Genomic DNA, 288,358 nt, shown 5'->3' with positions numbered 1-288,358 from the left:
AACCGTGAAGCAAGGTGGTGGCAGTATCATGTTGTGGGGGTGCTTTGCTGCAGGAGGGACTGGTGCACTTCACAAATAGATGGCATCATGAGGAAGGGAAATTATGTGGATATATTGAAGCAACATCTCAAGACATCAGTCAGGGAGTTAAAGCTTGGTCGCAAATGGGTCTTCCAAATAGACAATGACCCCTGGCATACTTCCAAAGTTGTGGCAAAATGGCTGAAGGACACAAAGTCAAGGTATTGGAGTGTCCATCACAAAGCCCTGACCTCAATCCTATAGAAATATTTTGGGCAGAACTGAAACAGTGTGTGCGAGCAATGAGGCCTATAACCTGACTCAGTTACACCAGCTCTGTCAGGAGGAATGAGCCAAAATACACCCAACTCATTCTGGAACCGTTTGACCCAAGTTAAACAATTTAAAGGCAATGCTACCAAATACTAATTGAATGTATGTAAACTTCTGACCCACTGGGAATGTGATGAAAGAAATAAAAGCTGAAATAAATAATTATCTCTAATATTATTTTGACATTTCACATTCTTAAAATAAAGTGGTGATCCTAACTGACCTAAGACAGGGAATTTTTACAATGAATAAATGTCATGAAGTGAAAAACTGATTTAAAAAATATTTGGCTACGGTGCATGTAAACCTCCGACTTCAACTGTATATTCCAGACTCTGACATTGCTTGTTCTGATATTTCTTAAATTCTTTCTTTTTTACTTTCTGGATTATGTCCGTATTGTTTTCTATTACTACACTCTTGGAAAAAAATACAATCTAGAACCGAAAAGGGTTCTTTGGCTGTCCCCATAGGAGAACCCTTTTAAGGATTGTTTTTGGTTCAAGGTAAAACCCTTTTGGGTTCCATGTAAAACCCTTTCCACAGAGGGTTCTACACTTGGAACTGTGTACACGAACTGTGTACCGTGCCAACCGGGTGTAATTGAGACTATACAGCCCAAAGTCTACTACAGGAATTCAGCACAGAGACAATTAGCAGGAGCATAATGTACCAGTGCAATGCCAAGGCCAGTGTCACTGGAAAATCTGAGTAACGTACAACACCAATCAAATGTTTGGATACACCTACTCATTCAATGGGTTTTCTTTATTTTTACAATTTTCTACATCATAGAATAATAGCGAAGAAATCAGAACTATGAAATAACACATATGGAATCATGTAGTAACCAAAAAAGTGTTAAACAAATCCAAATATATTTTGTATTTTAGATTCTTCGAAGTAACCACCATTTGTCTTGATGACAGCCTTGCACACTCTTGGCATTCTCTCAACCAGCTTCACCTGGAATGTATTTCCAACAGTCTTGTAGGAGTTCCCACATATGCTGTGCACATGTTGACTGCTTTTCTTTCACTCTGCGGTCCAACTCATCCCAAACCATCTCAATTGGGTTGAGGTCAGGTGATTGTGGAGGCCAGGTCATCTGATGCAGCACTCCATCACTTTCGGTCTTAGTCAAATAGCCCTTACACAGCCTGGGAGGTGTGTTGGGTCATTGTCTTGTTGAAAAACAAATGATAGCCCGACTAAGCGCAAACCAGATGAGATGGTGTATCACTGCAGAATGCTGTGGTAGCCATGCTGGTTAAGTGTGCCTTGAATTATGAATAAATCACAGACAGTGTCACCAGCAAAGCACCCCCACACCATCACACCTCCTCCTCCATGCTTCACGGTGGGAAGCACATATGTGGAGATCATCTGTTCACCTACATCCTGTAAATCATAGTGAGCCTGAAGTTCTTACTTGTTTCCACAACACAGTGTCAGGCAAAGCCCATCCCAAATGAGTTTTATCCCCTGAAAGAATCCCAATAACCCTTCAGAGAGAGGCTGCTACAAAATAACCTCATGAATAAATGAAGACCTTGATGCTAAGGTAGGGGAGGGGGGTGGCGGCCTGGTAAAGGGAACATGGAAAGTTAGTGGTCGTTTTACTAGAAGTGTAGCATCTGTTTTTAAATAACTAATAGAATTTAGGAAGAGTTTATGTAACTTTACAAGAAGGCCTTTGTCTACAGGGTCAGTTTGTTATATGTGGAGTACTTCTCCTGTCTTATCCGGTGTCCTGTGTGAATTTAAGTATGCTCTCTCTAATTCTCTATTTCTCTCAGAGGACCTGAGCCCTAGGACCATGCCTCAGGACTACCTGGCATGATGACTCCTTGCTGTCCCCAGTCCACCTGGCCGTGCTGCTGCTCCAGTTTCAACTGTTCTGCCTGCGGCTATGGAATCCTGTCCAGTTCACCGGACGTACTACCTGTCCCAGACCTGCTGTTTTCAACTCTCTAGAGACAGCAGGAGTGGTAGAGATACTCTTAATGATCGGCTATGAAAAGCCAACTGACATTTTACTCCTGAGGTGCTGACTTGCTGCATCCTCGACAACTACTGTGATTATTATTATTTGACCATGCTGGTCATTCATGAACATTTGAACATCTTGGCCATTCTGTTATAATCTCCACCCGGCACAGCCAAAGAGGACTGGCCACCCCTCATAGCCTGGTTCCTCTCTAGGTTTCTTCCTAGGTTTTGGCCTTTCTAGGGATTTTTTCCTAGCCATCGTGCTTCTACACCTGCATTGCTTGCTGTTTGGGGTTTTAGGCTGGGTTTCTGTACAGCACTTTGAGATATCAGCTGATGTACGAAGGGCTATATAAATACATTTGATTTGATTTGATATTCAGAAAAATAGTATTTCCCAGAGAGCAAAGATTTCCTCAGTTCAAGATAAATGCATATGGTCATGACATGCGATGCACATTGTTAATTTGAGGGAATATCAAACTTTACTACTTGGGTCTCAACAGATCATCTATCAATGGTCCAATTTGCTGCATTCAGGATGAGAAGGATATTGAGAGAATCTCACAAGTCATGGTGCATCTAAAATGATAATACATCATCTCAAAATGGGTGTACAGTGAACAAACACCCCCTTACCACAACCCTACTGTATGACCTAAGTAACCTATGACCACAGTACACAATGCACAGAGGACCATAAAGTTGTAGGTACCCTCATTTGCACCTGTTATAAGTTCCAGCTATGTTTATCTTCTCACATCTAGTTTGAATATCTGGCTTTGAGCACAGTGTTTATCTAACATTCAGCTCAGAGTCTCACACCAAACAAAAAGTCAATACTGTTCCCTCCTCCACGTGCAAACTGCAACTCCAGTTTAATCTCGCTGGAAGATGAATCGATGCTCTCTGAAGACATTATTTTATTAAACATGAAATGGAAATTGAATAATATCCTCTCAAAGTCATACCACCCCAGTGCAGCTCCCTGATATTTTTCTTGCCTTTTTTGGATAAAGAATTATTGTCTCAGAACAAAGATCCTAAACCCACTGGAGTCCCAGCAGCTAGATCTGTAAGGCTGTGTTTACACAGGCAGCCCAATTCGGATGTTTTTTATACTAATTGGTCTTTTGACCAATCACTTCCGATTTTTTCACTACAGATTTCTTTCAAAGCTGATCTGATTGGTCAAAAGACCAATTAATGGAAAAATTATCAGTATTGGGTTGCCTGTCTAAATGCAGCCTCGGTGATCGAATGGACCCTTAATTGACATTGGAATTATTGCTCACAAGTCTTATGGCTTTACTTATCTCTACTCTTCTCTTAATCAGAAAAGTCAGTTAGCATTTTACTGAAACTCATTTCCATTATGGTTGTTGTTTATTCCGCATCACTGAGATCACGTGATGCCCAATTTCTATCAACACGTCTCCTAGACCAATGTTACACAACCCACAAGCAAGCATGCAAGTCCCTCCCTCATTCCCCCTTTGGCGAATCGGATCATGACTCTATACTCCTGCTTCCTGTTTACAAACAGAAGCTCCACAGGAAGTACCTGTGACGCAGTCCATAGAAAAATTGTCCTCCAAAGCTGCAGGACTGCTTTGCTAGCGCTGACTGGAATATGTGATAGCATCGACAAGCTAACCACTTCAGTCACCAGTTTCATCAGGAAATGCATTGCCAACGTTGTCCCCACAGTGAAGGTTTGCTGCTTCCCCAATCAAAAGCCCTGGATTACCAATGAGGAATACACTAATCTAAAGGACAGAGCTACCGCACACAGGGCTATCGCAGCCAACCCAGAGGACATGAACGCGCACAAGAAGTACCTCTACGACCTCCACAGAGGCATCAAAAAAGGCAAAAGGACAAAAGAGGAACAAGGTGGAATCCTATTACACCGGCTCTGACACATGACGCATGTGGCAGGGGCTTCAGTCCATTACAGATTACAAAGGAAGACCTAGCTGTGATCTGCCCAACAATGCCTTTCTACCAGACGAACTCAATGCATTTTATGCAGGCTTCGACAAAAACAACACAGAGCCATGAATGAGGGTCCCGCCGTCCCAGAGGACTGGTGATCTCGCTCTCCAAGGCCGACATGATTAAGGCTTTTAATCTGGTCAACACTTGCAAGGCTGATTGTGAACTACATGAAATGGTGCACACCCCCATCCACATCGACGGGGCCCAGTGGAGCGGGTCAAGAGCTTTTAAAGTTCCTCGGTGTCCACATCACATAGTCCTCTCACACCAGCAAAGTCGTGAAGAAGGTATGGCAGCACCTCTTCTCCCTCAGAAGGCTGAAACTATTTGGCCCCGCAGATACTCAGGAACTTTTAGTATCACAGTCTGGTATGGAACTGGTTGTATCACAGGAACTGGTTGTATTACAGTCTGGTATGGCAACTGCACCACCCTCGACCAGAAGGCCCTAAAAAGGGTATTGCGTGTTAGCCCAGCACATCTCTCGGGCGAGCTCCCAGCCAACCAGGACGTACATGCCAGCCGGTGTCTGAGAAAGGCCAGAAGAATTTCCAAAAACTCCAGCCACCCGAGACATGGACCATTCTCCATGCTCCGGTCTGACAGGTGGTACCAGTGCATCAAGGCTCAGACTAACTGACTCCTAAACAGCTTCTATCCCCTGGCCATGAGACTGTTAAATGGCTAACAACTACTGCTCTTCCTCTCTCACAGACGATCCACACTGACTCATGCCCATCCACAGGTCTCTTCCCACACACCTTTACTGTCACTTTTACTCACACGCATACACACACATACTCACACTCACGTACACCCTCACTCACACACTCATTACTATGCCACACACTTACACCCACACGCATACACCGCCTCTCACCTACGCTGATGCAAAAATTATTATTGATTAGATGTATTACTACTATTACACTGCTGTTCATTGATTATTGATTGCCATTAGTATCTATCTCTTTATCCTGCTACTGGTAATTATTTCTGCTGTTTACATGTATGTACTACCATTAGTATATTACCATCAGTATTTACATATTCCTGCTACCAGTCACGTTTCAGCCCTGTTTACATGTATATCCTACTAACAATCACTTTTTATGTATGAAGCTACCCCAACCACTCCAGAACCCCTGCACATTGAATAAGGGCTGAGCAACAACAACAAAAAGCTCCCCCCTCATAGTATAATATGGTTAGCAGTGAGAAGAACATCAGTTAGGGAGCTCTGTGTACTATTTACTAGGCTACAGGATTCTCATACTTGAATAATCAGCAATTGGATGGGCTTGCTGGCTAATAAGCCACTTTAATGTAAACTTTCCACAGCGGTGTAGGGAGCAGGCTACAAATTACAGCCTCCCATATTCCCTTGAATGAACTATGTGTTTGAATCCAGCTGCTGACTTGCCAGGGCAAATAGTAAGGAGCTCTAAGGAAGCATGTTATTCAAGTTAGTGTAAAAAACTGACCGACATGCCCCCAAAGTTAAGTGAAATTCCCAAACTAGCTGTAGCTGCTCAAAGTTCAAATTAAGGATGGATTCTCAGGGGCTAGGAAAACCTGAGGTACATTTAAATGATGCCGATTAACCCATTCGCGTACTTGTATTGGATTTAGTACAATATCAAAATGCGCCACTGAACAAATTCTGTTTGGTGTAAATGCATGACATTTGGTGTCAACGTGGTTAGTACAAGTGTCCATACAGGCCACAATGACGTCTTAAGATTGACACTGGAAGTATGAAAAATAATGACAATTGCTCTGATACATGTACAGTACATCTATCTGTACATAGTGTTATATTGCGCTATAGCTCTACTTGGGTACTACAGCTTAAAATCAGCTAACTTCCTGTTCAGAATTCATTCCCACAGCAATCGGAAGAGTCAACATACAGATGAGCCCCATCTTTCTTCCTTACTAGGCCCTGGATAAAGATATGTCTGTAAGTAGGCACCTTTTGTTTTTGAGTCATTAGTACATGCTTTCATTAATTCAAGCAGTGCTTTCTGGAAGATTTACTTTTTGAAATGTTTATTTCTAGCCTTTTAAGTTGCGATGATTCTGAGCTAATGTGTGTAACTATTAACATAGGGATTGCGTTGCCTGTTAGCCCGCCATCTATCTTTTGGCTTTGCAATTTAGCTTCTGTGTTTTTAATTTAGCTAATTCAAGTGTTTAGATATCCTTAAGTTACGTGATTATACCCTTGTAATTATTTAACAATCATTAAACGGGACATTTTCATAGAATTTGTCATGGTTCGTTTATGGTTTCATGTCATATTAGCTATTCATAATTTCTATACATATGTACTTTGTGAATTGTGTGCAGATAATTTTCTAATAATATTTTCTTTATTCTGTATTTAACAGTTTTACAAATTGCTTTCAATTAAGATCGGTTAGCTGTCTACCAAGTGTTGTACCTCACACATCGAGACAGCAGAACAACAATCAAAGGTGGGATTTTGAGAAGACTTCAGCATATTAAATACATTTCAGAATTAAAGTGTTTAAAAACATATAGTATTGCTATTTGATGTGTTTTAAACCCAAATATATGATTAAACTCAGTCGTTTGTGATCTACAGGCATTTCTGTATTGTAGTATATTTAGTCTTTGGACACATGGGGTTACAGTTATTTTACACATTTCACAAATCAATCAATTCATGTTTAAATGATCAGATCTTAAAATAATTCTTGCTATATAGATTGTCCAGACCGATATATACACTGAACAACAATATAAACGCAACATGTAAAGTGTTGGTCCCATGTTTCATGAGCTAAAATTAAAGGTCCCGTAAATGTTCCATACGGACAAGAAGCGTATTTCTTTCAAATTTATATGCACAAATTTGTTTTACGTCCCTGTTAGTGAGCATTTATCCTTTGCCAAGATAATCCATCCAGCTGACAGGTGTGGCATATCAAAAAGATGATTAAACAGTATGATCATTACACAGGTGCACCTTGTGCTGGGGAAAATAAAATGCTATTTAAATGTGCAGTTTTGTCACACAACACATAGCCACTGTTGTCTGGGCAAGCTGTTTGCTAATGTCAACGATGTGAACAGAGTGCCACATGCTAGCGGTGGGGTTGTGGTATGGGCAGGCATAAGCTACGGACAACGAACACAATTGGATTTTATCGATGGCAATTTTAATGCACAAAGATACCGTTACAAGATCCATTGTCATGTCACGCCATTCATCCGCCGCCATTACCTCATGTATCAGCATGATCAGCATTTTTTTCTCTTTCTCAGATCTTAAACATGTTCAAATCTTAAATCTGGACCAATATATATAAGAACAATATCTGAAGAAATACACACACACTCACACACACTCCTAGAGTAGATTATACAGTATAAGCAAATCCAATGCATGTCAATGCTACAGCATTCTCCTTCTTTCTCTCCCTCTCTCACAAGCAGGCATGTGTACACACACATACCACAGACATACATACATGCGGTTGAACATTGATGTCTGTAGTATGTGTGTACACACCTGTGTGCATGTGAGAGAGGGACAGAAAGAGGGAGAATGCTGTAGCAGGCCTCACTTGCCATTGACTTACATTGGATTGTTTATGCTGTTTAATAATGTATACTCTAGGAGTGTGTGTGAGTGTGAAAGTGTGTGGATTTCTGTAAATATTGTTTTTACATATATTGGTCAAGACTTAAGATTTGAACATGTTTAAGATCTGATAAAGAGAAAAAACGCTGAAAAAAATAATCTGTTGAATTTGCTTACAATTCACTTACTCTAGAAGGCCAGCTTCCCGGAGTCGCCTCTTCACTGTTGACGTTGAGACTGGTGTTTTGCAGGTACTATTTATTGAAGCTGCCAGTTGAGGACTTGTGAGGCGTCTGTTTCTCAAACTAGACACTCTAATGTACTTGTCCTCTTGCTCAGTTGTTCACCGGGGCCTCCACTCCTCTTTCTATTCTGGTTCGAACCTTTACCAGTAATGTGGTAATGTGAAGAACATGACCTTCACCAAAGTCAAATTAGGAAATAACGTTAGGCCAATGAGACCAAGTTGTGTCCAAGTTCTAAAATTCTCTGGTAGAATGCCCTGCTTTTCTTTCGTCACACTCACAACCGTAAGCTATTTTCTGTAATTAACTAACCATTAACTTGTAATTTGTTATCTTGTAAGTTAATTTTCCTGTAATAATAAATAAAAATGAGCTTAAGTTACCGTTAAGATGTTGTCAGCTATGATATGGTCATTATTATTTGAACTGGCTAGCCAGATAACTTAACTTCAGCTAGCTAGCTAACAAGCTAGAAACAATCCAAAACATTGTTTAGGAAGTTGCCTGGTTTGCTAGATTGACATATACTAAATTCCCTTTTAAATGGTCAGGTTTATTGGTGTTAAAATACACCAGTTATGCTATTTTGGACCACCAGCCTGTCATTTTTGTGTTTATACTTTTTCACAACGTCGGACAGCAATAGAATGTCATGTCACTGCGGCAACTGTCTACTGACATGTCGATAGAAGTAGTATATAAACCAACCTTTAGTCTTAAAATCCTTAAAGAGATGGGTGGAGCTAAATCTTAAGAGGGTGTGAACGATGGTGTAGACAAAGAAGAGCTCTCCAGCAGGTGTACCTGTCACCTGCCCTGACCTTAGTATTCTTTGTTTTCTTTTTTTCTTTTGGTTAGGTCAGGGTGTGACATGGGTGATATGTGTGTTTTTGCCTTATATGGGTGTTTGTACTGTCTAGGGGTTTTTGTAGATTTATGGGGTTGTTTTCATCTAGGTGTTTATGTTGGTCTATGGTTGCCTAGATTGGTTCTCAATTAGAGGCAGGTGTTTATCGTTGTCTCTGATTGGGAACCATATTTAGGCAGCAACTTCTTTGGGTATTTCATGGGTTATTGTCTATGTTAAGTTGCATGTTAGCACATTGTTTATATAGCGCTCATGGTTGTTTTTGTTTTAGTGTTCTTCATTATTAAAGAAGAATGTATTCTAACCACGCTGCGCTTTGGTTTACTCCATACGACGATCGTGACAGTACCAAAACATTCAAGGACCATTTCTCAATAGTGGGGTTACAAGTTTATCAACTTTCAAAGCAGAATGCCATTCCCATTGTTCCTCAACTGTACTGTACAATATATTATTTTCTAGCTCTGAGCCTCTACTTTTATCAAATGTAAAAACAAAAAACATATTCAAATGTTGCTACATAAGACTGAATCGAGCAGGTTGGTCACATATAGTACAACGTTAAAACACACAATGTTGAGAAACACTTTGGCCAATACAATTGTATTAATCAGATTTGTCCATCAATCAGCTCAGATAGCAAGTGTACTAAAAAAAAAAATTCCATTATGGACATGAATGAGTTAAACGAGCATATACAAATGAAAAATATTTGTCTCCTCAAGTTGCAGGGAGATGAGACGATGTTGGCCACTGACCAGGATCTAGGACAGAAAATATGGCAGAAATGTAGCTGTCATAGAAACGGATATAGGCATGCAGGCAGGCAGACAGACAGACAAATACATCCAGCATGTCACACCATGGGGTGTTCTAGCTTCAGTTCCCTATACCACTCAGACCCTGGCTCTGACAGATGTGCATACCCTTTCCTCTAATTATCACACGGGTGATGACCCAAACTCATTAAACGCCCACTGATAATAAAACCTTGATTGGTGGAGGTCGTCAACTCCCCCAGACGTCTGGAACACTGTCGCTCCCTCCGATAAGCCGAAAACCCTGGTTAATCAACGAGAAGCCAGCTGCCTCACATATGGAGGAATGTTTATCTCAGATTTGAGCAGAGATGTTAACTATCGAGAGAAAGAGTCTAGAGGGGATATACGCTATATATACAAAGTTATCAACACAATGGTGCAGCACTCTGCAGTATCTACTGTATCTTACACTTTCCCTTGTAAAATATGAGGTATCACCTCCTATCTCCCCTGTCTCTGATTCTGCCTACTTTCGGCACCTGCATCTATCTGCTATGTTTGCCATTGCTTTCCCCAGTGATTGTGTCAACAGTGTGGGCTGTAAGAGTACAATAATATATGTTTTGACATGCAGTAAGTCATTTTAGTGTGCCATCATGCTGGTTAGTGTGATCTGTGCAATGCTAAAGCTAGGAGAAGAGAGCTGTGTTTTATATAGGCCCAATCTCTAATATGTCTTCATGCCGCAGTGTGTGTTTGTGTACACTTTCCTACCTTATCAAGACCCCAATGTCCTAACAATTCACCCGAATGTCCTGACAATGGTTAAGGCCTAGGGCTAGCGTTAGGTTTAGTGTTGGGGGTTAGGGAAAATAGGATTTTTAAGGGTCAAACATTTTTACTCCCTAAAACGTCAAGAGAAATGTAATGAAAATAAAGCTGCGTTTGTGTGTGTGCGTGTGCGTGTGTGTGTGTATGTCTGTGTGCCTGTCTCTTTCTGTGTGTGTGCACACGTGCATTTCAATTGAGTGGCCTCTTTTTACAGGACCCTCTGGGACCTGGATATTGATGTGTTTCTTTCTATATGAAGGCAGGAGCAAGAGATGAGACTAACATAGGGAGAGGGGGAGGGAGAGGAAGGAGCGAGTGAAGCTCCCTCTCCTCCGTCTCCACCCTCTCCTCCCCTTTTCATCCCATCTCACACACCTCTCCGTGCACATGATCTAGACAGCAAATCGACCACAGAGCAAGGTCGATGGATGGTGCATCACATTGATGGTACAGCGCACTCGTTTTTACAAGCAGCCAAACGGTGTAGCTCAGACACGAGGAGGCTGGGACAGAAGTGATAAGGACCCTGACAGGGCAGATAACGAGGGAAACAAAATGGAGAGAGAGAGAGAGAGAGAGGGAGAGAGACAGAGAGAGAGAGAGAGAGAGAGAGAGAGAGAGAGAGAGAGATGCAAAATAGAGAAAATATAATCCACAGCCAATGACTGTATGGTATAACATACAGGGCTTAACCTCTCCACTTAGCATGACATGTATTCCACACACACACACACACACATTGTTTTTTGTATGCCCAAAATATATACCTATACTTGTCATGACGAATCCTCTACATCCACCAAGGGGATTATGGTGTCCATAGGCAGTGTATATCGTTAAGATAGTTAGTACAGTGTCAGGTTATATGGCTGTGTACTAGAGTATGCATCTTTGTGTCAATGCACCTCTACACCTGTTTGTTTGTCACATCATCATATGGTCATGTGCTCATGCCTGTGTGTTTTATTCCGACATGCAAATATCTTGCACAATTTTAGTATCTACAGTATTGCTCTCATTTGTAGATGTTTTTGGGGGAGTTGGCTGTCCCGATGTAGGTGAAAGTAATTCATTTTCACTCAGCTTGATGCTAGGTTGGCAGACAATTTACTTCACAGGTAATTGCCTTTGCAGCCAATCAAACTAAAGGACAAAGTCTGCCCATTCAAATCCTGGAGTGTCGATGATATCTCGGTTAATTAAGGTGAGTCAGGGTGATTGATGTGACAACATTTTACTCTCATGTCAATGTCAGAGGAACAGAATTATATACAGTGTATCTCAACTCCTGTGTTGAAGTGTGAACGACTGTATTGATGAAAACCCACACACACACACACACACACACACACACACACACACACACACACACACACACACACACACACACACACACACACACACACACACACACACACACACACACACACACACACACACACACACACAGAGAGCAGGAGAGAGACATGGACCATGCACTTTCACTGAATGTTCACCTTGATCACTGTGAAAAAGAAATTTAAACAAAAAAACTAACATTTTAGGCCAGAGGGTGGTAAGGCCCAAAAGAATGAGTGAGGAGAGTTGTTGGTTACAGGCTGGCAGTTCTGGAGTTTGCATGTCATCCGCCAATGTGTTTCTGTAATGACATGCAGATCATGGCTGTCATGGCGCACTTCACCCGCTCTGGTGTATGGCAGTGTGTTCTGAATTAATACCAACCAAGGAACATGGAAGGACCTTGGAAGAAATGGAGTAGGGAGCAGAACGCTTAGTTAGCAGCAGATGGCACGCAGGAATAGCTGTAGCACATTGCCTGCTAGGGCAAACAGAAGTGGTGTGTGGAGCAGAGGGCAGCCATCACATTATATGACTCTGTATGGAGCTCCCAGACATAGAATGGCGGTCATTCAACTCACTATCTCGCACAAAAAAAAGAGAAACATTCATCCTCAAAAGTGTAAAAAACGATTCTTTGCTAAAGGAGGAAAATATAGATTTTACAGCATCATACGGATCATTGAAAAAAAGATCCCAGGGAGTTGAGTGACTGATGACTTATACACAATGTCAAGTTCCCTCTTCGACGATTAGCATCTTTTGTACATTTCGTTTGGACGAAGCGTTTCAAAGTTGTTATTCACAAACAGAACTTTTTGGCAGTCAACCCAAATCAACAGGTTTTCACTTGAATTGTAGTGGGTCGAAATTCTGTGACAAATACTGTTGCGGACAGGAACTGCTTCAGTGATGGGCCATGGAGATCAGGAATAAACATGAGTGTGAGTATTTGGAACTTAGAATCTTTCCAATGTTTTCCAGTGGCTGGTATTTTTTCCCATGTTTGAGTAGGTGGCTGCTGAGATAAGTTGTGTAATCTCCGAACTGTCACACTTTTGAAATAATCTTCAGTCTCACTTGAAGATGGACTGCCTTTTGCCCCTAGTGCTGTAAAGACAAGTGTCTGTTGAGTAGCCTTGGAGGGTTGGATTGAGGGAGACTACAATTTTATCAATGTGATCCAGAGGAATTGTGTTGTAGTCCTACTGTATGTGATTGCTGTTGGGAAAGTGGACACTCTTAGTACTGCCCAGGGCATGTCCTGTCATCGTAGGGGCGGTGAAGTTGTTTTGGGAATATCAGTCTGGAATACCGTGGGGGAAACAAACAGTCATGGCTCTGCAGAATGACAATGGACATTTTCTAGGTCCAAGTTCAATTTGTCTCTGTGCAAGTGAACATGACCTATCTTCCACAGTACGAAAGTCACCTCATGAGGATTGAAAGGTGTGCTGCATGAAGAATCTGCCTTAAATCGAGAACAACTGGTGACATTTTGCGTATGTATTAGTTTGATCATAAGTTGCATCTTGTAAAACAACGCTCTTCTTTCTCAAGCTGTGTTAAATTCAAGTAAATTAAGATATTGAATTTTAAATGAGCCACTACTGTTATGAGAAGTCCATGATTTCTAAACTGAATTTCAATTCAATCTCCCGACAGGAATGGGCATGAAATGGACACCATAACTGCAGTTTGTCTGGCCCTTACCACCACCGTCATTCAGACGCCTCTAGCCATGTTAGAAATAATTTCTTTCATCTTTCCAGGGAAGAACATGTGATCACCAGTAGAACAGGACAAACAGCTGTCATAACTACCAACGCTTTGAAGGAGCACGTCATGTTTCCCTGATATACTTGTTCTGACCTTGTTTCGCTAACCACAGCTGATTGATTACTCAGTGGAATCTGCCAGTTTACCTGGTGTGTCTGGCTATGCTAGCTATGCTTTTCAGTGCACAGGAGTCTTGCTAGCTGAGCCACAATATAAGCATTATTGCATATGGACAGTGGCTTTATAAGGCAATGGGAGAAATATATTTAGCATGAAGTAGTGTTTCAATTTGAGGACTTCATCTGAACAGTGTTAAGCGTTAGTGCACTCTGCATACAAAGTGGGGACACAATACACTCAGCGGCATGTCATTACTGGGGCCAAGCGCAATCTCAATCCTGGGCTATGGGCTTGGAAGTTGGCCCAGAGTTGTAACTGTGATCTATGGCCCTATGTTCGCCACTGCACATTGACATTTAGTCTTTGGTGTGAGAGGCCTGGACTCCTGGTAGAGAAGAGACACATAAATGGCAGTATTGTTATGGAATATGAATGCTGCAGAGACCCTGACTGTGTGCAAAGCACTCCATATTTTTTCTAACACTGATCCAGGGCCAGTTTTATGGGTGAGAAATTCCCTCCAATAATCGCTGGGGCAACCACTCTTCACCTCCACCTCATCTTCACCTCACCTTCCTGTCAACACAGGTGGCCCATGCCATAGACAAGGCACACCTTACCACTTATTTGGACAGCAGTGGGGCTACGGAAATGCATTTTCATTTCCAAAATAAATTAAGATTGGGAGACACTTTGCTTTCACCTGGGCATTTCTCATGGTTCGATAAACTTCCCCGGAAACAGATAATGGGAGATTATCTCTGTGTGGGGCCAGCCCTGGCCGTCATCTTTCTCTCTTTAAACATTCAGGAAATGAGGCACATGGCTCTGCGCTTCAGTAACTGAACGCCACGGACATCTGATTGGAATGCGTTGGGATTTGCACCACATGTTCCTTTGCTCGCACCCCTGTAGGACATTAAAGCTCAATTTTACCCGGCTTATTTATTTGGTTCCCCTGCTGCCCACCCGCTGGCAATCTTAACAAGGTGAATATAGCCCTGTATTTTTTTCAAAAAGCATGTTGTACTTGAGACTGACTATATAAAAAGGTATGTGTGGAGTCCATTTGCACAGGATGTTCTATGAGAGCTTTTGTGTGCAGATGTTTTATATCGCTCTTAAAAAGGTGGAACCCACATGCACCTGATCAGCCTCCCTTTTTTCTGTGCTCTCTAACCTTGAGACCATACCCAGTCGTAAACATTGTTTTTGTCGTCCCCCCACATAGCAATAACTGATTTGGTCTCTTTCTGCTTTGCTGTCAGATGCATCTCCTACACCTGTCTGGCTTGTCTCTTTTTCAGCAGACTGGGCATTCAGTCATATATTCCTCCTGACACTTATCCATGCTCTCTGCCCATACCCTTGAACACACTCATACCCCTCATTGTATGTTCTCATGCTGGCTCATTCCTCATTCATGTACTCATCCCTATAGGCTTTATCATGAACTAGTCCTCCTTTCTAACTTGGGTTTTATTAATACAAAAAAATTATGTTTTAAGTGAAATATTAGCTTTTGTCTGAAGCCAGAAAAGACAGGAAATCCAAAAGCGAATTTTATCTATGCACTAACAAGGCTTTTCAGCACAAGCAGCCTGACTACTGCAAGAGTACTGTCGCTTTTTGATCTACTTTACTTCAACAACAGATGTACTCACATTAGGAGTCAAGCCTTCTCTGAAACAGTTTGATTCATACTCTTAGAGTAGGTTAACCCCATTAATATACTTGGTAATGTAACAATGTTTTTTTCATGTAAGACATCATCCCATTACACTCATTTAAACATTACGGTTTAAATGAGTGAACACAGATTAAGCATAGTCCTGGTCTAAAAAGCAAGATCAATGAAAAAAATCTACTCCAGGACTAGGTGTAATCTGTGTCCGCAAAACTGTTCATTAACCCTACATTTGACCGAGCCTAATACTTAAGCCTACTCAGATGGGAAATGGACAAGGAAGTTGACAGCTTTTGTCTGTGATGTGTACGCCAAGGAACTTTAAACTTTCCACCTTCCTCTGCTGCTGTCCCGTTGATGTGGATAGGGGAGTGCTCCCTATGCTGTTTCTTGAAGTCCACGATCATCTCCTTTGTTTTGTTGACGTTGAGTGAGAGGTTGTTTTTCTGACACCACACTCAAAGTGCCCTCACCTCCTCACTGTAGGCTGTCTCGTCGTTGTTGGTAATCAAGCCAACTACTGTTAAGTCGTCTGCAAACTTGATGATTGAGTTGGAGGCGTGCATGGCCACTCAGTCATGGGTGAACAGGGATTACAGGAGGGGGCTGAGCATGCACCTTTGTGGGGCCCCGGTGTTAGGGATAGGCAAAGAGGAAATGTTGTTTCCTACCTCCACCACCTGGGGTGGCACGTCAGAAAGTCCAGGACCCAATTGCACAGGGCGGCGTTTAGACCCAGGGCCTCAAGCTTAATGATGAACTTGGAGGGTACTATGGTGTTGAATGCTGAGCTGTAGTCGATGAACAGCATTCTTACATAGGTATTCCTCTTGTCCAGATGGGATAGGGCAGTGTGTCCAGGTGGGATGTGCAGTGTGATGGCAATTACATTGTCTGTGGACCTATTGGGGCGGTATGCAAATTGAAGTGGGTCTAGGGTGGCAGGTAAGGTGGAGGTGATATGATCCTTGACTAGTCTCTCAAAACATGATGACAGAAGTGCGTGCTACGGGGCGATAGTAATTTAGTTCAGTTATATTTGCCTTCTTGGGTACAGGAACAATGGTGGCCATCTTGAAACATGGCGACAGAAGACTGGGATAATGAGAGATTGAATATGTCCGTAAACACACCAGCCAGCTAGTCTGCGCATGCTCTGAGGAAGCTGCTAGGGATGCCGTCTGGGCCAGCAGAGGGTTAACACATTTAAAGTTCTTACTCATGTCGGCCATGGAGAAGGAGAGAGGGGGCCAGCAGTCCTTGGTAGCGGACTGCGTCGGTGGCACTGTATTATCCTCAAAGCAGACAAAGAAGGTGTTTAGTTTGTCTGAAAGAAAGACGTCGGTGTCCGTCGGTGTCCGTGACGTTTTCTTTTTGTAGTGTGTAATTGCCTATAGACCCGGCCACATATATCTTGTGTCTGAGCCGATGAATTGCGACTCCACTTTGTCCCTATACCGACATTTTGCTTGTTCGATTGCCTTGCGGAGGGAATAACTACTCTGTTTATATTTAGCCAAATTCCCAGTCATCTTTCCATGGTTAAATGCAGTGGTTCGTGCTTTCAGTTTTGTGAGAATGCTGCCCTCTATCCACGGTTTCTGGTTTCTCACTCACCGAATCAGCATATAAATCAATGTTATTCTCTAAGGCTGCCCGGAGCATTTCCCAGTCTGCATGATCAAAACAATCTTGAGTTTCTACCTATTGGACAGTAGGAGCAAAATGGAGACGTGGTTGGATTTGCCGAAGGGAGGGCGGGGGAGGGCCTTGTATGCATTGTGGAAGTTAAAGTTACAGTGATCCAGTGTATTGCTCGCACAAGTGCTACAATCAATATGCTGATAGAATTTAGGTAGCCTTGTTCTCAAATTAGTTTTGTTAAAATCCCCAGCTACAATAAATGCTGCCTCAGAATATATGGTTTCCAGTTTGCACAGTGAAGTTCCTTGAGGGCTGTTGTGGTATCGGCTTGAGGAGGGATATACATGGCTGTGATAATGACCGACGAAAATTATCTTGGGAGATAATATGGTCGGCATTTGATTGTAAGGAATTCTAGGTCAGGCGAACAGAAAGACTTGACTTCCTGCATGTTGTTACGATTAAACCAGTCATTAATCATGAAGCATACACCCTCGCCTTTCTTCCCAGAGAGATGTTTATTTCTGTCGGCGCAAACGCATAAAGTATCCTGGTGGCTGTACCGACTCCGACAACATATCCCGAGAGAGACATGTTTCTGTGAAACAGAGAATGTTACAATCCCGGATGTCTCTCTGGAAAGCAACCCATGCACTAATTTCATCTACCTCGCTATCTAGAGTCTGGACATTGGCTTGTAATATACTCGGAAACGGTGGGTAGTGTGCACTCCTTCGAAGTCTGACCAGGAGGCCGCTCCGTCTACCTCTTCAATGGTTGTTTTGGGGCGGCCTCTGGAATCAGATCCATGTCCTGGGTGGTGGTGAGAACAAAGGATCGCTTCGGGAAAGCTGTATTCCTGGTTGTAATGTTGGTATGTTGACGTTGCTCTGCTATCCAATAGTTCTTCCCGGCTGTATGTAATAACACTTAAGATTTTCTGGGCTAACAATGTAAGAAATAATACATAAAAAAACTAAATACTGCATAGTTTTCTAAGGACTAGAAGGTAGGCAACCATCTTTGTCAGCGCCATCTCTGTCGCCACCCACACAGACAGTGTGGTGAAGAAAGTGCAACAATGCCTCTTCAACCTCAGGAGACTGAAGAAAGTTGTCTTGTCACCTAAAACCCTCACAAACTTTTACAGATGCACAATTGAGAGCATCCTGTTGGGCTGTATCACCGCCTGGTGCGGCAACTGCATCAGCCACAACCGCAAGGCTCTCCAGAGAGTGGGGCGGTCTGCACAATGCATCACCGGGGGCAAACTGCCTGCCCTCCAGGACACCAACAGCACCCAATGTCACAGGAAGACCAAAAAGATCATCAAGGACAACAACCACCCGAGCCACTGACTGTTCACCCCGCTACCATCCAGAAAGAGAGGTCAGTACAGGTGCATCAACGCTGGGACAGAGAGACTGAAAAACAGCTTATATATCAAGGCCATCAGACTGTTAAGGGTTTGAATACTTATGTAAATGTGATTTTTAAGTTTTCTGCTGTCAATGCATTTGCAAAAATCTCTAAAAACCTGTTTTTGTTTGAATGCATTTTAGAATAAGGCTGTAATAATGTAACAAAATATAGAAAAAGTCAAGGGGTCTGAATACTTTCCGAATGCACTGTGCATAATACAGTGCAAATTACATTACAAGATATATAAAATGGCTGTGTCTCTTCATTGTCCCCTTTGTGCAGTAAGGGGTTATTTGATCTGTTTCTTGAACCTGGTTTTATTGCTAGTTTGAGTTACCTGGGGTGGTAGAAAGTTACATATAGTCATGTCTCTATTTAATAATGTGCATTTCCCAGCCTCTATTCTGGACCTGGTGACAGTGAAGAGACCTTTGATTGCATTCTTTTGTTGAACCAATGAGTAGTCGAACTGTGTACAGTAAGGTACCTTCAACACATCAATACCTCACTCAAAGACCAATAGTGTTGCAGTCAATTTCTCCTAAACTTTGAGCCAGGAGAGATTGACAAGCATGTATGCATACTGACACTTGCCCTCCGTGTCCATCTCAGTGCAATACGTGCTGCTTTGTTCTTGACCAAATGCAAAATTACCTATGTCCCTCTTTGCCGCACATAACCACACATTGCTCTGCCTTCTTGACATTTCAGTTGGCCAATCATGGACAGACCTCTTACCATTTTAGCAACCATTTTAGTCTTATGTTTTGACCATGACAGCTTGCTGTGTCCCCTAGCCACTGTGTCCCCCAGGTTTCCCTGAACCCAACGAGGGCCAGAAAAATGTGTGGTTAACAATACAAATATGTCAAACGAATTCCTACTATGAAACAAATTCTTCCTGAAAAATCTGAGGATGAAATGCTTGGTGTAGCTTCATTGTCAGAGACAAGTCGCAAGGGAGTGAGTGATTTCTTTCAGCAACCAACAACAATATTCAGTGCCTTCAGAAAGTATTCATACCCATTGACCACATTTTGTGTTACAGCCTGAATTCAAAATGGATTAAATATATTTTTCCACCCATCTACACACAATACCCTATAATGTCAGTGAAAACATGTTTTGCATTTAAAATGAAGTACAGAAACCTCTTTTACATAAGTATTCACAACCCTGAGCCAATACTTTGTAGAAGCACCTTTAGCAGTGATTACAGCTGTGGGTCATTTTGGGTAACTCTATGAGCTTTGCACAACTGGATTGTACAATATTTGCCTATTCTTTTAAAGATTCTTCAAGCTCTGTCAAGTTCATTGTTGATCATTGCTAGACAAACATTTAAGTCTTGCCATAGATTTCCTTGCCAATTTAAGTCAAAACTATAACTAGGCTACTCAGGAACATTCAATGTCATCTTGGTAAGCAACTCCAGTGTAGATTTGGCCTTGTGTTTTAGGTTATTGTCCTGCTGAAAAGAGGAACCAGGTTTTCCTCTAAGATTTTGCCTGTGCTTATAGCTGTATTCATTTCTTTTTATCCCCCCCCTCCCCAGAAAACTGCATGAATGGTCCTCATTGATGTGTTGTGTTTGCCCCAAAAATAAAGCTTTGTATTCAGGACCAAAAGTGTATTTCTTTGTCACATTTTTTGCAATATTACATAAGTGCCTTGTTGCAAACCGGATGCATGTTTTTGAATATTTTTATTCTGTACATGCTTCCTTCTTTTCACGCTGGGTGTATTGATACACCATCCAAAGCATAATTAATAACTTCACCATGCTCAAATGGATATTCAGCATCTGCTTTTAAAAAAATTTTTTTTTACACATCTACCAATCGGTGCCCATTGTTGCAAGGCATTGAAATATCTCCCTGGTCTTTGTGGTTGAATCTGTGCTTGAAATGAACTACTCAATTGAGGGACCTTGCAGATAATTGTAATGAAAGGTGTAGATTCACACGCAGAGCGCAGCAGGTGTTTATTTAGCGTTTTCAGAAGTTAGGAATTGTGGTCCCAGGCAATGGTCATACACAGCTTTGCAAACGGGCAGGCGAATGAAAACTAGACCTGAAGGCTATAACTGGTTCTCACAAACGAGCTAGGAAAAGGCTTAGTAGAGTCAAAACGAACAATACCTCGCAAAGGCACAAACATAATGAACTGAACTAAATAAGATGAGACCAGGTGAGTAACTAACACAGGTGAAATCAATGAACAAAAATAAAAAAAAACAGGGCTATGTTCAAGAACACAAAGAAACAGAACACAAGGTTGACTAAGAAAATAAATACAAAACCTTACAATAATTGTCTATGTGGGGTACATAGATGGGGTAGTTATTCAAAAATTATGTTAAACACTTTGAAGTTTGTGGAAATGTGAATTGAATGTAGGAGAATATAGATCTGGTAGAAGAAAATACAAAGGAAAAACCAACCAGTATTTTTCTACCACCATCTTTGAAATGCAAGACAAAGGTCATAGTTGTAGCCATCATTCTGTTTGTAATTTGATAGTGTCCACAATAAGGCATGTGTATTTGTATGTGCAAAGTTTCAGAAGGATAATTTGAAAAATGAGTGAATAACAAGACTTTTAGTGTGAAGTCCCCAGGTACATTTGGGCAAATCGTGAAGGAGACAATCCCATTCATATTCCATTTTTCTGCAAGAATATCGTCAAATCTGTATACTTGGACTTTGATTTAGCTTTCCAAGTATTCGTAGCGATATTATTAGTTCAACATTTGCAAAACAAGTAGTTTTCTTAACTCTGAATATTCTTATACGTTGTGTCCAAAATGAAAAGGCATGCTGTCGTAGGTTAGGTTAGTAGCTACATTTTACAACAAAAACATGGTTTCCGGATACTCCCGTCAAGCCCAGCTCATTGGCTAGGTAGCTTGGTGCTTATTTGACAAAGATACAGTCTTCCAAGAGATGGCTGCCTGCGTCATCGGCGTGCCATGAAGGCATCGCTCTCTGACCAAATATGGTGTCCTATAGGATATACTACACCCCTAATGAAATAGTGACGTTTTGTTACCTTCTAGGATCTCGGAGGAATAGATTAGAATGTGATTTGCCTCATTGAAACAACGTTTAGGGTGAGATTTTCACAGATTCCTTTCTTTTCAAATTGAACAAGTGGAAATACAAAATCGATCGTGTGTGCTTTATGGACGTTTTTAGCATGAAAAGGGGTTTTATCTAACAAAACGACACTTCATGTTATCTCTGGGAACCTTTGGATGATAAATCAGAGCAAGATTTCAGAATGTAAGTACACATTTCACCTTCAGAGGTGAATTTATCAAACCTATCCCGTTGAAAAAAGTGTTTTGTTGTTAGGTGCTCTCAAACAATAGCATTACATTTTTTTTGCAGTAATAGCTACTGTAAATTGGACAGTGCAATTATATTAACAATAATTTAAGCTTTCAGCCAATATAAGACCCTTATATGTACCGACATTTGTTGTTTCTCTAAAATATGCGATCGTGTCACAAAACGCTGCATGATTTACAACTGTCCCGTTAACAGTACGCCTATCCCTAAGGCTTGCCATAACAAAGGGGCTGAATACTTATTGACTCAAGACATTTCAGCTTTGCATTTTGAATAGATCAGTGACACAAAAGCTCAATTTAATTCAATTTTTATTCAGACTGCAACACAAGAAAATGTGGAAAAAGTAAAGGTGTGTGACTATTTTCTGAAGGCACTTTACATAAATATGTTCTGTTTATTGGGTTCAAGTGGCCCTTTGATCTTTCTAGAAAATGCTAAAGGAATAAGATTACAGCCATTTTGATAATGGCCGGCATTCATATGCCATCCAAGGAAAGGTTGGTGGACCAAGATTCAAAGGTCAAAGGTGTTTTGCATGGTTGTGCCTACGACATTGTACATTGAACTCATCATTATATCTGGTTTGCAAGCACGTGAATGTATGGTTGATGAAACAGTGAAGCATGTGTTGATATATTGTTGTAAGTAAGGCTTTAGAAGCTTCTGTTAGGCTAATTGACAACATTTGAGTCAATTGGAGGTGTACCTGTGGATGTATTTCAAGGCCTACCTTTCAAACTCTTTGCTTAACATCATGGGAAAATCTAAAGAAATCAGCCAAGACCTAAGGAAAAAGATTATAGACCTCCACAAGTCTGGTTCATCATTGGGACGCAAGTATAAACACGATGGGACCGCTCAGGAAGGATACGCGTTCTGTCTCCTAGAGATGAACGTACTTTGGTGAGAATAGTGCAAATCAATCCCAGAACAACAGCAAAGGACCTTGTGAAGATGCTGGACGAAACAGGTACAAAAGTATATATATCCACATTAAAACAAGTCCTATATCGACATAACCTGAAAGGCCACTCAGCAAGGAAGAAGCCACTGCTTCAAAACCGCCATAAAAAGCCAGACTACGGTTTGCAAATGCACATGGGGACAACAATTGTACTTTTTGGAGAAAGGTCTGATGAAACAAAAATAGAACTGTTTGGCCATATTGATCATCATTATGTTTGGAGGAAAAAGGGGGAGGCTTGCAAGCCGAAGAACACCATCCCAACCGTGAAGCACGTGGGTGGTAGCATCATGTTGTGGAGGTGCTTTGCTGCGGGAGGTACTGGTGCATTTCACAAAATAGATGGCATCATGAGGTAGGAAAATGATGTGGATATATTGAAGAAAGATGTCAAGACATCAGTTAAAGCTTGGTCGCAAATGGGTCTTCCAAATGGACAATGACCCCAGGCATACTTCCAAAGTTGTGGCAAAATGGCTTAAGGACAACAAACTCAAGGTATTGGAGTGGCCATCACAAAGCCCTGACCTCAATCCTATAGAAAATGTGTAGGCAGAACTGAAAAAGTGTGCGCGAGCAAGGAGGCCTACAAACCTGACTCAGTTACACCAGCTCTGTCAGGAGGAAAGGGCCAAAATCCACCCAACTTATTGTGGGAAGCTTATGGAAGGCTACCCGAAATGTTTGACCCAGTTAAACAATTTAAAGGCAATGCTACCAAATACTAATTGAGTGTATGTAAACTTCTGACTCACTGGGAATGTGATGAAAGAAAGAAATGCTGAAATAAATCCTTCTCTCTTCTATTATTTTGACATTTCACATTTTTTAAATAAAGTGGTGATCCTAGCAGACCTAAAACAGGGCATTGTTACTAGGATTGAATGTCAGGAATTGTGAAACTGAGTTTAGTTAATTGGCTGAGATGGTTGTAAACCTCCGACTTCAACTAGCTAGCTAGTTTAGGTAACCTTTGGACATTGATAGCTAGCTAACTAACTATTTTATAAGATATATAGCTACTCTCCCCATAAGTTACACAGCTAGCTAGTTTGGTAGGGCCTTCAGTCATTGGAACCAAAAGTTATTGGATTCCCTTTTTATCTCCATTAACGTTGTAGCTAGCTAGTTAACATTAGTTAATTTAGCGAATTGTGCCATTGTATTGTCGATATGAGGGGACACTGTTAACAAGCTAGCAAATGATCAAACTATCTAACTAGTTAACGTTAGGTCACAGAGAACTAACTATCCAAGTTATCTCGCTAATATTATCTGGCTAGCTACAGACCTTTGGCAACGCAACACAGTTAACTAGCAACCCTGTAGCTAGTTGTTAACATTGCATTCCTCCTTCTATTAGCCTCCTGAACCTGTACACATTGCATACACCAATGTGTAACTTATGTTAGCCTCCTGAACCTGTACACATTGCATACACCAATGTGTAACTTACAGGTCTCCTCGAGCTATCCTGTTAGCTGACTTAGCAAGAATATTTTTTCCTGTCAGTAAAAACATCTAGGTCTCGGTCCTAAAAGTTATGACGTTAGCTACCTAGCCAGTTATTTAACTAGCTAGCTATCTATGACTATGAAATAAACACTAATATCTGGCTATACATTGCTTTGATCAAGCTAGCTGGTAAACATTATCAACCAGAGTGACAGTCAAGTTTTAGTTATGATTCCTAGCTAGTTGTCTAACGCTAGCAGTAAACAGCCGAGTTGACTTCCTGTTCTAAAAGGCCTTGATGAGTAGACATTTTAAAAATACAGTACAACCCTAATCAAAGTAAGTACAGATATACTGTATATATATTTAGTTTTACATTTACCCGTCTCGCAGTATTGTAATAACATGATGTTCTACTGAAAACCTGCCTCTATCTATGTTCAAGGGTATGTGTAATAATGTGTACATTTCCTCCAGGTGCAAGTTTATCTTTGACCAATCACAGGAGGAGGAGAGGAAGAGGGTCAACAATGATCCGCAATGGATGTCACCAACAACGAGAGGTAGGCTAAACCTGAAATCAGTCTGTTACTAGGAGGGTGTGTGTGGATGTGATAGTTTGTCATGCCATGATCTCTCATTCCCCCTCTCTCTTCCTCCCCTTTCTATCTTTTCCTCTCCCACTTTTCTCTCCTGTGTTCCAATGGCACGTTGTGTTAGCTAATCCAAGTTTATAATTGTAAAAGGCTAATTGATCATTAGATAACCCTTTGCAATTATGTCCACAGCTGGAAATTGTTGTTCTGATTAAAGAAGCAGTAAAACTGGCCTTCTTTAGACTAGTTGAGTATCTGGAGCATCAGCATTTGTGGGTTCGATTACAGGCTCAAAATGTCCAGAAACAAATAACTTTATTTTCTTGTTCTGAGAAATGAAGGCTATTCCATGTGACAAATTGCCAAGAAACTGAAGATCTCATACAACTATGTGTACATCTCCCTTCACAGAACAGCGCAAACTGTCTCTAACCAGAATAGAAAGAGGAGTGGAAGGCCCCGGTGAACAACTGAGCTAGAGGACAAGTGCATTAGAGTGTCTTGTTTGAGAAACAGACGCCTTACAAGTCCTCAACTGGCAGCTTCATTAAATAGTACCAGAAAAACACCAGTCTCAACATCAACAGTGAAGAGGTGACTCCGGGATGCTGGCCTTCAAGGCAGAGTTGCAAAGAAAAATCCATATCTCAGACTGGCTAATCAACACTTGATGATAAGTGGATCATTTGAATCGTCCGTGTAGTGCTCGGGCAAAAACAGACATGTGCACCCCTCTGGGGCCCCAGGACCAGGATAAATATAGAAATGCTGTTCTATCTAGACTAATCACATTCCCATACTTGTGGAGGTTTTGGCTGATTTCTTTTGATTTTCCCATGATGTCAAGCAAAGAGGCACTGAGTTTGAAGGTAGACCTTCAAATACATCCACAGGTACACCTCCAATTGATTCAAATTATGTTAATTAGCCTTAGAATCTTCTAAAGCCATGACATAATTTTCGGGAATTTTCCAAGCTGTTTAAAGGCACAGTCAACTTAGTGTATGTAAACTTCTGACCCACTGGAATTGTGAAATTACTGTATTAACTGGAATACAGTGAATTATAAGTTAAATAATCTGTCTGTAAACAATGGGAATTGGAAAAATTACTTGTGTCATGCACAAAGTAGATGTCCTAACCAACTTGCCAAAACTATAGTTTGTTAACAAGAAATGTGTGGAGTGTGTAAACGACTGTATGTTGAGGGTCAATGTTGTGAAGGTACAACAAGTTAGCTAGCCAGCTAGCCAACTTTTGCCACAGCTGGTTTTCTTGGACGAGACGTGAACCCTGGAGCCTGGCTAGAAAGCTAGCAAGATAGCAACTAATGTTACAACGTCAACTAGCAAAACAGATGCAATTTCAATAATATAGGCTTGAATTAAAAAATATATTGACCGTCAATGTTGTTTGGATATAACGTTAGCTAGCTAGTTAACTTGTGTAGCTACTGTTGCTAAGATATGAGAGTGTGGCAAGGTTTCAGTTTTGCGTCACAGCTCGGTACATAGAGTAGAACAGATAGATCGCAATTGAGGACAAGCAGCATTTCTCACTTTGAATGATCTGTAATCCTAATTCTGTCCATCTTTTTCTGTTTCTCGTTCAACAAAAATGAAATATTAGCCTGTTAGCCCCCATGTAATTAGTTTGCTTTCCTTCATGATTTGCTGATTGTTTATAAATATATCAATACCTTTCTCGGATATTCAAATGGGAGGCACTTTTGATATGTAATCTTTCTCGGTCATTCGAGCTTCACAGCTAATTCTAGGGCTACAATACCGCTTTTGCCAATTAGCCTTTACCGTTTATTGTCGACACGGAGCAGCCGACGTGATCGCCCGATATGGTCTCAAACAGGCTATTCTGTCATCAAAGAACCATCTGCCTAGCCCCGGCCCGCTAGCTTTCTGAACACTGTGTCCCCTGCTCGCCTAGCGTAGTAGTAACATTCGATACGGCACCCTGACTCACTACTGCTGCTCTTTTGACCCTATGATCATTCAGCTACACAGCTGATGCCCCTTGGACTGTTTCAATAAACACGGTACCTCATTTTGTTTACCTGTCGGCCCCAGCCTCGAACTCAGGTCCTGTATGTACCTAAGTGACGCGCCATTTACCTGTTGTTGTCTTCGCTCTCCTGATCAACACCCGTGATTGCTTTATGCCTCTCTCTAATGTCAATATGCCTTGTCTACTGCTGTGTTGGCTAATTCTAATTATTTTATTTCACTGTAGAGCCCTCAGTCCCGCTCAACATGCCTTAGATAGCTCTTTTGTCCCACCCCACACACATACAGAGACCTCACCTGGCTTAACTGGTGCCTCTAGAGATGCAACCACTCTCATCGTCACTCAACACCTAGGTTTACCTCCACTGTACTGACATCCTACCATACACTTGTCTGTACATTATGCCCTGAATCTATTCTACCATTCCCAGAAATCTGCTCCCTTTATTCTGTTCCCAACGCACTAGACGTTCAGTTCTTATAGCCTTTAGCCGTACCCTTATCGTACTCCTCCTCTGTTCTCCTCTGTTCCTCTGAGGTTAACCCAGGCCCTGTAGCCCCCAGCTCCACTCCTATTCCCCAGGCGCTCTCATTTGTTGACTTCTGTAACCGTAAAAGCCTTGGTCTCATGCATGTTAACATCAGAAGCTTCCTCCCTAAGTTTGTTTTATTCAATGCTTTAGCACACTCCGCCAACCCTGATGTCCTAGCCCTGTCTGAATCCTGACTTCGGAAGGCCACCTAAAATTCAGAAATTTCCATTCCCAACTTCAATATTTTTCGCCAAGATCGAACTGCCAAAGGGGGTGGAGATGCAATCTTACTGCAGAGATAGTCTGCAGAGTTCTCTCATGCTATCCAAGTCTGTGCCCAAACAGTTCAATCTTCTACCTTTAAAATCCACCTTTCCAGAAATAAGTCTCTCACTGTTGTCGCTTGTTACAGACCCCCTCAGCCCCCAGCTGTCCCCTGGATACCATATGTGAATTGATTGCCCCCCCCATCTATCTTCAGAGTTTGTACTGATAGATGACTTAAAATTGGATATGCTTAACACCCCGGCCGTCCTACAATCTAAGCTAGATGCCCTCAATCTCACACAAATGATCAAGGAACCTACTAGGTACCACCCTAAATCCGTAAACACGGGCACCCTCATAGATATCATCCTGACCAACCTGTCCTCTAAATACACCTCTGCTGTCTTCAACCAGGATCTCAGCGATCACTGCCTTATTGCCTGGGTCCGTAATGGGCCCGTGGTCAAACGACCACCCTTATCACTGTCAAACGCTGTAAAACACTTCAGCGAGCAGGCCTTTCTAACTGGCCCAGGTATCCTGGAAGGATATTGACCTCATTCTGTCAGTAGAAGATGCATGGTTATTCTTTAAAAGTGCTTTCCACATCATCTTAAAATAGCACGCCCCATGATGTCGCTCTTGCTGCTGGTGATTCTCTGATCCTCCTCTACGCAAACGAAACCATTCTGTATACTTCTGGCCCTTCTTTGGACAGTGTGTTAACAAACCTCCAGTCGAGCTTCAATGACATACAACACTCCTTCTGTGGCCTCCAACTGCTCTTAAATGCAAGTAAAGCTAAACTAATGCTCTTCAACCGATCGCTGCCTGCAGCCACCCGCCCGTCTAGCTTGACTACTCTGGACGGTTCTGACTTAGGTATTTGTAGTTGTCCACATATTCTAAGTGTCTGATTAGACTGTAAACTCTCCTTCCAGACTCACATTAAGTATCTCCAATCCAAAATTAAATCTAGAATCAGCTTCCTATTTCGCAACAAAGCCTCCTTCACTTATGCTGCCAAACATACCCTCGTAAAACGGACTATCCTACTGATCCTTGACTTCGGCGATGTCTTTTACAAAATAGCCTACAATACTCTACTCAGCAAATTTGATGTAGTCTATCACTGTGCCCTCCGTTTTGTCACCAAAGCCCCATATCCTACCCACCACTGCGACCTGTATGCTCTCGTTGGCTGGCCCTCACTACATTTTCGTCGCCAAACCCACTGGCTCCAGGTCATCTATAAGTATTTGCTAGGTAAAGCCCCGCCTTATCTCAGCTCACTGGTCACCAGCAACACCCACCCGTAGCACGCTCTCCAGCAGGTATATTTCACTGGTCATCCCCAAAGCCAACTCCTCTTTTGGCCGCCTTTCCTTCCAGTTCTATATTGCTAATGACTGGAACGAATTGCAAAAATCACTGAAGCTGGAGTCTTACATCTCCCTTTAAGCATCAGCTGTCAGAGCAGCATACCGATCATTTCACCTGTACACAGCCCATCTGTAAATAGCCCACCCAACTACCTCATCCTCATATTATTTATGTTTTGCTCCTTTGCACCCCAGTATCTCTACTTGCACATCACCTTCTGCTCGACTATCACTCCAGTGTTAATGCTAAATTGTAATTTTTCGCCACTATGGCCTATTTCTTGCCTTACCTCCCTAATCTTACTACATTTGCACACACTGTATATAGACTTTTCTATTGCGTTATTGACTGTACGTTTGTTTATAACTCTGTTGTTTGTGTCGCACTGCTTTGCCTTATCCTGGCCAGGTCGCAACTGTAAATGAGAACTTGTTCTCAACTGGCCTACCTGGTTAAATACAGGTGAAATAAAATAAAACATGTAAACTGTTTCTTAAATGTCTTCTTAAAGAATCTCTAAGGGAGAATGCTACATTTCTATACATCCTTCCAGCAAGAAACTAGTGAACGCCATCTGCTGATTATTTAGGGAATTCAGGGTACCGAGGAACCAAATTTTAATATGTAGTATTGACGGAGGAATGACGAGGGGGAAAAATCAATTGAATAATAATATATATGCCATTTAGCAGACGGTTTTATCCAAAGCGACTTACAGTCATGTGTGCATACATTCTACATATGGGTGGTCCCGGGAATCGAACCCACTACCCTGGCGTTACAAGCGCCATGCTCTACCAACTGTGCTACAGAAGGACCACTTCTGCATGCATTGCTGGCTCAAAACCTAATATAGAATCGACTATCATCACTTCTATAATATATTGAAGCATTCTTGTTGAGATTAGGTGTTGGAACAAGAGTATAGATGTGAAGGGAGATGAGTTTAGGAATTAAATTGTGGACACTTTCCTCTCGTCCTTGGGCCCATCTTTTCATCGCTAGTTCCATTTTGGCACCCATCCCTGCATTTAACCATATTCATCTGCTACCCAATCCTACAGTGATTCCCACTGTTATGAGATTCTTTCACTCTCTCAGGTTGATTTCCCCATCCATTTTCAATTGACTGAACTCATCCTATTCTTTATCAATGGTCCTTCCTTTGCGTTCACTTTCTGTTCAGAATCTATGTGACAGTATTCAGAGCCTATGCAGAGTCAGATACACACATGCACACATATCCACAGTGTGTTTTAGCAGCCCTCTCACGTCTCCATCGTCAAAGCCACATGCAGTGCCTCCTGCTGAGTTCACCTTTCCTTTGGAATTGTGTGTATGTGTGTGTGTGTGTGGTGACAGGGACACAGCACAGCAGCAGACAGACAGAGCAAACAGAGGGAGGTCAAGGACAAACGGTTTTAATAGGAGTGCCTCATGCAGATGATGACATTGAAATGTTTTTACCTACATTTTGTGGGTCCTTTCAGAGGCACTTGGCTCACTTAGTCTAATCTTCTGCAACCAAAGAATTGAACCAAGCAAACAAGTTAGGCTGTAGAAGTGACCAACTAATAGAATTAATGAATCATTTCAGATGTGGAATCTTGTTAAGATTCAGATATTTTTTTGTTCTCTCTCTCTCTCCTACACCAAATGGAATCATTTGAGGCCTTCCACAACCGCAGGGTTCCATAAAACCTTGGACCCCACAGTAAGTGCAGATGCAACACACATTATTCCCATTATAACTATGTGTGGATGATTGGTGGAGGAGCACACAGAGGCATCGTGCCCATATGGGGCACAGGGGCACAGGGGCACATGCCAGATTTGTTCTGTTTGTTTTTTCTCTGTAATGCTACTAGTCAATTAGCAATTTAGGCTTTAGCTTGCCCAGATAGGTTCCCAACCTCTACTAAGCCGTTTCAGGCTATCAATCAGCAGAGTAGCTTGAGAGTAGCTTGTCTAACTATCTTAGCTGGCATGCCTGCTGGAAAGGTTTGCGAGACTTTAGAAAAGACAAGCAATTACTAAATGTACTGAATAATGGGGCAGCAGGTAGCCTAGTGGTTAGAGCGTTGGACTAGTAACCGAAAAGTTGCAAGAATGAATCCCCGAGCTGACAAGTTCAGATCTGTCATTCTGCCCCTGAACATGGCAGTTAACCCACTGTTCCTAGGCTGTCATTGAAAATAACAATTTGTTCTTAACTGACTTGCCTAGTTAAATAAAGTTTACAAAAAAAATAAGACGTTCCTTAAAAATGTTTACCCTGATTTTTGCAGAGAAGCATATTTAGTTTCTTTTAAAAAAAAGGTCAGGAGGATACAGAAAGTTCAAGAGGTATGCCTAGAAAAAATACTTGGTTTAAATGTAATCTTGCACCTTATGATAATATCATTTAAATATATATATTTTTTAACCAGGCAAGTCAGTTAAGAACAAAATCTTATTAACAATGGTAGCCTACCCCTGACAACACTGGGCACCTCCCCATGAGACTCCCAATTGCTGTGATACAGCCTGGATGGCAGCCTGGCCACTTGGGAGCCCCATTAATTATTAATTATGTTATGTGCCTGTATTGATGATGTGTGTTAGGATCCCATGTACTGTGTTGCAATTTGGATGTAATATCCTATGTATGTTGCTGTTATATTGAGATGTGTGATTTACAAGTCAGAATGACACCCTCACTAAAATGACAATTGAACAGGTAAAGAGGTGGTAATCTATGCTTAGATAACCTATGCAGAAAAATGATGGTTATGGCTCTAGATTGCAGAAAGAAAATCTGTTTCAGGTGTTTAAAACATTCAAAACTCTGCAACAAGCGCCCCCTCCATCCTCACGAACTTTGTGCCCCTCTACAATAATAAGTGCATGACGCCCCTACACGCACACACACACACACACACCCCCACACACACACACACACATAATAAAGTGACACGCAGTGTAACAGAAATTCCACCTCCAGAAGTAGCAGCTCGCTCTCCTAAGGACTATTCATTCAAATAAGAACGTTTTTCCTAATCGTCTTCCCTCATGACAGGTTTTATAACAGGTTTTTTTCAAGGACTTTGCGGTTGGGAATGTCTCTGTGTTGATGATGGATGGTTTTGACAATAGAGTGATAAAATGTATGAATGATCATCTACCTCGATGTTTGTTCCATTTGCATCCCTTTGAAACTCTTCCAGCACCTTTTTCATCTCTCATCAGGCATCTCTCTCCCTGCTGTGGGTACTTTCGAGTGCATTTGATGTTTTCTTCTCCCAATATGCGATTTTTCAGGTCTGTGTAAAGTAACTAATGATCCGGCATCAAAGGGTGAAGGCAGCGAGGTGAGCACAGGGGGATTGACTCAGTGATGCATGGACTGATGGGGAGGTTGGTCGTGAGCTAGGTGAGTGCCCACTGAGCGGTGCGTGTTTCATACCCTCAGTCCCAAGGTATTCCCTTTGTCTATATGGAAACATAATATGTAAACAGATGAGGAAGCCACAGTTGTGTGGGGCAGAAAGAGGAGGGAGGGAGGGAGAGAAAGAGAAGAAAGAGAGAGAAATAAAGGGAGGGAAAAGGAAAAGGGGGGGGGGCTTTTTCAAATGAGGCATTAATTGGTGTCAGTGACAATTTTAGCATGTAAATCTTGGTGGGGCAAACAAAAAAACAAACAATACATGAATTGCACTATAACAGTGACAAACGGTGCACACAAACTGTTTGGGCCTACATAAAGCTGTCCCAACAGCAGAGCTTTCTTTTCAGCACCATGGAGTGAATCCTTACCCCCACTACATCTGGCTATCAGCGGGAGCCTTGTCTGGCAGCAAAACAGTTAATTCAGCCACATTTAATACCTTTTAAAATAACTAAAAAGCTACAGTAGATATAATGTGATTTGACATAATTTTATCTATGGCCAATAACCTTGGATGGGCACTTCTAATGTTAATTTATGTCAGCACCCAATGGGGTTTGGACTTTCGAGCTCTCCCTGAGATTTTGCGGTGACGTAGGAACACTCAGCCAATCACAGCGCAAGTAGAGCAGATTACCAACCCCTACGCTCTGTATTTTACGCTGGCTGCAGCTTCACCACAGAAAGCACTGAGCTAGGCTGAAACACCTGTATTTTGGAGCTGCCTTACTCAATAAATCAAAAAAGTGACCATGTTTATATGCATTGAATCAATATTTTTTTACACTGATATGTGTCACATATTAATGCCAAAATAACATGCAAAATGACCAAATATATATTTAAAATATGCTCCAAACTATTTTTCGGTGAGAATTTTCATTTGGGAGCACCAGTGCATTAGAAAAAAATTCTGCCAATACTTGTTGAAGCCTAATGATTGTACTGCTGTTTCCCAAGTGCCATAGAGAGAAAAAAGAGAGCACAGATTTGTGACTTTGGTGGTTGCATCATTACTACAGAGAAAAACACTTTGTCTCCATCACAAATCGTTTAAAAGTTGTGAACCATATTACATATTACATATTACATATTACATATTACATAGGTCTGTTTTGTCAACGAGCACAATTCATTCCAATCACTGATGGTAATCAGATAATCCAAAGAATTCAAGTAGTAAACGATACCCCCCTCTGGCAGAACATGTTCTATTGCGAACTGTCTGGGACTTGTTGTTTCCCTTTTTGCTACTCCAATATATTTTCCTTATTAAGTCAAAGACAAAATTAACTGCAATTCACATGTCTCAAATATATTGGCATAACTACACAAAACAAAATTCTAAATGAAAGGCCTATCTCTGTATTAAAATGTGTACCAATGCAACATGCCTAGATCCGGCCACTGCTTACAGAGCGCGCTTTGCGATAAGCTCTTGTACTGTCTTGTTCCACGGTCCTGAGTTATCTCATCACAATGGCGCTACGTTTTTTTCCTTGTTTTGCAGCTGGATGCCTTCTCCATTTTCACGGCACATTTTTCATTCATAAACTACTTGCGGGCTGTTAACAACTTGTTCAGTCATGTTACCTCATTAGCTAGCTAGCTAACAACCTGGTAACTTGAGAATTGAACCTAGAACCCTGGTGTTGCAAACACCATACTTGGGACCAATGTAAAGTATCTCAATAGGAAGTGCTTTTTACACAATGTAGAAAGACACCTAATAATCCACAAATTACTTTGTAACTTCAATGACAGGTATTTGTATCAAAATTTTAGCTTTTACAATAAACAAGTCTTTACAGGGTTACATATGAGTTTCTAGTGTACAACATGTAAAAAAGGATAGGAGGGACACCTAGTCAGTTGTACAACTGAAATGTGTCTTCAGCACCCAGCGAACAGTGGGTTAACTGCCTTGCTCAGGGGCAGAACAACATATGTTTACCTTGTCAGCTCTGGGAATCATTCCAGAAACCTTTTGGTTCTGACCCAACACTCTAACCACTAGGAGCCCTGGCGTGGACTGACCTCTAATGGCATGTCAGCCTGTGAGAATAACTTCTGGGAGAGAGAGCGGGAGTAGAGATATATTTTTCTATAACAGGATGAGGGTGGGGGAGCACAACACATGCTGAAGCCATGTGTGAGGTATACAGAGAGAGTGTGCTGACTGAGTCTGGTTAGTAGTGAGCCGTTTCTGCCCCGTTAACCATGGCACCTGTGATCGAGAGTTGGAGACTAATGAGCAGCCTTTGGCCACTGCCTTATATGTACATCTATGAAGCAAATGCTTCTTTATGAGTTCACTGTTCAGCCAGCTTAGCATATTAGTACATTGCACTTAATGGGCGTGACTGTGGTTGCCTGGAGGTGGAGATATTAGACACATTTATAAAGAGCTTATAGTTTAATCAGGGATATGCTCAATTTACAATGTAACTAAGCCCTGTGTTCTGTTGCTGTCATGTATTTGAAATGCAGAGGAGGTTGTTTGGTGACAATGCACGGGAACAATGTGGCTTTGGCTATTCATCAGCTTTCATCAGGGGGCTCATGGGTGTATTCATTTGACTGGGGTATAAAAAAAAGAGAGGAAGCTGTTGATGAACAAGTACACTCTTCAAATGACGTGCTTTGTAACACCAAAACTAGTGGCAACTGAGCTGCCACCAACTTGAAGGAGACAAAACCTTAACTTTGGTGGAGTATTGAAACACATCATCCTGAGATGTTTTGAAGATTGATATGGTGTGTTGTAACACCACTAAATCAAGGGTTTTGCAACACCTTGCCAGACCCTTGAAAACAGATTGAAAACACTATTGGTGTTTTGAGTCCTGTTTAGTGCAGAATTAGATACCTACTCTTTTGGAGTTGTTTCCTCCCTCTAAAATCTTATAAACACCATGATGATGTTTTGAATCCCATTTAGTGCAGAATTAGATCTATTTTTTCTGAAGTGTCTTAATGTTTAACAAGACAATCAGTTAGTTCTCTCTCTCTTTGGTTATCCTCATGAAATATAGCCCACACAACCAAAAGTATGTGGACACCTCCTCGTCGAACATCTCATTCCAAAATCATGGGCATAAATAGGAAGTTGGTTCCCCATTTGCTGCTATAATAGCTTCCACTTCTCAATAACAGCACTTACATTTGACCGGGGCAGCTCTAGCAGGACATTTGACAAACTGACTTGTTGAAAAGGTGGCATGCTATGACAGTGCTACGTTAAAAGTCACAGAGTTCTTCAGTAAGGCCATTCTTACTGACAGTGTTTGTCTATGGAGATTGCATGGCAGTGCGCTCGATTTCGTACATCTGTCAGCAACGGGTGTGGCTGAAATAGCCGAATCCACTCATTTGAATGGGTGTCCACATACTTTTGTATATGTAGTGTACTTACATTTTGAGAAACATGAAATGAATGAAATTATTGAAATGACTTGCATAAGTACTTTAAAATATATTTTGACACTTATGAAATGACAGAGGGGATACAGATAGGTGGGAGAAACAGATTGAAAGGGTTGGAGTGGGGAATTGAATCCCAGTCTTGAGGGGGGAGAGGGGTCGGTTGCGTTACCGCTATAGACCAGAGGCTCTGCACGACATGCATTCCTTTTTTATTAAGTATGCCAATGTGTTGTTGCTTTTTGTTTTTTATTTTAATGCACCCAATAATAATTTAGTGGTTTAGTGGTAAAACTCCAATGAAATGTACAAACGCATTGCCCCTCCTGTATCCAATCTGTCTCAATAAAGCATTGAACAAATAATAGAGGAAATCAACAAAAGAGATTCTCCATAGGGCTTTATCATCAATCAATATTTAAGCTATAAACCATTTGCATTTCTAAACCATTGATTGTTTTCACAACACTGTCTTAAAAAAACACCAATATTCAGGTTGAAGAACCACTTTGGGTGTTTCAGAGTTTTACTGTCATTTCTATTTTAAAACACATTCTGTGTATTAAAACACTTTACATTGGGTTTACATTCATACACCCTCCAAACACCAGATCTCAGCTTAGGTGTACAACTTTTCATGGTTTCATTACACAATCATGGTGTTTTGAGACGTTCATTTTTTTTTTTTTTTTTTACAGTGTAGCCTCACTCTTTCATCATACCACCCGCACCTGGTTATGTTATGAGAGGCAGCCACCATCACAGCCGGGAAGAAACCCAGACAAAAACATAACACCTGTGATGTCTATGTGAGGGCACACGATGCGGGAAAGGTGATGCAGGTGACGCTTCTATGAGGGTATAGTGACCCCCCTGGCCTTTACCACTCTACCAAAACGGCCACCATCAAAGCCCGGGTGTCTCTGTACACGTGGAAAAGCCTTTATCGCTCCACCTTGAAAGGAGCAGCGTAGCGGTGCGGTGACGCAGGGGGTTTAGGGTGCATTGCTGTTTTCCCTTTCTGTGGCAGATGCTGGCGAGGGGTTACGCCTCTCCCCCTGACGCATCCCACACCGTGCCTCCTTCGGCCCCATTCTGTTCTCTGACTCGCACTTGAGGAGAGACCCCAGAACAGCCACATTGGGAGATACACAACGTCAACCATGTTTGTGTGACTGTGAGGAACATTTAACAGGGCTGGGTTCAATTCGAATTGAAGGCAGTGAATTTGAATAAAAAATGCAAAAATTGAAAATCTTTGGATATGAATAGCTGCAACTCCTCATTTCATTGAAGTCATTGAATGTAGATTTTTTTCTCCCAAATGTTTATTGTAATTCCAGTTTACTTCCTGAATTGACAGTCTTCAATTCAAATTGAACCCAGCCCTGAAGGTATGTGTGGGTGGTGGGGGGTGAGAGTCTTGGAAACAGCACTTGTTGAGCCCTTCCTCCCACTCTAAATCAAGGAGTGGAATCAAATGTCCCACTTGTTAGGCCAGTGGAGTTGACTTAATTGACTGTTTTGTTCACTGTCTTCTTCTCTCACACATATTGCCTCACTCTGGACCCCTTTATCAAACCATCACAATGGGCCCCAATCACACTTTGATGTGCTGGTTTATTAATGGGCCATAGGAGAACTGTAATCGGAGAGACATTTCCGGACATGTAATTACACTTGGGTTTCTGGGTATTGTAACTGTAAGTGGATCTTACAGATGAAAGCTTTAGGAAGTGTTTTGCACTTGCTGTGGTTGACTGCCTCACCACAAAAAGTGTTAGGGAATCAGGATATTAGGAAAGAGCCCCTGTAGCTGAGATGACGAAAATAAAATGTCTGGGTGATACGGGAGGGGCATTGTTCAAAGAGAACCGTCAAAGAGGACTGACACACTGACGCATATTTGCAGTTATCAGGATGTTTATTGTCATATTTAGACTTCCTCTCACTACCATTGTCAACGTTCACCCAAGAGAAATCCAGACAGGTAGAGAATCCATCGATGCAGAAGCTTCTTACCATATCATTGTCATGTCAGGAGAGAACTCTTTGGGCTCGATTCAATCAGATTCGCTTCAGACACATCCACATAGTGGTTGTTTTGGCAGTGTCGGAGGTGAAACTGTATTAGAGCTGTCAAATCCAAAAGTGTCTCCTGACATTATATCTAAAGCAGACATTGCCATTGGCTGAACGGAGTCGCATTAAAAGAAATCCCATGGAGGCTTGTGTACAAGTTCGACCACTGGAATGTGAAACGTAATCTACATCTCAATCAGGCTGATCCTTATCATCCTTAAATCATCCTTATTTTGTTTAATGATTTACAATTTGAGCATCATTATTTCATATGGCCTACATTTTTCTCTTTCTGAACTTCTAACGCAAGTAGAACCCCACTTGGCAAAAACTGGTTGAATCAAAGTTGTTTCCACATCATTTCAACCCAAAACATCTATGTGATGATGTTGAATCAAATTTGAACCTAAATCCAATGACCTGGTGAAATGTGTGATTGATTTCACGTTGAATTCACGTTAGTTGACAACTCAACCAAATGGAAATCAAAACTAGACGTTGAACTGACGTCAGTGCCCAGTGGGGCGGCTGTGGCTTCGTGACAATCATCACAAGAGCAACTGCTCACCGATTTGACAGCTCCAGCGCAGTTTCACCTCCGACACCGCCAAAACATCAGCTATGCGGTTGTCAGCTATCGCCGGTTAACGATGTTTTGGATGTCAGCAAAAGTTAACTATATGATGCATCATGATGATCTGGCAAGTTACAATTGGCATTTTGTAAGTCCTATGTCTTTAAAACTTGATTATTGACATGCACAATAACAGTGGAATAATGAAGGAAATACCAAAATATAGTTTTGGAGTGGATTATTCCTTTAAGTTATTATTCCTTTAAGCATCGCTGTCAGAAGGAACATGGCAAAGCATTGAATGTGTGGAAAGAGAAACTGATCCTAAATTTGTAGTAGAAATTGAAAACACCCTGGGGGATCACTACAGGGTCAATGAGCTGTGGAAATATGAAAACAAGTCAATAACTGTATCCACATTCTCAATCCCCTAGAGAACAAACCAAATGGGGATAAACTCTTCTAGTGGTGTTTTTATTTTCTGGTGGATGCTGTCCCAAAATAGTCTATTGACGAAGAAGGATCTAGTCTTCTTGATGTTGAAGGTCAATGGATGTGGTATCAAGTCAGTGGGGAAGAGAGAAAGATAACCTGATATTTAATTGGACTTCGCTGTGTGCCGTTTGTGTGTATAGCTGGATGTAAGGAGTGGGGAATAGGAGGTTGACTTCTTTGTTGTGGAGAGCCTTCACCACAGGTTTTGGCCCTGCTGCTTCATAGAGATTAACTCTGTTTATTTTGGCCCTGCTCTCTCAAAGCCCTCTCTACCTTGATTCTCAGCCAGACTGACAGCCAGCCACTGATAGGGAGATGTAACCACCGACCAGAGGGCTTTACGGAAGCAGGTTCAATCAATACAGGTCTTATAGGTCTCTGAGCCCTCCCTCCCTCGCCCCCCCCCCCCACCCCCCTACAAGAGTGATCTCAAGTCATCCTTATCTTGAAACAGGAGTGCTCCTCGGAGACTTCGCATCCCTTTTTATGAAAATGTTCCCTCAGCACTCGGAGTCGACCAAATTTTAATGGTCGGTCTATCACACTGAAAACAGATTTAGTCCAAGAACAATGACATGGCCAGAGATGGCACAGTGATAATATACACTGATCAAAAATATAAACACAACACGCAAAATGCAACAATTTCTAAGATTTTACTGAGTTACAGTTCATACAAGGATCAGTCAATTGAAATAAATTCATTAGACCCTCGTCTATGGATTTCACATGACTGGGAATACAGATATGCATCTGTTGGTCACAGATACTGCCATATCTGCCTGTGGTATCTATTGGTTACAGATACTGCAGGTAGCCTAGTGGTTAGAACGTTGGACTAGTAGCCAAAAGGTTGCAAGATTGAATCCCGAGCTGACAAGGATAAAACTGTCGTTCTGCCCCTGAACAAGGCAGTTAACCCACTGTCCCTAGGCTGTCATTGAAAATAAGAATTTGTTCTTTAACTGACTTGCCAAGTTAAGTACAGTACAGTTGAAACCAGGAATTATCTGTAAAGAACACACTTCACCAACATGCCAGTAGCCATCGAAGGTGAGCATTTGCCCACTGAAGTCAGTTACGATGCCGAACTGCCTTCAGGTCAAGACCCTGGTGAGGATGATGAGCTTCCCTGAGATGGGTTTCTGACAGTTTGTGCAGAAATTCTTCTATTGTGCAAACCCACAGTTTCATCAGCTGTTCGGGTGTCTGGTCTCAGGCGATCCCGCAGGTGAAGAAGCCGGGTGTGGAAGTCCTGGGCTCGCGTCGTTAAATGTAGTCTTTGGTTGAGAGGCCGGTTGGACGTACTGCCAAATTCTTCCTGCAGTCAGCATAGGAATTATATGCTTTAGAGTGGCCTTTCATTGTCCCAAGCACAAGGTGCACCTGTGTAATGATCATTCTGTTTAATCAGCTTCTTCATATTACCAATGATATGCCACTGGCATTAAACAAAGCATGTGTAGCCATGTATGCTGATGATTCAACCATATACAGTACATTCAGAAAGTATTCTCCTAGACTTTTTCCACATTTTGTTACGTTACAGCCTTATTCTAAAATGGATGACGTTTTTTCCCCTCATTAATCTACACACAACACACAATAATGACAAAGCAAAACAGGTTAAGAATTCTTTGCAAATGTATGAAAAAAAAACAATGGAACTATCACATTTACTTAAGTATTCAGACTCTCTACTCAGTACTTTGTTGAAGCACCTTCGGCAGCAATTACAGCCTTGAATCTTCTTGGCTATGACGCTATATGCTTGGCACACCTGTATTTGGGGAGTTTCTCCCCAGTTTCTCGTCTCTGCACATCCTCTCACGCTCTGTCAGGTTAGATGGGGAGCGTCGCTGCACAGCTATTTTCAGGTCTCTCCAGAGATGTTTAATTGGGTTCTAGTCCGGGCTCTGACTGGGCCACTCAAAGACATTCAGAGACTTGTCCCGAAGCCACTCCTGCGTTATCTTGACTGTGTACTTAGGGTCGTTGTTCTGTTGGAAGGTGATCCTTCACCCCAGTCTGAGGTCTTGAGCGCTCTGGAGCAGGTTTCATTAAGGATCTATCTGGACTTCGCTTCATTCATAGTGGGTTCGATTCCCGGGACCACCCATACGTAGAATGTATGCACACATGACTGTAAGTCGCTTTGGATAAAAGCGTCTGCTAAATGGCATATATTATTATTATATTATCTGTCCCTCAAGCCTGACTAGTCTCCCAGTCCCTGCTGCTGAAAAACATCCCCACAGCATGATGCTGCCACCACCATGCTTCACCGTAGTGATGGTGCCAGGTTTCCTCCAGATGTGACGCTTGGCAGGCCAAAGAGTTCCATCTAGTTTCATCAGACCAGAGAATCTTGTTTCTCATGGTCAGAGTCTTCAGGTGCCTTTTCGCAAACTCCAAGCGGGCTGTCTGGCCACTCTATCATAAAGGCCTGATTGGTGGAGTGCTGCAGAGATGGTTCTCCCATCTCCACAGAGGAACTCTAGAGCTCTGTCAGAGTGACCACAGGGTTCTTGGTCACCTCCCTGACCAATGCCCTTCCCCCCCGATTGCTCAGTTTGGCCAGGTGGCCAGCTCTAGGAAGAGTCTTGGTGGTTCCAAACATCTTCCATTTAAGAATGATGGAGACCACTGTGTTCTTGGTGACCTTCAATGCCGCATACATTTTTTTGTACCCTTCTCCTGATCTGTGCCTTGACACAATCCTGTCTCTGAGCTCTACAGACAATTATTCGTCCTCATGGCTTGGTTTTGCTTTGACATGCACTGTCAACTGTGGGACCTTATGTAGACAGGTGTGTGCCTTTCCAAATCATGCCCAATAAATTGAATTTACCATAGGTGTCCTCCAGTCAAGTTTCAAGAATAATCCAATTGAAACAGGATGCACCTGAGGTCAATATCAAGTCTTATAGCAAAGGGTCTGAATACTTAAGTAAATAAGGTATTTCTCTTTTACATTTTTTAAATAAATTTGCTGACATTTGTTGTCATTTTGTTGTCCATTTGCTGACATGTTTTCGCTTTGTCATTATGGGGTAATGTGTGTAGATTGATGAGGGGGAAAATGGTTTCATCCATTTTAGAATAAGGCTGTAATGTAACAAAATGTTTAAAAAGTCAAGGGTCTGAATACTTTCCGAATGCACTGTACGCATCAGCAACCATAGCTAATGAAGTCACTGTAACCGTTAACTAAAAGTTTCTGTCTGTTTTGGAATGGGTGGCTAATAATACATTGGTCTTGATCGAAGAGCATTGTATTTGGAACAAATCATTCCTTAAATTCTAGACATCAGCTGAATCTGGTAATGAATGGTGTGGCTGTTGAACAAGTTGAGGAGACTAAATTACTTGGTTTTATCTTCGATTTTAAACTGTTATGGATCCCCGGGATGGTCCGTTTGGTTGGCGTCCTGCGGCTGGAGCCGAATGCGCCAGGGAGGGGGTATCGTCACTTATGCTCTCTCTCCGGTGCTCTAGGTTGCCATACTTCCACGTCTCAACCGGACTGACAGGTGCCTGTGTTGTTCGTGTTTGTTGTTTTGTTCATTTGTTTATTCAATTATGCACTCCCTGAACTTGCTTCCCGACTCCCAGTGCACACGTTACAGAATGATGCCTCACCAAAGGGAAGCATCAGGGGGTGATTTTTGTTTTGGAGAGATGTCTGGTCCGGGTGTCCGAACCGGATCTACCTGGGAGGCCTCACACGTTTATTTGGGTTCCCTGCCTCAGCTGGCTCGATAGGCTCCCGTGCCTCAGCTAGTGAGTGGGGAGGTTTCAGCCGGCTCATCATGCATTCACGCCTCAGCCGGTTCATCAGGTTTCTGCACCTCAGCGGAGGCGACCGCTCCGCTCCGAATCCCCGGGATCGTCATCTTGATCAGCGTCCTGCGGCTGGAGCCGCGTGTCAGGGAAGGAGTACTGTCATGTGTGCTCCCTCTCCGGCCTCTAGGTCCCCAGGCTGCTCGTTATGGCGCACACCTGTCACGATCGTTACGCACACCTGCGCATCATCAGACTCACCTGGACTTCATCACCTCCTTGATTACCTGCCCTATATATGTCACTCCCTTTGGTTCCTTCCCCAGGTGTCATTGTTTCTGTTTCAGTTTCATGTCTGTGCGCTGTTTGGGTTTCTTGTTTTGTTAATTTGTTCATTCAATTATGTACTACCCAGTAAACGTATAGTATTATATAGAGACATGAGTGCATGGAACTTCCTTCCATCTTATATAGCGCAAGTGAACAGCGAACCTGGTTTCAAAAAACAAATAAAGCAACATCTCACGGCACTATTCCTCTCCCCCATGTGACCTTGCTGTGTGTATGTACTGGCATGTACGTGTAACTGATAGAGGAACAGACTACATGTTAATGTTTGTAATGTATTTTTTGTTATGTGTCGGACCCCAGTAAAACTAGCTGTTGCCATTGACGTCGGCTAATGGGGCTCCACAATCTTGGCATTGCAAGCGCCCTGCTCTTCCAATTGAGTTTCAAAGGACCTGGCAGGTACTTTGATGGTACTTTGCATTCTGTTGAACCATTGTTAAAAAGCAAACTGTCATCCAGTTTTCATCTCTCTTGATGGGATGGAAACCAAAACCGCTGTTACGTTTTATATTGAAACCGAGCCCTAAAAAAAAAAAATAGCTGCACCTGAGACCTCCATCACCATTTCAACCCTGGCAAACCTCCTGTAAGAGATAAGAAAATACACAACAGTGAACGTCACCTAACGGGTTCCCTATGGGGATCCCTTGGACAAAGTAGGGAGGAACTGTATACAGAGCAGGGATGTTGTCATGGAGACGCACACTGACCGACACGATGAGAAGGCGGATGTCGTGGCAGCTAGGATCCCCATCGAGATGTGTTTCACAGACAGTCAGGGGGCTCCCAGATTCTCTGCTGGGAGTCCATCACACACACCACACCTCCCCCAGTGTTTGCACTGGAGACATGCAGTTGCACGGTATGTGGCACACACTCTCACAGAAGAAAAACAGACATAGACAGAGATAAACATACCGAAACACCAACACATTGTGCAAACACACACACACACCAACGCACACACACACACACACACACACACACACACACACACACACACACACACACACACACACACACACACACACACACACACACACACACACACACACACACACACACACACACACACACACACTTGCAAAAGCCAGACACAAATAATTTAATCTGGCAATCACATTGGCTCTCCACATGACAAATGGACAGTAGACAGATAAAGTGGACCTCTTTCTAGACATCGTTCTCAAGGGAAAGACAGGATATGAGTACGTAAAATGTTTTGGCTATCTGTAAACTCCAAAACGCTCCTCTAACAGCCTGTAACTAACCCCCAAAGCAGGCACACAACATAAAACCAAATGCTTCTCATAAAGATGAATGCCATATCTAACGTGGAAGATCAGAGTTCGCTAAAAGAGTCATAAAAGTCTCCCCTCTGGTGTTACGAAACACAGAGAACACATGGGCTACAGAATGCATTTTATCAAGTGACTGCTGTAATTAGGTTGTTATATTTAATGAACTGGTTCTGTGTGGTCTGAGACCTTGGTGCGACTGGATTTACACATGAATGCACATACAGAATGCACAATAAAAAATCTTTATTTCTCTCTCTCGCTTTCTTTCTTTACAGTCCTCTCCCTCTTATAATCTCAAAACTTGGATAGAGAGAGTTGATTCTAAATCAGTTCCTAGGGTTTAAAAGCATCCAGAAAAAGTGTATGTAGAGTCTAGTACTTCTCTGATATGAGACACATCTACTCTGGTCGTCTGGTTTACGTCTGTCTCCCGGGATACAACACAAAAACACAGGGACAGGCTCGAGAGCTTTTCTCCCTCGTTGTTTATTGTGAACTGTAAAAACCAATGTGTGTTTTGGACTCTTTTTGAAGGGAGTGGGAGCAGCTGTTGAGGGAGTTTAGGAGTCACAAGGTCCAATTTACGCTGGAGCTGACAAAGGCCTCGGCGGCGATTGTCACCTCCCAGTTCTTGTATGCTACGTCATTTTTTTTAATCGCATGATGTCACATGCAAAGCAGTGTTGTGCTGGGCTAATTATCCCGCTGGGCTAGCAATAGCCCGAGCATAGTTCAGACTCCTCCATTGACATACTACTAGAAAACCCTTTGTCTGCAAGCCCAGTTGCTGTAACCTTAGCTTTCCCCTCAATGGGAGGGGAAAGGCACCGTTATGAGATTTAGTCAACCACAGCAGATGCCTGGGTTACCCGCACCCCAACATAGTGGATTCATTCAGAGATTGTTCTCATTCCTGAGGTTAACCTTGAATTGAAGTAGGCACGGAGAACATAGATACTATGTCTGAAGGGAAGAGTGGAGTAAGTTGAGCCAAAGGGTTAGCTGAGCCACTCCTTGCTTCTAGGAAACCATTCACAAAATGAATCATGTGGCTAAATATGTAGGAAGAGGTTATCATTTCATGGAGTCTGTGAAGGAAGACACCACGTGGAAAAAGTTAATTTTTTATTAATTAATTTATTGTGTTAAAGGTTTCATGGTGCTTGTAGCTAAACCAAAGTATATAGTTTTAAGATTGTTTATACATCAGTTGGGGTTCGAAAATATGAGGTCCTAAACCTAGCATGAAAATGCATATTTGTAGCTCTGTGGTCTAACATAGTCAAAATAATTGCCATGGGGTAAGTTGAGCCAACGGCCACCATAACCCACACAAATTCGGATTATATTTTGTCAGTTTTATGCATACTATGCATAGTATCTTTGCAATATTATGCATATGAACTCAAGATAGTGCTATCATTCTGCCCCGTGTATACAAACTTAAAACAAGCCCCTTGAGGTTCTTGAGAGAGCAGCCAAGAAAGTGAGAGAAGGGAAGAAGTCCATTTGAGCAGTAGCTATAGGGATGAAAACATTTACTGAATGACACTGGAGAGGTCAATTGAAAAAAAGAAGAAAACTAATATGTACTTGTGACAATGAGAGGCTATGTTAGAGTAGCAGAGGCACACAAAGTCTTATCTGATAACATGGAGCCTGAGCTTGCTAAACATATCAAGATTCTTGTGGACCAGTTTCATAAGCATAGTAGCCTCAAATGCAGAGAGCTTGTAGCGTTAAGATTTTCCTTCACTGGAACTAAGGGGCCTACCCCGAACCATGAAAAACAGCCACAGACCATCAGTCCTCCTCCACCAAACTTTACAGTTGGCACTATGCATTGGAGTAGGTAGCGTTCTCCTGTCATTCTCCAAACCCAAATTAATCCGTCGGACTGCCAGGTGGTGATGCATGATTCAGAGAACGTGTTTCTACTGCTCCAGAGTCCAATGATGGCGAGCTTTACACCACTCCAGCCGAAGCATGGCATTGCGCATGGTGCTCTTAGGCTTGTGTACGGCAGCTCGGCCATGGAAACACATTTCATGAAGCTTCCGGTGAACAGTTATTTTGCTGACATTGCTTCCAAAGGCAGTTTGGAACTCAGTGGTAAGCGTTGCAACCGAAGACAGACGATTTTTACCAACTGTCACAGGATACCATCACCCACTTACCATGTCCCCACCCCATACCTGGAGTAAGTTATGCCAAGAGACCACTTTTTTTGGACAAGCTGTTATGTTTACCTTAATTATTTCCAGGGATACACAACATCCTGAAATATATGTAGATATCTTTGTTAGAAAGAATGCTACATTTCCGTAGTGTGACGACCCTCCCACTCTGTCTGCCGTATTCTCTCTGTTATTTCCTTATTAGGATGCTGGTGGGCGGAGTTGGGAGGGTCGTCAGCTACATGGGAAACACCTGGGCCAGGTGTCTCCCAGGATAAATACACCACTTCCCCATTCATGGAGGAGACTCTCTCCATGCAGACACCTTTTGTAGATTGTGTTGTGGTTCTTGGTGGCCTTTTGTTTGTTTGCTTGCTTTGGCACCTTTCATCACCCTGCATTATCACATTCATGCATGCAAAACACTCACTTACACTACTGATTACTGATTACACACACCATTGTATATTATACTTAGTTGCTTTAGTTAATAAATACATATTTTGCTACTCCTTATCTCCACGTTGTCTCCCTTTGTTACGGGCTTTGAGCCGGTTCGTGACAGTAGTGATGCTCCTGAGTTAGGCGCAGCGGTCTAAGGCACTGTATGTCAGTGCTAGAGGCGTCACTACAGACCCCCTGGTTTGAATCCAGGCTGTATCACAACCGGCTGTGATTGGGAGTCCCATAGCGTTTGTGTGTGGATGTTTGATAGTAATGAGCATTCCATGTACAAATACACGTGTGTAGTGTGTATGCCCATACAATCCCTTAATAAATGTCAGTGTAGATATATGGCTCCACATATTGATCCTTTGCTATTCCGATGTCTGTATTGCCTCCGTCATAGAGCCCTGCAGAGCCATCAATGGCAATAAATATAATGGTTACAAATAAAGATACTCAAATGAATTTAATACAAAGATCACTATGTGATGAAGCAACAGACTGGAGAATGCTATGAGATGCTATGAGAGAGAGTGAAAATAGTCGTTGATGAAGACCTGAATCCAATCGAGAATCTGTGGAAAGAACTGAAAACTGCTGTTCACAAATGCTCTCCATCCAACCTCACTGAGCTCGAGCTGTTTTGCAAGGAGGAATGGGAAAAAATGTCAGTCTCTCGATGTGCAAAACTGATAGAGACATACCCCAAGCGACTTACAGCTGTAATCGCAGCAAAAGGTGTCGCTACAAAGTATTAACTTAAGGGGGCTGAATAATTTTGCACGCCCAATTTTTCAGTTTTTGATTTGTTAAAAAAGTTTGAAATATCCAATAAATGTCGTTCCACTTCATGATTGTGTCCCACTTGTTGTTGATTCTTCACAAAAAAATACAGTTTTATATCTTTATGTTTGAAGCCTGAAATGTGGCAAAAGGTCGCAAAGTTCAAGGGGGCCGAATACTTTCGCAAGGCACTGTAAGACAACTGCTGGGACTGCCCAGGAGAGCTCCTGATTGACATGTGTACTACGGTGCATTGGGTTGGTTGGAACCTCTCCAGCACGCTGACAATAAACAATGATTCATTAAGATTGACTTAGAGTGTCCCTGTGTATGAATTTCCACGACAATTTGGTGTCAGCAAACAAAATGATTGATTCTGCCGGCAGAGCTTTCCAGTGGGGATCTGTGAGGAAAACTGGTGGCACATTTTATGAAGCGTGAGGGAAATTCCCGTCTGACCAAAATAGGACGAGGACCCACCCAGACCAGACTCTTACTGTGAGCTGCCCAGGAAGAAACACATCATCCACTAACAATTGAGGGAGTCAATTGGAAAGTCCATTTAAATGAATTTGTATAAAAACATTTTATAAATGATGATAAAAAGAAGATCAAGCCGAGTAATGCATTAAAAGGTACCTATAGTCTTATAGAGAGAAGGCTATTCACTAGTTTAATGAGAAGACTAGTGCGATGGCGTAATGGTTCAACTATGTGTTGTTTTTCTCTAAGACATTTGTCTTAGAAGTCCGGATTTCCTGAATTACAAATGTCCTAAACTAAACTGTTTTTCTGGTCTGTCATTTCTCAAGGTTATGGTGAAGGTGACCACAGATGGCATCTAGATGCATGACGGAACAATTCGGCCGAAAACAACCCCCTCTATCCGGCTGAATTAATGGCAAAAATGGCATTCAGGATGGTCCTTCACCACTTCTACTGTGAGACCTGAGTCCGAGCAACCTGTAAACAGCATCTAGAAGCATCTAGAACTATCAACCGCCTTTTGTCTCATACTTTTTCTCTCAGGAGTGCGACATGGGTCCATGTGGAGTGAGCATGGAGAGAGATCCAGTCCAAACTTCTCTCATGCTGCTGGTGTATTGGTAGGAAAATGGACAAATACATAATGACTGTAAATAACAGGACTCTCAGGTGAGAGGGCCATCCACTTTGAACATGTGCCATTAAAAAGACGAACTGAAACACATTCTGAAGAAGAACATGAGGAAACGCCAGGAAATGAAGAGTGAGTGCCGTGAAAGGGGGTGGTCAACCGTGCCCATAATTGATTTAGGCTTGTCCAAAATTATTTTGGGTATCAGGATTGTGGAGGTCTGCACACTGCAAAATGTATAGTCATTTAGACTAAAAATGCATTGAGATACCAATCTGTCATTACCACAAGTGATGAGAAAAGTGAGGGTCTTAAATGAAAGTGATAGAATCAACATGAAGCACTAAGGACTATTATTCTAAATTTGGGTTGGATAATTTATCAATAATTATGATTTGGAAAGGCAAGGCTTCTAGAGACAAATCTGTGTCCTAAACATGTGAGGAGAGCCACTAGATTGTAGCTTTGGCTCACCTTGCAACAATTTCATTCTTAGCACGGTTGGTGTGAAACTGTTATAACGTGTTCTCTCTCTCTCTTCCCTGTGAAATGTTATTAACATGCTGTAAGGCGATCTGTGCTTCTCTTGCTGATAAGATTTCAGCAGCTATCATGTTTTATGCTCCTCCAGAGGATGGTGAAACTGCCAACTCTGGATGAGCCCCCATTTCTCCCTGTAGATACAGATGATGAGTAATGATTGAAGGTTGTTTTCTTTTAACAAGTTGAGGATAAGGTCATCTAAACCCTTAACCTGTTTACATCATGTGGAACACTGAGCTAATGAGCCATCACCCACCTTTTGAAGGTCTTAGCAGAATTGTTAAACAACTGGGTTTTATATTTTGACTAAGTTGATGTCCCAGGGACAGTTAGTGAAACACATAGGTCAATCCAACCCATGTGTGGAAAGAAATATGGAAACAATTGTTAACTTTGAGGGATTTATTAATCTCTGAATCTACAGATCTGTTGTCCGTTAATAGAATTATAACCTTCATTATGATTATAGTATTACCATACTAAGTGGATTGTACAACCCAGAATGAAGGGTTTGAAATGATGAAGTGTCTTTTTTTTGTGTTGGTTTACCATACTTTGAAAGAGTATAGAATATTTTGATATAGAAGCTAAAATCTAAATGCTTCACATAAAATTTAAGTGGATGGAATTTAAGTCCAATAGACTTAGTGTGGGCCTGGCTTGACATGAGTGCTCGCATTACACCATCGTAAAGGATCGCAACAGGCTATTTCTACATTTGACATTTTAGTCAGTAAGCAGATGCTCTTAACCAGAGTGACTTACATGCTGACCACACCGCTCGCGTTTCGTGTGCAAGGTTTGCAAAGTAAATGTACACATACATGCTATTCAATCGCGCGCCTCAGCGAACGTCTGCATGGCAAGGTGTTAAAATAGAAATAGGTTCTATTTGTGATGCTAGATGTGCTGCAAGTCCGGCCTCTCCCATCTCCCCATTGGTTTTTAGGAGCATATACCCACGTGCCATCTTCTCATTTAGGAGCATATACCCACGTGGGTGATTGAAAGATGAACTGATGTCCACACTCCAGTCAGTTGTAGTAATGCACCATAAAGTTGGTTGCTAACCACCATGTAAAGTCCAAAGAAGTAAAACAGAAGCCTGAGGAAGGAGGAGAGATGACGAGAAAGGAATTTGGTTTACCATTTTTTTCTGTGGATTAATTGTCAGAGTAGAGGACCTTGTGCATTTCAGGTCAAATAACAATCCAATGTTTATATACCAGGACAAATTAGCTAGCAGCAGCAAGCAAATGTTTAATGCTTTTCGACCTGTCCCGAAATGAATATAATTGGTTCAGAGTTCGTTTTGATATTTCAACCTGCGTGTCCTGATCGTGTCTGGTGTGGGTACAAAATCAACATGTGCACGTCCGGTTTCGTCAGCATGTTACAGTAGTGCATTCAACTTAAGATAGCTAGGTGAGACAACCACATATCAAAATCATAGTAAGTACATTGATTCTCAATACTTCTCAATAAAGTAGCTATATGCAAAGTCATTGCTAGTAAGAAAAGACAAATGTGAGTGTTAGTTCAAGAAAAGCAATTGTTTTATGTATTTTTTCTTACAATCAATCTTAAATCTTAAGATATTATGTGCGCTATATAATAATGACTGTTGTCAGTTTAGTAACATAATGATTGGGTGAGTTTGGGTGTCATCAACACAAAAACATACGTACAGGTAGATACAGGTTGGCCCAGAAGGGGTGTGTGTGTGTGTGTGTGTGCATGTGGGTGTATGTGTTTAGCAGTGGAGGCACGTCAGAGGAGGAAGGGGAGGAATTGAATTTCCAATTTCATTTTTAGATAAAACTACTTGAAATGTTCAAATGTAACCAAATACATGATTAAAACACATGATTAAAACACACAATTTGCAATAAAGGACAACAGTAGTCTCAACAGCACCCCCTAGGGTAGCACCATGGTTAAATCAGAGGACAGCTGTTTTCCATCCTCCTCTGGCTACATTAACTTGTTCCTCACCCCATTCATTAGACCTACATAGTAATTGTAACAACTAGCCAATGTTTTTGCAGTATGAACTGACATCCTATCCATGCAATCAAAGGAGAGAGAATGAACCTATTGCTACATGTGTCATTTAGAAGTTTGGTGAGTTGGTGATAGCGAGTTGAGCATTTATGGAATATTATTCATTTGAAATTAGTTTCTTCAAACTACAGGAGACGGAAGATGTAGATTATATAGTTGAAGTCGGAAGTTTACATACACTTATGTTGGAGTCATTCAACCACTCCACCAATTTCTTCTTAATTAACAAACTATAGTTTTGGCAAGTTGGTTAGGACATCTACTTTGTGCATGACACAAGTCATTTTTCCAACAATTCTTTACAGACAGACTATTTCACTTATAATTCACTGTATCACAATTCCAGTGAGTCAGAAGTTGAAGGTACCACGTTCATCTGTACAAATAATAGTATGCAAGTATAAACACCATGGGACCACGCAGCCGTCATACCGCTCAGGAAGGAGATGAACGTCCTTTGGTGCGAAAAGTGCAAATCAATCCCAGAACAACTGCAAAGGACCTTGTGAAGATGCTGGAGGAAACAGGTACAAAAGTATCTGTATCCACAGTAAAACGAGTCCTATATCGACATAACCTGAAAGGCTGCTCAGTAAGGAAGAAGCCACTGCTCCAAAACTGCCATTAAAAAGTCAGACTACGGTTTGCAACTGCCCATGGGGACAAAAATCGTACTTTTTGGAGAAATGTCCTCTGGTCTGATGAAACAAAAATAGAACTGCTTGGCCATAATGACCATCGTTATGTTTGCAGGAAAAAAGTATTGCAAGCCAAAGAACACCATCCCAACTGTGAAGCACGGGGGAGGCAGCATCATGTTGTGGGGGTGCTTTGCTGCAGGAGGAACAGGTGCACTTCACAAAATAGATGGCATCATGAGTCTGGAAAATTATGTGGATATATTGAAGCAACATCAAAGACATCAGTTAGGAAGTTAAAGCTTGGTCGCAAATGATTCTTCCAAAAGGATAATGACCCCAGGCATACTTCCAAAGTTGTGGCAAAATGGCTTAAGGACAACAAAGTCAAGGTATTGGAGTGGCCATCACAAAGCCCTGACCTCAATCCTGTAGAAACATTTTGGGAAGAACTGAAAAAGCATGTCCGAGCAAGGAGGCCTACAAACCTGACTCAGTTACACCAGCTCAGTCAGGAGGAATGGGCCAAAATCCACCCAAATTATTGAGGGAAGCTTGTGGAAGGCTACCTGGAACATTTGACCCAAGTTAAACAATTTCAAGGCAATGCTACCAAATACTAATTGAGTGTATGTGAACTTCTGACCCACTGGAAATGTGATGAGAGAAATCAAAACTGAAATAAATCATTCTCTCTACTATTATTCTGGCATTTCACATTCTTAAAATAAAGTGGTGATCCTAACTGACCAAAGACAATGAATTTCTACTAGGATTAAATGTCAGGAATTGTGAAAACTGAGTTTAAATGTAGTTGGCTAAGGTGTATGTAAACCTCCGACTTCAACTGTATATTGTTTTCTTGCTTATAGAACTTTGATTTTGTGTTGAATTTGTGCAATTTATTACAATTTGCCTTGATAACTTTAGTAGCAAGTCACTTGCTAGATGCCAAAGTGAGGTTTTCTCTGCCAGAATGGATAGCTAATGCTAACAACAATGTAATTTTTGGTTGAAGAATCCCTTTCATTGCCCACATCAGATTCAAGCTTCTGGGGAAAAGGTACATTGATTAAGGTCAGCGTATTCAAACTGCGCAACACTACGAGAAGAGACAGGGATGTTCTCAAGCAGTTAATCAACACTACTGCATTTTGGGGCATGTAAAAGTTGTCTTTTAGGGGGCATGGTTAGTTTCCCTAACGAGGGAAAGAACAAGGATCTTGCAGAGGTAATTGCACATTAACATGCTCTACCTTCTCTGGGAATGTCGAAATCAATTCAGAATGATTTGATAGCTTTCCATCGCATCATCCATTAAAAGTGACATTAAAAGAGTGGTTGACACAGCACGTTTTCTCGCATGGCAAATGGTTGAAACCACAGACATCAGCTGTTGCTTGCAGTTGTCAGTTATCATCAGTTATGTGGATGATAAGGGTATTTGATGATCAGGGCATTCAGGAACATTTATTGGGCTACTTTGATGTGTCAAGTGAGAGAGATGCGTAGTCTGTGTTTGACTTTGTGAATTTGGAGTTTAACTTCATGGAGAAACTTGTTGCCCAAAACTATGATGGTCGCTGCTGTAATGGAATGTATCTGCTATTTGTATTTACTGTGACACCCTGACCTTAGCGATCCTTATTATTCTCTATGTTTGGTTAGGTCAGGGTGCTATGTGTTCTATTTCTTTGTTTTTTGCAGCGTGTGGTTCCCAATCAGAGGCAGCTGTTTATCGTTGTCTCTGATTGGGGATCATATATAAGTTGTCATTTTCCTTTTGAGTTTTGTGGGGTCTTGTTTTCTGTTTAGTGTCTGTACCTGACAGAACTGTTCCATTTTGTTTTCATATTTGTAATTTTGCTTGAGTGTTTTTTGAAAATAATAATGAACACTTTCCACACTGCGCTTTGGTCCACTCCTTTCAGCTAAGTCCCCTCCTGTTCCCTGATTTAATTAAGAGAGGATGACCACTCCACTACCAGTGTCAACACTCTGATATGAACTGAAGCAATGTCTCATGTGCCCTCTCATCCACTGGCACATCAAATGCTTCCTTTTCAAGCACTGTGAGTAGCCCTGTCCATTTTCTATCATTTCTGTATGTAGAGTCAATCACATTATTACACATCAATGTGATTTTACTCCTTGCTTGGAATAAGTCATTCTTAGCTCTTTCGTTTAACTGTGTTGTGTCATTGTCTTCCCAGTCAAATCCTACCTACTGTATATCATGGGTCTCCCATCCTCCTAAATCGTTTCAAGTCACCAGCCTCCACTGGTGTTTGGGTAGGCTTATGTAGGTACAGTATGTTGGTGTTGCCTCACACATTAACAGCTCCTGTACTCATTAATTTTTTTTGATGGTTTTGTGGTAATGACAGTACTACAGAGTGCATAGTGCTGGTTAAAACATGGCATCGAATCCAGCCTGAGTAGGTAAATGCTGCATATTATTTAAAGTATATTTTTATGCATGTGCATATATTATAGTCTTGTATATTCTATATAATTACGAAATAAGGCCCGAGGAGGTGTGGTATAGGGCCAATATACCACGGCTATACCACGGACGTGGTATAGGGCCAATATACCACGGCTATACCACGGCCGTGGTATATTGGCCATATACAGTGGAGCAAAAAAGTATTTAGTCAGCCACCAATTGTGCATGTTCTCCCACTTAAAAAGATGAGAGGCCTGTAATTTTCATCATAGGTACACTTCGACTATGACAGACAAAATGAGAAAAAATCCAGAAAATCACATTGAAGGATTTTTAATGAAATGATTTGCAAATTATGGTGGAAAATAAGTATTTGGTCACCTACAAACAAGCACATTGCTTCCATCCTCCTCTGGCTACATTGACTTCAATACAAAACCTAGGAGGCTCGTAGGCCTCACCCCCTTCCACAGACAAAGATGGTAATTATGACCATTAGCAGAGGACGTCCTCCAAACCAATCAAAGCTTTAGCAGTATGAATTGACATGTTGTACATCCAATCATAGCATTTGGATCAGATAATGAACCTAGTGTATTGGGATTGTGTCACAGCATTATGGGGGTTCTATGTGTTGAGAGGCTTGGTGACATTGTTGGATAGAGATCATGAGTGAAGAGTGATAGTTGAGCATTTTTTGTATATTACATTAAAAAAAAAATCTAATTACAGGAGACTGCGAAGGTACCTAGCTAGCTACCAGCATGAGTGTGCAGTTTTTCACTGCTGAAAATGTTGAATTTTGTTGAAGAACCCCTTTCATTCACTGGGGTACACGGAAAAGGTGTGAATTAAAAGCGAGGGTCGACCTCTGCCTGAGATCAGTTTCATGAAGAGAGATGAAAAGATGAGGGCGTTCAATACCAACCGGTATCAAAAAGTATAGCTGGTTAACAGATCAGGCAGCCTGTATTGCTGGCCTTACCTGCTTTTTGGAAAGTCTGAGCCTTGGTAGAAAGTGGGTGCAGTGACCTGAAGAACATTGATCGTTCAGCTAAATGAGAACTAAAGCAGAGCATGCAAGAATTTGCTTTTAGAGGACACAGCGAGAAGGAAAGTTCCATTAACAAGGGCAACTGCAAGGAGCTTGCAGAGGTAATTGCACGTTACAATGCTTTACTTGCTGAACATATGGACCTTTCAAATGTCTTTTCTGGCATGTCGAAAACAATTCCGAATGATTTGATAGCTTCCATCACATTATCCATTAAAAGTTAGATTAAAGTGAGAGGTTGACGCAGTGCATTTTTTCGCATGCGCTCAGGTAGGCTTTACACTTTCCTCCGGTATTTATTTAGCAAAGATGATGACACCTAATCATTCCGGGACAGACACAAGCAAAAACGCATGACAAATTTTGCAACGGCCTAGGCTACACCTAAACATTAGAAATCTGACATGCTGTATCAGATGAAAACAAGACTATTTTTCAGTCTGCTCAACCACTCTGGGACCTACACCAGTCTGCTTTTGCAGTTGTCAGAAGCCACTTCTGATGTGCCTACTCATCCACTGACACATTGATTGTTTCCCCTCCAAGCACTGAGTACCCCAACAATTTTCTCTCATTACTGTATGTAGAGTCAATCACTTACACAATCACATTAATACACATCAATGATTTTACTCCGTGCTTAGACTAACTCATTCTTAGACAAAAGAGCTAACTGTAGTGTGTTGTCTTATAGTTTTTTTTTGTCTTCCCAGTCAAATCCTGTCCTGCACTGGTCAAGCCTCTGAACACCTCAACTCAGGTCTCATACCCTCATTCAATCACTGCTGTGATCCCTTTCCGACACGGTGTAAGTAGCCCTCTCATTACCATTCCCCATAATATTGTACTATAAATGTCTTTATTAAATGCTATAGGTTAAAATAATTCGTCTTTGACCATTTTTGAAACACACTTTGTGGTCTCCGTGAGTTCGGCGCCTATACATACCCTGTGTGTCCCATCCTCCTCCCTTTTTCAAGTCACCAGCCTCCACTGGTACTGTTGTACTTGTGCTTCTCCTCCCAAGTCTCAGTCGATTGGACACCCCACCAACAACAGTGGCAGCTTGTTCTAAGGAACATGAATAAAGAAAGGAACTTGAAGCAAATGAGTACAAGTTAAAGAGAAAAGGAAGAGAGAACAATGACACTGCTAATTATGCTAATCTAGTTGGCTGAATTAGCACAACAGAACCCAAAGCTGTTTCATCCACCGTTCCAGAGGGCCCTGGTCCAAAATGCCCCAGCCTCCATCTGTGGCCGTATCCACAAAGTGTCTCAAAGGTCCTAGGAATCCTGTCAACTCCCAGCTCAGAGTTGGTTTTAGGATGATGTTATTAAGACACTGCTCAGCCAAGCTCTGAGCCAGGAGTAAAATCAACTCATAAAAGCTTATATCAGTAGGTAATCACGACAGTTCGAAGTATCGCAAAGGGAAGATAGTGATGATGCTCATTTATACTATTGCAAAGGATGAGGATTATACAACGGGTGTGTCTAATGCTGGATGCTAATAGGTTAAAACCACATTCCAGCCAGTGTCTATTCCACAAATTACCACCGGCTAAATCCATGATGTTGAAATGCCTATTTACTCTTCCATCTCACTGCGCAATCCACTGTCAGCTCCAACAGGCAATTTACAGTATGTACACGATCTACACCATAAAAACCAGCATTTGGTTTTCAATAGCGGAGTTTTGTAATAACGTTTCTGTCTGTCTCTACAACATTTGCAACAATGTTTCAATATTGAAATTCAATCTCCAGCTGTTCTATGGTAATGAACGTGTCAGGACGAGACAGACAGGCTGGCAGCTTTTCTCAGCCAGTCAAAATCATGAATCAGCATATTTATTTTCTTTTTTTTTGGGGGGGGGGGGATTTTACTTCCTTTTCTCCCCAAATTCGTGGTATCTGATAGTTAGTAGCTACTATCTTGTCTCATCGCTACAACTTCCGTACGGGCTCGGGAGAGACTAAGGTCGAAAGCCATGTGTCCTCCGAAACACAACCCAATCAAGCCGCACTGCTTCTTAACACAGCGCGCATCCAACCCGGAAGCCAGCCGCACCAATGTTCATTTTTAAGTGTTCTGTTCGATGTGTAGTTGGCTACCTCTTTTGAACAGTAGCCTTGTGAGAGAGCAAATGTTCTATGCCAGGCACATCAGCACATCATTAGCTCATTCTTATGGATGTATCCCAAAAAAATCACGAGAAAACAGCTTAAACAAATGCAAATGCAGCTTGGCATCACTGTTTGACGTGACTTTGTTAGCCGCTGAGCAACTCTAAATCGCATTGGCACAATAGGCAGCAAGTCATTTGTTACGTATAAAGTTGCATACTTGTTTGAAAGGTCTATCATTTTCATCGAACACAATCAAAGTTAATATAAGCCCTAGATGCTATCAATTGCCCAATTTATAGGCATGCCCATACATTTAACAACTTGATATTGCGCTCCAAAGGTATAACATGATGTAGGTAATTAATCAAAGAAAAAAAACGTGTTTATTTATAAGCATAGTATTTTTGGTTTACATTATATATATATATATATATATGTGGACAACCCTTCACATTAGTGGATTCAGCTATTTCAGCCATACCCGTTGCTGACAGGTGTATAAAATTGAACACACAGCCATGCAAGCTTCATAGACAAACATTGGCAGTAGAATGGCTTTACAGAAGAGCTCGGTGACCTTCAACGTGGCAACTTTCCAACAAGTCAGTTTGTCAAATTTGCCCTGCTCGATCAGCCCTGCTAGATTAGCCCTGGTCAACTGTAAGTGCTGTTATTGTGAAGTGGAAATGTCTAGACAGCTCAGCCGCGAAGTGATGGGCCACACAATCTCAATAAACGGGACCGTCTGTCCTCAGTAGCAACACTCACCACCGAGTTCTAAACTGCCTCTGGAAGCAACGTCAGCACAATAACTGTTCATTATTGTGCTGAAGTTATTGTGCTGACAAGCAGCCATTGGGTTCTGGAACAGTGAAACACGTTCTCTGGAGTGATGAATCACGCTTCACCATCTGGTGAACGATTCCGGGTTTGGCAGATGCCAGAAGAACGCTACCTGCCTAAATGTATAGCGCCCACTGTAATGTTTGGTGGAATAAAGGTCTAGCACTATTTTTCATGGTTCGGGCTAGGCCCTTTAGTTCGAGTGAAGGGAAATCTTAACGCATTTAATGACTTAAGACAATTCTGTGCTTCCAACTTTGTGGCAACAGTTTGGAGAAGGCCTTTTCCTGTTTCAGTATGACAATGCCCCAGTGCACAAAGTGATATCCATACAGAAATGGCTTTTCAAGGTTGGTGTGGAAGAACTTGAATGGCCTGCACAGAAGAAATTCCCCTCCAACATCTAGTGGAAAGTCTTCCCAGAAGAGTGGAGGATGTTTTAGCAGCAAAAGTGGGACCAACTCCATATTAATGCCTAAGGATTTTAGGAGCTGTTTGACGAGCAGGTGTCCACATACACTACATGACAAAAAGTATCGCGTGAAATAGGCCTCGTGAATTCATTGTCAAAAGCAAAATAGATATCGTTGCATTGTAGGTCTCGATTATTTATGGATTGACCATATAGAAATATTAAAACATTATTTGAACAACTCCAAAGCAATTGCATGTGGTGCAGGAACCAGTGACTCGCTGCCCTTTTCTATTATCAAGACACCTGCTGGTCACTCGTAACTGGTTAGGACAGCTCAAGAGGTCTCTTAAATATCTGTAGACTAGGTGGGATTCTAACAACTAAAGAGCCTTCATCCATAGCTTTTATTTTTAACCATAAGAGTAGGAGTAAAATGTCTCTATTCTCAGCACCTACGACAAATGTTCTACTCTGAAATGCTTTGTGGATACTGGCCCTGGTCTCCCCCACTGGCCCACAATGACGTCCCACACCTCCCCTCTATTTGAAACGTTATTTTGGCAATATGGCTGACAAACCACTAGATAGACATCACAAGGGCTCTAATTCCCCATGCGTCAGCTGTTCGGCTGGTGAGCTTTTGTCGAAGCTGGACCGTTTATGAAGTGGCAAAAGCATCATTTTAGTCACATATTCTCTCAGGGCAAGATAACTTGGAGAAGTGTTTTGGATCCTCTTTGAGAAGCCCTTCCCAAAATGTATTGCACTGATCATGAGCTCCATTTGAGACATCCCATAGAAGTGGAGCTGAGGAGGTGTTTATTTCAAAACCAGGTCAATCGTGTTATGTTTCCATTGATCTTGGTCCTGAATCGTGAGTGACTATGCCTCATCACACCATGCCTAGAGAGTTGGTGGATTAGTCCCTACACCCTACATAAGCACTCTCATACACGCGCACACACATGCACATACTGTACGCATACACTATAAGCTTACGGCGGCCCAAGAGTGGCATGCCATTGACAAAGTTAGTGGCCCATAATTATGTGTTCATTTGAGCAAGGCACTTAACCCTCATTTGCTCCAGGGGCACCGCCCTACTATGGCTGACCCTGAAACAACACATTTCACTGCATCTTTCCGGTGTATGTGACAAAACATCTTATTGTTTATTATTATTTACAGTGGGCCCATGACTATAGTGGTGTGCTGCCTAATATGCACCAGTGAATAAGTACTTGCTTGCTGACACCACACACATACTGCACAAGACCTTCTCCAGCCTGACCAAGACTGAGGTCTTCTTCGGCAGGGGTATCTGTTTCCCAAGAAATTCATTCAGACACACGCACACACTCTCTCACACTCTCTCTCACACACACACACACACACAGGAGGTAATATTTGGACTCTACATATGAGAGACCAAATAAGAATGGAGACTGGCATGTTTGCAAGTTGTGTGGGCCTTCACCATTTTAGTTAGCTCCCATGCCCCAAACCATGGCAAGTCTCCAGTCTTTTCCCCTTGGTTAGGTGATGTTCCTGGGTACAGCTAGGGGTTTCTAGTCAAGCTTTCTCTCTGGGCCCTTGGGGTTAACGTGTCATTCAGAGTGGATTCTCTGGTTCTCCTGCCTACTCTAAATTATTCAAATGTTTACCAAGATGTCGCAATGCGGTTTAGAGTTTCTTTTGCCTTCTGAAGTGGCCCTTATTGTTCCAGCTATTAAAAAAATCTTGGAAATGCTTGCAGAGGCTATTTCATGGCACACCAGGGACTTGTGTCATCTTCATTTGAATGAAGAAGTGAGAAGCAATCAGGCAGAGGTGGTTTTACCTAACGTCCCCTTGGTGTAGCTAGCTGAAGAGGGCTATGTCGTCGTATTCATTTTGTATCACAGAGTAGACCCAAGATCTGGGAATTGTGTATGCGTGCATGTCTGTTTAATGGTGGTGGTTTGTATCTGGCATGGATGTGCCCAAGAGGCAGCTCCGGTTCCTCCGTCACAGATTTTTCCAGACAACCCCACCCCCCTTCTTGCCCTCTGACCAACACACGCACATATTCCTCCCATCCCTCAACCCTCAACCCTCCACTAAACTGAAAATCTCTCTCTCGCACACACATGCGCACACACAAAGGTGTAGGAGCATATGCCCTCCCCCAATGTTAAAAGCAGGTAAAATGGTCCCCAATGTTAAAAGCAGGTAAAATGGTCCCCCCTAATTTTCTTTTACCTTTATTTTACTAGGCAAGTCAGTTAAGAACAAATTCTTATTTTCAATGACGGCCTAGGAACCGTGGGTTAACTGCCTGTTCAGGGGCAGAACGACAAATGTGTACCTTGTCAGCTCGTGGATTTGAACTTGCAACCTTTCAGTTATTAGTCCAACACTCTAACCACTAGGCTACCCTGCCACCCCCATAAAAATGGTATAAATACAATTCTGCAAGACTTTTATTTTGAAAACGAGTCACCAGATTTTTCTATTGGTTACAGACTTTTGGCCTCCCATCCAATTCTAACCACCTCTCGCCAGCTTTGTATCCATGTTACCTGATGAAATTGCTGTACAATAGGATCTTGTTGCCATCTGATGAACATTCAGATGTCATAAATCAGCACTGCAGAGCTCTCCCTGTCCTCTGCCGTACATTGATTGTATTACTGTTGATGATATCTGGAAATGTGCATGTACACCCTGGCCCATCTCCTGTTGCTAGCCCCAATTCTGACTTGTGCTCTGACATCTGCTTCACTGATTTCTGCTCTTGTAAAAGCCTACGTTTTCTGCATGTTAACATTAGAAGCTTATTACCTAAAATATATAAATTGAAAGTGTGGGTTCACAGCTCCAATCCAGATTTGTTGGTCATTATTGAGATGTGGTTAAGGAAGAGTTTTGAATACTGATGTTAATCTTTCTGGTTATAACCTTTTTCGGCAAGACAGATCTTCCAAAGTTGGGGGAGTGCCAATCTTTACCAAGGATCACCTTCAGTGCTCGGTTGTCTTCACCAAGTCTGTCCCCAAACAATTTGATTTGCTGGTTTTAAGTATTAAACTTTCAAACGGCTCTTTGACTGTTGCCAGGTAGGGCACCGGCCTGTACCCTACCTGCCTAAGCTCTCTCCTGGCCCCTTACACCAAGTCTGAATCTGTCCTGCTAGGTGATCTAAACTGCGACATGCTTAAAACACCTGACCAAGTCCTAAATCAATGGGACTCCCTAAATCTTTCTCCAAACACCCAGGAAAGGCTACTCTGTTAACCTCACAAATAATCCTGATAGGTATCAGTCTGGTGTTTTCTGTAATGACCTTAGTGATCACAAGTGTCTTTGATCATTTGTCATAGACACTTGCTAAGAAACTTTAATGAGCAAGCCTTCCTTCATGAACTGGCCTCTGTAAAATGGTATAGAATCAGTTGGATCCCCTCTGTAGAAGACGCTTGGACTTTTTTTTTTGTGGTATTGTTAACAAACAAGCAACCATAAAGAAAATGACAATTTAAAACAGGTTCAGCCCCTGGTTCAACTGTAATCTTGCAGAGTTACTCCACCTCAGAATTTCATTTGGTGAAAGGCTAGGCACACGCATACTCAAGCTGACTGGCCCTCGTTCAGGCAAATGAGAAATAAGTGCACTCAGGCTATCTGGAAGGCCAAAGTTAGTTACTTCAAGGAGCAGTTCTCTCTCTGCGGGTCTAACCCCCCAAAAATCTGGAAAACAGTTAAAGACCTGGAAAATAAACCCTCCTCCTCACAGCTGCCCATGTCCCTTAATGGTGATGATGTGGTTGTTACTGATAAGAAGCACATAACTGAGCTCTTTAATCACCACTTCATTAAGTCAGGATTCCTGTTTGACTCAGCCATGCCTCCTTGCCCGTCCAACATTTCCTCATCTCCCACCCCTTCTAACATAACTATCCCTGATGCTTCTCCCTCTTGTTCCCCTGCCCCGCTACAAAGTTTCTCCCTGCAGGCAGTTACTGGGTCCAAGGTGCTACAGGAGCTCCTGAAATTTCATCCCAAAATAGACCCTTTCTTCTTTAAGGTTGCTGCGCCTATCACCGCCAAGCCTATCTCCGACCTTTTTAACCTGTCTCTCCTTTCTGGCGAGGTTCCCATTGCTTGGAAGGCAGCCACGGTTCATCCTTTATTTAAAGGGGGAGATCAAGCTGATCCTAAATGTTATAGGCCTTTATCTATTTTGCCCTGTTTTATCAAGTGTTGGAAAAAATTGTCAATCAACTGACTGGCTTTCTTGATGTCGATAGTATTCTTTCTGGTATGCAATCTGATTCCCGCACGGGTTATGGATGTCACTGCAACCTTAAAGTTCCTTAATGATGTCACCATTGCCCTTGATTCCAAGCAATGTTGTGCTGCTATTTTTATTGACTTGGCCAAAGCTTTTGATATGTTAGACCATTCCATTATTGTGGGCCGGCTATGGAGTATTGGTGTATCTGAGAGGTCTTTGGCCTGGTTTGCTATCTACCTCTCTCAAAGAGTGCAGTGTATAAAGTCAGAACATCTGCTTTCTCCGCCACTGTCTGTCACCAAGGGAGTACCCCAAGGCTCGATCCTAGGCCCCACGCTCTTCTCAATTTACATCAACAACATAACTCAGACATTAGGAAGCTTTCATCCATTTATATCAGATACAGTTTTATACTCAGCTGGCCCCTCCCCAGCATTTGTGTTAAATGCTCTACAACAAAGCTTTCTTAGTGTCCAACAAGCTTCTCTACCGTTAACCTTGTTCTGAACATCTCCAAAACAAAGGTCATGTGGTTTGGTAAGAATGCCCCTCTCCCCACAAGTGTGATTACTGCCTCTGAGGGTTTTGAGATTGAGGTAGTCACCTCATACAAGTACTTGGGAGTATGGCTAGATGGTACACTGTCCTTCTCTCAGCACATATCAAAGCTGCAGGCTAAAGTTGAATTCACTGTGTTAAATGAGGCCTCACCTCATGGTTACACTAGTGACCATATCCCCTGCGCATCCCGCAAAGGCGGAGGTGTTGCTAACATTTACAATAGCAAATGTCAATTTACAAAACAAAATGACGTTTCCGTCTTTTGTTCGTCTTGTTTCGTCTTTTGTTGTGGATCTTAATCCTGGACTATGAGGAAAAACATTATCAGACCACCATGTTACTACGTTTGCAATCGCAACAAATAATCTGCTCAGACCCCAACCATGGATTATCAAAAGCTGTGCTATAAATTCTGACAACCCAAAGATTCCTAGATGCCCTTACAGACTACCTCCACCGACCCAAGGACATCAGAGTACAAACATCACCTAACCACCTAACTGAGGAACTCAATTTAACCTTGAGCAATACCCTAGATGCAGTCTCAACCCTAAACTAAAAACATTTGTTATAAGAAACTAGCTCCCTGGTATACAGAAAATACAGTCTAAACTGCTGCTCGATCATCCTATTTTCCAACTTACTTGAGTATCAAATAAATGTAGGATTGTTCTTGTCTTTGCAAACTAAAAAGCAGCATTCCCCAAGAGGATGGCTTTCTCTTCAGCAGTGATTACTTCATGAACATCTTTCAGGAAAAGGTCATTATCATTAGAAAGCAAATTATGGACTCCTTTTTAAATCTGCGTATTCCTCCAAAGCTCAGTTGTACTGCGTCTGCACAACTCTGCCAGGACCTAGGATCAAGGGAGAGACTCAAGTTTTTTTGAATGATATCTCTTGACACATTGATGAAAATAATCATGGCCTCAAACTTCAAGCTGTATACTGGACCCTATTCCAACTAAACTACTGAAAGATCTGCTTCCTGTGCTTGGCCCTCCTATGTTGAACATAATAAATGGCTCTCTATCCATGTGTACCAAACTCACTAAAAGTGGCAGTAATAAAACCTCTCTTGAAAAGGCCAAACCTTGACCCAGAAAATATAAAACCCTATTGGCCTATATCAAATCTCCCATTCCTCTCAAAACATTTTGAAAAAGCTGTTGCTCACCAACTCACTGCCTTCCTGAAGACAAACAATGTATACAAAACGCTTTAGTCTTGTTTTAGACCCCATCATATCACTGACACCTGACACTGCACTTGTGAAGGTGGTAAATGACCTTTTAATGGTGTCAGACAAAGGCTCTGCATCTGTCCTCGTGCTCCTAGACCTTAGTGCTGCTTTTGATACCATCGATCACCACAATCTTTTGGAGAGATTGGAAACCCAAATTGATCTACACGGACAAGTTCTGGCCTGGTTTAGATCTTATCTGTCGGAAAGATATCAGTTTGTCTCTGGATGGTTTGTCCTCTAACAAATCAACTGTAAATTTTGGTGTTCCTCAAGGCTCCGTTTTACGACCACTATTGTTTTCACTATATATTTGACCTCTTGGTGATGTCATTCGGAAACATGTTAACTTTCACTGTTATGCAGACGATACACAGCCGTACATTTCGATGAAACATGGTGAAGCCCCAAAATTTCCCTCCCTGGAAGACTGTGTTTCAGACATAAGGAAGTGGATGGCAACAAATGTTATACTTTTAAACTCGGACAAAACAGAGATTCTAGGTCCCAAGAAACAAAGATCTTCTGTTGAATCTGACAATTAATCTTGATGGTTGTACAGTCGTCTCAAATAAAACTGAAGGACCTCGGCGTTACTCTGGACCCTGATTTCTCTTTAGAGGAACATATCAAGACTGTTTCAAAGACAGCTCTTTTGCATCCAACTTTCTGTCCAAAAATAATGCAGAAAAATTAATCCATGCTTCTGTCACTTCTAGGTTAGAATACTGCAATGCTCTACTTTCCAGCTACCTGGATAAAGCACTAAATGAACTTCAGTTAGTGCTAAACACTGCTGCTAGAATATTGACTAGAACCAAAACATTTCATCATATTACTCCAGTGCTAGCCTCTCTACACGGGTTCCTGTTAAGGCAAGGGCTGATTTCAAGGTTTTCCTGCTAACCTACCATCAATACATGGGCTTGCTCCTACCTATCTTCCAATTTGGTCCTGCCGTACATACCTACACGTACGCTACGGTCACAAGACGCAGGCCTCCTTACTGTACCTAGAATTTATAAGCAAACAGCTGCAGGCAGGGTTTTATGGATTGGTCTGCCTATCCATGTGAGAGACGTGAGAGAGACAGACTCTGTTTCAACCTTTTAAGTCTTTATTGAAGACTCATCTCTTCAGTAGGTCCTTTGAGTGTAGTCTGGCCCAGGAGTGTGAAGGTGAACGCAAAGGCACTGGCGCAACGAACCGCCCTTGTTGTTTCTGCTTGGCCAGTTCCCCTCTCTCCACTGAGATTCTCTGCCTCAACCCCTATTACAGGGGCTGAGTCACTGGCTTTTAAGCAATGCCATCCCTTGGAGGGGTGCCTCACAAGAGTGGGTTGAGTTACTGACGTGGTCTTCCTGTCCGGGTTGTCTCCCCCCCGGGTTGTGCCATAGGGGAGATCTTTGTGGGCTATACTCAGCCTTGTCTCAAGATTGTAAGTTGGTGGTTGAAGATGTCCCTCTAGTGGTGTGTGAGCTGTGCTTTGGCAAATTGGGGAGGGTTATATCCTGCCTGTTTGGCCCTGTCCGGGGGTATCGTCGGACGGGGCCACAGTGTCTCCCGACCTCTCCTGTCTCTGCCTCCAGTATTTAGGCTGCAATGGTTTATATGCCGGGGGCTAGGGTCAGTCTGTTATATCTGGAATATTTCTCCTGTCTATCTGGTGTTCTGGTGTCCTGTGTGAATGTAAGTATGCTTTCTATAATTCTCTATTTCTTACTTTCTTTCTCTCTGAGGATCTGAGCCCTAGGACCATGCCTCAGGATGTCCTGGCCTGATGACTCCTTACTGTCCCCAGTTCACCTGGTCATGCTGTTGCTCAGTTTCACTTACAAATTGGTGCATTCACCTGCCAGTAGAATAGTCACTTTACAATAGTGCATCTAAATCTTAAATGGAACCCTAGGTATTCCTTAAAGAGGTGGGGTTTCAGGTGTTCACCGGATGTTCTACCTATCCCAGACCTGGGAGGCTTCCTGTGTGAGGCAGGGTGTACTCTGCGGATGTTGTAGAGCATGAACCTACAGGAACGGGCCACCGCCTTGTTGCTCCAGTTTCAACTGTTCTGCTGTGCCCTTGTTTGGGTGTAGGGTGATCAGAGCCTTTCAACTCTTGTAGTCTAGAGACAGCAGGAGTGGTAGAAATACTCTGAATAATCGGCTATGAAAAGCAAACTGAAATTTACTTCTGAGGTGCTGACCTGTTGCATCCTCTACAACCACTGTGATTATTATTATTTGACCCTGCTGGTCATCTATGAACATTTGAACATCTTGGCCATGTTCTGTTATAATCTCCACCCGGCATAGCCAGAAGAGGACTGCCCACCCCTTTCTTCCAAGATGGCGTAGCAGTCAGACGTTGTGTCCCTTGCATATATCGTTTTTTACATATTTTTCTTCGCATATCTTTTCAAATATTTTGCTAAACCTCAACATCTAAATACTCTCCTGCAACCCGCCTCACCCAATGTAGCGTGGATCTGCTTTTTTTTCTAAAGTATTTATATTTACTTCGGATCTGGAACCCCTCAACTGAAGCTAGCCAGCTAACTACCAGTTATCAGTCAGCAAACCATTGCTAGCGGTCATCAGCTAACCTTTAGCTCGGAAAGCTCTCGCCAGTTCGAAGAACGCGACTCTAACCAGAGCATAACGGACCTATTATTTTTATCCGGAACGGAACATTTTTCACAAACGGAACATTTTCATCTGGATCTTCACAACTAGCTAACCGCAACCCCGGATGACTACTCCTGGTTAGCGTTTCCATACACTTAGCTTGAAGCTAGCCCGGCCAGAGCTCCTGTGCTCACACCGAAGCATGGGCCACAATATCCGGACCCCTTCTACAGCCGGTACGGGACATGGAACCCCGCAGATCCCCTACGACTGGAATACCGACATAATCTGCCCGAGGACTCAGGCGCGACACCCGCTGAAGGCCCATTATGCTAACCAGCTAGGCCTGCTTAGCTACCTAGAGCTATTTGGAACCCTGCTAATTCCACGACCGGTCTATCGACGTCACCGCATGAAGAGGCATAAACCGACTTAACCCCATCGTGACGTTCCCCAAAGGTTAACTTTCTAGCCCTTGCTATCTGCTAGTTTGCTAATTCGGCCTGCTAACTGCTAGCTTGTTTAGCCCCGGCCTACTAACTGTTAGCTTGTTAGCACAGGCCTGCTAACTGTCTGAATCGCCGTGTCCCCAGCCAGTCCAACCAGTCACTGGACCCATATTTATTTTCAATATTTTTTCGATTTTTAATTCGATTTTACCTTCCGGTAACCTGCCTCACCCAATGTGATACGGAATCGCTATTATTTTTAATTTTAGAACACATTCAAGAACCTCCAGAAGCTAACCAGCTAACTAGCTACAAGCTATTTAGTCATTGTTAGCCACTGCTAGTGGCTTTTACCTTCTGCAAAGCCAGACAGTTGTTTTTTTGCCTGGATAATACTCTCCAGTCTACCAGTATCGAACTGTCTCTCCACAACAACGCCGGATTCCTGTCGTAATCCCTGGACCACTACTTCTGATCTTCACAGCTAGCTTGCACCCAGTACCGAAGCTATCCCTGAGGCCCACTTCCCGGCCTACTGACATTTACATTACATTTACATTTAAGTCATTTACTTATCCAGAGCGACTTCAGCTGTTCATCCTTGCTGTAAACCACACATTCATTTACACGGCTTATCCAAGCCCAATACAGTCCACTTTACGGATCCTTTTTGCTGTATTCCTTAAACTCGGAAGGTGGTGATTGACCTGAGGGAGTGTGCTGGGGAGCCAACGCCACTGCCATGAAGCTAGCACATCTCCCTGCTAGCAGGCACATCTCCCTGCAAACCCCACTCCCTACCACCCCCGGGCTACTAACTTTAAACGCTCTGTCGCTAGCATAGTGGCGGCTTCCCTGTCCCATCTACTGCTGCCCCCTGGACACTGTGATCACTTGGCTACATAGCTGATGCCTGCTGGACTGTCCATTAATCACGGTACTCTATTCTGTTTGTTTATGTTTTTATCTGTCGGCACCAGCCGAAAACTCAGGCTCTGTGTGAATTTAATCTGACCCTCTCTGCCTAGTCAACGCCATTTTACCTGCTGTTGTCTCACCTGTTGTTTTAGCTAGCTCTCCCAATCAACACCTGCGATTACTGTATGCCTCGCTGTATGTCTCTCTCAAATGTCAATATGCCTTGTATACTGTTGTTCAGGTTAGTTATCATAGTTTTAGTTTACAATGGAGCCCCTAGTTCCACTTTTCATACCTCTGATTCCTCCTTTGTCCCTCCCACACATGCGGTGACCTCACCCATTACAAGCAGCATGTCCAGAGGTACAACCTCTCTTATCATCACCCAGTGCCTGGGCTTACATCCGCTGTACCCGCACCCCACCATACCCCTGTCTGCACATTATGCCCTGAATATATTCTACCATGCCCAGAAATCTGCTCCTTTTATTCTTTGTCCCCAACACTCTAGGTGACCAGTTTTGATAGCCGCACCCTCATACTACTCCTCCTCTGTTCCGCGGGTGATGTGGAGGTAAACCCAGGCCCTGCATGTCCCCAGGCACCCTCATTTGTTGACTCCTGTGATCGAAAAAGCCTTGGTTTCATGCATGTCAACATCAGAAGTTTCCTCCCTAAGTTTGTTTTACTCACTGCTTTAGCACACTCTGCTAACCCTGATGTCCTTGCCGTGTCTGAATCCTGGCTTAGGAAGGCCACCAAAAATTCGGAGATTTCAATACCCAACTACGTTTTCCGTCAAGATAGAACTGCCAAAGGGGGAGGAGTTGCAGTCTACTACAAAGTAATGTTATACTTTCCAGGTCCATACCCAAACAGTTCGAACTACTAATTTTAAAAATTACTCTCTCCAGAAATAAGTCTCTCACTGTTGCCGCCTGCTACCGACCCCCCTCAGCTCCCAGCTGTGCCCTGGACATCATTTGTGAATTGATCGTCCCCCATCTAGCTTCAGAGTTTGTTCTGTTAGGTGACCTAAACTGGGATATGCTTACCACCCCGGCAGTCCTACAATCTAAGCTAGATACCCTCAATCTCACACAAATCATCAAGGAACCCACCAGGTACTACCCTAAATCTGTAAACAAGGGCACCCTCAAAGACGTTATCCTGACCAACTGACCCTCCAAATACACCTCCACTGTCTTCAACCAGGATCTCAGCGATCACTGCCTCATTGCCTGTATCCGCTACGGGTCCGCAGTCAAACGACCACCCCTCATCACTGTCAAACGCTCCCTAAAACACTTCTGCGAGCAGGCCTTTCTAATCGATCTGGCCCGGGAATCCTGGAAGGATATTGACCTCATCCCGTCAGTTGAGGATGCCTGGTCATTCTTTAAAAGTAACTTCCTCACCATTTTAGATAAGCATGCTCCGTTCAAAAAATGCAGAACTAAGAACAGATATAGCCCTTGGTTCACTCCAGACCTGACTGCCCTCGACCAGCACAAAAACATCCTGTGGCGGACTGCAATAGCATCGAATAGTCCCCGCGATATGCAACTGTTCAGGGAAGTCAGGAACCAATACACGCAGTCAGTCAGGAACCAATACACGCACTCAGTCAGGAAAGCAAAGGTCAGCTTCTTCAAGCAGAAATTTGCATCCTGTAGCTCAAACTCCAAAAAGTTCTGGGACACTGTAAAGTCCATGGAGAACAAGAGCACCTCCTCCCAGCTGCCTACTGCACTGAGGCTAGGTAACACGGTCACCACGATAAATCCATGATTATCGAAAACTTCAAGCATCTCTCAACGGCTGGTCATGCCTTCCTCCTGGCTACTCCAACCTCGGCCAACAGCTCCACCCCCCTCGCACCTATTCGCCCAAGCCTCTCCAGCTTCTCCTTTACCCAAATCCAGATAGCAGATGTTCTGAAAGAGCTGCAAAACCTGGACCCGTACAAATCAGCTGGGCTTGACAATCTGGACCCTCTATTTCTGAAACTATCCGCCGCCATTGTCGCAACCCCTATAGCAGCCTGTTCAACCTCTCTTTCATATCGTCTGAGATCCCCAAGCATTGGAAAGCTGCCGCAGTCATCCCCCTCTTCGAAGGGGAGACACCCTGGCCCCAAACTCTTACAGACCTATATCCATCCTGCCCTGCCTAAGGTCTTCGAAAGCCAAGTCAACAAACAGATCACTGACCATCTCGAATCCCACCGTACCTTCTCCACTGTGCAATCTGGTTTCTGAGCCGGTCATGGGTGCACCTCAGCCACGCTCAAGGTACTAAACGATATCATAACCGCCATCGATAAAAGACAGTACTGTGCAGCCGTCTTCATCGACCTGCCCAAGGCTTTCGACTCTGTCAATCACCATATTCTTATCGGCAGACTCAGTAGCCTCGGTTTTTCTAATGACTGCCTTGCCTGGTTCACCATCTACTTTGCAGACAGAGTTCAGTGTGTCAAATCGGAGGGCATGTTGTCCGGTCCTCTTGCAGTCTCTATGGGGGTGCCACAGGGTTCAATTCTCAGGCCGACTCTTTTCTCTGTATATATCAATGATGTTGCTCTTGCTGCGGGCGATTCCCTGATTCACCTCTACGCAGACGACACCATTCTGGATACTTCTGGCCCTTCCTTGGACACTGTGCTATCTAATCTCCAAACGAGCTTCAATGCCATACAACACTCCTTCCGTGGCCTCCAACTGCTCTTAAACGCTAGTAAAACCAAATGCATGCTTTTCAACCGTTCGTTGCCTGCACCCCTGCACGCCTGACTAGCATCACCACGCTGGATGGTCCCGACCTAGAATATGTGGACATCTATAAGTACCTAGGTGTTTGGCTAGACTAAACTCTCCTTCCAGACTCATATCAAACATCTCCAATCTAAAATCAAATCTAGAGTTGGCTTTCGATTCCGCAACAAAGCCTCCTTCACTCACGCCGCCAAACTTACCCTAGTAAAACTGACTATCCTACCGATCCTCGACTTCGGCGACGTCATCTACAAAATAGCTTCCAATACTCTACTCAGCAAACTGGATGCAGTTTATCACAGTGCCATCCGTTTGGTTACTAAAGCACCTTATACCACCCACCACTGCGACCTGTATGCTCTAGTCGGTTGGCCCTCGCTACATATTCGTCGCCAGACACACTGGCTCCAGGTCATCTACAAGTCCATGCTAGGTAAAGCTCTGCCTTATCTCAGTTCACTGGTCACGATGGCAACACCCACCCTTAGCACGAGCTCCAGCAGGTGTATCTCACTGATCATCCCTAAAGCCAACACCTCATTTGGCTGCCTTTCGTTCCAGTTCTCTGCTGCCTGTGACTGGAACGAATTGCAAAAATCGCTGAAATTGGAGACTTATCTCCCTCACCAACTTCAAACATCTGCTATCTGAGCAGCTAACCGATCACTGTACATAGTCCATCGGTAAATAGCCCACCCAATTTACCTACCTCATCTCCATACTGTTTATATTTATTTATTTTTCTGCTCTTTTGCACACCACCTACCTGTACATGACCATCTGATCATTTATCACTCCAGTGTTAATCTGCAAAATTGTAATTATTCGCCTACCTCCTCATACCTTTTGCACACAATGAATATAGCCTCTTTTTTTCTACTATGTTATTGACTTGTTAATTGTTTACTCCATGTGTAACTCTGTCTTTTCCCACTGCTATGCTTTATCTTGGCCAGGTCGCAGTTGTAAATGAGAACTTGTTCTCAACTAGCCTACCTGGTTAAATAAAGGTGGAATTTAAAAAATAGCCTGGTTCCACTCTAGGTTTCTTCCTAGGTTCTGGCCTTTCTAGGGAGTTTTTTCTAGCCACCGTACAGCACTTTGTGACATCAGCTGATGTAAGAAGGGCTTTATAAATAAATGTGATTAATTCAAATTTGATTGATAAAGTTAAATCTAGACTTGGTTTCCTCTATCGTAATCGCTCCTCTTTCATCCCAGCTGCCAAACTAACCATGATTCAGATGACCATCCTACCCATGCTAGATTACGGAGACATCATTTATAGATCGGCAGGTAAGGGTGCTCTCGATCAGCAAGATGTTCTTTACCATTCGGCCATCAGATTTGCATCACTGCTCCTTATAGGACACATCACTGCATCACAGACCCACTGGATGATGCTTATTTATAAAACCCTCTTAGGCCTCACTCCTCGTATCTGAGATATCTACTGCAGCGCTCATCCTCCACATACAATACCCATTCTGCCAGTCCCATTCTGTTAAAGATCCCCAAAGCACACACATCCATGGGTTGCTCGTCTTTTCAGTTCGATGCAGCTAGCGACTGGAACAAGCTGCAACAAACACTCAAACTGGACAGTTTATCTCAATCTCTTCATTCAAGACTCAATCATGGACACTCTTACTGACAGTTGTGACTGCTGCGTGATGTATTGTTGTCTCTTCTTGCCCTTTGTGCTGTTGCCTGTGCTAATAATGTTGGTACCTAATGTTTGTACCATGGTTTGTGCTGCTACCATGTTGTGTTGATACCATGCTGTGTTGCTGCCTTGCTATGTCTCTCTTTTATGTAGTGTTGTCTCTTGTCGTGATCTGTGTTTTGTCCTATATTTCTATTTTAAATCCCAGCCCCTGTCCCCGCAGGAGGCCTTTTGCGTTTTGGCAGGCCGTCATTGTAAATAAGAATTTGTTCTTAACGGATGTGCCTTGTTAAACAAAGGTTAAATAAAATAAGTACATTATAAAATATATATTGGGACGTTTTATTTTGAAAAGGCCTCCGCTGTTGGAACTTGAGTCACTTCTCTGCCCCCACTGACTGCTTTGTTCTCACCCTCAGTTGTTAATAGTAGTGTGCAGTGTGTGAGAAAAAGCACTGTGCAGCACCACCATTACTCACAGCACCAGGTAAAGTAATTGCTGTTGAAAAAAAGTTAGCTAAAGTAAAAAGTGTATGAATAAGAATCAACGTTTTTATATGTTAGAACGAATGTTAGCAACTAAGTTTCTCCTGACTAGTAGCTAGTTCGCTTTACATTTACAGTTTCCACATTTTTTGTTGTCAGGTTTTAACTAGCTAACTCTGGGTAGTTCTGTATGTGTGAACCTGATAGTGAATGTTTTGAAACCAATAATACTACTAGCTACAGAATTACTTGCACAATCACTGTACAAAGGACTGTAGGTAAGGTTCTTGGCAATTACCCTCATGCCACCTCTGGCAAACTATCTGGCAGATTTGAGTGCTTCCAGCTCTTTAATTTCATCACAGGGATTCTGGGTCATGAAGGTCTTTTCCATGTGTTAAGACTTTAGCTGTGTTCAAATACTCATACTAACACAAATAGCACTAACCGTACTATTTGTGATGTGAATTGTGTATATAGTATACATATTGGTCATAGTATGAGCACAGTATGCCAAATGTTCCCAGATGTCGTACTAAATTCTCCAAAATATGAAGTCTGCATGCAGTGGACAATATTTCTGAGCTTTTAGGGCCCATAATGCAACTCTTCCAAAAATTGGAGTGGCTTCACAACATTTTCAAATTTGAAGAAAATGGCGGAAAGTCCGAAAGCGGATACAAATTCATTGCTTTAACTAATTATGAAAAATGTTGAGCAATGTGATAAAGTAATGACTTTTCAAATAAGTTACGTTACACGTTATGTTGGCTGACAATTTGTTAGCTACGCTATCCTTACGAACTACATAGCATTACAGCAGTAGGTACAGGTATGTTAGCTAGCTACCTAACGTTAGTTGGCTACTAATACGAACTTGCCAGTCAGTTTTATTAACTAACTACCCAACGTTTATGGACTTGATTATTCACATCATTCTTAGCTAAGTGGTATCGTCGTTGTGCGTTTCAATGGACATTGTTCATTATGGCTACCTACTACGATTTCAGAGCACTCTGCAGAATAACTGAATTTACAAATGCTCAACACATGTTGAATATGGCCGTGTCAGTAAACGTTGTCGGCAAAAAAAGCTTAATTAAATTGTAGCCAGCAGCACAGTTAGTCACCAACGCAGTAAATAACATAACAGCCTAACCAGCTTTGCTAGGGCAAGTAAATGGGCAGAGAGGTGTTCTCTCAGTCTCATTTGTGTCTGGAAGTAGCTCGCCATTGAACCCTCGGATCAACCCTACTCCTCGGCCAGAGCGTCCAGTGTGCGCACAAGGATAATAAAGCAGGGAACATTCAGACAAGTGGGGACATTCCCCACAAGGATTTGTTTTAATTTTAGGGTTAGGAATTAGGGTTAGATTAAGTTTTAGGGTTAGTGTTTGGGGTTAGGTTTATGGTTCGGGTTAGATTTTTGGTTCAAGGTTAGGGGGAAAAAGTATTTTGGATGGGAATCAATTATTTTGTCACCACAAGGATAGCAATACAAAACTGAGTGTGTGGTGTGTTCATGTGTGGGTGTGCATGCGTGTATGTTTGAACGTACATAACAGGACAGGTGTGTGTTTAGATTATCCGAGTGACTGGTGTGGCGCTATAGTAATTGCAATGTAGGCCTCTTATGAATGCCAAGGATAGTTTATGACCAAGTCCATAGGGGTCTTGGCCACCATAGCGGATATGTGAATACATCAGTCTTTTCTCTTCCCAGTGCAGGGAGAATTCCAGTCACAGCGTTATGAAACTCTCTTAGAACTGGGACGCATCCACTGCCTTAAAATAAACACTACTGCTAGAGAGACTGTAAATTGCTACTTTCCCCTCCTGACAAAAAATGTATTTTATAAGGAACCTGTAATACCTTTTAATGCTGGAAACATTCTGTCACAAACAATATATTTCAAATTATTCAATTTGACTGTTATGATTATTGCCAAATGTAATTGTGATGGAAAATGCTTGTGAATCCATTCACTCAGGAACTTACATTCTCAGTCAAGTGCTGTTCTTGACTCTTTTTACTCTTCTGTCTGACTTCTCTGACATGTTTGTTTCACCAGGGACAATGTGGAATCCAGACTGTGACAGATTGTCCAGTGAGCCGTTAGAAATGGGGAAAGAGAGCGCGAGAGAGTGAGTGGGGATCAATAGTGCAGCGGTAGTGCTGATGTTTTGGGGAGGGCTGTGTCTATCGATTCGTTCACTGTGATATATCTAGGACAAGGATTAAGGATTGAAAGAGCAGTGTCATAGTGTGGATGGAGTTCACAAAGTCATCTAACTCAGTAACTCAGCCTCCTACTTTGGGGTTAAAACCTCTAGCCCAGTTCTTGGAAGCACTCTGTAGGAATACACCTCAACCAGCATCTCCAAACTCCTGGACTAATGTCATGAAGTTCAGGTCTGTGTAAAACAGAAAACATTTGATTGCATCCCTGACAATAAATCTATCTATCTATGTGCATATGCACATAAAGGCATGTGTAGTGAGCAATGGTGTAGTGGAGGGTAAACTCACGTAAATGCTGTTTACACACCTTTTTAATTTTGCACAGGACTCACTTTTGCAGAGAAATGCATTCAACGTTAATTTAACCGAATGTTAATTTACTCACCATGAAATGAACGCCGATCCACCTATTTTTTTCCCATTGGTGATGAGGAGTCTGTCCAGGGAGAGTTTGATCTTTTTATGGGGAAATGGATACATACAGTACAGTACGCACATTTCATATTCTCACGTACAAGATTATTAACATAAGATGCATCAGATTAACTTTACTTACGAACATTTCATTTTCCCACTGATTTTAATTAGCATCTGCAAATATGGATTGCAATATTGGCAAATATGATGTCACAGTGCCCTATTCAATGCTATGTTCTGTATTTAGCAGTGAGGGACTTGTCCTTTCTCATTTGCCTGAATGAAGCACTTGTGTGAAATCGGCTTCAGCAAAAGATAATTTCAAGAAAGACTAGAGCATACACTCACGAAAATAATGAGAGACTCCTGTGTGTAAAAATAAATAAAATATTACTTTGCCCATTAAGAGTTGGAGATTTCAGAGAGTGCAGAACACCAAAAGTTGTGCCAAATCAATGGACTCTATCTATCTGTGTGTCTCTCTGTGTCTCGGTCTTGCTCAATGTTTAAAGGGTTTAACTCTGAACCCAGGCCATAATGTAGAAATGTCAATCTGTTGGATTCAAGGATTGCAGAAGTATCGCAGACAACCCGCATTATAGCGTGATTGCAATTTAAAGGCAATGTTCACGCATTTGCGAAGACTGCAATCACTGTAAACGCTGCATATGTCAGCTCAATTGCCTTTACATTTCAATGTGGATCTTCCGCGATACTTCCACGATACGAATTGAATTCAGCCCTATGTCTCAAAGTCTAATGGGGAGAAAAGGACACACACAAACATCAAATCAAATGTATTTATATAGCCCTTCGTACATCAGCTGATATCTCAAAGTGCTGTACAGAAACCCAGCCTAAAACCCCAAACAGCAAGCAATGCAGGTGTAGAAGCACGGTGGATAGAAAAAACTCCCTAGAAAGGCCAAAACCTAGGAAGAAACCTAGAGAGGAACCAGGCTATGTGGGGTGGCCAGTCCTCTTCTGGCTGTGCCGGGTGGAGATTATAACAGAACATGGCCAAGATGTTCAAATGTTCATAAATGACCAGAATGGTCGAATAATAATAAGGCAGAACAGTTGAAACTGGAGCAGCAGCACGGCCAGGTGGACTGGGGACAGCAAGGAGTCATCATGTCAGGTAGTCCTGGGGCATGGTCCTAGGGCTCAGGTCCTCCGAGAGAGAGAAAGAAAGAGAGAAGGGGAGAATTAGAGAACGCACACTTAGATTCACACAGGACACCGAATAGGGCAGGAGAAGTACTCCAGATATAACAAACTGACCCTAGCCCCCCGACACATAAACTACTGCAGCATAAATACTGGAGGCTGAGACAGGAGGGGTCAGGAGACACTGTGGCCCCATCCGAGGACACCCCCGGACAGGGCCAAACAGGAAGGATATAACCCCACCCACTTTGCCAAAGCACAGCCCCAACACCACTAGAGGGATATCTTCAACCACCAACTTACCATCCTGAGGCAAGACTGAGTATAGCCCACAAAGATCTCCGCCACGGCACAACCCAAGGGGGGGCGCCAACCCAGACAGGATGACCACATCAGTGAATCAACCCACTCAGGTGACACACCCCTTCCAGGGACAGCATGAGAGAGCCCCAGTAAGCCAGTGACTCTGCTCCTGTTATAGGGTTAGAGGCAAATCCCAGTGGAAAGAGTGGAACCGGCCAGGCAGAGAGCCTTTCTGTTCACCTTCCCGCTCCTGGGCCAGACTACACTCGATCATATGACCCACTGAAGAGATGAGTCTTCAGTAAAGACTTAAAGGTTGAGACCGAGTTTGCGTCTCTGACATGGGTAGGCAGACCGTTCCATAAAAATGGAGCTCTATAGGAGAAAGCCCTGCCTCCAGCTGTTTGCTTAGAAATTCTAGGGACAATTAGGAGGCCTGCGTCTTGTGACCGTAGCGTACGTGTAGGTATGTACGGCAGGACCAAATCAGAGATAGAGGTAGGAGCAAGCCCATGTAATGCTTTGTAGGTTAGCAGTAAAACCTTGAAATCAGCCCTTGCTTTGACAGGAAGCCAGTTTAGAGAGGCTAGCACTGGAGTAATATCAAATTTTTGGGTTCTAGTCAGGATTCTATCAGCCGTATTTAGCACTAACTGAAGTTTATTTAGTGCTTTATCCGGGTAGCCGGAAAGTAGAGCATTGCAGTAGTCTAACCTAGAAGTGACAAAAGCATGGATTAATTTTTCTGCATCATTTTTGGACAGAAAGTTTCTGATTTTTGCAATGTTACGTAGATGGAAAAAAGCTGTCCTTGAAATGGTCTTGATATGTTCTTCAAAAGAGAGATCAGGGTCCAGAGTAACGCCGAGGTCCTTCACAGTTTTATTTGAGACGACTGCACAACCATTAAGATTAATTGTCAGATTCAACAGAAGATCTCTTTGTTTCTTGGGACCTAGAACAAGCATCTCTGTTTTGTCCGAGTTTAAAAGTAGAAAGGTTAACATTTTGGTTAGTCTGGGAACCAGTCTTTTTAGCTAACATTCCACTCATTGCCACTTCTGTCATTAGTCCGGGTACCAGTCTTAAGCAGAGTTAGCTTTAGGAAAACACCCCTAATGTTGGAAACAAATATCATTATGTTGTCATTCATCCAGAGTCACACACATTTTTTTCCCCAAGCTATAGCACACAATATATTACATACAGCGGTTATTTGAAGGACCAAAGAGTTCGGTCTGCTTTGTGTTTTCGTTTTTGCCATGGAAAAAATATCACCACAGTGGTATTGTCACAGCCCTAACACTTAGGGCTGTGACAATAAAAAAAAGCATAGTACGTCCACAATCAAAAAGTAGTTCTTACTTTGCTTAGCAATATTAATAATACTTTTATCTGCAGCCAAAAGATGGGACCATACACCTTGGTGGCGTAAAACTATATTATTTTCTAAGCATATCAGTGCTTATATAAGTATATACATTGTTTTTATTATTTTATTTTGTTTTTATTTATATATACATTTATTTTATTATTTATTATTGTTTTTGTAAAGCAACTTTGGGTCCTTGAGAAGTGCTATATAATGCATTATTATTATTATTATTATTATTATTATTATTATTATAATATCGGGCAGATAGTAGCCCATGAACATGATTTACAAAGCAGTTGTCATGGAGATTCTAGACTACAGTATAATAGACTATAGACCAGAGGCGGCTGGTGGAAGGAGTTATGGGAGGACAGGCTCATTGTAATGGCTGGAACACAATCAATGGAACGGAGTAAAACAACAACATGTTGATTCCAAGTTCTTGATGTGTTTGGTACTATTCCATTCCACCTATTACAATGAGCCCATCCTCCTATAGCCCCTCCCACCAGCCTCCTCTGCTCTAGATTATAGTCTGTAGCTATCCTGGAATCACGAACTATTCACTTATTTATGAATATGTCCAATGTAGATGCTCACAAATGAGATACTATAATTTGCCATGCTTGTTGTAGGGTAAGAACTGTCATAAAGTCGAGTATACAGCCATGTTTTATCTTCCCCTAAGCTTTTATACGAGCTGCCCTATACCTTTTAGCACTCTCGTAAAGTCCCTCTTTTTTTACCACTGCACCTCATTTATCATGTATGAGACCCCAGCCTCGGCCTTCATCCGTAACATGTTGAATCCTGTGAAGGATCAATTCTTATCTAGTATGAGCATAATATAGAATCCTTTCATGTCTCACTGACTTAACATTGGTCTTACACTGCTCAATATGTACATGGCTACATGCACGCACACACACACACACACACACACACACACACACACACACACACACACACACACAGGCCAAGCACACAGACTCACACACGAGCAGTAAGATATAATGTATGTGGGCTGCCACGTGTCATGACATTTATTTCTCCATACAGTAGCCAAAGCACCCCTGCTGGCAGGTGACATCACTGTCTAAACTGGAGAGTCTGTTATTCCTATCAGGCTTTGCTACCTTAAAAGTAATGACCGCCCAATGCACTCTCATGGAAAAGTTGCTGAAAATTCCATTATGAATTTAAAGAGACAATAGGAAACATTGAATTCAACAATATTGTCTTGACAACCCAACTAAATAAAATATTGTTGTACTTACACAGTGTAGATAGACATTATGGGGAGAGGAATTGGAGTAAATGCTGAAACATAAAAGTATTACATGCTTAGTATATTCTTAGACCAAAAATAGGCTAGTATAAGCAGGGGTGGCAGGGTAGCCTTGTGGTTAGAGCGTTGAACTAGTAACCGGAAGGTAACAGATTGTGAAACTGATGCCACATACTTCGAAAATCCCTGAACCTTCATTATTTGTGCCAGTAAAATGTTTTATGTGCTGTAATTAATTCAATATCTAATGGATTATAAAACTTCTAAACCTTTGGAGTGTCTTCATCCATTGTTCAACTGTTGCATTTATTGGAATTTTAACAATTTCGATGACTGTTGCTAATGAGACCGGCCATTCACCCTTGCATGCATAAATATTTTATTGAAATACTAATGTTGTGACTTTACTTTCATTAATCTGATGACTGAACAGTCATAACCTCATCCATCTGCAAAAACAAAAAAATCAAACAGCCGTAGTCATGATTCAGTACTACAAAAATGTTTAATTATTTATTTGCTAGCTAACTAAATAATAGAAGGATAACATACACACTTAATACATGAGACAAAGGTCCCTAGTGGACTTTTACAATATGGTGACTTTTTACACAACGACATTTAGTGGGGGGGGGGAGAGAGAGAGACAAAAACCCACATTGTCGATACATTTCAGAACTATTCTCACATGAATCATGTAGTTTGCACACGACCCCGCCGTCCTTTTGGAATAAGTAATCATGAATGTATTTACGTGTGAGTGCCTTTGTTTGGATGGAACCAGCCCTCTTTAGGAAGGTTGTTGGCCTTTCAGCAGCAAGCTGTATGGCTCTGATTGTTCGAAAGGGTTCTCCCATTTCCCATCTTCTGCTGTTGGTCACTCTGGAAGATAGCTAGCCAGCCATGTCGACAGTTCACATTGGTGATGATAGTCAGAGAATATGGTGTTATTTGACTCGTAGTAGGATGGGATGGTTTGAAGCATAGTAGTATGGTCCCTCTTAGATTTGCTTTCCTCAGCTGTCTCAGTGATTGTCTGGGAGGTTAACTTCTCGCCTACACCTCGTGTTGATTATTCAGGAGTCGGACCACGATGGACATGAGCTGCAGCTCGCCATCTCTCTGGTCTAAAGGAAGGTGAGTTTATTTCTTCACCTCGTGTTGGGGTTCAAAGTTCCAACCATTTCAAACATGTACCTACCGCCTCACCTTTCCTGGTCTCTGAGATTCAGAATTTAAACCACTTTAGACTCCCCGTCTTTCCTGGTCTAAAATATTAATTCTTAACCAGTCCTTTTAAGCAATCGGGTCGAAAAGGATGGGTCCATCAGGCTGACACGCTCTTCTGACCTCACTCGGGGCATGGCTACTTAACGTGCAAAGGATATGATTGGAAGTTATAACTCCTAAAATCACATTCATATCTTATCAAAAACACTTTCAGAATTTTGTATATCAAATGCACAACGTATTGGATGGAAACTTGACAGAAAAAAAGGGGATATATATTTTTGTTACCAATAATAACTTTGGAAATGTGTGCGTTTCTATCAAAGTAAGTGCGTTATAATAGTTTCTGCATGTCATGTTATGTCGTTTCTACTGTAGCAAAATATTTTTGTGTATATTCTTTATAACCGAGGACACGCGAGGTAACGTTACTCGTTTCATCACCTTTATGGTGTTATTCTCAATGCTGAGGTAGCTAGCTACATTATTCTATTAGCTCTGGAAAACAATGCTAATTGCGTCAGAGAAGTATTGGCTTGTTGTATTTTGAACCTACCCTGGAAACATTTTAAACATATCTTTTTATACCACTGGGTTGTTTTCTGAGTGCATTCCACAAAGCTGTTTATCATGTCCGCCTTATCCACAGCCCCCATTTTGAGTCTGGTTTGAGTCATGCAGTCTGGTTAGATTTTTCTCTCTCCCAGTCTGGGGGTCCACCTTCCTTGTGGCCGACATGGTTGCTGTATGGACAGTGGAGAGGACATGGATGTTTCGTTTGTCCTGCCACTTTACTGCCAGCTGTTGACATTTCAATTTTTATATAACGGGCCATTTAGGATGGCAGGAGCATTGTTGATGAAATGCAGTCATCGCAGCAGAACTAGGAAGCAGTGTTGGGAAAAGAGGGTGGCAAAGAAGGGAGTTGCAAACATAGGATCTGTGCTCCAGTATTCTCTTCGTGAGTTCTTCTTTACTATCCCCATGAGAAGGACTGTCACCAGGAAGGTAAACATTTCACTAATTGTGGTTGTCCCCCCCACTCCTGGCTCTCTCTTCTCCTGTAGCTCCAAGGCATAGCGATTGGTCTCTGCTATGTCTCCCACCAGCTCCTCTGTCAGAAACAATTTGAAGCACTCTGCCTCAGATGGAAATGGAAAGGGGTGTTGTACTCCAGACTGGGACTCATCAAAAGGGGTCCTCAGATTCAGGGTTCTCAATGGCTGGGGGGCAGATCCTCACTTTCACTGTCACAATCTGATTCCTGACTTTCAGACCCATTGTCAGAATTTTTAAAATCTCCAGAATTGACCCATTTGTGAGTTGTCTCCTTTTGAAAGACATTGCTAATGCTACAGCTTAGCTCATTGGCTACATACATAAACAACAACACTGAATGTCTCAGAGTGGGAGTGAGAGGTTACGTGATTGACTGCCTGCATGTGCCATTTGTATCAATAAAAAATAAAGAAAATGTTTTGTATTTACTGTTTTATTCACAGAATTACTGGTGATAAATCATGCATTCCGATTCTTGCATAGATTGTAATGGCCACATAGTATGTGTGTAAAATACTTTTTTGAAAGATGTGCTGATTATGATGAGCTAAGCTAATTCCAGCTATGTGTGGAGCCAAGTTTGTTGACATACAATGTCTGTCGGACCAAAGATGCTATAACAAAATGAGGTGAGTAAGGGTTCACTCATTTTTTGAGAACTTCAGGAAGTGAATGGTGGAATGTGAACAATGGTAGATGACACACCCCTTCAACATGCATACTATAAACTAATCATTGTCGGATTACTTTCGATTTATAGAAAGTGTTTTACTCAATTATTTTGATCAATGGTGAGCTCACCCGTGATGTGAATAATTATAAATAGTAATTGCTATTAGCTAATTCATATTTTAGTTTCTGTCAGCCGAGAGTTAGAATATATGACCGCTTGTGTTGCGTCAATCTTTCCTCAGTTAGCTCTAGGTCAAATGTAGCCTACATTTGTCCGGTTTGGATGATTGTGTTATTCTATAGATACTTCTGTGAATATCTGAACATTGCATGCAAAAATAAACTGCTCACATTCTGGACTTAACTTTGTAAGGACTGTGTTTGTGTAAATAGTTTATGAAAAAGTGTGGGCAGCTCAAATGCTGATTGTTGCGTCATTAAAAACTATCCGTTCTAAATAAGTGTTCTAATCACACGGGTGTGATCGTATGCTTCAGGGACCACTGTATAATGATCACACCCGTGTGATGGTACATGTGAAAGGGTTAAAGTATTTTCACTTAAGTCCTTTACAGAACTGCTTTTAACAAGACACACCAGTTAATTTAAATGCATTCCAGGTGACTACCTATTGAAGCTAGTTGAGAGAATGCCAAGAGTGTGCAAATATGTCATCAAAGCAAAGTGTGGGTACTTTGAAGAATCTAAAAAACTAAAATATATCTTGATTTGTTTAGCATTTCTTTGGTTACTACATGATTCCATATGTGTTATTTCATAGTTTTGATATCTTCACTATTATTCTAGTACTGTGTGTATATAGATACACTGCTCAAAAAAATAAAGGGAACACTTAAACAACACAATGTAACTCCAAGTCAATCACACTTCTGTGAAATCAAACTGTCCACTTAGGAAGCAACACTGATTGACAATAAATTTCACATGCTGTTGTGCAAATGGAATAGACAACAGGTGGAAATTATAGGCAATTAGCAAGACAACCCCAATAAAGGAGTGGTTCTGCAGGTGATAACCACAGACCACTTCTCAGTTCCTATGCTTCCTGGATGATGTTTTGGTCATTTTTGAATGCTGGTGGTGCTTTCACTCTAGTGGTAGCATGAGACAGAGTCTACAACCCACACAAGTGACTCAGGTAGTGCAGCTCATCCAGGATGGCACGTCAATGCGAGCTGTGGCAAGAAGGTTTGCTGCGTCTGTCAGCGGTGTCCAGAGCATGGAGGCACTACCAGGAGACAGGCCAGTACATCAGGAGATGTGGAGGAGGCCGTAGGAGGGCAACAACCCAGCAGCAGGACCGCTACCTCCGCCTTTGTGCAAGGAGGAGCAGGAGGAGCACTGCCAGAGCCCTGTAAAATGACCTCCAGCAGGCCACAAATGTACATGTGTCTGCTCAAACGGTCAGAAACAGACTCCATGAGGGCCCGACGTCCAAAGGTGGGGGTTGTGCTTACAGGCCAACACCGTGCAGGATGTTAGGCATTTGCCAGAGAACACCAAGATTGGAAAATTTTACAGATGGGCGGTGTACAGGTATAGGAATTTAACGACTGCATAGGGCTATGTTTTGGATGACTGGCTGCGAATGTTTATTGAATTGTTTTATTTCTGCCTTTTCTATTCCAGACATTCTGAAATTCACTAAAGCATCCCATGTATGTAACTTTAGTCTTTCATTTTTCAATGATTCCTGCTCTGACAGCTGATGCTTAAAGTTAGAGAGGGAGATAAGTCTCCAACTTGCAATTCGTTCCATTCATTGGCAGCAGAGAACTGGGAGGAAAGGCGACCAAAGAGGTGTTGGTTTTATTAAATCGATATTAAATAAAGATGATTGTTTGAAGAAATGACATAGTCTCTCTCACTTGGTTAGAATTTCCAACACTGGGTTTTCTTTATTTTTACTACATTGTAGAATAATAATGAAGACATCAAAACTATGAAATAACACATGGAATCATGTAGTAACCCAAAAAGTTTTCAAATAGCCACCCTTTGTCTTGATGCTTTGCAATTTCTTGGCATTCTCTCAACCAGCTTCATGAGGTAGTCACCTGGAATGCATTTCAATTAACAGGTGTGCCTTCTTAAAAGTTCATTTGTGGAATTACTTTCCTTCTTAATGCGTCTGAGCCTATAAGTTGTGTTGTGACAAGGTGGGGGGGGGGGGTTATACAGAAGGTAGCCCTATTTGGCAAAAGACCAAGTCCAAGAAAAAGCTCAACAAAGCAAATAGAATCATTACTTTAAGACATGAAGGTCAGTCAATACGGAAAATGTCAAAAACGTTGAAAGTTTCTTAGAGTGCAGTTGCAAACACCATCAAGCACTATGATAAAACTGGCTCTCATGAGGACTGCCACAGGAATGGAAGACCCAGAGTTACCTCTGCTGCAGAAGATAAGTTCATTAGAGTTACCAGCCTCAGATATTGCAGCCCAAATAAATGCTTCACAGAGTTCAAGTAACAGACACATCTCAACATCAACTGTTCAGATGACACTGTGTGAATCAGGCCTTCATGGTCGAATTGCTGCAAAGAAACCACTACTAAAGGACAGCAATAAGAAGAAAAAACTTGCTTGGGCCAAGAAACACGAGCAATGGACAATAGCCCAGTGGAAATTTGTCCTTTGGTCTGGAGTCCAAATGAGAGATTTTTGGTTCCAACCACCGTGTCTTTGTAAGACGCAGTGGGAGTGAACGGATTATCTCCGCATGTGTATTTCCCACCGTAAAGCATGGAGGAGGAGGTGTTATGGTGTGGGGGTACTTTTCTGGTGACACTGTCTGATTTATTTAGAATTCAAGGCACACTTAACCATCCCATCTGGTTTGGGTTTAGTGGGACTATCATTTTTTTTTCAACATGACAATGACCCAACACACCTCCAGGCTGTGTTATTTTACCAAGAAGGAGGGTGATGGAGTGCTGCATCAGATGACCTGGCCTCAACAATCCCCTGACCTCAACCAAATTGAGATGGTTTGGGATGAGTCGAACCAGAGATTGAAGGAAAAGCAGCCAACAAGTGCTCAGCATATGTGGGAACTCCTTCAAGACTGTTGGAAAAGCAATTCAGGGTAAGCTTGTTGAAACAATGCCAAGAGTCTTCAAAGCTGTCATCAAAGCAAAGGGTGGCTGAAGAATCTCAAATATTAAATATATTTGGATTAGTTTAACACTTTTTTGGTTACTACGGGATTCCACATGTGTAATTTCATAGTTTTGATGTCTTCACTAAATTGTAAAAATAAAGAAAAACCCTTGAATGAGTAGGTATTTACAAACTTTTGACCGGTAGTGTATTTACTAAGTGTTACACAGGATTTAACCCACTGCCTTCTTGAAGACAAATAATGTATACGAAACGCTCCAGTCTGGTTTTAGACCCCATCAAAGTACTGAGACTGCACTCGTTAAGATGGTAAATTACCTTTTAATGGCATCAGACCAAGGCTCTGCATCTGTCCTCAAGCTCCTAGACCTTAGTTTCGTATTTGACACCATCGATCACCACATTCTTTTGGAGAGTTTGGAAACCTTAATTTGTCTACACAGAAGAGTTATTTCCTGGTTTAGCTCTTATCAGTTGGAAAGATATCAGTTCATCTCTGTGGATGGTTTGTCCTCAGACAAATCAATTATAAGATTTGGTGTTCCTCAAAGTTACATTTTAGGACCACTATTGTTTTCACTATATATTCTACTTCTTGTTGATGTCATTCGGAAACACAATTTCAACTTGCTTTGCGCATGACACACAGCTGTACATTTCAATGAAACATGGTGAAGTCCCAAAATTGCTATCCCTGGAAGCCAGTGTTTCAGACATAAGGAAGATCTTTGTGGGCTATACTCAGCCTTGTCTCAGAGTAGTAATTTGGTGGTCCGTTAATATCCCTCAAGTGGTGTGGGGGCTGTGCTTTGGCAAAGTGGGTGGGGTTATATCCTGTCTGGTTGGTCCCCCCTCTCTCAGCCTCCAGTATCTATGCTGCGATAGTCTATGTGCTGTGCTGGGGGGCAAGGTTCAGTCTGTCCTATCTGGTGAAATTCTCCTGTATTATGTGCATGATCCCTTTAATTCCTCTTTATCTCTCTCTCTCTCATGACTCCTGGCTCTCCACCTGGTCATGCTGTTGATCCCATTTTTTTGCTGTTTTGCCTGTGGCTATGAAACCCAGACCTGCTATTTTCTACTCTCTATCTCATGCTGTCTCTACCTCTGAATGCTTGGCTATGAAAATCCAACGGACATTTATTCCTGAGGTGCTGACCTGCTGCACCCTATACAACCACTGTGGTTACAGTTTTTCTCAATTGCTAAAACACTAAAACCCATTGGCTGAACAAAGTTCTCAGTTGCCTGGACTCATTTAGCTAATTATGCAGTCTGTTATCAATACCTTAAACCACCGAGACAGAGGAGCTATCCAGGAAGAACCACTAAGACGGTGACAATCCCGTGACTATTGTTGTAGTTTAAAGATAATCCTATTGTGTTCCTGTTTCATCTGGAGAAGAAGATGTATGTTTTTCCTTGGAAGATTTTCATTGATTATGTTGGAGTGTTTGTGTTGACCAAATGCCCTCAATAGAGAACTGTGTTCAATCAAGAAAACCTACTCCTGACTCGTTTATTCCACCTTCCCGCTTTAGAATGACACCCAATTACTTGGTCCGCTCACAGAACACATGTTATTGATTGAACGCAACCACTCAAAATTGATTTAACCCGTTTCAAATGATGCGACACAACTAATATAAGCCAGTTCAGAGAGCAAACAGGTTGTTGAAGGTGGGAAGGAGAAAGTCTGAGAATGAATAGAAGAAACAATGTGAGAGGACGAGGACGAGTGCATATGCGAGGTGGGCAAGAAAGAGGAAGAGGAGGACGAAGAGTGGAAATATCTGATGAAATTCGAGCAACAGTTATAGACCATGTTCTTTTAATTTAATTTTTTTTTTTTTACCTTTATTTAACCAGGCAAGTCAGTTAAGAACATATTCTTATTTTCAATGACGGCCTGGGAACAGTGAGTTAACTGCCTGTTCAGGGGCAGAACGACAGATTTGTACCTTGTCAGCTCGGGGGTTTGAACTCGCAACCTTCCGGTTGCTAGTCCAACGCTCTAACTAGGCTACGCTGCCGTTCTTGTTCATGGACTGACAATGAGGGATACAGGACTTAGAGTGCAACCCAATTTGAGCCGATTTTCTGTGTCCACCATAGTAAGGACATTCAGAGAAGAGAACAGGTACAGTATACTACTGTATTTTTGTAATTGCAAATGTACTGTACTACACTATATGCAGCTGTTTCAATAGACATTTGTAAAGTCAATCACTGTATGTATTGCACTGGATGAATATGTTCTGCACAACTACTTTTTGTAGAATTGCAAGGCTGCCACATGCAGGTGGAAGGACGGTTATATTCACTCGGGAGCAAGAGGCCGTCATAGTTGGCCTGGTCCTTCAAGATAATGCAATACGACTCAGAGAAATCCAGGAACGAGTGATACAAGACAACACACAATTTCAGGGAATCGACAGTGTGAGCATTTCCACAATTGACCGTGTCCTCCATCGTAACAGGATGCGAATAAAATAAGTATACAGATTACCTTTTGAGCGCAAGGATGAAAGAACTGCGAGCTCAGTATGTGCAAGTAAGTGTACATTCAGAAACATTTACTGTAATCCAGGTTGTCTACAGTACTAACACATACTATGTTAATGACATTACTCTTTAGTACATACAATGTATGTGAATCAGAAGCCTAATTGTACTCTACAGTATAGCACTGTCTCTGTACGACTTACAAAATCCTACATACAGTATATTGTATTTCTACACAGACAATATTTGACTTGGAATCCTTGGACAGACCCCATGAGTTCATCTTTGTCGATGAAGCAGGCTTCAATCTAACAAAGAGGAGAAGGAGAGGCCGAAAGACGATTGGATAGCGGGCCATTGTTGAAGTCCATGGTCAACGAGGTGGCAATGTCACAATCTGTGCTGCTATCAGCAACCATGGTGTTCTACATCACCATGTTACACTCGGGCCATATAACACGCAGCACCATCTAAGATTTATTGCCAATTTAAGAGATATTTTATTTGAGTAGCAGGATCAAGAGCTAAATGAGAATCCCATTCCCACCTATGTGATAGTGTGGGACAATGTCAGTTTCCACCGAGCTGCTCAGGTAAAGGGAATGGTTTAACATCAATGGGCAGTTTATGAACTTGTACCTCCCTCCATACTCGCCTTTCCTGAATCCGATTGAGGAGTTTTCTCCTCTTGGATATGGAAAGTGTATGATAGACAACCCTACACCAGAGTAAATCGGCTGCAAGCCATGGATTTAGCCTGTGGTGATATTGGTGAGGAATCATGTCAGGGCTGGATACGGCACACAAGAGGCTTCTTCCCCCGTTGCCTCAGGATGGACAATATTGCTTGTGATGTCGACGAAGTGCTCTGGCCTGACCCAGCCCAAAAACAAGAAGAAGCACATTGATCACATGTTTACTCCTTTGATTTCAAGGAGCAAGGGTAGCAATCCGAGCAAGGGTAGCATTCCAGAGGGACATCAGAGACTGCAACGTTCTCTGCTTCACGGAAACATTGCTTACTGGGAAGACGCTATCCGATGCGGTGCAGCCAACGGGTTTCTCCACGCATCGCGCCGACAGAAACAAACATCTTTCTGGTAAGAAGAGTGGCGGGGGCGTATGCCTCATGACTAACGAGACATGGATACAGGAACTCAAATCCCTCAAGCAGACACATCGATGGCTCTGAACAAACTTTATTTAACTCTTTGCAAACTGGAAACCATTTATCCAGAGGCTGCATTCATTGTAGCTGGGGATTTTAACAAAGCTAATCTGAAAACAAGACTCCCTAAATTTTATCAGCATATCGATTGCGCAACCAGGGGTGGTAAAACCTTGGATCATTGTTACTCTAACTTCCGCGACGCATATAAGGCCCTTCCCCGCCCCCCTTTCGGAAAAGCTGACCACGACTCCATTTTGCTGATCCCTGCCTACAGGCAGAAACTAAAACAAGAGGCTCCCACGCTGAGGTCTGTCCAACGCTGGTCAGACCAAACTGATTCCACACTCCAAGACTGCTTCCATCACGTGGACTGGGACATGTTTCGTATTGCGTCAGATGAAAATATTGACGAATACGCTGATTCGGTGTGCGAGTTCATTAGAACGTGCGTCGAAGATGTCGTTCCCATAGCAACGATAAAAACATTCCCAAACCAGAAACCGTGGATTGATGGCAGCATTCGCGTGAAACTGAAAGCGCGAACCACTGCTTTTAATCAGGGCAAGGTGTCTGGTAACATGTCCGAATATAAACAATGCAGCTATTCCCTCCGCAAGGCTATTAAACAAGCTAAGCGTCAGTACAGAGACAAAGTGGAATCTCAATTCAATGGCTCAGACACAAGAGGCATGTGGCAGGGTCTACAGTCAATCACGGACTACAAGAAGAAACCCAGCCCAGTCACGGACCAGGATGTCTTGCTCCCAGGCAGACTAAATAACTTTTTTGCCCGCTTTGAGGACAATACAGTGCCACTGACACGGCCTGCAACGAAAACATGTGGTCTCTCCTTCACTGCAGCCGAGGTGAGTAAGACATTTAAATGTGTTAACCCTCGCAAGGCTGCAGGCCCAGACGGCATCCCCAGCCGTGCCCTCAGAGCATGCGCAGACCAGCTGGCCGGTGTGTTTACGGACATATTCAATCAATCCCTATACCAGTCTGCTGTTCCCACATGCTTCAAGAGGGCCACCATTGTTCCTGTTCCCAAGAAAGCTAAGGTAACTGAGCTAAACGACTACCGCCCCGTAGCACTCACTTCCGTCATCATGAAGTGCTTTGAGAGACTAGTCAAGGACCATATCACCTCCACCCTACCTGACACCCTAGACCCACTCCAATTTGCTTACCGCCCAAATAGGTCCACAGATGATGCAATCTCAACCACACTGCACACTGCCCTAACCCACCTGGACAAGAGGAATACCTATGTGAGAATGCTGTTCATCGACTACAGCTCGGCATTCAACACCATAGTACCCTCCAAGCTCGTCATCAAGCCCTGGGTCTCGACCCCGCCCTGTGCAACTGGGTACTGGACTTCCTGACGGGCCGCCCCCAGGTGGTGAGGGTAGGCAACAACATCTCCTCCCCGCTGATCCTCAACACGGGGGCCCCACAAGGGTGCGTTCTGAGCCCTCTCCTGTACTCCCTGTTCACCCACGACTGCGTGGCCACGCACGCCTCCAACTCAATCATCAAGTTTGCGGACGACACAACAGTGTTAGGCTTGATTACCAACAACGCCGAGAAGGCCTACAGGGAGGACGTGAGGGCCCTCGGAGTGTGGTGTCAGGAAAATAACCTCACACTCAACGTCAACAAAACTAAGGAGATGATTGTGGACTTCAGGAAACAGCAGAGGGAACACCCCCCTATCCACATCGATGGAACAGTAGTGGAGAGGGTAGCAAGTTTTAAGTTCCTCGGCATACACATCACAGACAAACTGAATTGGTCCACTCACACTGACAGCGTCGTGAAGAAGGCGCAGCAGCGCCTCTTCAACCTCAGGAGGCTGAAGAAATTTGGCTTGTCACCAAAAGCCCTCACAAACTTCTACAGATGCACAATCGAGAGCTTCCTGGCGGGCTGTATCACCGCCTGGTACGGCAACTGCTCCGCCCTCAACCGTAAGGCTCTCCAGAGGGTAGTGAGGTCTGCACAACGCATCACCGGGGGCAAACTACCTGCCCTCCAGGACACCTACACCACCCGATGTTACAGGAAGGCCATAAAGATCATCAAGGACATCAACCACCCGAACCACTGCCTGTTCACCCCGCTATCATCCAGAAGGCGAGGTCAGTACAGGTGCATCAAAGCTGGGACCGAGAGACTGAAAAACAGCTTCTATCTCAAGGCCATCAGACTGTTAAACAGCCATCACTAACATTGAGTAGCTGCTGCCAACACACTGTCATTGACACTGACCCAACTCCAGCCACTTTAATAATGGGAATTGATGGGAAATGATGTAAATATATCACTAGCCACTTTAAACAATGCTACTTACCCTACATTATTCATCTCATATGCATACGTATATACTGTACTCTACATCATCGACTGCATCCTTATGTAATACATGTATCACTAGCCACTTTAACTATGCCACTTTGTTTACTTTGTCTACATACTCATCTCATATGTATATACTGTACTCGATACCATCTACTGTATGCTGCTCTGTACCATCACTCATTCATATATCCTTATGTACATATTCCTTATCCCCTTACACTGTGTATAAGACAGTAGTTTTGGAATTGTTAGTTAGATTACTTGTTGGTTATCACTGCATTGTCGGAACTAGAAGCACAAGCTTTTCGCTACACTCGCATTAACATCTGCTAACCATGTGTATGTGACAAATAAAATTGGATTTGATTTGATTTGATTGTTGTCCCTTTTAGTATTGTATACTGTGCATTGTAGGATGTATACTGTACAATGTACAAATTGTATGGCCCTGAACATTGTGCTTTCCATTTATTAACAGTACTGACTGCTCAATAGATGTTGACTGGTTGCAGGTTCATATCAACAAAGAACAAGAATTACAGTATCACAGAGACAAGGGACAAGTTTGTGAGATGCAGGGTACAGTACTGTAAAAATAGGTGTACAAGGAGGAGGAAGAACAAAAAGCAAAATTTCAAAGAGCAAAGCAGAGTCGTAATTTCTGATCAATTTTGAGCTACTATGATAGAACATGTTTTTGTTCATCAAAAGACAATGAAGGAAAAATACTATTTTTTTTTTTTAGATTAAAAATGTACTTCTCCCTGAGAATTGTATGTTTTGAACAATGTGTTTTCTATTTTTCAGTGTATTGTTTACTGACTGCTTGAGAGTTTATATAATTTTGATCACTTTGTTTATGATTTGAGAGCCGTGTTTGATTTTGAACACAAGTAAAACTGTTTTGAGGCGAATGTTTCATTTTGCGAGAGGAGTCAGAGGTTATGTAAATACAGCTTGAAGATGAGGTTTTGTGTTTAATGATTTCAGGAAATGGAGCAAGGTTTCAGAAATTGTGTTTAGCAATTAAGAAAAACTGTAATATTTGACCCTGCTGGTCATCTATGAACATTTGAACATCTTGAAGAATGATCTGGCTGTCACGACTCCAGCCGAAGTTGGCTCCCCTGCCTGTTCGGGCGGTGCTCGGCGGTCGTCATCACCGGCCTACTAGCCGCCACCAATCCCTTTTTCCTTTTCTGTTAGTTTAGTCTTATTAGTTGCACCTGTTCCTATTTGTGTTTTCTTGATTTTCTAGTCTATTTAAGCTTGTTGGGCCCACTCTAGTTTGTGCGGGATTATTTTGTGTTCACGTTTAGTGTTGGATGTGGTTTTGTGCTCCGGACCGTGTTACCCTGTGTTTTGGGTTGGTCAGTGTTTTCCACCCTGTGTTTGCTGATGTAAAAAAGGCTTTATAAATAGATTTGATTTCATTACCAACTGAAAATACCTGTGAACAATATATTAGCTTCTACTTTAGTCACCTTTATTGCGACATGTAAAAGTACCTTACATTTCTTACAAAATAATAGGATTTTTTATTGTTAGTTTAACAATTTGATTAATGAGATTAAAGATATAACATAAAATAACTATTATAGTGGTGACTCAAATCTGTAGCCTATAGATAGCTCATTTAGAAAAACTGTCATCATCATGCTTTCTATAGTTTAGGCCTATAGCTTGCTAGGTCTAGCTACCTACCTAGCTAGTTCTTGTGTTATCTAGCTAGCTATGAAATTGCATGCTAACACCAAAGATTTGTATATCTAACCCAAGACAAACCACACCCTGTTGTTTCCAATGGGAACCTAGTGAATTGAGTGGGCAGAACAAGGAAGTGGAGCTAGCAAGATCCTATTGCCACATTTTAGCATGTATTTGCATATTTCCGTTAGGGAACACCTAGTCTATGAAGTGCGCATGTGCAATAACTCAATTCGCTATTGCATCACCATTTTTTGAAACGTTGGCAAAGGGAGTACACTCTGTTTGTAAAATATTCTAGTTTTGGGAACAGAAAACAAAATTGAGATAAAGTGTTTCATAGATGAGAAAATTGTCAGAACTGACAACCAGATGCTTCACATTTATACTTCCGGTGAAACATCTGGGCCATTGTTCTATCTGTGCTAACACTAATAAGTGTTTAGCTACATTGAAAAGAAACTAATGTTACTCATAGTGTGTGTTTACACACGTAGCTAGCTAATGTTAACATGCAGGGTTTTCTCTGTTTGCATCACTTACAATTAGGAACATTTTATAATGAAGGTGGACTGTAAATTCTACTGTTGTTGCTAATCGTTGTTGTGTCCAGCTTCACACAAAGGTTATCCCAGCTAGCTATCAAAAACGCCAGCTAACATTTGCTACCAAGCTAACTATGTTTTCTAGCTAGCTACAGTTAGCCAGAGCCATATATGGCTCTGCAGTTAGCTAGCTAGTTAACATAACTTGGCTCGGTAGCTGGAAAGCTAACTTTCCAATGTAAATCGTCCAGAAGAATTCATGTATCCCAAAACTAAAATCAACCAACTGCATGGAAACTCTCTTCTGTCGTGATTTTTTTGTCTCGTCTACAACATTTCCCCCCCCCGCAGCAATCTATCATATCTGGATTTTGCACACTGACCTTCTCGACCACGTTCTTTTACAGAGGGACACCATCAAAGTCATCGTTATTTTGTGAGCATTGCGCAGATGGGCAGACATTAAGCCTTTAATTAATTGCCATGCCTTAATTCCTGGGATAAATAACTAATTAAACCAATGCATCACATCCAAAAGTGAGAACGTTCTTCAGCAGTGCAAGGTTACATGATGGAATAAAAGTTTGTCTTAGGACCATTGTAAGTGTATTCATAATCCATTATTCAACCAAGCTTACAATTTGGCAATCACAAATGACTATGTAACAATTTTCACCATAACTGTTTATTCATGAGTCTAAATGTTTTAAATTGATGGTTAAAGCAGTTAACCCATTGTCAAATACACCGTTAAATTATTTAAAAATGTATTTTTTGTTGTTGATGTGAACCATTTGTTAACCCGTTTTTGCAATTGCGCTCATAAGCTTCCATGAATTTGAAACAAGCGCTTGACCTGGGAATCAGACTCCAAAGCTCTTTGCACAGCCGGAAGTTGGCACTCCGTGCATGAAAATGGAGGAGTTTTTGTCTTGGTGCCTTCAGGAGTTGTCGAAGTTGTCCACAGAATTGTCTGGGTCAGTGCCGAAAAGCAAATTGGAGAAGTGCTTTACATTCTATGTGTCGTCTTATTTAACTGATTACAAAGGTATGTATACTTAATAACATTATTAGCCAACTAGATAGCTAGCTAGCTATTTGGGATAGCTCATTACTTTTCAGCAGCGTCAGCGCGTTAGCCAGCTTGCTAAATAAAGTAGTACACAAAACAACCAAAGTTAACTTACAGTACTACCTGGTGATCTAAGCAGATCTAAGCAAAATCATCCGCCTCCAACCCCTATTTACAGTCTGTTCAACCTCTCCCTCGTATCGTCCAAGATCCCTAAAGATTGGAAAGCTGCCGTGGTCATCCCCCTCTTCAATGGGGTGACACTCTAGACCCAAACTGTTATAGATCAATATCCATCCTGCCCTGCCTCTCTAGACTTCGAAAGCCAAGTTAATAAACAGATCACTGACCATGTCGAAACCCACCGTACCTTCTCCGCTGTGCAATCCGGTTTCCGAGCTGGTCACGGGTGCACCTCAGCCACACTCAAGGTACTAAACAATATCATAACCACCATCGACAAAAGACTACTGTGCAGCCGTCTTCATCGACCTGACAGGGCTTTCGACTCTGTCAATCACCGTATTCTTATCGGCAGACTCAATAACCTTGGTTTCTCAAATGACTGTCTCACCTGGTTCACCAACTACTTGGCAGACAGAGTCCAGTGTGTCATATCATAGGGCCTGTTGTCCGCAGTCTCTATGGGGGTACCACAGGGTTAAATTCCCAGGCCTAAATTTTTCTCTGTATATATCAATGATTTCGCACTTGCTGCGGGGGATTCCCTGATCCACCTCTAATGCAGATGACACCATTCTGTATACATCTGGCCCTTCTTTGGACACTGTGTTAACTAACCTCCAAACGAGCTTCGATGCCATACAACACTCCTTCCGTGGCCTCCAACTGCTCTTAAACGCTAGTAAAACCAAATGCATGCTTTTCAACCGTTCGCTGCCCACTCCCGCCCGACTAGCATCACTACCATGGACGGTTCTGACCTAGAATATGTGGACAACTACAAATACCTAGGTGTCTGGCTAGACTGTAAACTCTCCTTCCAGACTCATATTAAACATCTCCAATCCAAAATCAAATTTAGAATCGGCTTTCTATTTCACAACAAAGCCTCCTTCACTCACGCCGCCAAACTTACCCTAGTAAAACTGACTATCCAACCGATCCTCAACTTCGGCGATGTCATCTACAAAATAGCTTCCAATACTCTACTCAGCAAACTGGATGCAGTCATCCGTTTTGTTACCAAATCCCCTTATACCACCCACCACTGCGACCTGTATGCCTTAGTCGGCTGGCCCTCGCTACATATTCGGCGGCAAACCCACTGGCTCCAGGTCATCTATAAGTCTATGCTAGGTAAAGCTCTGCCTTATCTCAGCTCACTTGTCACGATAACAACACCCACCCGTAACACATGCTCCAGCAGGTATATCTCACTGGTCATCCCCAACGCCATCACCTCCTTTGGCCGCATTTCCTTCCAGTTCTCTGCCGCCAGTGACTGTAACGAATTGCAAAAATCGCTGAAGCTTTTCCTTCCAGTTCTCTGCTGCCAGTGACTGGAACAAATTGCAAAAATCGCTGAAGCTGGAGACTTATATTTCCCTCGCTAACTTTAAACATCAGCTATCTGTGCAGCTAACCGATCGTTGCAGCAGTACATAGTCCATCTGTAAATAGCCCACCCAATCTACCTACCTCATCCCCATATAGTTTTTATTTACTTTTCTGCTCCTTTGCACACCAGTATTTCTACTTGCATATAATCATCTGCTCGTTTATCACTTCAGTGTTAGTCTGCTAAATTGTAATTACATCACTACTATGGCCTATTTATTGCCTACCTCCTCACGCCATTTGCACACACTGTATATAGACATTCTTTTTTCTATTGTGTTATTGACTGTACGCTTGTTTATTCCATGTGTAATTCTGTGTTGTTGTTTGTGTCACACTGCTTTGCTTTATCTTGACCAGGTCGCAGTTGTAAATGAGAACTTGTTCTCAACTAGCTTACCTGTTTAAATAAAGGTGAAAAAAAATGTTGTGTCTATGAGGAGGTCGGTTCTCAGTTGGCTAACACATGTCCCAGGGTTTGTGCAGGCTGAAATATTGCGTGTTGGTATGCTATCAGCAGTGGTGTAAACTAAAGTACCGGTACTTAAAGATGCACTCCAGGATATTAAGCACAACAAATTTGTAGCATAATAGTACAAATAGGATTCATAACAGATATGAATTGCACATAAAATATATAATAATGAATGATGTAACATATCATACAAAATGGATAACATAGTATACAATTTGATGACGTAGTACACAAAAAACATTGACCACTTTTTGCTCATGAGCACCACTTTCAAACCTGCTGGCTGAAATTATACAAAAGTTTTAGAGTGCATGTTTAATTAAAAATACTTTAATAATTTAAGTTTTTTTGGGTATCTGTACTTTTTACTCAATATATTTTCCCTGACACCCAAAGGTACTCATTACATTTTGAATGCTTAGCAGGACAGGAAAATGGTCCAATTCACACAGTTATCAAGAGAACATCTCTGGTCATCCCTACTGCATCTGATGTGGTGGACTCACTAAAGACAAATGCTTTGTTTGTAAATTATGTCTGAGTGTTGGAGTGTGACCCTGGCATGCGACAATATTGTGCCATCTGGTTTGCTTTATATAAGGAATTATATAAGGAATGTGAAATTCATACTTTTACTCTTGATAATTAAGTATATTTTAAAGCAAATACTTTTAGACTTTTTCTCAAGGAGTATTTTATTGGTGACTTTTACTTCAGTCATTTTTAATTATCTTTACTTTTACTCAAGTATGACAATTCGGTACTTTTTCCACCACTGGCTATCGTAGACTATAATTACAACTAGTGGAATCCTGTGTAACACCAAGTAATTAAATTGTACGTATGCAGATATTACAGGTAATCTGTGGTGTACTAGTGTATTTAATCTCCCACTTGGATCTCGTTTCCACAAGCGTTAAATTGAGGGCCGGGTTGTAAGCAGGGTAATGTACTGGATAAGTACACATTAATTACAAGTAAGTACCCCTCAAAATACACTTAATTTTAACTAGCTAAATCCTGCGTAACAACTAGTAATTACATTGTACTTAGGCAAACAATACATGTGTTTTGAAATAGTGTCTTATTCCTCATCTGGGATGAGACTCGTATTAAATCTGTTTAATACTCAACCAAGTTCAACCAGATTATCCGCTTTATTTTGGGGGCAAGTGCTAGATATATTTTGAACAACACACATTCATGGTTAAGTAATTCATGGTTAAGTAATTGGAGCCTATTGGGCATAGACTACAATTTCTCAGACACCCAGCGCACAGTTGTTAATGAATTTGATGCAAATGAGAAGAAGCAAAACACTAATTTTGTGAATTTAGTGGAAACCTGCCCATTTGTAACTAGAATGGTGACAAGCGTTTGATGTTACACTTCTGTAATTACAAACTGCAATTACTACCAGGTGCATGTTGTTATTACATTGAACCTGAGAGTTGTTAGAGTTAACTACAATACTTGTTACAGAATAATTACACATGTAATTACACTGTAAAAGGACCCCTTAAAAGGAAGTGTTACCAAGTTGTTCTATATAATGTGGAAATAAACATCTCATATCTCACACTTAGAAACTAAACATTTATTGTGCACATTGTACAATCAATTGGTGAGAGAGAGCCTCTACTATCACATTCATGTATATATATATATTCACTGTATCCACTGGGCACACAATGGTTGAATCAACGTTGTTTTCCACGTCACCAACGTGGAATAGACGTTGAATTTACGTCTGTGCCCAGTGGGTATAGGTCTACATGAATTGCGGCAAAGTTGGTTCCTGTTCGTCACATATTTGGTCACGTTCGCGTGGGTCAAACAAAAATACCCTAATTGTTTCACAATAGAGCCTCCGACAGCAGGATGAAGTTGCTGAAGAGCAACTGCAGAAACTTGCAGTCTACTGTAGTCAACACTTAATGACCTTTGATCACATGATGTTTGTTAAGTGCATGCAGTCGATATGTAGGATCAAGTCGGAACATTTTATCCCCATAATGCAACACACATTGAAAGGCGGTGAACAATGGTCACCGACTTGACAAAAGTGATTCGCTCGAACGTACCCTGTGCGTCCGATTCATTTGACAGGCATGCACATGCGCAGTTCAGCACGACAGACCGATCCGATTACGTGTTTCTGCATTCACACTGTCCTGTTTATCTATCCTTCCCATTGCTTGCGCCGGAGGACTGACACCGCTAGAGGAACATAGCCAGCCTGTCTGTATTGCGGCGTGTGCATGCAACTGTAAGAGCGGCGCTTTCAAGCCAATTAATTCTGCAACCCATAAAACATACTCTTTGCTTTTAAATTGAAGGAAGGACAAGCACCTCTTTGATGGAACTGAACGCTTCCCTTTTAATTGCAACACTACTGTAAGTATTGACGTCTTCTCAGTGTGACGGATGGTATGCTTGGGTTCCGGGTGTGTTTATTTAATATGTTCTTGTAGACAGCGTACAAACATGGCTCTTGCCTTAAATGTAGTCACCCCTATTTAATACAAATGTGCACCTTGTTTAGTACATTGAGCTGACGTTATCATGTTGTGTTCGGCTGTCGTGTCTGCTAGTTGCGAATATACAGTGTACTACAATGAAGATCCAGGGAGACCGCGTGTGCAGAGCCGCAGTTTAATGAAAGGGATACATTGTAATGTTCTTTTGGCGGGGAACTCTACACGATTAGTTGACGGAATGGCTAGTTGTTCAGTTGAGCGCTGTCAGTTGAACAGTTCGCTTGGTGAGAAAAATATTCGATTTTCTCTAGATTTCGTATTTGAAGTAGGCTACCAAGCCATGGTCCGTTTTTGACCTGTGATAGATAGCATTTGAAAAGTCATGGCGTTTGAACAAAATTAGATACGATTCAAAATGGAGCCAAGTTTCCCCCGAATAAAACGAAAGCACCAAATTGAAATGTGGTAGGTTACGTTGCTAAATTATGTGCCAGGCTATTATAGCCCATGAACAACCTGCCTTATGGGTTTTCAGAAGGACACTTATTTAGGTTAAATCACAGCATGGTTGGGCGTTGTTGTGGTCAACCATTTGATGTGAATGAATAATGTATAGCCTATAATATAGAAATGTGTGGTGTTCTTGTTGAATGTTCTTGTTGAATTAAATACTGTATTTGGTACTAATGGGTGTTTGAAGTTATGTATCGTCATTCCCGCCACAATAATAATAAAAAAATCAATAGTGTATCGAAATTTCGACACACTGTCTAAAAATATTGAGACTATCAGAACATGTCTAGATAGTTGATCATACATATAGGACATGTTTATTAATTTGTAGAATTGTGTGGCGATTTAAATCGCAGAGATCAGCACAGCCTGGGCGCAGGCATACGTGTGGCAAGCTGGCATTTGTCCCAGCACTTTTGATTTGGTTTAATAAGAACAAAATATTGACACAAAAGTGTTGAAAAGGGGGACAAAGTACTGTTGTTCAGACTGATTCGCCTCATGATTAGTCAACTCGTGCACAATTAATCTGTTGTAGTCTGATCAACTGTAGCCTATTGATAACAACTACAGCTGCAGGTAGTCTAGAGAAGCCTATGCCCGTTGACCCCTTCTGGGGAATCGAAGCGGTCATGTATTTATTTGTGTTATGAAAAAAATGTGAATGTGATCAAATTTGGTTTATAATTTCGGATGGCTAGCCAACCTTTTCAATCCAACATTGCCTAGAGTTAATCAATCAACACAATAGTGATGACATACTGGGTGAGTAACTTTTAAATTACTGATGCAAAGGCCTACACAATGCAACCCTGCATAAAGCAAGCTCAGCCCTGTTCTGTTGTTCAAACGCAGTTGTTGTCTCTGTATGTGGAAAGGATCCCATGTTAGTTTAGTTTTAAAATATAATTCAAGGTTGCTGCAGTTTAACAGTGTTTTAATGTTTTCATCCCAGAAAAAACAAACGTGACCTGATTTGAAAAATTAGCCCATATAAAACTGTTTTTACATCTGATGTATTAGTATGTCATACCCTACAACTAGGGTCCGGAGGTTTCCCTGGTTCAGGTAGCCTACCAGATCAGGAAAAACTCTGGTTCCTAGGAAAAACAATTCCCCTCGCCCCTCTCCAACCACTCTGGGATGACACCTCTAAAATCACCACATAATGTTACAAATGAAGTAACATATCCAAAAAGTATGGCAGTGTTTCCCCTAGAATTTCTTTCAGTAGCGGGGGTGGAGTTTTCCTTGGTCATACATCTATATATACAAAAATATGTGGATATTTATATGGAGTTGGTCTCCCCTATACTGCTATAATAGCCTCCAATCTTCTGGGAAGGCTTTCCACTAGATGGTGGAACATTGCTGCAGGGACTTGCTTCCATTCAGTCACAAGAGCATTAGTGAGGTCGGCCACTGATGTTGGGCAATTAGGTCTGGCTCGAAGTCATCCCAAAGGTCTTCGATCGGGTCAAGTTCTTCCACACCGATCTCAATAAACCATTTCTGTATGGACCTCGCTTTGTGCACGGGGGCACTGTCATGCTGAAAGAGAGCTGGCATTGTGTTGTGTGACAACTGCACATTTTAGAGTGGCCTTTTATTGCCCCCAGTACAAGGTGCACCTGTGTAATGATCATGCCGTTTAATCAGCTTCTTGATATGCCACACCTGTCAGATGGATGGATTATCTTGGCAAAGGAGAATTTCTCACTAACAGGAATGTTAACAAATTTGCACAAAATACTAGAGAAACAAGCTTTTTGTGCATATTGGAACATTTTGGGGAGATTTTATTTCAGCTCATGAAACATTTCTATTTCTATTCAGTGTAATACAAAATAAAATGTCAATAAGTATTCAAACCCTTTGTTATGGCAAGCCAAAATACATGTATGTTCTGTGGTAAAAATGTGCTTAACAAGTCACATAATAAGTTGCATGGATTCACTTGAGTGACTACTGAATCTATGTACCCCACACATACAATTATCTGTAAGGTCCCTCAGTTGAGCAGTGAATTTGAAACACAGATTCAACTATAAAGAACCACAAAGACCAGGGAGGTTTCCAATGCCTCGCAAAGAAGGGCACATATTGGTAGATGGTTCAAAATACAAAAAAAGCAGACATTGAATTAGGGCTGACCCCATTTAGTCGACTGGTCGATTGTTTGGTCGATAGGCCGTTGGTCGACCGAGATTCCTTTTATTCGAGCAGTAGCAAAAAAATAAATAAATCATGGTGTACAAGACAAAATAAATCAATCAGGCCTGATTCATGCCTGTCTGAGTGGACTGATCCATTGTGGAGGCTGTGGGGATGGCACAGTCCATCAGTCTTTTTTATTTTTTAAATTTAACTAGGCAAGTCAGTTAAGAACAAATTCTTATTTTCAATGACGGCCTAGGAACAGTGGGTTAGCTGCCTGTTCAGGGGCAGAACGACAGATTTGTACCTTGTCAGCTAAGGTTACTAGTCCAACGCTCTAACCACTAGGCTACGCTGCCGCCCCTGAGACATGTTCTACTGAAATTGTATATGTTTATATTATGTAAGAACAATTGTGCAACACAAATAAAAAATATTCTTTTATAACAATGCGCTTTCTCCTACGTTGGATGGTGGTCGCTGTCCGCGGTTCTGAAACACATCAATGCGCTGTTGAATTGAAGCCTTTTCCTAGACCATGTTGCTAAGTTCATAATAGCAAAGTTAACCAGCATATTGGTGTAGAGAACAATGCGGCGGAGTTAGGAGACAGACAAGAAAATAGCCCGTGCCTTAATTGTCTAAGACAAGTGAGGAGAGAAAACCAACTTAATTAGGTCTATAATCAATAGCACAACTGTTAAATGTGCCTGGCTTTATAAATCATCCATATATATCTACAGAAATAAGACAGATCCTGCTTCTGTTGCCTATTTGACTGCTTTTTTAATAGCCTACTGATTCCATGAGCACCAAACCTCAGCAACCACATGTCGAATAAACAATTTCACAAATTCTGATTTGAAAAAAAAACTTTGCTATGCTGTAATAAAAGCTTTACAAACCAGCCTCTCTGGTATGATTTCTAATTGATTTAGTGTTGTTTACAATGTTGCAAATGGTCAGAAATTATATTAATAATAATATCCCTCCTTTTTCCTTGAGCTCCTTCTTATTGTTATTATTACTATTATTATTATCATAATTATAATAAAAGCAATGTCATTATCATTAGTAGGCTTAGTATAGCAGCTTAGTGTAGCCACCATAGAGCTGAGCTGCATCCTGATTAGTCTTAATACCGTAACTTACTTAGGCCTATATTGCAATACTTATATAGGTCACTGTATCAATCAATCATGTATTCTTTCATGTCATCACACACCATACAAGTCTTTCATGATTTGAAATGCAATCAAGCATTTTAGTTTTAAAATAAAATAACAGTGACCATTGAATATTTAGCGTAAACGATTCCATTTCGGGGATTGCATTCACAAATGAATGCGACTGTTTTTAGTCTTTGCTGTAATAATGACTTTACTTTAAAAACATTTTTTATATATATATATATAACAGACACACTGGTATGCTTATAATGTATTTAAACGGTCAGAAAAATTATATCGTAATCTAACATGACCTGTTTGGCACACATAATATGCATGCAGAGCTTGATCCTTACCTTCATTTTCTTGATCTCAAGTATTTTCCACAACTAGTCAAATGTATTTCACACATCTGACTTCCCCTTTACCTCCTGAACAACCAGTAAACATTCTCCCGTTTCGAGTTTATTTCTTATGTACATGTGCCTCGTAAAGAGAGTAAGGAATGTTTTTCCAAAACAAATTAGGGATTTCGGTAACACCACTTTTCAGTCAGGAATGTCTGTAATTACAGTGTATTTGGAAAGTAATCAGACCCCTTCCAATTTTCCACATTTTGTTACGTTACAGCCTTATTCTATAATCGATTAAATAAAATCAATCTACAAAAAATACCCCACAATGACAAATTGAAAACCGTAGAATTTGTTTTGTGCAAATTTATAAAAAACTGAAATACCCTTTTCAGACCCTTTGCTATGAGACTCGAAATTGAGCTCAGATGCATGCTTTTTCCATTGATCATCCTGTTTCTACAATTTCATTGGAGTCCACCTGTCGTAAATTCAATCGATTGGAAATGATTTGGAAAGGCACACACCTGTCTATATAAGGTCCCACAGTTGACAGTGCATGTCAAAGCAAAAACCAAGCCATGAGGTCAAAGGAATTGTCTGTAGAGCGCCGAGACAGGATTGTGTTGGCACAGATCTGGGGAAGGGTACCAAGACAATTTGGAAGAATTGAAGGTCCCCAAGAAAACAGTGGCCTCCATCATTCTTAAATGGAAGAAGTTTGGAAACACCAAGACTCTTCCTAGAGCTGGCCGCCCGGCCAAACTGAGCAATCGGGGGAGAAGGGCCTTGGTCAGGGAGGTGACCAAGAATCCGATGGTCACTCTGACAGAGCTCTAGAGTTCCTCTGTGGAGATGGAAGAACCTTCCAGAAGGACAACCATCTCTGCAGCACACCATCAATCAGGTGTTTATGGTAGAATGGCCAGACGGAAGCCATTCCTCAGTAAAATCGCACATGACAGCCCACTTGGAGTTTGCCTAAAGGCCTCAAAAGGACACGCAGACCATGAGAAACAAGATTTTCTGGTCCAATGAGAATGCCAAGCATCACGTCTGGAGGAAACCTGACTCCATCCCTATGGTGAAGCATGGTGGTGGCAGCATCATGCGGTGGGGATGTTTTTCAGCGGCAGGGACTGGGAGACTAGTCATGATCAAGGGAAAGATGAACAGAGAAAAGTACAAAAAGATCCTTGATGAAAATCTGTTCCAGTGTTCAGGACCTCCAACTGGGGAAAAAGTTCACCTTCCAACAGGTCAACGACCCTAAGCACACAGCCAAGACAATGCAGGAGTGGCTTTGGTACAAGTGTTTGAATATCCTTGAGTGGCCCAGCCAGAGCCCGGACATGAACCCGATCGAACATCACTGGAGAGACCTGAAAATAGCTGTGAAGCGACACTCTCCATCCAACCTGACAGAGTTGGAGAGGATCTGCAGAGGAGAATGGGAGGAACTCCTAAGACTCGAGGCTGTAATCGCTGTCAAAAGTGCTTCAACAAAGTACTGAGTAAAGGTTCTGAATACTTATGTAAATGTGATATTTCAGTCTTTTATATTTAATACATTTGCAAAGAAATGTACACCTGTAAATACTATGCACGCCAGTCTCTCTTGGCTAAGAGTTGAGGAGAGACTGACTGCATCACTTCTGCTTTTTATAAGAAACATTGTGTTAAATCCCAAATTGTTTGCATAGTCAATTCACACACAACTCTGACACACACACTTATCTCACCAGATATGCCACCAGGGGTCTTTTCAGTCCCCAAATCCAGAACAAATTCAAGATAGCGCACAGAATTATATAGAGCCCTTATTAGACTGAGGGGGAAAAAACAATTTAAACTATTTCAGAATAAGTCTGTAATGTAACAAAATGTTGAAAAAGTCAAGGGGTTTGAATTCTTTCCGAATGCATTGTATATTGCAGCTTCAGATACACATTCTGTGGTAGAGCCCTTATTGCATGGAACTTCCTTCCATCTCATATTGCTCAAATAAACCAAATTAAATCAAATTTTATTAGTCACATGCACCGAATACAACAGGTGTAGTAGACCTTACAGTGAAATGCTTACTTACGAGGCCCTAACCAACAATGCAGTTTAATTTTTTAAATTTTTTAAATACAGATAAGAATAAGAAATAAAAGTAACAAGTAATTAAAGAGCAGCTGTAAAATAACAATAGCGAGATTTATTCAAGTGACTATGCATAGATGATAACAACAGAGTAGCAGCGGTGTAAAAGAGGGGGGGGTGCAATGCAAATAGTCTTGGTAGTCATATGATTATGTGTTCAAGAGTCTTTTATTACAACAATACTGGATGAACAATGATCACTTTTTAAAACTTAATATAATACATAAATAAAATCTATTTTGTCTTAAATAAATAATGAAACATGCTCAATTTGGTTTAAATAATGCAAAAACACAGTGTTGGGGAAGAAAGTAAAAGTGCAATGCGTGCCATGTAAAAAAGCTCATGTTTAAGTTCCTTGCTCAGAACATATGAAAGCTGGTGGTTCAATATTCCCAGTTAAGACGTTTTAGGTTGTAGTTATTATAGGAATTATGACGCGTCGACTATTTTTCTCTAACATTTGTATTTCATATACCTTTGACTATTGGATGTTCTAATAGGCACTTTAGTATTGCCAATCTAATCTCTGGAGTTGATAGGCTTGAAGTCATAAACAGCGCTGTGCCTCAAGCATTGCTAAGAGCTGCTGTTTGAATGAATGATTACGAGCCTGCTGCTGCCTACCACCGCTCAGTCAGACTGCTTTATCAAATATCAAAATCATAGACTTAATTATAATATAATAAACACAGAAATACAAGCCTTTGGTCATAAATATGATCAAATCCGGAAACTATAATTTCAAAAACAAAACGTTTATTATGTCAGTGAAATACGGAACCATTCCGTATTTTATCGAACGGGTGGCAACCCTAAGTCTAAATATTGCTGTTACATTGCACAACCTTCAATGTTACGTCATAATTAATTAGAATTCTGGCAAATTAGTTTGCAACGAGCCAGGCGGCCCACACTGTTGCATATACCCTGACTCAGCTTGCACTGAACGCAAGAGAAGTGACACAATTTCCCTAGTTAACATACTAACATGAATGTCTTTTAACTAAATATGCAGGTTTAAAAATATATACTTCTGTGTATTGATTTTAAGAAAGGATTTGATGTTGATGGTTAGGTACATTTGTGCAAAGATTGTGCTTTTTTTGGCAATGCGCTTTTCTTAAATCATCACCCGTTTGGGGAAGTTGAAGTGGGCTGTGATTCGATGATAAATTAACAGCCTCCTGCAGCAAAGCACCCCCACAACATGATTCTGCCACCCTTGTGCTTCACGGTTGGGATGGTGTTCTTTCGGCTTGAAAGCCTCCACCCTTTTCCTCCAAACATAACGATGGTCATTATGGCCAAACAGTTCTATTTTTGTTTCATTAGACCAGAGGACATTGCTCCAAAAAGTACAATCTTTGTCCCCATGTGCAGTTGCAAACCATAGTCTGTTTTTTTATGGCGGGTTTGGAGCAGTGGCTTCTTCCTTGCTGAGCGGCCTTTCAGGTTATGTCGATATAGGACTTGTTTTACTATGGATATAGATACTTTGTACCTGTTTCCTCCAGCATCTTCACAAGGTCCTTTGCTGTTGTTCAGGTATTGATTTGCACTTTTTGCACAAGTAGGTTAATCTCTAGGAAACGGAACACGTCTCCTTCCTGAGCATTATGACGGCTGTGTGGTCCCATGGTGTTTTTACTTGCGCACTATTGTTTGTACGCAAACATTCGTACACAAGTATAAACACCATGCATTTGGAAATTTCTCCCAAGGATGAACCAGACTTGTGGAGGTCTACATTTTTTTCTCTGAGGTCTTGGCAGATTTATTTTGATTATCCCATGACGGCAAGCTAAGAGTCACTGTAAGCAGGAATCAGGAGAATAGAATTATGGTCAGCTTAGCCAAATGGAGGGTGAGGGAGAGCTTTGTACGCATCTCTGTGTGTGCAGTAAAGGTGGTCTAGAGTTTTTTTCTTCTTCTGGTTGCACATTTAACATGCTGGTACAATTAAGTAAAACAGATTTAAGTTTCACTGCATTAAAGTCCACGTGCACTAGGAGTGCCGCCTCTGGATGAGCGTTTTCCTCATACCACCCTCATGGAGTCTGTTTCTGACCGTTTGAGCAGACACATGCACATTTGTGGCCTGCTGGAGGTCATTTTGCAGGGCTCTGGCAGTGCTCCTCCTGCTCCGTCTCATGATACCACAGAGTGAAAGCACCGCCAGCATTCAAAAGTGACCAAAACATCAGCCAGGAAGCATAGGAACTGAGAAGTGGTCTGTCGTCACCACCTGCAGAACCACTCCTTTATTGGGGGTGTCTTGCTAATTGCCTATAATTTCCACCGGTTGTCTATTCCATTTGCACAACAGCATGTGAAATTTATTGTCAATCCGTGTTGCTTCCTAAGTGGACAGTTTGGTTTCACAGAAGTGTGATTGACTTGGAGTTACATTGTGTTGTTTAAGTGTTCCCTTTATTTTTTTGAGCAGTGTATATATGGAGTGTGCAAATCTCTTTGTTTTTATAACTTAGTTTATTCACAGTTAGTCATCACCTCAACATGAAATAATTTTCTCTGGGTGTGCTCCAGCTCATGCATTTTATTGTACTGATCAACAACATTTGAATAGAAGTAGCACGCATTGTTATTAAACAAGCTGTCTCTTTAACCATGTCATTCACGAGGCAAGAGGGGGGGGGCTGCTTGTCGGGGCACAGTCAGTTCGCTGAGGCAATAGATAATCTTTGGGAGAGACATGAGAGAGAGTGAAGAAGTGAATGAATAAAGTTTTTAGTTGCAATCAGCTTTGAAATTAGCATATTTTCATTATGGTTTGCATCACAAACGAAGTAGTAAGGCAATTAATTCATGTTAGCTTCAGCTGTCAGCTGGCACAGAAAGTTGGCCTACAATGCTGGAAGCAGTGTAAAGTGTTCTAAGTCTGTATGGACTATGTTTTGCGAACAGTAATTAACAGTTTCAACATTTCTACTATGCTGTCGAGTGTGTTAACTTCTGTGCTTCATGAGTGGGTAGTTAACATGATGCAGCCCAGACTCCCAGTGCAGGCTAGCAATGAGTAAGCAGAGCAGGCACAGTGGGCGTTATAATAAAGGGGACATTGGCTGGCTTGATCCGTGAGACACATTTGACAGAAGTACCGAAAGTAAAAAGAATTCTAGTACTGAACTGTTTTTCATGTTCTAGTATTGAAAAAGTAATATGAGACCAGTTTCACCTAGGGGCAGAGAAAAAACCCAACATCGGGTATTTTTAGGGGTACATTTTTTGCCCTCATCTGTTTACTATTTTCTCATTTGAAGGTGTCTAGTTGGATTGGAACCCATAATGATTGCTGCTTTGATTTGTTGGTTTTTGTACATGAGGTATTTTGCCATAACCATAATGACAGGAGGCCTGTCAATCGACCTGGTGAGTAGGCTATGGATGACCTTCCTGTCTCGCATATGACAAAAAACACCCCACCCCACCCCTGTGGGGCTGAAATGTATTTATTTTCACCCTGACCTATATGGAGGCCAGTTCCGTGTAACTATTCCATGTGAATAGGACAACAATATTTGATCACTTTTACTACTCAGAATTTTCTCTGAAGATCTGTTTTCAGAACATGACTTAGGCCTTGGGCTTGACATAACTTGATTGCTGTGTTCATAACTATGACAACCATAAACTCAATTTGGCACCTCAGGAGAACCAGTGCAGGGACACAACGGTGGCCTCGAATCAAATGGGACTGCAGAGACATGAAAGCTACCAGCAATAATGTGAATTACATTACATTAAATATGCTGGAGCTAGTGTTGTCACGATATCAGAATTTTGACTTCGATACCGGGTTTAGTACAGTGTATCACGATACTCGATACCGTCACGATACTTGATAACAAAACAATACCAAAACGATACCACAGCAAAGACGTATTAGCCAAAGTCACAGAATGGCACTTGATCCAGACAACTCAGCTACTGCTCTGTTCAATCGTTGGGCATCTTTTTCATTTCAATATCATTACATTTTAAATTTGATGTCAACATTTTTCAGAGACAGACATGCATGTATGAATTAATCAATTATACAATTAATTAGACTTTTTTTTAAACCAATCTAACTACATAACAACATAATGGTAATAATTTATTTGAATGGTAAATCTCTATTCATAAACTGGGTAAATCCATATGTAGCCTAGGCCAATTCACAATACAGGTGAATGCATATTCAATAGGAGTGTGTGGATTCATTCATTGATTTCATGGGGCTAAAGATGACAATCTGTTTCCCTTCCATTTGGGACTTATTTTTCTTGTACTGATTTGCATATAAGTAGCAATCTCTTATTTGTTAAAAGTTTGCGCTGTCTCTTTAACACAGTAATGAGGTCATTCATGACAATGCACATGCCCACATTTTAGTTGTGTTTGATGAGGGAAGTTTTGCCAATTGAGCGATTTTGTTTTCAGAATCTTCAGCGACTTTTATCGGTGAAACAGTATAGTGACAAATGTAGCTACCTTTTAAGGCTGCCTCGGCGATTTTGGTTGATTTAGCGACTTCCCTGTTTGTGTATGGCGGCTCGGCTGAGCTTAGCTGTGTTGCTCTGTTCTGCTGTCCGCTAGGTCTCCCCTGCTCCGATCCGGCTGCTGCGTGTGTGCAGGTCACTTGCGCCCCTTCCTCTGCCTCTCTTCCCTCCCTCCCCCATCACTCTCCGCTCTAGCTCTTGGTCCTATCCCGGCTGCAGCAAGTGAATTTATTAAATCGGTTCCTTTGTTGTTAAATGACACCACAGCAATCCAAGGCATACTTTATAAATCTAGAAAAGTACATTTACTAAAAAACAATTGTATGACGGAGATACGATTAAGTAACTTAACGTTTTGGGTGATAATAAGCTTTGAAATCAGGATATTTTGCTTTAATGTGCTAGCTTCAGCTGTAACGTTAAGCTAGCAAGGAAAGTTAGCCTACAAAGCTGGACGCTATCATCATGCATTGAAAAGTATTCTAGTCTGCAAACCGTAATGAACAATTTCAACATGCCAATGTTGCATTATTCAAGTGTGTTTAACTTCGATGCAGCATGTGCTAACATGTTGTAGCCCAGACTCCCAGTGCTCCAGCAATGAGTAAGTGGAGCTGCAACGATAGACAGGAAAATAGTTGTCATGTTCTGGTTTTGAAAAAGTACAGATGTTTCAGTATACCATGCAAAGATATTTATGTGCCCTTATTAATTAAGAGGCTCTGCCCAGCTCATGAGTATTATCATTTTTGTTGACCTTTATTTAACTTAAGCTAGTCAGATATGAACAAATTCTTATTTACACTGACAGACTACCAAAAGGCCTCCTGCGGGGACAGGGGTATGATGCACATAAATAATAATCCTTAGAATAATGCAAGGCAGGGCCTCATTGTCTCATTGTATCGCAAAGGCTATGTCTGTTAATATCTGCAAGCCTCTGTTTTGGTGTAGCTGAGTCAGTTATAGTGTGACATTAATTTGTTTTAAGCAACCCATGCCATTCCAAGTCGATTGAAGTAAACTGGGTTTTGGTAAGGAGATTTCGGTGGAAATTCCTCTGGAGCAGGAAGAAAGAATGTACACCCAGTAGCTCTCCTGGAATCTCCTGGAGGATGGTTGGCCACCCTGCAACATTTACAATTACAACCAAATTATTTGTGGGATGAATTGGAACGCCGACTGCGAGCCAGGCCTAATCGCCCAACATCAGTGGCCGACCTCACTAACGCTCTTGTGGCTGAATGGAAGCAAGTCCCCGCAGCAATGTTCCAACTTCTCGTGGAAAGTCTTCCCAGCAGAGTGAAGGCTGTTATAGCAGCACCGGGGAGACCAACTCCATATTAATGCCTAATGATTTTGGAATGAGATGAGCAGGTGTCCACATACTTTTGGTCATGTAGTGTATTTGCGAATGTAAAAATAATGTTAATGCATAATGCCATTTGGTAGGCATATTAAAAAAAGTAATTATTCTTAGTGGTAATACATACATTTTGGGGTGCGTTTTTTGTTTATAGTCTATTACAACAATTAAAATATTAAATGTAGGTCCTTGAAAATGACAATTTAGTGCTTGAAAAAGTTCTTGAAAGTACTTGATTTTGACTTGCCAATGTCTGTATCAACCTTGTGTAGGCTACTTGCTCAGCCCGCAAATTAAAGATAAAATCATTCGCTTTCCCGTCAGATCTCAACCCTTTTCCCCCCAGTAGCTTTCAGTTGGCACTGGCCCCGGCGTGCCACTGGCAAATTTACCTGAATAACGAGCCATGCTGTGTGTGGTGCACGTGGGGGTGAATGAAACGGAAATTAAATGTGGTAGATAAGTTTGAGGAGTGAATTTACTGGGCTGGAAGTATTGGCCTTTCAGTGGGTCTCTGGTAGTTGAGGGGTGGTGTGTTTGTGTGTGTTTATGTGTGTGTGTGTAGGGGTGGTCTAATTGTGTGGCAGTGTGTAGCCCAGGGAGGGAGGAACATGTTTTCGAGGGGGTTGTCAGTGGGGAAGGGGGGCTAGTTGCAGTGGGGGTAGGCTGGGATCGACGAGACCCCGGCTAGCTAGCGTGACTGAGACATCCTGCGCTCCCCGGAGGGCGCATCAGTGCTGCCCCATCACCCCTGTCACCAAATTTTGCAGAGCAGGAAGCCGCAGGTTGGAGCCATTAATCATGCTGAATACATTTGGTTGTTGAGACTCTTACTGTTGCATCATTGTTTTTCAGCAAGATACAAAGAGAAAGCCCTCCAGAGATTAGAACATTAGTATAGCGAGGACATGTATTTTTTTTGCAAGCAGTTTCGTAACCTCTAACATCCACTGGAGATGGACCTTCAGCGCAAAATTGAAAAGGGCTAACGCACACGCCAGAGCCGGTTAGTGTCAGCTACTCGCGGTGACATCATGGTGCATGGGCACACATACACACAGGGTCACCGCCACCGAGAGCCCTCTATCCCACTGCCACCCAGACCCCTCCAGTCCACAGCCAGGCCAAGGACTGTTGGGGCTGGCTAATATCAGCCTTTACCACTATTTCATGGAAATATTATGGACTAACGTGGTGTGGGTTTCTGTTTAATAGGCTTACATTTTCACCGAAGTGCTCATATTGTGTGAAAGTTGGATTTAGAATGTTGTTATTAGAAAATGAAAGACAGTTTGTTCAGGTCAAATCAATTTAAACCGTTGTCTTCCAGCACTGGGATTTCACAGAAGGATGTGTTATGTTGCCAGATGGGCCACTGTAGTGCTGCACGCTATACGAAACTTCTGTACTCTTTCTAGACTAGCTACAGTGCATTCGGAAAGTATTCAGACCCCTTGACCTTTTCCACATTTTGTTACGTTACAGCGTTATTCTAAAATGGATTCAATAGTTTTCCCCCTCATCAATCTACACACAATACCCTAAAATGACAAAGCAAAAGCAGGTTTTTAGAAATGTTTGCACATGTATTACACATTTTTAACTGCGATATAACATTTACATAAGTATTAAGACCCTTTCCTCAGTACTTTGTTGAAGCAGCTTTAGCAGTGATTAAACTCAACTCTTCTTGGGTATGACGCTACAAGCTTGGCACACCTGTATTTGGGGAGTTTGTCCCATTCTTCTCTGCAGACCCTCTCAAGCTCTGTGAGGTTGGATGGGGAGCGTAGCTGCACAGCTATTTTCAGGACTCTCCAGAGATGTTTGATCAGGTTCATGTCCGGGCTCGGTCTGGGCTACTCAAGGACATTCAGAGACTTGTCCCGAAGTCACTCCTGCGTTGTCTTGGCTGTGTGCTTAGGGTTGTTGTCCTGCTTGAAGGTGATCCATCACCCCCAGTCTGAGGTCCTGAGCGCTCTGGAGCAGGTTTGCATCAAGGATCTCTCTGTACTTTGCTCTGTTCCTCTTTCCCTCGATCCTGACTAGTCTCCCAGTTCCTGCCTCTGAAAAACATCCCCACAGCATGATGCTGTCACCACCATGCTTCACCGTAGGAGTGGTGCCAGGTTTCCTCCAGACGTGAAGCTTGGCATTCAGGCCAAAGAGTTCAATCTTGGTTTCATCAGACCAGAAAATCTTGTTTTTTATGGTCTGAGAGTCTTTAGGTGCCTTTTGGCAAACTTCAAGCAGGCTATCATGTGACTTTTAATGAGGAGTGGCTTTCGTCTGGCCACTCTACCATAAAGGCCTGATTGGTGGAGTGCTGCAGAGATGGTTGTCCTTCAGGAAGGTTCTCCCATCTCCCCAGAGGAACTCTAGAGCGCTGTCAGAGTGACTGTCGGGTTCTTGGTCACATCCATGACCAAGGCCCTTCTCCCCGATTGCTCAGTTTGGCCGGGTGGCCAGATCTAGGAAGAGTCTTGGTTTCTCCAAACTTCTTCCATTCTATTTGTTATTTTAGTTCAACATATTGTTCAATGTTTAATAAAAGAAAGCTCAGTGGTTATTCTGTAATGCGCTTTCTTTTTTTCCGCTGTGTTTTTTTAAATTGAGTATCATGATACTAAACCTGGTATCGAAGTGAAAAATCTGGTATCGTAGTCAAAAATCTGGTATCGTAACAACACTACCACTTTGGGTTACTGAGTGAACAGAGGCTCCATGATTTGCCCAAAGACAGACTGGGGCCCTTGTGGATGCCCCTTTTGCTTTTCACCCCTCCTTCCACATGAACTGAGAGACACACGCACACCCAAACACACAGGGCTGATATGCTTTGCATAAGTTTGTTGGCTCAGGGCCAACTCCGTGATGTCCACAATCACCTCTTAATGACGCAGGCTTGGCGGTCAGCGGTTAATGGCTGTGATACCCGGGTCACCACGACTCTGGGACAGGAGGTTAGGCAATCAATACCAACCGCCATAGGGAAACATCTCAGACGGTATGGTAGGCAAGTCCTCCATCTTTTTCTCCCTCTCCCTCTCCCCACTCTGGTCCCTCTTTTTATTCATGATGCTATATAGGCTATAAAGTTCATACGGTCATGGCTATGACTTAGGCCTCTCTATTCTGTCTTATGTTTTTTGTCCGGTTGGTCAGTGGTGTAGGATACAATTGTTTTTGCACTTTCCCCCTCTAATGGTTTAGGTTCAGGGTTTAGGGATGGTAAGATGATCCTAGATCTGTGCCAAAGGGCAACTGCCATCCCGGGGTCATATGACTCAGCGTTGACCTATCTGACCTTTCCATTTGCCCCTGGTGGTTTTGCACATGGTTTCCATGTGTTTGATGCCGTTCCAGCCATTATTATGAGCAGTCGTCCCCTCAGCAGCCTCCACTGATCAGGGTAAGGCTATAGTTGGCTGATACTTCTGTTGGCACAGCTTCCGCGCCACTTTCTGGCCAGTTATGAGCAGACGGAAATAACATCCCGGGATGAACCACACACACACATACACGCGCCTTGTCTCAAGGACGTCGTCATCATCACGTGTACATTTCAACCTGTTAACACAGGGGTTGTCATGGTATGGCGGTACATCTATCTGCGATGAGAAGAGCAGCCAGGACCATGAATAATGCAGGGATCATAGAGAAGCTGTGAAAACATTCTATTCATGTTTCATAAGGCTCTGCGCACTGATCCGCGGCTCCATTGCATGTGTCTGGGCGTTCGGTTTCAAAGGGATCCATGCCTGCCCACACACGATGCTCCACCTTAGTGAAACCTTGGTTGCTAAAACCTCTGTGCAACCATTCTACTTAAGTTAGATTTGATTCTCCATCCATTTGTCTGTTCTTTTAAATTAAATCATCCAAGAAGAATCCTTGCTTTGGTGTGAGATCAGACATCCGGGAAATATCCTGAAAATGTTGAACATAGTGGATGTCTAAAAATAGAAAAATGTCATGTGATTGGCTTGGTTTCAAATTGTGAATCAGATTAGTTCTGTATTGATGTGAATACACTAGTAGAGCATTGCCTGTTTGATATGGATCTGTTGATTAGTTGGCTACATAGCGTACATTCTGGCCAGATTTCTTGTTTTTCATCCACGTTATCTAAGACTTGTGTTTAGTCTCCCTCTCTCCTTCACAAACCAATACGCTTCTACCGCGTCTGCTCTTCTCACTGTCTCGGGCCGTGCTGGCCACTGCAGGCACTGTGGACTGCACTGAGCATCTGGCCATGTCCTCCACTCTGAGACTGGCCAATGGCTGATTCCCTGGGAGCCATTGTTCAGTAGGAGGCAACAGCAGGGCCATCTGCCCATACTATATATAGTCCACCAGCTTCATCCCTTCTACACACTCTTCCTGATTACGGTCTGCCTAGTGCCCACATTCTATACAGCATAGTACATTTTATTATCCCTCCCCTATACAGTCTGCCCAATGTACCATACTGGTACTACACATCTCCCACATTCTTAGCCTAGACAATCAGTGCCCCATATCAATGTTCCCTCTTTTAGTACTGCACTGTTTATCTCACTCAGTAGTAGGGCTGGGCGGTATACCTTATTTTATGATATACCGGTATTGATGCAGTTTCAACTGTTCTGCCTTACTATTATTCAACCATGCTGGGTCATTTATGAACATTTGAACATCTTGGCCACGTTCTGTTATAATCTCCACCCGGCACAGCCAAAAGAGGACTGGCCACCCCACATATGCTCTCTCTAATTCTCTCTTTCTTTCTCTCTCTCTCGGAGGACCTGAGCCCTAGGACAGTGCCCCAGGACTACCTGACATGATGGCTCCTTGCTGTCCCCATTCCACCTGACTGCTGCTGCTCCAGTTTCAACTGTTCTGCCTTATTATTATTCGACCATGCTGGTCATTTATGAACATTTGAACATCTTGGTCATGTTCTGTTATAATCTCTACCCGGCACAGCCAGAAGAGGACTGGCCACCCCACATAGCCCGGTTCCTCTCTAGGTTTCTTCCTAGGTTTTGGCCTTTCTAGGGAGTTTTCCTAGCCACCGTGCTTTTACACCTGCATTGTTTGCTGTTTGGGGTTTTAGGCTGGGTTTCTGTACAGCACTTTGAGATATCAGCTGATGTACGAAGGGCTATATAAATAAATTTGATTTGATTTGATTTGATGCAGGGACCGGTTTGGGTTTTTACTTTACCTTCTATACCTGTATTTGAATGTTTTGTTTGTTAAATGTGATACGCCATGGGTAATGTCAATTTTTATAGTTTACTTCACGATTTCAGTCATCTCTCTCCTCTCTTTCTCTCCGTGCCACTTTCCACACAGACCTAGCCATGCCCCCTGTCACTCAAGGAGTGCATTTGATGTTCCTCAACCAGGAGACACTTGCGTTCAGTCTGCATGGTCAATGCAGCACATGCAACAATGTTGATGACAACAATGCTGTTTTCATTTTGCTTCTTAATATAAATCCACTAGCGTTCTATAATGACACTATTAGTTTGTATTTCTTACATCAGCAAACAGCTAGTTTGTCTTTTCTTAGGAAGTTGCCTTGAATCTTGTTAAACACTAATTGTTAGCCGCTAATGCTAATAGCTAGCTAATTAATGTATTGAGTAAGAGCAAACGTAGCTAGCTAATACAGCCTTTTCCTAAATCAGCATGTTGTTTGTGCAACATTATCTTCTAAATCAAAGAGGAATATGCAAAGCAAGAATATGTTAGCTACATGAAGTAGGTAAGAGAAAACATGCAATGTTGCCAAAGGAAACGCGTATCAACACTTTAGTTCCTCCCCTATCACAATAACTCCTCCCTGACATTTTAATTCATTGTCATCTCAAACAACACTGTATGCAAAGTGCCCACTATTATATTCTAACTATAGAATTAGAATATATATTTCCATGATTCTGACAGTTTTGCTCAAATTCGCAAGTCAAATCGCAATTGCGATTGGTTAAAAAGAAGTCCTACAGCGGCTTGCGAAAGTATTCACCCTCCTTGGCACTTTTCCCATTTTGTTGCCTTCCAACCTGGAATTAAAATGTTTTCTTGTTTTTTTTTATCATTTGATTTACACAACATGCCTACCACCTTGAAGATGCAACATTTTTTATTTATTGTGTCTGCTTATTTTTGTCTTTAAGCAATGGATTTTTTCTGGCCACTTTTCTCTAAAGCCCAGCTCTGTGGAGTGTACGGTGGTTCTATGGACAGATACTCCAATCTCCACTGTGGAGCTTTGCAGCTCCTTCAGGGTTACTTTGTTGCCTCTCTGATTAATGCCCTCCTTGGCCTGGTCCAGGAGTTTTGGTGGGCGGCCCTCTCTTTGCAGGTTTGTTGTGGTGCCATATTCTTTCCATTTCTTAATAATGGATTTAACGGTGCTCCGTGGTGATGTTCAAAGTTTCTGATATTTTTTTATAACCCAACCCTGATCTGTACTTCTCCACAACTTTTTCCCAGACCTGTTTAGAAAGCTCTTTATTCTTCATGGTGCCTCTTACTTGGTGGTTCCCCTTGCTTAGTGGTGTTGCAGACTCTGGGGCCTTTCAGAACAGGTGTATATATCCTGAGATCATGTGACAGATCATGTGACACTTAAATTAAGTCCACTTGTGTACAATCTAACTAACTAATTATGTGACTTCTGAAGGTAATTGGTTGCATCAGATCTTATTTAAGGGCTTCATAGCAGAGGGGGCAAATACATATGCATGCACCACTTTAACATTTGTATTTTTTTGAAACACGTTCTTTTTTCATTTCACTTCACCAATTTGGACTATTTTGTGTATGTTCATGAATTCCAAATAAAAATACATTTAAATTACAGGTTGTAATGCAACAAAATAGGAAAAAACCCCAAGGGGGGGTGAATACTTTTGCAAGGCACTGTACATTATTTTCCCATATCGTGCAGCCCTACGTGACAGTGTGGAAATGGCAAGAGCGCCAAATTCAAACAACAGAAATCAATTAAATTGATTAAATTAAATTAAATTAAAATTCCTCAAACATACATGTATTATACACAATTTTAAAGATAAACTTGTTGTTAATCCCACCACAGTGTCCGATTTCAAAAAGGCTTTACGACAAAAGCATACCATGCGATTATGTTAGGGCAGTACCTAGTCACAAAAAAAAACATTTTTCCAGCCAAAGAGAGGAGTCACAAAAAGCAGAAATGTTTTGTTCTTTAAAGTTCATACTTATATCAAAAAATCTCTGTTTAAATTGGTGCGTTGTTATGTTTTGCCTCCAAAACATCCGGTAAAAGTGCAGAGAGCTATGTCAATTTACAGAAATACTCATCATAAATGTTGATGAAAATACAACTGTTATGCATGGAATTAAAGATATACTTCTCCTTAATGCAACCGCTGTGTCAGATTTCAAGAAAGTTTTACGACAAAAGCATACAATGCGATTATGTTAGGTCAGTACCTAGTCACAAAAAAACACAGCCGTTTTTTCAGCTAAAGAGAGGAGTCACAAAAAGCAAAAATAGAGATAAAATTAATCACTAACCTTTGGTGAGCTTCATCAGATGGCGCTCATAGGACTTCATGTTACACAATACATGTATGTTTTGTTCTTTAAAGTTCATATTTATATCCAAAAATCTCTATTTACATTGGCGCGTTGTTATGTTTTACCTCCAAAACATCCGGTGAAAGTGCAGAGAGCCATGTCAATTTACAGAAATAGCTTTACGGAAAAAGCACACCATGGAATAATCTGAGTACAGTGCTCAGAGACCAAAACAAGCAATACAGATACCCGCCATGTTATGGAGTCAACAAAAGTCAGAAATAGCATTATAAATATTCCATTACCTTTGATGATCTTCATCAGAATGCACTCCCAGGAATCCCAGTTCCACAATAAATGTTAGTTTTGTTCGATAAAATCCATCATTTATGTCCAAATACCTCCTTTTTGTTTGTGCATTTAGTACAGTAATCCAAATGCGCAGGCACTAGGTCCAGACAAAGTCAAAAAAGTTATATTACAGTTTGTAGAAACATGTCAAACGATGTATATAATCAATCTTTAGGATATCATAACTCTTCAATAATGTTTCAACCCAGAGAATTCCTTTGTCTTTAGAAATGAAGGGGAACAGAGCTAAGTCTCACGGGCGCGCGCCTGACTGAGCACATGGCCTTCTGGCAGATCCATGACTCATTCAGCTGTCATTCGCTCCCACTTCACAGTAGAAGCCTGAAACAAGGTTCTAACGACTGTTGACATCTAGTGGAAACCTTAGGAAGTGCAATATGACCCCACAGAAATTGTATATTGGATAGGCTAAGACTTGAAAACCTACAAACATCAGATTTCCCACTTCCTGGTTGGTTTTTCTCTCAGTTTTTTTGCCTGCCATATGAGATCTGTTATACTCACAGACATCGTCACAACAGTTTTAGAAACTTCAGAGTGTTTTCTACCCAAATCTACTAATGATATGCATATCCTAGCATCTGGGCCTGAGTAGCAGGCAGTTTACTCTGGGAACGCTTTTCATCCGGACGTGAAAATACTGCCCCCTACCCCAAAGAAGTTAACTGCCGCATAGCAACACATGCATTACTGTCCATCGTCCACATCTCTCCACACTATCTGTCCATTATCATATACATTGGTCAACCTACCGTCTGTACAATATTGTACGCTACCATATGCCTAGCCATATGTGGGGCAGTGCTGTCCAACCTATAGCAATCTGCCTGTCCACTGTCATCCTCACTCGGTGTGTAATACAGTTCATATCCATCAATCTAATCTCTCCAACACAACAACGCATAGAGCAGTTATCTCCATAGCCAGTAATCTGCCGCTCATCTGTCTATCCTCACACTCAGTATGTCATTTAGTTATTATCCCAATCTGTACACACAGGCTAAGCCACAATCACATTCTGGTCTTCTCCCCTCTGCTATCTGCCTGACTGTCTTCTGTCCACCCTAAACAGTGCCACTACTGACGGATACCATTTCTACCCTATATAATTGACTATCTGCCAGACGTTTGCCCACGTTTTAATACAGCACAGTCACTCCACTCACTATCTCGATCTTTCCACTCAGCATATGTCCTCATTATACACATAGTTTTTTTAAAACAAAATCTTCCAATGAGTGGATACCAATGTCTATCCACTCGAATCCATCTGGGTTTCATCTCTGACTGTCACATTAGAGTTTAGGGTCAGTCCTTTTTAGATGGTCCCCAGAGCAAGGATTGTACCGGACTCATTTTTGACTTTTAACTTCACTATGCTTCTTTTCATTTGAAAGAATATGGAACATTAAAACATTACTTTGAATAGGCTAGAATGTTTACTTTTCCTCTGCCAACAAAACCCATAGTAGACTAGTTGACCTATTTACCTAGTAAGCTTATCGTTTTGCGTTCTGTGTGACATAAATATGCCTTTCGGGGGGCGCATTCAAAGTTGTGAGTGCCATAGGGAGAGAAACAGGCATTCTGACAAGCAGTCAATGCACAACTATTATTTTGTATTTTTTGGATCAGCTTTAAAATTGCAGTTTGTGGATTATATCAATGTAATTGTCTGCATCATTTACAATCCTCCATATATATATCTTAAATATTGTTTTCCTTCTTTATTTCCTTAATTCCTTCCTTAATTCCTTATTTCCTTAATTTATCTCCCTAATTGGAGTAAAATAACATCCGCGAGCGCCATGTTGATTTTATCCCCCCACACCAGACGCGATCAAGGACACACAGGTTGAAATATCAAAAACAAACTCTGAACTAACTATATTTATTTGGGGACACTTCAATAAGCAAACATTTATGGCAATTTAGCTAGCTAGCTTGCTGTTGGTAGTTAATTTGTCCTGGGATATAAACATTGGGTTGGTATTTTACCTGAAATGCACAAGGTCCTCTACTCCGACAATTAATCCACGGACAAAAGGGTAAACCGAGCTTGTTTCTGGTAATCTTTTTTCTCCTTCAGGCTTCTTCTTTGGACTTTATATGGCATTTCAAGTCATTTTACTTGAAAATTCATGTCTTTCTGCTCAATACAACTAATTTAACTCGTTAAAATATTAAAGAATTTAGCTATGTATTTCGGATTGAATCAAGGCATTAGAATGTACCCGAGGCATAAATAAAGCTTGTTCTGTCACCCTGGCTGGCTGCTTTTTCTATTTGTCTGGCTGATCCATGTACTTAGGGAAAACACTGGGCTACACTATCCTTCTGTGAGCCTCACCGATGTCAATTTGCTATGTGTTTGGCACTGTGATTCAGGAGGATGTTTTGCAGCATTTTCCTTGTAGGCCTAATTCTGTTGCTGTCTAGACCTGTGGTCTTGTCATTTTTAACGCAGTTCTTGCATCAGTCATGGCACACTCATTTCTTAACTGCAGCAGGATTGGAGAGAGGGGATGAGGATCGAGAGGGAACGCGAGAGTAGGGAAAGAAGAGAGCGAAGAAAGAGAGAATGAGATGGAGAGAGAGAGAGTGAGCCCCTCTGTTGAGTTTCCAAAAAGCCATGACAGCCTTCTTCAAGCGTAGCCTAGCTCAGGAGTGGGCTGGATCTCTCCCCACACTGCTCGCGTCTGCACACCCGTTGCTGCCTGCGCGCACAGCCGGGTGTCATGACTCACTGTGTCACACATGAAAAGGCGGCACTCTTCCTCCTCTACACACTGTATGGCTCTGTGTAACGCCCTTGGTGATATGGCTATATATAGAGGGGAGAGAAGAAGCAAACAGTATTTCCGGTGCTGTATGGCTGACTCTGTTGAGTGCCCCCAGTATAAGGGTTAAGAAGAGGGGCGGAAGGACGCGGCGGGTTGGTTATGTAGGCGGGAGTTTCAATGTTGCCATGGGGATTACTCACTAGGGCTGTGGCGGTCATGTACTTTTGGATGATGGTAATTGGCCAGCCAAATGAACCCGATTCACGTAACAACCTCACAAATAGAAAAAATAAATAAATATATATATATTTAGACACATATTTTCAGCTTTCCACAGCTCCCGACTGCATGTATTGTCATAGAGATAGAATGAATAGAATGGGCTTCCCTATTCCAGTCAATGATGGCAAAATGGATGGGCTGGCGGCCACTGCGCTTGTACCCATAGGAGCAAAGCAGGAAGTGTAACCGGCAATATGTGCTGCGATTTGTTGATTCAACTCAACTGACATTACAAAAAATACATTACATTGCATGAGCTACATCAGTGAACACACAATTTGAAGGAACGTTCTACATTACAATGGAAATGGTTGCATCACATTACCAGGCAGCCGTTGCGGGGAGTGTACTCATAAGTTTACCAGTCAAATTGCCAACCGCATGAATATCTGGCCGTACTGTCTTCAGTCAGCTGTTCGTGCCCTAAAAAATGATAGTTATTTTATTTTCATGACAGTCTAAATCCATAACCATCGTTTACACGGTTAAATGGTCATTGTTCCAGCCCTATCGCTCAAATCCTTTCCTTTAAAAGTAGAAAGACGGCTGTGTCTGGAATAGTTGGAATTCCACCTGATGGCCACTTTGTCAGGAACGCTGGCACCTTTTTAGCCAGTGCTTTCATAGCGATGAGCAATCCCAGGGTCAGGTGTGTCGGGAATTCGCTCCAAAAATGCAACATCACTGCACTGACTGGAGAGAAGAAAGAAAACAAAAAAGAACGTCAGCGTTTGCGTGAAAATGAGTGTGACAGGTGCATGCTGGTCTGGAGTGCATGTGTGAGCACTTCGTTCGCTCAGAGGGAACATTTTTAATTTGATCCGTGTTTTTAAAACAGGTCGGATTCATTCCACCCTGGAACTTTATGGTTTAGTGTTGCTATGCTCACCTTTTGGATGTTTGTGGGGGAAGCCATGGCGTTACTGTGAAACATCGTTAAATGCTGTGGTTTTCAGAAACATTTAATCAAAACGGACTATTTATCTCGATAAAATCTCATTCAATTTTCATGCCGGCCATGTGTAGATATGACCTTTTGATTATTTAATTGTTTAATTGCTGATAGGGCAAAGGGTTCTGGCCATTCCTCGTAGTAACTACCAAATCTGGGTTATGTAGTTGTTAAAACTTTTTTTTTTTGCAGTACATTCCTAAACCCATGTCGGCTGACATCCGTTTGCAATTCCTGAGGTGAAATGCAGAAGGACTGTACTCCCTGTGCTTTTGAATGGACAATTACAAACATATGACTTTATAAGTGGTTGGAATGCAGGCATTTTATCATAACCAGCCATGCCATCAGATAATGTCATTTTCTCCTAATGTTAGGAGGTGAGGGTGGCTGTTTTTCCAGTTTATTCCATTTATAGCCATAAAGGGGCTCATAGATTTATGGGTGGAAATATTAGAATACAAAACATTTTCCATTATGAAATGTTATACAATAGGTCTCATTTATTTTATATACACCATAAGAATGCTTTATAGCTTTTCCTTATCTAAAATCATCAGTAGCCTACATCATGTCAATTCCCATTTTCTCAGCTGTTCTTACTGGTGAAGGTCACTTGTGCATATTTGATGGTGTAGGTAAATACATTTGACGACGAAGACAAAACAGCCGTCTCTAAATGTAATAGTCAATCCTGCTGCTTCTCAAGTGTTCTCGTTTCAGTTTATTCGTCTCTCCCTCTCTCTCCCGTTCTCTGCCATCCTCAAGGTCACGTCACAATGAGGAGATACTGTTTCTGAATGGCCTGTTATAATGTAATGGGGAGAATAAAACTTGTCAGAAGAATGAGAAATGCAGTGTGGACGAGCAGCCGGTTCCTGTTTTGCTACCGATTTGCTCTTGTCCGCCTGGCTGAAAATGTTGAATCTATTTATACCTCTGAGATTACTTCAGTGTTTTCAGGGGGGTTTGTCGGCGTGTTTTACCCCTTCCTTCCGTCTCTTTCCATAGGCTTTGTTTTCTAGGTTACGTCAATCTCCAATCCCAGTTTGGTTCACAAATACTGTTGTTGCTTCCTTAGCTTGTGCTGCACCGCCCTCCAATTCTCTTCTTCAGCTGTAAAGGGCACCAAGACTCTCAAAGGCATACAACTCTGGTTATTGTTTGGTTGGCTGTCATGGTGTCATAGAATTCTTCGGGTTAGGCTGCCTCCATTATTTAACAACTATTGTAACGTAAAATGTTAAATGTTATGTAATATGGCTTCAAACACCTTTGTTGTTTGCCCTTGTTGGCAGTGATCTTAGGCAATCAGAGGAAAGGGAAATGATTCTAAATGGCATTGAGCCCCTAAAATAACCTTTTACTTTGGCACATTTACTGTATCTGTTATCAAATGACACCCAATGTTGTATAGTACGCTACCTTTGTCCAGATCAATAAAAACATTAGTCTTTGGCCAAAAGAACTGCATTTATGTGAAGGTTTTACTCTAGACATGGACCGTGCTGACCTAATCGACCCAAAAGCCTTTGGTGTCACCTTCATCTCCTTCCCCCTGTCTCTCATACATCCTCACACCATCTTCCTCTAACTTACAGCTTTCGCTTCCATGGAGACCAGACCAGGGCTCCCTCTCACCCCTCTCCATGTCCACCACCAGGGCCTCTGAACGTGACTCTCTAGACAACGGTTTCGTTGTCACAGACCTAGTGGCAATGAAAGCTGTGCATAAATTAAGACTGCGCTTCTAGAGGCATACATGAGTTTTTAGCACCTTTCACTGATCTCTCACTTTGTAATGTGCGATCCGCAGTGCTGGCCATTCTATTAGGGCCTTTTTAATTAAGGAGCTGAGTTTCCCAGTCAAGGCAATAATGTGTATGTGGAATGCAATTCACTCCATTCTTCTTTCTCCCTGGGGAAGTACGGTGTCTGCATTTGTTTTACCCAGCGTTGTTAGTTGAATACAGTACAATACCGCTATATTAAATCCCGCGGGGACAATTTAGAAGACGTCGTCACAAGAACACAGTTACACGTCCATCATGTAGGCTACTATTCACACAACATAATGTAGTTCTACATTACAGTACAATTCAATAAGTCCAATACGGTTGGTAATACAATTTTAACGTTAAGCAGTTTTATCACAATGAAATGAATGTGAATGTTTGTTTTTAGGGCTTTGTATTGGAATACAAACCACATCAGACAAAAGGCACTTAACGAGATGATTATCTTTTAATGGGGTGAGGTGACACTGCTCTCCCCCATCAGACAACTTGACGGTCCAGATAGATGTTGTCACAATCGAACAGAAAGGGCATTGGAGAGTGGTGGTGTAGACAGCGAGGCTAGGCTTCTGTAGTGACCACACACACACACACACACACACACACACACACACACACACACACACACACACACACACTGGGCGCCGCAGTTTTGTTAACAGTTAGCTGTTTGTTTGGGATTAGCGAGCCAAACGGCTCTTCTTATGATTCCCTGTCGCAGCGCAGCGAGAGCTACGCTCGTTGCTAGGCTAACGATGCAGCTTCAGACCCACACAGTGTTTCTTTATTACATATAATCTGCCTCGCTAGGTTTATTTTCAACAGAAATCAACACACCGTGAATAGATTGAAATATGTGAACATATCCACCACAATGGACTTGGGGTAGTTTATTCCATGTGTAACTCTGTGTTGTTGTCTGTGTCACACTGATTTGCTTTATCTTGGCCAGGTTGGCAGTTGTAAATGAGAACTTGTTCTCAACTAACTTACCTGGTTAAATAAAGGTGACTTGTAATCAATCTTTCATCCATGGTTTCATTGTTAGGATGCGGTCTTCCCGTCAAAGCATGTCCCGGCTTAGACTAGCTCTTTCATTCATAGGAAGCTGCATGTTGTCCTCCTGAAGGAGGTGTTTTTAGCCTGTTTGATGTCACTGGCATGCTATCAGGCTGCTCATGCAGTAGACTGCGGTGGAAGGCAGTAGCATCAGTAGGGATATCTGAATACATACTGGGGCTCTCTCGTGGGCAGGACTACTAATGCTTATCTTGAGATGCATAGGAGTTTTTTTTTTACAATAACTGTGTTGGGAAGTATGTGCTCACATGTGAGATTGAGTGTGTTGGTGTATGTTCGCTCTCCTTTTGCGGATCTACAAAGTGTGTACATGTGTATGTCCTTCTGTGTGTTTGCCCGCGTGTCTGTCTGTTCGCGGCACACACACTCCAGGTCCCACCGCAGAGACTCGAGACTCTGTTTTAGCCGCCGCTGCACTCGGCGCAGATGTTATCCGAGTGACCTCTGCAGACAAAAGGGGGCCGACTTTAATTATCTGAACAACATCTGGATGCAGGGGAGAGAGAGGGACATGTCCTGGAGGTCAGTGCTAGTAATTGAAACGTGAACAAGACACGGCGAGCCTGAGGGAGGGGGGGGACTATAGACACGCCTCTGTTGTTTATCTGCTTTCCCTCTTCTTCTTTTTTTGCGGTCTGTTTTTTTTCTTTCTCTTTCTGCCTTTTTTCAACCTCCACCCATCTGTCTTTTTCTCCCGTTCTATTTGCATTTTTACATTGTAGTCATTTAGCAGAGTGACTTACAGTTAGTCCATTCATTCCATGACCTTGCTTATGAAATTCTTTCTCCTTTAAAGTCGTCTGGCTGATGCACAATGGCTGAGCGCGCACACTTGTAAACTCAGACCTCGTCCCGATGGCTGAGTGTGTGTCTCATCTGATGGCTGTGGCGGTGTGTGTGTCGTCCTGCTCCCTGTCCTCGGAAAAGGCAAAGAGCCACAATGACATTAAATTGGCACCGAGTGGAGAGAGAGATTTACGTACTGCTCTCACTGTGACTCTGGATGAATGTTTCTCCACTTGACATATTCAATCTGTTTTCTTTGATCATATTTAGGACTTTTTTTGGCCTACCTATTGTTCCTGCTCTAAGGAGGATTCATTGAATTTATCTACAGGAAGCCAAATTAATGTCTCTCTTACCAATACGATTCGGTAGGCTACTGACGAGTCACTCACTTTGAAGTCACTGTCTCGCATGTACTACTGAGTTTAAGAGACCTTTAGTTTAGTGCTAAGAGACCTTTAGTTTACTTGTCCCGATGCAGTAGCATGGACATATAACTACACTGTATGATTTATGAATGGAAAGGATACAAGAGATCGACTTTGTTCCGCCAGTTCAACACTTTTTATAAACCCATCAAGCTTACAGTTCGTCAATCAAAGTGGAGTAAATAGCCACTACTCCGTGGCTGCATATGAAACACGCCAGGGGCCAATGCAAAAACAAAAGTCCTACTGGTCCCGACATGGTGTAGTTTTTAGACGCATTGGGGTCATTCAAGCTACAGGTAGCCTAGTGGTTAGAGTGTTGGACCAGTAACTGAAAAGTTGCTAGATCAAATCCTTGAGCTGACAAGGTAAAAACTTGTTGTGTGTGCTGCTCCTGAACAAGGCAGTTAACACACTGTTCCCAGGCTGTCATTGTAAATAATATTTTGTTCTTAACTGACTTGCCTAGTTAAATAAAAAATAAAAAATAATTTGGCATGCTTTCTCTCTATATTAAGCTATCAATAGGCTACATTTGGTTACGATGATATGTATTAAAAAGCTGTGTAATATAATTTATTCTTTAGCATTGTATTAATTGCATTCATTTTTGTTTCTAAAGTAATTTTGAGAAGATTTGAAAATAGGACGCTGGCCATTTAAGACAAACGTTTCAAAAAAGATATCAACATGGCTATGTTAGGCAAGCAATGTTTTTTTGTAGCTTTCTTTTTGCAGACTATCAACAGTAGCTAGCATATTGGTAGTATGTTCACTATTGAAAGTTTACTTTTGTATATGACTTTCCCTAAAATAAAAAAGCTCAGCGAGTAGATCGATGGGCGCTTCGTTTTGCTCTGGATAGTTTGCGTGTGCTGTGTGAAGGCATCAACTCGAGTGCTCGAGAAGTTGTGACTTGCAGGAGCGTGGTGGCGCTTGAATGAAACGCCAGTCATATTGCTCAAATACAAATAGTTTGACATTTACGCATGTAGTCTTCAATGGTAGACTGTGACAGAGCAGGTAAATGTTGAACTGGAATGCAAAAATATGTTGATAAATTACTAGCCTTATTGGGCCAGTGACTGACGAGATCCACTGGCCCGAGACATGTGTTTACTTGCCCCGGGCCATGGTTAATGTTGGACCCTGCACGCGAAAGAAAATATGCGAATGTGCCAGAAAACAATAGGCTAAGATTTCGACTCATCGTTACCACAATTATATGGGGCATAGCAGGGTCTCCCCTACGCTGGTGCACATGCCCAGTTGTAACCAATGTCCACTGTTGTCGCAGTCGATTACATAAAATAATCACAAATATTTTAGGTGTAAAAGTACACATTTCTCGACTCAACCAATAGTACTTTTGCCAAAAATGTGTCATTCGCCGTGCGCTTTCAATAAAACACATTTCACGGATTTCTGAATCATGAATTTACTGCAACGTCACTAGTCGCGTGACCCGTTTTTGCTGCTGTTTCAGTACAGCACTACAGAGAGAGAGAGAAAGGGGGAGAGGGCAAACTCCATTGTACTAGTTTCAATGTATGGAATCACTTGGGAGTTTTGGGATTTTGGGTAAACTTCTTTAAGTAGAAAAAGTAGCTGGTTGAAAATGACTAATCGGCGGTATAGCTGAAAGCCAGCGCTAGTGGAAAACACTCATCTGTATTTGATGACAGTAAATGTAAATGCAAAATGGGTCCTTCGAGGAATGACCTTTACCTCAAGCTTGAAGTGCTTTCTCCACGTGTCCTCCACTTGGCTTAGTTTGAGGTCAAGGGAAGGTCAACACAACAAGGGGAAGAACACCAATGCATCAACAAACACTCCATTTTGGGGAGATTTCCCATTGATCCAAGGACCCTCTTTTGTTTAAAACCTTATTTTGTGTTGAGCTTAGAGAGCATCCATTTACTGTGAAACTGACTGAGTGATACTGCGCTCTCGCCATTGGCCCGTAGGTTTAGACACTTCAAATTATATGGGAACATGGGCCAACTGATGGTGATTTAATTGGACAGGGGCATGTGTGAGCACGCTGGAAACACAAAGGCGCTTTGTTTAAGGAGAAGAGAAGTGTCGCCTGGAGGACTTGGCGGAACAGAAAGCGAAACTAGCAACGGCTCTCTAGCTTCTTAATTGCTGCAAGAGGGGATAAACCCAAAGATTAATGTGGATACTGTGCCCTTTTTCTACACGCCATATTGATTGAGCTTGTGGTTGATGCGGGACGGTACAGATATCCACATCACATCCACAGAAGTTGACCCGTTAAAACGTTAACTCTTCAGGTTCAGCCCTACACACCTTGTTTTAATCTCGTACCAAACAACCGTTTTGAGATGATGGAGGAAGGAGAGCATGGGATTTTGGCTTTTGTTTTTGTGGAGAATCCTTACCAGGGAGAAGGCAGCACAAAAGGCCTCGCGAGGTAAAAATATGAACCTCTTTGATCTTGATGACAGATGCGCAGTGCTGATGCTGTGCTAAAGCCGAGCGCTAGCTCTCTCCTTTTCTCCCACTCGCCATCCCTCCTCCTCACCATGGCACTCCTCTCACACTTGCTAGCCCACCCACGCTATCACAGCTCTCCAGACTTACGCAAGTTTGTTTATGATTAACTGCCTAGCGTCTTTTCATATATCTTTTTGTGTCCTTCGAGAGGATGCCAAAAGCATATATGCAACATGTGTCAGTCAACAATTAGTGAAGTGATTTATAGAACGGCGAGGGAAAAGAGGATTCTCTCTCTCACGGGCATGGACTAGGTCAATCCTGGACTGGATCAGCCAACCAGCAGTTGAGAAGGTCCATTGCTTTGATAAATCATTCTCTTTTTCCACACAGGTAGACTGCATCTCTTTTCTCTGGGTGAACAGCAGCTTACTTGCTGCCTCTACTCTGCAGCAGTGTCGAGAGGCAAGGCTTCTTACCGTGGCACTAGCTACGCAGTGATAATTCAGTGCTCGCTGTGGTGGGCAAATAAAGGGATGATGTGTTAGTTCCATGCTGCGATCCGTGGAGACAAACATGCGGCAAAAGTGCTCATAGTTTAAACAAGTTCTCCCTGGTGTCATATGAACCGCCTAGTGTCTGTTTTTCTTTCTGTATTTGTCTGTGTGTGCACACGAGAGTTGTTTGGGTAGTCTGCTGCTGACTATGTACATCAGCCTTGACAACTGCTACTCTGAGAGACTGGAAGCGGGTGTACCACAGGCACAGCTGGCACCACAGAATCCTACGAACCCTAACATGCCCGCGGAGGAGGGCAAACAGACAGTTACCAACTGAAGGGTCACACTTCAACAACCAAAGCCATCTTGAGTCCCTTATAGAGTTTTCCACACTATTGCAAACTGCATGTGATGGATATGTTAGCACTGACAGGCAGACTAGAATTACAGTATTTTGCTCAAGTGTTACTCCAAAAAGACTCCCAATCTCATCTCCCCCACACAAAATCTCCAATTAACCTTTGACCGAGGGAACATAGTAATCACTGAGAGGATTCTCTGCCGTCCCATTCCCTCTATGATCAAATTGGCATGAGCACAGAAGCTGTGTTACTTGGGATATGGTTGGTAGCTCCGGCATAGTGATTTATCTGGTGTAATCCCTGACTCCTCTTGTTTCCTCTGGTTTTAAGAGAATGGAGTCCAAGCCGATCCTCTCCTTTTGTCCCGGGCTGTGAATCACTCAGGCTGTTTGGGCCATAAGCCAGGCTTAAACTGAGATCCTGATGCCCGACGCGGGGCTCACTTCAGTGTACACTGCTTACAGATCTTATCTTTTTATTTTATTTTTTACATTGCCCCTACTTAAGGTCCTGGCTAAAACCCAGTGAAACTTTGGCAGTTTATAAAAAAAACATATACTTTGGGAGTATATTACATATGCACCGATTTGAAATCCAGCTGTATGCATTTCAAATGTCTGGATGTTGGAGGGTTAAAACGGGATGCGTTGAACGCTAGAGGTTACTTTACCAGTGAGCTGTGAATCCAACTAGCAACATCTGCTGTTCAGGAGGAAGCACTCTCCCTGTCGAAAACCAGCAGCAGGCATCTTTATGTGCCATACACAGCCAAGCTCACCACGCTGGGCCTCAGCACACTCCATAGATCTGCTTACTCATAAGATCAATGGCCATTTACAGCTGTACTTGGACTATTATGTAGTTGTGAATACACTGCTGCCAGTTGCCTGTTTGATTGCTGAGCTTGGTTTGAATAACCCTCATGGTGAGTGTAAACAGAACCTCCTAGTAGAGGTCGACCGAGTATGATTTTTCAACGCCGATACCAATGATTGGAGGACCAAATTTCTTTTCAAATGTATTTGTAATAATGACAATTACAACAACACTGAATGAACACTTATTTTAACTTAATATAATACATCAATAAAATCAATTTAGCCTCAAGTAAATAATGCAAAAAACAGTGTTGAGAAGAAAGTAAAAGTGCAATATGTGCTATGCAAGAAAGCTAACGTTTCAGTTCCTTGCTCAGAACATGAGAACATATGAAAGCTGGTGGTTCCTTTAAACATGAGTCTTCAATATTCCCAGGTAAGAAGTTTTAGGTTGTAGTTAATTATAGGAATTATAGGACTATTTCCCTCTATACCATTTGTATTTTATTAACCTTTGACTATTGGATGTTCTTATAGGCACTAAAGTATTGCCAGTGAAACTGCATAGCTTCCGTCCCTCTAGTTAGCGCGCGTTAACTAGCTAGCCATTTCACTTCGGTTACACCAGCCTCATCTCGGGAGTTGATAGGCTTGAAGTCATAAACAGCGCAATGCTTGACGCACAACGAAGAGCTACTGGCAAAATGCACGAAAGTGCTGTTTGAATGACTGTTTACGCGCCTGCTTCTGCCTACCACCGCTCAGTCAGATACTTGTATGCTCAGTCAGATTATATGCAACGCAGGACACGCTAGATAATATCTAGTAATATCATCAACCATGTGTAGTTAACTAGTGATTATAATTGATTGTTTTTTATAAGATAAGTTTAATGCTAGCTAGCAATTTACCTTGGCTTACTGCATTCGTGTAACAGGCAGTCAGTCTCCTTGTGGAGTGCAACGAGAGAGAGGCAGGTCGTTATTGCATTGGACTAGTTAACTGTAAGGTTGCAAGTTTGGGTCCCCCGAGCTGACAAGGTGAACATCTGTCGTTCTACCTCTGAACAAGGCAGTTAACCCACCGTTCCTAGGCCGTCATTGTAAATAACAATGAGTTCTTAGCTGACTTGCCTAGTTAAATAAAGAAAAAAATCGTCAAATCGGCGCCCAAAAATACAGATTTCCGATTGTTATGAAAACTTGATCGGCCATTCTGATTAATCGGTCAACGGTTTGAAAATGCCTCTGGAAGTGGGTGTGTGAGAGAGATACATTCTTATAACAGAGGTCTCCATTCGGGTATGCAGAGCATCTGACCTGTTTGTGATGCCCACGCTGATCATGAGAAATGGGTGCCCGGACAGAGAGCATGAGACTGTGTCAGGTCGGCTGAGCTCTGCTCTTCCTGACGGCGACCTGCGGCAGCAACTGCACAGCCTCCCACTGCATTACATGGCCTACACCTCTAAAAGTATCATAGTACTTAGTACATAGCCTAACAGCAATATTTTATACAGCCCAAAAGCTAGGGATCTATGTTTTCTGTCCCATAGTTTATCATTAGGCCTGTTTCATATTATTGTATGTTTCCCTGTGCTGTGTTGTCGCCTTCAATGCAAGAGTAAGTGCATCATTATACTTTTATATGGCATAATTGCTACCGACAAACTGAACGTTACCATACAGCATTAAATGCATTCCAGTAAATGCTAACATTTTCAACACAATTTGGCATATTACGTTATCCAGAGCAGCCTACAGCGGATATTAAAAGCTACTCCACCCGATGACTGTTTGTTTCTGTTGCTTCACTCTCCCTGTGTTTCTTTCCCTGTATCCACAGAGAGCTCAAATCTAATTAGCTACGGCTTCTGGCTTTACATTTTGTGTACAATACTCTTCACTGCACTTCTCCCTAACCGTAAAATTCAACCATATTAATTTCCCATTTTGACCTTAAAAAAAAAAACGATCTATTCATTGCACATCATACCTATCATTCAAATAGTGTACCCTAAGGCTGGTCAGGTGTATCAAGGGGAGTGGTTTCTCTTACTTAGACAACCTTGTCCAAATGAACACCGTTGCCTGCTTTTTAAAGCTATTTCTACTTTTTTGTTGTTGTCTATTCCATAGACAAATGCCTGTATAGGAAAACGTGCTCCTCGCAGTACTGTTTACTCTTGGGATTTTACAATACATAACACTAGCTCTGGAATTGTAACTGTGTTGGTTATAGAGGATTTCAAAGTGTTTCTTTCATGTAACCTGGGGCACAATCATTTAAGATGTCAAACATATGATTAAGTTTGTCCACTCTGGACTTCAAAGGCAACAAGCCCACCTCCCAGGTCTGGGACCTACCCCTATGTGGGTCCTAGGAGGAACATTCAGCATATACCTGCTAATGTTATTTTGCATGATCTTTTTCAGCTTTTTTGATAGCCCACTATACCAAGTAGAGCAGGCATAATCAAAATGACACTGAATCAAGGTTGAGACAAGCATTTTCTTTAACTTCAATGTTAAAACAGCTCGTGTTACGATATGAACGTTTCAATTTGTTCGCCATTTCAGAAACACATTTTTCAGCAGTCAGGTCTCCAGAAAGGGATTGATCAAGGGACACACCAAGATAAGTTACACTTGTTTTAGATTCAATCACCTTGCCTGCACAGTTTACCGTTATCTTGTCAGCCCTACGCAATCTATGTTTTGTTCCAAATGTAGCGACAATTTGTCATCAGTCAACCAATCTCTTAACATATTGCAATTCCTTACAAAAGTTCTCCTCTATGTAAACTGTATCCTTCCCTGATACCAGTATGGACATGACAAATCAACAATATACATTTTTTGCCCAGTGCAAACCCAAAATTAAATCAGCTTTTGTTTCCTCTCCACTGAGAAGATTTTGTGGACTGCCAGGCCACTGCTGGGCTGCATTTGCATGTTTTGTTTGGGATGGGAGTGACTGAAATGTCTCAGCGGGATCAGAGCGAACAAGCAGTGAGATGTAGAAGATGATGGGTCGTAATCTGTCTGATATGTCGGGCCGGTGGCAGGCTTGTGTGAAAATGTGTCTACTGTGTGTGTCTTGTGTGCATGTGTGTATTCCTCTTGGGGGTCTTGGGGTTCTACGTGTGAGAACCCTGACTTCTTCAGAGAGCCACTCTCTGACAATAGTCAGATAAAGTCCCTTGGAGAAGGGGGGGGGGGGACTCTAGCGCAGATGTCAAATGAATCCGATGTGTCTTGGCAGATCTCCTCTGATCAGAAGCTGAATGCGTTTAGCAACACCAGTGGAAGGGCCCCAAATGCAAGAAGGGCGCCATAGTTGTGATTCTCCCTCTTTTTCTTCCCCCATTACTGCTGAGGTCCAATCAGCCAGAAAAGCCTGTGTGTGCTTTTATGTTGTGGGCAAACCAAAAAGATCCCACGTTTTGTTGGATTTCTTGTGTTCCCCCTCTTAGATATTTGGCTGAATAGAAGCCCCAGATGCACCCAACTCCCTCCCTAAATCGCGCCTGACTGTCAGAGCCTGAACGCTTGGCAGTGCCACCCAGGCTTGGTGTCTTATGCGGTTCAATTCACCCGGGTCTGACATGTGGTGCAAAGGGGTTTCACTTTAAATAACAATCCCAGGATCATCAAAATGATGAGTGTCATCAACCTTTAGGGGGTTTCTCGCTGACTGGAGATGGCATGGCGGAATTAAGATGACTTCAGTTTTTCCATCTCAAACGTTGTTTGTCATCTATTTGTCCTTTGCTTAATTGCATTGCCCCATTTTGGCTGAGGAGTCAAGGGAAAGGAGGCCTCACACAGAGGATGACTCCTGAGATGCCTCAGACCATGTACTGTATCTCTCAACTTGGCTCTCCGGGTGGACCGAGTCATCCTGCTCCCACTTTTACACTGTGCGTAAAAGGCTTTTGAATGCTCTGAATGATGACTTCACACAATTGCGATGAAGTCCCAGGCTTGTTGCTTGACAAGGCGATTCATCATGATTCTTTGTTGCATAATTTAGTCACTCTAATCATCAGTAATTCTAATCATCATAGTCACTCTAATCATCGTTGTCACTCTAATCATCGTAGTCACTCTAACCATCATAGTCATTCTAATCATCATAGTCACTCTAATCATCCGATTTAATCAGTCTAATCATCATGGTAAAGTAGCTTACAGTTTTGTTGTCCAATTAGTACACAATTTTGGAAAACATCTATTAATTCGTCTGCATTAAGTCAAACAAATATAAACATTGAAAATATATGTTTGATAAAGTAGTAATTACTTTTGTTCTGAGGCCTGGTACTTTCCTGTCCCTTTCGCGTTGTTAGTCAACCACAGACAATGAAGACACACAGCACAGTTTTGCTAGTGTTTGATGACTTTGGGGCAGAGATGAAGTGGCTTAGCGGCTAGTTAGTGAGCTGAGACTCATGGTTTATGTGTGTGTGTGTGTGTACCTGCTTATTTTGTGTGTGTGTGTGACGACGGAGCTGTCAGACAGACACAGTAATACATCATCCATTGATTGATGGCTCTGTAGCAGTTATTTGTCTCCCATCGTCACAGAGTGTGACACTTCTTCGTGCTTGACTCTCATGCTGCTGAATGGGCCAGATAAGTGGGCCGCCGTATCCTTCAAGCTTCTGATTGGAGAGAAGTTTATTTCCATCCCCACAGTAACTTGAAAAGTGTTATTGTCTCTGTTTAATCTTCTGCTCTGGGTTGACGCTTACTCGTGTGGACATAGACCACGCGTTACAACCCCCCCCCAACCTTTATCCTTTTGACCTTGACTTTTATAGAGGCATGTTCTAGTATCTCCCATATACCCGGAAACTAGCTTCACATTAGTTCATGTAATGAGATGTGAAAGGTGATGCTCTTTTTTTGTTCTGATACTGTACTGCCGACCATAGGGCTGGTGGCAGTACGACCATAGGGCTGGTGGCAGTACGACCATAGGGCTGGTGGCAGTGGTCAGCACTGTGACAGCCAAGGGGTTGTGCGTGTGACAGTGTGGGCAAGACTTTGTGCGTTAGCTGTCAGCCGCCTCTCACTTCTCCAGTCGCCTTCACATACACCCCCCACCCGCCCCTGCCCAAGTGCAATCAGGATAGCGGTGTCCCCCACCCCCATCATAATGGAGTTTTTTTGGGGAGGGTGGGGGGGGGGACACACAACTTTGATGTAACCTTCGCTCTCTCTGATGTGGGACTTGAAAGACAACTTCTCCTCCTGCTCAGTGAACCAGGACAATGCAGTGGAGCTGTAGCCAGGGAGAAGAGCCAGTAACTGGCACATCTTCCTGCCCTATTTTTTTTTCACACCACAACACATTTCTCATTTCAACCTTGGTATTCCTAAAATTGCGGGAAATGATGCACTGACATGTATTATTCAATCACAGGCCTGCATCTGTGGGTGTAATTTGCTTCCCCCCCTTTATGAAATCTTGAAATATTCATGAGCGAGCGACATGGAGGGTTTTTAATGTTTGCCATGGTGGGTGAGCTTACACACAAGCCTAACAAATGTGCGGTTTAAGAATGTCCCTTGTGAACCCAGTTGTGCTTTTATGTTATATAGAGATACATTTTCCATTCAGTCCATTACGAGTGCCATTCCTGGATATGCATGTTGTTCATATCAGTTCTACTCACGCTGCGATTAATACTACCCAGCAAGTGTACCTTTGCCTGAGTGTAAGAATGCTTTTTTGAGCATATCCTTTTCAAGGTCAAATAGACATCCACATACCAGGATAGAAGGATTGCAAAATCTAGATGTCTGTGTATTCCAGAGGCCCTCAAAGGCACATTTTTCCATGGTTGTACACAGGAGGGGGGGGGGCGTATTGTCCTATGTTATGTATGTATAGCTCTAAGGCAAACATTATTAAATTGGGAATATTGGCTGCTGGCTTCGCGTCTCTGCAGGTTTGCTAATTGATACTGATTGATTTAATGATCTATTTGTTTAAACTCTGGGCTCTCCCCACTCGTTTGAATCTTAATTCAGATTGAGTCGTCCTCCATGTGTCGTACCAACATGGCCTCAAACCACGCCATTCTCCAGAGAGACTGTTGCCGGGCGGAGATGACAACACTTTAGCGCCGTGGTGCATTTTTATAATGCTCCATGGAAGCATGCATGGGGGTAGGATTGCCAAGTACCTCTGAGCGTCGACTAGAGTATTTTAAAAGAACTTCCGACTCCTTTGAGTCGCTATGCGTTGATACTTCAAAAGTGTAAACTCCTAAACACTTAATATGTATCTATGTTTGTCCTCTGTTGTTGCGTGCCTTTCTTTTTTTTCTGAAATCGATACTTTTTAGTAAAACATTAAATCAAATGCGACCACCGACTGTTTCCCCATTTGCTGTTGCTCTAAGATGGCAAGTCAATACGCATGTATCAATTTGAATCTCAACAAGGAAACAGTCCGTGGTTGTGTTTGCTTAACATTTTATTACATTTCAGCAAACAAAATAAACCACTAAACAACAGAGGACAAAGAGTTTCCATTTTAATTCACCGAACCATATGCAGTGGTTGTGTAACCTGATTAGGGCATCCACCCACGGTTCTCAGAATGACACAAATCACATTTAGTTTATGGTCATTCATCTTAACAGAACATGCAACGAATTCCGATGAGCAAATTTGAAGATGTTAGAGTACAGTACGTAGGCGGCGCGTCCATAAGGCTAGCTGAAGTGAAGCTTTCCCCAAAGTCAACTAAATTAAATTGCCAAAACAATATAGCATAATTAACTTTTTCCCGTCTACACAGAAATAAATAAAATCATTCAAAATAGGCTACTACACCAGAAAGCATGATTTGTCCACAAAGGATCATAAAGCTCTTTAAAAAAAAGGTTTGTTGTTTTAAATCAAATAGCCTACAGTTGGAAGGGCTGACAATTTGGGCAGAGCGAACAGCAAATACCAAATAGGTGATTGTTGATTGGCTGTCAGTGAAAATCAGAGAGACCCAGCCAGGCATATATCGCAATATTTAAAAATACAATCGCGGAAAAACAGTTTTGAAAACTAAAGACTATTCTTGTAAAGAGAAGACGATGAAAAGTAGCCTACTTTAGTTTGTTTTTGGACAATCATTTCCTCCTCCAGGTTAGATGGACGCCATTTTGGATTTGTCTCCCCTTACTCTTCTATTATATGGATTTGACAACTTCATTTTTTATTGATTTATTGAGCCTCCTGGTAGGTTTAAGAATTTAGAAAAATATCAACGCATAACAACTCGAATGAGTCGTTGGTTCATTAAAAAAAGTCATCTGCTCTCAACTGGAGAAGGTACTTGGTACTTTCGCAGCTTTTTGTTATTTTTTTGCTCCCTCGCTCTTTGGCTATGTTTATGCTCCATGGTCAGTGGGGGTTGCTATGCTTGGGTCTCATTTCTCTCGCTCTCTCTCTCTGTCTTAAAAGGAGACCTGGTTTCCTCTTGACACAATACTGTTTTGATCAGTCACACGTGATAAAAAAATCTGCGTAAGCCATTGCTAATCATTCTAGGTCAGAGCTGTGAGGAGCCGTCCTTTAATCTCCATGCAAGATTTGTTTGCTAGTGAAGTGTATACATGCACACACACACACAGGCTTACTCTATGTACAGTATGTGACGTACACACCATCAATTGAAATTGATTTTTTTGCAAATTGTGAAACGTGAACTTGGCCCGAAAGGTTTTTGGAACGAACAGAGTACCAAGTGTGTCTCAAACGTATGTTTTCCCTTCTGAAATATTCCACATTGACAAATTTTTCTCTTCAGTTATTTGAGTTCTTCTGATATTTGCAAAGCCTCAGTTTTCAAATTGCAACAGGGAGGCGGTCAATTCGGCTTTATTATTGCAAAAGGGTCAATTCAAAGCATGTTCCCTGCTTTCAAAGTTCACTTTAGGATTTCCTTTTGATTAAATAGTCTATACAGTGTCTTTGTTTGTATGAGAGAGTGAATGTGTTATAAGAATCACTCGACAGGTTTTGAGAGTTTGTCACGTTCTGACCTTTATTTAGGATGGTCAGGGCGTGAGTTGGGGTGGGCAGTCTATGCTTGTTTTTCTATGATTTGGGGATTTCTATGTTTCGGCCTTGTATGGTTCTCAATCAGAGGCAGGTGTCATTAGTTGTCTCTGATTGAGAATCATACTTAGGTAGCCTGGGTTGCACTGTTTGTTTGTGGGTGATTGTCTATGTTGATTGCTTGTTTCAGCGCAGTTCGCATTAGCGTCACGGTTGTTATTTCGTTTATTGTTTTTGTATAGTGTTTCAGTGTTCAGTGTTTTCTTTATTAAAATTAATGATGAACACATACCACGCCGCATTTTGGTCCTCCGATCCTTCTCGCCTCTCCTCTTCAGATGAAGAGGAGGACGACCGTGACAGAGTTAATGAATTGGTGAACAGAAATACAGACACATAAACCCAGTTCATCGCTTGATCACTGACAGTTGAATACATTCACTGAAATGGAATGTCCAACATTCACGTGAAGAGCCCCTCTACTCAAATCTCATTTGAATTCACCTTCCGAATGGCTTGGCGTGTAGCTGGACTATTACCTCATTTCTGCCTGGTTGTTGTACTGTACACGGTTCCCTCTGTATTCTGACGTCAACGCTGCATATCAACCCGGCTGCCCGGTGATGGGCTTTGATAGAGAGCACCGGACAGGGGATTCTTTCTCCTCCGACTAAATGAATGGGATGTGGATCAATGGAGTTTGTCCTCTCTGCTGCCTTCCTTCTTTCATGAGCGAGGGAGGAGGTAGATGGCCTGGGGAAGATTAAGAGGGAGGCCCGTCAAATGGAGAGGAGAGAGAGAGAGCGAGAGGGGGGAATGCTGACGCCTCAGGAATGGTCAGCCACCGCATTGCACTCGCTTTGAGGGAAGAATTTCCCTGTGTCTACACGTGCACGAATACACATGTGCAGATGCATCTATCTTAAGGTGTTCCAGTACCATTTTTCTTCTCTCTTATCTCCTCTCCTCTCTTGGCCACTCATGCCCTTTTTCTGCCTCCTGCCTTTTCTATGCCCCCAAAAACCCGCAGCCCTGGTCCTTGCTCTCCAGGACCAGTGTTATATTCAAAAACATTATTCTAGGCGACTTTGCGAAGACCTCATATACTTATTTAGTAAATCGTCCAGTAAATAGTATTTACTATATGATGAGTTAACAGTGAGAGAGAGAGAGAGGTCTTTAAAGAGGTCTGTGTCTAGTCACAAAGCACAGCTACCATGACTGCCCCCTCCACAGCCACCTGAAAGTCTTTTCGAGCGGTCACGTTTTACCACAGACAGACTAGCGACCACAAGGGCATTTTGAGGATTGTTAAAATGCTGCGAAACAGGGGTAGTAGATCAATATTTAATTCCACGTTTTTATAGCGAACAATGCGGCCGTATTGACGTCAAAAAAAAAAAAGAAGATAACTTTCCTGGCCAGAGGAGCAGACGAGGCTTTTTAAACAGTTCTCCACTATTTGATGGACAACTTGATTGATGGGTTTGGCTGAGTTAAACGAGTGGAACTGGTTTTGGAGGGCTTGAGCAGAAGCGAAATGAAGTGAAGTCTATTTTAAAGCAAGTTCTGCCTCGGCCGAGTGCACGGAGCAATAACAAAGGGTGTCCTAGAAAGACGCAGAGTCACGCTAACTGAAATGGACACAATAGCACTCGCATGCGATATGCTCACAGCCTCATAATGACCACACACAGACACCCAATGTCTACTTTCTTTGGATCCACTCCGAAACAGTTCCGCAAGCCTGTGCACTTTAGAGTTGTATGGGACCCTATACAGATCTATGGACCATTGAGTCCCAACTCAAAATGCACACGTACACACAGAGGGACACTGAGAATAGAAGGTCTGTGAGTGTGATTGGATGTCATGATGCTTGGTTCCCACTCACCCTGCTGGGGAATGGTCTCTCCCTGAGTGGGGACACACACTCTCTGAGACGGTGCCTCTGCCTCTGCTGCTCCCTGCTCTGCTGTTAACTTCTCTCCCACCACACGCATGCAGGCACACACGCGTGAAAACAAACACGCACAAGGAAGGAACAGCCCGGGGTGGGTGTTTTTATGTGTGTGTGGGGAGTTTGGGATGTTACATCTGCGAGGGTCACATTTCTCTGTCTCTTGGATCTCTCATCCTTGCTCTCCATTGCTCTCTCTCTCTCTCTCTCTCTCTCTCTCTCTCTCTCTCTCTTGGATCTCTCATCCTTGCTCTCCATTGCTCTCTCTCTCTCTCTCTCTCTCTCTCTCTCTCTCTCTCTCTCTCTCTCTCTCTCTCTCTCTCTCTCCTGCTCTCTTTTCCCCATCTCTCTCTCATTTGCTTGTGTTGCCAAGGACTCTCTCTCCCCTGGCCACATCCACTAGAGCTGTGCTGCAGCAGCCTCCGTCCCCGGTAGGAAATAGGTTCTGATTGGTGGAACAAGTTGAATAAATTACACAAGCACTGTTATACACCGCAGTGGCCACCTGTGTTCCGACTGATCTCTCTCTCCCTCGCCTCTTTTCCCATTTCCCCACGTCTCCATCACATATCTTTCTCTCTCCTCTTTTTTTCTGAGCCAACCTCTCATTGACTTGTTCTACTCTACTGTTACCTTGTTTTCTCTTTTTTTTCTGAGCCACCCTCTCATTGACTTGTTCTACTCTACCGTTACCTTGTCTTCTCTTTTTTTTCTGAGCCACCCTCTCATTGACTTGTTCTACTCTACCGTTACCTTGTCTTCTCTTTTTTTCTGAGCCACCCTCTCATTGACTTGTTCTACTCTACCGTTACCTTGTCTTCTCTTTTTTTCTGAGCCACCCTCTCATTGACTTGTTCTACTCTACCGTTACCTTGTCTTCTCTTTTTTTTCTGAGCCACCCTCTCATTGACTTGTTCTACTCTACCGTTACCTTGTCTTCTCTTTTTTTTTCTGAGCCACCCTCTCATTGACTTGTTCTACTCTACCGTTACCTTGTCTTCTCTTTTTTTCTGAGCCACCCTCTCATTGACTTGTTCTACTCTACCGTTACCTTGTCTTCTCTTTTTTTCTGAGCCACCCTCTCATTGACTTGTTCTACTCTACCGTTACCTTGTCTTCTCTTTTTTTCTGAGCCACCCTCTCATTGACTTGTTCTACTCTACCGTTACCTTGTCTTCTCTTTTTTTCTGAGCCACCCTCTCATTGACTTGTTCTACTCTACCGTTACCTTGTCTTCTCTTTTTTTCTGAGCCACCCTCTCATTGACTTGTTCTACTCTACCGTTACCTTGTCTTCTCTTTTTTTTCTGAGCCACCCTCTCATTGACTTGTTCTACTCTACCGTTACCTTGTCTTCTCTTTTTTTCTGAGCCACCCTCTCATTGACTTGTTCTACTCTACCGTTACCTTGTCTTCTCTTTTTTTCTGAGCCACCCTCTCATTGACTTGTTCTACTCTACCGTTACCTTGTCTTCTCTTTTTTTTCTTCTGAGCCACCCTCTCATTGACTTGTTCTACTCTACCGTTACCTTGTCTTCTCTTTTTTTCTGAGCCACCCTCTCATTGACTTGTTCTACTCTACCGTTACCTTGTCTTCTCTTTTTTTTCTGAGCCACCCTCTCATTGACTTGTTCTACTCTACCGTTACATTTACATTACATTTAAGTCATTTAGCAGACGCTCTTATCCAGAGCGACTTACAAATTGGTGCATTCACCTTATGACATCCAGTGGAACAGCCACTTTACAATAGTGCATCTAAATCTTTTAAGGGGGGGTGAGAGGGATTACTTTATCCTATCCTAGGTATTCCTTAAAGAGGTGGGCTTTCAGGTGTCTCCGGAAGGTGGTGATTGACTCCGCTGCCCTGGCGTCGTGAGGGGAGTGTGTTCCACCATTGGGGAGCCAGAGCAGCGAACAGTTTTGACTGGGCTGAGAGGGAACTGTACTTCCTCAGTGGTAGGGAGGCGAGCAGGCCAGAGGTGGATGAACGCAGTGCCCTTGTTTGGGTGTAAGGCCTGATCAGAGCCTGGAGGTACTGAGGTGCCGTTCCCCTCACAGCTCCGTAGGCAAGCACCATGGTCTTGTAGCGGATGCGAGCTTCAACTGGAAGCCAGTGGAGAGAGCGGAGGAGCGGGGTGACGTGAGAGAACTTGGGAAGGTTGAACACCAGACGGGCTGCGGCGTTCTGGATGAGTTGTAGGGGTTTAATGGCACAGGCAGGAGCCCAGCCAACAGCGAGTTGCAGTAATCCAGACGGGAGATGACAAGTGTCTGGATTAGGACCTGCGCCGCTTCCTGTGTGAGGCAGGGTCGTACTCTGCGGATGTTGTAGAGCATGAACCTACAGGAACGGGCCACCGCCTTGATGTTAGTTGAGAACGACAGGGTGTTGTCCAGGATCACGCCAAGGTTCTTAGCGCTCTGGGAGGAGGACACAATGGAGTTGTCAACCGTGATGGCGAGATCATGGAACGGGCAGTCCTTCCCCGGGAGGAAGAGCAGCTCCGTCTTGCCGAGGTTCAGCTTGAGGTGGTGATCCGTCATCCACACTGATATGTCTGCCAGACATGCAGAGATGCGATTCGCCACCTGGTCATCAGAAGGGGAAAGGAGAAGATTAATTGTGTGTCGTCTGTTACCTTGTCTTCTCTTTTTTTCTGAGCCACCCTCTCATTGACTTGTTCTACTCTACCGTTACCTTGTCTTCTCTTTTTTTCTGAGCCACCCTCTCATTGACTTGTTCTACTCTACCGTTACCTTGTCTTCTCTTTTTTTCTGAGCCACCCTCTCATTGACTTGTTCTACTCTACCGTTACCTTGTCTTCTCTTTTTTCTGAGCCACCCTCTCATTGACTTGTTCTACTCTACTGTTACCTTGTCTTCTCTTTTTTTCTGAGCCACCCTCTCATTGACTTGTTCTACTCTACCGTTACCTTGTCTTCTCTTTTTTTTTCTGAGCCACCCTCTCATTGACTTGTTCTACTCTACCGTTACCTTGTCTTCTCTTTTTTTTCTGAGCCACCCTCTCATTGACTTGTTCTACTCTACCGTTACCTTGTCTTCTCTTTTTTTCTGAGCCACCCTCTCATTGACTTGTTCTACTCTACTGTTACCTTGTCTTCTCATTGACTTTTTTTCTGAGCCACCCTCTCATTGACTTGTTCTACTCTACTGTTACCTTGTCTTCTCTTTTTTTCTGAGCCAACCTCTCATTGACTTGTTCTACTCTACCGTTACCTTGTCTTCTCTTTTTTTCTGAGCCACCCTCTCATTGACTTGTTCTACTCTACTGTTACCTTGTCTTCTCTTTTTTTCTGAGCCACCCTCTCATTGACTTGTTCTACTCTACTGTTACCTTGTCTTCTCTTTTTTTCTGAGCCACCCTCTCATTGACTTGTTCTACTCTACTGTTACCTTGTCTTCTCTTTTTTTCTGAGCCAACCTCTCATTGACTTGTTCTACTCTACCGTTACCTTGTCTTCTCTTTTTTTCTGAGCCACCCTCTCATTGACTTGTTCTACTCTACCGTTACCTTGTCTTCTCTTTTTTTCTGAGCCACCCTCTCATTGACTTGTTCTACTCTACCGTTACCTTGTCTTCTATTTTTTTTCTGAGCCACCCTCTCATTGACTTGTTCTACTCTACCGTTACCTTGTCTTCTCTTTTTTTCTGAGCCACCCTCTCATTGACTTGTTCTATTCTACCGTTACCTTGTCTTGTCTTTTTTTTTCTCCACTGTTATTTTGTTGCAGGGTCGGCAGGTAGCCCAGCGGTTAGGAGCCGACTAGGTAAAATCTGTCGTTCTGCCCTTGCAACGGAATAAATCCTAATTGTTCCAGGGAGTGGGATATGCAAAAAAAAAATGTATTTCCATTTCACACCAGTACAAGTTACCCACTTCATACAGTGAAAATGGGCTAGATAAGCACCCCCTAATTATAAAACTGATTGACTTTAAAACAAATTATGAACAGCAAGGCAAGCTTATAATAAAAAATACATATAATTCAAAGTAAATGCTTTGGCTAGATCCTTTACATCCAGCAGCTTACCACCCTGCATACCACTGCTGTCTTTCTTCTGAAGCTAAGCAGGGTTGGTCCTGGTCAGTCCCTGGATGGGAGACCAGATGCTGCTGGAAGTGGTGTTGGAGGGCCAGTAGGAGGAACTCTTTCCTCTGGTCTAAACAAATATCCCAATACCCCAGGGCAGTGATTGGGGACACTGCCCTGTGTAGGGTGCTGTCTTTCGGATGGGATGTTAAATGGGTGTCCTGACTCTCTGAGGTCTGAGATCCCATGGCACTTATCGTAAGAGTAGAGGTGTTAACCCTGGTTTCCTGGCTAAATTCCCAATCTGGCCCTCAAACCAGCATGGTCACCTAATAATCTCCAGTTTACAATTGTCTCATTCATCCCCCTCCTCTCCCCTAACTATTCCCCATGTCGTTGATGCAAATGAGAACGTGTTCTCAGTCAACTTACCTGGTAAAATAACGGATAAATAAATCCATTGGGTTTCATGAGATGACAGACTGATTTGCTCAGGACTCCCTAAAACATTAAACAACATGAATTACAGTTCATAATGTCAAAATCCCATAATTGCAAGCTAAATGTTTAGTTAGCTAGTCAAAAAGCTCGTTAAATAGCTATCTTCGTAAATTAACTTTGACAATAAATATGCATAAAGGTTTCTCTACATGAACTAACATATTCCTCTTAACTTTTGCACGATTCATTATGAAGTTATAATGACCTACGTTTACCTCCCTCTTAGTATTATTTTTGTCAGCCATCTTCCCTGAAGCAACTGTCCAACTTTTGAGAACCCAACGATAGAAAGTCTTCATCTCGATTCGCCTCGTTTGGAGGGCCAACGAGAGGGCTGAAAAGGCACTACGTTTCGCTCAATTGGAATACCACTCCGACAAAGCTTTGTTGGGGCTCACGGGGTTGCGCAAAATGGAGGGGGGGGTGGGGGGTAATTGGGATTGAGTCTGAGTTGCACCTGGCCGGGCTTGTTAGGCCTTCTGATTCTGCCAAAAAGATGACATGAAACACAACTCTCCAGGAAGAGGCCTTTATTGTTGATTTATGGCATTCTCACGCCAAGGATTTCCCTCTGTGCGTGCATGCGTGAGTGAGAGAGAGTGAGAGTGAGAGATGAAATGACATGATGGTGGGAGAATGAAAATGACAGTTCTCTGAAGTGTAAGATTTTCAAAATTGAGTTTCGAGACAGAACCTCTGAATGTCATCAGCTCACGCAGCCTGTTGCATCTTGGCTATTGTCATCATTATCACAAATCAGTGAATGATAATGATTAAAGGATTACACAACAGTATAATTTTATCCTTTCATCGTTATCATCACTTGGATTTTTTTGTACTAAAAAATGCTGTAATGCTAATCTTCATTAATATACAGTGGGGAGAACAAGTATTTGATACACTGCTGATTTTGCAGGTTTTCATACTTACAAAGCATGTAGAGGTCTGTAATTTTTTTTATCGTAGGTACACAACTGTGAGAGACAGAATCTAAAACAAAAATCCAGAAAATCACATTGTATGATTTTTACGTAAATAATTAGCATTTTATTGCATGACATAAGTATTTGATACATCAGAAAAGCAGAACTTAATATTTGGTACAGAAACCTTTGTTCGCAATTACAGAGATCATACGTTTCCTGTAGTTCTTGACCAGGTTTGCACACACTGTAGCAGGGATTTTGGCCCACTCCTCCATACAGACCTTCTCCAGATCCTTCAGGTTTCGGGGCTGTCGCTGGGCAATACGGACTTTCAGCTCCCTCCAAAGATTTTCTATTGGGTTCAGGTCTGGAGACTGGCTAGGCCACTCCAGGACCTTGAGATGCTTCTTATGGAGCCACTCCTTAGTTGCCCTGGCTGTGTGTTTCGGGTCGTTGTCATGCTGGAAGACCCAGCCACGACCCATCTTCAATGCTCTTACTGAGGGAAGGAGGTTGTTGGCCAAGATCTCGCGATACATGGCCCCATCCGTCCTCCCCTCAATATGGTGCAGTCGTCCTGTCCCCTTTGCAGAAAAGCATCCCCAAAGAATGGTGTTTCCACCTCCATGCTACACGGTTGGGATGGTGTTCTTGGGGTTGTACTAATCCTTCTTCTTCCTCCATTCACGGCGAGTGGAGTTTAGACCAAAAAGCTCTATTTTTGTCTCATCAGACCACATGATCTTCTCCCATTCCTCCTCTGGATCATTCAGACGGTCATTGGCAAACTTGAGCAGGGGGATTTTGCGCTGCAGGATTTTAATCCATGACGGCGTAGTGTGTTACTAATGGGTTTCTTTGTGACTGTGGTCCCAGCTCTCTTCAGGTCATTGACCAGGTCCTGCCGTGTAGTTCTGGGCTGATCCCTCACATTCCTCATGATCATTGATGCCCCACGAGGGGAGATCTTCCATTTTTCTAATAATTGCGCCAACAGTTGTTGCCTTCTCACCAAGTTACTTGCCTATTGTCCTGTAGCCCATTCCAGCCGTGTGCAGGGCTACAATTTAACCCTGATGTCCGTATACAGCTCTCTGGCCTTGGCCATTGTGGAGAGGTTGGAGTCTGTTTGATTGTGTGTGGACAGGTGTCTTTTATACAGGTAACGAGTTCAAACAGGTGCAGTTAATATAGGTAATGAGTGGAGAACAAGAGGGCTTCTTAAAGAAAAACTAACAGTTCTGTGAGAGCCGGAATTCTTACTGGTTGGTAGGTGATCAAATACTTATGTCATGCAATAAAATGCAAATTAATTACTTAAAATTCATACAATGTGATTTTCTGGATTTTTGTTTTAGATTCCGTCTCTCACAGTTGAAGTGTACCTATGATAAAAATTACAGACCTCTACATACTTTGTAAGTAGGAAAACCTGCAAAATCGGCAGTGTATCAAATACTTGTTCTCCCCACTGTATATGAGCAGCTAACCGATCGCTGCAGCGGTACATAGCCCATCTGTAAATAGCCCATCCAATCTACCTACCTCATCCCCATATTGATTTTTATTTACTTTTCTGCTCTTTTGCACACCAGTATTTCTACTCATCTATCACTCCAGTGTTAATTTGCTGAATTGTAATTACTTCGCTACTATGGCCTATTTATTGCCTTACCTCCTCATGCGATTTGCACACACTGTATATAGACATTCTTTTTTCTATTGTGTTATTGACTGTACGCTTGTTTATTCCATGTGCAACTCTGTGTTGTAGTTTGTGTCACACTGCTTTGCTTTATCTTGACCAGGTCGCAGTTGTAAATGAAAACTTGTTCTCAACGAGCCTACCTGGTTAAATAAAGGTGAAATAAAAAATAAAATCTACAGTGCCCTCAGAAAACATTCACACCTCTTTCCTTTTTCCACATTTTGTTGTTACATTTTTTTTGTCAACGATCGACACAAAATGCTCTAATGTCACAAAGTGGAAGAAAAATTCAAACATTTGTAAATAAAACACTAATATATTCTGATTAGATATGTATTTAACCCCCTGAGTCAATATAGCTAGAATCACCTTTGACAGCGATTACAGCTGGGAGTCTTTCTGGGTAAGACTCTAAGAGCATTGCACAGCTGGTTTGTACAATATTTGCACGTTATTCTATTTAAAATTCTTCAAGCTCTGTCCAGTTGGTTTTTGGTCATTGCTAGACAGACATTTTCATGTCTTGGCATAGATTTTTTTATCATAAAAAAACTCCCTAGTTCTTGCCAATGACAAACATACCCATAACATGATGCAGCCACCACCACGCTTAAAAATAGGAAGAGTAATACTCAGTGTTGTGTTGGATTTGCCCCAAACATAACACTTTGTATTCTGGACATTTTGGCAGTTTTACTTTAGTGCCTTACTACTAACAGGATGCTTTGGAATATTTTTATTATGTACAGGCTTCCTTCATTCTTTCACTCTGTCAATTCGGTTAGTACTGTGAAGTAACTACAATGTTGTTGATCCACCCTCAGTTTTTTCCTATCACAGCCATTCAATTCTGGAACTGTTTTAAAGTCACCATTGGCCTCGCGGTGATATCCAGTCTCCTTACTCACCGGCAACTGAGTTAGGCAGGACTATTCAAAGCGGGACACAAGCTATTTTTTGCTGAATGTTAAATAGAACAGCCAATAGAACTCGCAGGTAGTTTGAAAGAAGAGCGAACACGCAGTGGCAGTAGGCTATAGCAGTTACAGTATTTATTCAGACCCATAACTATTCAGTCTTCGTGAAGAGAAGTGAAAGCCTTCTGCATCTAATTCCAGTCCTATATTATTCAAGGATGTCATTCGAATGAATTATGAAAGGAATGAAGCAACAATAGAGAGAGAAAGAGGAGGAAGGCTAATAACATTAGGGGTAATATTATGAAAGGTCAACCTACTATTTATACAAATAGGCCTTATTATATTTCACAATTAAAATTAAATTCGCCAGTCTATACTTGTAACTATGTAGGCTGCATGTGCTGCACCAGAATCACATATTCTCTTCTGCTTTATCATGGTTTGAGTGACGTAGGTAATTCCAGTCCATACAATACAGTATAATACAATACAGTACAGTAATACAGTTCACACTAAAACAGATTCGCCTACTGGAGCTGGTTTAATTTATTTACCCAAGAGAGCATATAGCTGGCTTCATCTATGGGGCTTTTGTTTTTCTGTTGTGCGTAATGTGCTGTAGCCTAAACGGTATATGTGTTGGATAACGGCACAATCATTTGGGCTTTATTGGGCTTGGGCTCATTAAATGTCGTTAATGTAAATGCATTTGATGTAGCATCAGCTTTGTTTTTATTTTGTTGCTGATCAAAGCTCTAATGAAATCCAGATGTATTAATGTGCTTTATAATGCTTCTGAATGGCTCTTCCACTTTTGCCGGCAAATACCAGGTTACCCAGGAGAAAAGTGATTTCTTCTCGGGATGGAACATTTGCAAAATACCGGGAAAAGATGAAGCCCTAATCTTCACCCCACTAGTAACTTCAGATAGTCATACATCATAATATAGTAGCCTATATTCTGTTCCCCCCACAGAAAATACTTGGTAGAATCTCCTCTTTGCATTGCCACCAGTCATTCGCTGGCTTAAAAATGGTGGTCTGTTTTGGTCTCTGAGGTTATCATGCGGAGGCTCTCTTTTTCAATATGAGTTAAGGTTTTATTAAATTCTGGTGATGCAAAATGAATGTTACAGATTGACAATATGCATTCCTCTCGTGTTCCGGCCTATGTTGGGCTTGGTGTTGCAGTGAAACCCCTCCCCCCACCCACTCCAAAAGGGGCGACTGGGAGGTGACAGACAAGGTTATTTATGATGGAGATAGAAATAGGAGGGAGAGGAGAGAAGGTGAAATTAGAGGGAAATTACTAGTCAGTACACACACACACACACACACACACACACACACACACACACACACACACACACACACACACACACACACACACACACACACACACACACACACACACACACACACACACACACACACACACACACACACAGCTAATTACCTCTCCATCTGCTTGTCCCTCCTGGATGTTTTTAATAATTCCCACCAATCAAAAATAAGCAAATGAGATGTCCTTTGTTTGCAACCCTCCTGTGTCCTGACAAGGCATAGTGTTCCGGTTTAATATGCTCCATACTTTTTTGAGATAACAAATCCCACTTAGTTTGAATAAAATATACAAATACAACTTGGTTTCCTATGGTAAATGCCCAAGTGTCCTCTTAGTGTCAGTATGTGCTCAGATAATGGCAATATAGTCCTGTGATTGGAGTTTCTGTTCTCTCCTTCTGCTCCGTCATTGGCTCTTGGTGATCTAGCAGGTGTGAGTGAGGCCTCCATCATCACCGCTTAGGACCACGATGCTGCGACTCGGTTCTGTTCCAAAATGGAGACCACACAAGAGAGGATTTAGCACCAGCGACGCTCTATTAAACACCAAGCATCACATGAAGCTTCAACCACTGAAGCATGAAATGATTATCGTAGATCATCAATCACCATCATCTAGCCAATCAGTTTGAGCCCCAGAATTAAGCCAGTTGTATTCATATTTCTTCAAAGTGATCTCGACGTAGCTCTCTTGGCTCAGGGAATTCAGGTCTCTTGCTAGTTAGCAGGTTATTGATTTGAAGCAGCCTTCAATTAGGAGTATGTCTCATCCACTCATATTGTACTGAGAGATTGAGGCTGAAGCGCAGGCTGAATTAAATGTCCTTTGACAAGTGCAAATCCTACCATGGCAGAGAGAAACATGATTAAAGAAAGCCTCCCACAAGAATTGCATCCCACATTAATAGGTTCCCACTAGAATACGAAATGTATACAGGTTGAAAATCCAATATAACAGGCCTAATTGAAAAATAGGAATTGTGTGAGAAATGCCATTCCTGCATTGTCCTGCATCCTACACGTTCCTGCATTCAAATGGGTATTAATCTCCTGAATACCTTAGGGAATTGAACCTTGTCTTGTCGATAACTTTCCTTTTTTATTGACATTTTTTCTTATTGGGACATAACCAGTGTTGTGTTCTAGTGATGACTATGTTCTTGCTCTTCTTTGCCATTTTCCTCCTTGGTCGTCCCACCTGTTTCCCAGCCCTCTTTGAATGAACGGGAGGACCCGGCCTGTGTATGCCCTGGCTAGTCATTAATAATGAACTGTGTTGGGTCTGTTGGAGAGATAATGATGGTAGTGATTGGAGATGGGTGTCCTTAGAACCCTGCGGGTGGGGATTATCACACACTGTCAGTCATTTCCACTGCTAAGCCAATAGGAGCTCTCTGATGGAGGGGGGAGCAGAGCACTTTCATTGGGTGAGATTGACAGTGGGCAGCCTTTATATGCCGCATTCAGGATATTTGCAGTTGTAGTATAAACATTGGCGCTAGATGTTCAGTCTAGCGGTATGTACAGTTGACTTTGAGTGCATAGTGCTTCCCAACTGCGTTTGAACTTGGTCAGTTACATTATTGTGGTTGGTTGCTGACCAGTTCTCTTTGCAGCAATTGAAGCAACTAATTGCTAGTGTTGTCTCTCCAGCACTTTTGTTGCTCTTCAGGGCAGCCTTTAAAAAAAAAGTGTTATTTTTTCTCCTTGGGCCATGGGCCAAGGAGATGAGCATGGATATCAACAACCTTTTGGTTTTGGCTAATGCACATGGGATTCTTTTCAGGCCGGGTGGATGAGCAAATTGAGTGGTCATTTCCGGTGTACTTTGCGCTGACTGTATCACCGCAAGAAAGCGAGAGAGAATTTTAAGAGGCTTTGTCTGAGCAACAGGAATCCGGCCTAAAGTTTTGGCAGACTCAGGGAAGGGGGTTAATTACATGTACGTGTGGAAACTATTCTGATCAGTCTCCCGCTCTACTAACAACTACACTTGGCGCTTGAACACACCCTTGTCACGGCATACTTCTCAAACGAAGCAGTTGGGACGTGCAAATGTCGATGCAGCTTGTCTGAACATTACGCTCTAAACTGGCTGCTTCCAGTCTTTGGCTATCACCGTTTGGCTTCCCACGATGGACTTTAGGCTTTAGTTATCTTAGTTATCTTCATTTCCATTAGAGGACCCAACGTGTTCAACGTGGACCCAACGTGTTCATTTTTCAACCGTTTTCCCATCTTAAAAATAAGGCAGAAGTAAAGGATTTGATTTCTGGTCAAACAGATGGAAGTGTATCTTCGAAAACATCTACCAAAAAATGTCTTACAGTATTAGAAACACATCGAAACACAATAATGTTGAACTCCATTATCGACAACTAATATCCACACATATTTAGCTTTGGATAAATGTATTTTCCTTTTGTAAGTTTAAGAAACATTGCCTTGTGATTCCGTTACCAAAAACCTACATATCACGGCCTTCCGGGTGGCGCAGTGGTTAAGGGCGCTGTACTGCAGCGCCAGCTGTGCCATCAGAGTCCCTGGGTTCGCGCCCAGGCTCTGTCGTAACCGGCCGCGACCGGGAGGTCCGTGGGGCGACGCACAATTGGCCTAGCGTCGCCCGGGTTTGGTGAATGCACCAATTTGTAAGTCGCTCTGGATAAGAGCGTCTGCTAAATGACTTAAATGTAATATCTACGTTTTTTTCCTAATTTCTGATAATGAAAGTTCACAGAACTAACAGTAAAGGTAGACCTACAAATTAGTTAGTGTCTTTGCTTCTTTACAATTTTTTTAATGAATTATTAAGCGATTAACTCGTAATTCTGTGGCCAAATCGGTAATTGAATTGGCTACAATGAGAAATCATAGTTGGGTCACATGCTACAGTCTCTCTACTGTTCTTCCCTTCCACTGGCATACTGTTATGTTCAGCTCATTACAGTTTTCTTTCTGTCATCTGGTGGTCAAAGAAAGTGTGAAAAAAGTCCGGACAACCCCTCCTTCTGTCTCTCTGCCTCTCTTCTCTCTCTCTCTCCAGTTAATGTCACCTCTCCCGGCTCTTACTGACGACACCTACCAATGAGTCCCCTCTCTTTCCATTTACTGTAACCAGCATCTGCTGACGTTGACTTTTGGTGTGCTTCAGCCTTGATTTGGCCCAAACATGGACGTAGATGATTGGCGGACAAAATCTGAACCAATCATTGATGTGTATCTTTCACAAGTTTGTACAGCACAATACAGTACAGTGAATCACAGTAGAGTACTGTAAAACATTTTTTTTTTTTTTTTTTTTTTTCAAATGAGAGAATAGATCAGTACAGTAGAGTACAGTAAAGTATAGATCAGTAGAGTACAGTAAAGAAATGTAGATTATAGATCAGTACAGTAAAGAAATGTAGATTATAGATCAGTACAGTAAAGAAAAGTAGAGTATAGATCAGTACAGTAGAGCACACTCGATTACAGTGTAATGTACTGAACTCTACTCTACTGTGTGATGTGATGTGCTGTGCTGTGATGTCTAAACTTGTAAAACATAGACGATGATTACACGTTGGTCTAGGATTGGTTCAGATTTGGTCAGGTCCAGACCAACCAAATGTGGTCTTGTTTGGGGGCGGAGCCAGTGTGTATAATAATACCCATATATGCAGCGTGTGATATTGCATACTTCTACCTTTGTGTACCTATTCAGGATACATCACCATGAAGAGAATGACAGTTATATCCATAATTATGCATTTCTGTGTAGTACAGCTCGGGGACCCATGATCTTATTGCGTTTCCGTAATTCTGTGTAAATTCACTTAATTTAACAATAATAAAAACCAAAATCCCCCAACTACCTCGTACTCCAGTATACTGACTCGGTACCGGTACTCCTTGTATACAACCTGTATATAGCCTCGTTATTGTTATTTTATTGTGTTACTATTTTCCTTTTATCTATTTCTTACTTTTTAACTGCATTATTGGGAAAGGGCTTGTAAGTAAGCATTTCACGGTAAAGTCTAGACTTGTATTCAGCGCATGTGACAAATACAATTTGATTTGAAAACATGTTTATTTTAATCAAGGTGTCCTGTCTTAGCTGCAGTGTTGAGGAAGCTACTCTGAAAATATAGTTTGCCAATGTCCCGACTTTTGCCGAAGTCCATGCCTCTGTTTGTTCGGGCGGTGCTCGGCGGTCGACGTCACCGGTCTTCTAGCCATCATCGATCCATTTTTCATTTTTCTTTGGTTTTGTCTTGTCTTCCTACACACCTGGTTCCAATCCCATTCATTACCTATTGTGTATTTAACCCTCTTTCCCCCCATGTCCTTGTCAGAGGTCGTTTGTTGTTCATTTATCATGTTTGTGCGCGACGGGGCCTCGTACCCACTTTGGTTTGTTCATTGTCATGGTTTTGGAGCTGTGTTTTTAAGTTATTAAACTACTCAATTTGACCAAGTTCGATTCTCCTGCGCCTGACAACCCTGGCACCTATACACACGTCTATGACAACCAAGCTACCAATTACTTCACACTGGAAGAAGTTAAGCTACGCTAAAGCTTATTAAAGCTACCCATATCGTTTACGTAACTACAGATACAGTGCATTTGGAAACCATTCAGACCCCTTGAGTTTGTCCACATATTGTTACGTTACAGCCTAATTCTAAAATTGATTAGATAGTTATTTTCCCTCATTAATCTACACACATTACCCCATAGTGACAAAGCAAAAACAAGTTTGTAGAAACTTTTGCAAATGTATATTTAAAAAAAAACTGAAATATCACATTTCTATAAGTATTCAGACCCTTTACTCAGTACTTTGTTGAAGCACCTTTGACAGCATTGACAACTTTGAAGGTAGGCCTTGAAATACATCCACAGGTACATCTCCAATTGACTGAAATTATGTCAATTAGCTTATCAGAAGTTTCTAAAGCTATGACATCATTTTCTGGAATTTCCCAAGCTGTTTACAGGCACAGTCAATTTAGTGTATGTAAACGTCTGATTGTGATGCAGTGAATTACAAGTGAAATAATCTGTCTGTAAACAATTGTTGGGAAAAGTACTTGTGTCATGCACAAAGTAGATGTCCTTACCGACTTGCCAAAACTATAGTTGTTAACAAAACATTTGCGGAGTGGTTGAAAAACTAATTTTAATGACTCCAACCTAAGTGTATGTAAACTTCCGACTTCAAATGTAGACAGGTGTGTGCCTTTCCAAATCACATCTAATCAATTGAATTTACCACAGATGGACTCCAATTAAGTTGTAGAAACATCTCAAGGATGATCAGTGGACACGGGATGCACCTGAGCTCAATTTCGAGTCTCATAGCAAAGGGTCTGAATACTTATGTAAATAAGGTATTTCTTTGTTTTTATATTTAATACAGTTGCAAAAGATTCTAAGATCCTGTTTTTGCTTTGTCATTATGGGTTATTGTGTGTAGATTGATGAGGGTAAAGGAGGCTGTAATGTAACAAAATGTGGGAAAAGGGAAGGGGTCTGAATACTTTCCCGAATGCACTTTGAAAAAGTAGTTCAATACATCTAAAGAACTTTGAAAAATGATCATATGTAAATCTGAAATGTCAGACTACAAATTGCAAGAAGATTTAACAAACTTTGTAATTTGGTCTATTAAATACCTAAACAATGTGAGAATTAGGTGAGAATGTGAGAATTGGGCAGGTCTGATGCCGAAAAATAAAGGGCACGGTTGTCTTTCAGTCAGTTGAGATGTTGGCAGCAGTCTCTCCCTCTGGCTGCATCAAGGAGGAATTTTGCTCCCGTGTCACAAGATAGCTAGCCTGGTTACCGGTCTATATTTAACATCGCTACATTTGCTGCCTTGTTAAGAAAATACCAACTTTTCAATCAGAAACAAATTGTCACCCAGGCTACAGAGCAGTCTAATCGTCTCTAGTCTGTGGGAGATTCTTCACTATCACTAAGTGTTTTTGCCATCGTTGACCTTGGGTGTCAGAATGTACCTCACTCTATAGCGTTTCCCCATTCATTCATCTCCCTCCCTGTAATATCTTCATTGGATGTCTTTATCCAATCGACAAGCTCCCTCTTGACTAGACAGGAACACCCCGTCATAGGTATCACCCACAGACGACCCCCTGGTCGACAAGCCCCCCCTTCCCCTCTCGAACCCGCTCTTTTGTCACCCGCCTTTGACAAAAACAGACTGGAAACTCGAGCCGTTGTAATGGATGCTTCCGCCTGGCTGCCAAGCCCTTGTTTCTCTTTTGTCTGGCCTTTTTTTTTAGTGCACCGGGCTCTTCAGCGGCCATCAACGTTTTCCCGAGAAGGTGCAGAGACGTGAAAAATGAAGTGATTACAAAGCTGCTCTCTGCCGCATTGAGTCAGAAAATAAGAGGATTGTGTCAGTTATTTCTCAATTTCCTCTCGCCTTTGTCCCAGTGGATGGATTATGACTTGCCCAGGCTTTTCTCTAATGGTTATGCATCAAGTCGAACTGGGCCATTCATCAAAAATGATTGGTTTCATGAATTTGTATTCCGATAAATGTGGCCAATTACAGTAGCTTGGATACATGTTGAGAAGATGAATGCTGTAATTGAGAGTGTGTGTGTGTGTGTGTGTGTGTGTGTGTGTGTGTGTGTGTGTGTGTGTGTGTGTGTGTGTGTGTGTGTGTGTGTGTGTGTGTGTGTGTGTGTGTGTGTGTGTGTGTGTGTGTGTGTGTGTGTGTGTGTGTGTGTGTGTGTGTGTGTGGTTGTATAGGCCTACCCAGTGTTTCCCCACCGCTGCTAAATTGCTGCAACCACCCCACAAAAAATGTATACACAAATATATATTATTTCTTCCCGGGGCGCACTTTTAAATGGATAGTTGTTGGCTCAATGACTGGAAGTCTATGGAAACAGCTAGCATGTCATGTCAATGCTAGTAGCAATGCACCCCCCACTACCGCTGCGACCACTGCTGCTCCCTAGGGGTACACTGGGCCCTACCTATAAATGTTTGTGACAATGCCGACATGAATATGCAGATGAGCATTATCATACCCCATAGGGAGTAGAATTGACAAGTGTATTGCGTGTGCAGTGTGTTTTGTGTGAGTGCGTGAGAGTGGATATTTCTGTCACAATCAGCAGTGGGATACGATGCCTAATTTAACCTCACAGTCCCTCTCTTGCATATGTTCTAGCGTGTGTGTGTGTGTGTGTGTGTGGATATGATAACGTGTGAGGTGGATGCGTCTGGGGAGTTGCTTAATTTAACTGTAGCGTCACTAGTTCCCTGGTCTCGGGGAATGACAGGATATGCTGCTCTATTTCTAGAATGTGTTTTTAAGCCAGGGTGATGTCATCTTATGTATTTGCCATCCTCTGTAGCGTTCCCTCCAATTTTTCCTCTGTTATTATGAATGGAGGTACGAAGCAAAGACATCCGGGGCAGGGCTGCACAGGGCCATAAATCAAAACAATGTCCTAAAACCTCATAACGGATTACCATAACCATGCAGTGAGTTATAATGTGTCTTGAATGACATTACCACTAATGACATGATACCTGTCATGCCATACCGTGTCGGGTTGTTGCAATTTACCATGATGCCAATGCCACAACCTTATTACGCAAAAAAAAATGGCTCATGACAAACCACAGGATATCGACCAAACTTTCAAGCTCGCCATGATCTTATGAGCACAGTTACCCGATGAAGATCCCTGTGGCATCAAATCAAGTTGCCAATGTCTGGAGTATCTTCTGCTGTGCCGGCATCACTCCCCTCACACCGAGGACGCGAGTTTGTCCACCACAAGCAGACGGTGCGGTAAGGCAGGAAGAGCACCTTGGTGAGGGCCTGGAATGCCGAGGCCCTCCTCCATCTCCTCCACACACACTTGGGCCGTGATAAGACGCGGTGGATGGAAAGTGGCTGCTTCAGACACGTGGTGCAGCTGTCATATGGACTGCACCACTCATCCTACCCTAGCCTCAATTTGGTCGGCTGAGCAGCTCACTTAAGTGCGGCACAGTGCTTTTTTCTCTCTTCTCTTTCTTCTTCCAGCTAAAGGGGAATCATTTTGCTCGTAGATTCTTTTTTTGATTGAGCTCAGTCCCCGTCGTTGCTACATAACCGAGTGCTAGCAAGCAGCAGTATTTGCGTTCTTTTAGCATTTTATGAACACTGTACTGAAGTAATGTTCCTGTCGTTCTCTTTGTGTCACCGTTACATCCACTTCCATGACATATTGCGTACGTTGAGCCGAATCGTCTACATGAATACGGTGCCTAGTGAAAGTCTACACACCTCTTTCACAGTTGTCACATTTTACATTGTATTTTTTCCCATCCAGATCTACACAACTTGCTCCACATTTTCAAAGTGAAGGAAAAAGTAACCCCCACCCCTTACCAACTCTGCACAACTCTTAGGGCAACATGTATCCATTGTTTTTGTCAAAATTGCTCAAGCTTAGTAAATTTGGTTGGGAATCATTGATGAGCAGCAATATTCAAACCTTGTCTCAGATTTGTAAGCAGATTTAAAGTCAGGACTGAGAACACTCAACACCTCTTGGAAAGCCATTCTGGTGTGACTTTTGGTATTACAATTTGTGTAATTGTCTCACTGAAGAATAAAACTCTATCTCAGGGCTAGGTATCCAGAATTGATTGATACAGATGTTCCTCTAACTTTTTATCTGGGCGTTGCTCCTTTCATATTTAATTTTGATCCTGACAACCTCCCCAGTCCCTGCAGGTGACACGCATAGCCATGACGTGATACTGCAGTACTTGAAAATACAGAGGGTTTCACTCCTGTAATCAACAGACTAACATTCCGGTTGGCATGCTGAAGCTCGTCTCCTATGCCCATCTCGACACCTGCCCTGGCACTGCCTTACGGCACCGGTTGCTTTCAGATCAAGTCCCTGCTTGATTGTGATTTGTTCAGATGCCAAGTATCCAATGTACTCATAGCTAAGGTAGCCCTACTCATAAGGAGCTATCTTGTCCCTGCCTGGTTTCCAACCACTCCCGTGTTTCAGGTACTTTCCAGTCTCTTTGGGCGTTATGAATATGGACCCCCCACACATGTTTGGCAGACAATCATTTTGTGGTGTCTTGAACTTTTGGTTGTTGGTGGTCTTGCCTTTCACACTGCTGGAGTGGGGGGGGGGGGTCAGAGCATCTGGGCAAGTGGATACTTCTGCACTTGGCATGGGTGTTTGTGAAATTCAGACACTTCCTGTAAGGCTCAGTATTGTTTTATCTAGCTTTACTGACATCTCTGTTTTACAGGAAGAACAGTGTCATTATAATACTCATACTGATTTTCTCTCTTTCAGGCATGAGCTCTAACACCTGTTCGTAGGACCTTGGAACTTCATCCAAGATCTGCATCACTCCGCTGACCGCCCAGAGCCACGGTAAGCTGAACAGAGTGTAGTTCACTTCACAAACCTTATGTAGCTCCAAGTGAAAAGCTCTCTTGAATTGTCCACCATGGAACTCTAGCACACCAGCTATTCTTGAATACTCCACAAACAATTCAGACTAGTTGGACTGTTTATTGGGGAAGGTCGTTGTGACTGCTCCAAGGCTGCCCTGTGAAGGCTGTTTGACTTCAGACATTGTGGGATTTTGATTTCTTTGAATGCTCAAATTGACCCTGACCCAGCTCGTTCCTGAGAGAGATGACTTTAAGCTTGCAGATCACTTGGAGGATCTGCAGATTATATCAATCTTCAAATAATGTGTGACTGTAACTGCCTGTAACTGCTAGGGTTTGCTCAGTATAAGACACGGGCTGCAGTGGCTCTTTCCGGGCCTTTGAGTGACATGGCTTGACATCGGCAACAAAAGGACCCACAATCGTCTCTCTTTCACTCTGCAACAGGACCCAGCCCCTTCAACAACCCATTAATATGTAAAAAGGCAGACAATATGAATATCATATCCCTGTGTTAGGTTACACAAAGGCTTTCCTAAGGCTGCCTTAGTGAAGGTAACACTATAGCCAACACAGGGGTTGCGTTACCAATGCCTGATACTTTAATAATGAAGGGTGTCCATTAGGGCTGTCCTTGCCACCCCAAAAATATTGGCTGAAATTTTAAAACATGTATTTTTCCATATATAGATGCATGTATGTGTTTTGAATAAAATCAGCTATATGCACTGAGCTTGTCTGATGCTTTAACCTCTTGCTCCTACCTGGCACGCAGGCGTCCCATCTAGACATCTGGAAATGCAAATGCGCTACGCTAAATGCTAATAGCACTCGTTAAAACTCAAACGTTCATTAAAATACACATGCAGGGTATTGAATTAAAGCTACACTCGTTGTGAATCCAGGCAACAAGTCAGATTTTTAAAATGCTTTTCGGCGAAAGCATGAGAAACTATTATCTGATAGCATGCAACACCCCAAAAGACCCGCAGGGGACGTAAACAAAATAATTAGCATAGTCGGCGCTACACAAAACGCACAAATAAAATATAAAACATTCATTACCTTTGACCATCTTCTTTGTTGGCACTCCTAGATGTCCCTTTTTTATCTCGATTAAATCGGTCCATATATAGCCTAGATATCGATCTATGAAGACTGTGTGATCAACGAAAAAAAATAGCGTCTTATAACGTAACGTCATTTTTTAAAATTAAAAAAGTTGACGATAAACTTTCACAAAACACTTCGAAATACTTTTGTAATGCAACTTTAGGTATTAGTAAACGTTAATAAGCGATCAAATTGATCACGAGGCGATGTGTATTCTATAGCTGTACGTCTGGAAATAATGTCCGGGTAAATCTCAACCAAAATATCCGGTCGGAGACCTGAAGAAATGGGCTGTCTCTTCTTCGTTTGACCAAGAAACAAAGCCTAGGCAAATGACAAGACTGTTGACATCGTGTGGAGGCTGTAGGAATTGCAATCTCGGCTCCAGGTAATTTGCTTTCCCATAGACAATACATGCAAGTGGCGCATTGATATATTTTCCAATTTTCAGTGATCAGATTTTCCTGCGCTTTTCGATGAAACGCACGTTCTGTTATAGTCACAGCCGTGATTTAACCAGTGTTATAAACGTCTGAGTGTTTTCTATCCACACATACTAATCATATGCATATACTATATTCCTGGCATGAGAAGCAGGGCGCTGAAATGTTGCGCGATTTTTAACACAATGTTAGAAAAAGTAGAGGGTCGACTTAAGAGGTTAAGCTCACTGTTTGATAAAATAATTAAGACACACAAATTACTCAAGAGGGAGCCCGATGGCCATGCTGTGTTAAAAAAAACGACAGCAAGTGCCTGTGTGACTGGCATTGTCTCTCTCCTCCCTGTTGCACCGAACAGGCACCACAGCACAGCAGGTCTTTATCGCGCTGTCCGTGCTGATGCTGCAACATAATTACAGCTATTTAGTTTCTTACTTGTATCTCTGACTGAAAAGTTCTGTTAAAGAAATACCTAATTTGTTTAGGAAAAACATTCCCTCAAACCTTGCTCTCTTTGTGAAACATGTATGCAAGCCTATTATAATCACACCAATAAATTGGTTATAACAAACCCCGTAACACGTGACAGCAAAATGGATGCGGAGGACGTGAAAAAGATACTCAAAACGGGGGAATGTTTACTGGTTTCTCAGGAGGGAAAGGGAAATTCTGATACGGTGTAAGTCATTTGACTATTGGAGATCAAGAACAAGGAGGGTATAGGAGCAAGGCAGCATTAATATTTTGTGCCAAACAGACCCTGTTAGATTACTATCTTCATTTTTATTATAACAATTTGGAACAGTATAAACAACACTAAATCAATTATAACTGTACCAGAGAGTCTGTTCTAACTCAAAGAAATATATAAAGCCTTTATTACAGCAAAAACTAACATAACAGTTGCATTCATTCGTGAATGGCAGTTTATTTATTGCACAGGCTAATTATCCAAAGCTCCCTTTGTTATTTCATTTGAAAACTAAAATGCTTGGTTGCCTTTCAAAGCATGAATGAGTCGTACGCTGTGTGATGGATGACATGATTGATTGATCAGTGGCCTATATTGAAATATATATTGAAATATAGCCCCAAGTAAAGTTACGGTCTCAAGACTGAACAGGATGCGCACTATAGGCCTTCAGCTCGATGGTGGTGATATAAGGCTACAACTATAAGAAGCCATAATGACATGACTTTATTATAATGACGATCATAATAACAATTGTAATAATGACAATAAGAAGGAGATTGCATTTTTTGTGTGACAAACAGGTGCTGTCTTTTTAGATGACAATAAAAATGTTCTGCCCGTTTGGAACAGTGTGAACAACACTAAATAAGTCACAAGTAATACCTGTTCTAACACTTAACAGCCTTTATTACAGCATAGCGAAGATTAAAAACGAAATTTGTGAAATTGCTTTAGCCGACATTTTTAAGGTTGCGTGAGGCTTGGTGCTCAATGAATCAGTAGGCTATTAAACTGGCAACAGAAACAGGATCTGTTTTATTTCTGTAGATGATATATATATATATATATATATATATATATATATATATATGGATGATTTATAAAGCCAGGCACAGTTAACAGTTAGGCTATTGATTAAAGACCTGATTAAGTTGGGGTTTCCTCTCTCCTCACTTTTCTTAGACAATTAAGGCTGTTTCCTCGTCTCTACGCGTCGCCGCTGCCTCTGCGACCGCTGTCCATCTCGGAAAAAAGCGCATTTGTTATAAAATAATATCATATTTATTAGTGTTGCACCATTATTTTTTTAACATAATATAACCATTTACATTTTAGTAGCGCATGTCTTAGTCCTCCGCAATGGATTAGTCCACTGAGACAGGAGTGACTCAGACAGGTGTCTTGTGCCGCATAGAAAATATATATTTGCGACTGCTCGACTAAAGAAATTCCAGCCGACCAACAGCCTATTGACCAAACAATCGACCAGTCGACTAATTGGGGTCAGCCCCAAATGGGGTCAGCCCTAATGTCCATTTGACCGGCGCAACTATGAGCGCCGTATCATAAAATGGTGCGTTATACCGAATGATGTTAACCTGCGTCATCCAGTGCTCTCGGCTTAGACAAACAGAAAAATATTTTTGATATTTTTTCTCCGGTCTTAAAGGATAGCAATTCCTGGTCTACCCAGTTTCTATTTTTGGAATGCTCAACTAGTAGGGGGCCCAGATTCATATATTTCTCCCCCTGGTGGAAATCCAAACCCTGTTAGGTTGATTAGGGCTTTAAGTTTAGCTATTATCAAGATGAGAATTATTCTCTTTTCCCTCCACATTTTTCCATGGAGTCGGTTCTCTGCTTAGTATTTCCTTGTCTAACCTTCCAAGGCACCAGATGTCTACTACAGGCCGAGGTGTCGTTGATGCCTGTTGGCATTTGGCACCCTCCTCTCTTCACTTTAGAAAATACCCTCTTTTTCTCAGCATTGTGCTGCGAGGGAGGAACTGTCCAGAGAGGAGGAACTTGGGCTCTGAGACGTCTGCACTCTCTCTGGGGGAGAGCAGAGTGCTGACTGAACACCCAGTCCGTTCTGCAGCTCCTGGGGCGGTGGCCGTGGCAGCGTTACGCTGGCAGCGTTAAGGGGCAGAGATTGTCATTATGTTGTATTGTCCTGTGGCAAATCTCCCTCAGCCTCCATCAGGAGCTCTGCTGGCTGGAAACCTGTGCGATCTCTCTCTGCCGTGGCCTCTTTCTTCCATTCTCTCTCTCCCCCTCACCTATCTCCACTGGAAGATATAGGCACATACATACAGACAGACGTCGGGGCCAGCACCGTTCATGCTGAATTCCACTAGTGGCGACTCGTGATTTTTAGAGAAATTGCTTGGGAGGGGTGTGTGATGGTCACACTGCTGATGTTCATTGTGGCAGGGAAAGGGCCTGTGGTGTCCTTTCTCCTTCTCCTCCCCTTCACCTACATTACAGTAATGAATCTTTACTGTAGCATCGGCAAAACAGTTGCAACACACTGGGTTAGTCATCACAGTGAGTCAATGAGTCCCGCCACAGGCAAGCTCAGCAAACTGGGACAGTGCACACACAGGATGCTGGCAAATGCTGACGGAGGTACTGTAGTGGCATGTAGTCATAGTAGACAGGCGGACAGATAGGAGGACAGAGAGCGAGACAGGCGTATAAGCAGGCAGACAGACAGGCAGGCATATAGGCAGACCGAGACCGTCCTACAAGATTAAGTCACGGTCCAGCTATTTCTGTGCATACAGTTTGCATGTGTATGCCAGTGCATACTGGCCCAGTCAGTGCTCTCCCCAGGTGTGCACTGACGGATGGCGAGGAAGATGAAAAAGGCGAGGCAATTCTTCATGGGACCGCTTCTCTTTATTTAAATGAGTTGTATTTTTTTTTCCCCCACTGCAGAGATAACATTTTTTGATGAATTAATCTTCACAAGATGTCTTGCAGTGCGCGGGCGGTGATATTTCATTTATGACAATGGTAAAGATTGTCGTTAATTTGTAGGCAGCCTGCTGGGGGAATCGTTAGAACCGAGACCCGTCTCACCTTGGGCTCTGTTCCCTCTGCTTAGGTTTTGAACAGAGGGAAGGTGTGTGTGTGTGTGTGTGTGTGTGCGTGCTTTCATATGATGCATTCATTCATTTTCACAGCCCTCTTGCTAACTCACTCACTCACTCACTCACTCACTCACTCACTCACTCACTCACTCACTCACTCACTCACTCACTCACTCACACACACCTTGCTAACTCACACTCTCTCTATATTCCAGCCAGGCATTATATCAGACCAAATGCAGGCATTTTCCGCTACATATGTTTTCAGTTTCTCTTCTTAAGTGGAGAGGAAGAGCAGGATAAGGCCTAGTGACTCAGACTTTATGTAAGAGCTTTGACTTGCAAACTCTTTAGTTCTCTGCTTCGTCTTCGTATTTGGCTTGGTCAACTGCAGTCGCGTGGGGAGAGTTAGAGTGTGGGAATCCATTTCAACGGGGAAACATGATCGGATACCATCTTCTAGGTCTTTGCTTCGGAGATGTTTGCCCGAGTATTATTGCAGTGCTTGATTTACGAATCTTACAGACATACAAATATCATACCGCCCAAACATAACCTCCCCTGATATTGTAGTGGTGCGAGGTATGATATTTTGTCTGTCTAACTTTCGCACTCATCATTATGTCACGTTTCATTCAGGACTCTCCATAAATCATGGGAGCATCCACATGAATGTAAAACAGTTTAGAAACAAATCATATTGTACAATAAAAGGGACTCCAAAAATGCCATTCGTTTATTTTGCCGATCAAAATAATCTGAAACACAACCAAAAAAAAAACAGCAAATGCATCCAACAAGTCTGTAGAGTCACAACCTTGATGTAGTCATTGCGTGCTGTTAATATCGGACCAAATAGCAAATACTATAATACACATAGAAGTGAATTTGTCCAAATAGTTTTGGCCCCTTAAAATGGGGAGACCATGTACAAAAAGTGCTGTACTTTCGAAACTGTTCACTCGATATGGGTGGAAATACCCTCAAATCAAACCTGACAGTCTGCACTTTAACCTCATAGTCATTGTTTCATTTCAAATCCAAAGTGCTGGAGTTCAAAAAATGTGTCACTATCCCAATACTTTTGGAGCTCACTGTATATATGTGTAGTATTTTTGTTGTCTCTTTCCAGTGTATAACTCTTATTTTGGAAGTCCGGGGAGCAGGTAGCTGCCTAACGGTGGCCATTCAGGCAGCATGATGGTCTAGAGCACATATGTCAGAGTCAAGGCCCGCGGGCCACATCCGGCCCGCGAGAAGGTTTTTTACGGCCCCTGGGATGATCTTGATTTATTATTAGAACCGGCCCGCAGACCGCAGCAAGCCGGCAGCCCGCAGATCTTTTACACGCACCAATACTACATTTCCCACAATGCAACGGTGACGCACCGAGCAGTAGGCTGCTTCATTTCAATATTTATTGGCACAGCAGTTGTCAGCATCACAGTAAAATTAACTTTCAGATACCCATCAAAAATGGCAAAACGGAAGGTGGACACTGAGAACCGGGGTTTCAAACAAGGTGGGAGTCGGAGTATTTGTTCACGGAGGTAGCTGGAAAACCTGTGTGTCTTCTGTGTGGAGAAAGTGTGGCGGTACTGAAAGAGTATAATCTGAGACGACATTATGAAACGAAACACGCGGACAAAAACAAGAATATGGACATGGAACAAAGGCTACAAAAGGCAGAGGAATTAAAACGAGGCCTCAAATCTCGACAGGCTCTGTTCAAAAAAGCCAAATCACAAGGCCAGGCTGCTGTCAAGGCCAGTTTTATTTTGGCAGAAGAGATCGCTAAATCAGCCCGGCCATTTACGGAGGGGATTTCATCAAAAACTGCATGATTAAAGTTTGTGACGAAGTTTGCCCAGAAAAAGGCAACTCTTTTTAAATGTGAGTCTGAGCAGAAACACCATTGTAGACCAGTTGTCCATCAATCTAAAGAGCAGCTTGTGAAAAAGGGAAAAGATTTCATTGCATATTCCTTGGCTGTGGATGAGAGCACCGACATTTCTGACATTGCCCAGTTGTCAATTTTCATCCGCGGAGTGGACTCCAGCCTAAGCGTGACAGAGGAGTTTTTGGCTTTACGTCCTATGCATGGCACAACTACGGGGCATGATTTGTATGAAGAGGTGTCAAGATGTGTAAATGAGATGGAGCTGCCTTGGGAAAACTCGTGGGTTTGACAACCGACGGAGCACCTGCGATGTGTGGACACAGGAGCGGACTGGTGGCGAAGATACGGGAAAAGATGCAAGAGGAAAACGCGACAGGTGAGCTGACAGCTTATCATTGTATCATACACCAGGAAGCGTTGTGCGGTAAAGCCTTGAAAATGGAGCATGTAATGAGCATCATCACGCGCACAGTTAACTTTATCAGAGCCAAAGGTTTGAATCACCGCCAGTTCAAGGCATTTCTGACGGAGTTAGAAACGGAGCATGGTGATTTGCCTTATCACACAGAGGTGCGATGGCTAAGCCAGGGAAAGGTGCTTCAAAGATGTTTCGAGCTTCGTGAGGAGATTTGTCTGTTCTTGGACAGCAAAGGGAAAGACACAACACAACTCCGAGACTAAATGTTTCTGTGTGAAATGGCTTTTCTGTGTGACATTACGAGTCATCTGAATGCAATGAACTTGCAGCTGCAGGGTCGGGATCGTGTCATCTCTGATATGTACAGTACAGTGAAGGCATTTAAAACCAAACTGACTCTGTGGGAGACGCAGATGCGGAAAGAAAATTTGAGCCACTTTCCCAGCTGCCAGACCATGAAAAGAAGCTCTCTACCAGTGCGTTCCCGAGCGCACAGTTGGCTGATAAAATAGGTATGCTTGCCGCTGACTTTCGACACCGATTTGCTGACTTTGAAGCACAAAAAGCAGGTTGGAACTGCTCGGTAACCCATTTGCTGTTGACGTGGAAAGCTCACCACCAAACCTCCAAATGGAGTTGATTGACCTCAATGCAATGATGCACTGAGGGCAAAATATGCGGCAGTGGGTGCTGCGGAGTTCGCCCGTTTCCTCCCGACACAATGCCCCAGCTGCGCATCCAGGCTGCTCAAACGTTGTCTATGTTTGGCAGCACATACCTGTGTGAACAACTGTTTTCTTTGATGAACTTGAACAAAACATCACACAGAAGTCGACTTACTGCTGAACACCTCCACTCAATTCTGAGGATTTCCTCAGCTCAGAGTACCCCGAACATTGATGAACTTGTGGAAAAGATGGGACACCACCAAGTATCACCCTCAACCTCAAACAAGTGAACATTACTGTGCAATCACATATTTAGAGTTTTTACTCAGTTCAAGTTTAAAAGTTAAAGTTTAATATTTGTTTTCACTGCATGTTACTTCTCCTTAAACAAAGTGTTGTTTTTGATTAATAGATTTTTGCACTTTATTTTATTGTATTTCAATCCAATTATATTTAAAAAATATTTCAGTTGAGTGGATGATAGAAAATTGCTATTATTGTTTTTTCTTTGAAGTAAATTTAGCCCACTTTTGCTAAAATAGAAAATATAGGCTACTGATGGTGCCTTGAATACCGGTTTCTTTCATTTAATGTTCATGTTATGGGGATTTTTATATAAAGGAAATTTGTCTTTTGTGTCTGTTGAAAATTAAAGATTACTGACAGAGCCATAAGAAAATATTGCTTTATTTATCTGATCATATTGGAATATATTTGTTAGGTTTTCAGTAGGTTCAATTAGGTTCACTAGACTATATGCGTCATTTAAAAAATTTTCAATGAACATTCGAACAGTCCGGCCCTCGGCTTGTAGCTAAATTTTTTATTTGGCCCTCCGTCCATTTGACTTTGACACCCCTGGTCTAGAGGTAGAAGCTATTGGCCAGTCGGACATAAAAAAAATGTGTGCCATGATTCTCCCGTACTGCCCGCGTCTGAGTGATGGAAGCGTGGAGAACAGGCCGTGGCTCTGGTGGCTGAGGTCCTTAATGATCTTCTTGGACTTCCAGCGACATCTGGTGTTGGAGGTGTCCTGGAGGGCAGGCAGTGAGCAACCAATGGTGCAATCGGCTATGTGTACCACCCTCTGTAGCACCATGCGGTCAGCGGCGGTGGAGTTGCCGTACCAGGCTGTGATACAGCCAGACAGTATGCTCTCGATGGTACTCCTGTAGAACACTCGAGGACAGGCCGAATTTCTTCAGCGTCCAGAGTTTGAAAAGTTGATGTGCCTTCTTCAGCACGGTGTCCATGTGGATTGACAATTTTATCTCCTTGGAGATGTGTACACCAAAAGGAACTTGAAGTTTTTCACCGTCTCCACGGTGCCCAGCCTGGTTCATCCTGAAGTCCACAATCAGCTGCTTTGTGTTGCAGACATTGAGTGAGAGGTTGTTTACCTGCCACTACACCGTCAGAGTGCCTACCTCCTCTCTATAGGCCGTTTCGTCGTTGTTGGTAATGAGGCCTACTACTACATCAGCGAACTTGATGATGGAGTTGGAAAACCTGTGTGTATACAGGGAGTACACGAGGGGACTGAGGACACACCCTTGTGGGGCCCCCATGTTGAGGATCAGTGTGGAGGAGGTAATGTACCTCTCAAAGCACTTTATGATGACGGAAGTGAGTGCTACGGGTCAGTAGTCATTCAGTTCACTTTCCCTTTCTTGGGCACAGGGGTTGATAGTGGACATCTTGAAGCAGGTGGGGAAAGCGGCCTGAGCTAGAAAGAGATAGAAAATGTCAGAAAACACAACAGCTAGCTGGTCTGCACAAGCACGGAGGGCGCAGCTAGGGATGGTGTTTGGGCGGCAGCCTTGCGACGGTTAACACACTTGAACGACTTACATACGTCCTCCGTGGAGACCGTAAGCACATAGCCCTCGTTGTCTTTTAGGGCTCAGAGTTGTTACGCTCGAAACATGAGGAAAGGGTGTCTAGGTCGTCCAGTAAGGTGGCGTTGGTGTCCGCGACGTGGCTGGCTTTCATTTTGTAATCCGTGATCGTTAAAAATCCCCTGCAACATACGCCTCGTGTCCGACCTGCTGAATTGCTCCTCCATTTTGCCCCTATACTTATGGACCCCAGGAAGAGTAGCAGCTGCATGTGCAGTAACTAACTGGGATCCTCATAAACTACACTGAACTTGAAAAGGGACAGGCTGATTAGGACATGTGCAGACGCGCGGACACACACACACAAACAGAGGACAAGCGCGCACACGAACAAGCACGCACACAGACACGCACACAACGAACAAGCACGCTCACAGGCACACACTTTTCACTGGCACTGACTCAACTCCAGCCACTTTAACAATGGGAATTGATGGGAAATGATGTAAATATATCACTAGCCACTTTAAACAATGCTACCTTATATAATGTTACTTACCATACATTATTCATCTCATATGCATACGTATATACTGTACTCTATATCATCGACTGCATCCTTATGTAATACATGTATCACTAGCCACTTTAACTATGCCACTTTGTTTACATACTCATCTCATATGTATATATTGTACTCGATACCATCTACTGTATCTTGCCTATGCTGCTCTGTACCATCACTCATTCATATATCCTTATGTACATATTCTTTATCACCTTACACTGTGTATAAGACAGTAGTTTTGGAATTGTTAGTTAGATTACTTGTTGGTTATTACTGCATTGTCGGAACTAGAAGCACAAGCATTTCGCTACACTCGCATTAACATCTGCTAACCATGTGTATGTGACAAATAAAATTTGATTTGATTTGATTTTCAAGAAGAAGCTCAGGTGGCTTTGAGTGTAGCTGGCTGCCGGGTTTAATGCTCTGTGGCTGATCACATTCCAGCTGGGACTAGCATAACACCCCATGTGTTAGTAACGTATGTGTCTCTGTGTGATCCGGTGCGTGTTCACGTGAGGGCCTCGTGTCAGTAGGCCTACAGTATACTGTAATATTACGTGTGTTTGTCATGCTGCCTGTGTCTGTGAATAGTGGCAAATGTGTAAAGTGTGTGTGTGTGTGTGCATGCCTGTGTGCCAGCATGTGTAGATCGCGTGTAACCAGATCTGTGTGAGAGGGCATACCTCTTGCTAGGGCGTCCGAGCACACGGCCAGCCAGCCTGCCACTCCTGCCTCTGGCACCCACATACTGGCAGCTCCAGACCACTTTGTCACCCCCATCCCCCGGTCTTTTTCCCACCCTCTTCCATCCCTCTATCCCCTCTTCAAATCCCATACCTAGTCAGTTGTCCAACGGAATGTGTTCAACTGAAATGTGTCTTCCGCATTTAACCCAACCCCTCTGAATCCATCCCCTCATCCCCCTCCCTCATTCTCTCCTTCTCCACCTCCTACAGTCTCTTCTTCCCCCTCTCTACACCCTGGTTGTGATTGTGGTCTAAGGCTGGCTGACTCAGAGCTTCAAGCACAGACAGACAGACAGACAGACAGACAGACAGACAGACAGACAGACAGACAGACAGACAGACAGACCAGACCAGACCAGACCAGACCAGACCAGACCAGACAAGGGGCCGAGTCACATGCAGAGCAGAACACTTAGCTCCTCCGTAGCCTGCAGTAGTTCATAGTGATTTGATCCTAGCACCTATGTTTATAAGTGTAGACACCAAGGTCATTCACATCAACCATGATTTTTTATTTATTTTTAGGTTGCTTAGGAATGTCAGAATTGCTGACCAGTTTCCTCTTTTCCTCACTCTTTCTATTCCCACCCTCCCTTTTTGTCTTTCTGCTCTCTGCTTATTACTGTAAAACCGCACTGGACGAAGGTGTCAATAACGTTGCTGCAAGAGTGTATTATCAGACAGGTGACGCGAATATCAATATCATGTGTTTAGCCCTTTGTGTTTGGCCCAGAGGACTGTTTTGTATTTCCCTTGGCTCGTCAAATCCACTCAGCTCGTTCACTCGTTCCGCAGGTTAGCCACGGTGGAGCTCCAGTGAATCGGACGGGACAATTATGTGATGTTATGTTGTTGTTTTGTCTCGCTCATGAAATCTCCACAAAGCCGTTTTCATGAGTGGTGTTTTGTCTCGCTCATGAAATCTCCACAAAGCCGTTTTCATGAGTGGTGTTTTGTCTCGCTCATGAAATCTCCACAAAGCCGTTTTCATGAGTGGTGTTTTGTCTCGCTCATGAAATCTCCACAAAGCCGTTTTCATGAGTGGTGTTTTGTCTCGCTCATGAAATCTCCACAAAGCCGTTTTCATGAGTGGTGTTTTGTCTCGCTCATGAAATCTCCACAAAGCCGTTTTCATGAGTGTTTTTTTTTGTCTCGCTCATGAAATCTCCACAAAGCCGTTTTCATGAGTGGTATTTTGTCTCGCTCATGAAATCTCCACAAAGCCGTTTTCATGAGTGGTGTTTTGTCTCGCTCATGAAATCTCCACAAAGCCGTTTTCATGAGTGGTGTTTTGTCTCGCTCATGAAATCTCCACAAAGCCGTTTTCATGAGTGTTTTTTTGTTGTCTCGCTCATGAAATCTCCACAAAGCCGTTTTCATGAGTGGTATTTTGTCTCGCTCATGAAATCTCCACAAAGCCGTTTTCATGAGTGGTAGATGTTGATGTAGATTTTGATAGAGACCCCCTCTTTATTTAGCTCAGAATAGATTGAAACACAGATCTCGCTAAAACACTCTCTCATTCACGGTCTCTCTCTCCCTGACACACACAGGGGACGGGCTGTTTATGACACACACCCACACACACACACACACAGATGAGAGGGGACAAGGAAGACGTTTTGATTCAACATGTGGAGGCCGCATCTCATCTGAGCTGAACTCATAATTCTGGTGCTTCAAATAGATTAACCACACACACACACACACACACACACACACACACACACACACACACACACACACACACACACACACACACACACACACACACACACACACACACACACACCTTCCCACAGCACCACTGCCGTTGCCAAATCAAATCAGATTGCCACGCGTTTGTTTGTTTGTTTGTGTGTCTGTAATCGAAATGTGCTCCACAGAGAATGAAGACCAAATAATTTCACACCCAACCCCCACCCCCTTCTCCTCCCTTTCTCCCCAACCAGGGGAGTACAGCAGGATTCTTATCGTTCTTCACAATCAGATTACATGTTGGAACTGTTATAATTACAGCTTTAGCTGATTAATGGGCAATCTATAATTAGGACAGGGGTACACACACACACACACACACACACACACACACACACACACACACACACACACACACACACACACACACACACACACACACACACACACACACACACACACACACACACACACACACACACACACACACACACACACAGAGGGAGAGAGAGATAGAGATAAAAATCCAGAAAATAGATGTTAAATTCTACAACCACCTACAAGGAAGTGATTCCCAAACCTTCCATAACAATGAGATCACCTGCAGAGAGATTAACCCAGAGAAAACTCCCCGAAGCAAGCTGGTCCTGGGGCTCTGTTCACAAACACAAACAGACAGAGCCCACAGAGCCCCACAACAGCAACACAATTAGACCCAATCAAATCACGAGAAAACAAAAAGATAATTACTTGACACGTTGGAAAGAATTGACCAAAACAACAGAGAAAACTGGAATGCTATTTTGCCCTAAACAGAGAGTACACAGTGGCAGAATACCTGACCACTGTGACTGTCCCAAAATTGAGGAAACCTTTGACTATGTACAGACTCAGTGAGCATAGCCTTGCTATTGAGAGAGGCCACCGTAGGCAGACCTGGCTTTCAAGAGAAGACAGGCTATGTGCACACTGCCCACAAAATGAGGTGGAAACTGAGCTGCACTTCCTAACCTCCTGCCCAATGTATGAGCATATAAGAGACACATATTTCCCTCAGATTACACTGACCCACAAAGAATTTCAAAACAAATCAAACATTGATAAACTGACATACAGTAACTTTTTTTCTTTATTTTGACTATTTTCTACATTGTAGAATAATAGTGAAGACATCAAAAGTGTGAAATAACACATATGGAATCATGTAGAAACCAAAAAAACGTTTTTAAACCAATCAAATCAAAACATATTTTATATTTTTGATTCTTCAAAGTAGCCATCCTTTGCCTTGATGGCAGCTTTGCACACTCTTGGCATTCTCTCAACCAGCTTCATGAGGAATGCTTTACCAACTGTCTTGAAGGAGGTCCCACATATGTTGAGCACTTTTTGGCTGCTTTTCCTTCTCTCTGTGGTCCAACTCATCCCAAACCATCTCAATTGGGTTGAGGTCAGGTGATTGTGGAGGCCAGGTCATCCGATGCAGCACTCCATCACTCTCCTTGGTCAAATATCTCTTACACAGCCTGGAAGTGTGTTTTGGGTCATTGTCCTGTTGAGAAACAAATGATAGTCCCACTAAGCACAAACCAGATGGGATGGCGTATCGCTGCAGAATGCTGTGGTAGCCGTGTTGGTTAAGTGTGCCTTGAATTCTAAATAAATCACTGACATTGTCACCAGCAAAGCACCATCACACCATCACACTTGGGGTGGCAGGGAAGCCTAGTGGTTAGAGCGTAACCGGAATGTTGCAAGTTCAAATCCCGGAGCTGACAAGGTACAAATCTGTCGTTCTGCCCCTGAACAGGCAGTTAACCCACTGTTCCTAGGCCGTCATTGAAAGTAAGAATTTGTTCTTAACTGACTTGCCTAGCTAAGTAAAGGTAAAATAAAAAAATTAACACTTCCTCCTCCATGCTTCACAGTGGGAACCACACATGTGAATATCACCCGTTCACCTACTCTGTATCTCAGAAAGACACGGTGGTTGGAACCACAAATCTCACATTTGGACACATCAGATCAAAGGACAGATTTCCACCGGTCTAACGTCCATTGCTTGTGTTTCTTGGCACAAGCAAGTCTCTTATTATTATTGGTGTCCTTTAGTAGTGGTTTCTTTGCAGCAATTTGGCCATGAAGGCCTGATTCACACAGTCTTCTCTGCACAGTTGATGTTGAGATGTGTCTGTTATTTGAACTCTGAAGCATTTATTTGGGCTGCAATCCGAGGTGCAGTTAACTCTAATTAATTTATCCTCTGCAGCAGAGGATAAACGTTATTTGGCATCATCTAGAAACGTTCTTTGGCAACATCTAGAGTCTAGAGAGACTGGAGAGAGAGAGAGACTGGAGAGAGAGAGAGACTGGAGAGAGAGAGAGACGAGAGAGAGACTGGAGAGAGAGAGACTGGAGAGAGAGAGAGAGACTGGAGAGAGAGAGAGACTGGAGAGAGAGAGAGACTGGAGAGAGAGAGACTGGAGGGAGAAGGATAGTGACTGAAGCGAGAGAGATTTTCAAGGAGAGAGACTGGAGAGAGAGAGACAAAGACTGTAGGGACTGGCGAGAGAGACTGAGAGACTAGACAGAGACTGGAGACAGAGACCTGAGAGAATTGAGAGAGAGAGAGAGAGACTGGAGACAGAGGGAGACAGAGGAACTGAGAGACTGGAGAGACTGAGAGAATGGAGAGACTGAGAGAAAATGGAGAGACTGAGAGAAAATGGAGAGACTGTGAGAGATGGAGAGCGAGTGAGAATGGAGAGCGAGTGAGAATGGAGAGACTAGAGAGAGAGACTGGAGAGAGAGACTAAGGAACCAGAGAGAGAGACTGGAGAGAGAGAGACTGGAGAGAGAGCGACTTGAGAGAGAGACTAAGGGACTGGAGAGAGAGACTGGAGAGAGAGCGACTTGAGAAGAGAGACTGAGAGCCTAGAGAGAGAGAGCGAGAGAGAGAGACTGGATCAAAACCTTAGATAAACCTTAGTACAGGATCAGTGAGTACAGCCTTGCCATTGGGAAGGGTGGACACAGGGAAACATCCATGTCGAGGAAGGGCTGTGCAACCACTGCACCACAGCAAAATATAAAACAATTAGAGAGTTTCATTTGCCTAAATTTGGAACCCGTATTCAAGGTTTCAAAGACGTCTCCGAATAGGATAGGCTACCCTGTCAGGACACTGTGGGTTGGCAGCGCACTACATTGCTGCCTGCCATAAGATAAGGTTCAGTGTCTGACAAACCAACCAACTTGCATGTGTCCTTTATGCTTATTTTTATTGTTCAATGTATGGTTATTTTTACGCTTGGTTATTGTTGTTAATGTTGTCCCATTGATAATTGTCATGACATTGGCCTGGGGGGTAGATTTATGACAGTCATAAATACCTCTTCCCCCCTTTTTCCTCTCTCTACCCTACTGATATTACATTTGCAAACCCCTTGGTTAACATAGAGATTCTGGGAACATCAGTAGGTGGGGGGAAATGAACTATATTGTGGTAATCCGAACAATTGAACATATGCGGTGGTACTTAATGAATATGATGTCAGTTCGGTTGTCATCTGAGACATTCTCAATCAATGATAAGATGACATAAACTCTACAGTGGAAAGTCTACACATCAGAGTTATCGGATTCACATGGAATTGTTGTTCAATTTAAATGTTTGAATATGAAATTATTTGTGATGGGATGAAATGTGATTTTAGCTTTTAAAATGTGAGATGTGGGTTTTCATAAGATAGGGCTCAGTGGCCCGCCCATGTGAAGAGACCGAGGTTGTAAACTATGAAACACATCCCTTTTCTCCCTTCCCATATAAAGCCTTAACGACCACATAACTTACCGTTCCCGGGATGTAGGACGACGGTCCTATGTCAGAATGGTTCAGATAATAACTACAGAACAAAGCCAACTCTCACTTGAGCTTTGGTTGCGAATGGTATGAACTTTGAACTCTTATTCACTACAAAAGTGATACCTCCTAGCCGTTGAGTTAGCAACAGCCGCTGCCACAGAGGGTTAGGAAGGAACAGACAGAGTATCCCGTCTATCACACAACGACGTTACGTACCCAACGTATCCAATTGACAGCCAGAGACATTCTTCAAAGGACTCGGTTTGGCAACACAGCCTTCCATCTACCACCAACCTACCGAAGCTCAGAGTAAATATTTATTGCATTTTCCTTTTCCAAATGGGCGGTAATTTAGAATGCATAAGATACCGTATTTACGATAGCTCAGCTTCTCCTTTGTTCCTCAGTCTTCCCGTTCCTTCACTCAAACCCAGCCCCTTTTCTTTTGTGTAACAAGCTGTCATATCTGTTCCGCCCGCTAGGGACGTTTTCCTTTATGACGTAATTTGTAATCAAGTTATGATTTAATTATGTGTATGTGTAATTCTGTGTGATTTAGTCAAATCAAATCAAATCAAATGTATTTATATAGCCCTTCGTACATCAGCTGATATCTCAAAGTGCTGTACAGAAACCCAGCCTAAAACCCCAAACAGCAAGCAATGCAGGTGTAGAAGCACGGTGGCTAGGAAAAACTCCCTAGAAAGGCCAAAACCTAGGAAGAAACCTAGAGAGGAACCAGGCTATGTGGGGTGGCCAGTCCTCTTCTGGCTGTGCCGGGTGGAGATTATAACAGAACATGGCCAAGATGTTCAAATGTTCATAAATAACCAGCATGGTCGAATAATAACAAGGCAGAACAGTTGAAACTGGAGCAGCAGCACAGTCAGGTGGACCGGGGACAGCAAGGAGTCATCATGTCAGTCCTGGGGCACGGTCCTAGGGCTCAGGTCCTCCGAGAGAGAGAAAGAAAGAGAGAATTAGAGAGAGCATATGTGGGGTGGCCCGTCCTCTTCTGGCTGTGCCGGGTGGAGATTATAACATAACATAGTTAGGTATTTAGTTAACCTCTTGGTGTTAGGGGGCAGTATTTTCATTTGTGAAAAACAAAACACGTTCCCGTTTTAAACAGGATATTTTGTCAGGACAAGATGCTAGAATATGCATATAATTGACAGCTTTGGATAGAAAACACTAACGTTTCCAAAACTGTAAAGATAGTGTCTGTGAGTATAGCCCCAGGTTTTGAAAGTGCTGCGTTCCAATGACTCCCTATTCAGCTGTGAATGTACCATCAACGAGATTACGCTTTCTACGTATTCCCCAAGGTGTCTACAGTATTGTGACTTAGTTATACGCATTTCTGTTGAAGAATAGCCATAGGCGGCCACATTGCGTAAGTGGTCACATGGTGGCTCCGAGAGAGATTCTCGCGTAAAATACAGAGGTAGCCATTACTCCAATCGGTCCTAGTGAAAGACAAATTGTCCCGAAGGATATATTATCGAATAGATATTAGAAAAACACCTTGAGGATGGATTCTAAACAACGGTTGCCATGTATCTGTCGATATTATGGAGCTAATTTGGAATATTTTTCGGCGTTGTGGTGAACTTACACAAATGCTTGTCTAGTGTTGGTTGTAAAGCATATTTTGAAAATCTGAGATGACAGGGTGATTAACAAAAGGCTAAGCTGTGTTCCAATATATTTCACTTGTGATTTTCATGAATAGGAAGATTTTCTAGGAAGATTTATGTCCGTTGCGTTATGCTAATTAGTGTCAGATGATGACAACGGTCCCGTTCACGGGATGGGGTGTCACTACAGGTTAATAAATAATTAAACCCAATTTTGTATTGCTGATTCAAACTGTTAGCCAGGGTTCTTAAAGATAACTAAGAATGTACAACTTTCAGATGAGACTGAATTAAGATGACGATTAATATTGACTGCTATTGATGTAAAATATTAGTAGGTCTTTAAGAGTTTATTCGGAAGATAACAGCTCTATAAATATTATTTTGTGGTGCCTGACTCTCTAGTTAATTACATTTACATGATTAGCTCAATCAGGTAATAGTAATTACGGAGAATAGCATGTCATATCACTTAATCCGGCATAGCCAAAGACGCGACATAATATTGATTATTATTATTAATTATGTTAATATTGTAAAAAGTAAGCTTTGGCAATATGTACATTGTTACGTCATACCTATAAAGCTAATTGAATTGACTGGAGAGAGACATACTGGAGAGAGGGAGAGACTGGAGAGAGAGAGAGGGTGAGGGAGGGAGGCCGTGAGCAGGCAAACAGGCCCAACCCCCACTCTTACACTAGCCCAAGCCAATGGCATGTATCATATGCTCCGCAGGCTCTGCTCACACTTACTGGTCTGACAACATTGGACACTTTATGGCACCCAAAGCCTTCACTCTCTCATCCTGGGATATCCAAGGCCTGAGGGCATCTGTCTTTAATCTAAAGAGAAGGAACCTGGACTTCACCAAGTAAATTAGAAATACAGACCTTGTCATCCTACAAGAAACATGGTACAGAGGAGATGGACCCACTGGTTGCCCTCTACATTACAGAGAGCTGAACATCCACCAAACTACCAGGTTTGAAACAGGGAAGGGGCTCAGGGAGTATACCTATTTGGTGTAAAGCAGACCTAACTCACAAGGTGAGACCCAAATGCAGACACAGGAGGCAAATGGTTGAGCTCTGATTTTTATTATAACAAAGGGAGCAGGCAAAGGCAGGTCGGGGACAGGCGAGAGTTCATAAACCAGGTCAGAGACCAAACCCTACCAGACGATAGGGCGGTCTCGAGGTCAGGCTAGGCAGGGGTCAGAAACCAGATCTGAGTCCAAAACAGTACAGGGGGGATAGGCAGGCTGGTAGTCAGAACAGGCAGAGTGGTCAGGCCGGCGGGTTCGGAGTCAGGAAAGGCACTGGTCGAAACCAGGAGGACTAGAATCAAACAGAGCCTGGAAAAAATAGGAGCAAGGAAAACGCTGGTTGACTTGGCAAACGAGACGAACTAGCACAGAGAGACAGGAAACACAGAGACATAAACACCGGGGATAATAAGCGACCCCTTGAGGGGTGGAGACCATCACAAGGACAGGTGCACCAGATCAGGGTGTGACAATTAAATTATTCAAAACATTTTACATTTGGCTAGAAATTCAAATGGAAAATATCTCAACAGGGAAACATTTCCTCCTGTGTGCTACCTATATCCCCCCTCCCCCCCACTAGAATCCCCATACTTTAATGCAGACAGCTTCTCCATTCTAGAGGGGGGATCAATCATTTCCAGACCTAGGGACATGTACTAATCTGTGGTGATCTAAATGCCTGAACTGGACAAGAACCTGACACCCTCAGCACACAGGGGGACAAACATCCAACTGGAGGTGACAGCATTCACTCCCTCATATACTCCCCTAGACACAACTGCGACAACATAACCAACAAAAACGTATCACAACTCCTGCAGGTCTGTCGCATGCTGGGTATGTACATAGTCAATGGCAGGTTTCAAGGGGACTCCTACTGTAGGTAACTCTATAGCTCATCTCTTGACACTAGTACGGAAGACTACTTTATCACCAACCTCAACCCAGAGTCTCTCAATCTTCACAGTCAACACACTTATGCCACTATCAGATCACAGCAAAATCACAATCTACTTGAACAGAGCAAAAATCAAACATGAAGTATCGAAGCCAAACGAACTTAAGAAATGCTATAGATGGAAGGAGGGTAAGTGTAGAAACCTACCAAAAAACAATTGGCCAGCAACAAATCCAATCCCTCTTAGACAACTTCCTGGACAAAATGTTTTCCTGCGATAGTGAAGGTGTAAACTTAGCAGTAGGAGGCTAACATATCAAATCAGCTAACATATCCCATGTTTATTTCCAGCCGAAAACCTAAGACAACTAACAACAATGAGAAATGGTTTGATGAAGAATGTAAAAACCTACAAAATGAATTGAGAAACCTTTCCAACCAGAAACACAGAGAACCAGAAAACCTTAGCTTATATACAAAGAAAAAAGTAGGAACAGCATGACAGAAAGAAAACTCATTGTGATTGGCGAATCCATAGAATCAAATCACTTCTCTGAAAATTGGAACACACCAAACAAAAACAACACGAAGAGGAACCAAGAGTAAAAACATATACCGTGCATTCGGAAAGTATTCAGACTTTTTCCACATTTTGATACGTTACAGCCTTATTCTAAAATGTACAGGACAAAATATAAACCCTCCAACCCAAAAAAGCCTGTGGTGTTGATGGTGTACTAAACGAAATGATAAAATATACAGACCACAAATTAAAATGGGCTATTCTTAAACTCTTCAACATTATCCTCAGCTCTGGCATCTTCCCTAATGTTTGGAACCAAGGCCTGATCACCCCAATCCACAAAAGTGGAGACAAAGACAAATTTGACCCCAATAACTACCGTGGGAAATGCATCAACAGCAACCTTGGGAAAATCCTCTACATTATCATGTCCAAGCAGACAAGTACATTTCCTCAGTGAAAACAATGTACAGAGAAAATGTCAAATTGGCTTTTTGGAAACAAATTTGACCCCAATCATTACGGTGGAATAAGCTTCAGCAGCAATCTAAAAAAAATCCCCTGCAGTATCATCAACAGCAGACTTCAAAATGTAATCAGTGAAAACAATGTCTTGAGCAAATGTCAAATTGGCTTCTTACAAAAATAATGTACCACAGACCATGTATACACCCTGCACACCCTGATTGACAAAACAAATAAAACAAAACAAAAGCGAAGTCTTGTCATGTTTTGTTGATTTCAAAAAAGCTTTTGACTCAATTTGGCATTAGGGTTTGCTATACAAATTGATAGAAAGCAGTGTTGGGGTAAAGCATGACATTATAAAATCAATATACACAAATAATAAAGACACAGATTTCTTTCCTCAAGGCCGTGGAGTGAGACAGGGATGCAGCTTGAGCCCCACCCTCTTCAACATGTATATCAATGAATTGGCAAGGGCACAAGACAGTATGCAGCACCCGACCTCACTCTACTGGACTCAGAAATCAAATGTCTGCTGTTTGCCGATGATCGAGTGCTTCTCTCCCCAACCAAAGAGGGCCTACAGCAGCACCTACATTGGCTTGTGAAAGTATTCACCCCCCTTGGCATTTTTCCTATTTTGTTGCCTTACAACCTGGAATTAAAATAGTTTTTGTGGGGTATATATCATTTGATATACACAACATGCCTACCACTTTGAAGATGCAACATTTTTTAAATTGTGAAACAAACAAGAAACAAGACAAAAATATATAAAACCTGAACGTGTATAACTATTTACCCCCCCGAAGTCAATACTTTGTAAAGCCACCGTTTGCAGCGATTATAGCTGCAAGTCTCTTGGGATATGTCTCTATAAGGTTGGCACATCTAGCCACTGGGATTTTTGCCCATCATTCAAGGCAAAACTGCTCCAGATCCTTCAAGTTGGATGGGTTCCACTGGTGTATAGCAATATTTAAGTCATACCACAGATTCTCAATTGAATTGAGGTCTGGGCTTTGACTAGGCCATTTACTATCATTTATTTTGGAAACAGTGTCAACCATAGAGATGCAGTACATAACGGACTTGTCTTGGTATAGACATTGCCGTTGAGAGATTCCACCTTTTTTAAACTGGGTGGGGATTCCAATGGGTTTGGCGTGACCAGCCAATAATCAGAGAGCGTTGTCTTCCTCAAATTGGGTTGCCTATGGTTTGTAAACCAAAGACTAAGGTCATATCCAGGAGCCAAGACCACGTGTTTGTTTGTGTGTTTGTTTGTTTGTGAGGGGGGGATAAATGTGTGTTTGGGTGTTCACACTTCATTTTCCAACGAGCCCATTCACCACCGGTGGTGTAGAAATCTCCTTGGCTGTGTAAACGTCTCAATAGCATTAGTGCTGCATGCAGAAATAGACCCCATTCTGACATGTTGACAGCGCCTGGTGAAAAACACCTCCGTTTGCTACAGTATGGCCGTGTCTCAAATGACACTCTGTGCAGTGCTTTAGACCAGGGACCATAGGGCTCTCATCAAAGGTAATGCACTATGTAGGGAATAGGGTGCCGTTTGGGACGTAACCTGAGATGTACCTGAGAAACCATTGGCGTTTAAACTAATTCAATTAGTCTTGTCTAATTTAAAGTTGGATCCGCAGTCTTAAAGGCACATTCGCTGAATTTGCGAGCTGTTATAATACACCTCTCCTCCTGGTCCGTTGGATGTAGACTTCTTTGCATGCGTCCCAGTGAGGCAGTGTTATGTAGGCACTGAATGTATAATGATGTTATACAAGGCTTGCTCATCCTAACTTGCCGTGTTCACTCTCTCTCACTCTAACTCTAACTCCCCCCTTCTCTCTTGAAGTCAACGCAGAGTGAAATCCAGAGAAGTAACTTCCAACTCTCATCCCTGTCTCACGGTACGTCCACTTTGTTAATAGTTGTTTCCCCCACTGCTTAGGGTGTGCAATTTCCCCCCCACTCTGCTTAGGAGCTCTATTTCTCTTTTCTCAGCGTGTGTCCTGTGTCTACCATTTGACTTGCGCCCTGCACTCAATTGCTCCATTGCGTCCAGTGCAATCGAGCTACCAGAACAAAGATTTCCCGTGCTGTATCTGTCCATCGTGTGCCCAGTCTGTCTATTGGGATGCTGGTGGCTGGTGCAATGATTAGCTTTTAAGATGGGATGAAAAATGAAACAATGCAATGTTTGTTCATTTATTTTTTGCTGTTCTTTTCATCTAAATATATAAAAGCCTTGTGTATTTTTATTGATCAGCTGGAGCTGTACAGGCAAGCCTTTTGCTTGGGGAAAATGTGAGCCGTCATCATGGCAGATTGTGTCCCGCAGGAGATAAAACACGCACGGGCGGGCACACCTCCAACACAAACCTCCACACACATCCTCTCCTGGCTAACACACACAGTCAAACACATCCCACCTTCTCCACAGGTCCTCACCCGGTCCAGTAAAGACAGATATGAACTGGGAGGTTTGATTACGGCAAAGCACATTTTGTTTCCCACTCTGCTACACTGATCATGATTAAACAGCAGCGTGTGTGTGTGTGTGTGTGTGTGTGTGTGTGTGTGTGTGTGTGTGTGTGTGTGTGTGTGTGTGTGTGTGTGTGTGTGTGTGTGTGTGTGTGTGTGTGTCTCTTTTTGTATTTTTTTCCCAGCGGCTTTTGTCTTCTTATTTTCACAGTGTGGTGTCATCGAGTCTCTTTTCTATTCATATCACAGCTCCCAGACAATGTGCGTTGTTTTGACTGCCATGTTGTGCCTGTTGTATATTGGGACGGTTGGTAACAACCTCCCAAAACATTCCTTATCTGCCCTCCCTCCTAAATTGCCGTAGGGGGGGGTCTGGGTCTGGTTTTCCCCCCACTCTGCACCGTACGATAGTTTCCACTGCCCATGCACCACCACTCCATTCCTCTATTGATCACAGCTGACCGCGGCGGCGGTGGTGTGTGTGGTACGTCCCTGGCTCCCTACCGTTTGTGACGTGCGCCCTCCTGCACTCAATTGCTCCATTGCGTCAAGTGCAATCGAGCTACCTCACACCCTTTGACCTTTGGATGTCATTGGTTTAAAGAAACTCGACTCTCAGAGGAAATTGACTGTGCTGGTGAGTAGACCTGGGTGGCATAACGTATACCGGGGTATTATCGAAATACCCACGGTATGATTTTCAATAACGTCCCCAAATTATAACATGACGATCCATTGTTGTGCAGCGCAAGAGAAGTGATCAAGTTACACTTGAAGTTCACTACTAATGTTTGTCAGCTAAAATATCGTATTACTATAAGAGTAACTATCTAACTATCTGTAACTATGTGCCCAATACATTTTCTCCAGCCCAGGGCTCCAGCTATACATTTGGTTTGCTAACTTGCTAGCTAAATGTCTAGGTTGCAAGATCAAGCTTCTTGAGAGTAGGCTTAAACACTGGTATACACTGATAAGGCCATACTGGGTAAAATGCCGTTTGGTCTCTGTTCTTTTTTAATCAGGTTTTTCATCCTCTCCTTCTAATCAGGGTCTGATTCAGATCTGGGACACCAAGTGAGTGCAATTAACTATGAGGTAGAAACAGAAAAACTGTGTTTTGGCCCTTTTGGACTGGAAGTTGCTCTGATGTACAGTATACACTAACAGTAAGTGTACTCTCCCACTCCAGGTATCTCTCCCCTAGAGAGCTTTTCAGCCCACTCCCAAAACCCCACCACCCCCTCTCGTCTCTACATACGGTCACCGCGCCCAGTCACCACATCAACAGTCACCGTGCATCAGGTCCCAACGGGCGCCCTAGCAGAAAGAAAGGGCAGGCAAGGACGCTCTAGCCACTAGCCACTGCTAGCTAGTGCCAGGCTAGCCAGGGCAGCAGAAGGCCGAGCTCAGCAGGGACAGCCCAATGCAATCTGTCTCTGGCGGAACACATGTCAGGCCAATACACATCACAGCCAGCTCTCTTTACCCAGTGTTAAAAGTCTCACGCTGATCCCAAACCTGTCACTTATTGGCAGTGGCACAACAGAGAACACAGATTAGTACAGGGTTTTGCCGTTTAGCTGCTAACCCCTGGTTTGGATACATCTTTATTATTTTATCGTTACATCCATGTGTTTTTTGTTATGAGTGAGATTTTGGTAGTGTTATTTGGAAGAGGGGAAAGTTGGAGAGCGAATGTGTGTTTGGGACAGTAAAACAGTAACGGGGAAAGTAAAGGAGAAGACATAAAAAGAGAGACTGAGGCAACGAAAAAGAGTTCCGACGAAAAGCCACTTCAATGGCTGATGTATGCCGTGCACTGCGAGAGAGACAGCCACACGATGATTTGGGGCCAGACAGTGCTGTCACACACCAAGCTGTGTGTGTCAAAGTGTGCGAGAGAATTATTCATATGCCTTGCTCTGTTTATAGTACACAGTTGATACTTTTTAAAGGGATTGCTGCTCTGAACAGAGGATTTCACTTTAAAGATGCGATCAAAATGAAACAATGCAACTTGTTGTTGCTGTTCTCGTCAACTAAATACGAAAGCATTGTGTGTTCTCTATTGTTCAGTTGGAGCTGCACATGCATCTTGCTTGGGGAAAATGTGAGCCGTCATCATGGCAGATTGTTTCCCACAGGAGATGATAAAACACGCACGTGCGGGCACACCTCCACACACATCCTCTCCTGGCTAACACACACAGTCAAACACATCCCGCCTTCTCCACAGGTCCTCACCCGGTCCAGTAAGGACGTATATGAACTGGGAGTGTAATGATGGGGCGGTGAGAACCTGTCGGAAGCAGGTGAAACGTTTGAATAAAACAACAACAACCAAGAACGCGATACTAACACAAGGCAGAACGCAAGAACAACACACAGAAATGAAACTGAAACAGAAACAATGACGCCTGGGGAAGGAACCAAAGGGAGTGACATATATAGGGCAGGTAATCAAGGAGGTGATGGAGTCCGGGTGAGTGTCATGACGCGCCGGGGCGCGTGACGATGGTGACATGTGTATCGGGACAATGAGCAGCCTGGTGACCTAGAGGCCGGAGAGGGAGCCCACGTGACAGGGAGGTTTGATTACTGCACATTTGTTTCCCACTCTGCTATACGGATCATGTTTAAACAGCGTGTGGTGTGTGACTGTTTATTTCTGCCCGGGGGCTTTTGTGCACTGGGTGTTGTCTACTACTAAACTAAACTGTATTATGTCCCATTGTACAAGTACAGTTTGATACAAGAAAAGCTTGTTTGAGACAAGCTATTGGATTATGCTATTTGGTATGAAACCATCAATTATGGTCTACCTCAGTCGAGGTAAAGCCCTGTTGGATTGGATTCATTCGATGCTCGCATGTGGAAGGGGGGTTATGGGGAGGATGTATAGCCAGTGGCACCGCGATGTATGGGACTGGTGGGCTCATTGTACGAAACAACAATGTGGTTTACTGTATTGTTTGTGTCACGCCTTGGTCTTAGTATTTTGTGTTTTCGTTTATTATTTGGTCAGGCCAGGGTGTGACATAGGTTTATTTTGTTGTATTTTGTTTTGGGGTTTTTGTAGTTATTGGGATTGCGGCTGAGTAGGGGTGTTGCATAGGCTAGGCTGCCCTCAATCAGAGTCAGGTGATTCTCGTTGTCTCTGATTGGGAACAGTATTTAGGTAGCCTGGGTTTCGCTTTGTATTTCGTGGGTGATTGTTCCTGTCTCTGTGTAGTGTTCACCAGATAGGCTGTAATAAGGTTTCACGTTCCGTTTGTTGTTTTTTGTATTTATTAAGTTATTTAATGTATCGCGATCATTCATTAACCTCATAGTCCACCCCATCACGCATGCGGTCGCGTTACTACAGCCTCAAGCTCATTACCATAACGCAACGTTAGCGATTTCTAAAAATCGCAAATGAAATGAAATAAATATGCCTGCTCTCAAGCTTATCCTTTTCTTAACAATCCTGTCGTCTCAGATTTTCAACATATGCTTTAGAACCAGAGAAAATCAATAATTTGTGTAAGAGTGGTGATAGCTAGCTTAGCATTTAGCGTTAGCATTTAGCACGCAACATATTCACAAAAACCAGCAAAGGGATCAAATAAAATAATTTACCTTTGAAGAACTTCAGATGTTTCAATGAGGAGACTCTCAGTTACATAGCAGATGTCCAGTTTTTCCTGAAAGATTATTGTGTAGGACACATCGTTCCGTTTTGTTACTATGCATTTGGCTACCGAAACTAACCGAAAATTCAGTCACCTACACGTCAAACTTTTTTCAGAATTAACTCCATAATATCGACTGAAACATGGAAAACGTTGTTTGAATCAATCCTCAAGGTGTTTTGTCATATATCTATTCATTGAAATGGCAGTCCTAGAAGCCTTCTTTGTTCTCTGATTCGGATGGAATAATACTGGTAGCTGACTTTTGCGCACCAATTTCCACGCAGACACCGTGCGGGACACTTGGCAATTGTAGTCTCTTATGGTCAATCTTCCAATGATATGCCTACAAATACGTCACAATGCTGCAGACACCTTGGGGAAACGCTAGAAAGTGTCCGTTCATTCCTGTCGCATTCACAGCCATATAAGGCGATCATGGAAAACGTACCTTCAGAAATCCTGTTCATTTCCTGGTCGCTCAAACATCTTGGTTTTGCCTGAAGCTTTTGTTATAAGGCACTCACAGTGAAAATCTTTGCAGTTCTGGAAACGTAAGAGTGTCTTCTTTCCAAAAATATCAATTCCAAGCATAGTCAAGCATCTTTTCGTGACAAAATATTGCGCTTAAAATGGGCACGTCTTTTTATCCAAAAATGAAATAATGCCCCTAGAGGACTAACAGGTTAAAGAACATGAGTAACAACCACGCTGCATTTCAGTCCGACTCTCTTTCTACAAACGAAGAACGCCGTTACAGTTTAAATGTTTTATTGACTGGGTAAACCCAACGGGATGCGTCATCTTGTTTTCACCGTGGTTTTGAATTCAGTTCAAAGAAAAGCAACATCAACGTCAACAGTTCTAGCGATGACATGGTGCAACGGATGAAAAGAAAAGTGAGACAAATGCACCTGCTCACAAAACAAACGTACTAAACCATTAAAAAGACCATGTCTGCAGATGGATCGGTGGTGTTCATTTGAAAACATCAAAAGTTATCGGGTGGATGAAAATAAGTAATTCCACTCTATCATGTTTGTGATTAAACCATTAACAGTGTTCCAAAAAAATTGTCCACCTTATTCTTAGATTTTTTTGCAATGATATTTTTTTTATTCTGTTTTCATATTGGGTTGCAGAATAACATTTGGGGCCTGGGAAGCCCTCACCTCCTGGGTCTAGAAAGCCCTAACCTGGAGCTAGAAAGCCCTAACCTCCTGGCGCTAGAAAGCCTTGGCTCTTCACTTGATTGTGGTACAGTCGTTCCCATTCGCACAGCGAAGAGCAGGAAGCCACGAAAGGTGTTATGGTTACAATGATCACCAAAAGGCCCCTTGTCCTTTGGGAAGACACATGTAGACCACATCTCCCACCTCCAGCTCGAAAGTTAGTGCATTAGATACGTGTAAATTGTCTACGTCATTTAATTCTCAGTTAAATGTAACTTTCTGGTCATTCTTGCATATACACCCAACAATACACCTGCGGAAATAAGTGATGGTGAATCTAAAGTAGTAAACTCCTTTGAGTGGTGCTGTGAAGATAACTGTGAGTCGCAGGCTGTGCCGATGTTTGTAATGACAGTACCGTAGACAAGGGTGGTTTCAGTATTGAATGGTCCTACAGCTCCTGAACCAGTCAAACTAGCAGAGAAAGGCAACCTTTGGTCTGTCTGCACTCACCCTCTCCAGCTCCTCCACCTTGTTCCTCTGGAGCTGCAGTTCAGTCTTAGTGACGCACAGCTCCACTCGAAGAGTCGTCACCTCCCCTTTCTGCTCATCCAACTCCCTCTCACTGGCAGTCACGCTGGCCATCCATGGTGGACAGCTCAGCTGTTTACCCCGGTTTCTTTCTCTCCTCTACCTTGTTCTTCCGGAGCTGCAGTTCAGTGTTAGTGGCGCTCAGCTCCACTCTCTCTTCTACCCGCGACAGCACCCAGGATGTTCACTTTGTCTCTCAGCACCCTCAGCTCAGTCCAGATGTCAGGGGTGGTGGGGGTCTTGCCAGTCACCTCTTTGTGGCTTGTCTCGGGTAGCGGCATAACCATGACTGTCAATCACACTCTCTCCCTGAGCCCATACCCCAAACAGACAGTACAGCAACACCAGCAGAAGTACAGCACCCCTCATTCTAAAATGATTGTATACAGGCTCAGTGCCCTCCTTTACATCCACAAACCACTTGATTAGTCAATAGGGAGAATTTGACTTATGTCTGGTGGAACTGTTTCATAGGAAAGCACAGGCTGGACAAACACAGACCGATATTACATTATAGATGTCAGTTATATCTGTTTCTTAAGACCGTGGGAGCACACAATGTATTACATTTTAAACTCAGCACTCTCATGACAGTAGCAGTCTCCTAAAATGTATGTTTTTGTTGACTGGCTTGAGTTACCATGTGGTGTTTACATGAAAAACTCTGATTTGAACCACATTAGGCTATATTGTGTCGGGTAGTGTTTTGATCGGGTTTGTCGGTCGGTCCCCCGCTCGCCTTCTGTTTCTCTCAAGTAGGCACCCACATCCTTATGTGGGCGCACACACACACGTGCAGATACACGTTTTCTCTCACTCTCCCTCAACCCCTAAAGAAAAAACGAATCAAAGCAGGCAAATTATGTTATGTTATGTCGTCGGCTTGAGACGAACATGGTTTGGGATAATTGGGCTGTGTGCTTTACATAACTCCCCAAAAGCGCTGACTTCAACCAAGGGATCAACTGAAGAAACAAACATGGCAAATTGTCCTCATCTAAGATTATTTACCCTCCCGAAGACATCTCACTCTCCCCTTCAAAAGAGTGTTAAGTGTCTGGCGGTAGCAAATGATCCATTATTATTATTATTATTATTATTCCCATTGCTGCCGGAATGCCTTTGTTTAATCTCAGCGGGTTTCCGCAGGATAAAAGGCAGTCAGACTCTGGGGAGAAAGGATTCAAGAACAAACTTCATCACGACACGAGCATTCAAGAGCACAAGGAATTGCAATTACCAAGCAATTTCAGACACCAGACCGTGGCAATGTTATGTCATGTGGTTTGGGAGTGTGTGTGTTCGTTACACCTTAATTACGTCTATGTTTTGCTTGGTCATTCTCTATTTGCAACCTTTGCGTTTCGTCTTCGTACTTTTCCCCCGGGAGTAAGCTTGACCTAAAAGCTCTTGTCATGATGGAGCTTAATTGTATTAGCTGGCATCAATGTCCCCCTTATTGAACAGGCACTTAGACACCAGAGTATTTAGCTTAAATAGCTAATACTTGCTGGTGGGTGTATTTGGTTTACGCGCACCGTCTGAACGGTCAGTTAGTTTTGACCCACCAGGTTTTTTCCCCCAGTAGAACAGAGATGGACCTGATCTGAATCAATTGACTAGAGATTAGTGACTGTACACACTATACAATAAAAATGCCACCTGGAATGTGTGTGTTACGATCCCATGGGTGTGTCTCTGCCTATGTGTGTGCATACTGTGCTTGTCTGTGTGTGCGAAAGAGAAAGACCATTAGTATCTGTCCCTGGCAGACCATTAGTATCTGTCCCTGGCAGACCATTAGTATCTGTCTGTGGGTACTCCCGGTCCATAATCTAGCCGCATGGTCTGGTTGCTGCAGGTATTGAAAAAGGACTGTGTCATACGTCCATTCCCTGGAAGGATCCGTAATGTCACAGAAGCCAAAATCAACAACAGATCATCAGATCACTTTACACATTTGGAATCGTAGGTGGGGGAAAAAACAGGACAAGTCCACCTGATGCTTTTTTCCCCTTCTCTTTAACTAGGCAAGTCAGTTAAGAACACGTTCTTATTTACAATGACGGCCTAACCCGGACAACGCTGGACCAATTGTGCGCCACTCTATGGGACTCCCAATCACAGCTGGATGTGATTCAGCCTGGATTTGAACCGGGGACTTTAGTGACACCTCTTGTGCTGAGGTGCAGTGCCTCAGCCACTCGGGAGCTCTGTAGTGCCCCATATTTAATCTGTGGTCTCTTTTTTCCTGAAAATGAACCTCTTTATGGCAGACTATTGGTCTAAACTTGACTCTATAGGAGGAGGCAGTGATAACATGGAACTCATAAAATTGATACAAGGGGGGAGGACAATGCTTAAGTAGGTGATGGCCACAAATCTATTTACACTATTTGCAGGAAGAACCTACTTTTCACCTTTCAAAAGGTCCAAAAAAACATAAACAGATGGTGAGTTATGCCTACTTCTTTGCATGCTAGATCTCAATTATTAAAATGAATTTCATCCCTTGTATCAATTTTATGAGTTCCATGTTACCACTGCCTCCTCCTATAGAGTCGAGTTTAGACCAATAGTCTGCCATAAAGACTATTGCAGACCGCAGATTACATATGGAACACTACAGAGAACAAAATCATCAGGTGGGCTTTCGTCACCTATCATTCCAAACTCCAATAAGAATACAATATGCATTATTTTCTGGGCTGACTCCTAAAAAAAAAAGGTGAATTATTGTTTGGACCAATTATAGTTTCCGCAGTAAATGTGTGGAAAGCAACAGAGACGCATTCGAGATCTAATCTTAAATGGCATTCATACTCTCCAATAGGGCGTAAAAAGGAATTGTGTGGATCTAGGAAGGGTATTTATACTTTCAAAGATACATGAATGGACTCTTTAGCTTCCAGGAAATCCACTAGTGTTTTAATGTCCCGGGGGTGGTTGAATTCTGGTAGAATTCTGGTAGTCAACGATATATTCTCTGTACCAAATATTGCCATTAGATCTAATGCTGATGTGGGTTTGTGATGAATCTGAATTGAACGCGATTGGAGAGTGCGATTGGCAGGAACCACAGCTGCTAAGAAAATGATTGTACCAAGGTGGATACCACCTCATCAGTTACCATTGCAGCATTGGTTCTTCAAATTTAAGGAAGTTATCTGATGGAACTGTCCACAGCCAGGATTCACAGGGCCAGGGTGTCTACTTTGGACATCTGGGGGAAAAAGCAGCGGTAGACATTTCTTAACTGCAATCCAACAGATCTGTACATCTACGAATGGATCTCTATAATTTGTAAATGATTTCTGATGTTTGTACTATGCAAGGTGTATTTATTTATCTGCGTTTCTATTTCACAATAGATTTCTAGATATGCTTAGATTACCGGGGGGGGTTCAATAAAAAAATATATACAGTACCAGTCAAAAGTTTGGACACCTACTCATTCAAGTGTTTTTCTTAATTTTTTACTTTTTTCTACATTGTAGATTTTTTTATTTATTTCACCTTTATTTAACCTGGTAGACCAGTTGAGAACAAGTTCTCATTTACAACTGCGACCTGGCCAAGATAAAGCAAAGCAGTGCGACAAAAAACAACAACACAGAGTAACACATGGATAAACAAAAGTACAGTCAATAACACAATAGAAACATCTTTATACAGTGTGTGCAAATGTAGTAAGATTAGGGAGGTAAGGCAATAAACAGGCCATAGTGGCTAAATAATTACAATTTAGCATTAACACTGGAATGATAGATATACAGATGATGATGTGCAAGTAGAGATACCGGGGTGCAAAAGAGCAAAATAAATAACAATATGGGGGTTAGGTAGTTGGGTGGGCTATTTACAGATGTGCTGTGTACAGGTGCAGTGATCAGTAACCTGCTCTGACAGCTGATGCTTAAAGTTAGTGAGGGAGATATAAGTCTCCAGCTTCAGTGATTTTTGCAATTCGTTCCAGTCATTAGCAGCAGAGAACCGGAAGGAAAGGCAGCCAAAGGAAGAGTTGTCTTTGGGGATGACCAGTGAAATATACCTGCTGGAGCGCGTGCTACGGATGGGTGTTGCTATGTTGACCTGTGAGCTGAGATAAGGTGGGGCTTTACCGAGCAAAGACTTATAGATGATCTGGAGCCAGTGGGTTTGGCGACAAATATGTAGAGCGGGCCAGCCAATGAGAGCATACAGGTCGCAGTGGTGGGTAGTATATATTTTTTATTTCACCTTTATTCAACCAGGTAGGCCAGTTGAGAACAAGTTCTCATTTGCAACTGCGACCTGGCCAAGATAAAGCATAGCAATTCGACACATACAACAACACCGAGTTACACATGGAATAAACAAAACACAGTCAATAATACAGTAGAACAAAATAAAACAAAAGGTCTATATGAGTGCAAATGAGGTAAGATAAGGAAGTTAAGGCAATAAATAGGCCATGGTGGCGAAGTAATTACAATATAACAACCAGTGATATATATATATCTACAAGTGTGTGTTGCTATGGTGCCCAGTCATACTCGCTTCATACTCGGCGACGAGTATGAAGCGAGGGCCAACCAACGAGAGCGTACAGGTCGCAATGGTGGGTAGTGTATAGGGCTTTGATGACAAAACGGATGGCACTGTGATAGACTGCATCCAGTTTGTTGAGTAGAGTGTTTGAGGCTATTTTATAGATGACATCACCGAAGTCGAGGATCGGTAGGATGGTCAGTTTTAGTTAGAGTTGTATGGCATTGACGCTCGTCTGCAGGTTAGTTAACACAGTGTCCAAAGAGGGTACCAGAAGTATACAGAATGGTGTCGTCTGCGTAGAGGTGTACCAAAGAATCACCAGCAACAAGAGCAACATCATTGATGTATGCAGAGAAGAGAGTTGGCCCAAGGATTGAACCCTGTGGCACCCCCATAGAGACTGCCAGAGGTCCGGACAACAGGCCCTCTGATTTGACATGCTGAACTCTATCAGAGAAGTAGTTGATAAACCAGGCGAGGCAATCATTTGAGAAACCAAGGCTGTCGAGTCTGCCAATAAGAATGTGGTGATTGACAGAGTTGAAAGCCTTGGTCAGGTCGATGAATACGGCTGCACAGTAATGTCTCTTATCGATGGCGGTTATGATGTCGTTTCGGACCTTGAACGTGGCTGAGGTGCCCCCATGACCAGCTCTGAAACCAGATTCCATAGCGGAGAAGGTACGGTGGGATTCGAAATGGTCGGTGATCTGTTTGTTAACTTGGCTTTCGAAGACCTTAGAAAGACAGGGTAGGATAGATATAGGTCCGTAGCAGTTTGGGTCTAGAGTGTCACCCCCTTGGAAGAGGGGGATGACTGCGGCAGCTTTCCAATCTTTGGGAATCTCAGACGATACGAAAGAGAGGTTGAACAGGCTAGTAATAGGGATTGCAACAATTTCGGCAGATAATTTTAGAAAGAGAGGGTCCCGATTTTCTAGCCCGGCTGATTTGTAGGGGTCCAGATTTTGCAGCTCTTTCAGAACATCAGCTATCTGGATTTGGGTAAAGGAGAAATGGTGGGGGCTTTGGCGGGTTGCTGGGCATTTGACCGGGGTAAGGGTAGCCAGGTGGAAAGCAGGCCAGCCGTAGAGAAATGCTTCTTGAAATTCTCAATTATAGTGGATTTATCAGTTGTGTCAGTGTTTCCTAGCCTCAGAACAGTGGGCAGCTGGGAGGAGGTGCTCTTGTTCTCCGTTGACTTTACAGTGTCCCATAACTTTTTGGAGTTAGTACTACAGGATGCAAATTTCTGTTTGAAAAAGCTAGCCTTATCTTTCCTAACTGCCTGTGTGTATTTGTTCCTAACTTCCCTGAAAAGTTGCATATCACAGGGGCTATTCGATGCTAATGCAGAATGCCACAGGATGTTTTTGTGCTGGTCAAGGGCAGACAGGTCTGGAGTGAACCACGCGCTATAACTGTTCTTACTTCTACATTTTTTTGAACAGGGCATGCTTATTTTAGATGGTGAGGAAAGCACTTTTAAAGAACCACCAGGCATCCTCTACTGACGGGATAAGGTCAATATCCTTCCAGGATACCCAGGCCAGGTCGATTTGAAATGCCTGCTCACTGAAGTGTTTTAAGGGCCGTTTGACACTGATGAGGGGTGGTCGTTTGACCGCGGACCCATTATGGATTTAGGGTTGTACCTGGTAGGTTCCTTGAGAATTTGTGTGAGATTGAGGACATCTAGCTTAGATTGTTGGACGGCCGGGGTGTTAAGCATATCCTAGTTTAGGTCACCTAACAGTACGAACTCTGAAGATAGATGGGGGGCAATCAATTCACATAGGGTGTCCAGGGCTTAGCTGAGGGCTGAGGGGGGTCTATAACAAGTGGCAACAGTGAGCAACTTTTTTCTGGAAAGGTGGATTTTTAAAAGTAGAACCTCGAACTGGTTGGGCACAGACCTGCATAGTATGACAGAACCCTGCAGGCTATCTCTGCAGTAGATTGCAACTCCGCCCCCTTTTGCAGTTCTATCTTGACGGAGAAAATGTTGTGGTTTGGGATGGAAATTTCAGATTTTTTGGTGGCCTTCCTAAGCCAGGTTTCAAAAACCGCTAGGACATCAGAGTTGGCGGAGTGTGCTAAAGCAGTGAATAAAACAAACTTAGGCTTCTGATGTTAACATGCATGAATTCAAGGCTTTTACAGTTACAGAAGTCAACAAATGAGAGCGCCTGGGAAATAGGTGTAGTACTGGGGCTACAGGGCCTGGGTTAACTTCTACATCACCATAGGAACAGAGGAAGAGTAGGATAAGGGTACGGCTAAAGGCTATAAGAACTGGTCATCTAGTGCGTTGGGAACAGAGAATAAAAGGAGCAGATTTCTGGGCACGGTAGAATAGATCCAGTGCATAATGTACAGACAAGGGTATGGTAGGATGTGAGTACAGTGGAGGTAAATCTAGGCATTGAGTGACGATGAGAGAGGTTGCATCTCTAGAGGCACCAGTTAAGCCAGGTGAGGTCTGCATGGGTGGGGGGTGTGACAAAAGAGCTATCTAAGGCATTTTGTGCGGGACTGAGGGCTCTACAGTGAAATAAAATAATAGTAACTATCTTAAACAGCGGTAGACAAGGCATATTGACATTAGAGAGAGGCATAATGCAATCACAGGTGTTGATCAGGAGGGCTAAGACAACAACGGGTAAATGGCGATGAATGGGCGGCAAGGGTCAGTTAGGTACACACAGGACCTGAGTTCGAGGCTGGGGCCGACAGATAAACAAAATGAGGTACCGTGTTGGTGAACAGTCCAGCAGGCATCAGCTGTGTAGCAGAGTGATCATAGGGTCCAATGAGCAGCAATAGGTGAGTCAGGGGGCCGTTCGGTACTCCCTACTATGCTAGGTGAGCAGGAGACACAGCGTTCAGAAAGCTAGCGTGCCGTGGCTAGCAGATGGTTCTTCGGCGACATCACAACGTAAAAGCCTGTTGAAACACATTGGACGATTACGTCGGCAGAGCAGTCGTGATGGATCAGCGGGGCTCCATGTTGACAATAAAGGGTCCAGGCCAATTGGCAAATATTAGCTGGTATACTTCGTCGGCTAGCCGGGACATGGGCCTAGCTCGAGGCTAGCTCAAGGCTAACTGGTGCTTGCATCGGGACAGAGGAGTTAGCCAACAATAGCCACTCGGTTGCAGCTAGCTAGCTGCGATGATCCGGTGTGATGGTCCAGAGCTTGCGACAGGACTCCGGTAACGTGGTTGAGAAAAGCAGTCCGATATGCTCTGGGTTGATATCGCACTGAGCAGACTGGAAGGTATTGTCCGAGCTAAAGCCGCTGGTGTCCGAGCTAAAGGTGAAGACCACTAGCAGTGGCTAACAATGACTAGTAGCTAGTTAGCTGGCTAGCTTCTGATGGAGGTTCCAGTTATAAGTAATAAAAATAGCAGATCCGTACCACATTGGGTGAGGCGGGTTGCAGGAAAGTATATTTCGTTCGTAGATGAAAAGTGAGATTAAAATATATCAGAAAAAAAATACGAAAAACAGAATATTTACACGGGACAAGGCAAACACACGTCCCACTGCTACGCCATCTTGGATCAGAGCCAATTATAGTGAAGACATCAAAACTATGAAATAACACGTATGGAATCATGTAGTAACCCAAAAAATGTTAAACAAATCAAAATATATGTTCTAGATTCTTCAAAGTAGTCACCTTCTGCCTTGATGACAGCTTTGCACACTCTTGGCATTCTCTCAACCAGCTTCATAATTAACACTGCTGGCAGATTCCCATTTTTACTGCGGGCCCCAAACGCATCCCAGAATAGTCTCTCTGTTGCAAAACGCCGCCTACACTTTATTCCCACTCAGCGCTAATAAGAGACGCCAGGCTGTGTATGTGTGTGTTATTTGCCACTTACGTTGAGTTAGTTTTTTCCCTCCCAGTCAAACATATATTAATGTTGTCAGCACTAGAGAGTATGGAAGAGCTATAGGGAGACTGCGAAGTGGCCGCTTGAGAGAGAGCGGGAGGAAGGCTTTGAGAGAATTCAAGCAATTTAGTTTGAGTGTAGCACGTTGTAAAAGGATGGGAACACAGCTGAGACAAACTTGGCTTAGACGAACACGCTCATGTGTTCATGCTCACAGTCACTCCCCTCTCTCATTTTCCTCCTCTTTATTTGTCCCCCCCCCCCCATTTCACATCTCCTCCTTCCATTTTTCATTTACCTCGCTCGCTCAACGTCCCTCTCTCTCCCTGTGCCCTACCTTCCGTATTGCTTGCTATTCCTACATCCTCCTGTCTTTAGTGTACCTTCTCCCTCTCTTGCTGTTAGTGTTTTTGCCCCTCTTGCCCTCTAAATTTCTCCCTCGCTGTCAGTCTTCCTCTCCTCTGCACCAGTCCTCCTCTATTTGTGTATGCACCCCCCACTCCCTCCATCCTCTATCAAGTCAACACTGTTGCTGTAGAGTCTCAAGGGGCGATACATAGAGAGAAAGAGAGAGAGGTTGAAAGCGAGAGAGCGGGCACCAGGTGAGGCACCGCATGGCCCGGAGCTCCCGCTAAGCACATTAGCCGCTGACGCTAACCCAAGCTCTGTTCCCAGCGGATGGGCCATACTGTAGCAGCTAGGATTAAAAAAAACGGCACCATGACCTCATTCTCTGTTCACGTCAAATCAAAGCCTCCTGTTTACAAGCTACCGCTGCTTCCGTCGCCACCGCCTAGTCAGCTATTAGTTTATCTAATTTTCTCCGTATCTCTTTCTCTCTCGTGGTCTCCCGCATCCCCCCTCACTCTGTTGCGGTACGAGGAAGATTGTGAAATAGTTTACAGCGGTGGGTGAAGTCAATGATTATCACCACACAGCCTCAGGGAAGCTAACAGTGCCCTTTAGCATTTGCTAGCCTACCTCTGCTCTACTAGGCAGTAGGGTTGGAGAGTATCCAGATGTTCATATCATCATACCACCCTTCTCTCTCACATTTACAGTATTGCCGGCTTAGTACACAAGGGGGCGCCAAAAATACAAAAAAAGCACATTGGATGTCTATTACCAGAATGCTAACAAAATTTGCACAAGTAATAGCACATTTCCATGGAGGCTGCTATCTAAATTAGCTAAATGTGCACAAACAAAAATAAACGCATTGTATAGACAGGCAATCCAGATCATAAAGTTATACATGTATAGGTAGGAGCTACCAATGTCATTTTTGAGTTTGGACATTTACAAGCGAATGTAAACGAGAGACATTGTGCAAATTAACAAAGGCTTGACGCATGCTTGTCTGGAGGAAGAACGGTGCTGTGTACACACTGTGCCTGTGTGGAGTCTGGGAGTCGCTAGGGCAACTGGCCTGCCTGCTCTGCTAGGAGAAGAGGGGGGAGGAGAAGACAGGCCCAGAACGAGAGGATAAAGAAATGCAAGGAACCAGCTACAGTGGCGGCTGTACAGATAAATGTTAAGAAGCAGTGCGGCTTGGTTGGGTTGTGTTTCGGAGAACGCATGGCTTTCGACCTTCGTCTCTCCCGAGCCCGTACGGGAGTTGTAGCGATGAGACAAGATAGTAACTACTAACAATTGGATACCACAGAATTGGGGAGAAAAGAGGGTAAGAAAAAAAAGAAAGCTTAACCTGTTGCGACGAGCCATCCCGGATCCGGGATCGTGAATACAGCCTCAAGCTCATTACCATAACGCAACGTTAACTATTCATGAAAATCGCAAATGAAATGAAATCAATATGCTAGCTCCCAAGCTTAGCCTTTTGTTAACAACACTGTCATCTCAGATTTAAAAAATATGCTTCTCAACCATAGCAAAACAAGCATTTGTGTAACAGTATTGATAGCTAGCGTAGCATTTAGCGTAGCATTTAGCGTTAGCATTCAGCAGGCAACATTTTCACAAAAACCAGAAAAGCATTAAAATAAAATCATTTACCTTTGAAGAACTTTGGATGTTTTCAATGAGGAGACTCTCAGTTAGATAGCAAATGTTCAGTTTTTCCTGAAAGATTATTTGTGCAGGAGAAATCGCTCCGTTTTCTGCGTCATGTTTGGCTACCAAAAAAAAAAAAAAATTCAGTCATCGAAACGAAACTTTTTTCCAAATTAACTCCATAATATCGACTGAAACATGGTAAACGTGGTTTAGAATCATGTTCGTGTAAGTCTCCTCTCTCCTCTCAATCACTGGATGACTGCGTGCAGCTTGTAGATTACGCAGCAATTTCAACAAAGGACACCGGGCGGACACCTGGTAAATGTAGTCTTATGGCCAATCTTCCAATGATATGCCTACAAATACGTCACAATGCTGCAGACACCTTGGGGAAACGATAGAAAGGGCAGGCTCATTCCTGGCGCATTCACAGCCATATATAAGGAGACATTGGAAAACAGAGCCTCAAAAATCCTGCTCATTTCCTGTTTGAAGTTTCATCTTGGTTTCGCCTGTAGCATCAGTTCTGGAGCACTCACAGATAATATCTTTGCCGTTTTGGAAACGGCAGAGTGTTTTCTTTCCAAAACTGTCAATTATATGCATAGTCAAGCATCTTTTTGTGACAAAATATTGCGCTTAAAACAGGCACGTTTTTTTATCCAATAATGAAATAGCGCCCCCATAGGTTGAAGAGGTTAACATGATGATGCCCCGTGATCCTATTAATTCAGCCACTTACTTAGATAATTAGCAAGTTTAAATTAGGGGTTGCCCTAATGCAGAATTCCTTGTTCATCACACCCGGGGGGGAAAAACAAAATACTGTACTGTTTTGTAAACGCAGATCTAAAATGCTTCTTATTGTAATTTCTGCTCAGCATCAAACTAATGTTGTGCTTCAGATGCACTTCTCCACTCGGATGAGAAGTCACAAACGGGCATTCTATTAAAAGACAACCGCTTTGACTGATGTGTTGCTACTCTTCTCCAGTATTCTTCTCTGTGTATAGCTCGGTAAAATGCAAGAGGTCTTTAAGCAAAACATTTAGGAAATGTAGCTGGTTATGTTTTTTCTATGATACCCATTAGAAATATGATGGCCACGCATCGTTTTTTTTTTTTTTTTGCAACAAAAAATACCTTTCTTTGTCATTGTAAGCTCATTTACTCATCTGCCAAATAGCATTGCGCTTCTGTCGTCACCTGATGGAAAATGAAGCTATTTTCTGCCGAATGTGTTGCTCTAATGTATTGTCTGTGAAAACCATAGTTGCACGGCTCTGATCATTCGATTGAAGAATAAAGACTGTTGCCTCTCAATATAGAACGCAATCTCTTGTCAGTAACACAGATGGACTCAACTGCTCCCGCTTTCTCCCATTGTGCTATTTACTAACAAACGTGTGACTGGGTCAACTGTTTCTGGGGAACTACGGGAAGCTTCATCATGTAAAATAATGTGACTGGTGAAATGAAGAAGGCGATCAGCTTTAACTTTGAACATATTGCACAAGTTGACACGGGTATTTACATCAAAAAATTGCTACAAATATGAAAATGTATTGAAAAACAAACAAAAAAACAGTTTCAATGGTATTGGCGGTATTTAAAAAACCATCCCGTTCCAAATACCCCGGTATACGGTATACACATTAATACCGCCCAAGCCTACTAGGCCGTACATTGGAATCTGCAGACTTGTATGAGAGGAGTGCACTGTATTGGATAAAGCACTCCGTTTATTGTCAATACGATGTGGTTATGTATAAGACCGTATTGATAATGAGCTGGGAGTGTATAGGCTCTTGTTGAAATGAGCCGGGATGATGTAATCCACCTGTCAGGGCCACCCATGTTGATGTATCTGGTCAGTCAGAAAGACTGGATCGATCTCCACAGGGATACTGTGATGGGACCTTTGTGCCGCTACACACGCCCCACACTCTGAGAGACACCTGCCAAGGGTTCACACTCCAGCGCAAAGCTCCTGTACGTAGGTTCACGCTCTTTAGGTCAGCTGTCTCTGTGTGTGTGCGTGTGTGTGCGTGAGCTAGTTCCCCCTTTTCCCCTAAGCGGGCCTTCCTTTCCCTAATTTCTAATGAGCTTTTTATGCGGGCCAATTGGAAACAACAACAGTGGCTTGATTCTTTTATCCCAGCATTTCAGAGTAGGACGAAGTTTCCATGTTTCACTGGTGTAAGGTCAGTATTGCATGTTCCAAGCAATTGCTTAAGGTAAACTGATCTTAGATCAGATCTGTGTCGTCGTGGTAACTTCTACCAGGAGCACTAGGGATTTCAAGGCATGAAAGCGCTAAAGCAGTGTAGATATAGGGTCAAACGAGCGCTTTAAGTGCATACAGTATGTTTGTTATCCCTGGTGTGTGTCTGCTGTTTTCCAAAGGATCACACAAACGGTGTCAGACGTGAATGTTTTGGAAGTGAGTGGGTGTGTTTATCTGTTTTTGTTGTGTGTGTCTATGTGTGAATAAATGAGTGTGTGTGTGTGGGAGTAAGCTTCAAAAGCCACTGTGGGGTGACTGCAAATCCTGCTTGACTATGAATGGAACTGAAAGGTGGGGTAGCGAGGGCTGTGGATTTTTAGCAGTTCAGTGATGTGGCGATGCGTGGTTCTCTATCGCCGTGACCGTCTTGTCTGTTTTCCGACAGAACGACAAGCACTTGGTGTTACGAAGAATGACCTGAACGTAACACAATACTTTGTGACTCATTGAGTGATTTGTAGCCTTTCTCATGCGAGTCGTCAGAGAGATGTCCTTCGTTCTCTCAAGTGTGAGTGGAAACGGTTTCGACTTTGTATGTGTGTGTGGCTGAGAGAGAGAGATGGCAAGACTTGCTGCCATTGAAGGCCACTCAGTCCAACAGAGGCAAATCATCTACTCACAATGCCTTGTGCCACATCAGAGGGTATCTCCAAGGGTTCCAAATGACCTCTTCACATCAAATCAAATTTTATTGGTGCCATACACATATTTAGCAGTTGTTATTGCGGGTGTAGCGAAATGCTTGTGTTCCTAGCTCCAACAGTACAGTTAATATCTAACAATTCACAACAATACACACAATCTAAAAGTAAAAGAATGGAATTAAGAAATATATAAATATTAGATCGAGCAATGTCGGAGTGGCATTGACTAAAATACAGTAGAATAGAATACAGTATATACATATGAGATGGGTAAAGCAATATGTAAACATTATTAAAGTGAATATTGTTCCATTATTAAAGTGGCCAGGGATTCCAAGTCTATGTGTATAGGGCAGCAGCCTCTAAGGTGCAGGGTTGCGTAACCGGGTGGTAGCCGGCTAGTGATGGCTATTTAACAGTCTGATGGCCTTGAGATAGAAGCTGTTTTCAGTGTCTCGATTCCAGCTTTGATGCACCTGTACTGACTTCACCATCTGGATGATAGTGGGGTGAACAGGCAGTGGCTTGGGTGGTTGATGTCCTTGATGATCTTTTTGGCCTTCTTGTGACATTGGGTGCTGTAGGTGTCCTGGAGGGCAGGTAGTTTTCCCCCGGTGATGCATTGGGCAGATCTCGCCACCCTCTGGAGAGCCTTGTGGTTGCGGGTGGTGATACAGCCCGACAGGATGCTCTCAATTGTGCATCTGTAAAAGTTTGTGGGTTTTAGGGGCCAAGCCAAATTTCTTCAGCCTCCTGGGGTTGACGAGGCGTAATTGCACCTTCTTCACCACACTATCTGTGTGGGTGTACCATTTCAGACCGTCAGTGATGTGTACTCTGAGGAACTTTCTACCTTCTCCACTGCTGTCCAGTCAATGTGGATGGGGCGTGCTCCCTCTGCTGTTTCCTGAAATCCACGATCAGCTCGTTTTGTTGATGTTGAGTGAGAGGTTATTTTCCCAGGGCCCCAACCTCCTCCCTGTTGTCTCGTTATTGATGGTAATCAGGCCTACCACTATTGTGTCGTCTGCCAACTAGGGCTCCCCCCCCATTAGTGGGGAGAATGTAAAACTGACCTTAGAGCAGTCCCTAGACGTAACCTCATCCTACTTGGTGATTTGAGTAAGATTGTCTTTTTTCCTATAATTTGTTTGTCTCTCGTTCTTCTCCTTTTCTTTCCTTTTATCTCTCTCTCTCTCTTTCGGTCTTCCACTGGTCACCTTGAACGAGACATTCGTGGAGATACAATGGCTTTTTAAACATTCAGTGTCAGTGTGTCCATGCTACTGTGAATTAGTGGCCCCTGCTCTTGTCTGGGCTCTCTATCAAAACACAGTGAGTCATTTCTCCATTATATCCTCTAGCGCTGGCCAATGCTAAAACGGTACTGTTGCAAAACCTATTTTCCTTAGCAGAGGCACGTTGGTAATCATATTGTTGTTATATAAGTGTTTATTTATGGGGGGAGAGGAATGAGATGACAGAATAGGATTGCACCCGGCTTTGCAGAACAGATCCAAGCCATTTGATTGGCTTAGCACCAAAAGAATATTACAAAAGAAAAGCCTTTTTCTTGCCTGTGCAGCACAACAGTTATAAATATTTTAGAAGGAGAGAGGGAGAAAGAGAGAGAGATTAAAAAAGTAAAAACTAACAGGATGAGTGCAGGGAGTTATGTATTCACTCAGGGCTGGGGGTGAGTGGGAGCTTACAGTGAGAGGTGGTGTTTGTACACACACACACACACACACACACACACACACACACACACACACACACACACACACACACACACACACACACACACACACACACACACATACAGACGCTAAAAGACAGAGACAGAAGGAAAGCAGGGAGGCCTAGAGACAGCCAGCCAGAAAGAGAGACAAGCGTACAGGCAGGTCAACCCAACATAATGCATACAAAGACACGTGCAGATAGACAGATGGCTTTGCTCACTGGCCCATAGCAGCCCAGCCCCTAGGCCAGGTGAGCCAGATGATGGACCCAAATTCAACGGCCAAGCATCCCCGTGTGTGTGTCTGTGTGTGTGTGTGTGTGTGTGTGTGTGTGTGTGTGTGTGTGTGTGTGTGTGTGTGTGTGTGTGTGTGTGTGTGTGTGTGTGTGTGTGTGTGTGTGTGTGTGTGTGTGTGTGTGTGTGTGTGTGTGTGTGTGTGTGTGTGTGTGTGTGTGTGTGCGTGCGTGCATTTGAACAGCAGCGCGATCCTTAGACGTGAACTATGGAGAGAGGAAGAAAGACAGACGGAGATTCACAACCTCTCCTTCATTTCACCGCGAGACCCTTTTTTACTCCAGCGCCCATCACTCAAGAATCACACACCTGCCAAACGGAAACGGCGTGTTTGGGTTGGCACTGTGTGTGCGGGTGGAGAGAGAAAAAGAATGGAAAGCTTTAAGCCTAGACCCGCATTGCTAGGGTTTATGGACTTACGATCTGGTACTTCAGAAGCTGCTCAGAATGAAACCTACGGTATCTGTGAATGAGACAGTGTTATAGCTTGCCATTACCTTAATCACTGATGCTGGATGGCCTTTTCAAAGCCTCTGATCACTGCTCTGGTTGGCTCTGGTTGGAGGTTTTTGCTGGCTGAATAGTCACATCACTGTGTGTGTGTGTTTGCGTGTGCGTGCGTGTTTGTCTGCGCATTTGTGTATTTGAAAGGATTTGACAGTGTCAAACGTCAAGCTTGACTGAGTCAGGCTTCAGTCACAGATTACTTTCACCTGCCTTGTAAACCAATTCTATGCCCTCATTTTAGTCTTTCTACTCTTCTTTTTCTGACACGCACACGCACACGCACACACAAACACGCAGCGGTGGCCTACTTTCAAAACACAGTTGATGTAACACAAGCTCCTGCAAGAACTAGGATTTGCATTGTTACCCTGGGTATTTATGGGAGGTTTGAAGGGGCTGGGCTCCAGGGTGAAGTTTCCTCTAAGTACAAATCTAGGCTCAATCCTAACTTTAACCATTAGTGGAGAAAATGTCAAACTGATCCAGGATTGGCTTCTAGGAGCAACTTCACCCTACACCGACGGTCTTGGATTGAAAAGGCCAGATGAATCAATAGGCATGATTTTGTAACCACTACTGTCTGTCTCTGTGGAAGTTCAATTGCTCTTCTCTCGTACTGTATGACAGTTGATGCTGAGTAGTATCGTTATGTATTTCTATTGGTTGATGTTTGGGACAGGGATCATAGAACAGTCGTTTTGACAAAGTTGAGGTGAAATGGTTTAATGCGTTTTCAAATTCACAACTGCATGCGCGCACACTCACAACCACCACGCACACTCACAACCGCCACGCACACTCACAACCGCCACGCACACTCACAACCGCCACGCACACTCACAACCGCCACGCACACTCACAACCGCCACGCACACTCACAACCGCCACGCACACTCACAACCGCCACGCACACTCACAACCGCCACGCACACTCACAACCGCCACGCACACTCACAACCACCACCCACACTCACAACCGCCACGCACACTCACAACCGCCACGCACATTCACAACCGCCACGCACACTCACTACCACCACGCACACTCACAACCGCCACGCACACTCACAACCGCCACGGTACACTCACAACCGCCACGCACACTCACTACCACCACGCACACTCACAACCGCCACCCACACTCACTACCACCACGCACACTCACAACCGCCACGCACACTCACAACCGCCACGCACACTCACAACCGCCACGCACACTCACAACCGCCACGCACACTCACAACCGCAACGCACACTCACTACCACCACGCACACTCACAACCGCCACGCACACTCATTACCACCACGCACACTCACAACCGCCACGCACACTCACTACCGCCACGCACACTCACTACCGCCACGCACACTCACAACCGCCACGCACACTCACAACCGCCACGCACACTCACAACCGCCACACACACTCACTACCACCACACACTCACAACCGCCACGCACACACGCACGTTACGCACACGACCCTCATAACCATCCTGATCGGAACAGGTTGCACTGCCAGTGTGCCTGCTCCGGGTGCTGGCACCTGGTGGCTCCAGGGGTTTGTTTGTGTTGGGGCATGGTGGGCACTCCAGCTGTGATGCACAACTTCCCACCACAGTGCCTTGCCCTGGCATCTCGCCAGATGCCTGACCCAGGGAGATCCAGCAGTGCCAGGGGAGAGGATAGGGGGCGCCACCCAAAACACACAACACACACATCTGCCACCCCAGCAGGTGAGCCGAAGCAAATAATATGGATATTTTGGGGAGAAATACAAATTGTCTCGCGCTGTGCAGCTTTCCAGCTGGGTGCTAATCATATTAGGTGGGGGTCAATTCCAATTCTAATTGCAATTTTTTCCTCCAAACAACTGAATTGAAATGGCATTGACCCCAACCAACCCAGGTGCTAACACTAGGCCGGGGTCAGAGGTGCACAGCTCCAATCCTCAGTCAGCGGTTCCCATTTTATCCCCCCTCCCCTTGACTTTCAATCAGACACTCCAGAAGTGGTTACCGCCTGGGTAACCAGGGGTGCGTTCAGCCATGTGAAACATTCAGCTGATAGAAATGTGGCTGGCCAGTGTACTGCTCTTTGTGTCTCACTTCATCCCAGTATCATATCTCTTTCTGTGCTCCCCATTCATTAAGGCAGGACAAAGAGAGCTCCTAACGACGACACAGGTAGAAGGGACTATTCCAAAACTGGTGGGAATATTGTTAAAGAGAAGAAGTGCTGACTTAGTTCTACTGTGGGCTACTTTCATTCTCCTCCTCTGCACTGGTCTATCCTGTGCCGAACAGGTTTAGCTAAATCTAACTGTGCTATATCAAATCTTGGCTAGTGTTGTTCTCACTGATTTATTGTAAAAGCCACGTCTTTGCTAGTCCAGATTCGACCTTCTGACACCCCTCTTCCCCAGTGGATGCAGTCCCAGTGGCTCCTGATGTTGGCACTGGGAGGAGTCCCCTTCCCTTCTCTCCTTATTGGTGTGTCTGCCAGAGCCGTCTGGGCCCTGTGTGTGTGTGTGTGTGTGTGTGTGTGTGTGTGTGTGTGTGTGTGTGTGTATGTATGTGTGTGCGTGTGTGTGTGTGTGTGTGTGTGTGTGTGTGTGTGTGTGTGTGTGTGTGTGTGTGTGTGTCACCAGAGGGTAGACAGATGGAGGCGGCTATTGTTCTGTTGTGTTGCCCTGGAGCAGCGGGCACAGCCTCAAAGGCCGTGGCAGCAGAGCAGAGCAGAAGGACGCGGACTCCTCCCAGTGCCACCCCACCTCATACCGGGCTGCTGGCTCCCGTATGGGCCTGCTAGGAGGGTGGGCTGAGCGCAAGGACAGACCAAGAAGTCAAATCTATTGTTATTGGTCACGTACACATATTTTGCAGATGTTATCGCAAGGGGCAGCAAAATGCTTTTGTTTCTAGCTCCGGCAGTGCAGTAATACCTGACAATACAAAACAATACACACAATGAAAAGAAAGAAATGAAGAAATATCATAACGAGCAATGTCAGAGTCCGGAATATAAATATATACACCGGCCAGTTTATTAGGTACACCCATCTAGTCCCGGGTCGGGCCCCCTTTGCCTCCGGAACAGCCTGAATTCTTCGGGGCATTCTATAAGGTGTTGGAAACATTCCACAGGGATGTTGTCCCATGCTGACGTGAATATCATCACACAGTTGCTGCAGATTGGACAGCGGAACCTTCATTCTGCGAACAGAGACTTGCTTGCGCGACTCGAGAGAGCGCTGGTGCGCTGCGCTCTGCTCTGAAAGTCTGTGTGTGGCACAAAGAGAGAGAGAGAGAGAACGTAGCCAAACCGACTCGCGCAAGTTTGTTGCTGCCTTAGGTTATCTACCATATCATCTGGTAGTAGCTGTCTTATTCACTGCGTCAAATCGTTGTAAAGTAGCTAGCTAGCGACAGTAGCCAGCTAAGATAGCTGGCTACACACGGAGACTTTGACTGTAGCTCCGCTTTGATTGACCGGCAATAACAAGCTACACTAGTGAACCGTGTGTAGGCTACCGGTGTGTCTTTTTATGGGGTGCACTTTAAAAAAGAACATTGTGTTGGTCTATCCTTGTAGGCTACGTAGCAATGTCACGTAGATCATTTTATTTCATTTTTAGACAAAAGCCTTAAAAAAAACAGGCCGTTTTGTTCCCTAAAAAAAATGAGTACTCTCCCAAATAATCGAATACTAATAACATTTGTTCAGATAATGGAATATCCGAAAAGCCCATCCCTAATCAACAGGATTGTGCGCTGATCACAGGACACCGTGCTACCGCCATCCATAGACATACGTATTCACATACATTCATAACCTTGAATATTAATTTCAGCGTATATACAGTACATCATTGGTATCACTCCGCAGTCCGCACCCAGTCGTTTGAATAAAACATAGTTCAATTCATTGTCCCGCTCTCACCCCCAGTATACAGGTCATTTAAGACTGCTGATGGAGGATGTTGCTATGTGCTGAATTTGCCCAAGATTTTAAAAAGAGTTCAAATGAGGTGTATGTGTGCACCCTACATGCTCATGTGTGGGTGTTTGCACTGAGAACTCCGTCTCCCTCTCTCTCTACTGAAAGACACTGTGTGTACTCGTTCCCCCTCACCTCTCTGCGGTGTGTTAAATATTTCGAGCTCGGGCACTCGCACTGCGTTGGGCAGCACTAGCGTCGAGCGCTAGCCCATGGCCCGCGGGTGCAGGGTGGTCGCGCTACGGAGGAAATTTGAGAAGAGCTCACACAGATCACTTTTAATATCCGATGTGCCGCTGCTGATGGACATGTAGTGAGAGAGCAAGTCTACATCCATGGCTCTGTGTGAGTCTACTTCAACTGGATTTCACTGGTTTAAGGATGTGATGGAAGAAAAGATGCAGGAAGATGTACACAGGCACGCACATATTATGGGTGTACACACACACACACACACACACACACACACACACACACACACACACACACACACACACACACACACACACACACACACACACACACACAGTTGGATTCTTTACAGAGGTACATTGACTCCAGGCCTGTGTGCTTAATATAAGGACAATGCTGCCCCCTTCTGGACAGGTATACATGCACACATCAGAATAGGAGAAACATCCACAGAAGATGGGTTACTTACACACACACGTTTGTTTAACTATCCTTGAGGGGACCACACAATTGATTCCCATTCAAAATCCACTTTTCCCTAAACCTAACCCTTAACCCCAAAACCTTAAACCTAATCCTAACTCCTAACCCTAATTGCAACCCTAACCCCGAAGCCTAAAAAAAAAATGTTTTCCTTGTGGGGCCAGGGTGAAATGTCCCCACAATTTTCCTAGTTTTTACTATCCTTGTCTGGTGTTCATGTTCCCACAAGGATAGTAAAACCAAACCACACACACGTGTGTGGGAACATGGATAGTATACACACACACACATTTTCTACATCCTCTCTCTCTGAGGATACATTTATAAAATGTTTCAAATGAACAATTTTTCAGCACAATGCTCAGAAGGAGGGAGAACCACCTCAGACAGAGAGAGAGATGATTTATTTTATCTTTCTTTAACTAGGCAAGTCAGTTAAGAACAAATTCTTATTTTCAATGACAGCCTAAGAACAGTGGGTTAACTGCCTGTTCAGGGGCAGAATGACAAATTTTTAACCTGTCAGCTCAGGGATTTGAACTTGCAACTTTTCGGTCACTAGTCCATCGCTCTAACCACTAGGCTACCCTGCCTCCCCAATGATGATAGGCGAGAACAAACAGGAATATAACAAAAATAATTATTGTGAAGAAGTGCGTGGCAAAGTTCTCCCAGACCTTTTTCGAACTGGCAAAAGCCCAGCCACCTCTAGGAGGGGGCTTGTCAGGACCCTCTTCATGCATGTTTGCTCTGATGTGGCGCCTGTAGCCTAATTGTCTGCCGAGTGAGGACTGACTGGGCTGGGAGGTTGAACTCTACTGCTTACACAGTCACGCAGTCTCTTCCCCTCTCTCTCTCTCTCTCTCTCTCTCTTGCTCTCTCTCTCTCACTCTCTCTTGCTCTCTCTCGCTCTCTCTCTCGCCCTCTCTCGCTCTCTCTTGCTCTCTCTCTCTCTTTCTCTCTCCTTAACTCTGTTTCTGTCTTACCTCTCTCCTCTTTCTGTCTCTTGTCTCTCACTTTCTCTCTGACTCTATTTCTCTTTCTCTCATCTTATTTCTTTCTTGTCTTATTTCTTTCTCTCTCATCTTCCTTCTCTCTCACTCATCTTCTCTCTCTCAATTCAATTCATTTATTTATTGGCATGGGAAACATATGTTAACATTGCCAAAGCAAGTGAAGTAGATAATATACAAAAGTGAAATAAACAATAAAAATGAACAGTAAACATTATTCTCACAGAATTTCCAAAACAATAAAGACATTTCAAATGTCATATTATGTATATATACAGTGTTGTAACAATGTGCAAATGGTTCAAGTACAAAAGGGAAAATAAATAAACATAAATATGTGTTGTATTTAAAATGGTGTTTGTTCTTCACTGGTTGCCCTTTTCTTGTGGCAACAGGTCACACATATTGCTGCTGCGATGGCACACTGTGGTATTTCACCCAGTAGATATGGGAGTTTATCAAAATCGGGTTTGTTTTCGAATTCTTTGTGGATCTGTGTAATCTGAGGGAAATATGTGTCTCTAATATGGTCATACATTGGGCAGGAGGTTAGGAAGTGCAGCTCAGTTTCCACATTTTGTGGGCAGTATGCACATAGCCTGTCTTCTCTTGAGAGCCATGTCTGTCTACAGTGGCCTTTCTCAATAGCAAGGCTATGCTCACTAAGTCTGTACACAGTCAAAGCTTTCCTTAAGTTTGGGTCAGTCACAGTGGTCAGGTATTCTGCTGCTGTGTACTCTCTGTTTAAAATAGCATTCTACTTTGCTCTGTTTTTTTGTTAATTCTTTCCAATGTGTCAAGTAGTTATCTTTTTGTTTTCTCATGATTTGGTTGGGTCTAATTGTGTTGCTCTCCTGGGACTCTGTGGGGTGTGTTTGTGTTTGTGAACAGAGCCCCAATACCAACTTGCTTAGGGGACTCTTCTCCAGGTTCATCTCTCTGTAGGTGATGGCTTTGTTATGGTTTGGGAATTGCTTCCGTTTAGGTGGTTGTAGAATTTAACGGCTCTTTTCTGGATTTTGATAATTAGCGAGTATCCGCCTAATTCTGCTCTGCATGCATTATTTTGTGTTTTACGTTGTACACAGAGGATATTTTTGCAGGAATTCTGCATTCTCTCATCTATTTCTCATCTTATTTCTCGCTCTCATTTTCTTTCTCTGTCTCTTTCTCAAACACACATTTGCATGCCCTAACTCTAAAACAATAGCATTTTCAAAGTTTGGTCTCTAGCCTCCCCCTCTCGTCTCTCCCCCTCTCCCTGTCACTCGTCCTGTGCGGGGATGGTAGTATGTTTTTTTGCATGGCTTATTTGGGTCTTGCCCAATTATAATGGACCCGCCACCACCACGTCTCTTCTTCCCCTGCCCCCCTCAGCGGTGAGTGCCCTGACCCGAGCCCTATGGCACGGCGGTGGTGCCCCCCCATTCCCTGGCCTCAGTGGCCTGTCCTAAATGATGATGCTAACGATGGTGAACCAGACTCACACACCTCTCTCACTCTCTTCCTACCTCTCTCTATGTAGCCCTCTCTCTCTCTCTCTCTCTCTGTAAAGTATCTCCCCCCCACCCCTCTCTGACCACACTGACCCTGCTGGATGACTGGTCACTAAGTAGGCTACTCATTTGTAGCATGACACTGTCTTCCTGCGCTCTATTCGCGCTCTATTCAGATTAAACTGGAGACACGGTTTTTATTTTTCTCACACCAGTTTAGATTCAACCATAACGGGGGAAACAATACTGTATTTACAGTACAGTGAAATATCCATCATTCATGATGAATTAAACGTGACCTTAGTTGTTGGGGAATGAAGACCAATGCTGCCCCCTACTGGTGTATTAGACTACGGGTTCGTTGACTAATTATTCTCAGCTCTTACTCCTGATCCTTGCCGTGGACGTCCTTGATATTGGCCAGCCTTTCCATAGCCCATATATTGAAGATGAAGCTATTCATTCACTTTTCAGTTCATGCATCATTTAGACCAAGTTATGTTGAAGGCCAACTCAATATCGCTCCCTTTGGCTGGAGCGCACACAATTGGTCCAACTGGGAAAAGTGCCCCATAGCATGGCTTATAGCTCTAAAAGTTTCACGTGAGTTTTGCCCTCCTAACACTGGCAGTTGTAAACAGGGCCATGCGACTACATACTACACAAAGTTTGTACTATAACGCCTGGGAACTCCCGCTTAGACCACAGTCTTGTTTGTAGCCTATTTGTGGCCTTTAATTTGGTCCAAACACATGTTCAAAGGTTTTGGGGAAATTACTCTGACTTTAGGAATTGGTACCACTACCACAATGGTCATTTTTATTTCAACCACGTTTATTCAGTTAACTGTCTGTAAACAGATATGCCGTATGAGTTTAAGAAATATAAATTGTGACAACAGTTGTTTGGCCTTTGACTAGTGTTAGCCTGTAAAAAGAGGCTGTATTTTTCTATAAATAATTCTTATGCAACCACAGGGAGAGCCATCTGAAGGTCATGCTTCATTCAGAGTCTGAGAGGCCATACTGTTTCTCAACCAAGACCACTTCCTTCTCCTCTTGGCTCTCAAGACCGTTCGCGGTCAGACTTGGCCAGCTGTGGTTGTGCTTGGCCTATATACTGTCAGTAGTGTGATGGAAAGGCTGTCTCTATTTCTCTCTCTCTATTTCTCTCTATTTCTCTCTCTCTTTCTCTCTCTCTCTCTCTCTCTCTCTCTCTCTCTCTCTCTCTCTCTCTCTCTCTCTCTCTCTGTCTCTCTCTCTATCTGTCTCGCTCTCTCGCCAACTGGCACATGCTTGTCTTATAGAAGAGCTATCTAAACGCATGCCTGTTGGTCTGAGCCAGAGAAGAGAAGAAAGAGCGGGAAAGATAAGAGTATCAGAGGGAGGAGAGGAAGAGAAGAAAGAGAGGAGGGGGAAATATAAGAGTATCAGAGGGAGGAGAGGAAGAGAAGAAAGAGAGGAGGGGGAAATATAAGAGTATCAGAGGGAGGAGAGGAAGAGAAGAAAGAGAGGAGGGGGAAAGATAAGAGTATCAGAGGGAGGAGAGGAAGAGAAGAAAGAGAGGAGGGGGAAATATAAGAGTATCAGAGGGAGGAGAGGAAGAGAAGAGAAGAAAGAGAGGAGGGGAAAAGGAGAGAGGGAGATTGAGGTAGGGAGCGAGGGTATGGAGGTAGGGAGCGAGGGTATGGAGGTAGGGAGCGAGGGTATGGAGGTAGGGTGCGAGGGTATGGAGGGAGGGAGGTGTGGAGGGAGGTAATGGAGGGAGCGAGGGTATGGAGGGAGGGAGGGAGGGAGGGAGCGAGGGTGTACGGAGGGAGGGAGGTGGGGAGGGAGGAAGGGAGGGAGCGAGGGTATGGAGGGAGGAAAGGTGGATGGATGGGTGGAAGAAGTGATGATATGTGATGGATGATATGTGACAGAAACTTATGGGCTCTGTGTCCTGGGATGAATTTATCTGTTTTGTGAGATGTCCACAATTGTGTGTGTGTGTGTGTGTGTGTGTGTGTGTGTGTGTGTGTGTGTGTGTGTGTGAGCCTACAAGGGTGTGTGTTTTCGACAACAACAAAAACACAAAAGACCAAGGCACTCTTGGTTGTGAAAAATGTTGTGAAAAATGTATAAAAAGACCAATAACACCTTTACCAAAGGACCTCTTCATTCTACAAAATGCTGCCATTGTATTCTACTAGTGCTTCACATTCTTCTTGTTTTCCTGTGAGGGTTTTGCCTGTCAGCAGGTACCAGTGTATGATGACGTGTACTGTAGCTGTACGTTGACCTGTGCTCTCCTTTCTCTCCCAGGCCACTGAAGAAGAACCACAGAGAGTCCAGCACTACACAACGGACAATAAAGGGAAAACAGGTGTCTTAACTAATTACTCTCTCTCCCTCCCTCCCTCCCTCCCTCCTCCCTCCCTCCCCTCCCTCCCTCCCTCCCTCCCCTCTCTCCTCTCTCTCTCTCTCTCTCTCTCTCTCTCTCTCTCTCTCTCTCTCTCTCTCTCTCTCTCTCTCTCTCTCTCTCTCTCTCTCTCTCTCTCTCTCTCTCTCTCTCTCTCTCACACACACTCTCTTCCACTTTGTCAGCCTCCCTCACTGACAGTGTTTCCGTCATATTTAGGGCCCACCGTTTTTACTAGTCAGGTCACATGGTCATTGGTCTGAGCCCTACTCATACCTACTGATGGGAAATCAGTAAATAGATGAGTGCAAGTTGGTTGAAAACTGGCTCCCCTTCCATTTCTCTCCCCTTCCATTTATCCTGCATGCTCTGGTTATTTTCCTGGGATTTTCTCATATTCTTTATACTGCACCATAAAGCCTCTGGTGTCCCGTGAGGGCGGGCGGGCGTGCAATACCAATGTCTTCCACTGGGGGGCATTGTGCACCCATGTCATCTTGTGGTTTCCTTTGTGGACTCTGGTTAGTGTGGTTTAGACCACGTGTGTCAAACTCATTCCACGGAGGCCAGAGTATCTGCGGGATTTCTCTCCTCCCTTCGTTCTTGACTGATGAGTTAAGGTCACTGTTTAGTAAGGAACTCCCCTCGCCTGGTGGTCTAGGTCTTAGTTGAAAGGAAAAAGCAGAAACCAGCAGACACGAGGCCCTCCGTGGATCGAGTTTGACGCCACCACCTAGACAGAAGGGTAATAGTAAGGCTTTAGACAGAAGGGTAACAGTAAGGCTTTAGACAGAAGGGTAACAGTAAGGCTTTAGACAGAAGGGTAACAGTAAGGCTTTAGACAGAAGGGTAATAGTAAGGCTTTTAGACAGAAGGGTAATAGTAAGGCTTTAGACAGAAGGGTAATAGTAAGGCTTTAGACAGAAGGGTAACAGTAAGGCTTTAGACAGAAGGGTAATAGTAAGGCTTTAGACAGAAGGGTAATAGTAAGGCTTTAGACAGAAGGGTAATAGTAGGCTTTAGACAGAAGGGTAATAGTAAGGCTTTAGACAGAAGGGTAATAGTAAGGCTTTAGACAGAAGGGTAACAGTAAGGCTTTAGACAGAAGGGTAATAGTAAGGCTTTAGACAGAAGGGTAATAGTAAGGCTTTAGACAGAAGGGTAATAGTAAGGCTTTAGACAGAAGGGTAATAGTAAGGCTTTAGACAGAAGGGTAACAGTAAGGCTTTAGACAGAAGGGTAACAGTAAGGCTTTAGACAGAAGGGTAATAGTAAGGCTTTAGACAGAAGGGTAATAGTAAGGCTTTAGACAGAAGGGTAACAGTAAGGCTTTAGACAGAAGGGTAACAGTAAGGCTTTAGACAGAAGGGTAACAGTAAGGCTTTAGACAGAAGGGTAACAGTAAGGCTTTAGACAGAAGGGTAACAGTAAGGCTTTAGACAGAAGGGTAACAGTAAGGCTTTAGACAGAAGGGTAACAGTAAGGCTTTAGACAGAAGGGTAACAGTAAGGCTTTAGACAGAAGGGTAACAGTAAGGCTTTAGACAGAAGGGTAACAGTAAGGCTTTAGACAGAAGGGTAACAGTAAGGCTTTAGACAGAAGGGTAACAGTAAGGCTTTAGACAGAAGGGTAACAGTAAGGCTTTAGACAGAAGGGTAACAGTAAGGCTTTAGACAGAAGGGTAATAGTAAGGCTTTAGACAGAAGGGTAACAGTAAGGCTTTAGACAGAAGGGTAACAGTAAGGCTTTAGACAGAAGGGTAACAGTAAGGCTTTAGACAGAAGGGTAATAGTAAGGCTTTAGACAGAAGGGTAATAGTAAGGCTTTAGACAGAAGGGTAATAGTAAGGCTTTAGACAGAAGGGTAATAGTAAGGCTTTAGACAGAAGGGTAATAGTAAGGCTTTAGACAGAAGGGTAATAGTAAGGCTTTAGACAGAAGGGTAATAGTAAGGCTTTAGACAGAAGGGTAATAGTAAGGCTTTAGACAGAAGGGTAACAGTAAGGCTTTAGACAGAAGGGTAACAGTAAGGCTTTAGACAGAAGGGTAACAGTAAGGCTTTAGACAGAAGGGTAATAGTAAGGCTTTAGACAGAAGGGTAATAGTAAGGCTTTAGACAGAAGGGTAACAGTAAGGCTTTAGACAGAAGGGTAACAGTAAGGCTTTAGACAGAAGGGTAATAGTAAGGCTTTAGACAGAAGTTTAACAGTAAGGCTTTAGACAGAAGGGTAACAGTAAGGCTTTAGACAGAAGGGTAATAGTAAGGCTTTAGACAGAAGGGTAACAGTAAGGCTTTAGACAGAAGGGTAACAGTAAGGCTTTAGACAGAAGGGTAACAGTAAGGCTTTAGACAGAAGGGTAACAGTAAGGCTTTAGACAGAAGGGTAACAGTAAGGCTTTAGACAGAAGGGTAACAGTAAGGCTTTAGACAGAAGGGTAACAGTAAGGCTTTAGACAGAAGGGTAATAGTAAGGCTTTAGACAGAAGGGTAATAGTAAGGCTTTAGACAGAAGGGTAACAGTAAGGCTTTAGACAGAAGGGTAATAGTAAGGCTTTAGACAGAAGGGTAATAGGCTTTAGACAGAAGGGTAATAGTAAGGCTTTAGACAGAAGGGTAAAATCGTATTCATGTACAACCATATTCAAGGACAGTGTCGTACATGGTCTTTATAGTAAGTCCTCCTCTATTCTAACTCGGAATGTGCCGTTTGTGCGGCTGTTATACACTGCTAATATTTTGCGTCGTTGAGATGGCCTTTAGTGACGTAATAGCAGAGCAGTGACGGCGTATGCCCACTAGAGGGAGGTAGAGCCCTGTGCTGCAGTATTGTGACTTGTCTTATTTAGTTACGCCTGAGCCTGTTAAGAGTTTATACACTCATCACGTGACGTGTGAGATATTTCACCTCAAAGGTGTGTCATTATTGCAGGACAAGTACCTTGGGCTCAGCTGTTTTACTGCATGAGTGTGTGTTTTGAGAAAGGAGATCACTTGTAGTTAGTCGTTTATGAGTGTGTTTACAGTAGTGTGACTGTGTTTGAGTGTGTGACAGTGTGTGTGTGTGTAGCCTACATTTTAAGCATGCATGTTTGTCCGTGTGTGTGCATGCTAGTGCGCACGCAAGTCTGTCCGGCTTTGTGCGTGTGCACATACAGTACATGGGTTAGTGCGCATGTGTTTTGTCCAATGTGTGTGTGAACAGGTAGAGGCCAGGCAACGAGCCAGAGGCAGCCTGTGATAGGTTGAGGGACAGTGTGACGTGTCAGTGAGACGCTATAGAAGCACCGTGCTGGCGGGAGCAAGCTGCCTCTTCTGCCTGGAGAGAAGGAGTGGAAAAGAAAGAGCGAGAGAGAAATATAGGACCAACTCCTTGTGACGTTCTACAACTCTCTGAGGAACCGCACCAGTCCTCTCCTTTGAGAACATCCACTTTCCTCCCACACACTTTCTATCTGCTTCCCTTCAACTAGGTGGAGGGCGACAGAAACCAAGAAAGAAAGAAAAAGAGAGACTCCGAGAGGGAGGTTGAGGGTAGTAAGCGTTCCACCACATGGCTAGAATCTAGAGGGCCAGTAGGGAGCGTTTCCAGGGCAGGAGAGCAGTGTGGTAGCCGGTGAAGGACAGAACAGCATGGCCCTGTTCAGCACTGGCCCTCAGAGCCTGGGCTCCTACTACTGCCTCATCCGCAGGAGGTTCAAGAGGAGGCGCAAGAAGCGCAGCGAGCGCCAAGGTATCCACCTTTCCTTTGTAGTTTGTGTGAGGTGTGTGTGTGTGTGTGTGTGTGTGTGTGTGTGTGTGTGTGTGTGTGTGTGTGTGTGTGTGTGTGTGTGTGTGTGTGTGTGTGTGTGTGTGTGTGTGTGTGTGTGTGTGTGTGTGTGTGTGTGTGTGTGTGTGTATTGCACAGTTACCTTTGTTTTTATTACTTACTTTGAATCATCCTGTAGTAGTGTCTCTTGGTCTAGCAGTGGTTCCACTAGAATTTTGTAATTTTTATTTATCTATTTCACCTTTATTTAACCAGGTAGGCCAGTTGAGAACAAGTTCTCATTTACAACTGCGACATGGCCAAGATAAAGAATAGCAGTGCGACAAAAACAACACAGAGTTACACATAAACAAATGTACAGTCAATAACTGTAACAAATAAAACAATGTAAAAAATAAAAAAAATGAGAAAGATCTATGTACAATGTGTGCCAATGTAGAAGAGTAGGGAGGTAGGCAATAAATAGGCCTTAGAGGTGAAAATAATTACAATGTAGCATTAACACTGGAGTGATAGATGTGTAGATGATGATGTTCAAGGAGAGATAATGGGGTGCAAAAGAGAAAGAGGTTAAGTAATAATATGGGGATGAGGTAGTTGGGTGCGCTATTTACAGATTGGCTGTGTACAGGTACAGTCATCGGTAAGCTGATCTGTCAGCTGATGCTTAAAGTTAGAGAGGGAGATGTAAGACTCCAGCTTCAGAGATTTTTGCAATTCGTTCCAGTCATTGGCAGCAGAGAACTGGAAGGAAAGGCGGCCAAAGGAAGTGTTGCCTTTGGAGATGACCAGTGCAATATACCTGCTGGAGCGCGTGCTACGGGTGGGTGTTGCTATGGTGAGGCTTTACCTAGGCTTATAGATGTCCTGGAGCCAGTGGGTTTGGCGACGAATATGTAGTGAGGGCCAGCCAACGAGAGCATAGAGGTCACAGTGGTGGGTAGTATATGGGGCTTTGGTGATAAAACGGATGGCACTGTGATAGACTGCATCCAGTTTTCTGAGTAGAGTGTAGGGGGCTATTTTGTAAATGACATCGCCCAATTCAAGGATCGGTAGGATAGTCAGTTTTACGAGGGTATGTTTGGCAGCATGAGTGAAGCAGGCTTTGTTGCGAAATAGGAAGCCGATTCTATATTTAATTTCGGATTGAAGATGCTTAACGTGATTCTGGAGAGTTTACAGTCTAACCAGACACCTACGTATTTGTAGTTGTCCACATATTCTAGGTCAGAACCGTCCAGAGTAGTGATGCTAGTCGGGTGGAAGGGTACGGGCAGCAATCGGTTGAAGAGCATACACTTAGTTTTACTAGTATTTAAGAGCAGTTGGAGGCTACGGAAGGAGTGTTGTATGTCGTTGAAGCTCGTTTGGAGGTTTGTTAGCACAGTGTCCAAAGAAGGGCCAGATGTATACAGAATGGTGTCGTCTGCGTAGAGGTGGATCAGAGAATCACCTGCAGCAAGAGCGACATATTTGATATATACAGAGAAAAGAGTCGGCCTGAGAATTGAACCCTGTGGCACCCCCATAGACACTGCCAGAGGTCCAGACAACAGGCTCTCCGATTTGACACACTGAACTCTATCTGAGAAGTAGTTAGTAAACCAGGCGAGGCAGTCATTTGAGAAGCCAAGGCTATTGAGTCTGCCAATAAGAATGCTTTCGGCAGAGTCGATGAAGACGGCTGCACAGTGCTGTCTTTTATGGATGGCGGTTATGGTATCGTTTAGGACCTTGAGCGTGGCTGAGGTACACCCACGACCAGCTCCGAAACCAGATTGCATAGTGGAGAAGATGCAGTGGGATTCGAAATGATCGGTGATCTGTTCATTAACTTGGCTTTCGAAGATTTTAGAAAGCCAGGGCAGGATGGATATAGGTCTATAACAATTTGGGTCTAAGATGTCTCCCACTTTGAAGAGAGGGATGACTGCGGCAGCTTGTCAATCTTTGGGGATCTCAGATGATACGGAAGAGAGGTTGAACAGGCTGGTAATAGGGGTTGCAACAATTTCGGCATAGAGGGTCCAGATTGTTTAGCCCAGCTGATTTGCAGGGATCCAGATTTTGCAGCTCTTTCGGAACATCAGCTGTTTGGATTTGGGTGTATGAGAAGTGGGGGGGTGGGGGGGGGGGTTTGGAAAGTTGCTGCAGGGGGTGCTGAGTTGTTGGCCGGGTAGGGGTAGCCAGGTGGAAAGCATGGCCAGGCGTAGAAAAAGGCTTATTGAAATTCTCTATTATCGTAGATTTATCAGTGGTGACAGTGTTTCCTATCCTCAGTGCAGTGGGGAGCTGGGAGGAGGTGCTCTTATTCTCCATGGACTTTACAGTGTCCCAAAACATTTTGGAATTAGTGCCACAGGAAGCAAATTTCTGTTTGAAAAAGCTAGCCTTCCTAAGTATATTGGTTCCTGACTTCCCTGAAGAGTTGAATATCGCGGGGGCTATTCGATGCTGATGCAGAAGGATGTTTTTGTGCTGGTCAAGGGCATTCAAGTCTGAGGTGAACCAAGGGCCATATCTGTTCTTAGTTCAACATTTGAATTGGGCATGCTTATTTATTTTGCAGAGCAACCAGGCATCCTCTATTAACGGGATGAGGTCCCCCCCTTAAAAGATTTAGATGCACTATTGTAAAGTGGCTGTTCCACTGATGTCATAAGGTGAATGCACCAATTTGTAAGGCCTGGATAAGGCTAAATGACTTAAATGTAAATGTATACCCGGGCCAGGTCGATTAGAAAGGCCTGCTCACGGAAATGTTTTAGGAAGCGTTTGACAGTGATGAGGGGTGGTCGTTTGACTGCGGACCCATTACGCATGCAGGCAATGAGGCAGTGATCGCTGAGATCCTGGATGAAGACAGCAGAGGTGTATTTAGAGGGCAAATTGATCTGGATGATATCTAAGAGGGTGCCCATGGTTACGGATGTTGGGTTGTACCTGGTAGGTTCCTTGATAATTTGTGTGAGATTGAGGGCATCTTGCTTAGATTTTAGGACGGCCGGGGTGTTAAGCAAATCCCAGTTTAGGTCACCTAACAGTTCAAACTCTGAAGATAGATGGGGGCAATCAATTCACATATGGTGTCCAGGGCACAGCTGGGGGGGGGTCTAGAACGGGGTCTATAACAAGCGGCAACAGTGAGAGACTTTTTTCTGGAAAGGTGGATTTTTAAAAGAAGAAGCTCGGATTGCTTGGGCACAGACAGGACAGAACTCTGCAGGCTATCTCTGCAATAGATTGCAACTCCACCCCCTTTGGCAGTTCTATCTTGTCAGATAATGTTATAGTTAGGGATGGAAATTTCAGGATTTTTGGTGTCCTTCCTAAGCCAGGATTCAGACACAGCTAGAACATCCGGGTTGGCTACGCAGATGCTCATTGACGCGTGCAAACAGTTTGGATAAAATGATTGAATAACATGTATGCGTACATTTATTTTGCAACGCTCACAACACGGCGGTGTGGTCAACATGTTAGCGACTTGTTAGCGACTTACCCAGAAAGACTCACAGCTGTAATCGCTGCCAAAGATGCTTCTACAGTGAATACTTATGTACATGAGATGTTTCTGTATTTCATTTTCAGTAAATGTGTTAAAATTCATAAAAACATGTTGCCATTTTGTCATTATGGGGTATTGTGTGTAGATGGGTGAGAAATAAATCTATCTAATCCGTTTTGAATTCAGGCTGTAAGACAACAAAATGTGGAATAAGTCAAGGGGTATGAATCATTTCAGAATCCACTGTAATATGGCTAATTAAGCAGCCCATATATAGCGCAGCACTTGTAGACTAGCACAGGAAAGCAGCGCCACAGATGGAAAGAGAAACTAGTGATCAAACCTAAGTTAGTAAGTAGCCTATCTTTGGTAGAGCGAGCGTGGCTCGCCTTGCTTCCTCAAACAGTCAAGCAAATGATTTTGAGATTTTTTTTCTCAATTTCAAGTAACCAATCCCAACACTCTCTGTGAGTGAGACAGACTTATCGCTCTGTTACTGAGAGGCCTTTCTGTGAGAAAGATCCTCTGTAGTTAGACAGACCTATCTCTCTGTGAGTAAGAAAGACCAATCTGTGTGAATGACACCGAGCTCTCAATCTGGGAATGAGACAGACCTCTCTGTGAGTGAGACAGGCCTATCTCTCTGTGGGTGAGACAGGCCTATCTCTCTGTGGGTGAGACAGGCCTATCTCTCTGTGGGTGAGACAGGCCTCTCTCTGTGGGTGAGACAGGCCTATCTCTCTTTGGGTGAGGCAGGCCTATCTCTGTGTGTGAGACAGGCCTATCCCTGTGAGTGATACAGAACCCTCTCTTTGTGAATAAGGCAGCCTCCTCTGTCTCGGATAGTAAGTTAGACCTCTGTGTGTGAGTGAGACTTCTCTCTCTGTAAGTGAAGTAGACTGACTTGGCTCCTCTGGGACTCTAAGCTTCTCCCCTGCTCTAGGGATTAGCCCAACAGGCTGGGGAAGTAGTAATTTTTTAGATGCTCCCTCTCAGTAGCGGTATTAGGGATGTCAGCTATTTGCTTTGATATATCCCGCAACTCCTGCCTGCCTGCCGCCCACCCACCCACCCACTCCCACTGCGAATTGTCAAACCCGAGCCTGTTCATCCGAGTAAACCCACCACTGCTGAAGTTGCGTTTTAGCCGTGCTAGTCGCGAACAACCAAAACTTAAGACAGACTTTTTGTCTGTCAGCTTCGCTGGTGTCCGTCTCCATCTCTTCCTCGTTATCGCTCCGGAAATGACAGTGCCACTTTGCACTAACCCCAGAGAGGAGAAGGCTTAAGGGTGACATTTGGGTAATGCTATTCCACTAACCCCATCACAGCTGGCAAAAATTCCCTCAGTGAGCGGAAGCCATGATGAGTTTCCAGAGTGTGTTCGGCCATTGTGTTTGCCTCCTTGGTGATCAGCAGCTACGCTACGTTAACACTAACTGATGGCGTGGCCTGGGCTCTTCCCAGCCTTTCTGTCAGTCAGACCAGTTAAACCTGTCAGTTAGTGGCTAATGCCAGCTCTGTCAGACCAGCTACCCAGCCAGTTAGCCTCGCAGAGGTTTACATTAATGGAGGAGGCAACAGTCAGGTGTTTGCACTCTTCTATGAGCTTCATTCACATTTCCCAAAGATAAGCAAAGTTGCTGAATTGAAAACATCAGCAGTGCCTTTTGCTCATATTTTTTGGCTGATCGGTGTGTGTCAATGACATTGACCATATACATAGACATGTGAATGGCCTCATCCACTGCAAACCACTTACTCGCATGGCTACTTTCTAGGAACACCACACAACAGCACATTTTCCAACAGAGGAAGCGTCAATGTATCGCCCCCACAATACGTTGTAGCGAGGAGGACACTCGTAAGGCAATGCCTCTCCAATGGTCCGTATATGAAATATGGAAAATGGGACCCGGGGTTTTTGTGCAGAGCCTGCAGAATCTTCAAAATGAGCTTTTGGAGATGGAGTGGGAGGGAGATCCACTCTGTGGATCCATTGCTTAGGAGAACAGGCTGTTTCATTCAGTTCTGTTAGCCAGAAACGATTCAGCCCTTTTTCTGTGAGAGTTCTTATACAACACCCCACCTACTCCAACAGCAAATTACAAAGAGGTTAGCTATCAGAGACCTCCAATGCTTTTGAAAGGATATTAAGATTGGAAAAAAGGATCTGAATAGAGCCTTTTGAATCGAAGTAAGCAAACGCATTATAGATTTAAAGGGCTTCCATGCCAGATTAACAGGGTTTCCGATTTCCACTGCACTCAATGACAGCGAATTAACAAAGCATTCAGGAAAGTGTGCCATTTTCTGTCTGGAAATCACAAATGACAGCAACTACCTCAATACAGTCACAAAGCAGCAACGAATTGGCTGCTGCAGGAAAAGTCTGCTCTAGCCTTGGCAGACACAATATCGAACAACATCAAACAGCATCCAACAACAACAGTCGGAAAAGAGACCTTATTTGACATTTATTCATTGAAAACCAAACGCCAAAGCACTTATAAAGACACCAAGTTGACGACTGCCTTTTGTTAACGTAATCTCGTCGCCGGGGGCCCCACAATGCAAACACTCTGTCATGATAAGAAATTAGCTGGGTCACGCCGTCTAGGAGTGAACAGTGTGTAATTAGCCCCGATTAGCATTCGGCTAATGGTTGTCAGCCTGTGATAGAGGAGGAAGCCGTGTTGCCGGAGCAGCGCTAACGTGTGTTCAGCCAGGGAGGACGCCGTTCCTGTGACTCTGAGGAGGGTTGGTCGGCTCTTAGGTGTCAACGCCGCTACCTACAGTATGCCTCATTTCCCATGGACATGGGCCAGCATTAGTGATGGGGGGTATTTTTGACGGTATATCGTAACCTTTTCACAATATTGCAATATTATTTTTGCGCTAGTTGGCTGTACCTGCACCAAAATTCCAGTATTTTTCCTTCATAGATTGTTCTCCATCTGCTTTTTAGATAGGGAGACAATTTGTTTTCGTCACTTTTATGTCTCTTGTCCCTCTGCAGCAGACGTATGGTGAGCAATTATGTTTGGACCCTCAATGACCTCAATGAAATCACAGCGTTGAATCGCTATACATATAGAATCATGAGAATCGCACTACATATACGTATGGTGAGGTCCCTGGCAATTCCCAGCCCAAGGTAGCATAATGTGTGTGGATGGTACAATAACCCATTTACAAGCATTGTATGGCTGCTAGGGGTATAATGATGCTATGGCTATGTGTTGCATTCATTCGTATATGCACACTAACAGCAACTAGTGACAATTTGAGGACAAGAGCTTAAGTATAAGGGGTAGCTGAAACTCTATTCTTTACTTGTCTGGTTGTCTTCCTTTCTTCCCTCCCTCTTCCCTCTCTACTTTGCTCCCACCTCACTTTATCCATCTCAACTCTTTGTCTGTCTCTCTCTGTTCCCTCCCTATATTCATTTTTCTCCCTCTCCCTCCCTCTGTAACCCTGCGCCCATCACTCCCACACTTGTCCTTAATGTGCTGCAGACTCTCCCTCTCTCCCGTTCTCTCTCCTGTTCCCGCTCTACTGTCAAGACAAGCCTTATCTGTCTGTGACCTTTCAGAGTGAGACCCTCTCCGCTCCCAACTGTCGATCAACATTAACTCATAACCTGGTAATAACGGAGGCAGGAGGTGTGAAATTCCACTTCTCTACCCCCTCTCTCACACACACACACACACACACACACACACACACACACACACACACACACACACACACACACACACACACACACTCCCCGTTCCAAACACATGTGCATCTGCACAAATAGAAAGTGCATGTTTACACACACACATGTGGGGGAAAAAACATGCACGCACCAACGTGAGGATACTGGATTGCCTGACACGGCCTTGAATATGAAGTACAGTGCACATTGCGAGCAGCAGGGGTATTGAGGCGAGGAAAATGGGAAGAGGGGGGGGCAAAGAGAGAGGGCAATGGAAATAGATAGTTGGAGAGAGAGAGGCAGAGACTATGCTGATACCAGCAGGTCAGCCCGCAGCACTTCAAAATACGATGTGAGAGAATGAGGCCATACACACTCTCATACACACATTCATACACACTCTCATATGCACACAGCAGCTGACCCGTTGCCTCTAACCAACTGTCAGCGCATGTCTTAGTTCATCTTTGTTGTAAACTTTTTTGTGACCAGTTTCTGGTTTTTATTCTTGCATCATGTCATGCAGCCCAACTCACACTCCTAGGTACACACACACACCCCCTCTCCGTCTCTCCTGTGTGTGACTGGGGTCACTGAACAGTGACCTCTGATACCTCTGGCTATGGTCCGTGGAGAACTAAGGAGAACTATCAGACCTTACACACCTGCCCCCACAGGCACACAGTGCGTATATCATAAATCATAGCTGTCACACAGATTTTACAGGTTCCTCTGAAAAGGCGAAAGGGACGGCGGCGACCACTCAGCGCCCTTGAAAAGAGAGGGAGGAGGGAGAAAGAGAGGGAGGAGGGAGAAAGAGAGGGAGGAGGGAGAAAGAGAGGGAGAGAAATAGTATGTTTTTATTGAACTGCCTATATTAGCTCTGTTGGCCTATGTCCTAGACAGTGGTGGGAAAAGTACCCAATTGTTATACTTCAGTAAAAGTAAAGATACCTTAATAGAAAATGACTCAAGTAAAAGTGAAAGTCACCCAAAGAAAAGTATTTGGTTTTAAATGTACTTTAATATCAAAGTAAAAGTATAAATAATTTCTTCATATTGAGCAAAGCATGTGGCACCTTTTTTCTTTTCTTCTTTCTTTTATTTACCGATTGACAGGGTCACACTCCAACACAGACATATTTACAAACCAAGCATTTGTCTTTAGTGAGTCCACCAGATCAGAGGCAATAAGGATGACCGGGGATGTTCACTCGATAAGTGCATGAATTTGACCATTTTCCTGTCCTGCTAAGCATTCAAAATGTAATGAGAATTTTTGAGTGTCAGGGAAAATGTACATTCTTTTTTTAGGAATGTAGTGAAGCAAAATAAAAAAGTTGACAAACATATAAATGCTAAAGTAAAGTACAGATACCCCCCAAAACGACTTTTAGTACTTTACTTTTAGTAAAGTAGTACTTTAAAGTATTTTTACATAAGTACTTAGTACCTCTCGCCGGCTTTGTATTCATGTTACCTAATAATAATAATATATGCCATTTAGCAGACGCTTTTATCCAAAGCGACTTATGTGTGCATACATTCTACATATGGGTGGTCCCGGGGATCGAACCCACTACCCTGGCGTTACAAGCGCCATGCTCTACCAACTGAGCTACAGAAGGACCATCTGATGAAATTGCTGTACAATATGATCTTGTTGCCATCTGATGAACATTCAGATGTCATAAATCAGCACTGCAGAGCTCTCCCTGTACTCTGCCGTACCTTGATTGTATTACTGTTGATGATATCTGGAAATGTGCATGTACACCCTGGCCCATCTCCTGTTGCTAGCCCCAATTCTGACTTGTGCTCTGATATCTGCTTCACTGATTTCTGCTCCCGTAAAAGCCTGGGCTTTCTGCACGTTAACACTAGAAGCTTATTATCAAAAATTGATCAATTGACAGAGTGGATTCACATCTCCAATCCAAATGTGTTGGTCATTACTGAGACGTGGTTAAGGAAGAGTGTTTTGAATACTGAGGTTAATCTTTCTGGTTATAACCTTTTTCGGCAAGACAGATCTTCCAAAGGTGGGGGAGTGGCAATCTTTACCAAGGATCACATTCAGTGATTGGTTGACTCCACCAAGTCTGTCCCCCAAAATTAGATTTTCTGGTTTTAAGCATTAAACTTTCAAAAAGCTCTTTGTTAACTGTCGCTGGGTGTTATCGTCCTCCATCAGCACCGGCCTCTACCCTACCTGCCCTAAACTCTCTCCTGGCCCCTTACACTAAGTCTGAATTTGTCCTGCTAGGAGACCTAAACTGGGACATGCTTAAACCACCTGACCAAGTCCTAAAGCAATGGGACTCCCTAAATCTTTCTCAGATTATTACCAATCCCACAAGGTATGACTCCAAACACCCAGAACAGGCTACTCTCCTTGGTGTTATCCACACAAATAATCCTGATTAGGTATCAGTCTGGTGTTTTCTGTAATGACCTTGGTGATCACTGTTTTACAGCATGCGTTCATAATGGCTGCTCAATGAAACGACCTGTCCTGATTTGTCATAGACACTTGCTAAAAATCTTTAATGAGTTGTGACGGTTTTCTTCTGGTGAAAGAGAGGCGGACCAAAATGCAGCGTGGTTAGTTTTGTACATCTTTAATAAATATGAAAATACAACAATCTACACAATAAGAAACGTGACAAAACCGAAACAGTCCTATCTGGTGCCACAAACACAGAGACAGGAACAATCACCCACAAGAGACCTAAAGAATATGGCTGCTTAAATATGGTTCCCAATCAGAGACATAGATAAACACCTGCCTCTGATTGAGAACCACTCTAGGCAACCATAGACTTACCTAGAGTACTACTCTAGCCACAATCCCATAACTACAAACAACCCCAAACAAAACAAACCACATAAATCCCGATGTCACACCCTGGCCTAACCAAAATAATAACGAAAACACAAAATACTAAGGCCAGGGCGTGACATGAACAAGCCTTCCTTCATGAACTGACCTCTGTAAAATGGTATCGAATCAGCTTGATCCCCCTCTGTCGAAGACGCTTGGACCTTTTAAAAAAATATATTTTCAGTAGTATTGTTAACAAACACACCCCCATAAGAAAATGAGAATTAAAAACAGGTTTATTAAGCCCCTGGTTCGACCGTGATCTTGCAGAGTTACTCCACCTCAAGAATTGCATTTGGCGAAAGGCTTGGCACACGCATACTCAGGCTGACTGGCTCTCGTTCAGGCAAATGAGAAATAAGTGCACTCAGGCTACCCGGAAGGCCAAAGTGACTTACTTTAAGGAACAGTTCTCTCTCTGTGGGTCTAATCCCAAGATGTTCTGGGAAACGGTTAAAGACCTGGAGAATAAACCCTCCTCCTCACAGCTGCCCATGTCCCTTAATGTTGATGATGTGGTTGTTACTGACAAGAAGCACATGGCTGAGCTCTTTAATTACCACTTCATTAAGTCAGGATTCCTATTTGACTCAGCCATGCCTCCTTGCCCGTCCTCATCTCCCACCCCTTCTAATGCGACTATCCCTGATGCATGTCTCTCTTTTTCCCCTGCGCCACTACAAAGTGTCTCCCTGCAGGCAGTCACTGAGTCCAAGGTGCTAAAGGAGCTCCTTAAACTTGACCCCAAAAAAACATCCGGGTCAGATGGTTTAGACCCTTTCTTCTTTAAGGTTGCTGCCCCTATTATCGCCAAGCCTATCTCCAACCTTTTTAACCTGTCTCTCCTTTCTGGGGAGGTTCACATTGCTTGGAAGGCAGCCACATTTCTTCCTTTATTTAAAGGGAGAGATCAAGCTGATCCTAATTGTTATAGGCCTGTTTCTATTTTGCCCTGTTTATTAAAAGTGTTGGAAAAATTGTCAATAATCAACTGACTGACTGGCTTTCTTTATGTCTATACTATTCTTTCTGGTATGCAATCTGGTTTCTGCTCAGGTTATGGATGTGTCACTGCAACCTTAAAAGTCCTCAAGGTTACCATTGCCCTTGATTCTAAGCAATATTGTGCTGCTATTTTTATTGACTTGGCAAAGCTTTTGATACGGTAGACCATTCCATTCTTGTGGGCCGGCTAAGGAGTATTGGTGTCTCTGAGGGGTCTTTGGGCTGGTTTGCTATCTACCTCTCTCAAAGAGTGCAGTGTATAATGTCAAACAATCTGCTGTCTCAGCCTCCGCCTGTCACCAAGGGAGTACCCCAAGGCTCTAACCTAGGCCCCACGCTCTTCTCAATTTACATCAACAACATGGCTCCGGCAGTAGGAAGCTCTCTCATCCATTTATAAGCAGATGATACAGTTTTATACTGTATCATCTGAATATACATGTTCTACAGCAAAGCTTTCTTCCTGTCCAACAAGCTTTCTCTACCCTTAACCATGTTCTGAACACCTCCAAAACAAATGTAATGTGGTTTGGGAAGAAGAATGCCCCTCTCCCCACAAGTGAGTTTACTACCTCTTGAGGGCTTAGAGCTTGAGGTAGTCACCTCATACAAGTACTTGGGAGTATGGCTAGACGGTGCACTGTCCTTCTCTCAGCACATATCAAAGCTGCAGGCTGCAGACTTGGTTTCCTCTATTGTAATTTATCCTCTTTCGTCCCAGCTGCCAAACTAACCCTGATTCAGATGACAATCCTACCCATGCTAGATTACGGAGACATAATTTATAAATTGGCAGGTAAGGGTGCTCTCGAGCTGCTAGATGTTCTTTAAGATTTGGCCGTCTGGTTTTTCTCCAATGCTCCTTATAGGACACATCACTGCACTCTATACTCCTCTGTAAACTGGTCATCTCTGTATACCCGTCGCAAGACCCACTGGTTGATGCTTATTTATAAAAACCTCTTAGGCCTCACTCCCCTTATTTGAGAGATCTACTGCAGCCCTCATCCTCCACGTACAGCACCCATTCTGCCATTCACATTCTGTTAAAGGTCCCTAAAGCACACACATCCCTGGGTCGGTCCTCTTTTTAGTTCGCTGCAGCTAGCGACTGGAACGAGCTGCAAGAAACACTCAAACTGGACAGTTGTATCTCAATCTCTTCATTCAAAAACTCAAACATAGATAATCTTATTGACAGTTGTAGCTGCTTTCTGTGATGTATTGTTGCCTCTACCTTCTTGCCCTTTGTGCTGTTGTCTGTGCCCAATCATGTTTGTACCATGTTTTGTGTTGCTACCATGCTGTGTTGTCATGTGTTGCTGCCTTGGTATGTTGTTGTCTAGGTCTCTCTTTATGTGTTGTTTCGCTTGTGATGTGTGTTTTGTCTAATTTTTCTATTGTATTTATGATTATTTTTGAATCCCAGGCCCCCGTCCCCGCAGGAGGCCTTTTTGCCTTTTGGTAGGCCTTCATTGTAAATAAGAATTTGTTCTTAACTGACTTGCCTAGTTAAAAAAAATAAAAAAAAGTGAAAATAAATAAATACATAATACTTTACACCACAGCCCAGGTGTGTAATCTTTAAGGCATCTTTAAGGCATACGCCAAGTCCACAAATGCGGGGAAGTGATTGATACTGCATTACTCCCTCTTGAGCGAGGTACCTGACAACATTTTAGCCATGTCTGTTTTGCCAGATGACTAAGCATCCCTACGAGGTATCATACAGTTACTGTTTATTTTCTGCCGTCAACTATTACGTCTGTCCCGTGCATCACGTGTTTGAATTATGGTATCCTCTTATTGTCTTGTCTTGCATATGGGAATGTTGCAAAACTAAACGTAGCTACAGTGTTGAATTTTCAACCTTTAAAAAAAAATCCTTACATCACTGAGAATGATGAGGGGTATTCATTTCTGCTCCGTCTCTATGGGACACTTAGTAAGATCCGAATATCCAGCTGGCACCCGGAGCTTGTAACAGAGACTCCTAAAGACATGGAGAAGTCTGCTCATACTGAAGTGAAATTGGTCTTGGCAATCTAATTCCAACCAGTTATTGGTCATTAGAAAAATCAAATTGAATAATGGAGTCTGAGATGGAGATTTGCGTGGGGGTACAGTATTAAAGAAACCAAATGAATAATGGAGTCTGAGATGGAGATTTGTGTGGAGGCACGGTGTGTGTCTGTGAAGGGGGCACGGCAGGGGCGATGTTAGGCGGCCACGCTCCTCTCCTCCCATTCCCCGGCCCATCAGTTTCAATCAGGCAAAAAGAAAGGCCTCCCTGTCCGCGAGGACCCCAGTCCATTAGGCCGCTGGTGGCCCCACACGTGTACCCCATTATGGTGCATTACCTGGGTACCGCCACCAGGAAACTGGACAGCAAAGAAAAAAAGATGGGCTCGGACATTACAACGCCCTGTCTGGTTCACATCTAATTATTAAAAACTTCCTTTCCTTCCCAAAGTAATCACTGATCTGTCATGGTTTGATATGTGAAAATACATTGTAGAGAATCTAGAAACATTGTCGTTGCCTAATGCCTATCCAATATCACATACAGTTGAAGTCGGAAGTTTACATACACTTAGGTTGGAGTCTTTAAAGTTAGTTTTTCAACCACTCCACAAATGTCTTGTTAACAAACTATAGTTTTGGCATGTCGGTTAGGACATCTACTTTGTGCATGACACAAGTCATTTTTCCAACAATTCACTTATAATCTACTCTATCACATTTCCAGTGAGTCAGAAGTTTACATACACTAAGTTGACTGTGCCTTTAAACAGCTTGGTTTCATGGCTTTAGAAGCTTCTGATAGGCTAATTGACATCATTTGAGTTAATTGGAGGTGTACCTGTGGTTGTATTTCAAGGCCTACCTTCAAACTCAGTGCCAAGACCTCAGGGGGAAAAATGTAGACCTCCACAAGTTCATCCTTGGGAGCAATTTCCAAACGCCTGGAGGTACCACGTTCATCTATCAATAGTACGCAAGTATAAACACCATGGGACCACGCAGCTGTCATACCGATAAGAAAGGAGACGCATTCTGTCTCTTAGAGATTAACGTACTTTGGTGCAAAAAGTGCAAATCAATCCCAGAACAACAGCAAAGGTCCTTGTGAAGATGCTGGAGCAAACGGGTACAAAAGTATCTATATCCACAGTAAAACGAGTCCTATATCGACATAACCTGAAAGGCTGCTCAGCAAGGAAGAAGCCACTGCTCCAAAACCACCATAAAAAAGCCAGACTATGGTTTGAAACTGCACATGAGGACAAAGGTCGTTTCTCTTTGCTTATTTGAGCTGTTCTTGCCATAATATGGACTTGGTCTTTTACCAAAAACCTTTGACAGGTAGTGTATGTATAAAAGATCATGGATATTATTTAATAACATCATCTTTGATAACTGACAATCACCAAAATAAAGGTTTTGACTCATTGAGAATTGATCATTACAAAAACAACACATTTAGGACTAGAGATTTTGAGCAAAAGAACACAGCATTAGCCATGCCAAAATGCATAGAATTGCAGGAAATTAGCTTTAAAACTGCAAATGTTTATCTCAACTACATGCTAAAAAGTGTAGAATTGCTGGAAATTAGCTATAAAACTGCAAACATTTCTCTCAGATCCATAAAGAAATGTGTCAAATTGCAGGAAGTTGTCTTAAAAATGCAAAAATGTCTCTACACCGCCAATAAGGGGGCCTCTAAAATGTTCTGCCACGTCCACCACCTTAACCCCCTTTTTGTAAGGATGCATTTTTAGAAGTGTGCAACAGTTTCTTAATTTATTTGAACGGTTGGTTCATTTTAGGCTATTAACTCTCTCTGTCAGTCTGTGTCTCTCTCCAGCTGTGGTTTTAGAAAGGAAGACTGCATTTCAAGTACTCCTGATATCAAGCTTTTGACCCAGACTGTAGGGTCTCTCCACTCCAGTTCTAACCTGCTCCAGGTGCCATAGTAAGGACTGAGGAGACCGGACCGGATGTGCACGCAGCCTTACAATCGGGTGCAAATTCATTTCCTTCCCAGTCAATCCCAAAGTGTAATTGTAAAATGTAAACTCAATTGCAAAATTCCCTTGAATGTCCAGTTCAACTGTTGAACCAGAATGACCTGAAAACTATTTTTTTAGAAGCATCTGTTGTTGTAACTATCCTCCATCAACATCAGGGATATGTCCCAAATGGCACCATATTCATTATATAGTGCACACTAGTTTTAACCAGAGCCCTACAGTTCCTGGTCAAAAGTAGTACACTATAAGGGCTCAAACCGCAAATATAAATTCGGGGAGAGGAGCTGGAGAGTTATGGTCTGGATTGGAATGGAATGCATACACTGACCACTGCACCTATCTGTCTGTGTTAGGCCCTCTGAGAGCATTGGTGACAGACCACCCCGTCACCCTGTTCCCTCTTTCCTATAGCCATTCATCACAGTCAACTTTCTCTCTCTCTCTCCTCATTTTCACTCGCATTTCTTCCTCGTGCTCCCTGTCAGCCTCCCTTGTCTTCTCATTTCTTCCTCTTGCTCCCTGTCAGCCTCCCTTGTCTTCTCATTTCTTCCTCTTGCTCCCTGACAGCCTCCCTTGTCTTCTCATTTCTTCCTCTTGCTCCCTGTCAGCCTCCCTTGTCTTCTCATTTCTTCCTCTTGCTCCCTGTCAGCCTCTCTTGTCTTCTGCTCCACACTGCTCTCACCGTTCTGTCTATTTTCTCTCTCTCACTTTCCCTCCCTCATATTGTTTTTGTTCTCTTTCTCACTCTCTGCCCCTCATATGGGTTCATATTCTCGCTCTCTTTCTCTTTTCATTCCCCCCCTTTCCCCCTCACTGACTGGCTCATTCAATCATGACTCCCAGTGGCTCTTGGTAGTCTGTGACCTCCAGGGGAGGGGACCTTAACTCCTAGATGAAGTGTACTTCCCATCCTCCCAAGGCTGTGTCATGCTGCCTCTAGTATCTCACTGCTTTGTCAAGTCTGTTTACACGTCCCTAGCATTTCACTGCTTTGTCAAGTCTGTTTACACATCCCTAGCATTTCACTGCTTTGTCAAGTCTGTTTACACATCCCTAGCATTTCACTGCTTTGTCAAGTCTGTTTACACGTCCCTAGCATTTCACTGCTTTGTCAAGTCTGTTTACACATCCCTAGCATTTCACTGCTTTGTCAAGTCTGTTTACACATCCCTAGCATTTCACTGCTTTGTCAAGTCTGTTTACACATCCCTAGCATTTCACTGCTTTGTCAAGTCTGTTTACACATCCCTAGCATTTCACTGCTTTGTCAAGTCTGTTTACACATCCCTAGCATTTCACTGCTTTGTCAAGTCTGTTTACACATCCCTAGCATTTCACTGCTTTGTCAAGTCTGTTTACACATCCCTAGCATTTCACTGCTTTGTCAAGTCTGTTTACATCCCATCACTGCTTTGTCAAGTCTGTTTACACATCCCATTTCACTGCTTTGTCAAGTCTGTTTACACATCCCTAGCATTTCACTGCTTTGTCAAGTCTGTTTACACATCCCTAGCATTTCTAGTATTTCACTGCTTTGTCAAGTCTGTTTACACATCCCTAGCATTTCACTGCTTTGTCAAGTCTGTTTACACATCCCTAGCATTTCACTGCTTTGTCAAGTCTGTTTACACATCCCTAGCATTTCACTGCTTTGTCAAGTCTGTTTACACATCCCTAGCATTTCACTGCTTTGTCAAGTCTGTTTACACATCCCTAGCATTTCACTGCTTTGTCAAGTCTGTTTACACATCCCTAGCATTTCACTGCTTTGTCAAGTCTGTCTGTTTCACTGCTTTGTCAACATCCCTAGCATTTCACTGCTTTGTCAAGTCTGTTTACACATCCCTAGCATTTCACTGCTTTGTCAAGTCTGTTTACACATCCCTAGCATTTCACTGCTTTGTCAAGTCTGTTTACACATCCCTAGCATTTCACTGCTTTGTCAAGTCTGTTTACACATCCCTAGCATTTCACTGCTTTGTCAAGTCTGTTTACACATCCCTAGCATTTCACTGCTTTGTCAAGTCTGTTTACACATCCCTAGCATTTCACTGCTTTGTCAAGTCTGTTTACACATCCCTAGCATTTCACTGCTTTGTCAAGTCTGTTTACACATCCCTAGCATTTCACTGCTTTGTCAAGTCTGTTTACACATCCCTAGCATTTCACTGCTTTGTCAAGTCTGTTTACACATCCCTAGCATTTCACTGCTTTGTCAAGTCTGTTTACACATCCCTAGCATTTCACTGCTTTGTCAAGTCTGTTTACACATCCCTAGCATTTCACTGCTTTGTCAAGTCTGTTTACACATCCCTAGCATTTCACTGCTTTGTCAAGTCTGTTTACACATCCCTAGCATTTCACTGCTTTGTCAAGTCTGTTTACACGTCACCTTTGTAGCATTTCACTGCTTTGTCAAGTCTGTTTACACATCCCTAGCATTTCACTGCTTTGTCAAGTCTGTTTACACATCCCTAGCATTTCACTCAAGCTTTGTCAAGTCTGTTTACACTAGTATCTCCCTAGCATTTCACTGCTTTGTCAAGTCTGTTTACACATCCCTAGCATTTCACTGCTTTGTCAAGTCTGTTTACACATCCCTAGCATTTCACTGCTTTGTCAAGTCTGTTTACACATCCCTAGCATTTCACTGCTTTGTCAAGTCTGCTTTTCAAGTCTGTTTACATCCCTAGCATTTCACTGCTTTGTCAAGTCTGTTTACACATCCCTAGCATTTCACTGCTTTGTCAAGTCTGTTTACACATCCCTAGCATTTCACTGCTTTGTCAAGTCTGTTTACACATCCCTAGCATTTCACTGCTTTGTCAAGTCTGTTTACACATCCCTAGCATTTCACTGCTTTGTCAAGTCTGTTTACACGTCCCTAGCATTTCACTGCTTTGTCAAGTCTGTTTACACATCCCTAGCATTTCACTGCTTTGTCAAGTCTGTTTACACATCCCTAGCATTTCACTGCTTTGTCAAGTCTGTTTACACGTCCCTAGCATTTCACTGCTTTGTCAAGTCTGTTTACACATCCCTAGCATTTCACTGCTTTGTCAAGTCTGTTTACACGTCCCTAGCATTTCACTGCTTTGTCAAGTCTGTTTACACATCCCTAGCATTTCACTGCTTTGTCAAGTCTGTTTACACATCCCTAGCATTTCACTGCTTTGTCAAGTCTGTTTACACATCCCTAGCATTTCACTGCTTTGTCAAGTCTGTTTACACGTCCCAAGTTTACACATCCCTAGCATTTCACTGCTTTGTCAAGTCTGTTTACACATCCCTAGCATTTCACTGCTTTGTCAAGTCTGTTTACACATCCCTAGCATTTCACTGCTTTGTCAAGTCTGTTTACACATCCCTAGCATTTCACTGCTTTGTCAAGTCTGTTTTCCCTAGCATTTCACTGCTTTGTCAAGTCTGTTTACACGTCCCTAGCATTTCACTGCTTTGTCAAGTCTGTTTACACGTCCCTAGCATTTTACTGCTTTGTCAAGTCTGTTTACACGTCCCTAGCATTTCACTGCTTTGTCAAGTCTGTTTACACGTCCCTAGCATTTTACTGCTTTGTCAAGCTTTTTACAGTAGGGAACCATCTACTGTATATTTTGAATCCAGTGGATGAGCTCTAGTCTGTGCATGGGAAAGAAAGGTGTAGTTGTGCTACAGAAGCATCCAGGGTGAAGGAGCATCAACACTCAGCTCAGCCACCAGCTAGCAACAAGGGCTTCTGCCAGCAGCTCAGCACTAACTATCCGCATATTTCACAGCTTAAATGGTCCGCTGGCCTGACAGACAAATAATGAGTATATGGATGCGGGGGCTGGACGTCCATAGGGAGGGATTGAAGGGGGAGGGTGAAAATCTTGTCTATAAAAAAAAAAGTGAGGAGATGTTATGAGGGGGAGGTGAGGGTTGGGTACAGGTGAGGTGGGCAGGAGGGAAGGAGAGCGGGGTGGCGGCTGTCATCGTCCCCGGCGTGTCAGCAGGTGCTGGGCGGTCGGTCACTCGTCCTTGCCTTGATGGACTCTGGGAGGTAGCGAGGGGCCATTTACTGGCTCAGCCTGCCAGGCTGGGGGATTTCATGTCCCCGCGCTCAGCTGATTTATGACTACACCTGAAGGAAAGCAGAGGGGGGAGGGAGAGAGAGAGGGTGTGTGTGTGTGTGTGTATGTTAGAATGAGAACACATGAGAAAAGTTTATAAAACTGAAAGGGAGAGGGTGCGCGTGTGTGTTAATAAGAGAAAGGTGTGTGTGTGTGTATGCGCCCGCACCATATTTTTCACTCCCATTCTAACCTGCTCTCTCTCCTGACCCGCCACTCCAGCGGCCCTCTGAAAGGCAATCTCACATAAAACCATCAAATAAAAAATTCATATTGATACTCTGTCTGTGTCTGTCTCTCTCTCCCCATCTATCCACCTCCAAGTCCTCCACATCAGCACCCTGGTGATGTACTGCCCACTGTATAATATTAAAGTCTAGAACACAATAAAAGGCAGTCTAATCCTCTTCACCTCCATATCTTCTAAGCGGACCTCCTGCTTTTAGCGCTTCACTGTGTACTAGAAGCATTTCAATCATTGATTGCGGTGTTCTAAAAACACAAACCTCTATCCTGAGATGTTTATTTTGCTGTAAGAACTCACATTTGGATGTCTTTCTTGTGGGAAGAAAGTTGTTTCCCCTTATTTCCGGAAACTCACCGATAGAGATTTGGATTGAATAGTGCTCTAGTGTATTCTACTGGTTTTCACATGTGGTAGTGGTACGTTTGTGTAGAGCAGTCTGTATCGGTGTGTCTCTGTCCATGGTCCTGTTCCGTTAGCCTGGTCGGGTGTGCAGTAAACATTGTCATTTGTGTGCATGTTTGTAGCCTAGTGGTTAGAGCGTTGGACTAGTAACCGAAAGGTTGCAAGATTGAATCCCCGAGCTGATAAGGTAAAAAGCCCCAAAAAATAAAGACAAGGCAGTTAAGCCACTGTTCCTAGGCCATCATTGAAAATAAGAATTTGTTTTTAAATGACTTGCCCAGTTAATTAAAAATATGAAATCAAAAAATAGTTTCTGTATTTGATAGACCCAGAGCTGCCAAAGACCAATTCTGTCTGTGAGTTAGAGAGGATCCCTGCGGTGTCATCAAGTCTCTCTGCTGAGGAGCTACCTGGGAACAGCTGTGAAAGGCAGCAAACATGAAAGTTCAAATCAAACTTCATTTGTCACATACACCGAATACAACAAGTGTAGACCTTACCGTGAAATGCTTACTTACAAGCCCTTAACCAACAATGGAGCTCAAGAAGAGTTAAGAAAATATTATCAAATAAACTAATAATAAAAAGAAACACAATAACATAACAATAACGAGGCTATATACTAGAGGTTGACCGATTAATCGGAATGGCCGATTAATTAGAGACGATTTCAAGTATTCATAACAATCGGAAATCTGTATTTTTGGACGCCCATTAAAAAATAAATAATTATACATCTTTATTTAACTAGGCAAGTCAGTTAAGAACACATTCTTATTTTCAATGACGGCCTAGGAACAGTGGGTTAACTGACTGTTCAGGGGCAGAATTACAGATTTTTACCTTGTCAGCTCTGGGATTCAATCTTGCAAACTTACAGTTAACTAGTCCAACGCTCAAACAACCTGCCTCTCATTGCACTCCACGAGGAGCCTGCCTGTTACGTGAAGGCAGTAGAAGCCCAGGTAAGTTGCTAGCTAGCATTAAACTTATCTTTTAAAAAACAATCAATCAATCATAATCACTAGTTATAACTACACATGGTTGATGATATTACTAGTTTATCTAGCGTGTCCTGAGTTGCATATAATCGATGCAACGCTGGGGGATGATTTAACAAAAGTGCATTTGCGAAAAAAGCACAATCGTTGCACGACTGTACCTAACCATAAACACCAATGCCTTTTCTTAAAATCAATACACAGAGGTATATCTTTTTAAACCTGCATATTTAGCTAAAATAAATCCAGATTAGCAGGCGATATTAACCAGGTGAAATTGTGTCACTTCTCTTGCGTTCATTGCACGCAGAGTCAGTGTATTTGGGCAGTGTTTGGGCAGCCTGGCTCATTGCAAACTAATTTGCCAGAATTTTACGTAATTATGACATAACATTGAAGGTTGTACAATGTAACAAGAATATTTAGATTTAGGGATGCCACCCGTTAGATAAAGTACCGAACGGTTCCACATTTCACTGAAATAAGAAACATTTGTTTTCGAAATGATAGTTTCCGGATTCTACCATATTAATGACCAAAGGCTCATATTTCTGTGTGTTAAGTTATAATTAAGTCTATGATTAGATATTTGATAGAGCAGTCTGATTCAGTGATGGTAGGCAGCAGCAAGCTCGTAAGCATTCATTCAAACAGCACTTTCGTGCGTTTTCCCAGCAGCTCTTCGCAAGCACAGCACTGTTTATGACTTCAAGCCTATCAGCCTAATGGCTGGTGTAACCGATGTGAAATGGCTAGCTAGTTAGCGGGGTGCGCGCTAATAGCGTTTCAAAGGTCACTCGCTCTGAGACTTGGAGTTGTTATTCCCCTTGCTCTGCAAGGGCCGCGGCTTTTGTGGAGCGATGGGTAACGCTGCTTCGAGTGTGGCTGTTGTCGATGTGTTCCTGGTTCGAGCCCAGGTAGGGGCGAGGAGAGGGACGGAAGCTATACTGTTACACTGGCAATACTAAAGTGACTGTAAGAACATCCAATAGTCATGTATATGACATACAAATGGTATAGAGAGAAATAGTCCTATAAATACTATATTAACTACAACCTAAAACCTCTTACCTTGGAATATTGAAGTCTCATGTTAAAAGGAACCACCAACTTTCATATGTTGTCATGTTCTGAGCAAGGAACTCAAACGTTAGCTTTTTTACATGGCACACATTGCACTTTTACTTTCTTCTCCAACTCTTTGTTTTTGCATTATTTAAACCAAATTGAACATGTTTAATTATTTATTTGAGGCTAAATTGATTTGCATTGATGTATTATACTAAGTTAAAATAAGTGTTAATTCGTATTGTTGTAATTGTCATTATTACAAATATACATTTTTTTTAATCAGCCGATTAATCTGTATCGGCTTTTCTTTGGTCCTTCAATAAACGGACTCGGTATCGGCGTTGAAAAATCATAATCGGTCGACCTCTAATATATACAGGGGTTACCGGTACCGAGTCAGTGTGCGGGGGTACAGGTTAGTTGAGGTACTATGCATAGATAATAAACAGCGAGTAGCAGCGGTGTACAAAACAAATGGGGGTCAATGTAATAGTCGGTGGCCATTTGCTTAATAGTTCAGCAGTCTTATTTATTGGTGGTAGAAGCTGTTAAGGAGCCTTTTGGTTCTGGACTTGGCGCTCCGGAACCGTTTGCTGTACGGTAGCAGAGAAAACAGTGAATGACTTGGGTCTCTGACAATTGTATGGGCTTTCCTCTGACAGGTCCTGGATTGCAGGAAGCTTGGCCCCAGTGATGTACACTACCCTTTGTAGCGCCTTACGGTCAGATGCTGAGCAGTTGCCATACCAGGCAGTGACGCAACCGGTCAGGATGCTCTCGATGGTGCAGCTGTAGAACCTTTTGAGGATCTGGGGACCATGCCAAATCTTTTCAGTCTCCTGAGGGGGAAAAGGTTTTGTCGTGCCCTCTTCACGACTGTCTTGATGTGTTTGGACCATGATTGTCCGTTGGTGATGTGGACACCAAGCAACTTGAAACTCAGGACCCACTCCACTACAGCCCTGTTGATCAGATAGTCCACTATCAGCTCCTTTGTCTTGCTCACACTGAGGGAGAGGTTGTTGTCTTGGCACCACAATGCCAGTTCTCTGACCTTCTCCCTATAGGCCGTCACATCATTGTCGGTGATCAAGCCTACCACTGTTGTGTCGTCAGCAAACTTAATGATGGTGTTGTTTGGCCACGCAGTCTTGGGTGAACAGGGAGTACAGGAGGGGACAAAGTACACACCCCTGAGGGGCCCCAGTGATGAGGATCAGTGTGGCAGATGTCTTGTTGCCTACCCTTACCACCTGGGGGAGCCCGTCAAGAAGTCCACTTACATTTGAGTGATTTAGCAGATGCTATTATCCAGAGCGACTTACATGAGCAATTAGGGTTAAGTGCCTTGCTCTAGGGCACATCAACAGATTTTTCACCTAGTTGGCTCGGGGATGCAAACAAGCGACCTTTCAGTTACTGGCCCAATCCTCTTAACCACTAGGCCGCGTTGCCGCCTTCAGAGAAGAATTCTCCTCTCCAACAAAAAGCTGTGGCAGAGCAGGATCTTTGAAAGTGGCTTATGTTTGGAGACATTTTGTCAGAATTCTGCTAGTTTCTTCTGTCTTCTGTGTTTTTTTTCCTCATAAAGGTTGTTTTGATTTAGCCTACAGGAAATTACAGTTAGAAAGAGAGGTGATGGAATCCAGGTAAAAGGTGGTGTTACCTAAGTGCTATGTGCCTCGTTGCTCAATCAAAATAAAGAGCAAGCCATTTAGGGTGAATTACAATGTGGTGCTTCATGGAGAGAGCCCCTGACCTGAGCTTTCCTGTCATTGGACCAATAAAAAACAATCAAATTGTCAGTAGACCAATCACAAGCCATCACCTTGTCAGTGGATCAATCAAAAAACACCCTTTCATTGGACCATTTACCCCTATGCCACTGCCAATGCTCCTGTAAGGCTGTAAATAATGTTCTGCTTTGTGGTTACAGGTTGCAGACCTTTTTTTCTCCTGTAAATATGCCCATAGAACTGTATACATTGAGCTTTTCCCATTATGGATGGTACTGTAGATGTGAATTGCAAACTTGTTGGACCTCTTTGCCTGTTGCCTTAAGGTATGAAGGAAGTTGGTTTTACCGGACAGAAATTAACTTCTTTTCATGAACCTCAGCCTTCATGCTCTCTTCCTATTAAGTTACTCCTCCTCTCAATCCCCCATCACTCAACCTCCATCAGTGTTTGGCTGGACTGTTTGCCTCCCACTTTCTATCAGCGACAGGCCAGTCCTGCACTCGCTGTTTTAGGAGAGATAATGATTCTCTTTTACCGGGAATAGGATTGCATTTTCTATTTCTCTTCCCTCACTCCCTCCCACCCCTCTTCTCCATCCCCCTTACCCTCTCGTCTGTTCAGGCGGCCGGGGCTCCCTCCACGGAAGCGCCATGCTATCACTCCACCGCAGAGAGAGCGAAGGCTGAAAGACAAATCAAAACACCTTATTTCCCTCAGTTCCCTCACGCTGTGGAGATTGAATTTGAGTTTTCTCATCTTTTCTCTCCCTCCCTTGGCCCAACCATCCACTCTGAAATACTTCTGAAACCAGCCACATTCACAACTTGTGGGATTGGGTATCGTTTGGGTATGAGGATTAAAAACAAAGAGGAGCACAATGCAACGCAAGAACTCAAACCCGACTGCATAATGGATCTACTTGGTCAGCCGCACATCTTTAGCGTTGAGACTGAAGGGTATTTTCACTGACGTTAACATTGTTCTTTACCTAAATTGTTATGGCAATAGTTCTAGTTGTGTCGTCAATTATTGCATCAATGACTCTCCTCCCTTATTTTCCACAGCCAGAGTGGAAGATTTACATGACAGGATAATCACTGACACTCATTCGAATGCTAAAGAACATTCCATTGAATTGTAGAACTTTGGAAGGAATCTCTCTTTAAAAGAGCCACTGAACACACCGATTGGCACGTGTGTGTTTTTGTTGCTCATCAGAAAAACAAGATTTCAGTCTTGGAGGTGTGTTTCCTGACCGATTCCGCGTTTGGTTAATGATGTTTGTCCCCCATGAGACACTGTAGACACCGAAGCCTATTTCCCTTTTTTCAAAATACCCAGAATGAATCTAAGATAACTTAAGAAATCTGTAGTTCATTTTGTGGTTTTTGCCGAGGATGTTTTAGTTGTGCAATTTTACATCTAACTAAGGTTGTTTGGTGCGGTATTTCTCAAGTAAAAAAAAATGTGTGACGTGTTGTCTTGTGTAAACAAAGTCTGAGCTGCTGGGCAGGTCTATCTCACTATATATGCTATTGGATAGAGACCAATCACTGCAGCTGTTCACATCATGTTAATGGCAATTGGACATCATCAAATCAGAACCCAACCTTCATTTACCCGTTGTGCCGTATGGATGTTCCAACCTCCATTTTAGACAAGACTAAATTTATGACCAAATTCATCCTATTTACACTTTGTAGTCAGTTTTGACACTAGAATAACTGCTTCTGACTTATATTGATGCCACATGGGCCATTTTCAAAGGGATTTGTTGTTTTTTAAGGGCAGTTGCTGTTTAAATCTGGTATGGGAGTTGAGACCTGGTCAGGATACCCCTCTCTATTTCAAAGGCTTTAATAGCCGCTGACCTGTGTGGAGCGGAAAGAAAAGCAGCTGGTTGAATGCAGCCTCTGTGATTTGACTGTGGGCAAACACAAAGGACAAACACAAAAAGCAGCTGTGCCAGTACTGGCTCTATCCAGGGCCGAGCTGACCAGTTAGCACACTGCTACCCTGGCCTGGCCACCTTCAGCTGGCTACTGATGCATGAAGAGGCACCGCGAATGTCCTAACGGACGTTTCCCTCAGATCATCTGCAGGTTGACTAATTAGTTAGTGAGTCTCAATGACCACTGACCAGACAGGCTTCTGGTTCTGCCTTGGTGATCACTCACCACTGGATTTCGTCCTCCCTTTCCCTCAGCCAGGTTTTTGTGAACGCTGTAGATGCACCGCTCGTCGATTGGCTCCGATCTCATGGCTGCTAACCGATTCATGAGCCAAGAGGCGCGACGGCTCCGCGACCTCAAATCAAAAGCGACGGGTGCACGAGCCAGCCTAAATGGGCAAATCTACCAACCTGTAATATCCAAACAAGGCATTTAGCGCTTAGACCTTCGAGTGGAATAGAATAGATGGTGGGGAGGTGCAGGAAGCAAGGGGGATCATTGGACGAAGGATGGACACGTGGCTGTAGTTTGGCTAGGCTACCTGAGACAAATGCCCCCCCCAACTAACTCCCCTCCCCCCAACTAACGCCCCCTTTTCATTTTCAATTATGGGGTGGAATATGAGTCTTTAATAGGGTAATATTTGTGCTAGCCCATTTGCTGTCACCCACCATAAGCCAAGATTAATTAGGCCATTTAGTTTAGCTTAAGAAAGCGTCCGCTGTGAGGAATGGTGCATGGGACCAAGGCAGAGAGCTAGATTCAGCACAGTCTTCTCCCTGTCATACTTCATCACAGCTCGCTCTCTCTCCTCGGTGTTCGTCATGATTTCGGCACACCTGCTTCACTTTTCTTGTCTCTGAGCTGTTCTTGTCTGTGGTTTCCAGAGTGACCGTGATCTTAGACTGCCGATCATGTGCCTTTGTGTGTTGCCGGTTCCACTCACCTCTTGACTACTAGGGAGTTATTTTAAAGGCCTGTGTCTGTGCAAGGTTCTGCGTATTTGCATATTTTATAGTATACTCTTGGAGAACTGGCTACTCGGGTGAACGGTGCTTGTTTAATAAAGTTAGATCAAAGCAATGTCTGCAAGATCACATAATGATAGTTTTCTACGTAACAGAATGCCAAAAACGCACCTCATTCAATCGTGATTGATTGATAATCCTTCAAGTTTTACCGGTGAAACGTCCATGCAGCATCTGCAGCCATTTGATCTCAATCCGTTTCATGGGGATATGCATTGTAAATATTCTTGAGATACAGGGTTGTTTCATTGTAGCCTACAGTGTTGTATTGAATGATGTACAGTGAGCGAATGTTAGAGTAGGCGTTACCTGTAGCATAGCCTCCCTGTGTATTTTGCCTAGGTGCGCGCAATGTTGAGTTTTGGCCAATTGAGAGAAAAATGCAGTGGTGTTTTTGTCTTACGATAACGTTATACTTTGCTATTATATTTGGTTCTGTTATGTGGACTACTATCATTATGTGATCTTGCAGACATTGATTTAGCTTTGATCTAACTTTATTTAACACAAGCACCATTCGACTCAGTAACTTGTTCTCTAAACGTAAAGTAGTGAATATACACAAGCGCAGAAGTCCGCCGAACTAACGATTCCGAAAAGGTCAGATACGGAGTCATTTTAAAAGAAACATTTGTATTGACTCAAAATGACTAAATGGATAATATCAAATCTTCTAGGATATTTTCTAGTCGTTGAAGTTCTAGTCCAAGTGGTTCCATGGAAGGACAACTGTTCTAAATGTGTGGTACACAGAATTTCCCCCTTAGGTTACATAGATGCCCCAAGACTGACAACTAGCACATTCGACTGGAGAAAACTTGTTGGACTGGGGGAAAACTTGTTGGACTGGGGGAAAACTTGTTGGACTGGTGGGAAACTTGTTGGACTGGGGGAAAACTTGTTGGACTGGTGGGAAACTTGTTGGACTGGAGGAAACTTGTTGGACTGGTGGGAAACTTGTTGGACTGGGGGGAAACTTGTTGGACTGGTGGGAAACTTGTTGGACTGGTGGGAAACTTGTTGGACTGGGGGAAAACTTGTTGGACTTGGGGGAAACTTGTTGGACTGGGGGAAACTTGTTGGACTGGGGGAAACTTGTTGGACTGGGGGAAACTTGTTGGACTGGGGGAAAACGTGATGGACTGGGGGGAAACTTGTTGGACTGGGGGAAACTTGTTGGACTGGGGGAAACTTGTTGGACTGGGGGAAACTTGTTGGACTGGGGGAAACTTGTTGGACTGGGGGGAAACTTGTTGGACTGGGGGAAAACGTGTTGGACTGGGGGAAACTTGTTGGACTGGGGGGAAACTTGTTGGACTGGGGGAAACTTGTTGGACTGGGGGAAACCGTGTTGGACTGGGGGAAACTTGTTGGACGGGGGGAAACTTGTTGGACTGGGGGAAAACGTGTTGGACTGGTGGGAAACTTGTTGGACTGGGGGAAAACGTGTTGGACTGGTGGGAAACTTGTTGGACTGGGGGAAAACGTGTTGGGCTGGGGGGAAACTTGTTGGACTGGGGGAAAACGTGTTGGACTGGGGGTAAACTTGTTGGACTGGGGGGAAACTTGTTGGACTGGGGGAAAACGTGTTGGACTGGGGGGAAACTTGTTGGACTGGGGGGAAACTTGTTGGACTGGTGGAAAACTTGTTGGACTGGGGGGAAACTTGTTGGACTGGGGGAAACTTGTTGGACTGGGGGGAAACTTGTTGGACTGGGGGAAAACGTGTTGGACTGGGGGGAAACTTGTTGGACTGGGGGGAAACTTGTTGGACTGGTGGAAAACTTGTTGGACTGGGGGGAAACTTGTTGGACTGGGGGAAACTTGTTGGACGGGGGGAAACTTGTTGGACTTGGGGGAAAACAAACTAGGTTACAGAAGAAAACAAATCCCATAAGAGAATGTGATTATTAACAAAGAGCATTGTTTTCTAGACCAGAGACAAACTAACCACTCCCTTGGATGTTCATATCTGGGCCTGGATCGGGGCTATGTTCAAGATCAACACTACATCATGTAAGACTGGAATTGGAAGGTTGTTTCCAAATTTTATTGATGTAAACTTTGTGGTAATATTTTGGTCATATATTTAATATAATAAAATAAATCATCAAATGTGTTAATAAACAACCTTATAACAAATGCTACGTCAATTCATTTAAAAGGTTCTGACATTTTCGTTTTTTTTCCCGTTTTTGAATGTCCTCAGAGAAATAAATAATGACTGCTGATAGTAGATCATGTTCCTCTTGAGATATTTAGTGCTCACAGTTCACCCTTCCGTTCTACTGCGGATTCTTGATCAGTGACATAAAGATTTCAGTATGATCTCAGTAAAGATCTGTGTATAGATTCCAGGTCTTTCCTTGATGACTGGTTGCCAGAAGCTGCATTCACCTGCAGAGAACCATCTCGCACAAATACCAAGTGCATGAACCCAATTCTGCTCGGCTAGAAATCCATTGCCTTTGCTGTACTGTACAACTAACTGTCTGTGTACTGTAGTGCATTTTCTACTGGAGGATAAATGGCTGTGTGTGTCACGCCCAACTAAAAGGCCTGTCCATGTCAATAGCTGTATATCTCCCGGCAGGCAGCTGGAAATGAGGTCTAATCGGACGGATATTAAAGTCACAATAGACTGCTCCCGACTATTACGACCTGTCAGCACCGGGCCCCCTCTCCTCTCTCGTCCAGATTAGTTTCCACCTCTGAATATTTATACACTCACCGTAAGCTTAACCTGGCTGTGTCATTTTCATCTCAACACAACGGGTTTGTGTGTGTGTGTGTGTGTGTGTGTGTGTGTGTGTGTGTGTGTGTGTGTGTGTGTGTGTGTGCGTGCGTGCGTGCGTGCGTGCGTGCGTGCGTATGAATATTTAGATTTTTATACACTTTCAGCAGCCCTTGCCCGTAAGGAAGAGACCCTGACATTTCCCCAACATTTGGTCCCCCCTATTATAGTTATACTTGTTTGTGTGTGCACATGGGCCCGTGTGTTAGTTGTGGTGGAGACATCTACAGTAGGTTGAGTTTGACTGGCCGTCCCTTCCTCTCGTGTTGTTCTCAGGTGGAGCCGGAGCTAGGCAGCCCCGGGCCCAGCAGAAGCTCTTCACCATGGACGTGGATGAAGAGGAGAACATGAGTGAGTCTGTCTGTCTCTTTGTCAAATTGTCTGTCTGGCTGTCCATTTGTTCCCTTACCTGATCCCCTGCCTAGACACACACACATACAAAGGACACACACACACGAAGCACACACACACACAGTGCATATACAAAACTGCAGAACTCGATATTCCCACCACAAAAACTTTAATAAATGTCCTTGGATTCAACTTATATTGCTCGATGCACACCCTTAAAAACGTTCAGCCTCCCTCACATATTCAAATTTAATTGGACATTTTTGAAGGAATCTGAGCCCTGAGCTCCAGCAGCCAAGCCTATGAATTGAGAGTGTGTCCCTACATCCCCACCACTCTGAACAGACAGAAGAAAATGGCTGCCTGCCCTAATCCCATGATTAAATGGATGGTTACCATTGTAGTCACTCACCGGTTTCACACTGAAGACCTCTGACAATGTAACCTTAAGATCCTCCATTACAATCGGTCCGTTTCCGTATTTAGATTTCCCCTGATAAGCAGGTATGCAATGAAGTTCAATATCAATCCAACTCTTAGGGGACATTTTTCCGAAGCGCCAGCAACTGACTCAAGGCAGAGGTGAACATTTCATGGAGTTCTGATTCTGGAACTGCTGTTGCACTATTTATCTCCAGACTTGTGAGACACTTTCAAGATAGCTACGTGTACACAGAAATATTTCTCTGAGCAATGGAAATGTGTCATTTACTTGAACACCAAGAGCAGTTCATCTATTTTTGTATACTCAGTCTATGCTCACATTCGTACCAGCTGCATGCCAGTTTGAGAAACAGTCTTCCAAACACACCCACGGATATTCTCGCTGACATTTTCAGGATACTGTACATTGAGAGAGGCATAAGCCTAAAAAGATTATGAAAGTACTCCACTGAAATCGACGAGACGCTTCAGTCTTCTGTAGCTATACTGCAATAAAAGTCATTAAATATTAATTGACTCATCAAGTCAGCAATTTCGTGTAATCCCATGACCACTCCTTTTACCACTGCCAATCTTACTGTGAACTATTCTTTGAATAATTCTCTGAAATTAATCCATCCATCAAAATTGATGAGAATGTCTCCTCTCCATGCTATATTTTCGTGTGATCATTTTCACAACCCGCTCCTATCAAATTCCCTTCTTTTTAGAAAATGGCAAAAGCCACTTCTTCATTTTACAGTATTCATGCCTTTGGTCATTCTCCTTTGTACTTGTTTCCACAACCATCCCACACACACCCGTGTTAAGATTCCTTCCTGCCTGGCTTGTGCATGGTTACCCCAGAGTCCATTATTCTGTACTGTATGTATTCTGTATGTGACAATGATACTCTCCACTTCAAGACCTCCTCCCACTCAAACACATCCATGTTACACTAATATATAGTTGAAGTCGGAAGTTTGCATGCACTTACATTGGAGTCATTAAAACTCGTTTTTCAACCACTCCAAAAATGTCTTGTTTACAAACTATAGTTTTGGCAAGTCCGTTAGGACATCTACTTTGTGCATGACACAAGTCATTTTTCCAACAATTGTTTACAGACAGATTATTTCAATTATAATTCGCAACTATTACAATTCCAATGGGTCAGAAGTTTACATACACTAAGTTGACTGTGCCTTTAAACAGCTTGGAAAATTCCAGAAAATTATGTCATGGCTTTAGATGCTACTGATAGGCTAATTGACATAATTTGAGTCATTTGGAGGTGTACCTGTGGATGTATATCAAGGCTTACCTTCAAACTCCTATTTGCTTGACATCATGGGAAAATCAAAAGAAATCAGTTGTAGACCTCCACAAGTCTGGTTCATCCTTGGGAGCAATTTCCAAATACCTGAAGGTACCACCTTCATCTGTACAAACAATAGTACGCAAGTATAAACACCATGGGACCACGCTGCCGTCATACCGCTCAGGAAGGAGACGCCTTCTGTCTCCTAGAGATGAACGTACTTTGGTGCGAAAAGTGCAAATAAATCCCAGAACAACAGCAAAGGACCTTGTGAAGATGCTGGAGGAAACAGGTACAAAAGTATCTACATCCACAGTAAAACGAGACCTATATTGACATAACCTGAAAGGCCACTCAGCAAGGAAGAAGCCACTGCTCCAAAACCGCCATAAAAAGCCAGACTACGGTTTGAAACTGCACATGTGGACAAAGATTGTACTTTTTGGAGAAATGTCCTCTGGTCTGATGAAACAAAAATATAACTTTTTGGCCATAATGACCATCATTATGTTTGGAAGTAAAAGGGGGAGGCATGCAAGCCGAAGAACACCATCCCTCCCGTGAAGCACGGGGGTGGCAGCATGATGTTGTGGGTCTGCTTTGCTGCAGGAGGTACTGGTGCACTTCACAAAATAGATGGCATCATGAGGTAGGAAAATTATGTGGATGTATTGAAGCAACATCTCAAGACATCAGTCAGGAAGTTAAAGCTTGGTCGCAAATGGGTCTTCCAAATGGACAATGACCCCAAGCATAATTCCAAAGTTGTGGCAAAATGACTTAAGGACAACAAAGTCAAGGTATTGGAGTGGCCATCACAAAGCTCTGACCTTAATCCTGTAGAAAATGTGTGGGCAGAACTGAAAAGGTGTGTTTGAGCAAGGATGCCTACAAACCTGACTCATTTACACCAGCTCTGTCAGGGGGAATGGGACAACATTCACCCAACTTAATGGGTCACAATTCACCCAACTTATTAAACAATTTCAAGGCAATGCTACCAAATACTAATTGAGTGTATGTTAACTTCTGACCCACTGGGAATGTGATGAAAGAAATAAAAGCTGAAGTAAATCATTCTCTCTACATTCTTAAAATAAAGTGATGATCCTAACTGACCTAAGACAGGGAATTTTTACCAGGATTAAATGTCAGGAATCGTGAAAAACAGAGTATACGTATGTATTTGGCTACGGTGTATGTAAACTTCCGACTTCAACTGTATATATTAACGCACATATGTGGACACATTGCATTTTGAGTGGCACACATTATAAGGACGACATATATAGAAGAGAATTGGGAATCACGTGAGAGCAGGATTACTATGTTTTGTCTTGTTTCTGGGATGCATTTTAGTGTGCAGAAACTTGACGAACATCGCCACCTGTCAGAAGCTAAGGATTCTGTGTTGTTCAGGAGTCGTCGGAAACCCCGACAGAGACTCACAATTTCAGAAACCTTTAGCCTCTTGTGTAGTTCATCTCGTTTGAAAATGCATTAATATAATATATTTTGGTTTCATACTTTGATTTTCTTTAAGTAGAGAGCTCTGTGTTCCCAAGAGGCAAGTAACAGATATCATAGAAATGAGGTTGTATAAAGATGACATGAGTGGATCTAAAAGCGTTCTGATACTGGCACCAAATCTCAGGCTGGACCCTGCCACACTCGTCAGACTTTGTTGGCCTTTGCGGGAATGTGTCCTTTTTCCTTGCTGTTTTTATTTCTTTCTCCCTCCTTTTCTTTCCTTTCTGCCTGCATCTTATGATACCCAAACTCCACCTCGCACTCTTCCCTGCACCCTCCATCCTCCAACTAAACCCTTTCATTTGCACTGCCGGTTCTCTCTCCCCTGAGTTCCGAAAGGAGTAACCTATCAAGCCTTTGCTGGAGGATGTTATAAATGAAAATTTTGCCAACATTCCGTCCACTTTGCCAACAGGACCTGGTGATGTGTGCTCCTTACAATATTCTCCAGCTGCAATTCCACTATAATGAGCGCTAAAGCACTAGCTCAGCACTCTAGGATATAGCGCCAATCTATCATTAAGGCAGAAAGAACAGGTCATAACATCTGCCCATAAAGTAAAGATCAGTGTGTGCATATGCGTGTGTGCGTACCCCAACTCTTCCACATCTTTCCGCCTGACCCCTCCCTAAACTGACAAATATTAACCAAAACCCCTCCTGACAAAAAGGCTAGGAAACGCAAATAGTTCTCTCTTATGTAGAGGGAGGAACTCACTGTTTATGTTGTTAAGCTGGCCTGATTCTTACAATATTTCCGCATCACTGATTTCCCCATTGATGTAATAATTGCATGTATTGTATAGATGGAAATCCCTCTTGCCATGTTATAAAATCCAAGAATGTACTGTCCTATCAATATTACAATTTATATTTATGACATGTGCTTCAGGCTATTTTTCTCAAATGTCATTTCTAAATGGATTTTCCTTTAAGATATATGTTTGATCCTTTGCGTTAAATGCATTATCAGTTAAGCCTCACTACCAAATAACGATAACACACATCACCAGGTCAGTTCCAAAGAGTGATATAGGAATCTATAAATTTTACATTTACAAGATCCTGCAACGAAGGCGTTGTAAGTTACTCTTTCTGGGCACCGCAGGTTCGAGCAGCACCGACGTTAAGGAAAACCGTAACCTGGACAACGTCTCCTCCAAAGAGGGGGCAGCTGTAGGCGAGCAGCTCCCCAATGGCAGTGGCGGGGGCAGCAGGAAGCGCCCCCTAGAAGAGGGCAACAATGGCCACACGCTGTCCAAGTTCCGGGCCAAGAAGCGTAAGAAAACACCGGGCCCGGTTCTACCAAAAAATGCACTTATGCAGCTGAATGAAATCAAGCCGGGGCTACAGTATAAGCTGCTGTCTCAAACAGGTCCGGTCCATGCTCCCGTGTTTGTCATGACCGTTGAGGTCAACGGTCAACTGTTCGAGGGCTCAGGTCCGACTAAGAAGAAGGCCAAGCTGAATGCGGCAGAAAAGGCCCTGCGCTCCTTTGTCCAGTTCCCCAACGCCTCCGAGGCGCACCTGGCTATGGGCCGGACACTGACAGTCAACACGGACTTCACATCCGATCAGGCCGACTTCCCAGACATGCTCTTCAATGGGTTTGAGACGCCCGCACCACCCGAGGACTCCTTTTACCTGGGATCCAATGGCAGCGGCTCCTTAAACTCGCTGGGAGAGTATCCCCTGCCCTCCACGCCAGGTGCTAACCTTGCCCAGGCACCGTTGCCCCCTCCCTCCTCCTTCACCTCAAACTCGAGCGGAAAGAATCCCGTCATGATCCTCAACGAGCTGAGGCCGGGCCTCAAGTACGACTTTGTGTCGGAGAGCGGTGAGAGCCACGCCAAGAACTTTGTCATGCAGGTGTCGGTGGACTCACAGCAGTTTGAGGGCTCTGGACGAAACAAGAAGCTGGCCAAGGCCCGGGCCGCCCAGGCAGCCCTCTCAGCCCTCTTCAACATGCAGCTGGACCAGACACCCTCCCGACAGCCCATCCCCAGAGAGGGACTGCAGCTCCACCTACCCCAGGTAAGTTCCCAAACCTAGGTCCCTCTGAACAAGCCAACTCTGCCCCCAGTCAAGGCCCTTTTAAAACAGGACATAGAACATAGAATCTGCAGTCACTGACAGGCACCGAGCAAAGGCATCAGAGCTTCCCCAGAAGCCAAAACACTTATGCAAGGCTTTCTCAAACACTGTTGTGATTTGGGATTTTTTTTTAAATGGGAGTGCATTACACATTTAGGAATATCTGGATATGTTTTGGTCAAAGAAAGCAATCTGCTGTGAATTTCAGTGTTTGAGAATAGTTCTTATGTCATACTTTAAACTGGGAAAATGTACAATAGGCTTATGTAGTTTGAAAGCTCTGAGGACACAGCGGTATTTTCACTACTGGAATTAACAATATCCCTCTCTTGTTGATTTCAGTTAGATATCCTTTCTATATATTACAAACGACAACATCTGAAAGCCTTTTTAATCGCAATGCGTTCGAGCAAATCTAAAGAATCCCAGTGTCAGTCGCATGCCTTTAGTAGCTCATATCTTGAAATATTCTCTTCATGAAAGTCCCCACTGGAAGGTTCAGTTCAGCCAATCATCGCTGGATTTGACATTCATTGAAAATGTAGATGAAACGATCAGGCCCGACGGATGATAGAGGGATGAGGCAGGATATGAAAATGTGCGGTGCTTCAGTGGTGAAACGGTTGTGTATACATGTGAGACATCTATTTACACATCTCCTAATTGGGCTCCCCTAATCGGCAGCTGAGATAACACCTCTATCTTATTTAGCATCGCTTTTATTTTAGTTGTGTCGGGGAAAAAAACAATATTGACTGTCCAGGCTATTTCGTACCTAGATGTGGAACCTATTTAAGTTGAAGCACTGTCAGGGCTTCTCAGAGTTTAGAGTTGGGGTTAATTGTTGTGGTCCTTCTGTGGCTCAGTTGGTAGAGCATGGTGCTTGTAACGCCAGGGTAGTGGGTTTGATTCCCGGGACCACCCATACGTAGAATGTATGCACACATGACTGTAAGTCGCTTTGGATAAAAGCGTCAGCTAAATGGCATATATTATTATTATTATATTATTAATTCCATAAGAAACTTGAAATACAATGATTTTAGTTAAGTCATGTTTTACATCACTTGTTTAGCCTAAATAAAAGCACTGTTTCTGAAGATGTTGTTTTTAACACTCTTGTATAAGAGAAACACTTTCGATATCGAATGTGATTGTGCTTCAAATGTAATATGACGACCGTGGTTAGGGCTAGGGCTCAGTAACGGTTTATTGGGGTGTTGTGGCTGGATGTCAGACTGCATCTAGATCCACGCCCTCCCTCAGGCTGGATTTGCACTCCACTAGGCGTGCTCCGTTAACCACTTCGTGACTTTCACACGGAGGGCTCCACACTGAGTTTTACTACTTGGAATGCTTGGTGCAGTGTAAACCCAGGCGTAAAGGTGCTCAAAGAAGGTCTCCCTTTCCAAAGACTGTCAATATCCTAGCGCTGGTTCAGTTGTATATGAATTGGGGAGTGAGGATGGGGATTGGTTTGGGATTTTTCATCACAGAAGTGACTTGTCAAAGTCGTGCCAGTGTGTGCAGAGATAGTGCCGTCTGGACAGGAAAGCAGCTTGTGGGGCACACTGTCAATGGCTTCAATTGCCCCCCCCCCACTTTCTTTCTTTACTCTCCCTCTACTTGTCATCGGTCTGCTTCCTTCAACCCGGGCAGCTCATGTCAACGATGCTGCACCCGCTAATTGGTCTATTAATTCTCTGTCGGTTAATATTTATTAAATGTACCTTCAGCCCAGCTGAAGCGGTCGCTCCATATGGACGGGGGCTAATTGGAAAATCAGGAAAACATGAGTGATAGAGTACTTTTTTATTGCCAGAATGGAATTGTTTCACTGTTTTTGGCTGGCTGTTTTGTTCCAAGACGGATAACACAGACGTCCACGCGTTTCAGTGCTGCCTGCAACCAATTCCCAGAAGTCAAATTATCCCACTCCAACTGGGTGACTCTGAAGTACTGGGGAAGTAATATTTGGACTAATCTTTTTAATTTGTGCCTATTCAGCCGTCGCCTCTCCTTGGCTGTAGTCATTTTCCTCTGTATTAGTAAATGGATAAAAGCGAGCAAAAGGAACGGCCACTGTCAAGGAAAAGAGATGCATTAAGTCCATTCGAGGTTCCTGCTGAGATTCGATTCTATATATGCCGACTGTATAAGACTTTTGGCTCAAATGAGGACAACTCACATTTCTATCCTTAATATTCTTAATATTCTATGTAGACAGCTGCTCGTCGAACATCTCATTCCAAAATCATGGGCATTAATATGGAGTTGGTCCCACTTTTGCTGCTAAAACAGTCTCCGCTCTTCTCGGAAGGCTTTCCACTAGATGTTGGACTTGTTGACTTGCTTCCATTCAGCTACAAGAGCATTTGTGAGGTCAGGCACTGATGTTGGGAGATTAGGCCTGGCTCGCAGTCGGCTTTCCAAATCATCCCAAAGGTGTTCGATGGGGTTGAGGTCAGGGCTCTGTGCAGACCAGTCAAGTTCTTCCACATCGATCTCAACAAACCATTTATGTATGGACCTGGCTTTGTTCACAGGTGCATTGTCATGCTGAAAGAGGAAAGGGCCTTCTCCAAACTGTTGCCACAAGGTTGGAAGCACAGAATCGTCCAGAATGTCATTGCATGTTGTAGTGTTAAGATTTCCCCTCCAATTTTCCACCGGGGCCTAGCCCGAACCATGAAAAACAGCCCCAGACATTTATTCCTCCTCCACCAAACTTTACAGTTGGCACTATGCATTGGGGCAGGTAGCGTTCTCCTGTCATCTGCCAAACCTAATTTGTCTGTCGGACTGCCAGATCGTGTGATTCATCACTTCAGAGAACGCTTTTTCACTGCTCTAGACTCCAATGGCGGCAAGCTTTTTTTTCACCACTCCAGCCGATGCTTGGCATTGCACATGGTGGCCTTAGGCTTGTGTGATGCTGCCTGGCCATGGAAATCCATTTCATGAAGCTCCCGACAAACAGTTCTTGTGCTGACGTTTGGAATTTGGTTTAGAACTTGGTAGTGAGTGTTGCAACCAAGGACAGAGGAGGCAGCTCTAGCAGGGCAGAATTTTTTTTAAACTGACTTGTTGGAAAGGTGGCATCCTATGACGGTGGGTGCCACGTTAAAAGTCACTGAAAGTTTTCAATAATGTCTGTCTATGGAGATTGCATGGCTGTGTGCTTGATTTTATACACCTGTCAGCAAAGCCGAATCCACTAATTCAAGAGGTTTCCACATACTTTTTTGTATATAGTGTATGTGAATATGACAGGTGAAGACTAGTGCTTGAGGGTCTATAATGTCTACTCTGCTTAGTAAGTCCACATGGCTGACTCTGGCATGTGTGCGTGTGGTGGAATATGATGAAGTTGCCCCTAGATGCTGGTCTTAGCTTTAAGTTAGAGCTTTGATGTTTAAGGATTTGGGAAGGATAAACTATTTCCAAACAGGCAGCCTGTACCTGAAGCACTGTGCTCGTTGTGTTGCGTGTCTCACCTCTACAGGTTCTCGCCGACGCCGTCTCTCGCCTGGTGGTGGACAAGTTCAGCGAGCTGACGGACAACTTCACCTCGCCCCACGCGCGACGGAAAGTCCTGGCGGGAGTTGTCATGACAACAGGTACGCTTTATCACTCCGCCTAATGGGAAAACTTGACGTTCTCCACCCTCGGAGCGTTGCTGTGTCCACCGAACAGTACACCACTAGATTTGTACAGGCCATAAAACCCCAGCCATACTGTCAGCAGGAGGCTAATGTGTGTAGATGGGAGGAAATTCATCTTCTTAGCATCACCTGTCAATCAGGGTGCACATCAAAATCTTCCTTTTGAGGGGCCCATGTCCATGACTGGTGCTGCTGTTTATCATTGGCTATGTAAAAGCTTAATTTACCCCATACAATTTACAGTACACACATGCACATATTTCTAAAAACCTACATGTCCCCTATCAAAAATACAATAAAATGTCAATGAAATGGAATAATGATAGAAAAGTATAAACAATAAACACAAATGGCTTTTTATTGAATGTAAAGGTGAATTTTGAACCTCTCTGATCCCCACCCCCAGGCACAGACGTGAAAGAGGCCCAAGTGATCTGCGTCTCCACGGGCACCAAGTGCATCAATGGCGAGTACATGAGCGACCGCGGCCTGGCACTCAACGACTGCCACGCAGAGATTATCGCCCGCCGCTCGCTCATCCGGTACCTCTACGCCCAGCTAGAGCACTTCCTAAGGTGAGAAGTTAGGCCATTGAAAACACAAACACACAAAATGGCTCCCATTTTGATTAGTCTTGTTTGTTGAAGCCTTCAGTGGATCATGAAGTTCTAGTAAAAGATGAATTTGTATTTAGTCGTAAAATTGAGTTCACTGTTGCAAATGCTGCTTCAATTGCAGCATGGCCTTCCTTTTTTGTTCTTGCTTCAGCTGATTTCTTTTAGTTGTTTTTATTTTCTGTGACATTTGGAGCCACTGCCAACACTTTGCACCCCTCCCCCCTTTCACCCTCTGTCTCCTAGCAACAACAAGGAGGAGCAGCAGAAGTCTATTTTCATGCGCTGTGACAAGCGTGGCTACCGGCTAAAGGACAACGTCCAGTTCCACCTCTACATCAGCACCTCGCCCTGCGGAGACGCACGCATCTTCTCGCCGCATGAGGCCGGCATGGAAGGTACGAGGCGCACCCTCCTCCCCGCTTACCTGTGACAGTAGTAGATGTTACCAAACCTCTCGCTGACCCTTCTGTGCCACAATGTACAATGATGGCATGATTCCTGCCTTCTTCATCAGGTGCATACGTCAGGCTATCCAGCGTCTGCACAATGCTTTTCGATGTGAATGCGTTCTGCCCTTAACTTTATATGAAGCCGAGTTATCTTCTACTCATTGATACATTTGTGATACACCTTCATATGAACACGGAAACAGCATTTCCGGGGCGGCAGGGTAGGCTAGTGGTTAGAGCTTTGGACTAGTAAACGGAAGGTTGCAAGTTCAAATCCCTGAGCTGACAAGGATAAAACTGTCGTTCTGCTCCTGAACAGGCAGTTAACCCACTGTCATTGAAAATAAGAATTTGTTCTTAACTGACTTGCCTAGTAAAATAAAACATTTCTGACCATACTCTTCTTGCTCTTAACCGAATGCAATTTACTAGTTCTCTGAACTATCTCATAAATGCAAGGCTTATTGTGATTCACTCATTGATTCCATATGACTGTAAGCTTATAATGTCAATTGCTTAAATTTCGACGCTAAGTGAACATGTACATATAGGGCAGTCCCATTAGTTTTGGTGGCATGCCATCTTTAGTGACCTTGTCCCATGTGACAGCCAGACTCAATCAACCCCCACGTCAGCTCAGTCTCCATTCCCCTCACTTAGCTGGCTGACACATTTTCTTATTTAATCTTACGCTTGTTGAGAATTCCATATCAGAGCTTGTTTATTTTATTCAATTAACTCCAGTATGTTTTCCTCTTATGCCTGGTTTCATTTAATTAGAATTTAATTTTGAATGTCCAAATGCGTATTACAAACCCATTTCAACAAGTCTATTAATTAGTGGATCTTTGTCCATGTTTCCTCTCTTTCTCTCTCTCTCTCTCTCTCTCTCTCTCTCTCTCTCTCTCTCTCTCTCTCTCTCTCTCTCTCTCTCTCTCTCTCTCTCTCTCTCTCTCTCTCTCTCTCTCTCGCTCCCTCTCTCTCGCTCCCTCTCTCTCGCTCCCTCTCTCTCTCTCTCTCTCTCTCTCTCTCTCTCTCTCTCCCTCTCTCTCTCTCTCCCTCTCTCTCTCTCTCTCTCTCTCTCTCTCTCTCTCTCTCTCTCTCTCTCTCTCTCTCTCCCTCTCTCTCCCCCCTCTCTCTCTCTCTCTCTCTCTCTCTCTCCTCTCTCCCTCTCGCTCCCCTCTCTCTCTCGCTCCCTCTCTCTCTCTCTCTCTCCCTCTCTCTCTCTCTCTCTCTCTCGCTCCCTCTCTCTCTCGCTCCCTCTCTCTCTTTCTCTCTCTCCCTCTCTCTCTCTCTCTCTTTCTCTCTTCCCTCTCTCTCCCTCTCTCTCTCTCTCTCTCTCCTCTCTCTCTCTCTCTCTCTCTCTCTCTCTCTCGCTCTCTCTGATTACTCACCCTCTTTATATGTCACATATAAATGCTTCTGTCACATTGTTTCCCGGCATACGCAAAAACACAAAAGGAAATACCCTTGTACAATTAGCCAGTGGATTGATTAGGCTTGTTAGCCTTTTGAATTACTTTCCAACATGTAGAAATGCTGTGATTAATAACAATGAAGTTGTATTTAAAGTTATTGTCTTTTGTACCCTTCGCACTGTCGAGATGATTTGGTGTCACATGCCCTAGAAGACCACAATGGAAACAAGTATCTTGACTTTTTTTGTGTATGTATCCTCAACAATTTTGGTATATGCATCTTTTGCCTGGTGTAATATTTTATGCATTTTAAATTGTCAAATTAAATTACATTAAATCTGCTGTGTTAAAGAGTGTACAGGCGGCCAGGATTGCTTATATATTGCTGGTGCTGATCATCAATGGCTTATTGACCGCATTCATGATTTTATGTGATACATTTCAAAGAAAATATAGAAACTGGTTTAGAGTTAATCCATTCATCCATCTGTCGTCTCCTTGTCCCCCTCCCACAGACCAAGGAGACCGCCACCCCAACCGGAAGGCACGGGGCCAGCTGAGGACCAAGATAGAGTCTGGGGAGGGGACCATCCCTGTGAGGACCAGCAACACCATCCAGACATGGGACGGGGTGCTGCAGGGAGAGAGGCTGCTCACCATGTCCTGCAGTGACAAGATCGCAAGGTAACATGGCTTTGTGTCCCCTTTTTGGTATCCTTTTCCTCACATATCCTCCTCCAAAGCCGGCAAGATTGTGAGACACCACGTAAAAGTGGTGTGTTTCAATTCAACAATTTAATTGGACATTGAACAGAGTTTATATTGAATTTGACTCTAATTCTTGCCCAGTATTTGCACTTGGAAGTGAATCCTTACAGTCAGTAAGCTGGGCTGTTGTGGTAGATACAGCTGCAGTATATAACCAGAGTTAGGCTATTGGTGTCTGTGTTAAGGTGTCCGTTAAGTCGATATTAGTGCAGGGTGCGGATTCACCCATAAAGTTACGGTGGTGTCTGCCAATGTGAGCTGTGGTAATGTCACGGAAATAGACAGATAAAGAGGTGTCAAGACTTATAAAACACACACACACTCTGTCTTCCTTCAGTATGCTGTGACAGCGGGCTCTGGCATATCTACCCGCTACCCCAAAGAACTTCACCTACACACACACACACACACACACACACACACACACACACACACACACACACACACACACACACACACACACACACACACACACTCTGTCTTCCTTCAGTATGCTGTGACAGCGGGCTCTGGCATATCTACCCGTTACCCCAAAGAACTTCACCTACACACACACACACACACACACACACACACACACACACACACACACACACACACACTCTGTCTTCCTTCAGTATGCTGTGACAGCGGGCTCTGGCATATCTACCCGCTACCCCAAAGAACTTCACCTACACACACACACACACACACACACACACACACACACACACACACACTCTGTCTTCCTTCAGTATGCTGTGACAGCGGGCTCTGGCATATCTACCCGTTACCCCAAAGAACTTCACCTACGCACACACAAGCAAACACATGCACATGCACACATATCATGCATTGACATAGAGTATCTATCAGCCACTTCCACCCATATAGCAGACTCAGCGTTGCCTCTTTAATGCATATGAATCACTGATGTATATTAACCCTGTATTGCTGATTCTATGTATTGGCCAGTGAGAGGCTTTGAAGCCACCTCTCGGCCGTATTGGCACTCCCCAGAAGAAGTTGGGTCATGCCTAGATCGCATACAGCTTTTGTCAAATTTGACGTCATAAGTGTAATCATTTTTATATTTTCGATAACCCTAACCCTTTTCCTAACGTTAACCTAATTATCCTTACCTGCAGCGTTAATTCTCCTAACCTTCTGTGTAAGTTCTCCGAATCCTGCTACGAAAAGTCAATTTTGACAAAAGCTGTATAGCTTCTAGACAAAACCAAGGAGCAGGTTTTGAATGGAATTCTACAGTATTTCAAGTAAATGTTTCAAGGACAAAATGACATGTATTTAAGTATGTTTTTGTTGTAGTGGAGACAGTAACATTAGTACTTTCAACAAATTATACTTTAAGGAAAATATCTGTATGTATTTCTTAATCTTTTATTTTTGTTAGCTCACATAATAAATATAATTATGCATTAAGGTGTCTGTAATAGAATAAAAGTGGCAAAAACAAATGGTACATTAATAAATAGCTTCCAAAATATTTTTTTTTTTACGATGGTGGGGATGTGTCAAGATGGAGGCACGATGGCTTTAAAACAGCGCCCTCTGAGAGTCATCTCGTGTACATATAAATCATTGATAGGAAAAGCTTAATGCTTGATTAATAACGGTTTGGTCAAACTAGTTATTGATGTACTTCTGTAATTGCAATCATTTAGTGTGTTTTCAGCGAGTTTTGTTTAGATTGGCCTATGATAGAGTGCAGAAATTACATCCAAGTACAACAATAATATTGTACAAATGATTCATGGAGGATTGCAAAGTTGTGTAGTGGCCTGGTTTTCTAGAGCAGTTAGTTGTTTTATACAGTACCAGTCAAAGGTTTGGACACACCTACTTATTCAAGGGTTTTTCTTTATTTTTACTATTTTCTACATTGTAGAATAATAGTGAAGACAACACAACTATGAAATAACACAAATGTAGTAACCAAAAAATGTTAAACAAATCAAAATATATTTTAGATTTGAGATTCTTCGAAGTAGCCACCCTTTGCCTTGATGACAGCTTTTCACACTCTTGTCATTCTCTCAACCAGCATGAAGAAATATTTTCCAACAAGTTTTGAAGGAGTTCCCACATATGCTGAGCACTTGTTGGCTGCTTTTCCTTCTCTCTGTGGTTCTAACTCATCCCAAACCACAGTCACCCAACCTCAAGTCACCCGACGTGACTGTGGAGTCCAGGTCATCTGATGCAGCACTCCATCACTCTCCTTCTTGGTCAAATAGGGCTCCCGAGTGGCACAGCGGTCTAAGGCACTGCATTTCAGTGCTAGAGGCATCACTACAGATACCCTGGTTTGAATCCAGGCTGTATCACAACCGGCCGTGATTGGGAGTCCCATAGGGCGGTGCACAATTGGCACTGCGTCATTCGGGTTTGGCCGGTATAGGCCGTCATTGTAAATAAGAATTTGATCTGAACTGACTTGCCTAGTTAAGTAAATAAAAATAGCCCTTACACAGCCTGGAGTTGTGTTTTGGCTCATTGTCCTATTGAAAAACAAATGATAGTCCCACTAAGCGCAAACCAGATGGGATGGCGTATCGCTGCAGAACGCTGTGGTAGCCATGCTGGTAAAGTGTGCCTTGAATTCTAAATAAATCCCTGACAATGTCACCAGCAAAGCCCCCCACACACCATCACACTTCCTCCTCCATGCTTCATGTTGGGAACCACACAGGCGGAGATCATCCATTCACCTACTCTGCATCTCGCAAGGACATGGTGGTTGGAAGCAAAAATCTCAAATTTGGATTCCTCAGACCAAAGGACAGATTTCCACCAGTCTAATGTACATTGCTCGTGTTTCTTGGCCAAAGCAAGTCTCTTCTTATTATTGGTGTCCTTTAGTAGTGGTTTCTTTGCAGCAATTTGTGAAGACCTGATTCACACAGTCTCCTCTGAACAGTTGATGTTGAGATGTGTCTGTTATTTGAACTCTTTATTTGGGCTGCAATCTGAGGCTGGTAACTTTAATGAACTTATCCTCTGCAGCAGAGGTAACTCTGGGTCTTCCTTTCCTGTGGCGGGCCTCATGAGAACCAGTTTCATCATAGCGCATGATGGTTTTTGTGACTGCACTTGAAGAAACTTTCAAAGTTGACTGACCTTCATGTTTTAAAGTTATGATGGACTATCATTTCTCTTTGCTTATTTGAGCTGTTCTTGCCATAATATGGACTTGGTCTTTTACCAAATTGGGCTATCTTCTGTATACCACCCCTACCATGTCACAACACAACTGATTGACGCGAACACATTAAGAAGGAAAGTAATTCCACAAATTGACTTAACAAGGCACACCTATTAATTTAAATGCATTCCAGGTGACTACTGTACCTCATGAAGCTGGTTGAGAGAATGCCAAAAGTGTGCAAAGCTGTCATCAAGGCAAAGGGTGGATACTTTGAAGAATCTCAAATATTACATTTATTTTGATTTGTTTAACACTTTTTTTGGTTACTACATGATTCCATATGTATTATTTAATGGTTTTGATGTCTTCACTATTATTCTACAATACAAAAAAAAAAATAGAAATAAAGAAAACCCCTGGCATGATTAGGTGTGCCCAAACTCTTGACTGGTACTGTAGGTGATAGCACTTAGTTTCTAGTAGTTATCCTGTACATCCCACTTTGTTAAGGCCCAGTCTTATTGGATTCAGGCTATATCAGGGGCAGCTGATGGGGTCCAACCCAGGTGTTTTCGCAGTCAGCCCATGACCCTGCTCACTGTCCACAGTCAAGGCGCAGCTATCTATCCCTCCCCATTAATGTACGATGCAATCTACTCCGTAACTCTCCCTCCTAGTCCCTTCCTCCAATTTCAATGCCAACAGGAGTGTCACACACCTAATGTTTTTGAGCGAGCATTAATGGCCTTGCTATTATACTATGTAACTCGAGATGACAGTATACAGGTAGCATGTGCACTAACAGCTAACCTCATAGCTCATAGCCCGATTAGAGCAAGGCATAGAAAGTGTCACCACTTTACAGCACAGGACAGACTACCCTACACTTGTTCTCTACACAACAGGTCCTCTCCTAACCTAACCATTGCAACTAAATGGTGAGGTGGAGAAAAAATGCCCCTCCTGCCATCTCTTCCTGTACGAATGATTAATGACTCGGCGATGGCTATTTACCTAAATGCACTAGCGCTGTTTGACTTAGCCCTGCAATTTCAGTGTGTTTTTTTATACACCTTTCTCCTTGGATTACATGGCCTGCCCGGCGGCGCTAAGGTGATGGAGGTCTAGTTTACGGCTCCTTCCCTCCTGCTCCTGGCTCATTAGAAGTGTTACTCTCCAGAGTTGCTTTTTCTTTGATAAAGCAACTGATTGTAAAGGCCCTCAAAAGCCCCAATCACTTGAGCTTGATCGCCACTCTCCCTTTAGAACACTGAAGTGTGTGTGTATGATGCGTTGGTGGGGGAGTGTGTGTGTGCGTGCGTGCGTGCGTGCGTGTGTGTGTGTGTGTGTGTGTGTGTGTGTTTGTGTGTGTGTGTGTGTGTGTGTGTGTGTGTTTGCGTGTGTGCGTGTGTGCGTGTGTGTGTGTGTGTGTGTGTGTGGTGCGTTGGTGAGGGAGTGTGTGTGTGTGTGTGTGTGTGTGTGTGTGGTGCGTTGGTGGGGGAGTGTGTGTGTGTGTGTGTGTGTGTGTGTGTGTGTGTGTGTGTGTGTGTGTGTGTGTGTGTGTGTGTGTGTGTGTGTGTGTGTACATGTGCATGCGTGTTTTTGGAGAAGAGGTGGTGGTATACCAAGAACAGTGGTATGTTTTGTCTGATGATGTTTTTTGATTGTGCACCCCAGAGCCTCCATGGCCACTGAGTTTAGCTGCTATCACAAGGGGCAAAATCACGTAAATCAAATGAGGTGGGTGGGTGGATGGACTGAACAGCAGTAACGATACAGTCCAACTATCACCCCCCTCTCATATGGAAGACGTCCCTGCCGGGGGCTACTGGAAAACGAGTGGTCTCCGAGACTCATGTCTTGACTGCGATTCTAGTCGGTGGCTTAATTTCACACACTCTCACACACACACTGCCTCGGGTCAGAAGGAGGCAGGAGCGGCAGTTATCAAAGCTGTTTGTCAGGGTCTCGTTTCTGTCATCTGGTAATGGTCTGCCTGCGTGTGTGTCCTCTTCGAAGTCGTCGCTCGCCAAGGCAATTGGTATAGCTTCATAGAGCGTGTGGAAGGAAATGTATGGGAAAGATGGGACCGCTAATGTAACAACATAGAATGTAGGATGAAATAAATGCAATTGGATAGTTCCGAGTCAGAGGAGCCATTCCTATGTGTGTGTTTGTGCGGAAGTGTTTGTGTCTGTGGATGCGCATTTGTGTGCGAGTACGTTTTTGTGTCTTTATGCGTGCGCACTTGTACGTACGCATGTGTGTATGTGTGTGTGTGTGTGTGTGTACTTATGCGTGTGTGTCCCTCTGCTGCAGATGGAACGTGCTGGGCATCCAGGGATCTCTGATGAGCTACTTCACAGAGCCCATCTACTTCTCCAGCATCATCCTGGGCAGCCTGTACCACGCCGACCACCTCTCCCGGGCTATGTACCAGCGCATCGCCGACATCGAGGACCTGCCCCAACAGTTCAGCCTCAACAGGCCTCTACTGAGCGGTCAGTACCCTTCACCTTTAAACTTCGACTCCTTTACTTCTTTGCCCCCCCCCCCCGCCCCCAATACTCTCGCGCCTAGACTCTCATGCGCTCAGGGTCGTGTTCATTTTGGGGGACGCAACAGAACATGTTTTAAAACGTTTTGCCACAGAAAACAAAACAAAAAACGAGTCGAAGGTAGTCCCTTCCTGTTTCAGTCCCTCCCCGTTTTTCACCCGTTTGGTGGTTAATGCCCATGACACGGGCGTAGACTCTCATGCCAAAGAACACACCACGCTAGACTAACTCAAGTGCCACCGCATGCACACTCAAACACAACAATACTTTCAACACTTTGCTTAGGTGGCTAGGAGGAGGCTTAGTTGGCCTCTTGTCTGTTTCCTCACGCTTTCTCTGTGAAGACCAATGCAACCGGACACTGTGACTCCATGGGCAAACCCACAGTAGGCACAAGGGTAAACACCAATCATGTATAAATGTCTACGGTAAATACCCAGCAGGACCGTGGGGAATCACAGAGATGGGTCACCTACCGTAGTCTTATTGAAACACTGCAGTTGTCATCTGAGGTGACATTTACTTACCCTTCCTGTGTGAGTTTGGATAACTTCATGCCCTTTGTGCCAAATCGGTGGAATCCATGCAGCCATTTGTTATAAGGTCAGATCTGTTTAGATACTCTCAAAATGTTTATTTGACTCCAGGATTTTTCTTTGTGATATTTCATTATATATCCCTTTGTCAAGTTGTTTTGCGGCATTTGGAACCGGCTATGCGTTCTATAGCACATACAGCTAAAATAAAGTGCATTCCCCCTTCCATCCCACTGTCCAAACCACCTCCTACACCTGTTGTCAGGTTAGGGGCTAAGGCAGGGTGAGGGCTACCTAGTAACAGCATATTGTATTTTCCATTGCACGGCGCTTTGAAATGTGTTTCTATGGTGTGCCTGAATGAACATGGCCCTGATCTCCATCCAGATCTCACACAATGCAATTAGCTGTCCCGACTGGTGCGCTCAACTTCCTTCCTACCTACCTTACCCTCTCTCCTCTTCCTCCTCCTCTCTGTCCCCTCCGATGACTCCCTGAACTGCAGGTAAAGAGATAATGGGAGGGTTATTCACTTTTTTTCCGCTTTAGGGAGTTTTGCCGTGAAGGAGCTTTGCGCTGTGGACGCTCAGCATTTAGCCCTTTAAATCATAATCCCCCAGCCAGGCAGCCCAGTAAACTGCAGAAGAGAAAGGAACCGAGGCGTTTAACACCCTCCACTGAAAGAAGGATTTATGCCTCCAATCTATCTTCTCTCTAGGCCTCTGCTTGGAGGAGCACATGTACTGTAATAGAGGCTTTATCCCAAACACACTAGGTGGACATTGTAGCATCATGTTTTGATGGGTATTTTGTTAACGCTATCTCTGACAGATGCTGCTAGAACAAAGACTGTACAAAGACTCGCGACTTTGACCCGTCGTGCCCTCGCTTGTGGAGCAAAGGCTCGGGTTAACCACGATGAGAAGCCTTCACCAAAACCTGAAGAGTCATATGCTTTCATTCAGAGCGAATGCCTTGCTCTCAGAAGGATAAAGCGGGCATGAGTCACGTTTGCGGTTGGTTAGACTTGCGTGCTTGCTTTTAGAAAGGGGAGTTAACTTTCAGAGTTAATGCCTGGGCTCGTCATTGAATCCCATTGGCTCAGCCTTGCATGCTCACTGTTAGAAGGTGGAGTTAGAGCTGTTGAGTGAGTGGCTATCTGTGATTCCAGGCATCAGCAACGCAGAGGCGAGGCAGCCGGGCAAGGCGCCCAACTTCAGCGTGAACTGGGCAGTGGGCGACCAGGCGCTGGAGGTCATCAACGCCACCACGGGCAAAGACGACATGGGGCGCGCCTCGCGCCTCTGCAAGCACGCCCTCTACAGCCGCTTTATTCGCCTGCACTCCAAGGTACGGAATGGTTCGACACACACACACACACACCACAACGGCTCTCCTTGAATTAGTGTTTATGACTATCAGCACTACTCACAGAGGGTGTGAGACAAGCTGAAGCACAGATCAAGTGGTTGTACGTTTATGCACTTTACAAGTTTCTCCTCAATATCCTATTCAAAGTAGTCTTCTGCGTATCTCAACATCTGTTTTGCTCCCCTCCCCACGCCAGTTGTCATCCACACTGAGGATCAAGGTGTCCAAGCCCAGCTCGTACCACGACGCCAAGGAGGCGGCTGTAGAGTACCACAATGCCAAGCAGACGCTGATCAAGGTCTTCCACAAGTCGGGCCTGGGGGCCTGGGTGAAGAAGCCCATCGAGCAGGACCAGTTCTCCCTCAACTCCTGATCGGGAGATTAGGGGGGAACCTCTTCACTCAACCCACCGCACCCCAACCCCCCTCTAGACCTGAGAGAGGCTCTTCGAATCTACCAGCCACTGAGACTTCACGTGTGTGCGTGTGCGTCCGTGTGTGTGTGCGAACATGCGTGTGTGTGTGTGTGTGTGTGTATGTCTGTCTGAGTGTGTGTATGAGAAATAATGCACGTGGTTCTGGCCTCCTCCCTCCATCCCCAATCACTCTGCTCTCATTCCTCATCGCTGTGACGTCATCACTTGCTGTGTCTGTCTGTTTGTTTTAAACCAACTAAAATTCAAATACCTTTTTATGTCCTTATGGCAATAAAAATGTATGGTATTTTGAACTGGAATCCTTTTAATTTTAATATTGTTTTTGTAAGATTTTACATGAGGTTGTCCATATACCATGTAGTTACTAAATAAGTACTTCTGTAACTAGAATGTACAATGATTGGCCTGATTCCATTTCTGTCATTCAGTTTAATGTAATTTCACTAGGAAACCCAAATGCCGTATGATTTCATGGTATATTTTTTTTACGTATTGTGAGATTTGACCTTTTCTTTTCCTATTTTATTACATTCTTGCCCCTGTATTAAAAGCACATAGGAAATGATGCTAAATACAGTCATTGAATCATCATTCATTTGAAATGTTCTCGTGTGAACATTTTACGCTTATTTATTTATTTGATGACGATGTCGGTCATTGAAACCAGTCCCAGTCCTATTCCATACTTGAACAGGGGCCCTGGTGGAGGCTGTTGATGGTTCCCCTCGAGTCCTTTGGCCTAGAGAGTTTAGGGGATTGGGTAGGCGCTGCACGTTTTTTCTTATTGACTTAAGCCATGGCTTTGCATGGGAACTGTCTCCGAGGTCTGCAGAGCTGATTTGGTAGGGAACCACCAGGATCTCCTCGAGTGAATTTTGAATGCCAGCATCTTATTTCTGCACAGGCAGCTTCAAATCATTTTTCTCTCTTTGTATGTGTTTGTTTTGGGGGAGGGAGGGGCTTTGTTTTTAGAATTGAAACTTTTGACTCTTTTTTTGTTGTTGTGAGGATTGAAGGATTGCACTGTAACTGAATAATGACAGGAATGAAGTCTTTCCATCAATGACACTGCATAGGAGCTACATTACACCTTCATAAGCATGAGCCTCATGGACATTATGCATCCATGCCCTGGGCATTTATAAATGCTTATGTTAACAACCTCAGTTTGAAATGTCATGGTCATGCAACACAATTACAATTAAGGTGACATAACACATCTTGTGTCAATCTGGGGTTGTTATGAAGGTGTAAAGTAGTCCATATGTCATGTCATTCATAGAGAGCTGGGAAGAGCTTATGTCATCATTTAAATACCTTTTAAAGGCCCAATGCAGCCGTTTTTATATCAATATCAAATCATTTCCGGGTAACAATTAAGTACCTTTACTGTAAAGACTTTCTGGGAGTAAACTAGCTGTTATTGGCAGAGAGGTTTTGAACTTTCTTTGTTATTGGTATATTAATCAATTTACAGCATGTGATGTCACCATGGAAAGCCAAGACTCCCACCCATGCAAACCTGCTGATTAAAAAGTCCTGTGTAGATTGTATTTTCAACCAGCAACTATCAGGAAATAACACTGATCAACATTGTTTCACACTTTTCTAGTGTTAGTTTAATCAGCTGTTGTACACAATGATATAAAACACAGGAAAAACTGCACTGGGCCTTTAAAGGCAACACAAATGCTGATTGCTCATTGTGTGAGTAAACTTCCAAGGGAACACAAAGAAACGCATGAGAGTTTTTACAAAGTTGAGTTTGGTACCACCCACCCACCAAATGACCAATCTGTGTATGCTAGCTCCAAGTCCTATTGGTCCATATACCTGGGTATTCTATAAGCCCTGTTCTCCACTGTCTGCCGTGTGCTAATCTTTTCTATTTCAACTATTTCTACAACATGATCAACTCTGGATGCCAGTAATGACAACTTGGTCATATACCTGTAATATCAGCATTGTACATTTGTTTATTATTGAACGTTGTGCGTGGCACTTGGTGGCCAGTGACAAACCACAATTTGAACCGATACGCTGCAAAGGGATTGATATTATGAGATATTCTTTACTTAGTGTATTTTTATATCCAATATATTTGGTTCAAAACAGCAGGGGGAGGTGTTTGGTTTGAGTCCCAGCATTGTGTGTGTTGTGTGTGTGTATGTCTCGAGTGAGGTGAGTGTGTGTGTGCGCATGACACAGCTCGATAAACGTCATAACAGGATATTAGAGATTGCTGTGGAATCTTCACCAAAGATTATGTCCTTGTGTTTTCCCACAATTTTCTTTTGAGCTACAAAATTTTTAAAAAATGGGAATTATTTTTTTAACATCTGTGTTTCTCACACACAAATTGCTGATTAAAATATTACAATGTTTTAGTTATTGTACTTTCATTTGACCAATTTATTTGATTTGTATAGAACAATGGGTTTGTGTTCTGTTGTAATTCCAGCTTCGTGATGGAATCTTACTTGTCGGGCTCTTTCAGTATATCTGTAGCTGTTGATTACCAAGGTGTAAATATTGTGAACCTCTCTGATGTTATATTGCTGTGGAATGATGGGGATAGGATTAATACTGGTCAAAAATGTGATGCCTGTGCAACTATTCTTCCTTCACTGTCTAGTTCTTGTTCCCCCCCCCATGAAACTGCTGGGATGTAATTTGATTTGTTTTTGTCCTTTACTTTTTAAAAAAAGCTAGTCAGGTTCTTTCACTGCAACGGCCAGAGATTTGCTAGTCCTTGTAGAGCAAAAGTCAAATGTCCTGTGTTGCCGTGTCCTTGTGATACAAATGTATGTTCGGAATCATGTACGTCCCCCCTACCCCCACCGACAGAGGGGGAACCATGCCACGATGCAGGCCTCAGCCAAGAGAACTGGATCAAGGTCACAAGCAATATAACCCCCAACGCCCCTTTTAATGAGGCCCAACCAGGAACGGGAGCAAAAAGAATGGCTCCCCTCCCCCTCTGTTTCCCCCCCTTGTCGTAATCTCTTTATAAACTGACTGTCTGAAACTTTCTTTAAAGACTGCCTGCTTCTCTATAGTATGTTCCTTATTTTTTTGGACTGCACTAAAGATGTCAATCGATGATGTCATGACACAAACCGTCCCCCAAAATGGACAGGTCGAAACTATTTCCAAGAAGCTGAACTGCAACCCTATAACCTAGTGGTCCCCGTGGTCTATAGTCCCCAGTCGGTCGTTTGGTCAAGACGGTCGGCCGCCCTGACCGCGTGGTGACTGGTGACTGTTAAGTGGTCCCTATGTGGTCCACTCGGGTGGTCAGAGAACTCCTCCACCCTCCTCACCCCACGTCCGCTGTGCAACCTGTACCCGGACCACCATCTTGCATGTGCTCCCACTCTGAAGCTGCACCTAAAGCATGACGACATACTTTTAAAGGACTCGTATGTAGAAAAATAACGGATAAATAGATATATTAAAATGAGCAAAAAATAAATAAAGGAGACCATAGTTTACTTTCTTTCGCGGTTGTTGTGTCATTCTTTGCGACGTGTGCGTGGTTGTATACTGTTGTTGTGTGGAACGTATTGAGCCCATGAAACACACAGACTCCTTATCAGCAAGCAGCCTCCCATCTAGCCCTTATCTTTCTGCACCATCCCACGCCGAGAAGAAACCACGCCAAGATCTAAAACAAGCGCTATATTTTCACATAGAACATTGTAAAGAGAGACGGTATTGTTAGGTGTTACTCTGTCGTCAGTCGGTCTGTCAATCTCAAGGTTCAACGGGATTAGTGGACATGGGCTTTCCTTCCACTTTCATGTTTTACCTACAAATAGCTCTGGAGGTAAGGCAAGGCCATCAAAAGGGGATGCTGTGACGACTAGGTGTGTATGATGTCTGTCTGTCTCTGACTGTGTGTGTGTGTGTGTGTGTGTGTGTGTGTGTGTGTGTGTGTGTGTGTGTGTGTGTTTGACCTTGACGCCCCTGCAGTGGCCGGTGGAGATGCTAAAGGTGTGTTTCTGAATTGGGTTCGGTTCCTCCAAAGAACAACTCCAAATCAATGTTGTCCTGTAATAAAATCAACAGGGTAAAAAAAAAACATTGATATGAAAATCAGCATCAATACTTGTTGTGGGTGTGTGGGATATGATTTTCAGGATCATATAAAACACAAATATCAAATTCTTACTGAGCATGTGAAAGCCGATCAAAACATGCCTAATGACGAGCCACGGCAGTGTACACGAGTAGCCTAAAGGAAACTCTTCCTGTCCTCCATTATTTAGGACTAGGATCTGATCAAATAAATAAAAAATTACTCTCTCAAAGGTAGCAGTGGCTAGGAGTGAAATTTGGGTTAAATAATCCTTAACCTAAAACCTATACTTACATTGGTAACATTGTGGTTGGCTGTTTTTTTGTTTTGTTGGAATGCTATTAGTGTCCCCAAACCCCTCCTGAACTGTGTGACCAAGTCTCTGATATAACATCAAAACGCTTCAATTTCTTCCATCAGCAAGCGATTGAAGGGAACATAGCTGCAGTTGGTGTAAGAAGGGTAATAGTTTAGCTCTGGGTATCCTTTTGCTGCATGCGTTTTGCCTGAGTGTGTGGGTGTCAATGACTACAGTATATGTGAATGGACAAAGCCATCGATCACGTGACACGATTCCTTTTTGAAGACTCAATAGCGCATTGAAGCCAAATTAAGTCAGTTAAGGCCTTTGCTGACTACGATTTTAGCCGTTTTGTGGCACGATTTTGCCACCCCAGACAAAATGTCCACGTTGTCTGCAAATTCTTAGGTTGTAAACAATTTTCGGACGTCTTGGCTCGTTCAGTTGTGACAAGGTCTAAGTACCACTATGTGCAGTCATTGGCTCCGACAAAAGTTCTGGGAGTGTAACATTTGTTTTGACTTAATTGTGTAGTGTGGCTGGTGTTCCGAGCCGATCCCTGTGACGGATCAATAATATTATTACCGTGAATAGTCAGATGAATATATTAGTTCGATGACACATCTGAAAACAAGCTTCCTGATGGGATTTTGATAAATGCACAAAATCAGCAAACAAAAGAAACATTTTATTTTGCTGAAGTCTATTTGAGTTCGGATATATAAGGTTTGTATGTGAAAAGTAATTCTAAAATGCATTGCTACGTTCAGCTTTTCGAAACACACTTCACCAGAGCATAAGCATCAATTGACGATTGCGCTGCTGGTGCTGGCACATACGCAGATCAAATACACCACTGCAGTTGAAGTAGCCTCTCAAGCCAATCGCAGAATGTGACGACAGAACTGAAGCAAATCGTACAATCTGGCCAAGTTGTTATCAAGATTTGTATTTGGTAACATCGAACAATGTGACGTGATAATCGTAAAAGACGCACAGTCTGCAAAGGCCTTTAAAATGACGTCACGTGGAAACATGTGCAGTTTGAGCTACTCCAGGAAGTGACTTTGAAGAATTTCATGAGATCAAATGTTCCATAATGCATTCATTACACATCTATAGGCATTTTATGAATGTGTTATAACAGGTCCCAACCGCATATTAAAGATTTATGAAATATATCCAAAGCATATCTGTAGCACATTCATGTCATGCTATGTAAGAGGTCATATTTAGGTCTATCTTAATAGATGCATCATTACATTGACAGCGCAGTGTCATCATTACGGCTGTTCTCAAAAGTGTGCTTCTGCCATACCAGTATTAGTGAATACGTCAAAATATATGTATGCTGATATATAGCCTGTACCAGCCCCATTTCCCCCTCTGGCCAGTATACACCTGTGACTTAACTTCTTCACTAAGGTCAATGCTTCATGAAGATCCCCAGAGGGATGAATCCTCAGGTTACATTTAACAGATCAAATAATGTAGTTGTGGGTCATATAACTATTTTGTAACTCATTAACAGCCCTCCTACACACGACATTTAAGATGGCCGTACTGGTCTATAACGCACACATGATGGGTCTATGTATGAATTCCATGCAGTCAATGTAAAGTCAAGTCTATTTTCCCATTCATGAAGCATTTATAGCCCTTGACTTTTTCCACATTTTGTTATGTTACAGCCTTATTCTAAAATCGATTGAATAACCATTTTTCCCCGTCAATCTACACACAATACCCCATAAAGACAAAGCGAAAAACAGATAGTTTGAAATTTTTGCAAATTAAAAAGTATTTAGACCCTTTGCTATGAGACTCAAAATTGAGCTTAGGTGCATCCTGTTTCCATTGATCATCCTTGAGATGTTTCTACATCTTGATTGGAGTCCACCTGTGGTAAATTAAATTGATTGGACATGATTTGGAAAGGCACACACCTGTCTATATAAGGTCCCACAGTTGACAGTGCATGTCCAAGCAAAACCAAGCCATGAGGTCGAAGGAATTGTCCATAGAGCTCCAAGACAGGATTGTGTCGAGGCATAGATCTGGGGAAGGGTACCAAAACATTTCTGCAGCATTGAAGGTCCCCAAGAACACAGTGGCCTCCATCATTCTGAAATGGAAGAAGTTTGAAACCACCAAGACTCTTCCTAGAGTTGGACGCCCGGCCAAACTGAACAATCGGAGTAGAAGAGCCTTGGTCAGGGAGGTGACCAAGAACCCGATGGTCACTCTGACTGAGCTCCAGAAGGACAATCATCTCTGCAGCACCCCACCAATCAGGCCTTTATGGTAGAGTGGCCAGATGGGAGCCAATCCTCAGTAAAACGCACATGACAGCCCACTTGGAGTTTGCCAAAAGGCACCTAAAGGACTCTCAGACCAATAAGAAACAAGATTCTCTGCTCTGATGAAACCAAGGATACGTCTGGAGGAGATCTGGCACCATCCCTACGGTGAAGCATGGGGTGGCAGCGTCATGCTATGGGGATGTTTTTCAGCAGCAGGGACCGGAAGACTAGTCAGGATTCATGGAAAGATGGATGGAGCAAAATACAGCGAGATCCTTGATTAAGCCTACTCCTGAGCGCTGAGGACATCAGACTTGTCCTTGAGTGGCCAAGCCAGAGCCCAGACTTGAACCCGATCAAACATTTCTGAAGAGACCTGAAAATAGCTGTGCAGCAACTCTCCCCATCCAACCTGACAGAGCTATATTCACATTTTATTTACATTTTCCAGACAGGCGGGAGACTCCGACAGCGCAGGAGGGAAGGAAGGCTCTGATAGCGCTGAACAGACAGGAGACTCCAGTAGCGCAGGAGGGAAGGAAGGCTCTGGCTATGCTGAACAGGCGAGAGACTCCGACAGCGCAGGATGGAAGGAAGGCTCTGGCTGTGCTGAACAGGCGAGGCGCACTGAAGGCCTGGTGCGTGGTACTGGAACTGGTGTTACAGGATTGAGGACACGCACAGGAAGCCTGGTGCGGGGAGCTGCTACCGGAGCTCTTGAGCACCGAGCCTGCCCAAGCTTACCTGGCTCGATGCCCACTCTAGCCCGGCCAATAGGAAGGGCTGGTATGAACCGCACCGGGCTATGCACCCGCACTGGAAACACCATGCGCTCCATAGCATAACACTGTGTCTGCCCGGTCTCTCTAGCAACCGGTGAGCACAGGGAGTTTGCGCAGGTCTCCTACCTGGCATAGCCATACTCCCATTAAGCCCCCCAATAATTTTTTGGGGCTGCTTTTCAGGCTTCCATCCGCGTCGCCGTGCTGCCTCCTCATACCAGCGCCTCTCCGCTTTAGCCGCCTCTAGTTCTTCCTTGGGACGGCGATATTCTCCCGGCTGCGCCCAGGGTCCTTTTCCGTCTAATATCATCTCCCAAGACCAGAAGTCCTTATATTGCTGCTCCTCACAATTAACAGGGAGAGTAGGCTCAGGTCTGACTCCTGACTCAGCCACTCTCTCTCTGCGCCCTCCCCCAATAAATATTTGGGGGTTACTTTTGGTTTTTGCTCTGCGCCGCCGTGTCTTTCTTTTCGACTCCATTCGCCTATAGCCCTCTTCGCACTGCTCCAGCGAATCCGAGGCGGGCTCCTGCACTCTCTCTGGGTCGGCCGCCCACCTGTCTATTTCTTCCCACGTCGTATACTCCATGCCATTGCTGTCCATAACGTCCTCCTTTTTCTGCTCCTGCTGTCGCTGCCTGTAACCACGCCACTCGGTCCGTGTGTGGTGGGTGATTCTGTAACGTCGTTCTTCGTTTGTCGAAAGAGAGTCGGACCGAAATGCAGCGTGGTTGTTACTCATGTTCTTTAATGAATGAAATGACGATACATGAAAATAACGTAATATACAAAATACAAAACAACAAACGGAACGTGAAACCTATTACAGCCTATCTGGTGAACACTACACAGAGACAGGAACAATCACCCACGAAATACACAGCGAAACCAGGCTACCTAAATACGGTTCCCAATCAGAGACAACGAGAATCACCTGACTCTGATTGAGAACCACCTCAGGCAGCCAAGACTATACAACACCCCTAATCAGCCGCGATCCCAAATACTACAAACCCCAATACGAACAATACAATAACCCCATGTCACACCCTGGCCTGAACAAATAATTAAAGAAGACACAAAATACTAAGACCAAGGCGTGACAACAGTGCGGTAATCAATATCAAAATAGTTAACTAATACAGTATCTCAGAAATAGCCGACCCTCCTGGCTTTTCATGCATGACAGTGTATATAGGGTTTCCCAAGACTCTTCCTAGAGCTGGCCGCCCAGCCAAACTAAGCAATCGGGGTAGAGGGACCTTGGTCAGGGTGGTGACCATTCCCAAGAATGGTGCGACAAACAAAAAACATCCAGTCAGCCGCAGTCCTGTGGGTGAAAACAGATAGTCGATGAGAGAGTTTGAAGGAGAATTAAGAAGCCTGCAAGCTAACAGGCGGGCCACAAACAGTTTGTGTGCAGAACGGCATATCGGAACGCACAACTCATTGATCCTTTCCACGGAATGGCTATTGCAGCAGACGACCACTCATATCAGCTAAAAACATGAAGAAGCAACTCCAGGGGACAAGCTAGAGTTGGACAATAGAGGAATGGAAAAACACTGCATGATCCGACGAATCCCAATTCCTGTTGCGTCATGCTGATGGCAGAGTCAGGATTTGGCGTAAGCAGCATGAGTCCATGGACCCAGCCTGCCAGGTGTCAACGGTACAGGCTGGTGGCGGTGGTGTACCGCTATCCAATCTGAACCAACTGTGTGATACCATCGCCTCAGCATGGACTAACATCCCTGTGGAACGTTTCTGACTTGTAGAAGCCATGTTCCGAAGAATTCCGGCCGGCCGTTCTGGAGGTAAAGGGGGATTCAACCCAGTACTAGATGGGCGTACCTAATAAGCTGTCTAATATTGAGTTGGACCCTCTGCCCTGAGAACAGCCTCAAGTCGTCAGGGCATGGACCCTGTGTTCCACAGGGATGCTGGCCCATGTTGACTCCAATGCGTCCCACAGTTGAGTTGTGTCAAGTTGGTCAGTCTATGTCATGAAAAGAGCATATATATATATATATATATATACAACATATATAGACATACAATATATATTTTTAAAAACAACAAATTTCATGTTTTATTTCTTACATTGTTAGCCCAGAAAATCTTAATTACATACAATCGGAAATAACTATAGGATATCAGAGCGACGTCAACTTACCAGCACTACGACCAGGAATACAACTTTCCCGAAGTGGATCCTCTGTCTGCACCACCCAGGGCATTTGAACTGATCCCAGAGGCCAACCCAAAACAACACTGCCGGAGAAGAGGAAGACGGAGCGGTCTTCTGGTCAGACTTCACTGGCGGGTACACCACTTACCGCTCCTGAGTATATTACTCGCTAATGACCAGTCCCTTGATAACAAGGTCGACAGAATCAGGGCAAGAGATGCTTTCCAGAGAGACGTCAGAGATTGTAACATACTCTGTTTCACGGAAACATGGCTCTCTCAGGATATGCTGTTGGAGTCGGTAAAGCCACCTGGACTCTCAGTGCGTCGCGCAAACAGGAATAAACATCTCTCCGGAAATAAGAAGAGCGGGGGTGCATGTTTCATGATTCACGACTCATGGTGTAATTGTAGCAACATACAGGAACTCAAGTCCTTTTGTTCACCTGACCTAGAATTCCTCACAATCAAATGCCAACGGTATTATCTCCCGAGAGAATTACCTTCAGTTATTGTCACAGCCGTGTATATCCCCCCTCAAGCTGGAAACCATATTTCCTGAGACTGCATTTATTGTAGCTGGGGATTTTAACAAAGCAAATTTGAGAACATGGCTACCTAAATTCTATCAGCATATCAAGTATAAACACCATGGGACCACGCAGCCGTCATACTGCTCAGGAAGGAGACACGTTCTGTCTACTAGAGATTAACGTACTTTGGTGCGAAAAGTGCAAAACAATCCCAGAACAACAGCAAAGGACCTTGGGAAGATGCTGGAGGAAACAGGTACAAAAGTATCTATATCTGTCACGACTTCTGCCGAAGTTGGTCTTCTCTCCTTGTTCGGGCGGCCTTCGGCGGTCGACGTCACCGGTTTTCTAGTCACCACCGATCCATGTTTCATTTTCAATTTGTTTTGTCTTTATTATACACACCTGGTTTCCATTCCATAATCATTGTTCCCTATTTAAACCTCTGGTTTCCCCCTTGGTTTTGTGACCTGGATTATTGTCTGTTTTATGGAATATTGGTTTTGAGTAAAGTGACGGTTATTACTCATCTCTGTGTCCTGCGCCTGACTCCTCCTTACCCGCATCACCTAGACAATTGACAATATCCACAGTAAAACAAGTCCTATATCGACATAACCTGAAAGGCCGCTCAGCAAGGAAGAAGCCACTGCTCCAAAACTGCCATAAAAAAGCCAGACTACGGTTTGCAACTGCACGTGTGGACAAAGATCATACTTTTTGGAAAAATGTCCTCTGGTCTGATGAAACAAAAATAGAACTGTTTGGCCATAATGACCATCATTACGTTCGGAGGGAAAAGGGGGTGGCTTGCAAGCTGAAGAAGACCATCCCAACCGTTGATATATTGAAGCAACATCTCAAGACATCAGTCAGGAAGTTAAAGCTTGGTCGCAAATGGGTCTTTCAAATGGACAATGACCCCAAGCATACTTCCAAAGTTGTGGCAAAATGGCTTAAGGACAACAAAGTCAAGGTATTGGAGTGGCCATCACAAAGCCCAGACCTCAATCCTAAAGAGCATTTGTGGGCAGAACTGAAAAAACGTGTTTGAGGAAGGAGGGCTACAAACCTGGCTCAGTTACACCAGCTCTGTCAGGAGGAATGGGACAAAATGCACCCAACTTATTGTGGGAAGCTTGTGGAAGGTAATGCTACCAAAATACTAATTGAGTGTATGTAAACTTCTGACCCCACTGGGAATGTGATGAAAGAACTAATAGCTGAAATGTATCATTCTCTCTACTATTATTCTGACATTTCATATTCTTAAAATAAAGTGGTGATCCTAACTGACCTAAGACAGGGATTTTTTACTAGGATTAAATGTCAGGAATTGTGAAAAACTGAGTTTAAATGTATTTGGCAAAAATATATGTAAACTTCCCGACTTCAACTGTACGTCCTTGTTGATTTGATGTTAAGAGCAGATGCAGGGCTCCTGTTGTCTTTGGGCTGACTTGTGGTTCTAAATCGGTGGTTGTTTAGTAAACTGTCGAATACATTAACTCGCTTGACCTTTGCTGCAGGTAATTTAACGGTTTTTTACATGCAATAATTGCTTTGTAGACTTTACCGGACAGATTTTGCTTTCCGGGTTTGTAATGAAACAAACCTATATGTAGTTGAACTTATTCCGCCACTGTGTGACAGATGTCTTTTTGTTGTCACAGCCTTATTGTATGTCACGCTGGTGTATGAATGAGTGGGTGATAGAGCAAACAACGCAATTATCACAACATAGGTTATAAAATACATTATTCACCATTCACTTCCAAATACATATGGAGGGGAGTAATATGGTGTGGGAGGTGTGTTGGTTCTTCCTGGACTCTTGCGTTCCCCTCCTCCATCATGTCCACATTGACCCTGACCACAGTGACTTAGCCTTGCTACATAAAGTTTGGGACATGGGGACAGGACTGAATATTTATACCTGGCCAGGGGGGGGTAGTTTGCCCTGTGATTTTGTGGTTGTTTCCCCTGTGTCTGAGAATGTTTTGTCCAGAGACTCAAAAGCTAATTGAGCTAATTAAATTTGTTTGCCTCGATAATGTAATATCAGTGATCTCTTGTGGAATGTCCTCATCGTATTCAGTGTAATCTTTCATTTCAATAAATTATACAACAGTGTATGATTGTGTGAGAGGGCACCGATGCCCCTGAGAGAAATGATAAATCATTGGATTTCGTCCAGGGGACAATAGAAGCAACCTACACTCACTCACGGCCCACATTTCCATTTTCTGCTCAGCAGACTTGATGTATGTGGTGAGTCACATCGCAGGCCTGCTCTCTCCTCTGCTTCCCAGCTCCACCCCTCTTTCTGTTATTCATTAGTTAGGATTCCCAGTGACCTTGTGTGTGTGTGTGTGTGTGTGTGTGTGTGTGTGTGTGTGTGTGTGTGTGTGTGTGTGTGTGTGTGTGTGTGTGTGTGTGTGTGTGTGTGTGTGTGTGTGTGTGTGTGTGTGTGTGTGTGTGTGTGTGTGTGTGTGTGTGTGTGTGTGTGAGAGAGAGAGAGTTTGGGTGAGGTTTCACTTTTTTCTTATCAGAAATGATTGCTTATGGGTACCTTCATGTCTGTGTAAAATATTACTGTTCTCAGATTTTTTTATTCATCGATTTTAGATGTGTATGAAAATGTTGTTGTTTTTCAAAACGCTAAAGTTTAGCTGGAATGAAATGTTTGTATCCTATATCTTTGACTGTGACATGTGGTTGTCTCACCTAGACTCTTAGAAAATGAGGTGGTATCTAGAACCTAAAAGGGTTCTTTGGCTGTCCCCATAGGAAAACTCTTTCTGGTCCCAGGTAGAACCCTTTTGTGACAGCCGAAGAACCGTTTTGTAACTCTTTTTTGTAAGAGTGTAGACAGATGAACACGCTTATTGTATGTCACTCTGGATAAGAGCATCTGCTAAATGGCAAAAATGTCATTTAAATAATTTACACACAGATCTTATATTACTGTATTTATATATATACAGTTGAAGTCGGACGTTTACATACATCTTAGCCAAATACAGTTAAACTCAGTTTTTCACAGTTCCTGACATTTAATCCTAGTTAAAATTCCCTGTCTTTGGTCAGTTAGGATCACCACTTTATTTTAAGAATGTGAAATGTCAGAATATTAGGAGAGAGAATTATTTATTTCAGCTTTAATTTCTTTCATCATATTCCCAGTGGGTCAGAAGTTAACATACACTCAATTAGTATTTAGTAGCAATGCCTTTCAAATGTTTAACTTGGGTCAAACGTGTCGGGTAGCCTTCCACAAGCTTCCCACAATAAGTTGGGTCAATCTTGGCCCATTCCTCCTGACAGAGCTTGGTGTAACTGAGTCAGGTTTGTAGGCATCCTTGCTCGCACATGCTTATTCAGTTCTGCCCCAAAATTTTCTAAAGGATTGAGATCAGGGCTTTGTGATGGACACTCCAATACCTTGACTTTGTTGTCCTTAAGCCATTTTGCCACAACTTTGGAAGCATGCTTGGGGTCATTGTCTATTTGGAAGACACATTTGCGACCAAGCTTTAACTTCCTAACTGATGTCTTGAGATGTTGCTTCAATATATCCACATAATTTTCCTTCCTCATGATGCCATCTATTTTGTGAAGTGCACCAGTACCTCCTGCAGCAAAGCACCCCCACAACATGATGTTGCCACCCCCGTGCTTCACGGTTGGGTTGGTGTTCTTCAGGCGTGCAAGCCTTCCCTTTTTCCTCCAAACATAAAGATGGTCATTATGGCCAAACAGTTTTATTTTCAGACCAGAGGACATTTCTCCAAAAAGTACAATCTTTGTCCACATGTGCAGTTGCAAACCGTAGTCTTGCTTTTTTATGGCGGTTTTGGAGCAGTGGCTTCTTCCTTGCTGACCGGCCTTTCAGGTTATGTCGATATAGGACTCGTTTAACTGTGGATATAGATACTTTTGTACCTGTTTCCTCCAGCATCTTCACAAGGTCCTTTGCTGTTGTTCTGGGATTGATTAGCTCTTTTCACACCAAAGTACATTAATCTCTAGGAGACAGAAGGCGTCTCCTTCCTGAGCGGTATGATGGCTGCGTGGTCCCATGGTGTTTATACTTGCGTACTATTGTTTGTACAGATGAATGTGGTACCTTCAGGCATTTGGAAATTGCTCCCAAGGATGAACCAGACTTGTGGATGTCTACAACAACAAAAAATCTGAGGTCTTGGCTGATTTCTTTTGATTTTCTCATGATCAAGCAAATAGGCACTGAGTTTGAAGGTAGGCCTTGAAATACATCCACAGGTACACCTCCAATTGACTCAAATGATGTCAATTAGCCTATCAGAAGCTTCTAAAGCCATGACAATTTTCTGGAATTTCCAAGCTGTTTAAAAACACAGTCAATTTAGTGAGTGTAAACTTCTGACCCACTGGAATTGTGATACTGTGAATTATAATTGAAATAATCTGTCTGTAAACAATTGTTGGAAAAATGACTTGTGTCATGCACAAAGTAGATGTCCTAACCAATTTGCCAAAACTCTAGTTTGTTAACAAGAAATTTGTGGAGTAGTTGAAAAACAACTCCAACCAAGTGGATGTAAACCTCCGACTTCAACTGTATGTCACAAATGCATCATCTGTAGAGTTCTTTATTCAAAATGTAGTTATTTCATTTGACGGGGTAAAACACTACTACTTTTTTCTCTGAGTGCGAGGAGGATATATCGCATTTTGCAACAAAAAAAACATGATTATTTGTCTCTGAAATGATTCCATCAAGTGCTAGATTTGAAATAATGATGTCTATCATTGAACAACCCCATGCCATGATACGATAGTGAAAAAACACAACAATGTCTTTCATAATTTCTTTAAACAATAAATGCTAATTACCACCGTTTCTGTTAATGGATATAAAGCATTTTGGAATTAAACACTTCATATTGACTTGGAGGGAATGGAAAGTGGCAGACAGGTGGAGAAGAATGGAGAGGGTATGGGGAGTCATCTGAAGAAATAACCCTGATATCGTTTATCTGAGAGCTCAGGCTCAGCACAGCTCAGACCTGACGAGGATTCTTTGATCCTGACACAATAATTAAAAACGTCAACCCTGTCTTTTCTACCTGTGAGGAGGGTGTGGTGAGGGGAAGGGGGATGGAGGGAGAGGCTCGAAAGAGCTGATATTTGCATTTTGACCTTCTTGATTCAGGAGAAAGGCTGTCTCTTTATTCCTCGCGGCCACTCCGAGACATCAAGCTGACACGGGTGTGTGTGTGCGTGTGTGCGTGCGTGCGTGCGTGTGCGTGCGTAATAGGGGTTTGTGTGCATGTGGGTGTATATGTGTCCATGACAAAAGATAAATGTCATATTACCAGTGAATCTCTATTTGAATAGCTAAATTGTCCGAGTGATGCGGAAACCAGGGATAATGGTCCTGTGTCCTTGTCGCTGATGGCCCACTGTCAAAGTCAAACTGAAGATCTGAGGCAGTATCAGCTTTTGTGGGGGCAAGACACAGCTCAGCAAGTTCAACAAAGAGAAGGTCATTATTTTGTAATTGTGGTAAAAATGAGCCAAATTATGTGGTCGGAGATTGATAGAGATTTGCCTATTTCCTGTCATTAGATTGTAAATGTGCTGTGTGTTGGTATCGTGATGTAAAGGAATTGGAGGTTATTGCTTTGTTCATTGGACCTTCTAGTAATATGCATGGTTATTGGCGAAGAACTAAGCGCAAGCGGGGTAGGCAAACCTGTTCCTACAGTATAGTGCTGCAGTGTGTGAAGGCTTTTATTCCAGGCCAGCACAAATACACCTGATTTAAATTAACTAGTCTTGGTCTTCAATTGAATAGGTCTCTGGACACTGGACAGGAGTTGCCCATCCCTGCCTACAACCCGGAGCTAATCGGATGTGGTCACCCTCTCCTGTGGATCACCTGGTACATTTTTTAAAAATTTTTTTTTTTAACCTTTATTAAAAATGCAAGTCAGTTAAGAACATATTCTTATTTTCAATGACGGCCTGGGAACAGCGGGTTAACTGCCTGTTCAGGGGCAGAACGACCTTGTCAGCTCAGGGGTTTGAACTCGCAACCTTCCGGTTACTAGTCCAACGCTCTAACCACTAGGCTACGCTGCCGCCCCACATGTCCTCACCTCCATAGCTGTGGGAAGTAGTGCTCATTGCACTCTCTCTCCTTTTTTTGACATCATCTCTGACATTTTGTGATTAACAGCCAGCACTTTACATAAAGTCACTCTCGTGAGACAATATAACTTTCCGACTCTCCGCTGTTCCCTCACCCTCCTAAATTGTCCTTCAAAGTGGTTGCCTCTGTAAAAAGAGATTTGTTAAGACAAAACATTGCCTTGAGGGGTTGAAGGGTGTGTTCTGTCCTCACATATGAGACATTGTCGCGTCTCACCACAAAACCTTCCTGAGTCATTTTGTGCTTTAGACCCAAGGCTAAATTGAAATATTGAAATGCCACAAAGAATTTCAAATAGATAGTAGGGACATCCGGCATTGAGTAGGTAAAGAAACAACCTGGCCTTAAAGATGCAAGAGAGGTATTGTCCAGTATTATTTTAAAATAAACGTCATGTAGGGAAGGGAGTATGTATGCTCCCGAGTGGCGCAGCGGTCTAAGGCATTGCATCTCAGTGCTAGAGGTGTCACTATAATCCCTGGTTTGATTCCAGGCTTTATCACAACTGGCTGTGATTTGGAGTCCCATAGGGCGGCACAATTGGCCCAGCGTCGTCCGGGTTAGGGTTAGGCTGTCATCGTAAATAAGAATTTGATCTTAACTGATTTGCCCAGTTAAATAAATAAAAAATGTTTCTCATAGGATCATCCAAAGAGATGCAAAGAGATACGGGTACAACAGGATGCTAGGCAGTGCTTGACTTGGGCCGGAGCTGAGTACC

At 43.1% G+C, this 288,358-nt stretch overlaps 1 protein-coding gene across 4 annotated transcripts; it reads left to right on the top strand.

Annotated features, from left to right (window-relative positions):
* The first annotated feature begins 100,790 nt into the window (after nt 1–100,790).
* Nucleotides 100,791–274,747, top strand: adarb1b (adenosine deaminase RNA specific B1b). 4 transcript variants are annotated; one of them, XM_035773172.2, is made up of 13 exons: nt 100,791–101,044; nt 162,345–162,425; nt 185,732–185,786; nt 217,215–217,275; nt 250,840–250,914; nt 255,297–256,222; nt 259,788–259,902; nt 260,354–260,522; nt 260,808–260,959; nt 262,947–263,115; nt 268,667–268,848; nt 270,613–270,791; nt 271,009–274,747. In XM_035773172.2, the coding sequence occupies exons 5-13, from the start codon at nt 250,887–250,889 to the stop codon at nt 271,183–271,185; spliced, it is 2,097 nt and encodes a 698-aa protein (XP_035629065.1). In that variant the 5' UTR covers nt 100,791–101,044; nt 162,345–162,425; nt 185,732–185,786; nt 217,215–217,275; nt 250,840–250,886; the 3' UTR covers nt 271,186–274,747. The 4 variants fall into 4 exon arrangements, with proteins under 4 accessions (XP_035629065.1, XP_035629066.1, XP_035629064.1 ...); XM_035773173.2 differs by lacking the exon at nt 185,732–185,786; XM_035773171.2 differs by lacking the exons at nt 100,791–101,044; nt 162,345–162,425; nt 185,732–185,786; nt 217,215–217,275 and adding an exon at nt 219,897–221,041 and having other exon boundaries at nt 262,953–263,115.
* The last annotated feature ends 13,611 nt before the right edge of the window (nt 274,748–288,358 follow it).

The sequence above is a fragment of the Oncorhynchus keta genome, chromosome 7 (genome assembly GCF_023373465.1).
Source record: "Oncorhynchus keta strain PuntledgeMale-10-30-2019 chromosome 7, Oket_V2, whole genome shotgun sequence".
NCBI lineage: Eukaryota > Metazoa > Chordata > Actinopteri > Salmoniformes > Salmonidae > Oncorhynchus > Oncorhynchus keta.
This window is presented reverse-complemented; position numbering and strand designations above follow the sequence as displayed.

What these genes read in the sequence shown, in the direction of transcription:
- adarb1b (XM_035773170.2), top strand. Translation starts at nt 220,942, where the DNA reads ATGGCCCTGTTCAGCACTGGCCCTCAGAGCCTGGGCTCCTACTACTGC. An exon ending in GAAGCGCAGCGAGCGCCAAG is followed by an intron (nt 221,042 to 250,839) that starts GTATCCACCTTT and finishes TGTTGTTCTCAG; the next exon opens with GTGGAGCCGGAGCTAGGCAG. An exon ending in GCATGAGGCCGGCATGGAAG is followed by an intron (nt 260,960 to 262,946) that starts GTACGAGGCGCA and finishes CCCCTCCCACAG; the next exon opens with ACCAAGGAGACCGCCACCCC.